This window comes from Schistocerca cancellata, chromosome 4, assembly GCF_023864275.1.
Source record: "Schistocerca cancellata isolate TAMUIC-IGC-003103 chromosome 4, iqSchCanc2.1, whole genome shotgun sequence".
NCBI lineage: Eukaryota > Metazoa > Arthropoda > Insecta > Orthoptera > Acrididae > Schistocerca > Schistocerca cancellata.
In genome coordinates this window covers 688,449,399-688,737,756 of record NC_064629.1, presented here as the reverse complement: position 1 = coordinate 688,737,756, position 288,358 = coordinate 688,449,399, and the positions used below count along the sequence as shown (strand labels likewise).

Below are 288,358 nucleotides of genomic sequence, written 5' to 3'. Positions count from 1 at the left end.
CCCGCCGGAGGTTCGAGTCCTCCCTCGGGCATGGGTGTGGGTGTTGTTCTTAGCATAAGTTAAAGTAGTGTGTAAGACTAGGAATCGATGACCTCAGCAGTTTGGTCCCTTAGGAATTCACACATTTGAACATTTTTTGAACAAAGACATGGTTACGTTCGGCTATCTGGAGACCATCTCCAGCCATTCGTCGACGTCACGTTTCCAAAGAACGATGGAATTTTTATGGATGACAGTACTTTATGTATTTGTTTGCGACTGGTTTGAAGAACATTCTGGTCAGTTAGAGCAAATGATTTGGCCACTAACAGAACATATATGGGACACAATCAATAGGTCATTTCGTGCACAAAATTCTGCACCTTCGCATTTATGGACGGCTATAGATTCAGCATGACTCAATATTTCTACATGGAACGTCCAACGACTTACTGAGTCTATGCCACGTCTAGTTGCTGCACTACGAAGGGCAAAATGGGGTCCGACGAGATATTAGGAGCTATGCCATGACTTTTGTCACGTCAGTGTATTTCATGTACATTGCACTTCTTTGCCACCGAAGAAGGTCTCTCGCGCCTGTGTATCTGTGGCTACATGTATAGTGGCATGGTCCACGAGTTTAAAAGAACGGAGCGAGTGCTGGAGCGCCAGTCTTTCGGGTCACTCAAAAGATGGCTGAACGATATACAGCTGAAATAGTAGAAGAAGAATCTGAATTTATGCATCTGTAAACCACGAAAACATGAAGATGTGTTTTGAAAAAGTTTATTTAAGCTACATTGAGTATTTGAGTTTATACAGAAATTTATAACCCATGTACTGATTTTCAAAACTCCTGGAGTCTTAAAGCCAATGAAGGCGATGTGAGACGTGGCAATGATGTGCTATGTCACTGACCACGCTCATTTCCGAGAGATAACGTTACGGAATGTAGTAAGGAGAGTAAGACTACTTTTTTGTGGTAGAACGTATCCTAAGTATGTGTTTTGTTTAATATACAGTTGGTTGCTGCAAACCGCATCTCAATCCGACACTTGGAGCATGAGTTATCTGAAATGTAATTGAGTTCGCTGGGTTGCGGAACGGCTGTATTCGACAAATGTCACGCTGGAGGCGTGGCAAGCATTATGAACACGCAAGTCATCCAGGTGTGGTTGACGCAGAGGCAACAGTGAGGCCAAACCGAAGTGTTGGGAGGTTCTCGAGACTAGGCGCAGGAATACTATCGCAGAAAACTTAAGTAAAGTTTTTGTGGAAGACACCGCTTAGCAACAGTGATATTGATTCGTCTCTGGCTCAGAAGGCTAGGAGAAAACGAAGTAGTTCGTCCACAAAGATATGTTTTCCAGAGTTAGCGCGATCACACATTTATTTCAAGAAATGTTACGAGGGCGTTTGCACACGAGGAACAAGTGTGGAACATCAAATGCTCAAACTTGTATATATTGGGAAAAGTGACACGCTGATGTCGCAGTCTGCTAAAAAGTTATATGTAGGTATCATAGTTCGTTGTTCTTGGCATATTCCAATGGGTCCTAACTGAGGAGGAATGTGTAGCTAATGGCAATTCAACCTCAGTGATGCAGTAAGCTTTTTTGTCAGTTGATCTAATGTTTGCAGAGTCTAAACAGAGTCTAAATACGAACAGCCACAAAGCATATGTCTGTTATTGGTGTTTACAGGCTATATGTTTGGCTATAACAGTAGCTACAGTCTTAGACGTGGTTAGATCAGATGAGTACAGCTTATGATACCGTATTTAGTCATGTCACACATTGATGCTGGTAAGTAGGATGAAGCTTATTATTCTTCTGTGTACTTGCTCAGTGTCCGCTAGATAATTGCAGATGGCACTCTGATCTCGATTGTGGGTGCAATTTTATCGTATTGGAGAATATTGCATGTTTCGGTGCCAAGCAGAGTCCTAATGAATAGCGAAGATGTTTCTGCAGACGCCCCGAACAGTGGTGGGATACCAACCTGACTGTGCCCGCCATAAGGCCCGGCAACCAGCAGTGATGGTCTGTGGTGCCATTTCTTTTTATAGCAAGACCCCTGTGATTGTCATCCGCGACATATTTACAGCACAGCGGTATGTCGACGATATTCTATGCCCCGTTTTGTTGTTCTTCACGGCAAGCCATCATGGGCTTACATTTCAACAAGATAACGTCCTCCCGCACATGGTGAGAGTTTCTCCTGCTTGTCTTCGTGCTTGCGAAACCCTACCTTGGCTAGCAAGCTCGCTTTATCTCTTCCCGACTGAGAAAGTTTGGGGCATTATGGGCAGCCTCCTTCAAGCATCTCTGGATTTTGACTATGTAACCCGCCAATCGGACAGAATCTGGCACGACATGCCTCAGGCGGGCATCCAACAACACTTTTAACCAATGCCACGCCGTATAACTACTTGCATAAGGGCCGGAGGTGAGCCAAGGTGTGCTTTCCGTCCCATTCTAACAATTTATTCGTGGTGAGTCGTTTTTCTTTATCTTTTTTTGTTCTAGAGGGTAATAGACGTATGTTCTGCAATATTCGATGTTATTAACATAACTCCCAAGAGTGAGTTTCTTCAGTTTCGTGACTTCAGTCGGATTAGACGGTAGACATTCTAAAGAAAATATTTTAGTATGGGATAAATAATCAGATTTGCAACTGCGTGGAAAATTAACTACTAACTAAGATATAGCTCATCACTGTGGATGAAGAATCATCTACAGACATAAAGCAATATCTGCTGTGCCACAGGGAAGTGTTTCGCGTTAGCAGACAGTATTAGTTGCAATCTCAGACTTTTCGTAGATGAAGCACACATATAACAGGAAATAATACCTAATAAAAATTATAGTAATATCCAGTTAGATCTCGACAGAATATTATCCTTGCTCAAAGACAGGCAACTAGGTCTTAATGCAGAGAAACGTACTGTTGTGAACGTCATAGAACATAAAACTTTGGTATTGTTTGACTACAGGACTATGAGTCACAACTAGAGTCGCTCGAATTCTACAAATGTTTGAGACGAACAATTTTAAGAGATATGGAGCAGAACAGCTGCCTGGATGAAGTAAATGGGAGGTTTCAGTTTATAGGTCGACACTAGGAAGCTGCCATTTGTCCACAAAAGACATTGCATACAAAACGCTTTAACGGTACATACCCTAATGCTGCCTTACTGTATGGGTCCCATATTAAGTCTGACTAACAGGGGACATCAAGTGTCCACAAAGAAGGATACTGCCGAAGGTCACAATCTTGCTTAAATATCAAGAGATGGATAATAGAAATTTTAAATTCCACATTTAAAAACGCATTCACGTCAGAGGATATGGCCATATCAATGTTCGATCGCTACACGGTCTTACAAATGGGAGATATCAATACTAGCAGGGCAGTATTGAGAAATAATTAAGGTTAATTCAAGTGAACAAGGCAATATTCCCTGAAGAAATTCCAGTGGCACTTTACATTAAATGCGCTACGTAAATAGTTCTTTACCTAGCTCATATTTATCGAGAATTTCACCCCGGCGAACAGTCTTGCTTGAATGGAAAAAAGCGCAGCTTACTCGTGTTTACATAGGACTGTCATTTTATAAAATACTTTGATTATATACTCTAAAATCAACGTTTAGACCGTATTGCTACGACCTTCCTCATGGCAAGACGTCAGAAGGCCGTTGTAATATGTTCATATCATTTATACATTGATGCGGTTCAACACCCAGAAGAATTTGAATCATCAGTAGATGGGATTTAAAATGTTACTGTAAAATCTTTTGATTGGTGGTAACGTTTCAGCCAGCGCTCAGATTGACTATGGGGTTATTAGGAGGTGCAGCACAGAGCTCATAGGGGATATTTGGTCACCAGCAGTGTTGGAAAGAGGTTGGTCTATTTGGCAGCAACCAGTCTTGTACTTGGCTTGCGCACTGAACTCGGTACTTTGTTCGCTGGTGGCTCGTGGAGATGGAGGGAAGATGCCGAAGATACACAACTGGCCGTTGCGCGACTGATACTGGCACATCATCAACGACAACGAGACTTCATTTGTTGCCTTGGTAGCCCAGCGATGATGAGACAAATCTGTGGCACTATGCACGATGTCAGCAATGAAGTTTAGGAGCAGTTGATTTATGGTTTAGTTAACGTGGGATTGTTAGTTGTGGATACATATGTTTGGGAGACTCACCAGAGCATACTAGCGTAGAATCTTGAGCTTTGGGGTATGTTTCTTACGTCACTTCGGGTCGAGTAATCACTCATGTGGTAATCGATGGAGAGGAACTTGTAACGTACTCTCGTGTATGACATGAGAAAATTCTTTTCCTTATTCGTTGGCAGTTTGATCATACCTCCCAGTATTTCACTTAAACGTTAATATCAGTATTTTTGCTGTTTATGATGTATCTGTTTTTGTAAACTTGCATTTGCTTAAACTTTATTAAAGCTGGGGAGAGCCTTTTGGAACATTAAAACTGTAATAAAAAATGGTTCAAATGGCTCTGAGCACTATAGGACTTAACTTTCTGGGGTCATCAGTCCCCTAGAACTTATAACTACTTAAACCTAACTAACCTAAGGACATCACACACATCCAAGCCCGAGGTAGCATTCGAACCTGCGACCGTAGCGGTCGCGCGGTTCCAGACTGAAGCGCCTGGAACCGCTCGCCCACTTCAGTCGGCAAAACTGTAATATCCTGTGCACTGAATTTGTAGTTAGATTTCGCACTTTTCCTTTATTGCATATGGGAACTCCTTCGCCATAACTCTGTTACTAGGGTCAAAATTTTCATTATATTAATTTCTTAGCAGTCGGGGTACTTGCTAGTGTTCCCATCGTATGACACTTTTAGGAAACTGGGTTCATGGAACTGTCTGTTTCAGGAAGGTCCAGTTACGGGATGGAATTTAATCGAGCTTCACTTTGAAGCTTAGATGACGCCTAACACTCACACATTTAGTAAAGAATTTTATTTAACTTTTTAATGGTAGAATTATAGTATTTACCTGACTAAAAATGAAAAATATAGGGTGGCATACATTTTAACTAATCATATATAGTAAAATACAGCCTTATTCGTGAAATTCTCAGACACATTTTATTCTCTTGTTCAGACACAAAGGAGCGTTACACTTATTACACATGAACACTGACTGTCCTTTATAATTTGTTCATTTGCGTCTTTGACTTGTGTCCGTAGCCTGAGACCAATAACCTCCTGCATCAGTTTGGATAGACTTACCTGGAACCAGTTTTATTGGTCACCGACGATATTTGCGCTGTTGTTCTGCGTTTGTATAATTGCTGAAAGTCTACATCTCTTTTTCCTTTGTCATAACTTTGCCCAGCCCGTAAAGTGCCTCACCTATTCTGGATTTGAATTTTAGTAGATAATTTTGTGTGAGACGGAAATTTTTAAACTGGCACAGTCCCACCGGTATAGCTCTAACAATTGACTAGGAACCCCATCAAGTGGAAAAGTACCAAGTGGCCCTATAGTAGAACGTAAGTGCATTGATAAAATTCACCCCTCCCACGAATTTATTGTTTAGTGAGACTACACTATGGCACTGGAGAGTGAGCCGTTTTTGTATCTCATCTTTGTGCAGTGGAAACTGTACGTGGTCGCAAGAATCACACCACGGTTGTCAAACCACTTTGCAGTTTCCACGTTAACCCCTTCAAATGTAGCCTTCTTTTCTTCCAGGCACTTCTTCCCAAATTCTTCGGATTAAAATCAGTTGAAAGTTTATAATCTGGAAGTCGCTTTGATCCGGTGTTCCATATGAATTCTTCAATACAACTGTCAAATACACTGACGAAACAGAGTTAGCAAAAAACAAATGATTATTGTGCCCGCTTTGAATAATTTGCGCTAGATGGAGAACAATATTCCCATTTGTACCCACTGTGGATAAACTGTATTTGCAGTGATTTTTACCATGTAAATCTCAAAATTATGCACTAGGCCTCTCGTATCACATAAAATAAGTGTTTCTTAGCCTCATTTATTTAGGTTATTGGGCAAATGTTGTTTCAGTGTTGATTGCCGTTGAAGGGTGCAACTCGATTGGGGATCCATAAAAATGGTGAGAAATCATTCACCAGTCAGCAAAATTCGTTGCTCCCTAACCATCAGAGGGCAAGAAAATGACCTTACATTTGAGTATGACTCATCTTACCAAAAGGGACTCGGTCATGTATTGTTGCTTTAAGCCCTGATAGAACCATGAAACATTCATGAGACATGTTAAATAGCAGAAACAAAGAAGTGATATAATTAAACAAGTAAATACATGGATCAGGATTATAAAATGGTTCAAATGGCTCTGAGCACTATGGGACTTAACATCTGAGGTCATTAGTTACCTAGAATTTAGAACTACTTAAACTTAACTAACCTAAGGACATCACACACATCCATGGCCGAAGAAGGATTCGAACCTGCGACCGTAGCGGTATCGCGTTTCCAGACTGAAGCGCCTACAACCGCTCGGCCACTGCGGCAGGCTCGGAATTATAAAAGAGAAAAAAAGCACTAAAAATATGATCCCATAGGATAATAATGTGGGCTACAACCAAAGAATGAATTTACTCGAATGGTGATCTAACATAGGTTGTTACTAAACACAATATATAATGGTCAGAAACAGTCTGAAAAGCTTGTTAGGATGTTGCTGGGTAGATTGTCCTGAGACATAATTGTTAAGAAAAAGATCGATAAGTTGCGCCGTTTCCGAGTTAGTTAGCACTGAAGTTAGCGAACCAGCCCGTTACGTGTGCAAATTCAAGCAGTCCACCGGAGACGATGTCGCCAAACGTCTCTTTCATTTGTTTTCCGAAAACCGAACCAGACTGCGATACAAAAATTTGACATGGGACAGAAGTAAGGCTAACCATTATTTATTTATTTTTTATTCTTCATAATTGCAGTCTGTTATCTCAGAAGCAAAACAAGCCATACAAATCACACTTCCTTGGATAGTAATAAATTACGTACTAATTATTTATTTCTGATACTTAATTTTAAAAAAGATAAAAAATAAAACTACCTCTACTGCTATAAAATTAAATTAAAACCCTTAACTAATTATCCAGCCACTAATCTACTACGAACACTACGGAATTTGTTCTGTGTTTTTCTCCATTTATTTTGATGCGTTTAACTGGTAAATGATTGTCTCCCCTACTGGATCCGCCGTCATACTAACCTGGTCAACAGCCATAGTCTGCGGGGATTACTTGGGAGACAGGCAGCAGGTCAGCTGCGTTTTCCTTGTAGCAAGTACTTCCATCCATCACTGTTACTTTTTAAAGTCCACAATTCCGTAACCACTTGCACCAACGCAGTGCAGATTCTAGGGACAGTATTTCATTCTGTGGCCGCCGACTTCAGCTATCTTCTCTCCAACTGCAGAGTATGTTGTCTAGCCTGGATGGCAGCATGGTGATTTACGGTCGAATGCCGCGCGAAGTCTTCAGACGGACGAAAGTGAGGATCGAACACGAGCCAAAAATGTTCACAACGAGGAACCTTTGTGAATGATTTTTAGTACACTTTCTAAGTACAGATTACTTGTGAACAGGGGGGCAAATGCATGTTTCTTAATAAAAGGGAGCTGTTTTTGGGTCACATGGTTTCTGCAGTAGGCATCTGCTCGCTCCAGGTCAAGGTTGAAACAATACAAAGCAGGCCTCATTGCGTAGCTTCCAACAGTCACGAAGAGTTCTAGGGGTGGTGAGATTCTGTAGGCAGCATTTGCCTCAAGCAGCAGCAACACGGGCACCACTGACAGCAGTTTTGGCAGGCCAAAACAGTATTGGTCGCTGCCCTCTAAGACAGACTACCGATACGCTACTAGCGTTCGACCAGGTGACGGCCAGCTTACGCATGGTGCTGCTATTGGCACACCCCTTACACGCAGCTCCCCTCATGGTCGTTCTCAATATCAGCCAGTTAGAAGTCAGTGTGGCAGTAACTAACATGTCAGTGGGGCAGACTCTGATTCTTTTTCGTGGAAGCTAATTACAGCCAAAACCAAGTTGAACATGTACGATAGAGAGTTCCCCACAAGTTACGAAGGTAGATGACATTTCCGCCTGCAAGTGGGAGCACGGCTGTTAGTTGTTTATACAGACCATAAGTCCATTACTTTTACTTTTTCAAGGCCAAAGGAGACTTATTCCCCAGACAGTTCCAGCATCTGGAATTTGCTAGCCAGTTAAGTACAAAGGTGAAACATGTGAAAGGAGCTGGCAGCATGGTGGCTGACTATTTTTCAATGCTCAATGCAATTTCCTATATCAGTGACTATGACAAATTCGCTTCAGCACAAGCTGCCAACACACAACTGGAGGAACTTGTGGCAAGTGAAAACACAGGTTTACAGCTCATGAATCGGCCCTTCAAACGATTAAAACCTCTGTTTTGGTACAATACCTGTAAACAACGACATAGACCACTCATCCATTTTGTTTTTCGCAAGCATGTGTTTGATTCGGTACAAAGCCTCGCTCACTCCAGAGCTAACAGCACAATTCAAACGGCCAAGCTCAGGTAAGTGTGATCAAGTATGAAAAAAGACTGTCATGCATGAGTGTCTGACATCTCAAAAGGCATGTGGTTAGCCACCACATAGCAATTAGATACTTCTCTGAGCCCACAGAACGTTTTTTCTGTGTACATAATAACTTAGTGGGTCCACTACCTCTGGTGAAGGTTTCTGATAGGTCTTCATGACGATCAATAGACTGAAGCTGCTCCAATAGTGGACATTACAACAGATACTACAGCCAAAACTTCCTTAATTTGATGTATCTCTCAGTTTGGATGCCTGGTGGATCAAGGTCAACAGTTCGAGTCAGCGCTATTCCCCGAACTCTCATTGTTATGTGGTTTCCAGCACCACCAGACTACGGCTCCCATCAGAATTTTTGGTGCAACAACAAGAATCTTTTGCAAAGGACCTGTCATTCTTCTTACAACAGTTGACACACTTGACCTCTTAGCAACAAATAATCCTGAATTAATAACGAGCATCAAAACCGTTGCAGGGATTAGTGAACACAGGCTTTCGTAGCGAGATTGAATATTGTAATCCCCAAATCCTCCAAAAATTAACGAAAAATATACCTATTCAAAAAAGCAGATAAAAATTTACTTGACGCCTTCCTGAGAGACAATCTCCACTCATTCCAAATTAATGATATAAGTGTAGAACAGATGTGGTTTTAATTCAACGAAATAGTATCGGCAGAAACTGAGAGATTTATTTCTCTGCCTCGTGATGACTGGGTGTTGTGTGATGTCCTTAGGTTAGTTAGGTTTAAGTAGTTCTAAGTTCTCTGGGACTGATGACCATAGATGTTAAGTCCCATAGTGCTCAGAGCCATTTTTGAGAGATTTATACCAAATAAATTAACAATCGACGGAGCTGATCCTCCTTGGTACACAAAACGAGTTAGAACAGTGTTGCAGAAACAACAAAACAAACATGCCAAATTTAAACAGACGCAAAATCCCCAGGATTGGCGATCTTTTACAAAAGCTCGAAATTTATCGCGGACTTCAATGCGAGACGCTTATAACAGTTTCCAAAACGAAACTTTGTCTCGAAACCTGGCAGAAAATGCAAAGAGATTCTGGTCATATGTGTAGTATATTAGCGGCAAGAAACAATCAATGCCTTCTCTGCGCGATAGCAATGGAGGTACTATCGAAGACAGTGCTGCCAAAGCAGAGTTACTAAACACAGCCTTCCGAAATGCCTTCACAAAAGTAGACGAAGTAAATATTCCACAACTCAAATCGAGAACAGCTGCCAACATGAGTAACGTAGAAGTAAATATCTTCGGAGTAATGAAGCAACTTGAATCGTTTAATAAAAGCAAGTCTGCTGGTCCAGACTGTATACCAATTAGTTTCCTTTCGGAGTATGCTGATGCGTTAGCTCCATACTTAACAATCACATACAACCGTTCGCTCGACGAAAGATCCGTACCCAAAGACTGGAAAGTTGCACAGGTCACACCAATATTCAAGAAAGGTAGTAAGAGTAATCCACTAAATTACAGGCCCATATCGTTAACGTCGATATGCAGCAGGATTTTGGAACATATATTGTATTGAAACATTATGAAATACCTCGAAGAAAACTGTCTATTGACATACAGTCAATATGGGTTTAGAAAACATCGTTCCTGTGAAACACAACTAGCTCTTTATTCACATGAAGTGTTGAGTGCTATAGTGCTATTGACAATGGATTTCAGATCGATTCCGTATTTCTGGATTTCTGGAAGGCTTTTGACACTGTACCACACAAGCAGCTTGTAGTGAAATTGCGTGCTTATGCAATATCATCTCAGTTATGTGACTGGATTTGTGATTTCCTGTCAGAGAGGTCACAGTTCGTAGTAATTGACGGAAAGTCATCGAGTAAAACAGAAGTGATTTCTGGCGTTTCCCAAGTTAGTGTTATAGGCCCTTTGCTGTTCCTTATCTATATAAACGATTTGGGAGACAATCTGAGCAGCCGTCTTAGCTTGTTTGCAGATGACGCTGTCGTTTATCGACTAATAAAGTCATCAAAAGATCAAAACTAATTGCAAAACGATTTAGCAAAGATATCTGAATGGTGCAAAAATTGGCAGTTGAACTTAAATAACGAAAAGTGTGAGATCATCCACATGAGTGCTAAAAGGAATTCGTTAAACTTCGGTTACACAATGAATCAGTCTAACCTAAAAGCTGAAAATTCAACTAAATACCCAGGTATTACAATTGCGAACAACTTAAATTGGGAGGAACACATAGAAAATGTTGTGGGGAAGGCTAACCAAAGACTGCGTTTTATTGGCAGGACACTTGGAAAATGTAACAGATCTACTAAGGAGACTGCCTACACTACGCTTGTCCGTCCTGTTTTAGAATACTACTGTGCGGTGTGGGATCCTTACCAGATAGGACTGACGGGAGTATATCGAAAATGTTCAAAGAAGGGCAACACGTTTTGTATTATCGCGAAATATGGGAGAGAGTGACTCAGAAATGATACAGGATTTGAACTGGACTTCATTATAAGAAAGGCGTTTTTCGTTGCGACGGAATCTTCTCACGAAATTCTTATCACCAACTTTCTCCTTCGAATGCGAAAATATTTTGTTGACACCAACCTACACAGGGAGAAACGATAACCACGATAAAATAAGGGAAATCAGAGCTCGTACGGAAAGATATAGGTGTTCATTCTTTCCGCGCGCTATACGAGATTGGAATAATAGAGAATTGTGAAGGTAGTTCGATGAACCCTCTGCCAGGCACTTAAATGTGATTTGCAGAGTATCCATGTAGATGTAGATGTAGATTTCCAACTTTCGTCTGATGCCCACACTCCACTATGGAGGTGGTAACATTTTTATTCATAAAAACTTACAAAAATCGTCACATGTGATGTTGAGGATGCATGCAGTCCATACACCACTGTAACCGTCCTGCAATTGATCATAACAAATCTTAACACGCAATGAGAATATGGTGAAAACTCTCTCCAACGATAAATTGATGACAGTGTCATTCTAATGGGTAAAAACAGTCTGCATTGCACCCAAATACAACCTTTCAATTCAACACTATTCCCATTCACCACTGCCTGCAACTAATGCCACTATCACTTGACAGGTGACAGCATCATCTACAATACCGACGCCTGGACAGGGCATCCTTCCTGTTCAACAACAACCAGCACAAGTTCGTACAAGAGGCAATGTGTCACAAATTCCATCAGCTGAGGAATGGCTAGGAGGAGTGGGGAAGTGGGGGGGGGGGGGGGGGGGAGGGTGGGAGGGGGGGAGGGGGGAGGGGGGAGGGGGAAAGCTGGACTGCAGGGCTGCCTGGAAAAAAGAGTGTTTCGAGTGTGATATAGTCGCAGGCAGATATAGTGGATATCTTTTATTTCTGTATCTTATTTTCAGTGCATCTTGGACACGACCACTTCACTGATTCACTTTTAGCACATGTTCTGCATTGATGTGTGTTTTTGACGTGTGTCAATAAATATTACATCTTCATTATCATCATTATATGCGTGTCATTTATTGTGGTTGAAATACTCACAGAAGTTGCATGATCTTGAAAATATTTTCTGCATCGCTCACACTTCCAGCATCTGAAGCAAGGAAAATGTTAGAACTGGAAACAATAACAAAGGAAAGGAAAATGAGCTCAAATCTTTCCTGCTTACCTGAATTTTCTAAGGTCACACCCGTGAGGGACGTGTCTCTTACACCAGTTGGAACATTCTCGAATCACTTTGGTCAGTGTCATTCAGGTAGCTGAGATCACTCTCCGTAGGTGGCAAACGAGATTTTAAATGTCTATTTGCTCTCCGCGGAACACAAAAATTCTTTGCATTCATTGCTAATAAAATAAAAGATTCAGACTTTTTGCAGGTCATCTGAATTTCCACTTTGCGGTAGAGTGAAATATTATCAGTCAAAACAGTTTTGAGTTCAGTTGTTCAATGAATTATTTGAAACTTGAGTAAATTAAAGTAGATACACGTAACTAGCGAACACATTAGCCACTGAAGTATTCTGTTGCTACAAACCAACGGAAATATTCGCTTTCCCATCACTAGAATGCAGATCCTGCATGCATCCACAAAGGCACACATATTTTACACAAACAGTATTTTCGAATTCAGTTCACTTGCACCTAGTTTATTACATCAAAATGTCATGTACGTCAGGTCACAGACACTATAGAATGAAAGAAATAATTTTCAGAACAGAACTTACCTCTGTATCTTATAGCTGTAATTCTCCAAATAATGACGTTAGCTTGCCGTGTGTTTGTGTTAATTCGTATGTCGTCTATACAGGTGTGAGCGGCAAGTCACTCTACAGCTATCCGAAACACTCAGGAGGTGGCACCACTCGTCAGAAGCCTTTGCTTCCTGTAGAACCTGCACCTATGGGCACTGGTGCTAACAGTTAACCTTCCTTATGGTATGATACGAATGCGCAACACTCGGCATTAATGTGTTAAATGTTGGTAAATCGAAGGCGCTAGGAATGAGAAAGAAACATTTAGTATCTGATTATAAGATTAGAGGAGAACATCTTTAGCACGTCACTTACGTATTCAGGAGTAATACTAAAAAGTGATATGAAACGGGATGGTCACGTAACATCGGCATTATACAAGGCAGATGGAAGTCAGATTTGTGAAGCACGCTGGTGCTACCAATTCTGGAGTACTGTTCCAGGACAGTGGCGGCTGGTGGGCTACAACAATTACAAACCAACATTTTGTCTCTTCAAAACATTTCTTTAACAGGGAAAGTATAGGTCTAGTATTTAGTGTATTAGCAACTGAGAATAGAAGCTTTCGAAATGCGGTGCTACAGAAGAATGCTGAAGATTAGATGGGTAGATCACATAACTAATGAGGAGGTATTGAATAGAATTTGGGAGAAGAGGAGCTTGTGGCACAACTTGACTAGAAGAAGGGATCGGTTGGTAGGACATGTTCTGAGACATCGAGGGATCACCAATTTAGTATTGGAGGGCAGCGTGGAGGGTAAAAATAGTAGAGGGAGACCAAGAGATGAATACACTAAGCAGATTCAGAAGGATGTAGGCTGCAGTAGGTACTGGGAGATGAAGAAGCTTGCACAGGATAGAGCAGCATGGAGAGCTGCATCAAACCAGTCTCAGGACTGAAGACCACAACATCAACAACACGCCCATAGTTTTTAATATTTTCTCTAGGCAAGACAGTAATTTATGAAATAAAATTAAAACGACGTTCTTACCTCAATAGTCTTGCAGAAGAAGTCCATTCTCATCTCCTTTCCTTCAGCAAAGTGTTCAGTTACAAAATCAGTAAAATTATGCACATAGAAAACGCTTTTTTTCTGTAGAGCACACAGCTAACGCGCTAAGTCTTTCTTCTTTCATTGCGTTTCTAATGAACATCTGCATTCTTTTAAGTGTGTAGAAACATCTCTTTCTGATGTTCTCAATGGTATTGTACAAATGACTCGGAGAAGTTTAATTGATTCATGTAAAATAGGTTCTAAATTATCCTCATAGATACAGTTCAGAAGTGTTAGGCCTAAAGCTCCATTGGCAGTTAGGACATCATTTCTACTGTGTATGAGTGATAATTCGTGTCGCAGTTCAGTTTAGTATAAATCAAATAATTTAACTGTGGTCTGAAATTCTTCATCAGGAAATAACAGCTTGTGTTTTGAAAACAAACTGGACTGGAATAATGTAGTTCTGACAAGTGTTTGCTAAACCCGAAACACTCGTCAATGTTAGCCATAACTAGGTCACACACTTCCTTTGCAACAGTTTTACAGGAGTCTAAAAAACGGAGACGTTTTGGGCCAGCGATCTCTACAGTTCCATTCCCGTTATCCCAGCGATGATCGAGATCAAGAGAATTTCTGGTCAGTTGTATCGCTGACTTGAAATTAGACACATTTTTAAAATCTTTCATACTCTCAACGCCTGTACTTTGCAGCTGATTAAACAAAATGTTGCAGTGTGGCAGGACTTTATTGAAAAGGTGAAGCCAAAAGAGAAACTCTTAGTCGTTGTTAAGAAGTTTCCGAAGACTAACTGCCTTTCCGGTTTTTGATTAATCATTGCTACCATCATCCTCAATGATCACAAAGCACTCCGCTATTTCTCTTTTATACTCAAATATGCGAGTTTTAAAATCACATCTTATGTCAGCATTTCTTGGAAGATGTTTCTTCACAACAGTATCCAGTATTGGAGTTCTTTTCACTGACTTTGAGAAGAAAGTAGTGAACCCCTGTAAACTACTACAAAATATTCGAAGATTTATGTGTTTTGTTACACAGCGCTCTACAATGAGGGTGAGTTGCTAGGCACAACAGCGTACAAAATTTGCTCTTTCATACACTTCTTTCACTGTTACCTCCACCTAATTGTGCCTACCGCTCATAACCAGAATTCCATCATAGCTCTGAGCAGTCGGTTTTTCTGGAGAGTTGTCAATCTCAAACTTTTAAGTCCTTTGAACCCTTCGCTACTTATTCCCACAGCTGCATGATCTTTAGGTGTTACGAAATTTATGAACATTTGATATACTTCCCCTTTTAATTCATACTGAATAACAAATACGAGTTGAGACAAGACAGCACAATCTGTCTTCTCACCAAATTCAACTTCGACGTAATATGTTTGCGATATTTCTTTGGAAGCCAACTGGGAGCAAACAACATGTATATAGAGTCCAACAACTCGTTCTCTATTACTAGAGGTTGAAAATACCTTTTCAGTTGTAAGCTTCTTTTATTATCACGACCGGATTAGCCGAGCGGTCTGAGGCGCTGCAGTCATGGACTGTGCGGCTGGTCCCAGCGGAGGTTCGAGTCCTCCCTCGGGCATGGGTGTGTGTATTTGTCCTTAGGATACTTTAGGTAAAGTAGTGTGTAAGCTTAGGGACTGATGACCTTAGCAGTTAAGTCCCATAAGATTTCACATACACACACATTTATTATCACGACCCTTTTTCGGGCTCTCATAAGTCCATCCCTAGGTGTCGCAACTCAATAGGTAGGTACCATTAGGTAGCAAACCGCGCCTAGTACACGTCCACCGCGGCGCTCGGGGGCTACAGCTCAGTTGCGACACCTGAGGATGGGCTTATGAGAGCCCGAAACCGGTCGTGATAATAAAAGAAATTTACAACAGAAGCTGTATGATCAACCTCTAGTATAATGCTCAGCTGTGGATGTTCGTCCAACAGGAATGATTGTCGTTCTCAATCGTTTTGAAAAGCTCCAAAAATACACGCTAATCGATTTTTTAACATGTTCCTTCAGCGTTGAATAGAGCTCTGCCATCAGATGACCAAACCCCAAAAATGCCAGGTTTCTCTGAAGCATCCGTTTCGTCATGTCGCCTTAGTGCAAGTTCACACTTCCCACAGAAGTTGATACAGTCGGGCAACATGCTAAGGATGTAACGATACTTCGAAACATCTACATTATACTTCTTAATCCTCGTCGTGTAAGATGTATCCAGCTGACATCTCTTATCGACTTTGCTAAGCATAGCAAACTCGATGTTACTATTTGTGTGTGGTTCACTCAGTTTACGTTTTATGGTCTTATCAGCTAAGTGTTTAACCCCTTAATGTACAATCAAGTGCGAGACTCGTGGCCCGGTATTCGGGCCAAATGTTATTATCACGAACCCGGCCCATGGTACGATGGTTGGGCGTACAGTCAGCTTCACGGGTTTGGCCTGCGGTACGGTCGTCTGGCCAAATGTAAACATCATGAGCCTGGATTGTGGTACGACGGTCACGACTTGTGATGTGCCTAATAGCCGTAACACAGACCAGGCTCGTGATACGTTTGTATTATCGCTTTGTATCACTCTCAGTTACATTTTATTTTTGGTCATATTTGCACATCGAAATATATATTCTTAAATATTGAGGACGTATACCCACAAAATGTTTTCAAAACATAGGTGTTGTAATAAGAACACATGCTTTATGTTGAAACTTCTGCAACCGACAATGACAGTAGCGACAGCATACGTCCTGTACGACAAAAATGCAAGCGATTAGGACTATACCACTGACGAAGATCAACTACCAGAACACTGGACTTGAAAAAAAAAAAATGCGAAATAGCCCAAAAATCTGGAACCATACAATGACCCCTGAAATGAAAGTGACAACCTTACGTCACGTAGGAGTGAATAAAAGAGAACTAGATATGTTTAATATAATACACACATCAAAAAAAGTTTTGCATCACCCCGGTTCCCAGAACTCCTGAAGATAGATGTTGGCTGTGGATATTTTGTCACAGACACAGTCCCTTTGACTGTTCGGAATTGTCACTAAACCCGCCCAAAGATGTAAGCAACCATGCATGAGCAGCGCCTATTAGATGGAGGGTCTCAGACAGTCGATCGGTTCCACTCATTCCACCAGGAAGGAGGTACACGGCGCGTGTTGTCTGTAGTTCAACCATTTCTAGACGGTCAATACCGCGGTTCGATCGCGTCCGCATTGTTACTTTGTGCCACGAAGGGCTCTCAACAAGGGAAGTGTCCAGGCGCCTCGCAACGGACCAAAGCGATGTTGTTCGGACATGGAGGACATACAGAGAGACAGGAACTGTGGATGACATGCCTCGCTCAGGCCGCCCGAGGGCTACTACTGCAGTGGATGACCGCTACCTACGAATTATGGCTCAGAGGAACCCTGACAGCAACGCCACCATGTTGAATAATGCTTTTCGTGCAGCCATAGGACGTTGTCTTACGACTCAAACTGTGCGCAAGAGGCTGGATGACGCGCAGCTTCACTCCCTACGTCTGTGGCGAGGTCCATCTTTACAACCACTACACCGTGCAGCGCGGTGCAGATGGGCCCAACAAAATGCCGAATGGACCGCTCAGGATTGGCATCACGTTCTTTTCACCGATGAGTGTCGCATATGCCTTCAACCTGACAATCGTCGGAGACGTGTTTGGAGGCAACTCCGTCAGGCTGAACACCTTAAACACACTGTCCAGCGAGTGCAGCAAAGGTAGAGACTCCCTGATGTTTTGGGGTGACATTATGTGCGGCCGACGTACGCCACTGGTGGTCATTGAAGGCGCCGTCACGGCTGTAGGATACGTGAATGCCATCCTCCGACCGATAGTGCAACCATATCGGCAGCATATTGGCGAGGCATTCGTCTTCATAGACGACAATTCGCACCCCCATTGTGCACATCTTGTGAATGACTTCCTTCAGGATAACGACATCGCTCGACTAGAGTGGCCAGCATGTTCTCCAGACATGAACCCAGCGAACATGCCTGGGATGGATTGAAAAGGGCTGTTTATGGACGACATGACCCACTCTGAGGGATCTACACTGAATGTCCATTGAGGAGTGGGACAACCTGGACCAACAATGCTTTGATAGTATGCCACGACGAGTACAGGCATGCATCAATGAAGTGGGCGTGGTACTGAGTATTAGCGGTACCGGTGTGTACAGCAATCTGGACCACCACCTCTGAATGTCTCGCAGTATGGTGTTAGAACATGCAATTGCGGTTTTCATGAGCAATAAAAAGGGCGGAGGTGATGTTTATGTTGATCTCTATTCCAATTTTCTGTACAGGTTCCGGAACTCTCGGAACCGAGGTGATGCAAAACTTTTATTGATGTGTGTATTTGATAACATGTTCTAGGAGAATATTGGAACTGAGACTAACAGGTACACAGAACAAATACGAACCAATCCAAACAGAATACGAAGTATCAACAACAATACATTTTCTGTGGATTGAAATGAAATTAAGAGTTGTTTTACACTGTTCATAATAATGGTGCAAGTGAAAAAAAAAACAAGAATTCAACAGAAATGTTAGAAGAGGACTGTTATAGAAAAGCCGAAATTAAAAAAAAAAAAGATGCCACTAAAAAAAATCTACAAATTAAAATATGTTTTCTTGCACTTTGCAAATAACGATCTGATTGCCACTACAGAAAAATTGAGCAAAATAAGACCTGTGACCAAATTTGAATCAACAATTTAAAGAAGTGTCCACAGTGAAACAGGACATTACTATCGATGAATCGCTCATGAAATTTAAGGGACGCATATCTTATAAACAATGCAATCAATCAAAAAGGGTAAGATTTGGTAATGAATTTTAAAATTTTGTGAGTCAGACTCGAGTTATTCCTATAACTTTAAAATGTAATGGGCCATAACAGGATAAACAGCGATGATAACACCTTCGAAAGTGTTGTCAATGAACTATCACAGTCAGTGTTACACAGACGACACACTTTATACCCAGATAATTGGAACTCTTCGCCAAAGTTATTCATGGTATTATCCCCCAATTATAAAACAAATGTCACTGGCACAGTTCGTGCGAATAGAAAGAATATGCCAAAAGGTTTCTGTAATGCAAAATTAAAGAGGGGGGAATACAGAATGAGGAGCTGCAGTCGAATGCTCACTGTAAAATGGAAGACAAGCGAGATGTTCATATTACGACGACAGAGCACGAAGCAGTAAAAATGATTACACAAGGATCCAGTCGTACTTTGAAACGAAGTTGTATTATTTGGTAGAACAAGGGAATTATTGGAATTGCTCAGCAAGACCACAGTTGATTTGGCGTAAGTTGATCTCTGACAGTTGCAGTGGGCTGGGTGCAGCAGTTTCGCGGGCCTACCTCAACCAGTAACGTAAGGAGATTTTATAAACGTGTCTATGGCAACGGCTCAATGTTGTCACAGCTCTGTAGAAGGTTACCGTTTTCGCCTGCAGCCTTTAGCTAGAAAGCTGACAACAGCGCTGTGAGCTGTCAGGGATCTTCTTACGCCATCTACACTACAACCAAATATTAAAGGATATCGAAAAATTTTCTGTTAGCTGTTCTATACTGGCCTTTTCAACTTGTACATTTTGTGAGAAAAATAACGGGACAAAATAAGCTACATTCATAATAGGATTGAAATCGCTGAATCATTACTGAAGAATACAGCAAAACCAGATTATAAACGACGAGAACGAGTATCGTATCGTATAAAGATTTATTAGAGAGACTGCATGCAAAATGCTGAGCCCATTTTCCCAAGGATATTGACCAAGAAACATCAAAATTAAGACCATCAAGACTATGTAAAGTTTGCACGAAAAATAAGTAAAAGTAGCGAAACAACATCGGAGAACAGAAGATCCAAAGTCTCATTACATGTACCCATGTTTTTCGAACGAAAGCACACCTTTGAAGGTTGCTGACTTCTGTTACTGCTTTTTGTGAAAGTGCTAATTTGTGAATTTCGAATGCATTCAGTAATTGGAGATCAATGGTATTGATTTATATACACAACTGGCCATTAAAACTGCTACACCAAGAAGAAATGCAGATGATAAACGGGTATTTATTGGACAAATATATTATACTAGAACTGACATGTGATTATATTTTCACGCAATTTGTGTGCATAGATCCTGAGAAATCAGTACCTAGAACAACCACTTCTGGCCGTAATAACGGCCTTGATACGCCTGGGAATTGAGTCAAACAGAGCTTGGATGGCCTGTACAGGTACAGATGCCCATGCAGGTGAGAGATCTGGAGAATGTGCTGGCCAGGGCAGCAGTCGGACATTTTCCGTATCCAGAAAGGCCCGTACAGGACCTGCAACATGCGGTCGTGCATTATCCTGCAGAAATGTAGGGTTTCGCAGGGATCGAATGAAGGGTAGAGCCACGGGTCGTAACACATCTGATATGTAACGTCCGCTGTTCAAAGTGCCGCCAATGCGAACAAGAGGTGACCGAGACGTGTAGCCAATAGCACCCCATACCATCACGCCGGGTGACACGCCAGTATGGCGATGACGAATACACGCTTCCAATGTGCGTTCACCGCGATGTCGCCAAACACGGACGCGACCATCATGATGCTGTAAACAGAACCTGGAAAGCCGAAAAAATGACGTTTTGACATTCGTGCACCCAGGTTCGTCGTTGAGTACACCATCGCAGACGCTCCTGTCTGTGATGCAGCGTCAAGGGTAACCGCAGCCATGGTCTCCGAGCTGATAGTCCATGCTGCTGCAAACGTCGTCGAACTGTTTGTGCAGATGGTTGTTGCCTTGCAAACGTCCCCATTTGTTGACTCAGGGATCGAGACGTGGCTGCACGATCCATTACAGCCATGCGGATAAGATGCCTGTCATCTCGACTGCTAGTGATACGAGGCCGTTGGGATCCGGCACGGCGTTCCGTATTAACCTCCTGAACCCACAGATTCCATAATCCGCTAACAGTCATTGGATCTCGACCAACGCGAGTAGCAATAAACTGCAATCGCGATAGACTACAATCCGACCTGTATCAAAGTCGGAAACGTGATGGTACGCATTTCTCCTCCTTACACGAGGCATCACAACAACGTTTCACCAGTCAACGCCTGCCAACTGCTGTTTGTGTATGAGAAATCGGTTAGAAACTTTCCTCATGTCAACACGATGTAGGTGGCGCCACCGGCGCCAACCTTGTGTGAATGCTCTGAAAAGCTAATCATTTGCATATCATAGCATCTTCTTCCTGTCGGTTAAATTTCGCGTATGTAGCACGTCATCTTCGTGGTGTAGCAATTTTAATGGCCAATAGTGTAATAATGTACTGATTTATAATAAATCTTTTCTGGTATTTCTAACACTATATGTCCGCTATGTAATACGGAATTGACCACTAGATGTCACGAATGGTGGACCCGCCAGTATAAAAGGACACAGGGAGTACTGCGTCATCAACAGAGAAACAGTGATAGCAGAATAGGTCTGCCAGGAGAGTTCAGTGACTTCGAACGTGAACTGGTCATTATACGAGGTGTTGCGGAATGAATATCCGGATTTTAAGGCTTTATGGCGTTTGTAATATTCAACTTACAATTATAAATAACAGCAAATGAAAGAGCAACTTCAACTGTTTTTCTTACCATTTCAAATGGCGCCGGCCGCTGGTGGCCGAGCAGTTCTAGGCGCTTCAGTCTGGAACTGCGCGACCGCTACGGTCGCAGGTTCGAATCCTACCTCGGGCATGGATGTGTGTGATGTGCTTAGGTTAGTTAGGTTTAAGTAGTTCTTCTAGGGGATTGATGACCTGAGATGTTAAGTCCCATAGTGCTCAGAGCCATTTGAACCATTGAGCCTCACAAAGTTTCCGCCGAGATATGGAACAAAAAAATTCAATTTACGGGAGTTCTGGTGCAACTGTTCCATCTGGTGGGAATTTTTTGTTCCTCAGATGCGCACATTTACGGTTTACATTTCACTTAAGTTAAATATCGATTCATCACTGCAGACGACACAATCCAGAAAATGTTCATCGTCATGCAGTTTGCAAAGTTGGCACGATAACCGTACCATAGTCTTTATGTGCATAAGCACAAGTGTACAAACAAAACTGTTTGTGTGGCTTTTTCATTTGATGTATTATTTATAATTGTAAATTGTATGTAATAAATTCTACAAAGCCATAAAGCCCCAATATTCATTTTGAAACACGTAGTATGTCACCAAAGTAACATACCCATTAGGGATATTTCAGTTGTTGTAAAGCTGCCAAGTCGTCTGTTTGTGATGCTACCGTGAAATGGAAACGTGAAGGAATCACCAAAGCTAAACAAAGAACTTTAGAACTGACATGTCCACTTTAACGTGCACTCTGTACTCTGTAAAATGGTGGAACTTACCATTTTTCATGTTAACAAATCGTTTCCGTAGATTAAACAAGTGGTAACTGAAAAGAAATACTTGAACCAATTCGGAATTGAAACCTATCCTTTTTAATTAGTAGTCTAGCATAGATCGACGGAACCAGCGAGCTATACAGAGACTGCAGAAAAACATATTCATGCAGTCATTTACTGGCTGAAAGCTTCTAATTACAGTTCATGAAACACGTGTAGGTCTCGAGAATGAAGTCATCTGGTTGTCATTTGTGAAGGAAGAAAAGGACAGAATAGCTACAAAAATTGTAATGCAAATTCCACTTGAAAATATAACCAGTTGCTGCTTTACTTAGTCTGCTAGAATGGCTGCCATCATGTAGGATCATGATTCCCTTACTGCAGAAGCACCTATCATTGCCCTCGATAGCCTAGGCAAAATGCCACTAAAACAATATTCTATCTACCTGCAGTTTTAATCATTTACCCATAAATTATGAGGAAACGTAACACAGACTCCAAAAAGGACAACATAAAAGTCACAGTAAAATTGGAGAGACATATTTTTTTCTCAGTCCAGAGCATTGTTCTCCACAATATCATCAAATATATTGTCATGTTATGATTGGATACAGTGAATGATATTATTCTGCAGGTCTTACAAAAAAGAAGCATTGTGTCTAACAGACTTAAATCACACCCTATTACGGAAATTATTGCTTTAAATGACGTTAATATGCCATGTATATGCAAAAAAAAAACCTGGAAATAAAAGACCCTAAAACCATAAAATAAAAACTGAAGCATTTAGTGAAAACAGTTACCATGAAGGGAGAATATAAACTGCTATTGAAAAAAAAGAGTCGGTACAGATGTACAAGCAAGGTTTATAAATCACACAGTAAATAACTTGGAGGGATACAAGATATCAGTGTTTACTGTAAATGCAACGCAAAGTGGCCATATATTGGAGTGCTCACTGAAAATGATGAAGCCTAGGACGTTTACTATATTATATAAATCAAAATTATTTTTATAAATCTTCATCCTCATTTGGATCTGCTTAAAAAGGATGCCTACATTGTATATAAATGGGAGGAGTTGGTAATATACATCCAAGAGGATGTGAAATAGCTTAATAGTATTACCACACTATTACTGCAGGAAATAAAAGACAAAATTAAAATTCCTGAGGGCTCTTGGCTCGAAGAAGTGTTGCACAGGCTGTACACAAGTGCTATGTATAGCATTTTGCGGGTTTCAACATCAAGGATGCGATCACTGCATATACCATGCCCTGATCTTCAGGCTCTGGCAAGTCGTGTATTGGGTTTAGACAAACTAAGTTTTGATAAATAACACACACAATTTATACATGGAAATAACACTGTGGTGACTGAAGAGGGTACATTGTGCATTGAACCAAGTCGGTACAAAGACTGAAAAATAGAAATGTTAGGGTGCCATGTAGGGTAAAGAGAAAAAGATAGCCAGCTCTGGATACTCACTGATTTGCTGCTCCATTTTAATCACTTATAAAGTACTAAGCTGTAATTGGGAGATCTAAATATTTGTGTGCGTGTTGGCTTTGAAGCTTTCTAATTGACCTATTTACAAGAATGTGGCATGACTAGGGAAGGATGGAGGGGAGGTGAATGGCCATGAGGACATTATGCTGTCACAACCACCACCACTCTTTTCGTTGCTGCCTTGTCCCTGCATGTAGGCAACCCTAAAGTCAATTGTCAATTTCTGTCCAGAATGCCCATTACTTTCCTGCTCATATCTTTTGAATTATGATCTTACTTGCTACACAAAGGTGGCTACCAAATTTCAGTCATCCATAACGCAATAAAAACAAAAACATACAAAAAATAAAATTATGGGAATAACATAATCATAAGGCACTGCCCATGACTTTTAACACTATAATAGGTTACTGCATGATCGCATGGCAATTCAAAGAGATAGGATATGTTATGTGTAAGTCAATATAAAACTTGGGATGGAAAACTAATTTATATGTGTAAATATATCCTGGAATAGGAAATGCTCAAGGTTAACTGAAACTTCAACTGTATCATACTAAATACATACCTAACAAAATATTTAAAGATGGCAAAGACAATCACCAACTCCTAATTATTCTTTCTTTCTTTAACACTGACGCAGGGTCGGCATTGTTAGGAACGGATTTGGCAAGGTTAGTATGAAGGGGTGGCTGGATGCCCTGCCTGCCGCCACCCCGTACCCCCCGGGATGGAATCAGTGTACCCCAGCAGTCTGCGTCTAGTGTAATTCATGGAAGAGTGCGAACATGTTCAGATATCGGCGAGTCATGTAACTGAGGCGGAACGTGGGCACCAGCCCGGTATTCACCTAACGGGATGTGGAAAACCGCCTAAAAACCACATTCAGGCTGGCCAGCACACTGACCCTCGCCGTTAATCCGCCGGGCGGATTCGATCCGAGGCCAGCGTGCCTACCCAAGTCCAGGAAGCAGCGCGTTAGCGCTCTCGGCTATCCTGGCGGGTCACCAACTCCTAATTATATATAAACAATATTGGAAGCTCATAAAGAAAAACATGTCTGCTAAACAGTAGGCATTGCACAGAACTGAAAATGGACATGTGTTAGTAAAAATACGCTTTACTACAACATGAAAATGGATGAAACCATTGCTGACCTCTGCAACAAAAAAGTGGAACCTTTCGAAATGACAAAGAAAAGATGTTCATACATTATGACTGCCAGTTTGGTTTGTGGGGGTTGAAGAGACCAGACTACAAAGGCCATCGGTCTGACTGCCAGTAACATGAGCATCTGTGAACAGACAATTGTTGATGACATGTAAACTGAAATCACGAACAGAAAATGCAAAATGTTGAAAACAATGTTTTCTGTGAATATTCCAGTGCTTTAGTAGACATTGTCCCATTGAAGATGATATGCCTTTGTCTTCCTCCAACCTTTATAGTTATGAGAGCAATTACACTTTATTATGCACCCCAAACCATTTTCACGATATTTCAGAAAGCTTTTTATTCAACATTGCACCAATATTTGCCAAAGGAAACGAGTTTTATATTAAATACAGCCAGATTTGTAACTGGATTGAGAACTTCTTGATGGGCAAAATGCAAGAGATTATCATGTATGGAGAGTTATAAACAGATATGGTGGTATTGTGAGGTGTATTTAAGGGCAGTGTGACACTACACAGCTGACACTATTACCCAGTAGCGGCAGCTGTGTAAGAACACAAGAACACATGGACACACTAACTCTCGACACCTTGCAGACTTATTGGTTATTTTTCTTTGAATGCTGTTAAACGTAAGATAGATGCTGCAATCTGAAAGATACAACGCTTAAATCTACCGCACTACTGCTCCTCTAGACTCTGTGAAACTTGACATCAGGGTCGCAAGCACACCATCAGTTGTAAAAATTTTAAGGAACTTTTGAGCATGCGCAATTCGCGTGACGTAATTGCCTGATGGGCCAAACACACACGGATTTGATAAACAACAAGCACAGTTCACAGGTAGTCCTTGCCACTAGAACTTTACATCGGTGCAACCAGGTGGTAGCACACTGCGGCAGACTTTCCCCCATTCGCTTGGTGTAAATCCTACTACATGATAGCACACTCACCAGATATGGTAATTCACTCACTATATACTGTGGTAAAATTAGATCGGACGTCAGTACATGCTAAAGTTGTACTGACAGTAAACCTATTTTGTGGGTTTCTGCATGAGTTATAGTATATTAAGTTATGAATTTGAGGCGCTGAGAATCGTAAGTGCCTAAAGTACATCACCGTCGATTGTGAGGCTGTAGCATTTATTCATGCTTCTGAAGTCAGTTGACCTTATGGTATGTCATGCTTATCTGTGCTGTAGGCCCACATCGCATACATGAAAATTCACGAAAAGCTGTATCACTCGTTTCTTTGATATTCACTCAAATGTGGTATTGACGGCGGTGTGCATTACGCCATTATGGATCTCAGTGTCTCATTTATATTCAAGTCAAGTGACCTTGTTAGTAGACGTTACTACTTGGCTAATTTCCACAACGAAATTCTGTCTCCAAATCTGGCAGAAAACCCAAAGAGATTCTGGTCATACATAAAGCACACCAGTGGCAAAACGCAATCAATACCTCCACTGCGCGATAACAACGGTGAAGTCACTGATGACAGTGCCACTAAAGCAGAGTTGTTAAACACGGTTTCTCGACACTTCAGCACCAAAGAAGACGAAGTAAATATTCCTGAATTCCAATCAAGAACAACTGCCAAGATGAGAAACATAGAAGTAGATATCCTCGGTGTAACAAAGCAGCTTAAATCACTTAATAAAGGCAAGGCCTCCGGTCCAGATTGTATACCAGTCAGATTCCTCTCAGAGTATACTGATAAAATAGCTCCATATTTAGCAGTTATATACAATCATTCGCTCACAGAAAGATCCGTACCTAAAGACTGGAAAATTACTCAAGTCACACCAATACCCAAAAAGAGAAGTAGGAGTAATCCGCTGAATTACGGGCCTGTATCACTAACGTCGATTTGCAGTAGGGTTTTGGAACCTATACTGTATTCGAACGTTATGAAGTACCTCGAAGAAAACGATTTATTGACACACAGTCAGCACGGTTTCAGAAAATACCGTTCTTGCGAAACATAACTAGCTCTATACACTATGAAGTAATAAGTACTATCGACAGGGGATGTCAAACTGATCCCATATTTTTAGATTTCCAGAAGGCTTTCGACACCGTTCCTCACAAGCGTCTTCTAACCAAACTGCGTGCCTACGGAATATCGCCTCAGTTGTGCGACTGGATCCGTGATTTCCTGTCAGAAAGGTCACAGTTCGTTGTAATAGATGGAAAGTCATCGAGTAAAACAGAAGTAATATCCGACGTTCCCCAAGGAAGTGTTATAGGCCCTCTATTGATCCTGAATAAATTTTGTGTCGATTTGTTTGCGCTCTCTGTAGACTAGTTCAGACGTTCTTTGCACAACAGTTTTTAGTATGGATAGGGACTGCAACTGCTGTGTTCGGATGCAGGCTGAGTTGGCATCCCTTCGCTCCCAGCTTCAGGCAGTGTTGGCTTCGGTCATACAGCTTGAGGCTGTTGCCAATGGGCATCACTGTGGGGGTCTGGATGGGGGTTTGTCGGGGACGGCCAGCTCGTCCCACGCATCCCCCGATCGGACTACGACTGTGGTTGCCCGGGATACTGCCCGCATTGAGGCTGATCCCTCACCTGTGGTAGAGTGGGAGGTCGTCTCAAGGTGTGGCAGGGGGCGAAAGACGTTCCGGAGGGCTGAACGGAAGGCCTCTCCAGTTTGTCTGACGAACCGGTTTCAGGCTCTGTCTCAGGCTGATACTGATCTTTGGCCTGACATGGCTGCTTGTCCTGTTCCAGAGGTTGCCCCTGAGTCTGCAAGATCCGGGCGGTCACAGAGGGTGGGCTTACTGGTAGTTGGGAGCTCCAACGTCAGGCGCGTAATGGGGCCCCTTAGGGATATGGCAGCAAGGGAGGGGAAGAAAACCAAAGTGCACTCCGTGTGCATACCGGGGGGAGTCATTCCAGATGTGGAAAGGGTCCTTCCGGATGCCATGAAGGGTACAGGGTGCACCCATCTGCAGGTGGACGCTCATGTCGGCACCAATGATGTGTGTCGCTATGGATCGGAGGAAATCCTCTCTGGCTTCCGGCGGCTATCTGATTTGGTGAAGACTGCCAGTCTCGCTAGCGGGATGAAAGCAGAGCTCATCATCTGCAGCATTGTCGACAGGACTGACCGCGGACCTTTGGTACAGAGCCGAGTGGAGGGTCTGAATCAGAGGCTGAGACGGTTCTGCGACCGTGTGGGCTGCAGATTCCTCGACTTGCGCCATAGGGTGGTGGGGTTTCGGGTTCCGCTGGATAGGTCAGGAGTCCACTACACGCAACAAGCAGCTACACGGGTAGCAGGGGTTGTGTGGCGTGGGCTGGGCGGTTTTTTAGGTTAGACGGCCTCGGGCAAGTACAGAAAGGGCAACAGCCTCAACGGGTGCGGGGCAAAGTCAGGACATGCGGGGACCAAGCAGCAATCGGTATTGTAATTGTAAACTGTCGAAGCTGCGTTGGTAAAGTACCGGAACTTCAAGCGCTGACAGAAAGCACCGAAGTTGAAATCTTTATAGGTACAGAAAGCTGGCTGAAGCCAGAGATAAATTCTGCCGAAATTTTTACAAAGGTACAGACGGTGTTTAGAAAGGATAGATTGCATGCAACCGGTGGTGGAGTGTTCGTCGCTGTTAGTAGTAGTTTATCCTGTAGTGAAGTAGAAGTGGATAGTTCCTGTGAATTATTATGGGTGGAGGTTACACTCAACAACCGAGCTAGGTTAATAATTGGCTCCTTTTACCGTCCCCCCGACTCAGCAGCATTAGTGGCAGAACAACTGAGAGAAAATTTGGAATACATTTCACATAAATTTTCTCAGCATGTTATAGTCTTAGGTGGAGATTTCAATTTACCAGATATAGACTGGGACACTCAGATGTTTAGGACGGATGGTAGGGACAGAGCATCGAGTGACATTATACTGAGTACACTATCCGAAAATTACCTCGAGCAATTAAACAGAGAACCGACTCGTGGAGATAACATCTTGGACCTACTGATAACAAACAGACCCGAACTTTTCGACTCTGTAAGTGCAGAACAGGGAATCAGTGATCATAAGGCCGTTGCAGCATTCCTGAATATGGAAGTTAATAGGAATATAAAAAAAGGGAGGAAGGTTTATCTGTTTAGCAAGAGTAATAGAAGGCAGTTTTCAGACTACCTAACAGATCAAATCGAAAATTTCTGTTCCGACGCTGACAATGTTGAGTGTTTGTGGAAAAAGTTCAAGGCAATCGTAAAATGCGTTTTAGACAGGTACGTGCCGAGTAAAACTGTGAGGGATGGGAAAAACCCACCGTGGTACAACAACAAAGTTAGGAAACTACTGCGAAAGCAAAGAGAGCTTCACTCCAAGTTTAAACGCAGCCAAAACCTTTCAGACAGACAGAAGCTAAACGATGTCAAAGTTAGCGTAAGGAGGGCTATGCGTGAAGCGTTCAGTGAATTCGAAAGTAAAATACTAGGTACCGACTTGACAGAAAATCCTAGGAAATTCTGGTCTTACGTTAAATCAGTAAGTGGCTCTAAACAGCATATCCGGACACTCCGGGATGATGATGGCATTGAAACAGAGGATGACACGCGTAAAGCTGAAATACTAAACATCTTTTTCCAAAGCTGTTTCACAGAGGAAGACCGCACTGCAGTTCCTTCTCTAAATCCTCGCACAAACGAAAAAATGGCTGACATCGAAATAAGTGTCCAAGGAATAGAAAAGCAACTGGAATCACTCAACAGAGGAAAGTCCACTGGACCTGACGGGATACCAATTCGATTCTACACAGAGTACGCGAAAGAACTTGCCCCCCTTCTAACAGCCGTGTACCGCAAGTCTCTAGAGGAACGGAAGGTTCCAAATGATTGGAAAAGAGCACAGGTAGTCCCATTCTTCAAGAAGGGTCGTCGAGCAGATGCGCAAAACTATAGACCTATATCTCTGACGTCGATCTGTTGTAGAATTTTCGAACATGTTTTTTGCTCGAGTATCATGTCGTTTTTGGAAACTCAGAATCTACTATGTAGGAATCAACATGGATTCCGGAAACAGCGATCGTGTGAGACCCAACTCGCTTTATTAGTTCATGAGACCCAGAAAATATTAGATACAGGCTCCCAGGTAGATGCTATTTTTCTTGACTTCCGGAAGGCGTTCGATACAGTTCCGCACTGTCGCCTGATAAACAAAGTAAGAGCCTACGGAATATCAGACCAGCTGTGTGGCTGGATTGAAGAGTTTTTAGCAAACAGAACACAGCATGTTGTTCTTAATGGAGAGACGTCTACAGACGTTAAAGTAACCTCTGGCGTGCCACAGGGGAGTGTTATGGGACCATTGCTTTTCACAATATATATAAATGACCTAGTAGATAGTGTCGGAAGTTCCATGCGGCTTTTCGCGGATGATGCTGTAGTATACAGAGAAGTTGCAGCATTAGAAAATTGTAGCGAAATGCAGGAAGATCTGCAGCGGATAGGCACTTGGTGCAGGGAGTGGCAACTGATCCTTAACATAGACAAATGTAATCTATTGCGAATATATAGAAAGAAGGATCCTTTATTGTATGATTATATGATAGCGGAACAAACACTGGTAGCAGTTACTTCTGTAAAATATCTGGGAGTATGCGTGCGGAACGATTTGAAGTGGAATGATCATATAAAATTAATTGTTGGTAAGGCGGGTACCGGGTTGAGATTAATTGGGAGAGTCCTTAGAAAATGTAGTCCATCAACAAATGAGATGGCTTACAAAACACTCGTTCGACCTATACTTTAGTATTGCTCATCAGTGTGGGATCCGTACCAGATCGGGTTGACGGAGGAGATGGAGAAGATCCAAAGAAGAGCGGCGCGTTTCGTCACTGGGTTATTTGGTAACCGTGATAGCGTTACGGAGATATTTAACAAACTCAAGTGGCAGACTCTGCAAGAGAGGCGCTCTGCATCGCGGTGTAGTTTGCTCGCCAGGTTTCGAGAGGGTGCGTTTCTGGGTGAGGTATCGAATATATTGCTTCCTCATACTTATACCTCCCGAGGAGATCACCAATGCACAATTAGAGAGATTAGAGCGCGCACGGAGGCTTTCAGACAGTCGTTCTTCCCGCGAACCATACGCGACTGGAACAGGAGAGGGAGGTAATGACAGTGGCACGTAAAGTGCCCTCCGCCACACACCGTTGGGTGGCTTGCGGAGTATAAATGTAAATGTAAATGTAAATGATCTATATTAACGACATAGGAGAGGATTATTTGCAGATGATGCTGTCATTTACCGTCTTGTAAAGTCATCAGATGATCAAAACGACTTGCAAAAGATTCGGATAAGGTATCTGTATGGTGCGAAAAGTGGCAATTGACCCTGAATAAAGAAAAATGTGAAGTTATTCACATGAGTACTAAAAGAAATCAGCTAAATTTTGATTGCGCGATAAGTTACACAAATCTGAAGGCTGTAAATTCAGCTAAATACTTAGGAATTACAGTCACAGATAACCTAAATTGGAACGATCACGTAGATAATATTGTGGGTAGAGCAAACCAAAGACTGCGATTCATTAGCAGAACACTTAGAAGGATCAACAGGTGTACTAAAGAGACTGCTTACACCACGCTTGTCCGCCCTATTCTGGAGTATTGCTGTGCGGTGTGGGATCCGCATCAGGTGGGACTGACGGATGACATCGAAAAAGTACAAAGAAGGGCAGCTCGTTTTGTATTATCTCGAAATATGGGAGCAGTGTAACAGACATGATACGTGAACTGGAGTGGCAATCATTAAAACAAAGGCGTTATCCATTGCGACGGAATCTTCTCATGAAATTTCAATCACTAGTTTTCTCCTCCTATTGCGAAAACATTCTGTTGCCATCCACCTACATAGAGAGAAACGATCATCACAATAAAATAAGAGAAATCAAGGCTCACACAGAAAAATCATTCATGTCATGGCACCAATATAGCAACATAAAAAGTCATCTAAAATGTGCATCTCAAGTCATCATTCATCAGCCTGTCTGCCTGAGTAATGTTGCCTCCTAAATTATTGGATAGCACAATGTAAGACATTCAACTCCACTTTCAAAAAAATAATATAGAAGTAAGCCAATAAAATGCTGATTTAGTCATGTTGTTGTTGTTGTTGTGGTCTTCAGTCCTGAGACTGGTTTGATGCAGCTCTCCATGCTACTCTATCCTGTGCAAGCTTCTTCATCTCCCAGTACCTACTGCAACCTACATCCTTCTGAATCTGCTTAGTGTATTGATCTCTTGGTCTCCCTCTACGATTTTTACCCTCCACGCTGCCCTCCAATGCTAAATTTGTGATCCCTCGATGCCTCAGAACATGTCCTACCAACCGATCCCTTCTTCTAGTCAAGTTGTGCCACAAACTTCTCTTCTCCCCAATCCTATTCAATACCTCCTCATTAGTTACGTGATCTACCCACCTTATCTTCAGCATTCTTCTGTAGCACCACATTTCGAAAGCTTCTATTCTCTTCTTGTCCAAACTAGTTATCGTCCATGTCTCACTTCCATACATGGCTACACTCCATACAAATACTTTCAGAAACGACTTCCTGACACCTAAATCTATATCCGATGTTAACAAATTTCTCTACTTGAGAAACGCTTTCCTTGCCATTGCCAGTCTACATTTTATATCCTCTCTACTTCGACCATCATCGGTTATTTTACTCCCTAAATAGCAAAACTCCTTTACTACTTTAAGTGTCTCATTTCTTAATCTAATTCCCTCAGCATCACCCGACTTAATTTGACTACATTCCATTATCCTCGTTTTGCTTTTGTTGATGTTCATCTTATATCCTCCTTTCAAGACACTGTCCATTCCGTTCAACTGCTCTTCCAAGTCCTTTGCTGTCTCTGACAGAATTACAATGTCATCGGCGAACCTCAAAGTTTTTATTTCTTCTCCATGAATTTTAATACCTACTCCGAATTTTTCTTTTGTTTCCTTGCCATCTGGTTTCTGTACAAATTGTAAATAGCCTTTCGCTCCCTGTACTTTACCCCTGCCACCTTCAGAATTTGAAAGAGAGTATTCCAGTCAACATTGTCAAAAGCTTTCTCTAAGTCTACAAATGCTAGAAATGTAGGTTTGCCTTTTCTTAATCTTTCTTCCAAGATAAGTCGTAAGGTCAGTATTGCCTCACGTGTTCCAACATTTCTACGGAATCCAAACTGATCTTCCCCGAGGTCGGCTTCTATTAGTTTTTCCATTCGTCTGTAAAGAATTCGCGTTAGTATTTTGCAGCTGTGACTTATTAAACTGATAGTTCGGTAACTTTCACATCTGTCAACACCTGCTTTCTTTGGGATTGGAATTATTATATTCTTCTTAAAGTCTGAGGGTATTTCGCCTGTCTCATACATCGTGCTCACCAGATGGTAGAGTTTTGTCATGACTGGCTCTCCCGAGGCCACCAGTAGTTCTAACGGAATGTTGTCTACTCCCGGGGCCTTGTTTTGATTCAGGTCTTTCAGTGCTCTGTCAAACTCTTCACGCAGTATCTTATCTCCCATTTCATCTTCATCTACATCCTCTTCCATTTCCATAATATTGTCCTCAAGTACATCGCCCTTGTATAAACCCTCTATATACTCCTTCCACCTTTCCGCTTTCCCTTCTTTGCTTAGAACTGGGTTGCCATCTGAGCTCTTGATATTCATACAAGTGGTTCTCTTCTCTCCAAAGGTCTCTTTAATTTTCCTGTAGGCAGTATCTATCTTACCCCTAGTGAGACAAGCCTCTACATCCTTACATTTGTCCTCTAGCCATCCCTGCTTAGCCATTTTGCACTTCCTGTCGATATCATTTTTGAGACGTTTGTATTCCTTTTTGCCTGCTTCATTTACTGCATTTTTATATTTTCTCCTTTCATCAATTAAATTCAATATTTCTTCTGTTACCCAAGGATTTCTATTAGCCCGCGTCTTTTTACCTACTTGATCGTCTGCTGCCTTCACCACTTCATCCCTCAGAGCTACCCATTCTTCTTCTACTGTATTTCTTTCCCCCATTCCTGTCAATTGTTCCCTAATGCTCTCCCCGAAACTCTCTACAACCTCTGGTTCTTTCAGTTTATCCAGGTCCCATCTCCTTAAATTCCCACCTTTTTGCAGTTTCTTCAGTTTCAATCTGCAGTTCATAACCAATAGATTGTGGTCAGAATCTACATCTGCCCCAGGAAATGTCTTACAATTTAAAACCTGGTTCCTAAATCTCTGTCTTACCATTATATAATCTATCTGAAACCTGTCAGTATCCCCAGGCTTCTTCCATGTATACAGCCTCCTTTCATGATTCTTGAACCAAGTGTTAGCTATGATTAAGTTATGCTCTGTGCAAAATTCTACAAGGCGGCTTCCTCTTTCATTCCTTCTCCCCAATCCATATTCACCTACTATGTTTCCTTCTCTCCCTTTTCCTACTGACGAATTCCAGTCACCCATGACTATTAAATTTTCGTCTCCCTTCACTACCTGAATAATTTCTTTTATCTCGTCATACATTTCATCTATTTCTTCATCATCTGCAGAGCTAGTTGGCATATAAACTTGTACTACTGTAGTAGGCATGGGCTTTGTGTCTATCTTGGCCACAATAATGCGTTCACTATGCTGTTTGTAGTAGCTAACCCGCACTCCTATTTTTTTATTCATTATTAAACCTACTCCTGCATTACCCCTATTTGATTTTGTATAAACATCTGAAATTATGACACATTTCGTTGCTCTGTGAACATGCACTTCAGGGTGCTGAACAGTGCGCTACAAAACTGATAAGCATATCCTTGAACGAAATTATTTTGCCACATTCAGTTTCTGCTCAGCAGTTACAATGACTGTTATTTGCCCTAAAACTGCGCATCGGTTTATTTTTTCACCCAATAATTCTTGTCTCACTGTAGAACTTGTGAATGAGATTTTGAAGAATTCAGGTATCTTCCTAATTCTGCAGCTCCTTATTTCAGTGATCGAATTTGCTGTACCTGCTTTTATAAATTGATTCAAAAATAATAATTAAGAAACGTAACTTGAAAGCAGTTTTTAACTAACAGATGTTGTTGTGTTATGAGAAATATCTTTTAGGATAAAGTGTTAATGTACTCCTGATTAATTATTTGCAAGTTTCGAAAACCAGTCTAATAACATTTCTACTCATATATTTTGTTTCAGGCTGGTGATTTAGGAAAATGAATCACATCATATGGCTAGTATTTCTACACATTTCATGAGAATTTTTAATGGAAAACTATCATATATTTATGTAAAAAAGTAAATATATATTTTTCAAAGCGGAGCTTTAACTTCTGGAGCAGGAAAATGTAGTTTTTTACATCTCCAATAAATATATTTAAATGTTTAAAAGCAGTAGGATCAAAACTTTTAACTTACACTAAGGTGCACAGAGCAGGAAATCTAATAGCATTAACCCTGAACTTGATTAACATTCTATCTTATATTTTTAACAACCATGTCAAGCCCTAAATGTTCACACATTTATCTACATATGAGATTCAACACACACATCATACACACACACACACACACACACACGTGCCTCTGCCCCTACATGATGCCATCTGAATGCACAATGCCAGAACTGCAGTTTAGCAGGTGGACTGGGGTGGGGTGGGGGCTAATAGGGTGTGTTGGGTAAAGGGGAAGAGAGATAGCAGGCAAGAAAAATTGTTGGGATGGGTAGCTAGTGACCTATCGATAGGCAGCCAGCCTACTGGCTAGGAATATGGCAGGGAGGGGTGGCAGCTGCACACGCTAGGCATGTGGTGTACAGGTGTCATAGCCAGTGGGGAGTGGCGCATTATGGAGGTGACATAGACATGTGAATTATGAGGAGATGGTAGGGGAAAAGAAGGGGAAACTGTTGGACGGAGGATGTGGGGACAGTAGGGTAACAGAACGGTGATTGAGGCCACGAGGGTTATAGGAGCAAAGGATGTGTTGCAAGGTTAACTTCCAACTGCGTCGTTCAGAGAAACTGGTAGTGGATGGAAGGATACAGATTACGGTGAAGCAGCTATTGAAATCAAACGTGTTATGTACAGCTGCATGTTGCGCTACTGCGTGGCACTCTATTCCCAGCCACAGTTTTGCATTGGCCATTTATACTGACTGACAGCTGGTTAGTTGTCATACCAACAAGAAAAGCTGAGCAGTGATGCAGCGAGTTGGTGTATGACGTGGCTGCTTTCTCCGGAGGCCCTGCTTCGGATGGGATAGGATGAGCCTGTGATGCCACTGTAGTAGGGAGTGCACCTGTGTCTTCCACAGGGATATGATCCCCATTGCAAGGTAACTGTGTGGACTTCATTGGCAAACTGAAATCATCAAACTGAGCAATTCTGATATGTTAGACAGTTTAGATGTAGTGTCGTTGTTCACAAACGTTGCTCATTGGAAAAAGTTTCGATAAAGAGATTTCAGCTTTGTTTGAACATGTTTTGACCTCGACATATTTTTCATTCAATAACGAATTTTATGAACAGACTGACGGTTTCGCCATGGGTAGTCCTTTGTCGCCTTTGGTGGTCAACTTTTTTTATGGATGACTTTAAGGATAAGGCGCTGGAATCTGCAAGCATGAAGCCCACAGTGTTTTGGAGGTATGTTGACGACACGTTTGTAGTGTGGCGCCATGGTGAAGACAAGTTAAAAGGATTTTGAGATTATCTCAACTCCATTCACAGACAAATTCAGTTCATGATGGAAATCGAAAAAGATGGATACCTTCCATTTTTTGATGTGCTGGTACGGCGTAAAGACGATGGCGCCTTGGAACACGCGGTTTATTGAAAACCGACACATACGGATATATATTTACGCGCAAATAGCTGCCACCATCCTTCACAGACGATGAGTGTACTCAGAGCTGTAGTACACAGAGCACATGAAATTGCTGACGAGAACAGTCTGGAGGACGAGCTTTTACACCTGAGAAGAGTTTCTGAAGCCAACGGGTACTCACAACGGCAGAGACATACGGCGCTACAAATTAAACCAACTGTGGGTACAAGAAAATCAGAAGAAGCCAAGGAAAGTTTTAAATCGATGGCTTTTCTGCCATACGTGGGAAACCTATCGTAAAAATTGGACGGATCCTCAGTAAGCATGAAGTGAAAGTGACTTTTCGCCCTCCACCAAAAACAGCACCACTCCTGGGTTCCGTTAAAAATGATTTAGTGCTCCGGAAGCCTGGGGTTTACAAGATCCCCTGTGAGTGTGGCCGTTCATACATCGGACAGACAACACGTACAGTCGTGGACAAAACGAGCGAGACCCCTCGCCTTTTCGTTATGCTGATCCGCACGGCTTTAAAGTCTGCTACACAGCATAACAGGCAAGGCGACGAAGTGCTACCAACATACTATGCACAGGCGTGAAATTTACAAACTCTCTGAACTTTTTTAGGCTGTTTTCAATAATTTGCAAGACTATATTAATACTGATTAGTGTGTTAAATACAACACGTAAATATAAGAGAGAACTGAAAGAAGAAACGCTAATTGGTATGAACTGTACCAAAAAAACGAATTTCAACTTATCGAGATAACATAACTGTTTTAGTAAGACAAAGAACCCCAGATCGTTACGAATTAGCAAAATATTATCCGCATTCGGCCGCGAAACGGTCTGTGTCAACGTTCAGACCAGTCATACTGGATTACCGTTGCTGACCTACCATGGAAGTGTGCAAATTTAGCAACGCGTGAAGATTCATAACGATATTCAGTTAAAAAATCATTCAGTGCCACGCTTAAGTCAATTCCATTATTGACAGAAGCGGAAAGAGTAGGCAGTAACATGTATGAAATTCTACAAGAGTGTCATATTGACATCCACAGGGCGCCAGTACAGAATAAAGGTAGCGATAAAACGTATTGGGGGCGCGAGAATTTCTTAAAATTGCTTTACTGATATTCTACCTGCCTCCATCGAGATTAGAACCGAAAACAAACCAGACCTTCCTTTCACTACGCTAGCAGACAACCCAGGCAAACAGCCCTCTATTATTACCCCAGACATGAATAAGCCGGCAATTTCGCAATGAAAATGGCAAAACGATCTGCAGATTCTGTTGCATAGAGCTTTCTGGACTAAAAAACATGAATTTCCTTCCTTTATGTCATCGCTTATGTGACAATCATTCGGGATGTTTATCGAAATAACAAAATACTGTTATTAGAGAGTAAATTTAGTAGGATAATTCTGCACCACCTCACGAAATAAACGGCTACATAGCTGCCAAACGTATTCTACACTGTTTCGAATTCTCCACTAGACTCGCCACAGCCAGAAAACGTTCATTAGCCGAAGTGTTTCTTAAGCTAGCTAGCAATGGGAATGTTCGCACTTCTAAAACGCGGTGGCATTAATACTGGGATGTGAATTACCACGTGTATAGGCAAATGGATTCTATTTGCATTCCTGTAAACGTGATTTAGATCGAAAGCGTAGCTACGATTAATATGCTGATGTATTGACTGCAACTAGAACATTTCGAATAAAGAGTAGGGGGTGTTATTTATGCGGCCCTCATCTTCAGTAGCTGTCGTAGCTGTTTTCGTTGTTATGATTTCGTCACCTAAACCGGTATAAACGGAACCCTACTAGTCTCACTTTCTTGACCGTCTATCAGTCTTCCCAACCTCGAGTACGGGTCGACGTACTAGGCGGAAATGTTTCGTACTTCCTGCGGTATTCGGTCCCTTGGTGGTGTAAAAAAGTGAGTTTCTATGTCTACGCAATCCAAAGTTACGGCCGTTTATGTAAAAAAAATTTACGCGAAAGGTCAAAAAATGACTCTAAGAACTATGCGACCAAAATGCTTAGGTTATCAGTCCCCCTAGACCTAGAACTACTTAAACCTAGCTAGCCTAAGGACATCACAGACATCTATGCAGACTGAAGCAGCCGTGCGGTTCGTGACTGAAGCGCCTGGAACCGCTCGGCCACCGCACCAGGCGAAACCCCGTTCACCTCATGTATAATGATAATATATACTGTCTAGTGAGAATAAACTGTATTCGCCAGCAACTCAGATCGTTTGATCACGGAACTTTTACGAAGCTACATTCAAACTTTGTTCGAAGTCGTCTGCAATATCAAATGGCTCTAAGCACTATGGGACTTAGCTTCTGAGGTCATCAGTCCCCAAGAACTTAGAACTACTTAAACCTAACTAACCTAAGGACATCACACACATCCATGCCCGCGGCAGGATTCGAACCTGCGACCGCAGCGGTCGCGCGGTTCCAGACTGTAGTGCCCAGAACCACTCGGCCACTCATGGCCGGCCGTCTGCAATATCCATTTATAAACACCCTAGGAACGTCGTATGTGGTATCCAGTTCTGAAGACGCTGGCAGATACTGCAGTACCATAACAAGGAGGTAAGAACTTACTGTCATTGGTCCATGCATGACACTTTATTTCAATATCAATTTAACGCGCCTAGGTGTTCGTATATGGCTGAAACCAATGAACAAAAAGTAAATAAACAGCAAACAACTTCGACGTTCAGATCAAATGAAAGTCACATGTCGCAATTACAACATAATTTCGTTGTTACATTTACATGACTACATCAACAGGATTTCTTTGCAATCCAGACTTACGTGCCTGGCAGAAGGTTCAGACTGTTTCTCTACCGTCCCACTTATTAACAGTGTGCGGGAAAAAGGACCACTTAAATCTTTTCTTGCGAGCCTTGAATTACATTATTACTATGGTTTCTTCCTGTGTAAGTTCCCGAGGAAATAATGTTTTGGCATTCAGAACAGATGTTGGTGATTATAATTTCGTGAAAACATCTCGCGGCAACGAAAAACACTTCTGTTTTCATGAATGTTACCCCAACTCGATTATCAAATCTGGGACCCTCTCTTCCCTATTTCGTGACATTACAAATCGTGCTACCGTTCCTTGGACGGTTTTGCGTGCACAGTCAATCACGTCTGTCAAGGATATTATAGCAGTGGACGGACAAACGTAGTGTAGGCAGTGTTTTCAGTTGACCTGTTGCTTATTCTTAGTGTGCGGCCAGTAAAACGCAGTCATTCGTTTGCCTTCCCCACAAAAGTATGTTTTCGATCGTTCCAGTTTAAGTTTTACTGGGTACTGAGATGAACTGACAGTGCTTCGACTTGTGTTTTGTCATGTAACCGAAAGTTAATTATTGTTATTGGACGCAGCTTTCGTGTTTAATGTATTCCTCATTCAACAGAGTACACTCCTCGTACACCACACGTAACTGTTTCAAAGTATTAAATTGTTACTGATGTTACCAAGTTGTAGTGGTCATCTTAACTTGCCGTTTTGAAATAAAGGAAAATATTATGGCGATATGTAGCAACTAAGAAGCGGAGTATCCAAATAAACAAACATTTCCGGTTTAAGTAGTCGCAGTAGGTCTACTACACAGTAACGTGAATTAGGAGCAAAGTCCATTAGTAGATCGTTATCAGGAAAACCAGCCCTCATAATGCAAAGTGCCACTACAAGAAAGAAAGTTTCCAAACATGTCAATGAGTAGTCGAGGAAAGTGGACGCATTCTGTCTACTGAATCCCCACGCCACTTACGAGGGCACACGCCAAGTGTCATACTCCGATCTTGCTGAAACTTCGCTCAGTGAAAGAGCGGACAAAATAAGCGAACACGTGTCTCGGCTTATTTGCTTACACTCTACCGCTTCTGTGAAAACGACGGTCCAAGTTTTCAATGCGCTGTTGCTATGGTGTAGATACCTCTTAGCGGGTAAGGATTCAACTGAAGCGGTGGCTCTGCGGCTACCAAAGCGGCTTCGGAACTTTGCGCTGCGAGTTCGAAACCCGGTTTTTCCTCCCCCCCCCCCCATCCCCCCCTCACTCTCTGAATTATCTACGAATGTTTATTCCAATTTATGTTGAAACACTGTTGTCGTTATTCGTCAGTTAATTCACTGTGTAAAGAAATAAGTTAAAAAGGGAACACACAGTGCGTAGTGGGGCGATCACTCTGTTGTAGAAATAATGCAGAAGCGAATATCGCTTAAATACTGTTTACTGGATAACCGGTTTCAACACACTAAAGGTGCCATCATCGGATCTGAATGTAGATTAACATTTATAAACCATTTGGATATAACGATACATGAGGCAGATCAAATGATTTTAGATCAGCTTGTCTCATTCGTTTATTATTTTTATAATTCATTAATTACACATAAAGTTAATTGGCGAATAATGACAACATTATTTCAACATAAATTAGAAATAAACATTTGTAGATAATTCTGATAGAGAGGCAAAAAAAATAATAATAAAAAAACCCAATATGGTCTCGAACACGGGAATCAAAGTTAAGAAGGAACGACGGTAGCCACTGAGCCACCGCTTCAATTGCGTTTTCGCCTGCAGAAGGTATCTACACTATAGCAACAGCGCGTTGATAACTTTGACCGCTGTTTTCTCGGAAACGGTCGAGTGTCTGCAGATAAGTCGAAACACATGTTCGCTTATTTTGTCCTCTCCTTCACTGAGCAAAGTTTCCGGACAATCATCCTATGACACCTTGTGAGTTCCCCTCGTCAGTCGAATCGCTTCTTACGCCCGGCGAGAATTAAGTATGCCTCAGAGTAAACTGCGCCACTTGGAAACACGACGAGCGGGGATAAATACGTTTTCCTTCTTATAAGGCAACCTTCTACAGCTAAAATTCACGAAGTGATTTTCAGGTTGCATCAGATATTTCAGAAATGTTTCTTGCGTTAGCCCTGCCGCATATGCAAAACGTAAACATTTCATTTCATGTAATATTTATTAGGATAAGATATGATAAGAGTGGACCAGTCCCTTCTGAGAAAAATTACAGATTGTAAGTTGCTCCACTATGTAATGATACGGGTACGGGCTTGCGATCTCTCGTTTATGCCATCGATTTCCGTGTTACACATACTTGGCCACTGCGTTTTGGCTGCCATCTTGGAGGAGGCTGTCTGTTTTCTGCTAGCACTGTTTCCGCAACCGATATTAATCGCGACGAATCATTCAGTCAACGCTAAATGGCCCATCTGGCTGAGGCAGACAAGGGCGCTATAATAGCACTCCATGCAGAGGGATCTTCAAATGGCTATATAGCAAGAACCATAGCACCATAGCAACAGCGCATTGAAAACTTGGACCGTCGTTTTCACAGAAGCGGTAGAGTGTAAGCAAATAAGCCGAGACACGTGTTCGCTTATTTTGTCCGCTCTTTCACTGAGCGAAGTTTCAGCAAGATCGGGGTATGAAACTTGGCGTGTGCCCTCGTAAGTGGCGTGGGGATTCAGTAGACAGAATGCGTCCACTTTCCTCGACTACTCATTGACATGTTTGGAAACTTTCTTTCTTGTAGTGGTACTTTGCATTATGAGGGCTGGTTTTCCTGATAACGATCTACTAATGGACTTTGCTCCTAATTCACGTTACTGTGTAGTAGACCTACTGCGACTACTTAAACCGGAAATGTTTGTTTATTTGGATACTCCGCTTCTTAGTTGCCACATATCGCCATAATATTTTCCTTTATTTCAAAACGGCAAGTTAAGATGACCACTACAACTTGGTAACATCAGTAACAATTTAATACTTTGAAACAGTTACGTGTGGTGTACGAGGAGTGTACTCTGTTGAATGAGGAATACATTAAACACGAAAGCTGCGTCCAATAACAATAATTAACTTTCGGTTACATGACAAAACACAAGTCGAAGCACTGTCAGTTCATCTCAGTACCCAGTAAAACTTAAACTGGAACGATCGAAAACATACTTTTGTGGGGAAGGCAAACGAATGACTGCGTTTTACTGGCCGCACACTAAGAATAAGCAACAGGTCAACTGAAAACACTGCCTACACTACGTTTGTCCGTCCACTGCTATAATATCCTTGACAGACGTGATTGACTGTGCACGCAAAACCGTCCAAGGAACGGTAGCACGATTTGTAATGTCACGAAATAGGGAAGAGAGGGTCCCAGATTTGATAATCGAGTTGGGGTAACATTCATGAAAACAGAAGTGTTTTTCGTTGCCGCGAGATGTTTTCACGAAATTATAATCACCAACATCTGTTCTGAATGCCAAAACATTATTTCCTCGGGAACTTACACAGGAAGAAACCATAGTAATAATGTAATTCAAGGCTCGCAAGAAAAGATTTAAGTGGTCCTTTTTCCCGCACACTGTTAATAAGTGGGACGGTAGAGAAACAGTCTGAACCTTCTGCCAGGCACGTAAGTCTGGATTGCAAAGAAATCCTGTTGATGTAGTCATGTAAATGTAACAACGAAATATGTTGTAATTGCGACATGTGACTTTCATTTGATCTGAACGTCGAAGTTGTTTGCTGTTTATTTACTTTTTGTTCATTGGTTTCAGCCATATACGAACACCTAGGCGCGTTAAATTGATATTGAAATAAAGTGTCTTGCATGGACCAATAACAGTAAGTTCTTACCTCCTTGTTATGGTACTGCAGTATCTGCCAGCGTCTTCAGAACTGGATACCGCATACGACGTTCCTAGGGTGTTTATAAATGGATATTGCAGACGGCCGGCCATGAGTGGCCGAGTGGTTCTGGGCACTACAGTCTGGAACCGCGCGACCGCTACTTAGAACTACTTAAACCTAACTAACCTAAGGACATGACACACATCCATGCCCGAGGCTGGATTCGAACCTGCGACCGTAGCGGTCAGGCGGTTCCAAACTGAAGCGCCACACCGGCCGGCCCGTCCAGGAGACATGCACAGAGCACCGCAGGTACACCCGGCTCTTAAAACCTAATAAATCTGCGGTGGCCAAGCACTGTATTGACACTGGGCACTCTATGGTGTACGATAACGTCGAAATTTTAGCCTCGACTTCGTCCTTCTGGGACTCAGTAGTGAAAGAAGCAATTGAAATTCGCTTGGCCACGAATTTAATTGATAGAAATAGCGGCTTCAGCTTGGCTTGGACAAATCTTGGAATCCGGCAGTTACTGTAATAAAATCACATAGACATCGCGACGGTGCAGCAAGGACTGATACATCGATATCACCGTGTGGATCGACTGCACAGCCATATAGCTATTCCCATGCGTATGCTATACATCTCTTCCGCCGATTGACGTCTCTGGCGCCTTGGCTATCTGTGGCTGCATGCTCAGTGGTGCGGTCCATGGCTTTAAAAGGACGGAGCAAGTGCTGGAGCGTCAGTAACCTCGGCTCACTCTGAAGATGACTGGACAGTATACAGCCGAAATATTAGAAGAAGAAGTCAAATTTATGCAGCTGCACGCCCGAAATTTTATGGATCAGTATTTGTGCGGCGAAAATAGGAAGATGTACATACTATCCATGAGTTGCCAGGGTGTATGGGAGGGAATGTTTTGTGTGGAAGGGATTCAGCTATTCAGATGCAGGTGCTGTTGGAGGTTAGTGCATTTGATATGGACAGAGGTGTGGATCGAGCCATACGAGAAGTCGAGGTCAGCATTTGGGAAGGTAGCATACTGGGTTGAGTAGAACCAGGTAAAGCAGATGGGAGAGAAGGTGCTGACGTTGTGAAGCAATGAGAATAGAGTATCTTGGCCCTAAGTCCAGATCATGAAAGATATCGTCAATAAACCTGAACCAGACAAAGGTTTTGGATTTTGGGATGCTTGGCTGATTTCCTGTTGACGTCCTATAAAAAGGTGCAAGTTGGAGGTGCTGTGCTTGTGCCCCTGGCGGTGCCAGATTTTTTTTCTATGATTTCCCCTCAAAGGAGAAGTAGTTCTGTGTCAGGATATGGTTGGTAAAGTGTATGAGGAATGAAGTAGTGGTGCAAAGGTCATTGGGAGAGATAGTGTTTGATAGCGGCAAGGCCATAGGAATGAGGGATGTTAATGTACAAGGAGGTGGCATCAACAGTGGTGACTAGGGATCCAGTAGATAAAGGGATGGGTAACATGGAGAGTGGTAAAGGAAGTGGTTAGTATCTTTGATGTGAGAGACTAGGTTTGGCAATTAGCTGAAAGTGTTGGTCGAGAAATGGGATCCAGCAGATAAAGGAGCAGGAAACATGGAGAGTGGGGAAGGAAGTGGTTAGTTTCTTTGATGTGAGAGGCTAGATTCAGATCAGTTGCTTGGAGGTGTTGATCGAAAAGAGTGGCAATTGGGTGACAAGCAGGTGCTCCTCTGTGACTGAATCGTGGGGGTGGTGAGAGGATTAGAGGTGTTCAAGTATATGGTGTGGGAAATCTGTTTGCAGGCTAGCTTTGGGTGGTCTGCCTGTCGGCAAAGGCCCTCCCTCATGAGACCTCCAGTATACTGAGTAAGGGCATTCCATGGCACCCTTCTAAGTTAAACATTTTATGGGCTATCTAGAAGAAACCTTCCTAGTCTTCCAAATCCCTTATCTGGTTCTGGTTCATTGCTGATCTCTTCATAACCTGGACTCAGGGTCAACACATTCTTTCCTTGTTCCTTCACAACCACAATACCTTTCCTCCATTGTTCTTTACCTAGCCCTCATCAACCCAATTTGCCATCTTCCTGGGTGTTATCCACCACCTCTCTTATGCTTCCATCCACACCCCTTTCCATATTAAACGTAGTAACCATCAACAGTACCTGCAATTAGCAGCTGTCATCCATTCCACACAAAAAAATCCTTCCCATACACACTTGTCACCTGTGGATTACGTGTCTGCAATGAAACAAATTCTCTTTCCCAGCATGCTCAACATCCCACAATGGCCTTCACAGACAGGCACTATCCTCTGAACCTAGTACACAAACAGATTTCCAAAGCCATTTCCTCACACATCCACAAACCTGCCACCACAAAGGACCATGCCCCTTTTCGCACAGTGTCGCCCTAGGCTCCAACAACTGAACCATATCCTTCACCAGAGTTTTGGCTATCTATCATCATGTCCTGAAACGAGGGACATCCCTACCCCTCCTAAAGTAGTGTTCCGTTGTCCACTTAACCTACACTACATCCTAGTCCATCCCTATGCCACTCCCATTCACAACCCCATGCCACAGGGATCATATCCCCATGGTAGACCCAGGTCCAAGGCCTGCCCAATACACTCATCTAGTAATTCCAGTTAGAGTACTGTCACAGGCTTATCCCATCCTTTCAGAGGCAGAGCCACCTGTGAAATAACCTATGTCACTCTGTTGCAGTCACTGCACAGCTTTTTTATCGGTAATGAAACAAACCAGCGGTCAGTCAGAATGAATTGTCATCGCAGAACTGTAGCCAAGAACAAAGATGACAGTCCGCAGTTCGTGGTCGTGCGGTAGCGTTCTCGCTTTCCGCGCCCGAGTACCCGGGTTCGATTCCCGGCGGGGTCAGGGATTTTCTGTGCCTCATGATGACTGGGTGTTGTGTGGTGTCCTTAGGTTAGTTAGGTTTAAGTAGTTCTAAGTTCTAGGGCACTGATGACCATTGATGTTAAGTCCCATAGTGCTCAGAGCCATTTTTGAACAAAGATGACAATCCGTTGGTCCGACATGCAGTTTAGCACAACAAGCTCGATATCAATGGCTACATCTCAATCTGGGTCACCTGGATCATTCCCTCCACCACTAGCGTTTCTAAACTACACAGATGGGAGATATCTTTGCAATGAATACTTCGCTGCTGAGCCCTCCTGACCTGAATCATGATTAACCCACTGCCCCCACATCCTCCACCCAACAGTTTCCCCTTCCTCTGTCCTATAACTACCTCCCAATACACGTCTCCACATCACCTTCATCATGTGCCACTCCCCACAGGATTGCCCTATGTAGGGGCGCACAGGTGTGTGTGTGTGTGTGTGTGTGTGTGTGTGTGTGTTTCGTCTTTGTTTTTGCACTCTAGCTCGAGAAGTAATTCATTTAGAAAGTTAGCAAGTTTTCTCCCTTTTTTGTGTATGTGTCAAAAACTCAATGTTTCTGTTTTTTGTTGAATGGTCCCCGTTGCTCCTAAAGTATTTACATTCTACTAGATCTTTCCTACTACAACTGTAGATGTCCTCTTTCATATGGACACCTTCCCTAAAATAAATCTGACTATGTGTTCCCTTTTTTGTGTGTGAGTGTCAAAAACTCAATGTTTTTGTTTTTTGTCGAATGGTCCCCGTTGCTCCTAAAGTATTTACATTCTACTAGATCTTTCCTACTATAACTGTAGATGTCCTCTTTCATATGGACACCTTCCCTAAAATAAATCTGACTATGTGTTCCCTTTTTTGTGTGTGAGTGTCAAAAACTCAATGTTTTTGTTTTTTGTTGAATGGTTCCCGTTGCTCCTAAAGTATTTACATTCTACTAGATCTTTCCTACTATAACTGTAGATGTCCTCTTTCATATGGACACCTTCCCTAAAATAAATCTGACTATGTGTTGTGTGCCGCTACGTGTTTGAAAAGTTATTGTGGTAATGCTGATAAAAATAATTTTTAAGGATAGCCAGAACACTCTTAATTTTTTTCAAAAGTCAGTACTCTAACAAAATTTTGGAGCTTTTGCATTACATTAAGGCGTCTGAGACTGATTGGTGGATATATAGAATATATTCTTTTTATGCCTTCATATATGTGAACAACCAATAACTACACGTGACTGAACACTCAACAAAAATATAAAGGTTACAGCACCTCAAACGTGCTCCACAAATATTGCGGAAATGTGCGGTTTTCACAGAATGAGTGGTAGTCAGGAGCACGTATTGTTAGCCAATCAACAGATTTAATAATACTTAGAAAGCGTATTTTTTGAGCAAACATACTCTTTTATAAATAGAACAATCTCTGTTAACATATAACACATAAGCACACTCTAAGCTAACATAACAACATCGTCTCTAGCGACTACGCAGGTTGAGTGGCACAAACTAATGTCAGTGTGGAAACTTTTCAGAATACGATATCTAATAAACGACTCGCACAAGAATTCTGCAACAGACACCACTGACATTCTAATATAGCCTACCTTTAGTTTGTTCGTGTCAATAGGCAACGTTCCATTTAAAAAGGCTCCATTTAAAAAAGTGTTTGTTTTTGCACAAGAAATACACTTGCTAAGTACCATTACAGTCTGTGGATTGGCTAACAATACGAGCACCTGACTACTAATCCATTCTGTGAAAACCGCACAGCAATAGCACTTTCAATTTCCGCAATATTTGCAGTGCAAATTTTAGGTGAATCACTCTCCATGTGTCAACTACGTTTTCTCACCATTATCAACAAGAATACTGTCTAAGTGACTGTATAAGGAATCTTAGTAATAATATGATTTATGTGTACATTATCTTCAAAGCTGCAGATGTCCTATCAACATTTAATAATGACCTAGTACTCTCTTTTTATTCTGCTGGTTCAGCAGGATGCTTTTATGAACAAAACTGCACACACATCACCCAAATAGAACTCAAATATCTCAATTACTTGGATTTTATATGTTAAATAAAGGAGTTACGAAAATTCTGGAAACGATTAGATTTGTCTTCATAAGATGATTATTAGATTAGTCACTCAAATTAAATTTCTAGTGATGTAAGTAAATATCAACCTAAAATGAAACTATGGCAATAAGTTTCTTGAAATAAAGGCTATATGTGTTAAGTCAGAGTAAAAGGAGATCATTATGAACCCAGTCATGTCATATATACTCCTATTCAGTATTTAGGTACATATCAACCTTCTGAAGAAACTCCATCACCAGCAGAGAAGCCTTTAGAATAATGAAGAGAATTTTCAGGGCTATTTGGAATGTCAGAAAATTTCAATAATTCACATTACAGTTCGTCCAATTTGAATGGTGAGTATACTGAACCTTTATAGCTATGGGTCTACTATTTGCAAATGACTACTTTTTAAATAGTACTACTGAACTGCCAGAAAATAAATATGTCCATAGCAACAATCAAAGATATAATATCATATAATTCAATTCTAAGCAGCATCATGTCAAATAAGACTTTCACACAGTGCAGTTATGATATTCGGTAAATTATCTAACTATATAAAGCACTGAAGAAATAATCCTCTTTAAAAATAAACTTAAAATGTTACTGTTAGAGCACTTCTTTTATTTAGTTTCTTGAACTTTTGCTTGTAGCATTTGTAATTTAAGCTCATATTCTGTAAATTGTCTACTGTAAACCTGTAATATAATATTAACAAACTGAAATTTGAATTTTCTGTAGTTCCCTCCCCATCCACCCCCACCCCCCTCATCCTCTCTCTGTCTCCGTGTTTCTTAAAACTGTCTTATCCTGTACGAAATATATTAATAAACTATGTTACAGATCAAAATCGCTGAATAAATTATGCTGCGAGGGAAGCTGTGTAATACAGTTCTGTGGCTATACAAAATTCAAACTGACTGGTTCTCTTTGTTCAAAGCATAATTTGGTTTCAAGAAGGCACTATTTGTGAATTCCATGTGACATTCATCCACAAGGAACTGAATTTAACATAGCTATTGTGTTGGAGAGGAATTGTGCCTGTTGTCACACTGAATTTAGTGGTTTGGCATGACACATGACTGGAACATCCTCAGGCCTTCTATTGGTAGCTGCTGTTGACATCATGGATTTCAATTGATATCTGCTATAGAAAGTAGTGTGTAGTCACGTATCAATCTTATCAGTTACAGAAATAATTACTTATAAATAATTGCACAACTATTCCTTCTCACAAATGGCATATCAGAAGTATTTATAATGACTCGTTAAATATAGGTTATTGATTTGTGGCTTTAGCAAAATAGAATTCAGACTTTTCATAACTATTTCTGAAAACATCTTTTGGAGTTGTCAGTCAACTGCTGTGTCCCCTACAGTTGAATCATTCAAATTAAATGTAGATTGTACCCTGAATAGTAAATGTGCCATTGTACTTTCACTGAGTATTTTTTGGAAAGTAGCTTGCAATTTCATTCATTAAAATAAATATATTACTATTAATGATTTAATGAGGTAGGTAACTGTATCCATATTTGTGAAGAATGTAAACTTTTAATTCAGGAAAATGTGAAGTGTAACTGCAAAAATTAATAATGCTAGTTTTTGAAACAAGAAAACTATTTTTGTGTAGTCAAATTTCAGACTGAAATTTTAATTTCACAAATATGCTTATGATAAACGAATTTACAAAAGAATGCATGGTCAAACTAATATGATGGGAACTCTGAAACCTATTCAATCACACTTCTGCAATATCATCATATTTAGACAACAATTAGCTGCATGTGAGAAGGGAATTTTACACAGATCTGCATTTTTTATTACACGCAGTATAATCAAAATTGAACATTTTCTAAATTTTAATTTTAAGGTAGTTGACAACTGTGAGAATTCCAGCATTATTTTTTGGTGTCTACTGAGAGAGATTAAATTAATTTTTATGCTGGATATATATAACAACTCCTTTGTGCATTGTACATTGTCACAATCAATCATTAATCTTGATGTTCCCATCATGTGGGCTCATATACTTTACATTCATTTAAGTACTGCTTGATACAACAGTGCTATGTTTTGGAGGTGAATAATACACCCAAGTCTCCCATTATAATTTACTCACACATACAAAAATAACATTAACATACAAAAAGAACTAAAGTTCAGTAGAAAATAAAATAAATTATATAAAAAATTAAATACTGTCCTGTGCAACCACACATAATTTACGAAATAACACATATCACAATGACAGTTATGTTAGTCTGTCTTGTCCTGTTTGACATGTCATATATTTGTGTATTATTTTAGTGGACATTTGTTGTGTGCAGTTTATTTTATGGCACATCTCCACTAAAGTATCACAGCTGTAAGCCACACTCACATTCTTGATTCGGAAACCCTTTAGTTGTGTCTGCAGATTAAACAGTTTTCTGAGTCCACATAAAGTCACAGTTTCATTATAAATCACAGATCCACTGGCAACAACACAAACAACTGCATATTAGAACTGCAATATTTGATTGATCCATTCCCTGAACTCTGATATACGTGTGTAAACACCTGGTTGATTGGGCTCTGCACATCCAATTCCCCAAGAAATAACACCAGCCAGCAGCCATCGCTTATCTTCTCGTTGAATCACCATTGGACCACCTGAATCACCCTGAAACACATAATTCTTTGTTTAATCTGTAAGTTTCAAAGCCGCTATCATGGCACCCTGTAAAAAACTGCTTTCGAAGTTACTCTTAGGCAGGAGCATTGCAGGTACAGAGCAGAGTGCCCCACACAAAACAAGTTTGTTATTAGATTTATAGCTATTCAATGTACAAAGCTGGAAGAACACTCAATTTTTTCACTAAGTATTACGCTATGTTTTAAGTTTTCTCTTATTCACCACAGAAAATTTCTAAGACGATATTTAGCAAGTTTACATAAATTCATATCCTGAAGACAGCCACCTTTTAGTTATGCTGGAACATTTTAATCATTTAATTTATGTGAATATATTACTGAAGCTTTGTGTTCAGAATAAAATATATATTGTGTGCTCCAGGAAACTGCACGATATTTAACCTCTGAGTGCGAAGCATTGTAGGCTAAAAACACAAAATATTTGGGTCACTAATTGCTGAAGATATTTTGTCTGGCAAAGATCTAGTAAAAGGTCTCTTACTACTCATCAAGTGTACTCGCTGGCTTTACTAGAATGACAGGAAAAGAAACTGCACAATAAACATATTTTCGGTGCAGGCTACAGGAGATAAGGCAGCTGTTGGTTTGTCTCCTCGATTATAGCAAAAAAGAAATCAAAATATAACATATATGTGTTGTGTTACGCACTTTGACGTAACCTGAGTACTGCCTAGTGGTGAAATAATAAAACGCTCGTGACATTAATATGGTGTTTAGTAACAAGCAGGTGGTTAGATACTGCTGATGTGTCGTATTTTTTGGGTCATAGTGGTGCTGTGGAAATCCACAAATCACAACTGTCTGCCACCTACATAAAAATAAACTCAATGTCAATATTGCAAGTATAAGCATTCTATATATCCAAAAGAAAGGCAAAAAAACTAAACATCCTTGAAATACTGCAAATATAAAAGCACTAAAGAAAATAAACTGGGTCCACCCTAAATGACAAAAATGACAACTTACACACACACACAAACTGCCACCACCATTCTCCTCATATTTACCAAGAATTAGTTTGTTAGTTACTTGCATGTTCCCAAGATCTAAATGAGTACTTCACTAACCTAACCCAAACCCAATAGATCCACCAAGAAATGAAAAGTTTATACCTCATGTCAACTCGAGACTATACACATCCATCTATATTGGTAAAAGCATATCCATGTGCATATATTGTTTAAATCATAACCATGGATTACTTCAATCATTACTTAGTTATAGCATATTAGAGATGTAATCTTACCACCTACATATCTATCATACCCAAACCTATGCCCTTCTTTTATTATTCTTTTTAACCAACTTTCTCTCAGCCCTGGTCTCCAGCATATAGATCTATACTCTCTCTCTTTCTCCCCTCACTATCAATGTAACTTAATAATAAGAAGTAAATTATTGTTTATTTATAAATTATGCCATTGTTCGCAACACAAAAGAAGTAAATTATTGTTTATTTATAAATTATGCTATTGGTCACAACACAATTTATGTCACCCTCATTACTTAAACGTGTACAAAGTACTAAGCTACATAAACTTGGCAGAACAAATTCTATGACCACTGGAGATATTTAAAATGACACATTTTTGATCTATGCAATGAAAGATTGATTCTAGAATCAATCTTTGCTCCCTTGAATATCTGCAAAGTGTGATGGTGTATGTGATGTATCATGACAAGAAAAGGAACATGTGACTATTGAAGGTATTTTTATTTTTACTTTCAGATTTTTATTTTCGTTCAACCTCTTACTCAAATGCCTCCACAAACTTATGAGTCATGTACTGAAATAGTGTTTTTTTCTCTACTAGACAGAGGTACAGGTTACTCAAAAGTCGTAACAGGACACATATATGCCATATTAATCTGCATAAATCCATATGATGACAGAGTTTAACTCTATGAAACGAGTTGTTGAAATAAATAAAAAGTGAATGTCAACAGTAAACTTGATGTTTCATTCGATATCAGTAACAGTCATGGTAAAGAATAAGTAAAAAGTTTCGCATTTAAAGTTAATCTGACCTACAGGACATTCACAGTTGTTTTTGAAGATAAAAAGGCCTCAGAGAAACTTGCAATGGAGACTGAGTGCACACACTTCAGTAGAATTTTCAAGGAAAATAATGTAATTCCAAATTATGTCAAGATTGGCATCAAAAAGGACACGAAAACCACAAAGAAAATATTGGAAAACATGTGGAAGCTATTGGGGAAGAACGAACTAAAACCACTTCACATGAAAACACGAATGATCAATGCACAGCTCTATAATGCGGAGCTACTGTTGGACAAGTTGTCGTTGACTAGATTATCAATATATTACTGAAACAGAAAGTGCACTGAATCCATTGTGCATAAAATGAAGAACACACCTAGGAAAAAATAGTTAATTTTATCAATCAACAGTTACCTCACAAGCTGAATGAAAACAGCTGAAAGAAAGGTTCTTCACATCTTTTCTCAATAATACAAACATAATATTCACTGCTTAGGAAAGGATTAAAACACAACATTCAAACTCCATTGGATCAAAAGAAATGAGGGAAACTCATCATCAGTATTACACCGATTTCAGTCATCACCCTCAACAAGCAAAATGAGAGAGCTGTAACTTGCCACCAAATCAGAAAAATTATAGAGATTAAGTAGATCATAAGACCGCTCTCTGTTTGTAAGAAAAGGAAGAACCACTCACAGGTAACTTAAAGACTAAAATAAATGTAAATAATATAATAATAGTAAAACCTGACAAGGGCAATACAAAGGTAATCATGAGCAGTCCAATATATATAGAGAAAACTTTAGACTTCATCCAAGGCAACAATATAATAGAAATACCTAAGGACCAAACAGCCAGAATCCAAAAGGAGACGAAATACAATTCAAATGATTTAAACTTCCTACACGCCATGCAAGAAACAAAAAAACATTGTGGCAATAAACCCTCAGAACACCCCCTGCACTTGTCACAACCAAGAATGCATAAAAATGGAATCCCTATCAGAACTGTATGAACAATCCAACCTTCAAACTCAATAAAAAGCTCATGAAAATTCTTAAAGAAGATTGCACATTTGGCAATAAAAGAACAATTAGAAACACAAAAGAGTTACGCAACATGTCAACAATATAAAACTTTCAAATGGGGAAACTTTCCCCATTTGATATACAAAACCTACATTCCTCTGTACCAGTAGATCCTACACTGTAGGTTATTAAGGCCAACTTAGAAGAACACAAAAAATCTCTTTCCATACACACACACATACACACACATCACTGGACTAACAGACCTAATAGAACTCACACTCTAACATAAGTATTTCAAATGCAACAATAAAGTATTCAAGCAAGGAAATGGTCTGGCAGTTGGACAAAACATATCTGGATTGCTAATTCTAATATTTATAAACACCTTGAAAGACAATATTACAACCACTATACCTTCAAAAACTTTATTTACGAATATGGATATGGAGGTGATACCAACACTTTAATTAATGGCACAAAAAATGATATCAATGAGTTAAACCAATAGTTTAGCAACATCTATGAAAGTATAAGCTTCACAGTTGACTAGCAAGTAGATGCTGACATATACTTTCTAGAGTTGATGATGAGAATAATGTACACTAGACACGAATTAAAAACTTATCAGAAACCTACCACAACACACAACACACTAACATTTGAGGTTACACTCATCGGGTATTAGACGTACCCGGGAGGGGGGGAGTGGAGGGGTACACTGGGGGCCGAACCGCACAATAACCCTGGGTTTGGTGTAGGGCGGTGGTGAGGTGGGTGGACTGCTGTGGCCTGTTGTGGCGTTGTGAACCACTGAAGGCTATGACGGGTGAAGCCTCTCCGTCGTTTCTAGGTCCCCGGTTTAATACACACAAGCACACACACACTAAAATCCGTAACACCTCTTTCCTCTCCACAGCCCACAAAAGTGCAGCATTCCAGGATATTGTGAACAGAGAAGTCCAACTGTCACTCCCTGAAGTTAAATGCAAGTAAGAAACGGAAATAATGAAACAAGCAGCCACTGCAAATGGGTATAGCAGTTGCACAGTTGACACACTGTCACGTAATACAAGGCTAACACAATCACAGGAAAAAATAACCACACAAAAAATAACACCTTCTGCACATCCAATTCCTGGGTATTAGTTCAATGTCTTTAAATTCAGAGGCCTAAACATTTCTTTCACCACTAACAATAAGATTGAGCAGAAATTACCTCATAACAGCAATACAAGAAACCCACTATATCATAGGGATGTGCGCAAAATTAAATGTTTTGAGTGTGACTGTTTCTTCATGTCAGACAGGCTGGTCATTTGAGATTAGATTGAAGGAACACATGACAACATACAGAAACAAAACTATCGCACATCAGCAGCAGGTAGCCACCTGCATGAAGCTAACCTCCATGTTAAAAGCACAAGGCTCAGCATTCTACATCTCCAACCTGAAGACAAAAAACTGGACACCCTTTAAACAGTCAAAATATACAAATAGCAAAGAAAATAATCTTAGACGATCATAAGGAACAAAAACGATCATGTAGGCAAGGTTCTGTGTTGTTCAGGAATCGGACCTATTTTTCAGAGTTGCCGCAAGACCTAAGATTTCTTGAGGCCCAGTAAGGAGACTGTAAATGCTCTCCACACTGTAGATGTTTATGAACTTCGGTGCGAATGCAGCAAAGTCTATGTTGGTGAAACCAGGAGACCCATTAGCGCTCGCGTTTCGGAACATGAACGTTACATACGACTGGGGCAGAATAACGACTCAGCTGTAGCAGGACAACACCAGTAATGTGGCTGTACTATCAGTTTTCAAGAACCTACTCTGCAGCTATGGACGCAGCAACAGAAAATAAAGAGACTAATGAAATAATTAAATGCCCTAACAACACGAAGAGGGAGGATGGCTACAAGTTATGGTACCTTACAGCCTCCCCTCCATAACAACCTCTTCAAACTGTCCAATGACATCTGAGCTATGTGACGTCGGTAGCCACCAGATAACCGAAAATGACAGTATACAGCAGTGAACTGTGCTGAAGAGGATCGCAGCAAGTCGGTTGAAATGTCGGCAATTTAGCTGTTCCAGTAGTTTACCATTACATGGCCCAATATCCAAAATTATTTTATGAAAAAACGATATTATTTACAACAGTCTCCTCTCAGTCAACGCTATTAAATTTGTATGTCCATGCATGCGCACGCTCGCGTGCCATCACACACACACACACACACACACACACACACTGTCGTCCTCATTACTTAAATAGGTATTTAATACTAAACTATGTATAACTGATAAGAAAGAATCTATGACGAATGGAAATATTTAAAGTTACATTTCTGTTCATCTACGTAACCAAAAATCTTTACAATGATTTCAGATTTGCTCTGAAATAGTGTTTTGTTTTTCTGTATGTTCTTTGCACGTATTAAATTCTAGACTACATCTTTGCTCCCTTCAGAATTTTCAAAGTGTGGTGGTGTACGAGGTCTGTTCAAAAAATTTCGGAACTTTGTCCACAAAACTTTCTACACTTCACTTTTACTTTTTGTGCGTGGTCTTCTTCGAAATACTTTACTCCATAATTGATACACCGCTCCCAACGCCGTTTCCACTTTCGGAAGCAGTCATGGTACGCCTCTTGCTGGATCGTGCGAAGCGCCGTCTGTGGGTGTTCTTTCATCTCATCTATCGTCGTAAATCTTCATCCTTTTAACGGGTTTTTCAACTTTGGAAAAAAAGGCCCGCAGAGGCTTGGTCTGAAGCACTTGGAGAATGAGGCAGCACAGTGATTTCGTTTTTTGCTCAATAGTCACGCACCAACAGGGATGAATGTGCAGGAGGGTTATCGTGATGTAAGGGCCATGAATTGTCTCGTTACATTTCGGGCCATTTCCTTCTCATATTTTCATGCAGGTGTCGCAACACGTCGCGATAGTACCATCGATTAACAGTTTGTCCCTGCGGCACGAATTCGTGATGAACTAATGTTTCAAAGACCAAGAAAACCATCAGCATGGCTTTGACATTTGACCCGACCTGATGAGCTTTTGTTGTTCTTGGAGAACCTTCCCCGACCCATTGTGAAGACTGAAGCTTGGTCTCATTGGTCTCAACATCATAACTGTAGAACCACGTCACATCACAAGTTATGATTCTCCTAAGGAACATCTCGTTCTTATTTGGGCCATCCTAAAGCTCTTCAAACACTGCGAGGAGAATATCTTTCTGGTCTTGACTCATGAGCCGTGGGACGAACTTGGCGGCAAAACGATGCATTCCAAGATGATGTGTGTCAGGATTTCATGACATGATCCAACCGAAATGTTACATTCTTCTGCAATCCGTGGGACACTCAGTCTTCTACTGGCGCGCACAATTTAGTTTCTGACGTGAGCGTCGTCAATAGACGTCGAGGGGTGTTCTGAACGAGGGCCATCCGTAACTTCCGTTCAGCCATTTTTAAACCGTGTGAACCATTCGTAACATCGAGTGCGGCTTAAGCGCCTGTCACCGTAGGCTTTCTGCAGCATTAGGCGAGTTTCTGTAAAGGTTTCCTTGAGTTACACGCAAAATTTCATGCAGATGCGTTGCACCTCTAACCCTACCATCTCGAAATTAGCAAACTGTGCGACACATCGTTCTACGCAATACAGCAATGAACAATTACTAACAGACATACAACAATGAAACTTCCAGCAGTTACACATTAAAATAAATACAGTGAAAAATGAAACGTCGTGTGGCTAGGGACTTCCATCGGGTAGACCGTTCGCCTGGTGCGAGTCTTTTGAGGTGACTCCACTTTGGCGACTTGCGTGTCGATGAGGATGAGATGATGGTGATTTGGACAATACAACACCCAATCTCTGAGCGAAGAAAATCTCCGACCCAGCCGGGAATCGAACCTTGGCCCCTTGGCATGACATTCAATCAGCCTGACCACTCAGCTACCGGGGCGGACATTAAATACAGTCATGTGCAGGGATGACAATTACATTTCGCTCCAACACATCATTGGCGGCAAATTACGAATGTTCCAGAACTTTTCGAATAGACCTCGTATGTGATGTTTCACGAAAGGAAAAGGAGTCTGTACTCAGCACAGATATTTTATTTTTACTTTCACATTTATATTTTAGTTTATCCTTTCCCCCAAATGCCTCTAAAAAACTACGAGCCATGTACTGAAATAGTGTTTTTTTTCTCTACTAGACGGTTGCACAGATTATCTCAAAGTCATAGTACAATAAACACCTGCCATATTAGTCCACATAAGTCCACTTGAGGACGGAGGCTTAAACCTACGAAACAAGTGGTTGAAATAAATAAAAGGTGACTGCTATCAGTAAATTTGTTGATTCATTTGATATAAACAACTTCATGGTAAAGGCTAACCAAAAATGTTGATATTTGTCTTTAGACAGTACCAGTTCAACTAAGAATTAGCACTCCATAGTAGGACCAAAACGAGCCATAATTGCATGGCGTAATGTAGAAAGTACTGTAAGACAACTGTCTGTGATATCAGTGTCAAATGTGTGGGCAACTAGAGTTCTTGATACTACTATTATTTATTTTGTGGTTGTTGTTGAAGAGATTATCCAATTTTGGTATTGTTTAGAACTGTGTGTCATTAGTTTGAGAACTTCTTTAATTGCTTGTTTTAGATGGACATGGGTGCCAAATGTCTTGTGATCTTGCTATATCTAACTCAGTCTGGCATCCTCTCCAGGAAATGTGTTACTAATTGATTATGTTACCTTTGGGATACATTGCTATTTAGCATAAGACTACTGTCCAAAACAGAATACAGACAAAGATTTCGAGAAACCTATGGAAATGGTAACACTGCTAAGAGAAAATTGCAAAGCGATGGAAAAGTAATACTTCTCTGGCTTACAAATTAGTTATTACAGCTTTTTGCATCCTTATCATATAAGATTGTTTATATTTTCTAAACAGGGTTTAGAAGCAGTACTCAGAAAATCTCTCATTAGCAATACGTACCTCGCATGAATCAGACCCTCCTTTCTGCCAACCAGCGCATATGAAAATTTCAGGTATGTGTTCTATATATCCTGCTGACCGATACATGGATTCACATAGAGTGTTGTTGATAACAGGTACCGAAACTTCCTGTAGTACACTTGGCAATGGTCCATCTGAAAATGAATGCCAAGAAATGAGCAGATCCAGTTACTGGAAGTATCGAACAAAATTGTACATGAAATTAGTACTAAATTATTGTGGCTTACATCATCTTCAAATTACTATCAGAAAATTCAGAATTTATCATAAGAACTTTAAAGAAAGCAAAAAGAGAAAGAGTAAGGCACATTAAGAACCAAAAGAAACGTCCGACCTCTCAGGGAAAAGAGAAAAATTATTTATATGGTATAAAGTGACTGCAGAAGCGTACATGGTATGATCTAAGAACACTCATAACGTTAGCAGCATCGATGTGGTATTAGGAAAGCAGTCTGGAGCTGGTAGTGAAATCTTAAATTGTGACTGGAATATGTATCACAAGCATAGGCTGGGAACCAATGGAGATGAAGTATTTTATGTTGCACAAAACTTTAGAATATCAAAAGACATTATTACAGATTAAGAATGTGAAATAATCTTGTTGAAGCTAAGTGGGGACGAAAAATGCTAATAAGATGTTTTTATAGACCATCTGCCACTTGAAATGCACTGGCAGAACGTTTCAGAGAACACTTGCACTATATGGAAAGCAAATTTTCTAATCTTGCTATGGAAAGATTTCAGCTTTCCAGGCAGAGACTTCAGATACTCACTCGATTACAATGAAAGCCAGGGACAGGTATTTGGACGAGATTTTTCTAAGCACTTTTTACAAAAATTGTTTTGTGTTTAAAGAGCTTATTTACAAGAGAAACGCTTCTATTTTTACTGTATAATGCCCATCGAGTATTTTAATTAAATTCAGAAACTCTTTAAGCACATTAGAAAACAGAATATTAAATATTGTGCATAGAGCTCTCTCCTGCCTTAGAATCTCTCATCATTGCTTTACAATATCCAAAACCAGAACCAAACATGTTTCGGTACAATTTTCGTGTGCTTAGGTGTAATTTTCTTTGAATCAGTCGTAAATTAAATATACAGAGGAATATAATACAGTGCATCACCAGAATGTATTATTTTCCTTCTTTTTGGGAGAAAAAGATACAATGGGAACGTGAGCAATTTACATTGTATAACTGCACTCATGATGCAGCTCTAACCCCACTGATCTAATTTATTGTTCCGTGCATTTTACCAAGAATTAAATATCAGCGATTCTTGACTAGCATCACTTTTGTGTAGAGACAGAGTAGAAAAAGGAGGAGTTGGACACAAAGTCAAAAATATTGAAACAAGCAAGTTTTTTGTAGATTAGAACATAGAAGCATGTGCTTGTGAGTTATTACTGCAGAATACTTCTCTTGTAATTGTAACACGAACTTCCAATCACCAACTTTCTCTTCCGAATGCGAAAATATTTTGTTGACACCAACCTACATAGGGAGGAACGATCACCACGATAAAATAAGGGAAATAAGAGCTCGTACTGAAATATATAAGTGTTCATTCTTTCCGCGTGCTACACGAGATTGGAATAATAGAGAATTGTGAAGGTGGTTCGATGAACCCTCTGCCAGGCACTTAAATGTGATTTGCAGAGTATCCATGTAGATGTAGATGTAGAACAATCTACACATTCCCTTTAAGGAACTTCTAGATTCCTTGTTGCTCTACCTCTCAGACAAGAAGAAACAGACAGTAGTAGAATTCATTATAGATTTTTTAAACGATTTTGACGGGAAAAGTGAACTAGACTCATTACTAGGCTCTTTCAATCTGATTTCCAAGATAGCAGTACCCTGACTGACAAAATTATTCGAAGAAGGGCTGAGGCTGAAACAATCAGCAGCTCTGAGGCATGTTCATACAAAGCACAGAGGATTTTTAATGACACTAGGAGACAATATTTTTAAGAATAAGTTAAGAGAGGCGAAATAGGATGAAGTGTATATGGAAAAAATGATGATGATGTTGCATACTTCTTTACAGAGCGTAGGGGAGCGACACGGGAGACCCGCGCCGCCTTACTAGGCAAGGTCCTAGTGGAGGTGGTTTGCCATTGCCTTCCTCCGACCGTAATGGGAACGAATGATGATGATGAGGACGACACAACAACACCCAGTCATCTCGAGGCAGGAAAAATCCTTGACCCCGCCGGGAATCGAACCCGGGCCCCCGTGCTCGGGAAGCGAGAACAATACCGCGAGACCACGAGCAGCGGACGTGTAATTCAGTGTATTCCATAGTAAATCTGTGTCAATATTTAAAAGCAGCTTTCTAAATAATTATATAGAAAATCCATTAAAAAAGCCATGGATAACCTTAGGATTAAAATACCTTATGAGAGGAAATGGGAAATTTATATAATGGCCAGAACAAGTAAAGACATGACATTACTCGCATTTAAAAAAAAATATTGTAATACATTAAGGGAAGTCATTAATACGTCCAGAAATATGCATATCATAACAGAAATTGACAGTGCAGATAATAAGATTAAAATTATTTGGGATATTGTGAAATGGAAGGCAGAACAACCAGTCAGTGTACAAGATACTATCACAAACTGAATTCAAATGTTAACAAGCTGTAAGTGGTTTTAACTATCCCTTTCTGGACATACAAACAAAAATAGAACTAAATGGTTGAGATGAGGAAGCAAGAGAACGTATTAAAAATGTCATGTTACTATGGTGTTGATGGCATTTCAAACAGAATTGTTAAGAGGTGGTTTAACTTAGTAAGAAATGTCCATTCTGAATAGACACAGGGAATTCTTCCAGACTATTTAAATTATGCCAATGTTGAACCTCTTTATAGGAAAGATGGCAAGAAAGAGTTAAATAACTATCTTTCAGTTTCCTTACTGATGTCTTTCTCCAAAATATTCGAAGAAGTAATGTATTCAAGAGCAGTTCCTCATTTGAATGGAACCAGTTTGCTTAACACATCACAACTTGGGCTCCAGAAACGATACTCGACTGAGAATCCTTTTTGTATATTCACTGACCAAATACTGCAAATGTTAAGTAATAAAATATCTCCAGTTGATGTTCTTTGCGATCTTTCCAAGGTGTTTGATCGTGTGGATCGTGTTAATCTCTTAGAAAAACTTATATTTTTATGGAACTGATGGCTTTACAAAAAACAGAATGCAAAAATTTTGGATGAATAATTCAAAGAAATTTGGAAGGAGAGAAAATGACAGGAAGAAAAATCATGAAGGGAGTCCCATACAGTTCGATTTTGAATCTACTCCTATTCCTTCTATATGAAAATATTTCACTTAATATCCATCAAGCAGAAGCGTTATTTTTTGCAAACAATCCCAGTTTTGTGATAGATCTCTTTAAAGAGAAATCGACAGAAAAATCTTTAATGACGTTTTTCAAAGTATTATTACTAAATGGTTCCCCAAAAAGGACTCACCCTAAATTTTAAAAAAGTACACTATGTTCAGACAGAGTAATGTCAACAATTGATGTAGTACTTCAGCAGGTGTCAGCAAATGGGGTAGAATGCTGCAAACTTTTCGGTGTACATATTGATATGAACTTGAAGTGAAGAAGCATATTAAAGAATTAATTTCAGCTACTTATTTTCTTCATGTAATTGCTAGTCTTGGAACCAAACGAATCAACCTGTAAATATTTTACATACTTTCACTCAGTAATTTCTATGTGACACTATAATGGAATGTCTTATAACTTACGGAAAAATGACTGACAGCACAAAATCGAGAGCTAAGAATGATCTGGGGTGTTTACCTGCAGTCGTCTTGCAAGCTCCTCTTCAAGGTGTTAGGAGTTTCATAACATATGTATTCGCTAATGAAATTCGTCATAAATAGTTCAGAACAATTTGAGAAGAATGGTGAAGGTAACACTTACAACACCAGAAGGAAAAAATGGTCTTTTTACCCATTTTCAAAGCTGTCAGTGCAACAGAAAGGAGTTCAGTATGCATAAGAAAAATCTTTGATGATTTGCCTAATAACATAAAACGTCTGAAATGTACGAATGCAAGTTTTAAATATAAACTAGAATCATTTCTTGCAGACAGCTGCCGGCCGGTGTGGCCGTGCGGTTCTAGGCGCTTCAGTCTGGAACCGCGTGACCGCTACGGTCGCAGGTTCGAATCCTGCCTCGGGGATGGATGTGTGTGATGTCCTTAGGTTAGTTAGGTTTAAGTAGTTTTAAGTTCTAGGGGACTGATGACCATAGATGTTAAGTCCCATAGTGCTCAGAGCCATGTGAACCATTTTTGCAGACAGCTACTTCTATTCAATAGAAGAATTTTTATTTAAGAATTGGTAGCCTGTATGAAAAATCCTAGTTTTTAAATGTAATTGCATGAGCAAGACTAAAAAATAGTAAGTTCATTAATGTTAAAACTAATCATGTGTACATATTCTGCAAATAGACTCCTTCCACATCATTTCGATAAAACTGAAAATGTTCAAATGATCTATGGAACGTGTAACTAACAAACTAACGAGCATTGTCTTGCTGATCTGCAGCACCATTTTAAGTTGACCCTGTTGATCTGTTATTGACATACGCTGTCAATGTCTCGATTCCTTCCAAGAGCAAAAATGCTAGTTTCAGTAATCATATGTGACGAAACTTCCTGGCAGATTAAAACTGTGTGCCCGACCGAGACTCGAACTCGGGACCTTTGCCTTTCGCGGGCAAGTGCTTTGCCAACTGAGCTGCCGAAGCACGACTCACGCCCGGTACTCACAGCTTTACTTCTGCCAGTACCTCGTCTCCTACCTTCCAAACTTTACAGAAGCTCTCCTGCTCAGGTTCGCAGGAGAGCTTCTGTAAAGTTTGGAAGGTAGGAGACGAGGTACTGGCAGAAGTAAAGCTGTGAGTACCGGGCGTGAGTCGTGCTTCGGCAGCTCAGTTGGCAGAGCACTTGCCCGCGAAAGGCAAAGGTCCCGAGTTCGAGTCTCGGTCGGGCACACAGTTTTAATCTGCCAGGAAGTTTCATATCAGCGCACACTCCGCTGCAGAGTGAAAATCTCATTCTGGAAACATCCCCCAGGCTGTGGCTAAGCCATGTCTCCGCAATATCCTTTCTTTCAGGAGTGCTAGTTCTGCAAGATTCGCAGGAGAGCTTCTGTAAAGTTTGGAAGGTAGGAGACGAGGTACTGGCAGAAGTAAAGCTGTGAGTACCAGGCGTGAGTCGTGCTTCGGCAGCTCAGTTGGTAGAGCACTTGCCCGCGAAAGGCAAAGGTCCCGAGTTCGAGTCTCGGTCGGGCACACAGTTTTAATCTGCCAGGAAGTTTCATATCAGCGCACACTCCGCTGCAGAGTGAAAATCTCATTCTGGAATCATATGTCACATCTTTAGTTTAGCAAAGGCTTTCACTCACAAAGAATGTTTCTTCATACTCATGGTGTAGGCCATAAATATATTGTCTACCAGGAGTATTTTGATTCTTTGTTTGTGTTCTACATAAATAATAACGTCACGTACAGAAGAGGAAGAAAAAAAATAGTGTTTGTTCTTCGTAAACTCATTTGTATTTACTCTTTTTTAAAACTTGATGTTAATATGTTATTAATAGTAATAGTTCCTTGATATTATCCGTGAATAACGGTTTTATACTACAGACAGTAATACGAAATAATTTTGCTGCAGGTACATATGCAAGGTTAAACACGATAGTATGTCTCTCCAGCTTAGAATACAGTGTGATGTGGTGTTTATATAATACGTAAGAGCTCTTTAGCCTGCATCGGATATAGATATGGTCTTACATATCTCAGAGATGGACGACAATGCAATATTAACTCGGTATCTTTTCTGATGTATGACGGAGGTACATTGTTTACCAACGTCATTTCCCGATGAGCTGGAGACTTAAAACTTTCAAAATACCTCAGAATATGATCAAAACGCAATAATAACTTGCTTTCTTGTCTGGTGTGTGGCGGAAGATAGTTTGTGCACCATCGCCATTTCCCCCTTTTCCTGTTCCAGTCGCGAACTGTTCATGGTAAGAACGATTGCTGGTAAGCTTCCCTGTGAGCTCTAATCTCTCTAACTATTAGCTTCTCAGTCTTTTCGCGAAATATTTGTAGGAGTAAGCACTATATTGGTTGAGTCAAATGAAAAATGGGTCAAATGACTCTGAGCACTATGGGACTTAACATCTGTGGTCATCAGTCCCCTAGGACTTAGAACTACTTAAAACTAACTAACCTAAGGACATCACACACATCCATGCCCGAGGCAGGATTCGAACCGTAGCGGTCACGTGGTTCCAGACTGAAGCGCCTAGAACCGCACGGCCACACCGTCCGGCCAGTCAAATGAAGGGGAACTGAAATAAACCTGGAATTTGCCACATGGCTCTGTTTTGATCTCATGAAAATGCTTGAAATCGACTGGAAAATTTCACACACACACACACACACACACACACACACAAACACACACACACAAGACCAAAATACAGTAAACAGTTATTTAAAGAAAAATGAATTTTTAATATACAACTTTTTAAATCGGACTGAAAGTTATAAAATAATTTCTCCTAGCCCCATATAGATTCCTAACTGCTTACAGATAGTCCATAAAATTTGTGATTGTGACTTTTTAATAGTTATGACAATACTTGTAAGGTTTAAATCGATAAACGTGGGGTAACTGCAATATGTAACTGATGCGAGAATATTTCATTTCCTGTGCGTGCGTCCCACGTTTCTCGTTTTTCAAATCTTACAAATACTTTCTCAGCCATTAAAAATTCACAATCACAAATTTTCAGGACTATCTATATGTGATTAAGAATCTGTATGGGGATAGCATAAATAATTTTATACTTTTTAGTTTTATTTAAAAACGTGGTATATTAAAATTCATTTTTATTTAAATAATTATTACATTTAGTTGCTAGACAAGTATCGTGCTTTTCTGCTTCACGGAAAACAATAAAATAACAAAATAAGCTGAGTGGCTTAAGTCAGTGTGTAGCAAATGGATGGCGATAAACTTAGAGGAGTTACAGAGCGTGTCTTGAGGAAGAAACTGAGTATAGGAACACATGTCATTCAGCACTGCAAGAGGATGTCGAATTTACAGCGGGTAACTCTTATCGCTAGGCCACCATTCCGACAGCAGAGACGAGTATCTACGCCGATTGACATGGGCGATGTTGTCAGAGTCGTCGACGTGTTCGACGTAAAACCCAAGTTGGCTATCGAAGAGGTGGCTTAATAGGCGCTGGCTCCGCCAAATTCCACGTACTGAAACGTCTCTGAATGAACATGGTTTCCTGCCCTCAATATTTTGCTCGTGACACCCTCTACAATCCCTATAAACCTGTACTGTTTTGTTACGACTCGTGTACTAAAATGGCATGTCTTCAGCATTTTCTAGTTGTAGTGCACCACATATAGAAGTCAAGAAAACAAGTGACAGTATTGTGTTGTTGGTCCTCAACACGCAACAAACGGAGGTAGGAGACAAGATGCCAGTGACGAACAAAACTAGTGGGTGCTCGCATGTACTTTGAAATGTAAATTTTATAGAAGAGACCAGATATTCGCTGACTTGGAACAATATCTAAATCTCAGAGGGAACAGACGATGCGAAGAGCAAAGTCCAGATGAGCACGAAGAGTCAGAACAGCTATCAATGAAAATCGCAAAATTGTGGATGTTTTATTTTTACTGATTTTTCAGCTTCCAAGGTCTTCATCAAACACCATAAAAGTGGGCAGTTTTGTGACTTAGGTATTACTTGATGACAACTATCTATTCTTGAATACAAGTCGGGTCAACACTCAACATATTGTTCTGTTGCAGGCTGTTCTTGCATAGTGCTGCCATTAATAATGGAAGCTACAAGTACATGCATGAGTTGGTCTTCAAGCCACTTAGTTTGAAGATGGAAATAGGTGTTTGTAGATTTCCTGGAAACTTTATGCTACTGCCGAAAAATATGAAGAGACTAACGGTAGGTAAGTTGATATAAATAAGTTATATGGGCAGACCATTCTGTGTGAGAGTTAAATTTTACACAAATTTTCTTCAAACGACTGGAAAGCGGAAAAAGTTTATTTCCATATATTATAGGAGTAATTTTGTGACAGCAGATAGACCTGCAGAGACAAATGTGAAATAGTTCAAAACAAATGTCATTAATTAAATTACAGATATATGTGAATGGTTTAGATAAAAATACAAAGTTTTAGTTCACATTACAACTTTATTCCTAAATATAACATACAGTTGCTCAGAATACTGTATTAATTGTGCCATGACTTCATTTTTCCTCATATCACTGAACTTCTACGTAAGCGTGTAACAGTTTGAACTAATTACTTTACTTAGAGGATATTGCGTGAAATACAAGTATTGTGACCTTTTTCCTTGCACCGTTCCATTGGAAAGACGCGCAAATAAATGTGTAAGACTTTTCTTAATTACCTTGATTAATGCAGTTTGTTTTTATTTCGTTACAGTGAGGACACGCCTATAATTATTCACATTTTAAGAACATTAGAAAAATAAATCTGAACAGATGATAAATGTTTTTCTGTGTAGTTATAAAACAAAACTTATAAAAATTTGTCATAGAGGTAAAACTGTGTGTCATAAAGAAACACTAGATCAGCTCTCAACTTTTTGACAGATGGATTTATCTCTACTGTCCATGTCATGTTGTCCTGAGGGGGCGGGTAACTTTGTGATAATTAATACATCATACTTCGGATACTTTATTGAACATAGAAACTTAATTGCCGTCAAAATTAAAGAATAAAGGTTATAAAATTCCATATACCTCGAAATTATATGTCGCAGTACTTATCTGTATAAAAGTTTGTTACTAATAGTGTTAAAATTGGCACGAAGTTGCCCACTTTTACGGTATGCCACCTCTGTGATGATGAAAGTCAGTTGGAGTTCAATAATGGCCCTACTAAGACATAAACAGAGTAAAAAAATAAATTTATGGTGCTGACGTTCTACAATTTTCAGCTTTTCATTCTTAACTAAGAAAGTGCTCTTCCAAGCAGCGAGAGAAGAATCAGTCAGCAGTTAGCACTCACAATGATGCTGAAGTTTGATTCACATATGGAAAGCTGTACTTTCAGTTTGTGTTAAGATACAAACTTACACTGATGAGCCAAAACATTATGACCACCTATTTTGCAGCGCCCTGATCCACCCATGTAACGCAACACGGCAGCGATTCTGCGTGGAATAGATTCGACAAGCCCCTGGTAGATTTCCGGAGGTATGTGGGACCAGATCATGCAATTCCCGTAAATCACGGACCGGTCGTTTGTGGATGCGGTGCTGACGCCCAATACGGTACCACGTGGATACCATTGGGTACATTTCAGGCGATTTTGGGGGCGGAGACATAAACGTCAATACACTATTATGCCTCTCAAATCACTGTAGCATGATTCTGTAGTTGTGAGACGGACAGGTGTCGTGCTGGAAGATGCCATGGTCGTTCGGGAATACATCAACTATGTAAGGATGCAGGTGGTCCTGAATGATGCTCACATAGTCTACAGCGGTCATAGTGTCCCCAGTTACTGCCTCAGGTCCCATGGGAGCCCAGGTTAACGGTCCATGAAGAATAATACTGCCCCTTAATAATGTGCATGTTTCAGGAGCCGTTCGCCTCACGGATGATGACATATCCAGGCACGACCATTGATTTGGTGTAACAAGAAACATGATACATCAACCCAAACGACACGTTCCCAGTTATCTAAGGTCCAATCTCAATGATACCGTGCCCGCTGCAATCGTAACTGACGATGATTTGGTCACCATGGGAACTGGTAGAAGTCGTTTGCTGCGAAGCCCCGTGTTCAACAATGTGCGCTGAATGGTGTTCCCGAAATACTGCTCCAGCATTGTACTCTGTCATCAGATCTACCAGAGATCGCCACCTATCCTACTTCATAGAGCGGGGAAGCCTCCGACCTTCCTCCATGATCTGTGATGAGACAAGGAAGTTTCAAAACTTCGTCGCTTCTTGTGATTTAACCGATTTCAGTCACTTTCCACAGATGCTCGCGACACTAGGGGATGAACAACAGACCAGCATCGCCCTTGCCGAAGTGGTTGTCCCCAGCTGCCGGGCCATAACGATCAATTGTTTGTCAGAGTCACTTACGTCAGTGGATTTCCCCATTTGCAACCCGTGTCGTAGCTAGAATAACCTCCATTCGTTTCTGCTCCACTTATATACCGGGTGGTTATAACTGAAGTGCAGCTACTGACGGAGATGCATTGTGGTCTTAATTATCGTATGTCAGTGAAACTTGGTATATATGCTAATACATTAATGCGGATCCACTTTACTCTGAAAAAAAAATTATTTCCAGTTTTGGTCACCAGGTGCAAATCTAGCGCTGTACATTGTTTGTATGGCGGTATGACATCCACGGTGTCATTTGACAAAGCCATAACATGAGTGAACAGTATAAGTGTCGAGAAGAGAGACCGTGCACTGCTAGTCAAACTGTTTTATGTGAACGCCAACAATTGCAGTACTGCAATGAGAGAATATCGCGGACTGGAAGGTCTGAGGAGAGGCCCGATGTCATTAAACGGTTTAAAGAATGAAATTCGAAAACACGGGTGAGTTGATGTGACACCTATCCTGGTGAAATAATTCACACTGCTGCTGTTGCTCTCATTGACCATGCAGAATGTGCCCTGGGTAGTGTTAGTGTTCGTGTAGTATCTCGAAAGTTGTCCATGACATGATCAACAGCACAGAAAGTTTTGCCCTCCATTTTACACTCGTACCCGAACAAAATCCAGACGGGGCAGCAACTAAAATCTCACGATCCGCAGCAACGTTCTGAATTTGCTCTTCGGCTTTTGGATCGGATCGAAGTTGATGGCATGTGCCTGAGAAATATTCTATAGAGTGACGAGGCACATTTTACACTACAGGGTACAATGAATACACCGAACTGCCGAATTCGGGGTACCGTTAAACAGCGTTTTTAACACGAAGAGCCATTGCATTCGCAGTGTATGACTGTGTGGTTTGGATGCACAAGCCCCTTAGTCTCGGTCCTTTCTTCTTTGAAGCGAATACGCCCAGAGGGCGTGTCACTTGTACCGTGACATCTGCACTTTATCAAGACCTCCTTGTACAGCACGTGATTCCTGGTTTGGAAGAGTGTAACTGTCTAGGAATCACTGTTTTCATGCAAGATGGGGTAGCAAATCACGTCGCTCGTCTAGTGAAATATCTGGTTAATGCAATCTTCCACCAACATGTTACCTCCAGAGGTTTGCCAGCTGCATGGCCTGCAAGATCACCTGATCTGAATCCATGTGGCTTTTGGCATTTACTGGGGACTCGTTCGGTCTCTTTCTGATGTTAAGGTCAGTATGCAGGAACACGTTGCCCACATTCCACCGGAACAGCTGCGAGCGAGTGTTGAGATGGGTTGGGTTGTTTGGGGGAGGAGACCAGACAGCGAGGTCATCGGTCTCATCGGATTAGAGAGGGATGGGGAAGGAAATCGGCCGTGTCCTTTCAAAGGGACCATCCCGGCATTTGCCTGGAGCGATTTAGGGAAATCACGGAAAACCTAAATCAGGATGGCCGGACGCGGGATTGAACCGTCGTCCTCTCGAATGCGAGTCCAGTGTGCTAGCCAATGCGCCACCTCGCTCGGTCGAGCGACTGTTGACTGTTGATCTCGTCGCTTTATGGATGCGGTATCCCGTCGACGTCTCTAGTGCTCATATTGAACAAATTGTGTAAGCGGCAGTTAATAACAAAATCAAAATTATGCCTTTCTCACTTGACTGATCTTTTCGGCCTACATCCTGTTTCTAATCCATTGCATGTCAAAACATTTCTATTCGTCTTTCTTGCGTTCACAACGCTAGATTTGCACCTGGTGACAAAAAGAGGAGCTAATTTTCTTTCCCAGCGTAATTCGGTTCTGCGTTAAAGCATTAGAATATCTACCAAATTTCGCTGCCACACGACAATTACAGCCCACACAGTACCTCTGTCATTAGCTGCACATTAATTATAACCACGTGGTACATTTCCTACCGCTTGAGATGCCCACAACATCACCAGGCAGCATTCAGAACTCGCGGCGGGCAGTGGTCATAATGTTTTAGCTCATCAGTGTGCGTTAACATCTCAATTTCAGGCTAGCAACATAAAAAATGGAACATCGTAATGTATGCAGTAAAAGAAAGAAGAGGTTCGTACCTTCGTAGAGCCTTCCCCAGCCGGTGACGTGCGCCGTGTGGCCGACGAAGCTCCTGTCGTCGGTGGGCACGCAGATGGGGATGATGTTGGGCTGGAAGGCGACGGGCTCGTAGAAGCGCAGCAGCGCTAGATCGTACTCGAAGGTGCGTGGGTCGAACTGCGGGTGCGACGCCACGATCTGCACGCGCCGCTCCTGGAAGCCGTACGGCTCGTCCTCCGTGGACACATCGTGCTCCCCCAGTCGCAACAGCAAGTCACTCGGCGGCACGCTGCAACGGCACATAACACAACACCGCCTTACAAAAGTAGCCTATCCCTTAACTTTCATTTTTGGACCAGTTCATATGGCAGTCCAGATAGTGTATGTACGCTGCTGCCCTATAAAATTGTTCACGAGCAAGAGTGGAACGTAACGAAATTTTACTTATTCCTGTCTTCATTAAAGTCGGAAGAATGCACGATTTAATTTAAATGACTCTAACTCCTGCGCATCGAGTCGAATAGAACACGGATGGCCGATACGGACACATCACTCCATGCTATTTCAACTCTACGTCAGTGTTCGTCGGTCGTCGTGGCCGGCGAGGGGTGTCGTGCCAATCTCTCGGCAACCCACGGGCAGAAGTCTTCAGTGGGTGACAGATCTAACGAACGGGCTGGCCAGGACAGCATGGATCACATGCGGTCTTGAATCACCTTGTTGAAAGATAACATTATTGCGACATCAGAGACACAAAGAAATGTAACACATCCTGTCCAAATTACTAACCACGAGGACCATAGATGATTGTGTTTCGTACATAGTGGCATCCTATAGAATAATGAAAGCTACTGGGCCTATACGATGATTGTGAACGCAATCTGACAAGGTTCGATGACGTTTGGTTTGTGGGGCGCTCAACAGCGCGGTCATCAGCGCCCATACGAAGTCCCAATTTTTACACAGTCCAATTTTTTTTACACAGTCCAGTCTGGTCACTGTCACGGATGATTGTGGTGTCACCGCCAGACACCACACTTGCTAGGTGGTAGCCTTTAAATCGGCCGCGGTCCGTTAGTATACGTCGGACCCGCGTGTCGCCACTATCAGTGATTGCAGACCGAGCGCCGCCACACGGCAGGTCTAGAGACACTTCCTAGCACTCGCCCCAGTTGTACAGCCGACTTTGCTAGAGATGGTTCACTGACAAATTACGCTCTCATTTGCCGAGACGATAGTTAGCATAGCCTTCAGCTACGTCATTTGCTACGACCTAGCAAGGCGCCATTATCATTTGCTATTTATCTTGTGATGCATGTACCGTCAGACCGATGTTCACCAGTTATGGATTAAAGTTAAGTATTCCAGAAGCTACGTACTTTTCTTCCTACTATAAACTCCTATAACTGTTCCAGACTTCACGCCAGCCTGCGTGAGCTTAGACGCGTGCCTTTCGGCTACCAATCATAGTGGCTTGGCTGTCTTGCCAAGTCACAACAATTATGATGATAAAATGATAAGGACAACACAAACATTCATTCCCCGGGCAGAGGAAATCCCAACCCTGACGGGAATCGAACCTGGGACCCTGTGATCCAGAGGCAGACCACCAGACCACGAGCTGCGGACTTGACAAGGTTCGTTCTCCTCGAAGCCTCCACACACGAATACAGTGCTGCGCTTCGTAGGATGTACCGCTGTCGGCGTCTCTTTCTCTGCTTCCGTATCAGGGGAAGCCATAGCAATAGCCGCCATGCTGACAGTCATGGCGCTCCTGATGCCGTTGCACTGTCCATGCGGATACTCGTCTTCCTACAAACAAGCCTATTTCCCCACTCAAGGTGTGTGACGTGGCTGTACAACCCCTCACGGCCGCGCTACCAACATGTGTCTCCTTTCGGGCACTAGTCGTGTGGTTCTCTTGAGATCCAGCATTAAGTTGTATAGGGTGTCAAAACCAAACTGGTCCAGAACATATTTACAGTAAGACTGACGCTGGATTGACCGTTATTAATGAGTATCATAGAAGATGGAAATGGCCAGCGCTGACGTCGATGCAGCGCTGTGCTCGATATAGCAAACTGTGGGACATGCGTAGCTGTTCTTGCTGACAGACAGCAGCAACAGCTTTCTAAAATGGTTCAAATGGCTCTGAGCACTATGGGACTTAACTTCTGAGGTCATCAGTCCCCTAGAACTTAGAACTACTTAAACCTAACTAACCTAAGGACATCACACACATCCATGCCCGAGGCAGGATTCGAACCTGCGACTGTAGCGGTCGCACGGTTCCAGACTGTAGCGCCTATAACAGCTCGGCCACCACGGCCGGCAATAGCTTTCTCAGTGTCCTGCTGTCGCTCTCCTAGTGTGTGAGAAATATCTGAATACACTTGACCTTTCAGTTTGATCACGTGTAAAAATCACAAGAAGAGAGATCAGATGATCGAAATGGCCATGGTATTACACTGCCACCGTTGGTTGTCCTTTCCTCACCGAACTTCTAGTGTACTCACGACAAGGTTGTCTAGTCGGTGTGTGCTGTTACCCCGTCTTGATGAAAATATCAGCACAGTCGTTCGACTTCTGTGAATTGATCTCCTTATAAATTAAACAGTTCCTCGACATGTATCGTGTCATGATGCAGACACCAGAAGTTGCGCACCAAACACCGATTTTGTGTTTATGTAACGCCTCTTCAAAGTACTGATGGGGATTTTCTGATGCATAATACCGCATATTTGAGAGTTCATATACCTTGACAGGCTTAACCAGGCCTCATTTAGAGAAATGAAAAACTATGACAACTAATTGGTTCATCGAAATCCTAGTTTCCAACATGTTGGTAGTTCTCCTGTTCATCTACAGCGCTCAATTTCGAATTAATCTTATAAACATTTTCTAGTTCAGTTTTATTTTGCTCGTCCAGTATACGGCCCTCGGCCCTCTTAAACCAAATCGATTCAGTATTCGCATTCCGCTAGCAGCAATATCACGGAAAAGTAAACCGTAATCTTGATAGGCTACAGTTAAACCACTTTCGAATTCTGACACGTGCTGATAGACATTTTTACTTCTTACACGAAGCATAATACTATCCCGTTACAACCAATCACCTGTGAAATCCGATTTCTCAATGACAAATCTGCTGCGTAATCTTTCTTTATGTATATAATATAGATGGGGTTCCTCCTGTGTACTCCGTGTGGTTGATCAGAATGCTAATCATTTGCATATCTAAGTAACTACCGTACTTTATGCCGATTTGTCGTCTGTAAAATGCAGCATTCATGGTATTACGATTTTAATGGCTAGCAGGGTGTCATGCAAAATCTTTACACTCTTCTAGCGACTGTAGAACTTCGAAATTTCTTTGAATGTATGTTCTGTTAGACAAATAAAAGGAAACACTGGATTTGTTTGGTTGCTTGTTGAATTATATTTAATCCAGAGTCCAATAAGAATCGAAAAGCTGCAGCGCTCAAAAGGCGTATTAAATGTCTAGATGACATTCTCGTGCATTGCGCTGAAGTTTCGAGGGATTTACACTGGAATCTCTGACAGTGGCGTAACTAGGGTAAGTGGCGCCCAAGGCAAACTTCGACTTTGTGCCCCCCCCCCCCCCCCTCTTTCCCTTTCCACCACATCGCCCCACATAGTGACTTTATCCATTTCGTCTTTTTCTTTTTATCTAGAAGTAAAATTGCAGATTCCTGATTCATGAACAAAACTCCCTCATCTCAGGAAGGCATAAAATTACAACACATTATGATTGCAATGGAGACTAGGCACGTTTTGATTAATTAAAAAAGTGGCGAAAAAGTGAACGTCATTGCTGGTAGAATAATGATACTGTTCCGTTCTATTCAGCTTTCTGACAAATATGTGTTGAACATATAGCCAAGATTATGATCCTTATTATGTTCTTAAATTTAATCGCACTGTCCTTCGCTAGATGAAGACACTTAGGTTAATATGGGGACTTACATCACAATCTTTGATATAATGATGACCTTTCTTCTTCGAAAGCTAACAGGAACTTAAAATAATGTAACTGTGACATACCCCAGAAAATGAAATTAGTTGATTCGGTGGGAATGGGTGGCACACAGATCTCGAAGTCTCTTATGGTTTTAGTTACTCCCCAGAATGCTAACTGTGGGGGTGAAGGTACCTAGCAGATCATGTAGCCAACAGTCTTCGTGAAGTTTGAGAGACGCAGAAAGTGCATAATTATCCTATTTCACAAGAGAACATGTGCGACTGTTAGTTAACTGGCCTCTGTCGTCTTTGTCAGACGAAAAAGGAAGCTACAGCAACCAGTTTTCTGCTAAATTTAGTATTTGACTGAAGGAAATCCGAAAATAAAACGAAAGCTTTCGCTATAATTCCAACGCCACAAAGGAAGCAGAATTTTCACTGACCAAATTTTCGGGGCTGAAACATCTACAACGCGACTACCAAGGAACATCTTCAAGTATTTCTCTTACCCTCGAGTTGTTAAGGAATTATACAGAAGAAGAAACTATATAGTACAATTTACACTACATTCATACTCCCGTACAACTGTGAAATTTCAATTGAATGTTGAATTAGTATAGGACTGCTGCGATGCGGAACCCTTCCTAGAAAACAGCTGCTCGAAACAGTTGTTAGACACACTGACATTATATGTTCACCAAACATAACCAGCCATTTCATTTGTATACGCATCTGGACGTTAGTGTTCTATGAATACGAAATGAATACTGAGCTCAAGTTTTTCTTGATAATACACACATACGGCAGGTTCAGGAAGGTAGTAAGAACCATACTTACTTCTCTACACAGTGCGCCGCTGTGACGGCCCAGTTTTCGTTCAGAAGAGCAGCCCCACACTTATGCAGATACGTCGACGTACGCCACTGTCGCAGAGATATCTGCGTAGAAATAACATTTTAACAATTAGTATATCATAAGAGAAATAATAACATACGAATAATTCATAGATCTGATAAATTGATTCAGAGATTAAGTTCCTTGTACAGTGTACAACAGTAAAATACAGGCTACAGTATTTTTTTTAGTGTCCTATTAAGTAATGAAGTGTAATGTTTGGGATCCATCCCATAGTTATTTTCAGCTAAATCGCAGAAAGCTGGGAGTTTGGCAAGACGGTTCCCAATGAGGGAAATTTAGGGTGGATTTGCCAGTACCGGCATTGGTCTCACAACCGATAGAAACTTTCTGAGAACCTTTTTTGTCCATGCGATTAATGATTCAAAATATGTAACACCATAAGTTCCAAGTATGATCAACTGAGGGCAAAACCTGTCGCTTCATACTGCTTAAAATAGTGTCACTGCTCTTAAGAACTATGCGGCTGGTGTGAAATTTAAGTAAAATATCATTACATTATTGTAAAATTGTACTGGCTATACTGCAGACAAATGTGAGTTAATGTGGCTATGTGGTGTCACCGCCAGACACCACACTTGCTAGGTGGTAGCTTTAAATCGGCCGCGGTCCATTAGTACAAGTCGGACCCGCGTGTCGCCACTGTCAGTACTTGCTGACCTAGCGCCACCACATGGCAGGTCTAGAAAGACGGACTAGCACTCGCCCCAGTTGTACGACGACTTTGCTAGCGACTACACGTACGAAGCCTTTCTCTCATTTGCCGAGAGACAGTTAGAATAGCCTTCAGCTCAGTCCATGACTACGACCTAGCAAGGCGCCATTAACCGTATCTGAAGATAGTCTAATTTGTATCGTCAATAGCGATGTACCACAACAATGGAATAAAGATAAGTATTAACTTAGATACGTACTTTTCTTATTAGCATTCATTACTTATCCTGTTCCAGAACTCACGCCAGTCGGCGTGTGTGTACGCGTGCCTTTCGGTAACCTCACCCTGTGTCTAGACTGTCTTGTCTAGACACAACAGGCTACACCACCCCGACAGAATATCGTCCCGTTATCGTTAAGCTTTCTGTAAATATAAGATATGGTTGGGAGTCGTAATTGAAGAAGCCCTAAATAGCACTTCACCTCTGTGGCACTAGGAGAAGAGAATTATTTAGTTTCGTTTTCGTATACTGTAGCAAAAACTGATGACTCCACCTATTCTGTATTGCGCTGTGGGTAAGTCTTCGACGTCCGCGTTCTTGGAAGAAGCATAAATCTCACCGTTTCTATGTTTTACTATCCGGGTGCCACTACAAACTGCCACTGTCGGAGTTTCTTGAATGAGCAGTCCCTGTGCGGGTACACAGAATCAAACGAATGATTTGCCTGTATCCCGTTTGACCTAGACGCGTGTATTCATCCTACAAAAAGTTGGCAATAAAGTTCTAGGGGCAACCATCTGCCATTGTAACAATACGACCTTATTTCAACACGTATTTTCATGTGATTCATAATCATGGATGGAACCTTTGGTGCATTCAGCTGTATTCCATTGTTATTCGTTAATATAATCCATTCAGCTCTTTAATTGATGGTATCCGCATGATCGACTGTGAAATTTTACAATTTCACCTTCAGACGTGCTTATGGCAGTCCTGTTCAATCGAAACTTCTAGGTACGTAAAGTTTCCTGCCTATCCAACGAAAATTATATAACTTAGTTTTCATTGAGCAGGCATGAAACTTCGGTTACTGTGTATCTGGCCTTGATATTGGTTTGCGCACATGGAACATTTTATGCCTACAGCAGTACAATTGATTTTCAGTGTGGTTAGGTTTCGGATCACTTCATGTACTTCAGTGTTTCGATTGAGTTGGACTGCATCAAGCACGTCTGAAGATGAAATTGCACAGTGGTCAAAACAAATGTTGCATATCACCGAAACTTTAAAATTAAACGTTGTGGTCCACAAATACGTAATGATATCAATGCATTGGTTTGTTTGTAAGGTAATTCTGGCAGACACAGTCCATGTTTCTACCGTGAGGGGGCAGTATATACAATCTATGGCAACCGTGTCACCTGTAAAGATTGCATCACTCATGATGTGTGTCATAACGAGAGTTGTGTTCCTTCAGGATGTTACAGACAACAATAACGTATGATCAGAGGCTCAGCATAGTCATTCTAATGGAGCAGGGAACGAGACAAGTGGACGTGTCAGTGAATGTCACTGTTAGCCGGCCGATGTGACCGAGCGGTTCTAGGCGCTACAGTCTGGAACCGTGCGACCGCTACGGTCGCAGGTTCGAATCCTGCCTCGGGCATGGATGTGTGTGATGTCCTTAGGTTAGTTAGGTTTAAGTAGTTCTGAGTTATAGGGGACTGATGACCTCAGAAGTTAAGTCCCATAGTGCTCAGAGCCATTTTTTGAATGTCACTGTTAGTGAAGGTGATGTCTATAGAATATGGAACAAGTTTCGAGTGGCAAGATCAGCTGAGGATATTCACAGCAATGGCAGAGGAACAAAAACAACAAGTGTGCAGGGGCTATATCTGCGTACACAGCAGCAAGCAAAAGCCCTCAACACAATGCTACACGTCTACGGTGACAGTTCCAAACAGTTACAGGAGTGTAGGTGGCAACACAAACGATACGGAATAGGCTCCATGAACAAGGATTACATGCCAGAAGAACTCTGAAACGTACATCTCTAAATAGGATTCGCAGAGGGGATCGTGTTGCATGAGCACTAAGCTACTCCCTGTAGACTAGACAACAATGGGACGCAACGCTCTTTTCTGACGAGACCCGTATTGGTATCCACCCTGAAAATACTCGTGTTCATGCGTGGAGACAACGAGGACAACAGTTACCCAGTAACTGTACCGCAGACCGCCACCATTATCAATCCAGTTCCGTTGTGTTTTGGGGTGGAATCATTTATGGCCGCAGGACACCAATTGTGCCAATACATGGGAGGATGACTGGTGAGAAGTATCAGGACGACCTCCTTGCAGGCATTGTGGCTCCGTTCGGTGAACATACTGGAGCGGGATTCACGCTGATGGACAACACTGCCCGGCCCCGTCGTCACAAACTTGTGGTCACATTCCTAGGGCAACGCAGAATCACACTGAAAGAATGTTCTCCATATTATCCATTTCTTATCGCCACTGAGAATGCATAGGACATGCTAAAATGAGCGCTTTGCAATAGTTCTGTCCCTTCAGAGACCTTACAGAGCCTCATAGACGACGCTGTAGGGGAATGGAACTATATCTGACAGTTTCACCTGGACAGTATGGTAATCAATATGCCTAACCCCATTAAAAAGTGTCTCCAATTACGAGGAGGGCTAATTGGTTCATAAACAATGTGTTGGGCAATATGACAGTGAGAAGAAACCTTTTGTAAGATTTGATTTTTGTTTTTATTTTGTTCTTATCAAGTGGAAATGTGTTTAAATTGCTTATTTTTGTTTTCTTGTAACTGTACCTGACAGAAAAAAACTCAGCTTTGTTTCCTATTATTTCCAGTATTGACAATAAAACAATATGCAACATTTATTTTGATCACTGTATAACTTCGAAATAGATCCTGTAATTAAGCAGTATCAAGAAAACAGCTGAATGGATTATCCAACATCAGTACCTTAATAAATATGTAATGTCTCTCACTCTCTGATAATTACACTCTTAGATAAAGACAGCCTTCTAAATTATAAATTGGTGCGGTATTGGAGTTTTCCACAGAGACATCTCGGTATCCAAGCGGAAAGTAGAAGGTTGTATTGTGTTGTGTGCTTTCGCAAGATAATTTCGCCCCAGGTGAAGTCACTCCACTAACAGTAAGACATATAAGAGAAACACAACGGTCATGCCACTTGGACAGCTCCTGACTATGAAGACGCTGAATAGTAAAAGGAGACATTTTCCATTGCAGACTGTATATTTATGTCATCTATTTGCAATGGTATTGTCCAGTTCCGACTACCACGTCATTATCAAGCATGTACAGGGTGAATCACCTAAAACTTGCACCGCAAATATTGCGGAAATAGGAAGCACTATTAATGTTTCACACAATGGATTTGTTCAAAATGTGTGTTAAATCTTATGGGACTTAACTGCTAAGGTCATCAATCCCTAAGCTTACACACTATTTAATTTAAATTATCCAAACACACACACCCATGCCCGAGGGAGGAGTCGAACCTCCGCCGGAATCAGCCGCACAGTGGATTTGTAGTCAGAGGCTCGTACTGTTAGCCAATCAGCAGATTGGAATAATACTTTTTGTGCAAACATACACTTTTTTAAATGAAACAATGGCTACTGACATTTATGAAATAAAAGTTTGGTAAATTATAATTCATTTGTGTTTGTTGCAGTATTCTAGTGCGAGTCGTTTACGAAACGCCGTATTCTGAAAAGTTCCCACACTGACACTTGTATAATATCTGTTGTAAGACGCACTAAAGAACAAGACAAGTGCATACGCTAGTTATGTGGATTTCGACCGGTAACGAGACAACTGACCATCACAGGTTGTGTTCAAAATGATCACCGGCAGCGGCAATACACGCTTCCAGTCTGCTATGGAACGACTGCTGCACACGTGCTATAATTTCAGCGGAGATGTCCGAGCAGGCTGCAGTAATACGTCGTTGCACACCAAGCCTTTCAGCTTTCCCCACAGAAAGAAGTCTACAGGCACCAGGCACCAAATGCGGGTAACAAGCTTGCCGAGGTACATATCGTCTGCGTACAATCGAAAGCTTTGAAAACAATTTGTGAAGACATTCCGTAGTACTTCGTACACTATTGGCTGGACAACCATCATGCTGGTACCACAGATTCCTTCTAGTCTGCAGAGGAACGTCTTCTAGGATACGTGGAAGATGGTCTGTTAGGAGTCTGCGGTACTTGTGCGTTTAGTGTGCCCTCTATGAAAAACGGGCCTATGAGGTGATGGTTCAGTATCCCACACCACACACTTGCACTACATGGATTCTGACGTACTACCTTACGAAGCCGACGGGGTTTGTCAACAGACCAATAGTGCATATTTCGGCGGTTACCTGGCCACGATTGGTAAATGTGGCTTTATCACTAAACAAGATACATGATACATCTATAGTATTCTGTACTAACGCCACCTTATACAGAAGTTAACACGATTCTCGTAATCGTTTGCACGCAGCTCTTGGAACCTATGTCGATAGAGAACGCATAGGACACTTGCCTCATCCATGCCACTTCCCCGAGGGACTGCGCTGGAACTAATGCGCAGATCAACTGCAACAGCAGCAAGAACATTAATTTCCCCTTTTTCTGTCGTCACTTGTTTAGGTCTGTTACGCTGTCTAGGTGTTACACAACCCCTTTCACGTAACTGATCGAAGAAGTTAATAAATAATTACCGAGATGGTTGATGTTTATTGGCACATCTTGCCGAATACGCCGTACTGCATTCTTCATGCACTTTCGATACACCATGAGCATGTCGGCTTTTTCTGCCTTGGTAAGTCCCATCATCCGCTCACGACCTCCTGTTTGGACTGTCAAGCACTAATTGACTAGCAAGTGGCAGTGCACTCAAGGAACACAGAAATACAATGTAAATAGAGATAACAACATCGTACGTAGCCACTGCTGTGTCGTCCGAACAAGACAGAGCAATGACAAAAGCACCAGAGGCGCAAAGATGCGAGCTGGTGCCAGTGTCATAGAGTTCCACCAGCGCCACGGGCGGCGATGAGGAGGAAGATATCAACTTCGCCTCGGGCAACTGCCGGCCGAGTACAATCCGCAAATGACCGCACGACAACGGATAGAAGCCTTCTCGGAAGATAAAGGAGCAGCTCTCGCCCACTTGATTATAGATCATCATTAAGGGCAGACTTAGACAGGGAACGCCGTTTAGTGAACTGTAGAATTGTTGTAATTGCATTTGCTATGTACTGTGAAGTTTATCTACGATTATTTCCACATAGCCATGGAGGGTAAATTGTGTTATATTACCAGGAGTGTTGCAGAATTAATGTCTCAACTAGTCACAAAGATAAGTAAACTCATTTACCTGACTTTGTACTAATTTGTTTTAGTGTTGTAGAACTTTCGTTGTCCTATGCCCTGGGTTATAGCTGTGTAATAGTGGCAGGGAGAAACTGTCTTACTGTGTACCGCACCAGAAGCCGTTTCACGAACTCACAAACTCTGCCTACCGTAACAACAGTGGCAACTTGGCCTCCACAGCAGTACCGACGAGGCCTTTACAAAAGTAGCGACGAGAGTTTAGAAAAGCAACTACGCAGGTTGAATGGTACAAACAAGCGTCGTCGTGGGAACTTCCCAAAATACAATATCTCGTAAACGACTCGCACGAGAATCCTGCAACATAAACCACTGACATTGTAATATACAGGGTGTTTCAAAAATGACCGGTATATTTGAAACGGCAATAAAAACTAAACGAGCAGCGATAGAAATACACCGTTTGTTGCAATATGCTTGGGACAACGGTACATTTTCAGGCGGACAAACTTTCGAAATTACAGTAGTTACAATTTTCAACAACAGATGGCGCTGCAAGTGATGTGAAAGATATAGAAGACAACGCAGTCTGTGGGTGCGCCATTCTGTACGTCGTCTTTCTGCTGTAAGCGTGTGCTGTTAACAACGTGCAAGTGTGCTGTAGACAACATGGTTTATTCCTTAGAACAGAGGATGTTTCTGGTGTTGGAATTCCACCGCCTAGAACACAGTGTTGTTGCAACAAGACGAAGTTTTCAACGGAGGTTTAATGTAACCAAAAGACCGAAAAGCGATACAATAAAGGATCTGTTGGAAAAATTTCAACGGACTGGGAACGTGACGGATGAACGTGCTGGAAAGGTAGGGCGACCGCGTACGGCAACCACAGAGGGCAACGCGCAGCTAGTGCAGCAGGTGATCCAACAGCGGCCTCGGATTTCCGTTCGCCGTGTTGCAGCTGCGGTCCAAATGACGCCAACGTCCACGTATCGTCTCATGCGCCAGAGTTTACACCTCTATCCATACAAAATTCAAACGCGGCAACCCCTCAGCGCCGCTACCATTGCTGCACGAGAGACATTCGCTAACGATATCGTGCACAGGATTGATGACGGCGATATGCATGTGGGCAGCATTTGGTTTACTGACGAAGCTTATTTTTACCTGGACGGCTTCGTCAATAAACAGAACTGGCGCATATGGGGAACCGAAAAGCCCCATGTGGCAGTCCCATCGTCCCTGCATCCTCAAAAAGTACTGGTCTGGGCCGCCATTTCTTCCAAAGGAATCATTGGCCCATTTTTCAGATCCGAAACGATTACTGCATCACGCTATCTGGACATTCTTAGTGAATTTGTGGCGGTACAAACTGCCTTAGACGACACTGCGAACACCTCGTGGTTTATGCAAGATGGTGCCCGGCCACATCGCACGGCCAACGTCTTTAATTTCCTGAATGAATATTTCGATGATCGTGTGATTGCTTTGGGCTATCCGAAACATACAGGAGGCGGCGTGGATTGGCCTCCCTATTCGCCAGACATGAACCCCTGTGACTTCTTTCTGTGGGGACACTTGAAAGACCAGGTGTACCGCCAGAATCCAGAAACAATTGAACAGCTGAAGCAGTACATCTCATCTGCATGTGAAGCCATTCCGCCAGACACGTTGTCAAAGGTTTCGGGTAATTTCATTCAGAGACTACGCCATATTATTGCTACGCATGGTGGATATGTGGAAAATATCGTACTATAGAGTTTCCCAGACCGCAGCGCCATCTGTTGTTGAAAATTGTAACTACTGTAATTTCGAAAGTTTGTCTGCCTGAAAATGTACTGTTGTCCCAAGCATATTGCAACAAACGGTGTATTTCTATCGCTGCTCGTTTAGTTTTTATTGCCGTTTCAAATATACCGGTCATTTTTGAAACACCCTGTACCCTACTCTTAGTTTCTTAATGTCAAAACGCAAGATCCATTTAAGAAGTGTATGTTTGCCAAAAATACACTTTCTAAATATTATTACAATCTGTTGATTGGCTATCAATACGTGCCCCTGACTACCAATTAATTCTGTGAAAACCACACATCAGTAGCACTTTCCACTTCCGCAATATTTGCAGTGCAAGGTTTAGGTGATTCATCCTGCATACATTAACAGTACGCAATTTCAGTTGTGCTTCGCACATTATATGATGATGTCTTCCAGTGAACAGATGGAGTCTTCGTCCTCAAGTCATACGGTATATATATCTTTTACACATTTTACTGCTCTTTCTTTTGTATTCGATACAAAGCATATTGTTATTCATATGTGGCTTCACATGCAGACTGATAATTTGATTCGCATGCGACATCCCTTGCGACATGGTGCGTATTGTTAAAATATATGTCCTTGATAATGACATGCAGACGAATTTAGGCAATAGTACAGCAAATAAATGACATAAATATACTGTTTACAATGGACAGTGCTTCATTTTATGAAATATTTCGATGATGTGGACCCCCTCATAACCAAGATTATCGAGCCGGTTTTCACTTAACCCCCACGCGGCTTGGACACCGAGAAAACTTTGTACACTCGATACTAAGTTATTCCGTTTCGTCCATCCCTTCCGTCCCAGCAGTCTCTGCCAGCTCTACTTGGAAACAACACTGACGTCATCTCTTAATATGACTGGCTTCACTTTGCCATTAAAGAGGACAATGGGTTCGGTATAGTTTGTTGATAAAATCTTTAAGCTTTTTTTCCTGTATGCATTTACTTTTCTCGGGGCAGTGAATTTTTTATGTAAGACTATCAAAAGAAGTGAAACGTAGTTGTCAGGCTAGAATTCATTTACACCAGCGCAACTGTGATTGAGATGACATTCTAGACTTCAGTGGAGTGTACGCTATAACGAATATGTTGATCGTAGAGCATACATCACTCAAGAGTAACTTAATATCGTTTAGGAACACCCCTGAGGCTGTGGTCAACGTCATTTCTCGGCTGCATCGTTTCCCCCTGAGGTTCTGATCATGCCAGAGCTTCTGAGGAGTTTGAAACGTATAGAAGGAAGCAAGGACACGTGCAAACTGAATCTGTTCGTTGTGTACGGCCAGGGGCATTGGTAACGCATTGCCTGTGAAAGGCTCCGTGTTGGAGTTTCGATGTGGCAAAAAAATCTTACGGAGTCACAAATGTTTCTAACTTACACTTTCAAGAGCAGAGGAACTAAAGGTTATCATATAGTCTCCTTCCAGGGCAGAATGCGCAAACTTTTTAACGTTGTGTCATTTCTTAGCTTATTTTCATAACTTCAAGGTATTATTTTTTTGTTTCTTCAATGTAAACCTGTACCTGCATTTTTTCAATTGTGATGTTTCATTCCAATACATTAAATGTCTCAAAATGATACAAAAAGTGAAAATTTATTGATGTGGTAAGTATTTCTAAAAGGATGATGCAGTTTTCGAAGAGACGCGCATTTTTAAATAATGAAACTAAACTAATGTTGAAGCTACCTGGCAGATTAAAACTGTGAGCCGGATCGAACTCGAACTCGGGAACTTCGAATTCCGCGGGCACACTCCGTTGTAGAGTGATAATTTCATTCTAAACTAACGTTGCCAGAACAGCTGCATTTTTCACCTACAGGAAGCATTGCATTCCTCCTAGAACTGCTGCCCCTCTTTATTCATACTGTAACAGATTTTTTTTGCCTGTAGTGGATGAAAGGCTGTTAAAAGTCACGTGGGTAGACGAAGAGCACTTCTCACATAATGGAAGTGTAAACGCACGTACCTGTGCACCGTACTGCACAACTATGCAAACTACTGAGACAATAAATAGACATAAAACAAACTGTGGGAAAGATTCATTGGAAGTGCCTTAAAGAAATGTAATTAACCGACGAAAGAAACACTGTTTAAGACCGATTATTCAGTATTTCTCATCAGTCTGGGACCCTTACCATATTGGGTTAACAGAAGAGACATCGTAGATTCAACGAAAAGTCGCACGCTTCGTCACGAAATCGTTCAGTCGGGAAGAGAGTGATAAGGAGACTTTAAATGAACTCCAGTGGCAGATGCCATCAGAGAAGCATTGTGCATCACGGAGAAATTGAAAGAGCGTACATTCCAGGAAGGCCCGGGCAACAAATTACTTCCTGCCACATACTATTCTATCACTTGAGCCTTGTCCCGCAGTTACGCAGGGTCAGTCATCGTTAATCGGATTTGGCATCTTAATGTTTAAGGGGTGGCCGGATGCCCTTCCTGCCGCCACCCCGTACCCCCCAGGACGGAATCAGTGAACCCCAACTGTCTGTGGCTAGTGTAAATCGTGAAATAGTGCGAAAGTGTTCAGATGTCTGCGAGCCGTGTAACTGAGGCGGGACATGGGGACCAGCCCGGTATTCACCTAGCGAGATGTGGAAAACCGCCTAAAAACCACATCCAAGCTGGCCGGCAGATCGGCCCTCGTCGTTAATCCGCCGGGCGGATTCGATCCGGGGTCGGCCCGCCTACCCGAGTCCAGGAAGCAGCGCGTTAGCGCTCTCGGCTACGCTGGCGGATCGCTTCCTGCCACATACCTCTAACGAAATAATCAAATGAGAAAATCAGAGAAATTAGAGCTTTTACAAAAGTTTACCAACAATCATTCTTCCCACGCGCCATTCGCAAATTGAACTGGTGGGCCGGAGGGGGCGGGGGAGAGAATGGTACCAGGAGTACCCTTCGCCCCATATCGTAATGTGGCTTCCGCTTTATAGACCAGATGTAAATTAAAGGCTATCAGTCGGTGTTACACGTAACCGTTCAGGTAACAGACTTTTCAGTACTAGAAAAAAAAATGCTTGTATTCATTGCATTTTTGGGAGTAATACTTTTGGATTCAATAAATATTTTCACTTTTCTGTCAGTTTTACACGCAGTTGTATCTCTTTAATGGGAGAAAACGGAAGAGAGTGCAGGAGTACTTGTGGTGCGGCTGGTATCACCTGCAGGAACAGTGGGCTAATTAGGAGATTCCTTACCTGCCAAGGCCACTTCCCGAAGGATGCCTTCTGGCCGCCCACGATCCTCGCGTCAGGCACCAGGCGCCGCCCGCACACTGAAACACCACCACCACAATCACGTTACATCCTGCAGCCTACAGTCTATTCATCAACAGCAATTTATTGTTGCAATCTTCTTTTGGAAAACTGTCTATTTGCCAAGGCCGCAAGGAAAGATGCAACGATTACTAGTGTAAGTAGCCTGTTTGTATGTTGGCAGCGCCATAGATTGTGTTAATATCGCTGACAGCGCTCTGCGCCCTCGGCAAGGGGTTCTGTGGTTGGACGGAATAGCAGTTAGCGAGTGGATAGAGAGGTGTATGGACTTGTTTTTCCTTAGTGGAGACTTTGTGTTGGTAGGACATGCATTGCAAAGTGAGACATATGGAAATGTATGATGACGTATCTTTGATTGGTAATGTCTGGCCAGTGGAATTATTGACAACTATATAATTTTTGGATCTGGATGTTAAATGAATAAGGTAAAATTTTCTTAACACATTGTTTGCTCTTCAACAAAATCTTTCTTTTACTAACCATATGCCTCCTAGTAGTTAGAGTCTATAGTAGTTACAATCTTTTTATTTAGATGGCTGTAGTTCCTTTCTGAAGATTTTCTGTGAGGTAGGTGACTTATAAAAAAAAATGCGCTTCGTGACTGAAATGAGTTTAGGCAATTAACAGTGTTGGAGGTAGTTTCATATGTCTTCAATTTCATGTTTTTGGGATTTTTATTACTGTTAAGATTTCTTGCAATTCAGGGCCATTCTTTTCTGTCAATTATTAGAAGTCATGTTGTTACTGTATAGCAGTCAGATTATGTTGGGCTTGTATATTGTGGGTAATAAATGGATAGGTTAAGCTTGAGTTGTCTGTCAGGGAAAATTCTGTATGTCAACGTTTAAATGATAAAAATAATTAAAGACTTAGTTTCACCAGTTTCGACCATTTAAAAGGCCATCTTCAGATCATATAATAGAAAGCAGTGTCTACAAGGGTTATTAAAGCGATACACTTTGTCACAATCATGTTTACAATTTCAAACTCAAAGACTTTAGCTACAATATATATACGATCTGCACCATTGTATTGTGTGGCGTAACAGATACATCATAATGAAGTGAGGCAACAGATGGAGCCATCTTATGTGCTGAAAATATCGGAATAAGCTAGTTAGCTGACAGCAAAGGACAGACTCCGTATGTTGCCTCGTATCATTATAATATGTCTGTTATACCGCACAATGCAATTGTGGGTAGCGTATACATATTCTAACCACAATTTTTGAGTTTGGAATTTTACACTTGACTCTGAGAGAACGTCTCGCTTTAATAGCTGATGTAGACACTGCTTTCAATTATGTGAACTGAAGACTGCCATTTAACTGGTCGAGACTAGTAATCATTCTATCCTTCTTTACAATCTTGGCAAATAAAAAGTCTTCCAAAAGAAGTGTACACTATATTTAAAGATCGTCTCGTGCAACACTGTCAATATCAGGTAATTGTAATAGTAATTTAGCTGGTCATATTTTATTGACCGTTATTTTATTTCTAGGTGAACTCTGTAATATTGTTCTATTGTCATTAATGTTTATGTTAATTACTATAGTGAGTACCATTTAGATCATTAACACAAGCTTTTCATCAACGTTACAAACAGTTTCTTCAAAGAACGACATCACTTCTTCAAGAATGTAAATCTTCAGTTGGCATCAGCTTACCTTCTCTGTAATCGGCGTTGCTAAGATTTGCAAGAATCTCATCAATCCCTGAAAACAAATTGTCGCAATTTATTACTGTGTATTTTCGGGAAGAAACATTTCAGAATCATATAAAATTGAAACTGTCAAGAAGTAAAAACTGCTTACAAAATAAAAATTATTGTAATATTTCCATCAGCTAGAATCAGTGAACCATACTATTTGATATCTGAATAAGGATCTATTTTATTTAATCATAATACATAACGTGTTATCTCGAGTAAGACAGTTGTAATATTCTTTGGGGTATGTAAATCATCCAAAATCCTATTACATCCAGAAAACTTTAGATTATCAGTACCATGTTCTTTGTTTGCTTCACTTATGTGACAAAACGTATATAACAGTAGGAAAATAAAGGCTCAGATGAAAGCTGTGAAACATGTACAAAAATATTCAAAAAACGCAGAGGCCCTGCAACAGAGCACACTTGTAACCACATTGGGCCCTGGGGTGGTGCACCTTCAGTTTACCTATCAAGTTTTTAGTAGGTTGCACATTCGGAAGCTAAAACTTAATCATGAGTGGCAAATCAGAAAATTGATATTTGTGATAGAAAGACATCTGTAAAATGCAGTCGATGTAGATGGAAGAAGTGCTGGGAAATATTTTTTAATGGACTGAAGGAGAAACATGTATGAAAAACATAGGGAAAAAGCAAGTAAATCAGACAATTGGTTAAAACTGAAAATCACGAAATAACATATGTGCTGTGTTTAAAATACCTGGAGTGGTCACAGTAGGGGCAGCTGGCATTGTGGTCGGGATGGTGGTGCTGGGTGTAGTGGTGGTGGTGGTGGTGGTGGTGGTGGTGGTTGTGCTTGTGCTGGGGGTAGAGGTAGAAGAGGTGGATGCAGAGGTGGAAGTGGGGGTTGTGGTGGTGGCGAGCGTATCTGGTGCCGCAGTGGTGCTGGCGCTGGTGGTTGTGGTGGTGGCGGTGCTGGTGGTGGTGGTGGTGGCAGTGCTGGAGGTGGTGCTCGCCTCAGGCTGCGACAGCGACACCTCCACCCAGCCCGCACTCGTCGTCGCCTCGTCAGGACCTGCCTGGCTCGCTGCTGGTACAAACACACACACTTTTTAATGGATTGTATCGTCATGGGACACTACATCATTACCCATAACACTTCCAGTTGAGTACAGAAGTCACCGCCAAATCGTGCTGCAATTAAACCACAAACACACATCCAAACCAGCCAGTGGAGCTAACTCTGTGGAGCAGATGAGATTCTGCTAGGGACCAGATGTTGCTTTACAAGGACGTAAACAAAACACCATCGTCTGGGATCACAACCGCGGGCATTATCTTAGCCATTCTCAGAGAATGGCCACCAGCAAGCATTTGAACCTTTTGATGCAAGCTAGCTAGTGGACAATGAGAAGAAACTGTTTCTTGAAAAATGCTCGATGTGGTCACATATCAAGTCCACTCACACAATGCGGTCTTTTGTCTGTCTGCAGCTGATGTTGGCAGAACGACAGTGGCAAGAAAGAGTAACGACGAAAAAACCTTAGATGAAGAAGACATCACTTATTTCATCCACGACTGGAGGGAGAAGAATATTTCACGATCAGTCACGAAGAAACGATGCCACTGCACTGTGGAGACAGTGTGGAGGGGCTTAGACGAGGTTGTGGAAGGAACCATACACGGTGAGAGAGGCTTATTACACTGATTCCGCCTTGTTCGACTATTCCGAAGTCTGCAGTTAATTCTAGAAAAAGTTCCACGGAAATTTCAAATCGCTCTACTAACATGCCTGCTCTCCTTGAGGACGAGGCATGCTGCTTGCACGAACTCCGGGACATGTGGCGCTAGCTGCGCCGCACCAATCGGTATCATGTCACCGTGGCCAAATTCGGTTGTAACCAGTCGCTTGCACATAATTTGTCTTCAATTCCATAGTGAGATGGACTTGTTCACAGCAGATTCGAAGCCCTAAGTCCTTATTTGAGATGTTGACAAACGCCATTCACGCTTGACGATTGCCCTACAGTCTCATTTATCTTATTTTCTAATCATTATAAATGTAATTTTTGAGTTTGTATACAGATGTGCACCACAATGTATAAAAATTGCAAGTTGCTGTTTATATGAACGTGATGTCTAAATTAGTTTGAACTGCCCACGAAACCCTGGGATGCTGTGAAGCAACGTGCGCGACAGAGTTCTGTTCTAGGTTCACAGTTTCTGTTAATATGTATTAATGACTTCATATATATATATATATATATATATATATATATATATATATACATTTGCAGACAATACAAGCACCTGTATGAAAGATGTGGACGGACTGTTACTTAATTGAAGAGAAAAGTGTGCACAGCTTCTGACACAGAACCTGCTTTAAAGTAAAATTTCATCTCAACTCATCAGCGAAGTCAAGATTTTAAATATGTAGGACTAATGACAGAAATAAATATTTGTTGGGAGTATCACATTCATCGTCATGTGGAGAAACATTACTCCCTTCACGACTGAATTCCTAACATCAGTGTTAATGCCGATTGGCTTGCAACTAACAGGTTCAGTGATAGTCGTATGGGGAGAGGTGGACCAACTTCCTGGTGTTCACGTTCTTCGGACTAGTGATCAAGATGCAGTGTCAAGGTGCGGAACCAACGAAGAAATCATTTTACTAAAACTGTTTATATTTTTACGTATATTAATTTCCAAATTTGTCAGCTACAGATCGGAGAATAAAATAATATAGAAACTTCGAGCCTTCAAAATGCCAAGTACCTATAGAAAGCTACGTTTATCGCACGTTACTTTACAATTGTTTGCTTGAGGCCCAACCCACATGGACAGACTTGAGGTTTCACTGCAACATTCCAGTCAAGTAAAGAGGAACATTCACAGGCTGAGTGTGACTGCTGTCACTGACAATTCTGACACGGTTTATGTGTTCACAACGAAGAGACCGAGGAAAAGACACTCCCCAACGAAAAAAGAAGAACCAGAAAGTCTGACTTCCCGAATATAGCTGGAAATGACTGTGTTTTGAGAGTCTGTTAATATTACGGTCCTTAAATCAATCACATGACAAATGTGGGTCTTACATTTTTGGATGAATTGTGTTCAAATACTGTTTTTGTCTTTGTTTCAGTTCCTTTGAAGTTATGCTCAATAGATGTACTAAGCAATCATGTAAACCAATTATTGTTATTATTATTACATTAAGACACTATATTTTTATTGTTATAATTTTTAAAACCGTAGGCTCGTGAAAAGTGGGGTTAACGGCAAGTTCTGTCCGGAGAGTGTCCATCACCATTACGTTCCCTGGTTACAGCTCAGGAGGAAAAATGGGCTGCCATTTCTCCCATAATTCAGACACGTCACAGAAAGTGGCCCCAGCAGTGTTCAACCCATCATAATGGTGAAGGGTGGACGCACCCCATATTAGGGGTTTTAGTGGGAATTTCAGACTTCGATCAGTATTGAAAGTGGTATTGGACAAGCAAGTTATGAAAATATTTTAAGTTTAGGTTTAAACCAGATAGCCAGTAACGTTATTCGAAACTTTCGTTTTAACTTAAGCAGTACCAATATGTTTTCCATAACGCGCATAACCAATGGGGGGGAAGAAGTTTTTACGCCCACCCTAAATTTTTTTAAAAATATTCGTTATTTATTGTTGACTTATATTAACAATATACTTTTTAAAGAGGCGCTGATATTTTAGTAGAGCCTAAAAGATGAAAATACCTCTTAGCACACTCTCAGCGGTATCAACGCACTTTCAATACCTTGTACTACCAAGGGTGCGATTCCTCATTCGCACTCTGAAGTTTTTTTTTAATTAAAATTTCGTTAAATGGTGTTTATATTTACTTAGAACATACTTGTTGAAGAGATATTGATGGGCAAGCAGGGTCCTGAACCTGAAAATGTTGAATATGACATTCACTGGGCAAAACTGACATATGCTACAAATAATTAAACTTTTTGGTTAAGATATAACTGGAAAAACTAAAAACATTTGTGGACTCAAGTACAAGAATTTATTAAAGACATCGTTTTTTTTCAAAATTTGGAAATATGAAGCAACTGACTAGACCAAAGTATTTCAAAAGGTGGGCATTAAGTACCCCTCTCCCCCTTTGTATTATGTGGGCAGAGGCTGATTGTTTGGGCAAGTATTGCATATAATTTAAATATAAGTAAAATCTGCTTGGTTGTTACATTCCTCATGTCATCTTGCATTTGTGTAACAAACATGCTTGTTTATACTTATAATACGCTATTTTCAAATTTGAAAAGCAAATTTTTGCACGAACATGAGTTCAAATTTTTTTAAATTAATAGTTATAACGATGTCAACTAACCGAATTGAATATATTGAAGATTTAAATTCTTTCCAATTCTCATTTAATTATAAATTGTGCTGTTAGTCATACAGTTAAATAATAAACTGTAAATACTGTGTTGCAGGATTTTATTCGACATTGTTTTCCAATATTATATTCACAGATCAGTTATCACAAAACTTCGCGCAGCACACTTTCAGCGTAGTGATATGCAGGTGCTAAGTCCGGCCGTGTAGTGAGCGGGTTCATGCCCTCGCCAGGTGAGCCGAGTCGGCTTCCGGCTGAGTGCGCTGCTCCCGGCATGCCGTTGGAGAGACGGCTTCCTGAAGGCGGGCCTCCGTCCACGTGGATGCCACCCAAGGCCGGGGTACTCGTCGACCTGCTTTCGCCGTGATTCACGCTGGAGCGCCTTTTAAGCCGTGTGCAGTGACTCACGCATTCTCAAGAACATCTCACTTCGATTGTGGGTTTTAAAAAAAAGGAATACAAGGAAAACAACTCACAGAGGAAGTCACAGCTGCGGTGAAACATGCCTGGATAGTAAACAAAACAAAAACTGTGTTCTTGAAAAAGGCGGCTCCTCTTTAGTTTCATTATTACTTGGTGCAATCGTGGGAACAGAGCTTAAAATTCCGTCTACTGTCTTTTCAGTAGTGTATATGCTTCTTCATCAGGGCCTCAGTCGATAGACCGGGAGCTCCATTGTGATGTCAAAAAGGCACTACACGTATCTAAGAATTTTGCTGATTTCTGTTATTAAATCACAATAAACTAAGTTTCATGATGTAAATAATAAAATAACGCGCAAGTTACGTTATTTTCATACATAGCACGACACGTTTCGAGAATTAACTCTCATTAACAAGCGCAAATATTTATAGTGGTATTTTATCTTATGTTTGAGTGTGATTTGTTCTGCTTCTGATGCCCAGCAGAGAAGCAGAAAAACACACACACACACGCAAACATAAGATAAAATACCGATGTAAATATTTTCATGTGTCGTGCTATGCATGAAAAAAAAAAGCCCGAGTGAGGCAGCGTTTTATTATTTAAATCATGAATGACACAGTTGCAGGCATTTAAAAAACATCGATTATGATGAATGAAGTTAAACTAATTTTCACACGTTGTTTACATTCTTGTATCCACTTACACATTCGTAAAATGATTGGCAGCTTTTTACACATCTGAAATTCATATAACAGCAAAATTCTCTGATACGTGTTACTGGCATCTTGCAGTCACAATGATGATGTTGTACTCCGGAATGTGCAGTAGCAAAGTAGAAACGCAAATGAAAAGACGATACACGGATATTATCATTAATATTTCAGCAACAAAAATGTTTATTCTCAACCAAAAGCAATTGTAGGTTACAAAAGGTATGTATCGTTTTATTGCTTTCAAGGGCCTTGAGTACTGACCCACTCGTCAACATTTGAATGAAAATTTTAATGAGTATCATTTTCGGTACATCAAATTGAACATTGTGGGCCGGCCGAAGTGGCCGTGCGGTTCTAGGCGCTGCAGTCTGGAACCGCGAGACCGCTACGGTCGCAGGTTCGAATCCTGCCTCGGGCATGGATGTGTGTGATGTCCTTAGGTTAGTTAGGTTTAACTAGTTCTAAGTCCTAGGGGACTAATGACCTCAGAAGTTGAGTCCCATAGTGCTCAGAGCCATGTGAACCATTTTTTTTTTAACATTGTGCACTTATATGAGCCTACAGAACTCATTTAGTTAGAAGCGGTGGCAACTGCAGCAGCTTTCCATTGGGAATTGATGACACATGATTACAATTGTTGTTCCAGAAGTTGTAGTATTGTTATGTATTTGCGTCATCGATATGTATTGAGTGATGGCATCATCATTTGGCAATAATATTACTGTTTACATATGTTGCAAGCGACAAGCCTCCATTCTCTGTTTACGAAATGCTGACCAGAAGCATTGGTAAGGCATTACAAATTATTTCACTCACATGGAAATAACGCCCAATACACTAAGGTGACAAAAGTCATGGTATAGCGATATGCACATGTACAGATGGCGTTAATATCGCGTACACAAGGTATAAAAGGGCAGTGCGTTGGTGGAACTGTCATTTGCACTTAGCTGATCCGTGTGAAAAGGTTTCCGGTGTGATTATAGCCGCACGGCGGAAATTAACAGACTTTGAGCGCGGAATGACAGTTGGAGCTAGACGCATGGGACACTTCATTTCGGAAATCGTTAGGTAATTCAGCATTCCGATGTCCACAGTGTCAAGAGTGTGCCGAGAATACCAAATTTCAGGCATTACCTCACACCATCGACGACGCAGTGGGTTGGGTTGTTTCGGGGAGAAGATCAGACAGCGAGGTCATCAGTCTCATCGGATTAGGGAAGGACAGGGAAGGAAGTCGGCCGTGCCCTTTCAAAGGAACCATGCCGGCATTTGCCTGGGGCGATTTAGGGAAATCACGGAAAACCTAAATCAGGATGGCCGGACGCGGGATTGAACCGTCGTCCTCCCGAATGCGAGTCCAGTGTCGACCCAGTGGCCAATGGCCTTCACTTAACAACCGAGAGCAGCGGCGTTCGCGTAGAGTTATTAGTGCTAATAGACAAGCAAACTCCATGAAATAACCGAAGAAAGTGTGCAACGTGCGACGAACGTATCGCCGTGCAGCGAAATTTGACGTCAGTGGCCTACGGAAGCAGACGGCCGACGTGAGTGCCTTTGTTAACAGCACGGCATCGCCTGCAGCGCCTCTCCTGGGTTCGTGAGCATATCGGTTTGAGCCCAGAGGACTGGAAAACCGTGGCCTGGTCAGATGAGTCCCGATTTCAGTTGGTAAGAGCTGATGGTAGGGTTCGAGTGTTGCGCAGGCCCCACGAAGCCACGGACCCAAGTTGTCAATGAGGTACTGTGCAAACTGGTGGTGTCTCGATAATGGTGTGGGCTGTGTCTACGTGGAATGGACTGGGCCTTCTGGTCCAACTGAACCGACCGGAAATGTTTATGTTCGGCTACTTAGAGACCATCTGCAGCCATTCACGGACTTCATGTCCCCAAACGACAATGGAATTTTTATGGATGACGATGTACCACGTCACCGGGCCACAATTGTTCGCGACTGGTTTGAAGAACATTCCGGACAATTCGAGCGAATGATTCGCCCTCCCAGATCGCCTGACATGAATCCCATCGAACATTTATGGGACATAATCGAGAGGTCAGTTCGTGCACATAATCCTATACAGGTAACACCTTCGCAATTATGGAGGGCTGTAGAGGCAGCGTGGCTCAGTATTTCTGCAGGGGACTTCCAGCGACTTGTTGAGTCCATGCGACGTCGAGTTACTGCACTACACTGGGAAAAAGGAGATCCGACACGATTTAGGAGTTATCTGATGACTTGAAACTTCAGTGTATATTTCACGAGTGTATGTCCCACTGTATTTTCTTAACAGGTAAAAGCACATCCTTGTAACGGCAATAAAACACTGAAATTTAATTATGTTTCAACATATGCTACGGTTTCAAAGAGTAGTTAATACTTCAAACATGTAGAGTCAACAAACAGAATTATACAATTATATAATGCGATTTTCTTAAAAATATATTTTCGCTTAAAGTATGTATGGATAGTTGATGCGACATTTTTGTGGACTCTTACGTTCGTATTGTAGAAACCATTTTGCTGACAAAATTCTACACCTAGTTGATACTGTGATTTTTTTAGTCATTAAACGTGACTTTCACCTCTGCTTATGTTGTGTGCATATGTGCGAAAAATTCCGACTTGCTACTCGAATTCCACGTTAAACTGCAGTTGCTGCTACAACTGGATGAGAAGGTTGGTTCTTAGGTCGGAGGAACATAAGACTTGCCACGTACGACAACGCCTCTCTTTTTCAAGTACCGTGGTGTTTAAAAAATGGTTTAAATGGCTCTGAGCACTATGGGACTTAACTTCTGAGGTCATCAGTCCCTAGAACTTAGAACTACACTCCTGGAAATTGAAATAAGAACACCGCGAATTCATTGTCCCAGGAAGGGGAGACTTTATTGACACATTCCTGGGGTCAGATACATCACATGATCACACTGACAGAACCACAGGCACATAGACACAGGCAACAGAGCATGCACAATGTCGGCACTAGTACAGTGTATATCCACCTTTCGCAGCAATGCAGGCTGCTATTCTCCCATGGAGACGATCGTAGAGATGCTGGATGTAGTCCTGTGGAACGGCTTGCCATGCCATTTCCACCTGGCGCCTCAGTTGGACCAGCGTTCGTGCTGGACGTGCAGACCGCGTGAGACGACGCTTCATCCAGTCCCGAACATGCTCAACGGGGGACAGATCCGGAAATCTTGCTGGCCAGGGTAGTTGACTTACACCTTCTAGAGCACGTTGGGTGGCACGGGATACATGCGGACGTGCATTGTCCTGTTGGAACAACAAGTTCCCTTGCCGGTCTAGGAATGGTAGAACGATGGGGTCGATGACGGTTTGGATGTACCGTGCACTATTCAGTGTCCCCTCGACGATCACCAGTGGTGTACGGCCAGTGTAGGAGATCGCTCCCCACACCATGATGCCGGGTGTTGGCCCTGTGTGCCTCGGTCGTATGCAGTCCTGATTGTGGCGCTCACCTGCACGGCGCCAAACACGCATATGACCATCCTTGGCACCAAGGCAGAAGCGACTCTCATCGCTGAAGACGACACGTCTCCATTCGTCCCTCCATTCACGCCTGTCGCGACACCACTGGAGGCGGGCTGCACGATGTTGGGGCGTGAGCGGAAGACGGCCTAACGGTGTGCGGGACCGTAGCCCAGCTTCATGGAGACGGTTGCGATGGTCCTCGCCGATACCCCAGGAGCAACAGTGTCCCTAATTTGCTGGGAAGTGGCGGTGCGGTCCCCTACGGCACTGCGTAGGATCCTACGGTCTTGGCGTGCATCCGTGCGTCGCTGCGGTCCGGTCCCAGGTCGACGGGCACGTGCACCTTCCGCCGACCACTGGCGACAACATCGATGTACTGTGGAGACCTCACGCCCCACGTGTTGAGCAATTCGGCGGTACGTCCACCCGGCCTCCCGCATGCCCACTATACGCCCTCGCTCAAAGTCCGTCAACTGCACATACGGTTCACGTCCACGCTGTCGCGGCATGCTACCAGTGTTAAAGACTGCGATGGAGCTCCGTATGCCACGGCAAACTGGCTGACACTGACGGCGGCGGTGCACAAATGCTGCGCAGCTAGCGCCATTCGACGGCCAACACCGCGGTTCCTGGTGTGTCCGCTGTGCCGTGCGTGTGATCTCGCAGTGTCCGGAGCAAGTATGGTGGGTCTGACACACCGGTGTCAATGTGTTCTTTTTTCCATTTCCAGGAGTGTACTTAAACCTAACTAACCTAAGGACATCACACACATCCATGCCCGAGGTTAGAATTCGAACCTGCGAACGTAGCGGTCGCGCGGCTCCAGACTGTAGCGCCTAGAACCGCTCGGCCACTCCGGCCCGCGTGGTGTTTAATCCTATCTCTATTGGTTGATTTACTTCACGCAGCTCTGGTACTTCCATAACACACTTACAGAGCATGTTTTGTTCGAAGAACACTCCATCGACATGAAAACCCGCCATACTTTAAAACTGTGCGTCAGCGTCAGATTTTGAAATCAGGCCTTTGTGCCCTTACGACGTACTCGGATTTTTTATTTAGTTAAGACAATTACTCCTTATAATGATATAACTGGTTTTGAGAATCCATTCTCCAAATGGCGGTAATCTACCCAGACAATTCGTTGCAGCGTTCTCTGCAATACTGAGTGGAAGAAAGAAATAACAGACCATGTAATGCATGGTGTATACAACTAAGTAAACTCCATGACCTGGCTTAGGGGGCCACCCACTACCATTCGACCGCTGTGCCATGTTATGCTTCATGGGAATTAACCCTTTTCTTCCTGATGAACTTAAAAGTCTCGTCCAGTTTCTAGAACCATGTCACAGCATGGAGTTGAATTCATGCATTGGCGCCCTCTCGAGACGTTTGTGTACCTCTGCTGTTGTACAGGAAACTCTTTGGCTAAATATTCCTACATCTCTGCCCACAGAGACCAGTAAACGACAGCCGTCATACCATTGTGTTGTTCATTTCGTCACAAGAGTTTACAGGCCCTACTGACGTGAGAGGACATTGTTGTGAGTATTTTGATGTTTACAATCTGGTTTCGTATTGTTTTAGATATTGTAAACTCATATTAATAACGCAATAAGTAGGTAACTCAATCAGAGACGATGATCCACCTTCTATTTTGGACATAAATAGAAAACTATGTGTAGTACGATGTACTATTTTGTTATTGATTGCTTTGCTGATATTCTCCCCAGATATTAAACCTTTCAGTACAGTTTTTCATAGTTTGGGCACGAAAGCATTACCGGTGAATACAAGGTCGGCAAAATGAAGCTGGCGTTGAAAATATTTCGTACACCTGAAGATACGCAACCCAACTTACGTCATCTGCAACTGGGACAGGTGATGTAAGTGGGGTTATCTATCTTCAGGTGCATAGAATATTTTTCGCGCAGATTTTACTTTTCTCACTGTGTACGTAAGAATGTGTGGTTAGCACTTCATTCTCCCAGTCTCCTGGACGTTATCATCAGTCTTTGCATGCAAATATATGACGACTCTTTCAAATAGCATCTCAGATGTCTTCACGAAGCAAAGTGAACTCGCTCCGACCTTGTCATCGAGAAAGATGTTTGGCAGTACTGGTAACAGAATCTGGTGCCCCAATTGACTGTAATGTGTCACATATGCTCATCTCTCAGTTGCAGAGACAGATGAATAATGTAATTTCCTTTTTTCAGTTCTGGTGTTCAAGTGCCAGACGTGGATCCAGAATCGTTTTTGAGGAGGGGGAGGGGGGGGGTGACTGAGGGAGGTGCACGTCTTGTTGCTGTCTCCGTCTTCCTCCCGCCCCCATCTACCAAATACAGGGCGTTACAAAAAGGTACGGCCAAACTTTCAGGAAACGTTCCTCACACACAAATAAAGAAAAGATCTTATGTGGACATGTGTCCGGAAACGCTTAATTTCCATGTTAGAGCTCATTTTAGTTTCGTCAGTATGTACTGTACTTCCTCGATTCACCGCCAGTTGGCCCATTTGAAGGAAGGTAATGGTGACTTCGGTGCTTGTTTTGACATGCGACTCATTGCTCTACAGTACTAGCATCAAGCACAGTACGTAGCATCAACAGGTTAGTGTTGATCACGAACGTGGTTTTGCAGTCAGTGCAATGTTTACAAATGCGGAGTTGGCAGATGCCCATTTGATGCATGGATTAGCACGAGGCAATAGCCGTGGCACGGTACGTTTGTATCGTGACAGATGACCAGAACGAAGGTGTCCAGACAGGAAGACGTTCGAAGCAATTGATCGGCGTCTTAGGGCGCACGGAACATTCCAGCCTACGACTCGCGACTGGGGAAGACCTAGAACGACGAGGACACCTGCAATGGACGAGGTAATTCTTCGTGCAGTTGACGATAACCCTAATGTCAGCGTCAGAGAAGTTGCTGCTGTACAAGGTAACGTTGACCACGTCATTGTATGGAGAGTGCTACGGGAGAACCAGTTGTTTCCGTACCATGTACAGCGTGTGCAGGCACTATCAGCAGCTGATTGGCCTCCACGTGTACACTTCTGCGAATGGTTCATCCAACAATGTGTCAATCCTCATGTCAGTGCAAATGTTCTCTTTACGGATGAGGCTTCATTCCAACGTGATCAAATTGTAAATTTTCACAATCAACATGTGTGGGCTGACGAGAATCCGCACGCAATTGTGCAATCACGTCATCAACACAGATTTTCTGTGAACGTTTGGGCAGGCATTGTTGGTGATGTCTTGATTTGGCCCCATGTTCTTCCACCTGCGCTCAATGGAGCACGTTATCATGATTTCATATGGGATACTCTACCTGTGCAACTAGAACATGTGTCTTTACAAGTACGACACAACATGTGGTTCATGCGCGATGGAGCTCCTGCACATTTCAGTCGAAGTGTTCGTACGCTTATCAACAACAGATTCGGTGACCGATGGATTGGTAGAGGCGGACCAATTCCATGGCCTCCACGCTCTCCTGACCTCAACCCTCTTGACTTTCATTTATGGGGGCATTTGAAATCTCTTGTCTACGCAACCCCGGTACGAAATGTAGAGACTCTTCGTGCTCGTATTGTGGACGGCTGTGACACAATACGCCATTCTCCAGGGCTGCATCAGCGCATCAGGTATTCCATGCGACGGAGGTTGGATGCATGTATCCTCGCTAACGGAGGACATTTTGAACATTTCCTGTAACAAAGTGTTTGAAGTCACGCTGGTACGTTCTGTTGCTGTGTGTTTCCATTCCATGATTAATGTGATTTGAAGAGAAGTAATAAAATGAGCTCCAACATGGAAAGTAAGCGTTTCCGGACACATGTCCACATAACATATTTTCTTTCGTTGTGTGTGAGGAATGTTTCCTGACAGTTTGGCCGTACCTTTTTGTAACACCGTGTATAACTTGCCACCAAGTCATTTTGTGATGTGGCGCAGATGTGTGCGATTTTAATAATAATAATGAAATACATAATTTTTTACCATAACACTAATAAATTTTTGAATACGTGAAGATAAATATTTTGATGTAACAATTATAATTTGTTTGCATGACTGAATATTACACTGCTCTAGCAAATCGTCCAATAAATCGCAATTCGGAAAGGTATAGTCATTGAAAAAAATACCGCCAAAAATTTGAGAAGCACACGTGTTACACAGTTCATTTAAGAATTTTAATAGCAACAATCTTTAACAACTTTGATAATACCACAACATACAGAATATCAAATCAAAGCGTATACTTACAATTACCAGTATTTCACGAAGCACTATAGTTGTGAACATCGGTCTGCAAGCCATAGCTATACAAGCCAATAAATAAGGGTCATGTTGTTTCATTCGGTCATTTTCGCCTACGTTACGGAAATGAATTTTCCTTCTTATTCTTTTCTTTTTTTCCTCTGAATGTCTTTTCCTTTCTGTCTTGCTTTACCTAAATTCCTGTGATTTTGCGGTTCCAGCAATGGACTCATGAACCCTGTGGTGTTCGTTGTTGATAGCGGGTAGGCCAGTCCGTGAATGGGCGCCTTTAACTGACAGGAACGTTCCCGGTCAGACTGCAAGCCCATCCACAAGAGCAAGCCGTCACGCAAGCTACTGAAAAGTATGCTGCGTTACACCTAGTTTGTAACTTCTAGAATTCCTTGACGTTTTCGGGTCTCTTGGTTTTCATACTACTTTATTCTCCAAAAGTTCGCTGTCAAATTTGGAAATTGGTTTATGTAAAAATATAAACACTTCTACAGAAAAATTGTGGTGAAGATGTTTATGACCTCGCCCCCCCCCCCTCCCAATTACGCGCCAAGGATGAGTAGACTTTAGTTTACTCTCGGGAGAAGAGGGCAGGGGCAGCCCAACGAAGGGGAATGACCGCTGTACCCGTTAGATTCTTTGTGTCTGGCAGGTAAAAAACGCGCCTGTCCTGCCGGGGTGGCAGGTGGCACTGTTCTTCCCTCTCGCTCAGACCTGCGCGTTGTTCCGCTCAAACAAACCGCCATCTTTAGGTAGGAGACTGCAACCGACCTAACGCTATTGTTGATGTGGTCTTCATTCCAAAGACTGGTTAGATACAGCTCTCCATGCTAGTCTATTCTCTGTAAGTCTCTTCGTCTGTGCATTATTACCGCAACCTACCCATACATCCATCTGAACCTGCTTGCTATACTCAAGTCTTGGGTTTCCTCCATAATTTTTACCACCCACACTTCCTTATATTACTAATCTGACATTTCCTTGGTGCTTTAGAGTGTGTCCCGGCAACTGAACCCTTCTTTTAGTCCTATTCGATCTACCCATATAACCTTCAGCATTCTTCTGTAGCATCACATTTCAAAAGCTTCTGCTCTCTTTTTTTTGTCTGAACTGTTTACTGTCCGCATTTCACTTCCACACAAGGCTACACTCCAGACAAATATCTTCAGAAAAACCTTGGTAACATTTAAATTTATATTTGATGTTAATGAACAACGATAACTAGTTTGGACAAGAAGAGAATAGAAGCTTTCGAAATGTGGTGCTACAGAAGAATGCTGAAGATAAGGTGGGTAGATCAAGTAACTAATGAGGAGGTATTGAATAGGATTGGGGAGAAGAGAAGTTTGTGGCACAACTTGACTAGAAGAAGGGATCGGTTGGTAGGACATGTGTTGAGGCATCAAGGGATCACAAATTTAGCATTGGAGGGCAGTGTGGAGGGTAAAAATCGTAGAGGGAGACCAAGAGATGAATACACTAAGCAGATTCAGAAGGATGTAGGTTGCAGTAGATACTGGGAGATGAAGAAGCTTGCACTCGATAGGGTAGCATGGAGAGCTGCATCAAACCAGTCTCAGGACTGAAGACCACAACAACAACAGTTAATGAATATTTGTTTTTAAATATACACTTTCCTTGGTGTTGTTAATCTACATTTAATATTCCCTCTGATTTGACAATCATCAGTTATCCTACAGCCCAAATTGCAAAAGTCATCTACTGCTCGTAGATTCTCATTTGCTAATCTGATTCACTCAGCATCGCATGATTTAATTCGATTACATTCCGTTACCCTTTTTTTTACTTTTGTCGATGTTCATTTTACAATCTCTTTTCAAGACAGGACCCATTTAATTCAGCTCAACTTCTGAATTATTTGGCTCCCCCCGTCGGAGGTTCTAGTCCTCCCTCGGGCATGGGTGTGTGTGTTGTCCTTAGCGTAAGTTAGTTTAAGTTAGGTTAAGTAATGTGTAAACCTAGGGACCAATGATCTCAGCAGTTTGGACCCATAGTCCTTACCACAAATTTCCAATTTTCTGAATTCTTTGCCATCTCTGACAGAAGTACAACTTCATTGGCAGACCTTACATTTATTTATTTTATCTCTGTGAATTTGAATTCCCTTTCCACCTTTCTCCTTGGTGTTCTTTACTGCTTGTTCAAAGTACAGAATTAATAACATCAGGTATAGGCTACAACCCTGTCTCATTCCCTTCTCAATTGTGGCTTCATTTCCATGTCCTGCGACTCTTGTTACTGCCGTCTGGTTTCTGTACAAGTTGTGAATAGCGTTTCGCTCCCTGTTTTTTACCCCTGTTACCTTCAGAAATACAAGAGAATATTCCAGTCAACATAGTCAAAAGTGTCCTTTAAGTCTACAAACGCTATAAACGCAGGTTTGCTTTTTCTTAACCTGTCTTCTAAAAGAATTCATTGGGTCAGTACTGATGGTCCCCTTGTGAGTAGTGGCGCCTACTGTGGTCAAATAAGTCGCGATTTTGCCTCTTTTCAAATGTGCAATGCGTCAATATGGGTTTAGTTCATATCTGATGTAGTTCTGTGTTGTTTTGCTCGTGTTTTTCGTACCATGACTTGTTCAGAAAACCGTGAACATGAACCGTTATGTCTATTTCAACGTTCTATTTGCTATTTCTTGTACATCTGCGTGATGAGTTTGTTGAGGATATTCCCGTCTTACAATGTTCGTATGGCTACTCACATACGTGCTCGGTTTGACGAACACTCAACCAGCCTAGTGGAACTTCGATTTGCCCGCTAAATCAGCCCATCTTAATCCTGTAGATGGTTTCTTGGACTATTTGGAACAGTGTGTTAAACGTGACAGTCAAAATCCTCGCTGAACGGTAGCTCTACGAGACCTAATCATCAATGAGTGGTTTCAGCTGTATGTGGCATCCATTCAGAATCTTCCTCGGTGAAATGAGACCATTATCAACGCTAGAGACGTTGTTACGCAGTATTAGCGACATGTTTCCTGGAGGCTGGCTAATATACTGACGGAAAAAAATCGCATCATTAAAAAGTAATTAATATAGAGTAATGAAATTTCGGGAATAGATTTGTCTAGGTATCATACTTCAATGATAAACATTGCAAGATGATAGGTTAATATGATCGCGAGATAAGCCATTGCAAATGTGGAATGCTGTTGTTATTGTGGCCTTCAGTCCTGAGACTGGTTTGATGCAGCTCTCCATGCTACTCTATCCTGTGCAAGCTTCTTCATCTCCCAGTACTTACTGCAGCCTACATCCTTCTGAATCTGCTTAGTGTATTCATCTCTTGGTCTCCCTCTACGATTTTTACCCTCCACGCTGCCCTCCAATGCTTAATTTGTGATCCCTTGATGTCTCAGAACATGTCCTACCAACCGGTCTCTTCTTCTTGTCAAGTTGTGCCACAAACTCCCTCTTCTCCACAATTCTATTCAATACCTCCTCATTAGTTATGTGATCTAATCTTCAGCATTCTTCTGTAGCACCACATTTCGAAAGCTTCTATTCTCTTCTTGTCCAAACTATTTATCGTCCATGTTTCACTTCCATACATGGCTACACTCCATACAAATACTTTCAGAAACGACTTCCTGACACTTAAATCTATACTCGATGTTAACCAATTTCTCTTCTTCAGAAACGCTTTCCTTGCCATTGACAGTCTACATTTTATATCCTCTCTACTTCGACCATCATCAGTTATTTTGCTCCCCAAATAGCAAAACTCCTTTACTACTTTAAGTGCCTCATTTCCTAATCTAATTCCCTCAGCATCACCCGACTTACTTCGACTACATTCCATTATCCTCATTTTGCTTTTGTTGATGTTCATCTTATATCCTCCTTTCAAGACACTGTCCATTCCGTTCAATTGCTCTTCCAAGTCCTTTGCTGTCTCTGACAGAATTACAATGTCATCGGCGAACCTCGAAGTTTTTATTTCTTCTCCGTGGAATGCTAGTACGTTAATAACCGGTGTAACCACCAGAATGTTGAAGACTAGCATGCAAACGTTCATGCATTGTGTTGTACAGACGCCGGATGTCAGTTTGTGGGATGGAGAGTACGCTTGTTGCACCTGGTCGGTCAACAGAGGGGCGGTTAATGCTTTTTGTGTATGACGGTGGAGCTGTCATCCGATGATGTTCCATATGTGCTAGATTGGAGACATATCTGGTGAGCGTGAAGGCCAAGGCAACATGTCTACACTCTGTAGAACTTGTTGGGTTACAACAGCAGTATGTTATCCTTTTGGAAAGCCCCCCTGGCATGCAGTTCATGAATGGCGGCACAACAGGTCGAATCTCTAGACTGACATACAAGTTTGCAGCCAGTCAATCAGGGTGCGTGGGATAACCACGAGAGTACTCCTGCTGTCATACGAAATCGCACCCCAGACCGTAGCTCTAACAAGTGGAGGCCAGAACGTTTGGAACGCGGATTTACTGTTAACTTCGTACACTCGTAGTACCCCACGAGGACAACAAAATGTGTAAGCAGTAGCGCGTACTTCTCAAGCGTTACTGAGAAAATCGCAAGATAATTTCAGTCGTCAAATATATACCTGTGCGTGGCTATTTTTACCATGAAGCGGCTGCAGCCCAGTGGTGCCGGCACGGTAGCTCAGCGTGTTCGGTCAGAGCGTTAGCTACCCTTTCTAATAAAAATAAATAAATAAATAAATAAAAACTGAGCGAACGGATGTCATCGGACGACCGCTCTGAACAAATTCAACGAACAATGTAGAACATCTTTTTTTTTAAAAAAAAAAAGTGGCTGGCGTTTAAGCCGCTGGATCGAGTTCCGTTCGTCAGTTTTTTTTTAATTTTCAACACAGTCATTTTCTATACTATTTATATTACAATTGATATGATGGGAAAAATACGTGTAATCGGATGAACTTTTATTAAATTTATTTGGCAGTCTACTACTTTTTATTATTACAAATAATATAATATTCATAACTATCGACTAGTAAACGACCAACCGCATGAAGTGATACTGAAAATGTATGCTTGTCCCTGTCTTCAAAACTGTTCGTATTTAATCGAAAGAGAACGAGAAATTGCTTCTCGGAAGACGCTATTAAAATACACTCGATACTGCATAACCAACTATCAGCGCCGACTTTTAAGGAAATACTGCGTTATGCATGGTTTGCTTCCAAATTATCGTCTGAAAGAGAGGTTTTTGAAAATGTTAACGAGATTTGTTTTTCCACGGAAAACGTCAAAAGACCTTGCGTATGTGGAAACATAGCATTTATTCAACGCAGCTGGTGCCGTTTAACTTTGTTTTCCATGTTTTTACGAAAAATACCATCCTGCAACTTGTACTCGTAATGTCGAAAGCGACGATTAATTGCACATCTTTCGAAAGCCGTCTGTGCCGGTCAAAACTAGGAGGTAACAAGTCGTTTCGGGCTCCTTCCAGGTATAAGGGATTTCTCAAATCACGGACAAGCATACATTTTCAGTATCACTTTATGCGTTTGGTCGTTTACTAGTCGATAGTTATGAATATTACATTATTTGTGATAATAAAAATTAGTAGACTACCAAATAACATTGTAAATTTAATAAAAATTCATCCGATTACACGTATTTTCCTCATTATATCAATTGTTATATAAATAGTACAGAAAATGACTGTGTTGAAATAAAAAAAACAGACGAACGGGACCCGATCCACTGATTACGGGCCTTGAACGCTGACGACTCGGCTGCCGCCGCTTCATGGTAAAAATAGCCACGCACAGGTATATATTTGACGACAGGAATTATCTTGCGATTTTCTCAATAACGCTTGAGAAGTACGCGCTACTGCTTACACATTTTGTTGTCCTCGTGGAGTACTACGAGTGTACGAAGTTTGCAGTAAATCCGCGTTCCAAACGTCGTGGCCTCCCCTTGTAAGTGTAGGTCCAGCGTGTCTACCACGCAGACAGGTTGGTTTCAGGCGCTCAACTGGCCTCTGTGTAACCGACACACAGCCATCACTGGCACCGAGGCAACAACCGCCTTCATAAAAAAAACACGACACACCTCCATCCTCCCCCTCAATGCGTTATCGCTGGACACCACTGAAGTCAGAAATTGCTGTGATTTGGGGTGACCGTCCGGAACCAGATCTTCTTTTGACCGTACTTCCTCGTGACCATCTCTGCCAGCAGTCATGTACAGTGGCTAGATTCCTGCCAAGTCTCCCTGCAGTATCGCAGAAGGAACATTCAGCTTCTCGTAGCCTATTGCACGACCTCGTTCAAACTCAGTGAGGTGCTGATAATGGAGTCTTCGTCGCCTTAAAGGCATTCTTGACTAACATCTACTCACGACTTCCAATCTCAAAGATAACTTATGCTATCGTTACAGCAGTATTTAAAGCAAACCTGATTTGAATCCTCATAGTGGCGCTACTAGCGCCACTCTTATGAGTAGACATCACCTTTCAGATGTAGAAACACGCCTACCAACTTTCGTTTACTTCGCTCAACTCCTACTTGGTGTTGCGATTTTCTCCTTCAGTAGATTGTATCCCGTGTGCCTGTGACGTTTCCGTTAGTAACGGAAGTTCTCCATCCACGAGTTGACTGAATGAGTAGACACTAAAATTTCGTTGCTTCTGTTTCCGGTGCGGAAAGCAATCAGACTGTACGCGGTTCATGCGCGGAACGGAAGGCGGATTACGGGCGGTGAGTCAGGAGGCTGGGAACGGTACCCCGTCTACGGCTGCGTCCCATTTCCCAGCCGGCCAGAACAGTTACAGCAGAACGCCAATCTCGGAAAGCCCCTCACGCGTTGCTCTCCACTTCCTCACACGCCTCCTGCGCTGCTGCTGCCGCATAATAACACCTTTCACGTTCATTTGTCTTCATCATCGTCAAGTCCTTGTCTTTTTTAGAAGGGTGTAAAATGTGGATGTTCTTTATTAAAATGATTGCCGTTCACATGAATAATGAATAGCAAACGTCTGTCCAACCAAACCATTTTGATCTTCTAAAACGGAAACATAATAATTCCTGGATTGTTCTATTGAGAACTAAAAAAGTGAAGGTGTTCAGCTGACGGGAAACAAATTAAAACAACTTTTTTTCATGAATGTATGAATGCGGAATGATTTTAAGTTTAAATTCAGACCTCTTCAAAGAAATAACATTGCTGCTGGTGTTAGCTATTACTCTCACTCACGTTAGTTAGCACGCCGCTTCCAGGATTGGGGGAGGTGAGCCGGCTACGGATTTAACGACGAGGGCCGATGTGTCGTCCGACTTGGGTGTGGTTTTTAGGCCGTTCCCACATCCGGCAGGTGGTGTCTGCGTCCCGCCTCAGTTGCACGATTCGCAAACATTTAGAAAACGTCCGCATACTTTCACATGGGAGGTGACGACATGAAAGGATCCGGCCACCCTCGGCCACTAACATTGCGAAATGCAATAATTAACAAGCCTCGTATAGATAAGGGATAAAGACCAGGAAAAAGAAAAGAAGGTGCAGTTGGTGTACGTCACACGGTTATAATGATAGTGCCATTTCCTTAGCTGCCACTTCCCATTGGTTGTTTGTGTTGGTACAGCTTCCGTGACCGTGAAAAGTATTCTTACACTTATATATTTTGCTTATTTGGGGGGAGCAATCTTTCTGCCAATAAGCTCACAAGCTGCGTACGTGGGTCACGGACCGAATGAATTTTTACGTGAAACACAAGTAACTGTAGATACATTGCGTCAGTAGAACCTAATCTCTAGTAGTTGCTCATTTTTGGCATGCAAAATAAATATGGTCACATTAACAGGACTCCCCCAGCTGACTTTGTCTCGCTTCAGAACGTATATCGGGTCAAAGTATAGTTACATATGGACCTTTTGGCATCATTGTTCCACAAGTATAACTTCTTGTGGTAACATAAATTTGTAACTAAGATTAGAAAACTGATTCAGTGATGTTAATTTCTCATTATAGGTACAAAATCCTAGAAATATATTAATTATATATCAATATATTAATTATTTATTAACGCATCAAAATAAGTACAGTATTAAACACTGGTACGGGTTCTACGGCCTAAGAAGTAATCGTATACTTTCGAACCAACTGAAAATTGTTCCGCCAGATCCAAGCGTAAAATCAATAGTAGTTCAACATACTGCTGTAATCAAAGACTGCAAACTTTCATAAGTTTACATGATGCAATTCAGTGAACAGCAGTGAAATGTCATGGATTTGATGAGACACACTAAGTCTCTATATAAATTCAGTCTATTAAATAATAGATTTGTCAACGATTTGCATCCCACGTAGCCTAATATACTCTGCTGAATTTCTGCAGCACCATAAAAACTTTTTGCCTCATTTGATTTGTCCACGATGCATTATGACACATTTTGTGGATTTATATGTGATCTGTCTGTTGGATATAGCAAACCGAGCGCTTGACAACGAAATCACAGATTGTGAGCCGATCTCGCCTTCCTGTTTAGTTCTTCATCGATAGATCCGTTAAAACTTACATTGCTCACTTGAAATAGCTCTGGCACTGAGCAGTACGGGACTTAACTTCTGAGGTCATCAGTCCCCTAGAACTTAGAACTACTTAAACCTAACTAACCTAAGGACATCACACACATGCATGCCAGAGGCAGGATTCGAACCTGCGACCGTAGCGGTCGCGCGGTTCCAGACTGGAGCGCCTAGAAGCGCTTGGCCACTCAGGCCGACTTGAAATAGCGTTTTATTCTTGAATTTACATAACACGGGTAACTTTATTTTTGTTTAGGCAAAATGAAACGTTACAGTTCAATTGATTTTAAAACCTTTGTAAACGCTAACGTGTAGCCCGCATCTCGTGGTCGTGCGGTAGCGTTCTCGCTTCCCACGCCCGGGTTCCCGGGTTCGATTCCCGGCGGGGTCAGGGATTTTCTCTGCCTCGTGATGGCTGGGTGTTGTGTGCTGTCCTTAGGTTAGTTAGGTTTAAGTAGTTCTAAGTTCTAGGGGACTGATGACCATAGATGTTAAGTCCCATAGTGCTCAGAACCATTTGAACCAATGAGCTAACGTGTATTTATGTTTGCACAACAACATTTAGCAACCAAACCGTAAGAGAATGGGAACACCTTGTAAGTGTGCGAATGTATTCGTTCCCTTTAGCCACTTAATTTGTCCTTATTATATAGCCTTCAACATTACATGACGTGCATAGACATCTAAACGCGCACACCTCCAAAAACATACCAACAAACTGTCGGATACCTGATACGCAGAATCAGTGATGTATTTCGTTCAAAAGACGGACAAACAAGCTATGAAGCAAGCGATTATAATGTTTTGGGTCATCAGTGTATTTTTCAACAATGCATACCTTCAGCTGCGGATGCCCATATTATAAAGTTCGCTGTTATTTATTGAGTTGTTGAAACTTCCTGGCAGATTAAAACTGTGTGCCGGACCGAGACTCGAACTCGGGACCTTTGCCTTTCGCGGGCAAGTGCTCTACCAACTGAGCTACCCAAGCACGACCCACGCCCCGTCCTCACACTTTCCCGCGAAAGGCAAAGGTCCCGAGTTCGAGTCTCGGTCCGGCACACAGTTTTAATCTGCCAGGAAGTTTCATATCAGCGCACACACCGCTGCAGAGTGGAAATTCTCATTCTATTGAATTGTTGAACTCACCAGGCGACGGTGAACCTGCTGTCTCTACGAGGGTCCAGGTAACCAGGGAAACGCTGCCAGAGGATGCGGTGGCAGGCGAGGGGGTGGTTGCATTTCTCTCAGAGCCCTGGGACGCGCTCCACACCGTCTGCTGCGTCGTCACACCGCTGGCCGCCAAGGTCGAACTTGGCACAGACTCCGTCGCATTCGTCATAGTTGGCGACGCTGAAGTGGGAGAGACCGTTGTCGTCGTTTGAGGGACTTGGCTGCTCGTCGTAGGCTGCTCGCTGGCCGCACTCGTCGTAGCATACGTGGTGGCCGGTTTGGTGACCGGTTTGGGAGACGGCTCAGTGGCCGGCTTGTTAGTGGGCTTCGTGGATGGCCTGGGGGTCGGCTTGGAAGTTGGCCTGGTTGTTGGCCTAGTACTTGGCCTAGTGGTTGGCTTGGTAGTGGGTTTACCAGTTGGTTTAGTAGTGGGCTTGGTAGTCGGCTTTGTGTAGGGCCCAGTGGACGACTGTGACGGTTTGACCGATACCGCCGGTTTCGTCGCGGTCGGAGTCGTCGGCTTGGCGGAAGTCGGCTTAAAGACGGGAGGCTTCCTGGTGGGCTTTTTGGTGGGTGGCCGCGCTGTCGTGCTGCCAGAAGGCTTCGGTTTGACCGTCGGTCTGCTACTCGTCGGCTTCGTCGGCTTCCTCGGCGTCGTCGTCGTCTGTGTCCTCTCGGTGGTCACAGATGTGGGTTTGGACGTCGTCGCCGCTGCCGTCGTCGTCGTCGTCGTTCCCCTCGTGGCGTCGGTTGTGGTGATGGCAGACGCGGCCGATGCCGCGACTCCTTCGGTGGCAAGAGTGGTGGTGGTGGTGGCGGCCGGAGGCTCGGTGGTGGTGGGCCGGTACAGTACCGACGGCGGCAGGTCGCCGTCCAGGCGGCAGCAGCTGCCGAAGTAGAAGCGGTCGATGCACGTGCCCAGGTGCGTACCGTTCGCCTTGAGGCAAGAGTACGCAAACATGCACGTGCCCGTCTCTCCCGTGCGCCTGCTCACGCAAGGCAGCTGCCGAATGTTGCGACCGGAACCTGCAATCAGACAGGCAAGACTTTCCTCAAAATGCATTTCATTACAATTAAAATGAAATTATTATAACAAAACGAAGTCGTACGACTTAAAACTCTTACGGATATTTTGAACATTCCATAAATTTTACATTTTATCTCGAAAGAGGTTCTGCAGTGGCAGGATAGGGGAGCTACTAGGTTCAAATCGTAAGTCAGCCCTTCCGGTTTTGGTAACCCTAAATCAATCGAGGCATGTTCTAAGACGATCCCTTTCGCAAGTCCACGATAGATTCTGTCCCTAGCCGTTGTTAAAACCGAGTTAACATCCCATTTCTTAACGAACTATCAGCGATTCTGTGATGTTAATGCTATGTATCACGAAACAGAACTGGCTGTAAAATGTTGCTTTCTGGTATATGTTTGTCATAGTAGTCTAATCAATGGTATACACATGACGACTAGCAATACATCCACATTTTCACTTGTGCTTCGCAGCCGAACGTGAGGTATGTGACAGACGATACCGAGTGTACCAGTTTGAGTACCATCCCTCCTTCTCCTCCTCCCTTTGTGACATGAGAATGCTGTTCAGGAATGGGTTCTCCTTGTATGGCTCTTTCTTAGTTCTAAATTCTTGATTTTACTGTAGTGTGGATGAGAAAGTAGGTGAGACCTCGTAACTTTAAGACCTGTCCTTTTCGTGATGTTCAATGTATGTTTTAGTGTCTCCCAGCAGTAATGATAATGAGCGTATGGCATTGGCGACCGGGAGACCCCTCGCGGGGCGGTTCGGCCGCCGCTCCACGAGTGCTTTAACGCCACAACACCCAGTCATCTCGAGGCAGAGAAAATCCCTGACCCCGCCGGGAATCGAACCCGGGACCCCGTGCGTGGGAAGCGAGAACGCTACCGCAAGACCACGAGCCGCGGACTCTCCCAGCAGTAATTCAGCCGTTGTTAACGTTAGGCATCCTTTTCTCGTCTCAATCTATTTCTGTTTCCTTTCATCTAATCTGTTCATCTTACCATATTATTTTTTTGTTCTTCTCTAGTCCTGTCTACTTCTCTTCCAGATTTCATTTTGTTTGTACTCCTGCCATACATTTCTGTTAGGTGTCATTGCTCACATTTGAAAAGACGTAACACGGAAATTACTTAACACAGCATTAAGTAGACTGACAATCTGAAATAAAGTATCATATATTCATTACTGTATAATTACTATTATTATTATTGTTATTATGTACTGATCACACAGTATTCATATTACAATGAATAATTCGTCTATTGGTATTAATAATACTAATATTGTGTACTGCTCATATGCTACACATATTGTAATGTTAACTTACTAAGGAGGTCCTGCTAGGTGAAATATAGACAAATAATTAAATAATTTATGGAGTATATCTGTAACACGTATGATCTAACTACCCACAGTCGTGAGAATTACGCAGCTCATATTGGGACCCTCTCTCATTTGCTTAACCTTTCTTGGTAACAATATGTATAAATATACTGAATGAAAAAAAGAAGACAGTTTACAGTTTAAGATATGTCGACAAATAAATAATTAGAGACGATGCAGGAGGGCCATAAGCTTCATATGTAGAAGGTTGGGGAAATAAATCGATCTTAGCCTTGTTGAAGGAATCAACTGCGCATTTGCTTCTGTTGAGGGACCGACAAGAGTTTTACAAAAATCCCCCATCGTAAATGGATTACGCTGTTTAATAGTTCTTCAAGATCATCTCAGTCTGGCAGCTGCTTTCCATACAACAATTTTAGTGATCGATCCCTCTAACGGTGTTGCGAACGATGATATCGAAATACGTAGTCGTTGCGATCGACTCTAATATCTCATCGCGTAATAAATCAGTGTAGGATCGTTTCCCTTGTTTACGGATGCTACAATACATTTACTATTATTCAAAATCATCTACCAGTCTTGTTGGAAATCCGCCTTCATAAGAAGGCGAAGCGGATACCCGATCTAGCACAGGTGTCGCAGAAGTATAAGAACGAAAGGATAAAATGATTTAAAAAAGGGGAGCAAAGAGTGGTATCACTAGAAGTGACTACAGTTCAGTTTTTCACTGTGAGTTGTCGCAGAAATGAGTGTAGTGAACTGATTATAAAGTTAGAAATACAATTTGACTTGGGAAAGGCCAACTTTATCCATGTGAAAGACATATTTCTCCGCCTGGAAACTATGTGCTTGCTCATAACACAGACACAAATGCACAGGATGTTGCCAGAGCAATACAAATAGCAATGACTGTTCAAATGGCTCTGAGCACTATGGGACTTAACTTCTAAGGTCATCAGTCCCCTAGAACTTAGAACTAATTAAACCTAACTAACCTAAGGACATCACAAACATCCATGCCCGAGGCAGGATTCGAACCTGCGACCGTAGCGGTCACGCGGTTCCAGACCGTAGCGCCTTTAACCGCTTGGCCACCCCGGCCGGCAGCAATGACTGTTATTAGGCACCATCGATCGAGCAGATTAACTCGGTGGATCGCAGGCCTTTAAAGACCATGAAGATCCCTACTGCGGAAGAATGAGTTCGTTGACTGGAAAGATACAGAAATCTACATCTACATCTACATCCATACTCCGCAAGCCACCTGACGGTGTGTGGCGGAGGGTACCTTGAGTACCTCTATCGGTTCTCCCTTCTATTCCAGTCTCGTATTGTTCGTGGAAAGAAGGATTGTCGGTATGCCTCTGTGTGGGCTCTAATCTCTCTGATTTTATCCTCATGGTCTCTTCGCGAGATATACGTAGGAGGGAGCAATATACTGCTTGACTCTTCGGTGAAGGTAAGTTCTCGAAACTTTGACAAAAGCCCGTACCGAGCTACTGAGCGTCTCTCCTCTAGAGTCTTCCACTGGAGTTTATCTATCATCTCCGTAACGCTTTCGCGATTACTAAATGATCCTGTAACGAAGCGCGCTGCTCTTCATTGGATCTTCTCTATATCTTCTATCAACCATATCTGGTACGGATCCCACACTGCTGAGCAGTATTCAAGCAGTGGGCGAACAAGCGTACTGTAACCTACTTCCTTTGTTTTCGGATTGCATTTCCTTAGGATTCTTCCAATGAATCTCAGTCTGGCATCTGCTTTACCGACGATCAACATTATATGATCATTCCATTTTAAATCACTCCTAATGCGTACTCCCAGATAATTTATGGTATTAACTGCTTCCAGTTGCTGACCTGCTATTTTGTAGCTAAATGATAAAGGATCTATCTTTCTGTGTGTTCGCAGCACATTACACTTGTCTACATTGAGATTCAATTGCCATTCCCTGCACCATGCGTCAATTCGCTGCAGATCCTCCTGCATTTCAGTACAATTTTCCATTGTTACAATCTCTCGATACACCACAGCATCATCTGCAAAAAGCCTCAGTGAACTTCTGATGTCATCCACCAGGTCATTTATGTATATTGTGAATAGCAACGGTCCTACGACACTCCCCTGCGGCACACCTGAAATCATTCTTACTTCGGAAGACTTCTCTCCATTGAGAATGACATGCTGCGTCCTGTTATCTAGGAACTCCTCATTCCAATCACACAATTGGTCTGATAGTCCGTATGCTCTTACTTTGTTCATTAAACGACTGTGGGGAACTGTATCGAACGCCTTGCGGAAGTCAAGAAACACGGCATCTACCTGTGAACCCGTGTCTATGGCCCTCTGAGTCTCGTGGACGAATAGCGTGAGCTGGGTTTCACATGACCGTCTTTTTCGAAACCCATGCTGATTCCTACAGAGTAGATTTCTAGTCTCCAGAAAAGTCATTATACTCGAACACAATACGTGTTCCAAAATTCTACAACTGATTGACGTTAGAGATATAGGTTTATAGTTCTGCACATCTGTTCGACGTCCCTTCTTGAAAACGGGGATGACCTGTGCCCTTTTCCAATCCTTTGGAACGCTACGCTCTTCTAGAGACCTACGGTACACCGCTGCAAGAAGGGGGACAAGTTCCTTCGCGTACTCTGTGTAAAATTGAACTGGTATCCCATCAGGTCCAGAGGCCTTTCCTCTTTTGAGCGATTTTAATTGTTTCTCTATCCCTCTGTCGTCTATTTCGATATCTACCATTTTGTCTTACTTGTAGATTAAACATTAATCTATCAATGGAGAATCTGTTCCCAGATTATATTAGAAGGCTGATAATTTCAACATAGGTGCCTATATAACTATTGTACGGAACATACGAAAGTGATCGAGTAATGTGTCGTTTTGCGAAGGAGGATGTACGGAATGAAATACAGAACCTAAAAAGAAAGACATCACATGAACCGGATAATATTCCAATATAAATACTACAAGCTTTTCACATGTAGATAAGTCCATACTTCTGTCAGCTATTAATGCAAGTTTGCCACGGGGGAGAATACAAAAAATTCTACGAAAGACAAACATGATTATTTTAGAAAAGATGAGGTAAAACATCCTTTAGCTACAAAGTGAATTTGTCTCCTAGGCATCTTAGCGAAAGTGTTGGAGAAACTGTTACGCAGCAGGCTGCAAGAGCAAAGACTACTTTATTAACGTATTAATAATGAGTTTTCTTCTAGAGAAGAGAAGCCGATTGAGAATTCTGTCAACGAGGCAATATCTTTAGCAATAATCGCTCCATGCTACACTGATGAGCCAAACCATTATGACCACTGCCCAGCACGAGGTTGAATACCTCCTGATGATACTGCGGTCACGTGACGACATAAGGGAAGAATGTAAGCGAGACAGTCGAAGGGGCAGTCACTATAGCGAAGGTACGGGCCGCAAATGCGGTAATCAACAGATATCAGCGGTTTTGACAGAGGGCACATTGTTGTGGCGCTGCGGCAGGAATCTAGAATCATAGTCCACAAGCCACCTAACGGTGTGTGGCGGAGGGTACTTTCGGTACCGCTACCTGATCCCTCCAACTCTGTTCCACTCGCGAATAGTGCGTGGGAAGAATGATTGTCGGTAAGCCTCTGTATTGGCTCTAATTTCTCGAATTTTCTCCTTGTGGTCAATACGCGAGATACATGTGAGGGGGAAGTAATATGTTGTCCGTCTTTCCCTGAAAAATGCTGTCCCGAAATTTCAGTAGTAAACTCTCCGTAGTGCACGCCCCTCTTGTAACGTCTGCCAATGGAGTTCGTTTAGCATTTCCGTAACGCTCTCTCGCCAGCTAAACGATCCCGTGACGAAACGCGCCGCTCTTCGTTGGATCTTCTCTATCTCCTCTATCAGTCCTACCTGATAGGGGTCCCAGATAGATGAATAATACTCAAGAATCGGGAGAACAAGAGCCTTGTAAGCCACTTCTTTCGTGGATGAGTTACATTTCCTTAAGATTCTTCCGATGAATCTGAGTATGGTGCCTGCTTTTCCCACTATCTGTTTTATGTGGTCATTCCACTTATGGTCGCTCTGGATAATTACTCCTCGATATTTTATGGCAGACGTTGTCTCCAGCTGTTTGTCATCAATACTGCAGCTGTAAAGTGGTGGATTTCTTCTCCTACGGATGCGCAATATGTTACATTTATTCAAGTTCAGGGTCCACTGCTAGTCTGCACCTTTCATCAGTTCTCTGCAGGTCGTTCTGAAAATTATTACTATCTTCTGGCGTTGCTGCTTTGGTATAGACAAAATGGTTCAAATGGCTCTGAGCACTATGGGCCTTAACATCTATGGTCATCAGTCCCCTAGAACTTAGAACTACTTAAACCTAACTAACCTAAGGACATCACACAACACCCAGTCATCACGAGGCAGAGAAAATCCCTGACCCCGCCGGGAAATGGTGTAGACAACAGCATCATCTGCGAATAACCTTAAAGAGCATCCGACGCTTTCTACTAGATCATTTACATATACACATAAACAGCAACGGTCCTATCATATTTCCTTGTGGTACTCCGGATATTACCTTTACATCTGTCGATTTAGTTCCGTTAAGAGCGACGTGTAGATTTCTATCTGCAAGAATTTCTTGAATTCAATCGCAAGTCTGCTCCGATACTCCGTAAACTCGTATTTTTTTTTTTCATTAAGCGGCTATGTGAGACGGTGCCAAATGCCTTACTGAAATCAAGGAACACGGCATCAACCTGAGCACCGTTGTCCACTGCGATGTGGATCTCATGGAGGAACAGAGCGAGCTGAGTTTCGCACGATCTCTGTTTCCGGAATCCATGCTGATTTTTACAGAAGAGAAGTTGATTTTCCAAAAACGTCCTGATTCTTGAGCATGGAACGTGTTCCATAATTCTACGACAGAATGACGTCAACGATACAGGTCTACGGGAATAACCTGCGCTTTTTCCAGTCTTAGGTACCTTTCGTTGCTCAAGGGATCCGATAAATTACTGGTAGAAGAGGAGCAAGTTCTTTCGCGTAATCTTTGTATAATCTTATATGTATTTCATCTGACCCTGACGCCTTTCTCATTGCTCTTCTTACGCTCATTTTTTCTTCGTTCAGCTTTCGTTTGTCAGCTAGGTTTTTACTTCTCTTGAATCTGAGTTGAAGTGCTCCTTGTTTACGTAGCGCTTTTCTAACACGGCTATTAAACCATGGTGGATATTTCCCATCCCTTAAAACCTTTCTCGGAACATACTTGTCAAGGGCGTATTCAACAATGCCTTTGAATTTTTTCCATTTATTCTACACATCTTCGTCCTCGTCACCGAATATTTGATGCTGACTGCTGATTGTAGCTGATTTTCAATTCCGCGATCGATTATCTCAACATCTGCCATTTCAACGTTCGTAAGACGATTGAAAGGAGGGACAGTGTTAAGCTCTTCCGCGGTGAAACATCTCGGAAGACCGAATTCAGTGTTTCGGCCTTCTCTCTGTTATCTTCCGTTTCCGTGTCGGTGTGGTGGCTAAGAGACGATTTTGACCCACTTACTGATTTTACGCTGATTTACAACATGTGAGGCAATACTGACCCTACGACTTATCTTAGAAGAAAGATTAAGGAAAGGCAAACCTACGTTTCTAGCATTTGTAGACTTAGAGAAAGCTTTTGACAATGTTGACTGGAATACTCTCTTTCAAATTCTGAAGGTGGCAGGGGTAAAATACAGGGAGCGAAAGGCTATTTACAATTTGTACAGGAAGCAGATGGCAATTATAAGAGTCGAGGGACATGAAAGGGAGCAGTGGTTGGGAAGGAAGTGAGACAGGGTTGTAGCCTCTCCCCGATGTTATTCAATCTGCATATTGAGCAAGCAGTGAAGGAAACAAAAGAAAAGTTCGGAGTAGGTATTAAAATCCATGGAGAAGAAATAAAAACTTCAAGGTTCGCCTATGACATTGTAATTCTGTCAGGGACAGCAAAGGACTTGGAAGAGCAATTGAACGGAATGGACAGTGTCTTCAAAGGAGGATATAAGATGAACATCAACAAAAGCAAAACGAGGATAATGGAATGTAGTTGAATTAAGTCGGGTAATGCTGAGGGAATTAGATTAGGATATGAGACACTTAAAGTAGTAAAGGAGTTTTGCTATTTGGGGAGCAAAATAACTGATGATGGTCGAAGTAGAGAGGATATAAAAAGTAGACTGGCAATGGCAAGGAAACCGTTTCTGAAGAAGAGAAATTTGTTAACATCCAGTATAGATTTAAGTATCAGGAAGTCGTTTCTGAAAGTATTTGTATGGAGTGTAGCCATGTATGGAAGTGAAACGTGGACGATAAATAGTTTAGACAAGAAGAGAATAGAAGCTTTCGAAATGTGGTGCTACAGAAGAATGCTGAAGATTAGATGGGTAGATCACATAACTAATGAGGAGGTATTGAATAGAATTGGGGAGAAGAGGAGTTTGTGGCACAACTTGACCACCAGAAGAAGGGATCGGTTGGTAGGACATGTTCTGAGGCATCAAGGGATCACCAATTTAGTACTGGAGGGCAGCGTGGAGGGTAAAAATCGTAGAGGGAGACCAAGAGATGAATACACTAAGCAAATTCAGAAGGATGTAGGCTGCAGTAGGTACTGGGAGATGAAGAAGCTTGCACAGGATAGAGTAGCATGGAGAGCTGCATCAAACCAGTCTCAGGACTGAAGACCACAACAACAACAATACTGATTTTACATACGACCAAAATCTCTTAGGGTTTTTACTCACGTCGATTGACGCCTTAATTTCAAAATCATTGAACGCTTTTCTCATTGCTCTTCTTACGCTCATTTTCGCTTCGTTCAGATTTTGTTTGTCAGCTAGGCTTTTCTTTCTCTTGAATCTGAGTTGAAGTGCTCCTTGTTTACGTAGCGCTTTTCTAACACGGCTATTAAACCATGGCGGATCTTTCCCATCCCTTAAAACCTTTCTCGGAACGTACTTGTCAAGGGTGTGTTGAACAATGCCTTTGAATTTTTCCCGTTTATTCTACACATCTTCGTCCTCATCACCGAATATTTGATGCTGACTGCTGAGTATTCTGAACTTTGTATCCTGTCACCCTTGCTGAGCAAATATATTTTCCTACGTTTCTTAACGTTCCTTGTAAGACCCGTCGTCATAGATGCTGTCACAACCTTATGATCCTCTGGGTTAAGTGATTCGATAAGTTCAGGTCTGTTAGTTACCAAGAGGTCTAAGACGTTACTATCACGAGTTGGTTCTCTAACTATCTGCCCAAGGTAAGTTTTGGACAAGACATCCAAAACAATTCCACACGAATCCCTGTCTCTGGTACCAGTTTTGATGGCATTAGACTCCTAATCTATACCTGGCAAGTTGAAGTCACCCCCTATTACAACGGCATGATCAGGAAAAAAACGGCAAAGCTGGTCACCTGTGGGCGTACTACTGTCTTGAGCACCTATGGAAAGTGGCTGAAGGATGGAGAAATGACGAGAAGGCCGTATGGTGTTGGACGACCACGTCTCATCACAAAACGAAGAGGTGGGAGGATCCTTCACTGCGTAATCCAGGGTAGGCAGATCTGACGACAGAGTACAAAGTTGGTGCAAGCACAAGTCTTTCGGAAAACACCGTTTAAAGGCCATTGTTGAACATGGAGCTCCACTTCACACGACCGCTATGTGTTCCTGTGATGACCCAACGACATCGTCAGTTATGATTGCGGTGGGCACAGCATCACCGAGTTTTCACCGTGAATCAATAGAAACGTTTCTTCTGCCGAATGAATAGGGTTTCTTGTTACATCTGGTCGATGACTGGGTCCTTGCACGCAGCCATCCAGGCAAATGGTTGCACGAAACATGCACCGCGCCGCAGATGCAGGCTAGAGATGGTTAGTTCGCGAACGAACGGGTGCAAAGGAACGGTTCACCAAGATGAACGAAAGGACCGAGGAACGAATTAGAAGGAACGATTGGTTCATAGTTCACTTCGGTCGCGGCGATCTACTTATAGTTCCCGGGAACGCGGAACGATCGCTTCATAGTTCACTAGTTCACTTTGGTTGCGGCGGTCACTTGGGCAGTTCTCGTTCCAGCCTCGGTCGCGTGCTCGTCTCAGTCTCGGTCTCCCTCGGCCGCACTCGTCGTTCTCCGCATGACCACCAGTCGCAGTTCCACTGCCGACTGCTCCTCGTTAGTTCAGTATCCAGTTGTTCGTTTCGTTCACTGCGGTCACCTATTTTACATGTGTTCCAAACTGTTCTTGCACTTGGTTCTGGCTATTCAGCGTCCACGACCGGTAATCAAAAAGTGATTTATAGCTACGTAAATTACATAAAAATTACGTTGTATGTAATAGGTGCGTCTTTTCAGGTAACAAAAGTGCATATCAGCTTACTTCATTATATCGATGAACAGTAGAAGACATAGTTATAACAAGGCAAGTTTTTTTTGTTATTCATATATTTTTTGGTTTCATCGACTTGATTTAGCAGCTAACTTTCAATAATTTGCTTAATTTTTAGTGTAAGAAAATGCATATTAAACGATTTTCGTGTATCTTTCATATACAAAACATTACATTTTGGAAGGCTCTAATTATTTTTAAGTTTGGTTGTTTCCAATTTGCATTACCTGCTAGTTTGGTATCTTTGAAAAAAAAAACAAAAAAGGTGGGTGTGGGTCATTTTGGCTCAGTAGGAAAAGCGGTGCCTCTCCATTTGAAAAGACATAGATTGCCACAAAATCGTATTTACTTATTATCTCAAAAACATTTGTTCAGAAGGAGCTTTCAAACCAAAATCTTTACTACTGCGAACTTAATTATTATTATTATTGCTGCATTAACTTTAATAATGCAACATAAAAACCTAATTTTTATTAAGTGTATGACGCAAGTATGAGAAAACCACATTTCATTTTATGCTTCCATAAAGTCTCTACTTCGCCTACGAACTCAGAGACAACGTGAAGTATATATAGGGTGTAAACAATTATTGTTTACAACGTAGCATAGCTATGTAGTGGAAGTCGAAACGAAGAATTTTATACAAAACACTTATGGTCTATTAAGTTGGGAAACAGCCACCAACAGGTTTACAAGACTACATGAGCTATAGCCCATGCACGTCGCGTGAGATTTTCATGTTCTCTTCTACATTGTCATCGATTGTTTCGCAATTGTTGCTTGCATTAGCTTGTTATTTCTTCACTGCCTAATTACTACATGTTTGTCTGTTTGTTGCATCTGCTCGTAATGGGCAACACATCGTCCGTAATTGGCGAGCAGTCTGTACTCGGGGCCGATTTTCCGTGCGCCACTCTATATTATTTCCCTGCGATCAGCCACACAAGACTACAGTTGGCTAAACGAGAGGTTCTGCAGAATCACAGAAATTACTTCTAAAAGTGTGTAAGAATTCTGTAATGAATAAAAACTCTATACTCCAGGGGGGAGGCAAGTGCCCCCTCTTGGTGCCCTCCATCGTTCAGTCACCTACACTACTAGTTTTCAGTTTTTCATAAGAACCATAGACGAAGCACAAATGAACGGTGAACGAGTAAAAATGAACTGTTCCCAAAAACGAACGATCAGCAGTAAACTAGTTCCCAAGGATGAACGAGTTTGCCCATTTCTAATGCAGGTCGGTGAGGGCAGAGTTATGCTGGCAGCCAAGACGCTGGAAGTCGGTATCCACCTTCTCTGTTCATACCTGTCTTCTCTGTTTATGAATAAAGAAGACAGGTACTGACTTCAAGTATCTTGGCTGCCAGCAGAAACAGCTTTGCAGAAGGACAGCTCTCGCAAAGCAACAGGCGGGCGATAGGCCACAGCAGCAGAGGGTACACAGAGTACTGACACACCCTAGTCGATAATAGGCAGCTAATAAATAACGCTACGCTGCAGCCGCCACTCAGTTTGCTATTCGCCGATTTCCACCAATGGCAAGCAGTAAAGTAAAGGATTTCTGCCGATGACAACATGCAATGCAGACACCAATAAAAGAACACCTAATACCCTTCCTCCTCACCCTCATATCCAATGGAAACATTCTTCCATAGTATATAAGTAAGCAAACCAGTGCTCATTCAGGAGTTAGCAATACACCCTGAGGAAGGCGTCTTTCAATAGTCGTCGAAACGCCGGAATTTTATGGTTGACAATGTGGCCAAAAACCCAGAAGAACTTTATTGGCCAGCCATTGTGGCCAAGCGGTTCTAGGCGCCTCAGTCTGGAACCACGAGACCGCTATGGTTGCAGGTTCGAATCCTGCCTCGGGCATGGATGTGTGTGATGTCCTTAGGTTAGTTAGGTTTAAGTAGTTCTAAGTTCTAGGGGACTGATGACCTCAGATGTTAAGTCCCATAGTGCTCAGAGCCATTTGAACCATTTGAACTTTATTGACTGTCCATCCAGAGTGTTCACCATGAGGTCCGGAGTCCTACTGACCTAGTACACAATACTTCCACCAGAGAGTGCTGTCATCCCATGGCAGTCTGGGGAAAAATGGCACAAAAAGGACTCAGTATGTGTCTTGCTGCTTGGGAGAGGAAGAAGTGTACTTTATTTGTTTTGGAACAATTTAGCTAGGGATGGATTTCATTTAGTTTATTTATTTATTACACTGATACAAAACTCTCGCCCTGACATGTCTGGGGTCACACTACATAGCCTACAGACCTGCGAACTACCCGTAAATCACCGAAATAATGCTGTACACTGATGTACAAAAATGTAAACAACTCATAAATTGTCAAAATAATGCATGTAAACGCTCTGCAAACACGCTCACTAATTGTAAACTGTCGAAATAATGCATTGCATAGCAGGTAGCCCAACTGAACTTTTTTCCCATCAAAATTTTTACTTCCCACCATGATGTCATTGCAACATAGCCACATCTATCGCCGCCATCTTGAATAAATTTGGCAACAATGCAATGTGGGATGATGCCCCTGTTGCCCTACTACTGACATCCACATATGACTGCTGAGACATAACGTGCTCTTCGCGGTATACAACAACTGCCAAAGCCAGCGAGATCACCAGCTCTATCGCCAACAGAACACGTATGAGACATGGGAAAATAGGAACTTACTTGTTCTCTGGAGCATGCAAGAATCACTATCGAATTACAACAAAAGGTGCAAGATGCTGGGATAAATCTATGGTCTTTTCCTTCAAAGGGGCTCCACTGTGTATTGATGCAACTGTTTGGGAACACTTTAACAGGATGTGTGATATTTGTGTTTCATTTGGTCTGAATTTGTTATCATATACTCCCATAACGATGAGCTACCTGTCACATCACTTATCAATAAAATGACCTTGTGCTTGAGGGTGTTACATATTTCTTTCCCGACAGTGTAATATCGGCCACTACAGTCATAACTATGAAACTTCAGTTCTGTTCTTCTGTTGTCCGATTCTGGAGAACACGAACGCATATTAACAGTCCGTTTTTGTATCAGACACACAACCAGTAATTCCAGATTCAAAGATGGCAGGTTCTGACAGATGTGGGTATTACCAGTCCATCAATTTTGCAATTCACTATTGTCAAATACCAATACGAAGAAAGGAAGATTTCGTTTTAATGTCCCATCGACAACGAGGTCATGATATAAGGGGCACAAGCTTGGATTGAGAAGGAAGTCAGCTGTGGAAAAATCCCGGTATTAGGATTAAGCAATTCAGGTAAACCGTGGAAAACCTAAATGTGGATGGCCAGACGGAAATTGGAACGGCTGTCCTCCGAAATACGAGTCAAGTTTGCTAATCACCGAGCCACCTTGTTAGATTTGAACACACGATGCAGGCTCAAAGGAATGTACGTTACATATGAAAAGACTTGCACAATGTAGACTAACGTGGAAAGCTACATCAAACCACCCTTTGGACTGATGAGAACAGCAACAATAACTGTCATAGAGTAAGAAAAAGTGAGCAAGTCTCCACGGAGCGCAACACGTCAAGCTCTTGGGGCGCTGGGGTTGAACTGTACGATAGACTCACAACGCTTTCAGCTTAACATTATAGTTCTGAATCCTCTGAAGGAACGACTGTGCAGGGGCCTGTTCAGTTCCTTCCAGAATCACTATTTATGTTCCTAATACAGGTAGCCAAACTCTTGCCATCAAGGTTCCGTGGGAGTAAGTGACGTATTCTCTTGGTGCAGCGAAAGACGTCACCCTAGTATATACCGTACGTTCGCACGGCACTACCCGGATCCTTTCGCGCCCTGTATTGACTTCGCACTGAGCATACCTGCAAAATGTGCACAGTACTGGATGCATTATTATAGGCATCGCCAGGAACGGCCAGTGAAACTTCGCAGGATTAATTTCTGATCTGTTGCACATGTAAAGAAATGTGTTCAGGCTTTTTGTCATAATATAACTGTTACACCGTCATTTGTCAGTTCTCTACAAATGAAGCCAGTACGTGATCATTCGATGTGCTTTGCCTTTCCCGTGATGCTCGTTCCTGCCAGCAGGTTACTGCTAACTCTCTTAAACCAGAAAGTTTAGATATTGCACCGAGCGAGGTGACGTAGTGATAAGACTGTGGACTCATTTTCGGGAGTGCACCGATTCAAATATCCGTTCGGCCATCCTGATTTCCCGTGGTTTCCCTAAATCGTTGCTCATGCACAGGTAGATGTGACCCACATGGCATTTGCAACCCGACAAATTAAATAAGATCCCGTAGAGTTGCGAATGGGTATTTTTTCTACAAAACACTATAAAAATGCAGTTAATTAACCTCAGAATATACTGTCACCTAAAGTATTTTGGAAGTGAAAGTAGAGGGACGATTGCTCCTCACTAGGAGTTAACGTTCCATAGCTAGCAAAACCAGAAGAAATGGCGAATTCCGTCATGAGGCCGACGACAGGGGATGATACTGCGACTGGCTAAGCGCAGAATCATATCAACACTAAAAAATAACTAAACCACGATAGTTGGAGACACCCAGAAAAGTGGCGCAGTTGTAACCGACGAGAGGGTGGTGGTTCAAATACCCGTTCGGCCATCCATATTTGGATTTCCCGTGTTTTCCCAAATTACGTGAGGCAAATGCTGGGACGGTTCCTTTTAGAGAGAACAGTCGATGTCCTTCTCATCCTTCCACCATTCGATATCCTGATCCGTCTCTAATGATCTCGTGGTCGACAGGATGTTAGGCCCTAACATTCCTTCGGTTTTCTCGTCATCGTATGCTCGTATGCTCACGGAGATGGTCGAATGATTTCTCTTTATCCCTGGCATGTTTTATACAGTATATCTCACTTGTCCTCCACATCATACAGGGGTGCTTGTGCCTACGATATAGGGGTAGGAGACAGATAACCTCCATAGGCCAGCTGGTCTAGTAAGTGCGAGATCTTCATGAAGATGCGTATCCAATTCCAGTGCCAGTTCGAGCGAGGTGTCACGGACCGTAATACGTCCGCTGCTTTTTACGATTTACATAAACGATCTGGTTGATGTTATTGACAGCGGCATTAGACGGTTTTCCGATTATGCTGTAGTCTCCAGGAAAGTATTATCACACGAAAGTTGTGAACAAATCAATGAGGATTTGCAGAAAATAAATGCGTGGTGTAATGACTGGCAGTTATCTCTCAATATTAGTAAGTGTAACCTACTGCGTATAACAAGACGAAAATCCCCATTAATGTACGAGCGCAAAACAAATGCCCAGTCTTTGGAAGCGGTAACATCCGTCAAGTATCTGAGTGTGACTATTCGAAATGATCTCAAATGGAATGATCAGATTACACAAGTAACGGGTAAGGCAAACTCTACGTTGCGGTTTATTGGTAGAACCCTGAAGCGATGCAGTCCTTCAACAAAGGAAATAGCTTACAATACGTTAGTTCGTCAAGTCTTAGAGTATTGTTCGTCTGTATGGGACCCTTACGAGTTGAGTCTGATTCAAGAGACTGAGAAGGTCCAAAGAAGAGCGGCAAGATTCGCGTCTGGTACATTTAGCCATCGCGAGAGCGTTACAAATCTAATAGAAAGTTTGAATTGGGACACACTTTCAGATAGACGGCGCGCTAAACGGAAGGGGCTGCTCACTAAATTCCGAAATCCGGTCTTCACCGAGGATGTAGAGCATATATTATTACCACCAACTTTCAAATCGCGCAATGATCACCATTCAAAGATAAGGGAAATTAGAGCTCGTACTGAGGCGTTCAGGCAGTCGTTTTTCCCTCGCTAGATCCGCGAGTGTAACAGAGGGGGGGATTGACTTTGGGGTGAATTGTGCCCTCCGCCACACGCCGCTTGGTGACTAGCGGAGTATATATGTAGATGTAGATATAGATTGCAGAGAGTTTTACGCTGAAATTCCGGATGCATAGATTATAAGAAGAGCCAAGACACAGTAATTCTACCTATACACAGGCTGTAAAAAACTACGTGCACAACATTTTAGATTGTTTGTAGGAGATAAAAATAAACATTTGTTTTATGTGACCAGAGTGTCACAGATGCACTGTTTCCTCGCCAGGGGGAATGAAGGTTCAAAGTGCTCTGCGAAAAATACTGTTTTAATGCTGTTGCTGAAAATGTCGTCCGTTTACATTAATGGAGAACTGGCATGACTCTCTAACATGCTTAGCCAGGTCTTCTGGCGTGTCTATCGGTGTCTCGCACACAAAACACTTCATCTACCCCCATAAAAAGGAATCCGGGTGTGCGTAGTGGCCACGGTACTGGCTCACCTCTCGCAATCCAACGAGTAGGGACGGCATTTTCTAGAAGTTTTCTGACATCAAGCTGGAACCATAATCGTTGCCTGACTGCTAGCAGGACATTCTTCAGCATTTCCAGTAGTACCTCCTAGAGAAAGATTGCCTCTACCGAGTGTGTAATAATGTTATTATTAGTCAGGGGTCATGGGCACCGCTAGCAGTAATGAAAACTTACCCTTCCTGGCAGTAAGATATAACTGTGTTGCAAATTGGATTCCAATGTCAACGTGTTGCATACGAAGTAGTCAAGACAACTGTGAACAGTGGCACGAGGGAAGGCCATCATTGAATCCTCGAAAGACGCCTAACGGGGCAAGGGCGTGCCTGTGACGTTTGTTTCACATAAGAAATATGTTCCTTTCGTCTTGACATTGAAGCTCTTGTGCTCGTGTTTGCTTAAAATAAATTTGTTTTTGATGGGGTATGCCTTAAAGAAACACCATTTTTAATTTCTATTTACCCAGACTTGTTTCACTTAAGCTACAGCATCATAATTTTTTTTATTTTGTTTCTATTAAACAACAAAGCACATGCTCTTTACTATCTACACATGTGCAAATTTGGTTTTTTGAGAAAGTATTCACAAATTTAAAAACAGAGAAACTTTTTTACATACACGTTTCTGTGATTTGCATTACAGTTGTTTTCCTTTTACAGTTCCTCATCTACTTGAAGTAGAATGTTATCTGCATCGAGAATTTACGACTGGGACTATTAGACTGTTATAGGTAACATTCTTTTCTTCTGTGTGGAAGCGTGTGTGTCTGTGAATCCAACATGTGTCACTTACTTTTTTCTGGTTTTCCCATTATTTTCACTGTGAAGAACTGAGGTGTATCTGACACGTATATATATATATATATGTGTGTGTGTGTGTGTGTGTGTGTGTGTGTGTGTGTGTGTGTGTTAATGGAATGGGATGTCTTCTGACACTAACCCATAAGGAAACACACACACACACACACACACACACACACACACATTGGCGCAGACACACAACCTCATTCCCCCTCCAATACACACACACGTGCGAGCGCGCTACTGCACACACACACACACACACACACACACACACACACAGTGTCAGATACACATCAAAGATTCAAAACTCCCGTCCAGAAGACATTCAGCTGTTCAACTGTCTTGCCATCTTGTTTTCGTAGTTTTGTAAACATTGACAGTGAAACTTTAAAAAGTGCAGTTATTCACAGTGAAGATAATGGGAAACCAGGGTAAATGCTTGAAACATATTCCATACACAGACACAAACACACACAGACACACAATCTTCCACACAAAACAAATCAGAGAAATTCAGGCGATTTCGTAGTCTTACGGACTTCATTGTTCCCACAGCTGGACTTAACCAGTGAATATCTGATACAAACTAACTCAGCATTCACTTCTCAACAAAGTATTCCGTCGCGCCTAATTCCCAATGACACCCGATCAACCGCTTAGTACTTCACCTGGAAAATCGCAAAGACTTTTTAAAGAATGCTTAACTGAATTTGGACAGTTTCAGATGAATTCGCGAACAGCTGATTTTTTTCCATACAGTTTTTTCACCAGAATCAAGACGCATAAAATTATTTGCTTTCTGTCTCTAGACGTGGATACTTTAGCTCTTGAGGCTGGGGAAAACCATTTTTAAATAACTTAAATTGATAATGAAATATTACAGGAATCCTTAGCGTCTGACAGTCAGCTAACAGACTCGTGACGTAAAAGTAAGGTCACAAGACACCTGTGTATATTTTAGCGGAAAATTCAAAATTATAACAAAGTAATGGATTTAAATAATAGAACATTTTTAAAAAATATTCTTTGGTCATCATTGTTATGCTAACGCCAGTCGGAAACAACTCTAAAAAAATTGACATTTCCCTATTACAGCATTATGAAGGCAGTCACTGTAGTGCAACACACAAATCCGGCGTGGCGGCTGATCAGTTTCTGTAGGAGAATAACAGCAATATAAGAGTAAAGCGAACCTACCACTGTAGTTAGCCGTTTTTTCTTTCTTTTTTTACATGTTCCGTGTGATGAATTGTTACCGACTACTGTAAAACACTAATCGTTATAAAAAGAAAGAAGAATTCGAAAGCGGAAGTGCCGAACAAAAACTGATTCATTTATTTAGCTAATCAATTCATGTAATCATAAACGGTGTAGTAAAATTTTATACAGTTAAATAACAGTTGTTAAGTTCTGAGTTAACGGCTCTTAATACGAAAATTTCTCAGAAACGCTATTTTGCGGTTTTGCTGCCATATAATCAGCATCCCAGGTTCATCTAGCGATATACCGTATATATTCTAAATACGACCTTGTTGGTGGTTAGGGAAGTGGAGAAACAACAGTGTTTAGGTGCAGGTGTGTACCATCAACGAGTTCGCTATTGTCTACAGAGATGGCGACACGATCGCATAGTTGCACTGACCGTCGGTGGCGGCGCCACGGCGATGTGGGCGCGCATTTCGCCGATGGCGGCGCCGGGGAAACCTCAGGGGCCCGGCGCGGTGCGGCGCAGCGGCCGAGGAATGCGTTAACGGCGCTAGTAACGGTGTCTCGCCGTCACGATCTACTTTCCGGCCGCGCCTGCTGTGGGACACAGTTTCGACCGGCCAGTGGCACTCTTGCGGAGAGCCTCAAGTTTCCGTAACGCCACACCAGTTGCACTCAGCTGGGAACTCTGTGCGGCGAAAGGGGAGCGCCGCATTTTCGTCCCGCTGTTACAGTCCTTGAGTTACAATTTTCCACCCGCCTTATCGCATTGTTGGCTATAACGACCCTACGACAGCGAGCTGTCAGAGACAGGGTAGTGGTGCGATTTTCCGCTTGAAGTGATTTTAGTTAAATAAATAACTAAAATAAGAAATTATCAGTGTGGGATTTTGATATGACTTCTCCAGAATGAGAGAAAAGAACTTTACACTGTACTGCAGCACTTTATCTTTTACCGCCCTCACATGTTAAATTATCACATCCATACCTGTACGATGGAAATCTATACATGTTACAATGGCCTCCTCGACCCTATTTTTCTGTATGTATGTGAAAGATAATCTCTGGATCTACCCTAGGGATTTTAACAGGTTTTCACTAAGAGGTGACTGATTCACGAGGAAGCTAGGTATACGTAATTTATAATTATAGTAATGATGAGTGTGCAATGTGTTTATTGTTATCTCTCCTTGTTTAATTGGCGTTTGGGGTGACATCTCGTGGCAATGATGGGATTTACGTGCTGGTCACCTACAGAGTAGCCGGTACCTGGGGGTCTCACATAGGGACTTCCGGTAAAACGACTTTGGTTCGCTGCCAGGCCACTTGGAGCACTGCAAGCTCATCACCCTATCATGTTGTTGTTGTTTTGGTCTTCCGTCCTGAGACTGATTTAATGCAGCTCTCCATGCTACTCTATCCTGTGCAAGCTTCTTCATCTCCCAGTACCTACTGCAGCCTACATCCTTCTGAATCTGTTTAGTGTATTCATCTCTTGGTCTCCCTCTACGATTTTTACCCTCCACGCTGCCTTCCAGTACTAAATCTGTGAACCCTTGATGCCTCAGAACATGTCCTACCAACCGATCCCTTCTTCTAGTCAAGTTGTGCCACAAACTCCTCTTCTCCCCACCCTATCATCTAGGTTTATTATTGGGCAATTTATAGTTTTCCATATTTGTTTTCGTTTCGTAGTAAACAGAAGCTGGTTTCATTGCGTTGTATTCCTGGTTACGACTTGCTATGTGTACTGCATTCTCGGAATTGCTTTGTGAATATGTTACTCACATTCTGCTTTATTTTTTCTTGCATTGTAATATTGGGTGGAGTAAATGATTCCATATTTGTTTTTGTTTCATATAACACAGGAGCTGTTTCATCACACAGTTTTCTGTCGACATTTGTACCTGTCCACGATTCCGTGTGTAAACTAGTCGATTTAAATGTGTTGTGAGTATATTCCTCATATTCTACTTTATTTTTTGTTTTCATCCAGTTTTCGTACTTTCTAGTGTTTAAAAGAGAATTCCATGTTAGCAGCCTTTGACGGTATTGTTATTCAACTTCATTACATCTTGTCATGGAATGAGTATGTGTTTATGCTCTGAATGGTGTTGCTTCTTGCCAATGAGTATGCTTTGTGGTATTAGTGAGAGAGTATATAGTTATCATGCCAGACTATTAAGCAGCAAAATATTCTACTTCGTGTTACATATTTGTACACGGTTTTATGTTGTAAAGTGTGAACATATTTTCACCGTGATGGATGCTACTAAACTTAGAAAAGTCTGTTCATACATAATTCATTAATAACTCCAATGATGAAAGCATGAAATTGTGTCTTATTTGGGTTTAAATTTTCATTTGAGTGGTAGGGACTGCATACTGTTCAAAAAATGTTCAAATGTGTGTGAAATCTTATGGGAATTAACTGCATCCTGGAAGAGTGCAGTTCAAATTCGCGCCCGGACACCGAGATTTAGGTTTTCTGTGGCGTCCCTAAGTCGATTTAGGCTAATTCTGGAATCATCCTTGGAAGGAGTTCGTGAGGCGAAAATTCTAAAGTTACTGTCCAATGTATGTGTGCAAAGCTTCATCGGATTTTCACTGTCGTCTCCATTTCAGACCTACTGAACCTTAACTTCTGAACACACCTCGTAGTATTCTAGGAGAAGGCGTAGGTTGCAAACAAACAATTAATTACGTAACTTTATCTTCTCTAGGTCACAATTAAAACTTTGTGACTACACCTCGTATGCCACTACGATTTGCACGCTCTAATACCTGCATCGTGTTTTGTTCTTTTATTTTACTTATTTACTCTCCGTATGTTCCGCGGCGCCATTATATGGGTCAACTCTATTCAGCCATGGAACGAGTCACCGTATACATAAATCACAGGATACTGTCTAAAAAAGTATATATATGGAGACCTCAGTAGGAAAAAAAAGGTAGCTTTATCTATGGAAAGCATCTCATTTTGGATTTATACTTGGGTGGCCAAACTCTAAATCTTTCTAGTGAATTAGTCTGTTAGTGAAAACTGTATCAAAACATCTACAGTAATTCCTGAGATTAACCTTCACATATAGACAGAAAAACACGCCGGGGAGCTTCAATTCATAACAGTTATAAATAATATGTAGTGATAGATATGTATATGTTTTTCTGACACCACGAAACCATGAACTACTACCGTTCTACATTAGGTTTTAATGTTTAACATCATCAATGGATAGACTATATTTAGAACAAAATGTATAACGGGCAACACAATTAGGAGATGGGGCAAGAGATCCTGATGCATCATGCACATACTCGTAATGCTGGGCCTGGTGGTCTGGTGGTAAAGTGCGTGCCTTGAAACCGACAGGTCGCGGATGGAATCATACCTACCGTCGTTGTTTATATGGTGTTATGTAAATTAAATTGTCTATTGTTCTTCTTTATAAAGCGGCATAGTGCATCTTCTTTCCATATTGGTGTACTTTAAACCGCCGGTTGCTCTACGTGTTGCATAAAAGGTTACATAGAGTCTTACAAGATACTGTTTTCAGAAATTTCAATATTAGACCCTCACACAACATCATGTGATAGGCTTCTGACAGCTCAAGTCCAGCAACAACGCGAGATACGCATTCTTGAACGTAAATGCGAAACCTAGACAAGGCTGCAGGCTGCGCTGTTGTATTTGGCCACGAGCGGTACCTGCCAAATGTGCTCAATACGTTGCAAGTGTCAGTCGTGGTCAGAGCAGTGTTGTGAGTGCGTTATGTCGGAGTTAAGTGAATTCGTACGTTGTCAAATCTTTGGATGTCGTATGGTGCCTCCCTAACAAACGTATGGCAGCAGACGACCGATGCGAGTGCAGCACGAAGTCGCCTACAGCGACTCTCCTGGGTTCGTGACCATGTCGGTTTGAGCCCAGAGGTCAGTAGAACGAAAAACCTATTCTAGGTTGCAAATTTTTAATTTTTATTCATTAGATGACTAGTTTCGGGCCGAGACCCATTTTCAAATAATCATAACAAAGTCGAAAATGGTATTTCCGAAGATGTCAAAAATGTGCGATGAACATTTACGAGGGCTGATCGGGAAGTAAGGTCCGATCGGTCGCGGAATGGAAACCACAGTGAAAATAAAAAAAAATTATTCGCAACAGTTAGCCACACCTTCCAGCTTCTTCTCTAAATAGTCGCCGCTCCGACTTAGACATTTGTCGTGGCGTTGTACAAACTTTCCAGTACCTTTGTCACAGAAAGCAGCCGCCTGCGCTTTCCGCCAATTCTCTACACTGGTCTGCATTTCATCGTTTGTGCCAGAATGTTGTCTTAGTAGGTAGCGGTTCGTATGAGCAGAGATGAACAACGGAGGGAGCCAATATTGCGGGTGATCAAACACTTCCCATCGGAAACTCTGCAGGAACGTCTTCATTGCCCCTGCAGAATACGGCTAGGATTTGTCTTGAAGAAAGAAACGCGTGACATGTATGTTATGTGGGCTGCATAGTTTCAGGCGAAATCTCTCACCAGATCCACATACTTGGTGGGAGACACTGTTGCTTTAGGCATTTCTACGTGATCACTTTGCGCTCTAAACTGAACAGAGTGACGTGAAGCGATCGACAGTCACGCTAAAGATACTGCCCAACACATCTGTGCAAAGTTCCATCGGATTTTCACAGTGGTTTTCATTTCGAACCAAATCGGAACTTACTTTCCGAATACCACTCGTACAGTGCACACAGAAGTTGCTGACCCAAGCTACTTTAACATGCTGGAAGTTCGAAGCTTGTGGTGTTTTAAGAGACATTGATTCGAATACTTATATCGCATACAGGGAAAGCGGAAGAACATCACCCACTAAGTCATAACGCGCACGAAAGAGTGTGTCGAGTGATCGTGAAAGACGGTCACTGAAGAGAATTGTGGCAAAAAATAAGAGACTGACAGCTTCAAACGTTACTGCAGAACTGAATGCTGCAGTCGTGAATCCTGTCAGCACCAAAACAACACGAATGGGGCTCCATAAGTAGTGAATTGCAGGGTAAGCTCGAATTCCAGAACCACTCATCAGGAATGCAAATGCCTGTAACAGGAAAACATGATGCCAAAGACTTAAAACCTGGCCTATGAAGCACTGGAAGAATGTCATTTGGTCGGATGAGCCTTATTTCCAACTTCCGACCGAGTTAATGTGCTGAGAGTGGAACATAACGGGGATTCGGTGATGATCTGGGGAACTGTAGCCTTGTATTCCACGGACCCCTTGGTTACTCTGCAAGGTCGCATTACTACTAAGGACTCTGTGACTATTTTGGCTGATCAGGTCCATACCATGGCGCAGTGTTTATTCGCCAATGGTGATGCTGTGTTCCAAGACGACAGGGCCCTTGATAATACAGCTCGCATCATCCAGGACTGGTTTTGTGAACACGTGGATGAACTGTTGCATCTGCCCTGGCCATGATAGTCACCTTATCTTAGTATTATTGAGCCTATGTGGTCTGCTTTTGGAAGAAGGGTGCCTGATCGGTATCCACCTCCACCATCGTTACCAGAACTCGCCACTATTTCGCAGGAAGAAAGGTATAAGATTCCCTTGAAGAGCATTCAGGATCTGTATTTATCCACTCCGAGACGACTGGAAGCTGTTTTGAACGGTAACGGTTTTCCAACATCGTATTAGGGATGGTAATGTCTTGTCTGTTTTTTGTGTTTACATGTATTTGTCCATCCCGTGTCAAACCGAAGCGTATTTAGTCGACCACGAAGTCTCATGGTGTCTCCCATCTACCACAGAACGCCTTATCACCCGAACTGGCTGCCGGCCGCGGTGGCCGAGCGGTTCTAGGTATTTCAGTCCGGAACCGCGCGACTGCTACGGTCGCAGGTTCGAATCCTGCCTTGGGCATGGATCTGTGTGATGTCCTTAGGTTAGTTAGGTTTAAGTAGTCCTAAGTTCTAGGGGACTGATGACCTCAGATGTTCAGTCCCAGAGTGCTCAGAGCCATTTGAGCCATTTGAATTTGAACCCGAACTCGCTGGTAGTGGGTGTGTAAGATTCTACGGGTCGCGGTTGAAGGTCAAGCCACAAAACCGACGTACTTAAATCAAGAGATAATCCAATCGTAGAACAACGCCACATTTGTGCCCGTGATTTTGAAAATGTTTTTAGCCTATTGATGGTGCCTTCATTAACAGATGAATCTCCAAGTAATTAAAAATGGATCGTATAGCGTTGTGAAATTCCGAAATTTTCTTCAGCTATATACTGGTACTGGTGCCAGTGGCGATTGTTTCTGAACGCAATTAGCAGACCACATGCTACAAATGAAGTGCCGTCGTATGAGCTACACTGACTTGAATCCTTTGGAAAACGTTTATCTTGAAAGACGTATTTTAGCGGGACTAGCGTCTTTCATTACAAACACTGAAAATAGCAAAACAGTGAAAATAGCAACACCGAGAAGGGTACATGCTGTTGAAATTAAGCTTATTCCATAGGTTAAGTACATGACGCTATACAAATTATTAAGGTTAGAAAGCCGTTCATAATGCATAACTTGGAATGCTCAGTACGTTTTGAAGCCTCCAAGTGCTGTAAATTGAGCCGCAAAACGTGTCGCAGGGAATTAAAAGGGATCTAGATATGCCCCTGTGGGAACTCACTCCTCGTGGTTCATATTCGAAGCCAGAAAGTCAGACTTTCCTGCAGCTTTCCATGAAACTTTAACTAAATAAACTTGTCACGAATTGTGTAATTCTTGTTTCAGTTTGCACTGTCTCCTTCGTCAGTTTTACTTAGTAAAATTTTCCACACTCACAAACATATGTCAAGGAAAAGTGACATGAGGGTATACGATTAATTATATTTCCTTGGGATATTTGCAGTGAACTTCAGTTTGATATTTGCCTACCCACAAGTATTTTTATGTGGTCTTTGTACCTTAAAAAGGTCTGAACGGATCTTCTTTTTTCTTTCTAGCCTTATTCCGTACGTTCACGGTGTCGGCATGTTGATCTAGGTATGGCAATGTCAGATGTAGTGGGTGGTTGGATGCCTTCCCTCCCAGCCCCCTTTCCTTTTATGACTTTGACTAGTTTCAATGATAAATCTTTCATGTTGTAGCCAAGCAGTCCCGGATCGTTTAGCCCAGTGGTCGTTAAACTTTTCTCCACAGGAACCGATCTTATTATTAACTGGCAAGCTACATAAAATAATATGTTATGAGCCTCAAATAGACTAGCTATAGCATTAAAGTCGGCACCATTTGGGACACTTCGTGTCGACTATTCTCTGTTGCTGGCACCCTCAGCGACCACAAGTTGTGACACTAATGTCTGACGAAGTGTTGTTGTGTTGTCTGCTTAAGGGGATGATTAATTTTAATTGATAACAGTAATTGTACTTACAGTTAAATGCATTATGCAATATGGATATGATCACAAATTTTTTCCAAATGTTATGAATGTCATTTTTCTTCTACTCATTCTTATACTGAGTGCGTTGTATTACGACAGCCTTAATTAATTTATGTCCCTTGCTACAAATGATTACCGCATTTGAAACTGACCGTCTCTGTAAAGAGCAATGGCGGATCCATGTTCCTTCCATGTCAAAATTTATACCATAGCAGCTGCTCGATACGAGTCGCGCACGCCCGTAGTTATCAGTACACGATGACAAACAATAAAACATCCCTTCTCTCACATCTTCCAACCCAACAGTGGCCGAACTACATACTCGTATGCCCCTGAGGTAAGCTGCCAACTTTACCTTAGCTCACGGCAGAATTCTTCAACCTCAATTAAAATTAAGTTCATCTAAAGATATTAAGGGCTCTCTAAATGTTTTTCTTTGTTACTGAGCGTGAAAAATGCATAGTTTTGAAGATCTTAACGTTAGCTGACGTTAGTTGCTAGATGCCAGCGGCCTTACCGCAGTGTTAACACCTGTTTCCGTCAAATCACCGTAGTTAAAGTGCTGTTGGGCTTGGCTAACATCTGGATGGATGACCGTTCGGGTATGTCGAGCGCTGTTGGGAAGCGGGGTGCTCTAAACCCTTTTGAGGCAAATAGAGGAGTTAACTGGCTGAGAATCGCGACATTAGCTTACGAACTGACAAATCTGGAAGTGTGGTGTGCTGATCACAAGCACCTCTACATTCCCATCCAATGGCGCATATAAGTTGAGGGTGACACGCACTTTGTCAAGGAGTGTCCGGATGGAGGTTATTTGGTCCCTTTAATCCTTAAACCAACCAACCGATGTAGTTGTTAAATACATGTTGTTATAAAAAAACGACGACAACCGTGGGCCGCAAACAACATAGTACTTGATTCGGGCCCAATATGGTCGGCGGGGGGCAGTTTGACGACCACCAGTTAAGCCTGTTCACACTCTTAATCTAAATTTGTTTACATTTACATAATCAGTCTTTCCTTCTCATCCCGTACGGTAAGTCTTCCCTGTCCCGCGGTTCTGGGTGACTTTCCTAAAATCTAATCCTCTCCAGTCCTTTTCCTTCACCCTTCTTCCTTCCTCTTCAACCCTTCTTCCTGAAGAAGGAGCCACTGGCTCCGAAAACTTGCCTATCACAACAGTCTTTTATGTGTGTGATCTGCCGCCGCTTGGTGAGTAGATTTTTTTTATCTATTCAAGTAAATAATTTGTTTACATTGAGCGTCATTTATATACTCTTGGCACCAAGCGTTGACCACTTGCCTCATTTCGCATTCTCAGATTTTCTGTCCGTATGCTCTAATTCGTATGCGCAAACGTTTCACGTCAAAAACCTGCTTGTAGAGTGCACATAGTCCGGAGCAGGACTCGCTGCGAACACCTCGTGCAGCGTCGCGGAGAAGCGCCAGCAGGCGGTGGCGGGCAGCTGAACAACTTTAGCGTCCAGCCCGTCGTCAGCTGAAAATCCTGGTAACGGCACCGCTGCTCGCGCGGTTCACCAACCTCCCACCGGTTCTTCACGTGTAGCTGCACGTCCATTTCCGAGTCTTCTGCGTGGACGAGGTATTCACGGGAAACTGATTTCGCACTGCTCCCCATTTTTCCTCGCAGTAAATAGCTCTGGCGCTGGTTGCTGTGCACAAACCGGTCGGTAGGAATGTCACAACTTTTTCTTCCTCGCATCTTCGCAGAGTCGTACACGTTTCTCACATCAGAAACTCGCTCCAGGCCTCTTCTGCCGCCAAGCGAGCGCTCCCAACCTCCTGCGGGTCTCTGGCCGAGGGCAGCGAAAATCCTGCTGTCATCACGGTGCTGCCCTCTGCTTAGCGTTCGCCATATCTCTGCCCTTCCACGAAACTGAGAGACTCCAATAAATGAATAGTGCCTAAAAGAAAACGCATCTAGAAATTGATATTCTTCTGACATAGGTAAGTGCTTGCACAAGGCCACGCTAAAACATAATATCCATATTTGGGAAGAGTGCTGATGTTCACCTTAATGAAAGTTTTACGTAGTTTCTCAAATAGTCATCATCATCATCATCATTTAAGACTGATTATGCCTTTCAGTGTTCAGTATGGAGCATAGTCCCCCTTATAAAATTCCTCCATGATCCCCTATTCAGTGCTAACATTGGTGCCTCTTCTGATGTTAAGCCTATTACTTCAAAATCATTCTTAACCGAATACAGGTACCTTCTCCTTGGTCTACCCCGACTCCTCCTACCCTCTACTGCTGAACCCATGAGTCTCTTGGGTAACCTTGCTTCTTCCATGCGTGTAACATGACCCCACCATCTAAGCCTGTTCGCCCTGGCTGCTACATCTATAGAGTTCATTCCCAGTTTTTCTTTGATTTCCTCGTTGTGGACACCCTTCTGCCATTGTTCCCATCTACTAGTACCTGCAATCATCCTAGCTACTTTCATATCCGTAACCTCAACCTTATTGATAAGGTAACCTGAATCCACCCAGCTTTCGCTCCCATACAACAAAGTTGGTCGAAAGATTGAACGGTGCACAGATAACTTAGTCTTGGTACTGACTTCCTTCTTGCAGAAGAGAGTAGATCGTAGCTGAGCGCTCACTGCATTAGCTTTGCTACACCTCGTTTCCAGTTCTTTCACTATGTTGCCATCCTGTCAGAATATGCATCCTAAGTACTTGAAACCGTCCACCTGTTCTAACTTTGTTCCTCCTATTTGGCACTCAATCCGTTTATATCTCTTTCCCGCTGACATTACTTTCGTTTTGGAGATGCTAATCTTCATACGATAGTCCTTACATTTCTGATCTAGCTCTGAAATATTACTTTGCAAACTTTCAATCGAATCTGCCATCACAACTAAGTCATCCGCATATGCGAGACTGCTTATTTTGTGTTCACATATCTTAATCTCACCCAGCCAGCCTATTGTTTTCAACATATGATCCATAAATAATATGAACAACAGTGGAGACAGGTTGCAGCCTTGTCTAACCCCTGAAACTACTCTGAAGCATGAACTCAATTTACCGTCAACTCTAACTGCTGTCTGACTCTCTATGTAAAGACCTTTAATTGCATGCAAAAGTTTGCCTCCTATTCCATAATCTCGTAGAACAGACAATAACTTCCTCCTAGGAACCCGGTCATATGCCTTTTCTAGATCTATAAAACATAGATACAATTCTCTGTTCCACTCGTAACACTTCTCCATTATTTGCCGTAAGCTAAAGATCTGGTCCTGACAACCTCTAAGAGGCCTAAACCCACACTGATTTTCATCCAATTTGTCCTCAACTAATAATCGCGCTTTCCTTTCAACAATACCTGAGAAGATTTTACCCACAATGCTGATTAAAGAGATACCTCTGTAATTGTTACAATCTTTTCTGTTTCCATGTCTCGTGACAAAATTCTTTAACGCGATTTTGCCCAGTAATTTGATGTTGAAGGGACGTTGAGCACAAAGAAAAATTTGTCTCCTTCATCACTTCATTATCTCCTTGTAACAACTGTGAACTGGCAACAGCACGACTTGTCACTTTTCAGTAAAAGGGATCCAGAAACAAAGACTAATTACAGAGATCACTGTCGGATCGTTGAAGATGGTTAATGAAGCACTGCACTGAACACGTTGTAGTTGCGCTGAGACAATGTGATTTAGAAAGGGATGGTTTGTGAGCCTGAGATGGTTACCTGACTATGGTTTTCAAGAGGAAAGAAAACGAAAAGAAGGCAAGAGAAATATGACTGCGTACGTTATCTCTTATAGTAAGGATAGATATCAATGCTGGTTCGTCGTATGAGAAGGAGAGTCTCTTCAAATTGCTTTAGGAGGGAACATGTATCCGTACGCAGGATTGGGGGAATGCGATGGTATAGCTGCTGCTGATTACCTGAATAGGAAACAGAGCGAATCGATTCGAAATTTGATTGATAAGAAAATGTATGGTGAAATTGTTCGGAGTACGTGACACTTATGGGTTTGAAGAGAATATCAGAATTTTGAGAGATTGAATGGCCAGGTTCAAGTTGCATTTGAAAGGGTAAGCTGAACCAACACTTTGTAGGTGTGGAGAATGAAAGAAAGGAATAACGAAAGACTAATTTGTTATAGTTCATATATTCATGTTTCCCTAGACTTATGCGAGCGTTCAACCTCATACACGGAAATTGTAATATGTCATATTTTCATGATATTGAGCTTTGCTTTTGCTCTGATCCAGGTATCCTTACACGGCAGTGAAAATTGAGCACCTTTTTATGTCTAGGAGCGTTTTCACGTAACTATTGCGAACCTGTCAGTTCGCTTGTGGCTTCTGCCACGGGGAAGTGATAGCTCATTTTCGACTTCAATATTCCGGTTAACCGCCAGTGACATAGATGTTGCCATAGTGCTCAGAGCCATTTGAACATATATGTTGGATAATCGAGAAGCGACCAGTACCGCACCTACAATTCATACGAACAGTGGATTGATTCCCCGTGCTTTCATTAAATTTACACTATGCAGCCGTGCTACACACGATAAACACATAAGAGAAAAGCTTACGAAATCTGTAGACAAACGTGTTCCCTAGCGGTAGACAAGGCATCTAAGACCCTACTGAAGCCAGAAGCGATGCCTGGCGGTATATTAGTAATCCCACCAATGTTACTGATGATATGACATTGTCTTCACGAGCGCAGTAGCCACGGATTAATTTTCATAGTTCTGAACATGACTATGGATTACTGTAGCGCAATATTAGTCGTTTCATGTCTGCAATTCGTCGGAATGGGAAGAATAGTTAAATCTGCTTTTGAAACCTTGTGTTCCGTTTAGTATACATTTGCGAAGGGCAGCAAAACAGATGACCGCTATATCTTACATACATCTAATTCATTTAAGTGTAAAGAATTTATAGTCGGTAGGAACCGAATTAAAGTAGCGGCTCCTTCATCATGATATGACTCTCTGCGGGTGAGTGTTCTTGCATTTTAAGTGACTATGAATCGCGTTTCCGAAGTGTTAATAGTGACACAGCGCAGAATTTGTCAGAACGACAATGTGAGACTTCCTAAAACCCGCAGCTAGGTTGTCCGGCGCAGCAAACCACAGGTCATTAATCATACTCCGGCTCACCTTCCTCTCTTTCAGTGTAGCGCACATCACATTACAGTAGACGTTCAATTTTTGGAAATCACAATTCAATAGTCGTCTTGATATTTCAGTACATGAAGCAGCAGGACAGAAGAGAACAATGTGCTTCACTCATGAATGCGAAACTAAAGTCGTGAGAGCTTATCTTTGTTTAACTTCGATGGCATCCTAACATAATCAATGTGTAGTTTAAGGAACCTGGATAGCTAGTGTGGAAAATTAAAGCGACGCTAACGGCAGCAGCCCAAAACAAATTCATAAGATAACAGTTTCTTTCGGGTCGCTTTAATGGTGCTTATGCAAGATGTGCAGTGTAATTCAGTATTTGCGGTGGTTTCGAAAAAAATCAAGCAGTGTTGAAGGTATTAGACTGGGAAATGGGACAGTAAAAGTAGTAGATGAGTTTTGCTATTATTAAAGCAAAAAAGCTGATGATGGCCGCAGTAGAGAGGAATAAAATGTAAATGTCGTATGACTAGGGCTTCCCGTCGGGTAGACCGTTCGCCGGGTGCAAGTCTTTCGATTTGACGCCACTTCGGAGATTTACGCGTCGATGGGGATGAAATGATGATGATTAAGGCAACACAACACTCAGTCCCTGAGCGGAGACAATCTCCGATCCAGCCGGGAATCGAACCCGGGCCCTTAGGATTGACATTCTGTCACTCTGACCACTTTTTTGTGCTCTACCGTCTTTTTTTTCCCCTCTTTGGATGATCTCATTTTGTTCGCAATCTTCGTTGTATTTGTTCGGGGCGGACATCCCATGACGTTTGTTCAAGTGCATCGTTGGTCCTTTAACTCAGTTTTTTTATTACAGAGGGCAGGTGGCCCTCTGACCGAACACGCTAAGCTACCGAGCCGGCAAAACTCTACCCACTGTACCAACTGTACAGCAGACCACTCAGCTACCGGGGGCGGACGTAGAGAGGATGTAAAATGCAGATTGGCTATAGCAAACAAATATTTCTGAAAAAAAAGGGATTTGTTAGTATCGAATACACACGGTCCAGTCTAATTTATGTGACCAACGCCTATGTTCGACGTCTTCGTGTAATAACCCTTCACAGACGGCAGGTGGCACCACTAGCAGTGGAGGGTACATAAAGCGTGTCGGGGGGAGTAGGGCAGGGGGCGCGGAAAACAGTGCAGACGTTGTCGTAATGCGGAAACAGAGCGATTTATCTGACATCCACAAGGGCATGATCATTCAGGACAAAGATGGAAGCATTTCCGAAACGGCTAAGTTTGTAAACTCTTCGCATGCCACTGATCTTAAAGTATACCGTCCACAGTAAAATAGTGCTATCCAAAACCGGTGCCGGGGCAATTGCGGTGCACCACGAGCCATAGATGACAGCGGTAACGACGGCTGCAGAGATGTGGAAAGACGTGCAACTATTGAGCATCTGACTGCCCAGACGAACCAAGGTACTACCAAAAGTGTCTCCTCAACGACTGTTCAGCGGACGTGGCCGCGTATGGCCCACCGCAGTAGGCGCCTGGATCATGCACCCATGCCGACTGCTGTTCATCGGTGACGATGGCTGGAATTATCACGCCAATACCATGTCTGGACGATCACTGAGTGCCGACAAGTGGCTTTTCCAGATGAATCACGTTTGATGCTCCATCGGACTGAAAGCAAACACACTGCAACAATCGTCGGAAATGTCCAGGCCGGAGGAGGGAGCGTTATGGTTTAGGGAATGTTTTAAAATGGTTCAAATGGCTCTGAGCGCTATGGGACTTAACATCTGAAATCATCAGTCCCCTAGACTTAGAACTAATTAAACCTAACTAGCCTAAGGACATCACACACACATCCACGCTCGAGGCAGGTCCAAATGGCTCTGAGCACTATGGGACTTAACATCTGAGGTCATCAGTCCCCTAGAACTTAGAACTACTTAAACCTAACTAACCTATGGACATCACACACATCCATGCCAGAGGCAGGATTCGAACCTGCGACCGTAGCGGTCTCGCGGTTCCAGACTGAAGCGCCTAGAACCGCTCGGCCACTACGGCCGGCCCCGAGGCAGGATTGGAACCTGACACCGTAGCAGCAGCGCGGTTCCGGACTGAAGCGCCTAGAGGCGCTCGGCGGGAATGTTTTCGTGGCGTTCCCTGGGTGATCTCGTCATTCTGGAAGGCAAAATGGATCATGTCAAGCATGCGTCTGTCCTCTGTGACTATGTCCACCCCTACATGCAATTTGCTTTCCCTCGGTAACTGCCAGGAGCACAGTGCAACGTGTCACACAGCTCGCAGTTTACGTGCGTGGTTCAGTGAGAGCCAGGGCGAGTATACCGTACTCCCTGGCCACCAGACTTCCCAAATCTAAATACAGTCGAAAATCTGTGGTCCCACCCCGATCGGGCTGTTCGCACCATGGCTTCTTAACCGAGAAACATAGCGCAGCTGACCACGGCATTGGTGCGGGCGTGTTCCGCATCCTTGTCGGTACCTTCCGTCACCTCACTGACTTTCTTTCTGCACATCTCTCAGCAGACAGCGCTGCAAAATGTGGTTATTCAGGCTGTTGACAAGTGGTCACATTAATGTGACAGAACAGTGTTACTGAGCAAGCAGTAAAGAAAACAAAAGAAAAATTTCGAGTAGGACTCAAAATCCATGGAGAAGAAAAAAAAACTTTGGGGTTTGCCGATGACATTGTAATTCTGTCAGAGACAGCAAAGGACTTGGAAGAGAAGCTGAACGGAAAGGACAGCGTCTTGAAAGGAGGATATAAGATGAACATCAACAATAGCAATACGAGGATAACGGAATGTAGTCGAATTAAATTACGTGATGCTGATGGAATTAGGAAATGAGAAACTTGAAGTAGTAGATGAGTTTCGTTATTTGGGGAGCAAAATAACTGATGATGGTCGAAGTAGAGAGGATATAAAATGTAGACTGGCTATGCAAAGGGAAGCTTTTCTGAAGAAGAGAAGTTTGTTAACATCGAGTATAGATTTAAGTGTCAGGAAGCCTCTTCTGAAAGTACTTGCATGGAGTGTAGCTGTGTGTGCAAGTGAAACATGGACGGTAAATAGTTTGGGCAAGAAGAGAATAGAAGTTTTCGAAATGTGGTGCTACCGAACAATGCTGAAGATTAGATGGGTAGATCACATAACTAATGAGGAGGTACTGAACAGAACTGGGGAGAAGAGGAATTTGTGGCGCAACTTGACTAGAAGAAGGGATCGGTTGGTAGGACACATTCTGAGGGATCAAGAGATCATCAATTTAGTAGTGGAGGGAAGCGCAGAAGGTAAAAATCGTAGAGGGAGAACAAGGCGTGTGAATACACTAAACAGATTCAGAAAGGTGTAGGTTGCAGTAGTTACTCGGAGATAAAGAAACTTGCACAGCATAGAGTAGCAAGAAGAGCTGTTTCAAACCAGTCTTTGGACTGAAGACCACAACAACAACATTGATAAAGCAGTAAAGGAAAACAAAGAAAAAATTGAAGTAGGAATTAACGTCCAGGAGGATGAGGTTTGCTGATAACATTGTAAATCTGTCAGAGACAGCAAAGGACTTGGAAATGCAGCTGAACGGAATGGACAGTGTCTTGAATGGAGGATATAAGATGAACATAAACAAAAGCGACAAGGATAATGGAATGTATATGAATTAAATCAGGTGATGCTGAGGGAATTAGATTAGGAAACGAAACTCTTAAAGTAGTAGATGTGTTTCGCTGTTTAGGCGGCAAAATAACTGATAATGGCCGAAGTAGAGAGGATATAAAATGTAGACTGTCAACGGTAAGAAAAGAGTTTCTGAAAACGGGTAATTTATTAGCATCGAATATAGATTTTAGTGTTAGGAAGTCTTTCCTGAAGGTATTTGCCTATAGTGTAGCGATATACGGAAGTAAAACGTAGACGATGAGCATTCCAGACAAGAAAAGAATATAAACTTTCGAAATGTAATGCTACAGTGAAAGAAAGGAAGAAAGATTAGTTTTTAACTTCTCGTCAACAACGAGATCATTTGAGACGGAGCACAAGCTGGGATTGAGGAAGCCATGGGAAAGAAGTTCGTGCTCTTTCAAAGGAACCATCCCAGTATTTGCATTAAGCGACTTAGAGAAATCGCGGAAGTCCTAAACCTGGATGGCTGGACGCCGATTTGTACCGTCGTCCTCCCGAATGTGAGTCCAGATCTCTACCTTAGTGCTACAGAAGAATAATTAAGATTAGCTGGTTATATGGCGTACGTGATGAGGAGATACTGAATAGAACTGAAGAGAAAAGAAATTATGGCTCAATTTGACTAAAAGAAGGGATCGGTTTATAGCATACATTCCGAGGCATCAAGAAATTGTCAGATTTCTATTGGAGGTAAGTGTTAGCGTAAAAATTTTAAAGGGAGACCAGGAGATGATTACAGTAAGGAGGTTGTAATGGCTCCAGGTTGCAGTAATTATGCAGAGATGAACAGGCTTGCACAGAACAGAGTAGCATGGAGAGCTGCGTCAAACCAGTCTTCATACTGAAGACCGCAGCAACAACGTTTGAGATACTTATCCCCTCGTTCTATCTGTCTCAGATACAGATATTCTCAGAAACAGGCGTGTGTAAACTCAATGTTTGTAACTAACTCTTCATGCGTTCATAGCGAGGTCCACGAGAAAGACAGGCCGCGGGGCCTATGGCACAGCACGTGATGCTGTGTACTTAAATTTACGAAGTACATGAAAGGCAGAAATTTCTTTATTCTTTTTCAAAACTAAAAACGTAGAAATAACCTAATAGATTACGACTATGAGTCGGACAGGAATTATCATCGATATCTTACCTTTCATGGGAAATGCTCTTGCCAATTGAGCTATCCAGGCCTGCAAGTCATGTCCGCGAAAGACAAGGTCCCGCTCCAGCATACAGTTTTAATCTGTCAGGAGGTATCTGATTTGGAAATTTCAACAAGCGCTCACTCCACTGCGGAGTGAAATATTCACTGCTGATCTTATGCAATTTTGAACATAAAAATTGTAATTCCATGAGGGGGTCATGAATCGACGACACTTAAAGTTTGAATCAAAAATACACTGACAGCACTTGTTATGTTGCACAGCATGGAAAACTGGGCATCTTTAGGTGACAACCCTCCAGAAATGCATAGTTTGGCTGCAAAATAGAAACTGCCCAATTATAACGGCACTTACAGTATTTGATGCAAGCGTATGAAAAACATTATTACTCCTGCCCATTGCAAAAGTGAATTCCGCCTGGTGGGGTTTAAGCATTTGACGCAATGAGGAAAGGATGTGCGCCGAACAGAGACAAATGGGGAATCAAAAATGGTTCAACTGGCTCTGAGCACTATGAGACTTAACATCTGAGATCATCAGTCCCCTAGAACTTAGAACTATTAAACCTAACTTACCTAAGGACATCACACACATCCAAGCCCGAGGCAGGTTTCGAACCTGCGACCATAGTGGTCGCGCGGTTCTAGACTGAAGCGCCTAGAACCGCTCGGCCTCAGCGGTCGGCAAATGAGGAACCATTCTAGCGAGTATCCAGATGCAGGTCGCAAATAGAGAAATGCACTCACATAAACGTCTCTGACAAAGGGCAGATTGTTATGGCCCAGCGACTGGGAAGGATCATGTCGGAAACGGCGAAGATAGTCAGCTGTTCCCGTGCTACTGTTGAGAACATCTATGAAAAAAAAATTGGTTGAAGAACGGTGAAACCACGAGTAGGTGACAAAGGATTGGACGATCCACACGGCGATCTGAAGCAGATCTGAGGACAGAGGACAATGTTGCAGCAGGCACAAGTGTTTCAAAGCACACCGTTCAACCACATTATTGAACATGAGGTTCCTCAGACTACCACTACTTGCTCCCGTACTGACTCAACGACATCGTCAATTACGACTGTTGAGTGCACGGGACCATCGAGACTGGACCGTGTATAAATGGAAACGTATCGTGAGGTAGAATGAATCACGTTTGTTGTTACATCAGGTCGATGGTCGTGTCCGGGAAGGTCTCATCCAGGCAAACGACTGCTCGAAATATGCTCCACACCACGCACTCATGACGATGTGGGCAGTATTACGCTATGGGGGACATTCATCAATGCTTCCATGGCACCTATGGTTAAAATCGAAAACACAATGACAACTGTGAGATACGCGAACGTTATTGCGGGCCACCTGAACTCTTCAGCTTGATATCTACTCCGTCGGTGGTGGCACCTTCAATTGGGACGACTTTCCGTGTCACAAGGCCAAAATCGTGCTACAGTGGTTTGAGGAGCATGACAGTGAACTCCTGTTGCCGTCTTGGCCTCTAAATTTGCCACATATCTACCCGCTGGATGCATCTGGGTCGGTATCAGGTGCCAGCTCCCCGCACCACGCATATAAAGCAATAGTCCGTAACTTACAGGAATTATGTGATCTGTGCATGGATATCTGGTACCATATACCTCCGGAAACCTACCAAGGACTTGTCGAATTCATGACGCGCAGAATTATCACAGCTTTAATGCGTTTCAAACGTAGACCAACACGCTACTAAGTAGATGCACATAATGTTTTGGCTATTTGTCGCGTATTAGATGTACACCGCGCGTCTAGAGAGATTAATTAGAAAGAGTGTGGCCACCACTCCTGCAGTAGCCATATCGTTACCAGAGTGCGAGCGGGTTTTTACAGTTAGGTAGCACTGCAAATGGCAATGCTGTCACCTATCGACTATAGCAGAACAGCTTCTCGGGAAGCGAAACCAACGCAGGATTTCTAGTCCATTGCTTGATGACAGTTCAAATCGAATACCATTCCTATATGACTACATACTAAATGGGGGAATAAATAATTCAGTCTGCTGTATGTTTGAACGAACTAGAGGATCAGCGAAAGAGCAGACATACATTACGATGTTCTACAAATAACAGCCAACGACCAGCGAAAACGACTCACTGATTAATTTCAGAGACGCTAAAGCAATGTAATTTCTTCCCACAGGATACTCAATGTTGAAGTTGTTAGCCAGTACTGTAGGTTATGAAAATATTTTTCCCTCCTCGAATAATGTGTATTGATGAATGTTTGTGCCTCTGATCACTTTTAATTGTGCTAGGAGAATTCAGAAAACGTTTTCCTCTACTGGTATTTGGAATCTATTAAGATAAAAATAATTTTTTGGTACACCCTGTGTATAACGTGCATGAAGATTTTTATGCGTACGCAATTAAAAATGTTGCTAAAGGTAACTGTGGTGGCCATAGATCAGTTCCCCACCCAACAATCCATCCTTTTGGAAATGTAACTCCACGTGGAGCTGCACATTTGAATCCCTATAGCTAAAACTCCGTCGTTTTGCAGCCACACTATCTGACAAACCCTCAAACCCTTAGTAGCACCTCATCCAGTAGGGTAGGAAGCACAGCTCTGAGAGAAATCCGGTAGTTAATCTAATTGGTATTAGGTTTTTAACCAAACAATTTAACATTTTGACTTTGCTATTTTAGTTCACTTAGTGTGGGTGCTAACATTAATTTTAATGGAGTTCGGTATTACTTTAGACAAAAGGCAGTTTTTGTTGAATCTGATTACTTCAATGGTCTTCATCATCTTGATTTTACATGTTCTGAATGCACTGACAGTTCGTAATACCTGGTTAGGTAAAATTAAATGAATTTTATCCATAGTGGATGCTGTTGAACTCCAGAGTTCAACAGCATCCACTATGGATAAAATTCATCTAATTGGTATTAGATGCGGCATAGAGATGTGATCACAAATGATCCCAGACTATGCACTCGCAGTGAACCTGTGTTGGCTACTTCTAACCATTGGCGTACGCGGATAGTCGTCTGTCCAAATACGAGTTTTGTGCAAGTTCGGAAACTTGTCCCATCACCATATCCGAATTGTTGTCTAACTTTCGCACTCCAAAGCGCACAAACTATGAAATTTCTGAACATGGGTTCCGTCTTGAAAATGATAGCTTTACCGTCCTGCTCTTACTCTAAGGGTTCGCAGGTGAGCCCAGGCGTCCACTTTAAACTAACGGCTAATGGGTTGCATAACTAATTAGCATGTCAAACACAATACGAAGAAACTTCGACGCCATCGTTCTGAAACGGTGACACCCTTCAGCACCAGAACTATGCATTCCCAGAAAGAGGTCCTCTCCGAAAAATGACGAATTTTACACCCGCACATTTTGTAATACGGAATTCATCTCAAAATTGACCAAATTTGTACCCTAGTACAACATGGCGACTGTTTAGCAATAAAAATATGATTTTATTGTCGTTCTGTTAGCAATATACATACTGCATACTGTAACCTCAACAAACTACTGAATGACAATAGATGACACTAATATTGTCTTATCATAGAACAAAATTCTTACTTCACTGAGAAATGAACTATTTGTAAGTTTCCATGAAACGCCTTTACGATCCGAGACTACCTGTTGAACTGCTATTGGCCACTGGTCCCATATTTATTTGGTCTGAACATTAAAATCTTGCATTAATTTTCACTTCTTTTTTCACGATAAACAGTGGAATAGCCTGATATTTTTGTCCAATGTCCTTCGTAACTACGTGACTCATATTACTTACATTCAACGAATCACCTTCAATCAAAATTTAGGCTGCAAAAAACTTTGTGAATTCATAATGCGCAGACTACAGCCACGGATCCCATTTACGTCAGCGTCTATCGATTTTGAGTTCAGTCAAATGAAATGACAGAAGAAATCCAATAGTGTGACGAGACATACCAGGTAACAAACTACAAATAAAACATCCCAGAATCGTTACTGAGAGCGTTAAAAACAATGTTCAGTAGCACCGCACGCGTTACATTAGCCGCAGCAATCACCAGACAGGTCCCGAACTCTTATGAGAGTTCAGTTCACCGCAGGCTTTCCGCATTAAAGTTTTCATTGTTTTCCCAAAATTAAGGCGAATGTCAGGATAGTTCCTTTGGAAACGACACGCCGGACTTCTTTCCCCATCCCCGATCTATCTGAGTACGGGCTCCGTCTCTAAAGACTCCGCGGACGAGATGCTCAACCCTAATCGTCTTTCAAAAGAAAGTCAAAAACATAGTCCTTAGGTCTCAGACACTGAAGGACAATGTCAACATTGGCCACTGTCTATGTAGGCGCTCGACGTGAATCCGCTTTACGCTGATGTCTAATGGGTTGCATAACTAATTAGGCGGTTATTGGTGTCCGAGAACTGGCTTGATGTGGCTCAGCACGCTAGTCTATCCTGTGCAATTCTCTTCATCTCTGGATTACGAGTGCAATCTACTTCCACTTACACTTGCTGATTCGAGTCAAGCCTTAACCTCCAGCCAGCTTTAAGGATACAGTTCCCTAACACATAATTATTACTGTTAAGTTTCCATGTATCTGTTGTCTGTCAGAGTAAAGAGCAGTATATAGCAGCTCGGGCCTGCTGGGCAAGCGATAAAGTCCATGACTAGAAAAAGAGAGGTCTCGGGTTCGAATCCCGCTTGAACCACGCAAATTTTTAGTCTGTTTTCAATCTAACATTCACGTCTCGACGATGTGTAGAGCCACCAGGAATGACGCGTGTTTCGGATTCCACGTTAAAATGTAGGTTTCCTTTCCACCGTTGGATAACTGGGGTTAGGGACTCGCAGTCGCGGAAGTGACGTCCAGTAGAAAGACTTGCACATGACTGTTGAGCCACACGTAGCTGTACAGGATATAAAATCCTCTCCTCAATGGGTCAAAAAATAATATAAAGTTTATCGCTGACATCAAAAATACCTCACAGAACGCACAGCCAACACAGAGGCCAAACGAGCTTCTTCTGTGTGAGTCACGACCTGATTAGGACGGAAATATAGCCTCTCTCTATTTTAAGAAACTCAGAATGTAATTATGGAACACAGATATAATCAAGGTGTAATTTTATATAAGTGATAAAGGATGTTGCGTTCTTCAATAATAAATTGTGTTTAAGATGAAACTATATTTCGTCATCATGACGTACTCTGAAAGTAGATCATCAAACGGAAATATACAGTCACCACAGGACCTGTGAGAGTAAGAGGAGGAAGTACGTTTATACAGACTTCCCTTTATTACCAAATTAACTCTGCCCTAATACCACAGAAAGCGTCCTATCGTCCTATTCCTTGTCAGTGTTCAGATAATACACCCGGAAGTGACACACAATTTGGTTTACACTTGCTGTTTTGTTTGAATAACGTCGTTATGCTGTCGGCAGGCCATGGCTGTGTTTGCTATCCCTTTCTTTTAATAAAGGTGTGCCAGAAAATTCTTTCCTCCCCCAGTTCCGTTTAGTACTCTTCATTAGTTTTCCGATCCAGGTATTTAAACCTAAGCATTTTTCTGTAGTACCAACGTTTCCAAAAATTCTAACCTACTGTTGCCTGTACCACTTATCGTCTATGTACCACTTGCGTATAGTGCTACACTGGGGAAAATTTTCAGAAAAGACATTTTAATATTTTATTTTATATTGGGTGTTAGCAGACTTCTCTTTATCAGAAACGCTTTTCTTGCTATTGCCAGACTGCACTTTACTTCCTCTATACTGTGCGGCTGGTCCCGGCGGAGGTTCGAGTCCTCTCTCGGGCATGGGTGTATGTGTACGCTTAGGGACTGATGACCTTAGCAGTTAAGTCCCATAAGATTTCACGCACATTTGAATTTTTTGAACTTCCTCTATAATTTTGTTGTCATCAGTTATTTTGTTGCCCAAATAGCAAAACCCGTCTACAACCCTTTTAGAGTACAACTTTCTAATATGCTTCCCTTAGCATCATCTTATTTAATTCGACTTCACTGCATTTCCCTTAATTACTTTTATTGATGTTCATTGTACAATTTCTTTTTCAAGCTCCTATCCATTCCATTCAACTGATTTTTCAAATACTAAATTTTTATATCCTCTACCTGACGTTTAATTCCATTTCCAAATTTGTTCTTAGTTTCATTTGATGCTTGGTAATCAGAAAGAACTTTCACACTACAGTTCTCTGTTTAGACGCCCCATAGCATTAAACACATTCATTTTCGGACATGCCATATGATTCGAAAACAATTTGTACCGGATGGTTATAATTAAAAGGCAGCTACTCACAGAGGTCCAGTGTGGGTTGAAATTGTCGTATGACAGCGAGACTTGGTAGATATTCTAATGCGTTCATGCAAAACCGATTTACGTTGGAAAAAATTTGTTTCAGTAAGCACTTAGTGACCGAAGTGCAAATGTGGCGCTGTGAATGCGGGAAAGACAAACAGAAATGTTTCCGTATGTAATGGATTAGGAACGGTACATGGGCAGAAAAGGTCAAATACGAGAGAAAAGCATAGTGTTGATTCAGTTATTAACCGCCACTTACATATTTTGTTCAATATGAGCATCAGAGACAGCGACGAGATACTGTGCAGCGCCAGATTTGCACCTGGTAGCCAAAATAGGAACTAATTTGTTCCGGCGTATATCCGTTCCACATTAACGCATTAGCATATCTACAGAGTTTCACCGCGATACGATAGTTATAGCCCACGCTAAACTGCCGTGAGTAGCTGCAATTTAATTACAACCACCTGGTACAATATACAATGTATTGTTGGTGTTCTTTTGATATTCTCTGTTTCTCTCCTTCCTAACTTTTATCCTGCTGTACGAGTACTGTGATTTGTCATATTTATTTCATTTTAGCTTTGTGGCCGTGTGCCCTTCCTGCTACAATAGTCGTCAGTTACCCTAAGGGAGAGTAGGGAGTCTGTTTAGAGAATATAGGCTCTCTAAGGGAGTGAAGTGTGCTCTATCTGCCAGTGAATCGAATAAACTTGATTCTGTCTGTTACCGTATTTTAACTGTTCTGTACAGCATTTTCTGACGCAGAAATTGGGGATGAGCCCAGTATTTACTCAAACGAGAGTGGAAACCCGCCTAAAAGCCACACTCAGACTGGCAGGTGTACCTGACCAGCGGTCGATACGGATGTGACTCACCTTCCCGTCTCGAAAATTAGCGCACTGTGTGTTAAGCTATACGAGCAGGTTGAATTTTTGGTATACCTTGTATTTCGTATTAATTTCACATACACTTTTTTACTTTCTTCATTGCTTTCTCCAGGAGTGTGTAACGTGGATCTGGAGCAACATTTCTGCCAGATGCCAACTTTTTTTCAGTTAGCTGTAAGAATTTAGAATGCGGCCATTAGACAGCTAGCGCGGATACCAGCCGAATATTCCTGATGCGGGCAGCGCTCGCCTGTGTCATTCAGAATGACTGTAATCTGTGAAGCACACTGCGTCAGTTTGTGGCTGACGCTGCGTTGCTTGCGATGCGGGCGGCGCGATGCGCTCGCACTTCCTGCCGGGCCGGCTTTCTCCGTCACAGGCGTCAGCCTATCCAGCGACTCGCCGACATAAACTGCTCAAAAAGATTTGCACCACTTTCATATCAGCGTACATGTGCGGACTTGGATTCAGAGTGAACGGGAAAATGTTGGAGTATCCTTTCCTCATACCAATACCTGTAGGGATGTGAAATGGAATGATCAAATAGGTTCAGTCGCAGGAGAACAAAGTGGAAGACTTCCGTTCATTGGCAGAATATTGCGAAAATTCAATCAGTCTACAAAGGAGATTACTAGAAAGCACTCTTGCGACCAACCCTAGTATATGTTGCAAATTTAACTAATAGGGGATCAACTGAAGACATACAGTCTATATACGCGTCCATTGAACGGCTACAGAGAGGAGAAGCACGAATGGTGACATGTTTATTTGGCAGACGGGAGAGCGTCAAATGAAAATGATTCAAGTGGCTCTGAGCACTATGGGACCTAACATCTGAGGTCATCAGTCCCCTAGAACTTAGAACTACTTAAACCTAACTAGCTAAGGGCATCACACACATCCATGCCCGAGGCAGGATTTGAACCTGCGACCGTAGCGGTCGCGCGGTTCCAGACTGAAGCGCCTAGAACCGCTCGGCCACAACGGCGGCAGGGGGCGTCACAGAGTTGCCGAAGAACCTGAGCTGACAGAGCGTTCGAAAATAAGACTCCTACCATCCTCCAAAAGCCTACTTACAAAACTTCATGGAACAGTATTGATGAGAGAACTGCGAGATTAGCCTAATTACACAGTCTACAGAGGCATTTAATCAGTCACCCCATACAGTATCGAATCAAAAGTATCCAGACATGGAACTGACGATTAAGATGTCACGAGTGGAGGACCAACCGACCTAAGGCTCCCGAGTTCGACTGTCGGTGAGGTGATTGTGAAGTGGATATGCGATGAAAGAACCATAGCTTAAAAAAAAAGAAAGGAAAAAAAAGGATTCAGTCAGCAAAAATATTCTCTCGTGAGATTCAAAGTGCTACCAGTAGTCGAGTTAGCACAATGAATGTGCGAAAGGAGTTCAAAAGAATAGGGTACAAAGGTCCCACACATTTCTGTAGTCAGTTCTAAGCGACGGTTGAACTGGTGTGAAGTTCGACGCCACTGGATAGTGGATGACTGAAACGTTTAATCTGGAGTGATATTATCACGCTATACCCTATGGCAATCCGATGGAAGGGTTTGGGTAGGCGAATGCCTGGGGAATAGTGAAGTATAGAGAAGGTGGTGTTACAGTACTGGGGGGGGATTGTTCTTCGTGATTAGCGTGTTTCTCCCTTTATTGTGCTTAATAAAAAGCTAAATGCGAACGATACGAACAAGTTATAGTGCACAGTGTACTATGTACCACAGAAGAACAGCACCACAATTCACCCTATCATAAAGCAGAATCTGTGAGGCAATGGTTTATGGACAATGGACAATACATTCCTGAAATGAAATGGCCGGCACAGAGGGCTGATCTGAATCCAATGGAACGCGTTTGGAATATGTTACAACATCGACTTCGCTGTAGAGCCCTGTGTCCAACATCTCTACATCGAATGGTTTCGGCTCATGAGGAAGAATAGGCTGACATTCCTCTACAGAGATTTTGCTACTTCATTGAAACCGTCCCTACCAGAGTTCAAGACATGATAATGGTGAAGGGTGGACACACCCCGTATTAATGTCCACTAATACGTGTCTGGATACTTTTGATCAATATATAAATTGAACAGCAATAAATTTTTCATACGAGGCACAATCGGAACTACCGTCTGCCATGCAATTCACTGTGTTTTGCAGAGTATAGATGTAGATGAAGATACTACACACCACTCAAATTATCCTTCGTAGCTTCGAGAGGTGTCCGACCACCGTGCGTGAAACTGGTCCTCCTCCCAGCTGGACCAGTGAGACAGCACGCCTGAGATGTGCATTGGCCCTTGGCCACCTCTACACTATTTTACGACAATCGTCAGGCTTTAGACAGATCCTGCACTCGTCGCTGAAGACAACCCGGAGGCCATTGATACAGGTTGCATTCCAGATGTTCCCTTTCCCACGTTATTTGTGCACCATGGTGCAGGCTTTTCGTACAGTTGTTGTTAATAGACGCCTAACGGCCAAACTGATCTTGCGGAGACGGATACATACAGTCTGTGTCGACATAGTGCTCCTATTTTCCTCGAAGACTGCAGTGCGCGGTTCCGTTAAATTGTCCTCAGGGTGCCTACGAGGCATAATTTGCCGTTATGTGGCAATGCGCGTACGGTCTTAGCGTGGAATGATATTTCGTGGCATGCTTACAGCTGAACATTGTTCACATGACGCAAACATTACACAAATGGCTGTGCACAGCGATTTACTGAGGTCGAAACAGTATTGTGAAATATGTCTCTAACCGAAATAATCACAAAATATAAAAGTCGCGAGAGTATTGCATTAATTTTTGAGATTAGCTGACATAGCAACAACTCCTTTCACGAGAATATACACTACTGGCCTTTAAAATTGCTACACCAAGAATAATTGCAGATGATACACGGGTATTAATTGGACAAACATATTATACTAGAACTGACATGTGATTACATTTTCACGCAGTTTGGGTGCATAGATCCTGAGAAATCAGTACCCACAACAACCACCTCTGGCCATAATAACGGCCTTGATACGCCTGGGCATTCAGTCAAACAGAGCTTGGCATGGCGTGTACAGGTACAGCTGCCCATGCAACTTCAACACGATACCACAGTTCATCAGGAGTAGTGACTGGCGTATTGTGACGAGCCGGTTGCTCGGCCACCATTAACCAGACGTTTTCAATTGCTGAGAGATCTGGAGAATTTTCTGGCCTGGCCAGCAGTCGAACATTTTCTGTATCCAGAAAGACCCGTACAGGACCTGTAACATGCTGTCGTGAATTATCCTGCTGAAATGTGAGGGTTTCGCAGGGATCGAATGCAGGGTAGAGCCACGGGTCGTAACACATCTGAAATGTAACGTCTACTGTTCAAAGTGCCGTCAATGCGAACAAGAGGTGACCGAGACGTGTTACCAATGGCACCCCATACCATCACGCCGGGTGATACGCCAGTATAGCGATGACGAATACACGCTTCCAATGTGCGTTCACCGCGATGTCGCCAAACACGGATGCGACCATCATGATGCTGTAAACAGAACCTGGATTCATCCGAAAAAATTACGTTTTGCCACTCGTGCACCCAGGTTCGTCGTTGAGTACACCATCGCAGGCGCTCCTCTCTGTGATGCAGCGTCAAAGGTAACCGCAGCCATGGTCTCCGTGCTGATAGTCCATGCTCCTGCAAACGTCGTCGAACTGCTCGTGCAGATGGTTGTTGTCTTGCAAACGTCCCCATCTGTTGACTCAGGGATCGAGACGTGGCTGCAATATTCGTTACAGCCATGCGGATAAGATGCCTGTCATATCGACTGCTAGTGATACGAGGTCTTTGGGATCCAGCACGGCGTTCCGTATTACCCTCCTGAACCCACCGATTCCATATTCTGCTAACAGTCATTGGATCTCGACCAACGCAAGCAGCAATGTCGCGATACGATAAACCGCAATCGCGATAGGCTACAATCCGACCTTTATCAAAGCTGGAAAAGTGATGGTACGCATTTCTCCTCCTTACTCGAGGTATCACAACATTTCACCAGGCAACACCGGTCAACTGCTGTTTGTGTATGAGAAATCGGTGGAAACTTTCCTCATGTCAACACGTTGTAGGTATCGCCGCCGGCGCCAATCTTGTGTGAATGCTCAGAAATGCTAATCATTTGCATATCACAGCATCTTCTTCCTGTTGGTTAAATTTCGTGTCTGTAGCACGTCATCTTCGTGGTGTAGCAATGTTAATGGCCAGTAGTGTAATATAGAATTTAATTAACAAGTCAGGTTGCACTAATTAATTTCTAAACTCCTCTAGAGGACGAGGGGGATCAAATCCTCGTCCAGCTATCCTTGGTTTACCATTTCACTATATCAACTTAGACGAATGTTGGGCTGGTTTCTCAACTAACCCATGGTGACGTTATTCCGGTATACTTCTCCAAATGCTTACCCTGTCACCAGTGATCTCGATATCGATAGGATGTTATACTCTAAGCTATTTTCTTGCCAACTATCAATGTCCTCTGTAAAGAATAATGCAACATAAAGAAATGCTTTTTCAGAAATTTCATCTGTTCAAGTCCCAGGCACATGAAAATAGCCATACACTCGATCGTTATGAAATCTGTACAGGCGTGAAATTAGACCTGGTTCGCTTTCCTTCTGTGAAGGCTTCCCCTTATTTTTATATGAAAAATAAATTACAGCTTTTTAAAATTCAGTTAAAACAGATAAATATTATCAAAGTCAGTCCTATACTCGGGGAATCAGCGTTGGGTACAGATCCGAGAATCCTGCTTTACCGTCCTGTCCAACAACAGTAACACCTGAGACACCGTGGAGTAGTTTGGAATTTAAGGAATGCCGTTGGCGCAGAAGTGACGTTGAGTATAACTTCCGACTACCTCGAATCGAGTGCAGCCGCGCGAGTGTTCTTTAGTGACCTCGGCAACGGAAGCAGTTTTTTAAATATTGGTTTTTATTTAACTTCATTATGTGTCGGCAACATCAACCCGCTCGAATAGGCGCGCGGATTAGTACACCGTTTCCGGGATACGGAAGGCAACGGTCGCCAATCGTATCCATCCACTGGACTACCCATGATGGCAGTGTGTGCCGGCCAGCCTGGATGTGGTTTTTAGGCGGTTACCCACATCCTACTACGTGAATACCGGGATGGTACCCACGTCCTGCCTCTATTACACAATTCGTAAACACTTGGAAAACGTTCACACGTTTCACATGGGGCAACGCTAGACGTAGACAGACGGAGTACACTATTTGCGTGCCGGGGTGGGGAGTGGCATCCGACCACCCACTACCACTAGCATTTCCAAATGCAGATTAAGAGCCTACCCTGTGAATTTTGAATGGTACAGAATAAGGCCAGGAAAAAAGAAGAAGGAAGATGCGTAAGGCAACATTACAGCGACACAGCCAATAAAAGCACTTACAATCTATCAATGTACATCTTTCAATATACATATTAGTTGCAGCACATGGCGGGAGGGGGGGGGGGGAGGGTTCAGTTCACTTTATAATTTAGACTGACTTGCTCGGATAGCACGCTGCGCTCTAGCTCGCGAGAAGAGGTGTGAGCCAGTGCTTATTAAAACCAAGCGCCGGATTAACAGTTCTTGGTCTACTACACCGGCCAACTTGACTGTGGTTTTTGGGTGATTTTACTGGCTCGTTTAGCAAGTTCTCGGCTCGATCCCCGTCACAGTAAAAGAAAACAACATTTAAATAGAAAAAAATACGAGTTCAAGCAAAAACAAAGTTTACATGATGCACAAATAATTCGTGAACGCTGTTTTCTTCCTTTGGAATAGCTGACTATCGTGGTGATAGGAATGGCTTCAAGCTAAAGAAATAAAATCTAAAAATAGAATAACATACAAATCATGAATCCGCTATTGCTCATCATTAGCAGTCAGATATATCTCTAGGCGGATAGCGTGCAGATACCTAGGGGTAGGTCTATATCTAGACAAAGAATTGATCTCCCAACGGCACTTCATCATTCCAACCTCAAAAGCATTTTACAAGAAGGTCAAGCCAGAGAAGGTCCTGATGAAAACAAATAATTGAATTTGTGATAAAGCCCAGGTAAGGCACTGGCGGGCGTGTACCTGGCAGATTGAGTAAAACATCTGGTCAGGGTCGGCTCGTCTACGAAATCTGCGCAACATTCTGAGAAAGGCTAAAACTACAGAATGCATCGCCCAATCGAAGCACGGTTCCCCTGAAATGGTGGGCACAGCACTCGACCTCAGCACCAATTCGGAATCCAGTAATGACAGGGAAGAGTATGTTAGTGCGGAATTGTTGCTTTCCCAGAGTACCTATTGTTCCTCTGTCAATTGTAAAACCTACAAATACCAGAGAGGGACAAGAAAACCGTTTATACGCAGTAGTGTAAAAAAGTTGTGGGAAATTGTGAATAGCAAGGCTGATACTGTTTCCCACATCTTGTACAGCCAACACTTCTGAAGGCATCCTAGAAATCGCAAAATAGGCTCTGAGCAGTCAACATATATAGTGTGTTAGTGAAAGTGAAAGCGTGAGTGGTGCGAGTGATGGCGGAATTAGTGAAACGCGACTCGCCGGCAGACTCAACTCATCGCAGTAGCGTGTCACCTTCGCCTGCGTCACCCACATCGATGTGAGCTTCCCCTGCGTCATAGTAGTGTCATAGTCTGCTGAGGAGACAACAGAAGCACTCATTGCAGCAGATGGCACCGGGAAGTTCAGCTGAATCCTAGGCAGTAGACTACAAAGTTGTAACGGCTTAGTTTCCTTCGGAAATACAGTTTATAGTGCGCGATGAATAGAATCGTGGTTTGTTATAGCAGTCACCAGTTTGGTGAAATATGTCGATGGCAGTAGTCGCAGTGTGTGCTAACAATATAGTCTGCTAGTAACAACTGTAGTGCTAACAGACCTGAAGTCTCATCCAGGACATTCCACTGAGGAAAATTATCAAGAGCCGGGGTATTTTGACCGTGCGAAGGTAGCATAATCATTAGTCTCTTAACTAGCGGGAATCTGTGCGTTTGCTTCTTATTCTTTTCTCGTCTACTGATAAGGTAGCTAATTTTTGTTATCCAGTTTGGTTTTCACTTTAAGGTTCCTGATTTTGTTTTTGATGTGTCTTAGGATTTAAAGTTTTAAAGTACTATTAAGATGTAAAGTGATTGTAACTTTTTTGGTGCTGACCTTCTGAACACATTGTGTGTATTACAACGCGTTTCAGGCAACAAGATAACGAATTTATAAATACAACAATAAATAAATAAATAAATAATAAATGATCATTAGGTGATTCTACGACACAGAAAAAGATTTTTATCCTCAAGATTTAAAAAATTAAAAAAAATGCATTAAAGTCAACTAGTATCAATACAGAAATTCTTACGTGTATTAAGTCAGATCTGAACGAATTATCGTAATTACACCCCGCTCATCCGCTTCCATAGCTAAGATCACTAACAAGAGGTAGTGCCGTAGAGCTCGCCTGGAGGTAGCTTCTGCTGCATGAAATATATAAATCTAAATTTCCGTACTTAAAGAGAGGGGCGGGGGAGGGGGAGCTGGGTTTCTATTCATGATCACCATGTGATATAACACGTGTTCTGAATTGTATGTTAATTCCGAGGCACAAAGATCTCGTTTCTTGTGCCCTGCAGTTTGTTTCCAGATGTAACGGACAACAGAATGAGCTTTTCCCTTACCTCACTGTGCCTGTAAGATTGTGGAAACCACTTAGGCATTGCCGAATTTCCAACCAACAGCGTGCACGCAGAGAAAGTCTCCACATTACTACCAACGAAACGAGTATTTGTAATGCACACAAACTCACGCGCTCCTCCTAGGACGTGCCGCCAGACGTTAGAAGGTGTAAAACGAGCACATAATTTTCTGAAGCCAGAAGGGAGAACTCAACAGAACCCTGCAAGCACCAAGCCACTGCTAGGTACATCTCGACATTCTGTTTGATCTCCACATCATGCAAAACTATAAGTTACCTGGTGCAAATTATGTATGATCAAAACAACATTGTAAAATAGGGACCAATCGAATGAAATTGTTAAGACATTGAGGACGGAGTTTGCTCTGTCTGACCATCCCGATTTAGGTTTTCCTAAATAATTTCAGGCAAGTGACGGGATGAATCCCTTAGCAATGGCACGGCCGACCGCAAGTTCTATCCTCGTAAAAACATATCCATAAAATCTGTGTATATGTATATTAGAGCAATTCATTTTCGTTGTATTACTGCGACAAAGCCTATATCATTGTGAGATGATCCCTGAATGAGTGAATAAATAAATTGATAGTTAATGTGAAATGACAAAAATCTATTAAATATGAAAGAAAAGAATAGTACCTAATTATACAGTTCGTTTCCTGACGGTATCGAGGTAATTACAATCATAGAGACAGATCTGATCTGAAAAGGTTGAAGCGAGGTCTCGGCCTTAGCCTTGTTGAAGGAATCGTTCTGTTATTGGTTCAAATGGCTCTGAGCACTATGAGACTTAACATCTGAGGTCATCAGTCCCCTAGAACTTAGAACTACTTAAAGCTAACTAACCTAAGGACATCACACACATCCATGACCGAGGCAGGATTCGAACCTGCGACGTAGCGGTCGCGCGGTTCCAGTCTGAAGCGCCTACAACCACTCGGCCACACCGGCCGACCGTTCTGTTATTCACCAAAAGTATTTTGGCAAATGAATGGAATTTTAAATTGGGATATCCGTGAGGGTATTTGACTATTGGACAACTGACCTACCTCTTTCGGGAGGTAAAACAGAGCGAAGGTGGCTGTAACAAAGAGGAGGACAAACATGGAAGTATGTTTATTTATTTGCAGAGAAAGGATTACGCTACACTGCTTACAGGCTGGGCGGTAATATTGGGAGCTTGAATTAACTCTCTCTGTTGACGAGAAGAGGGCAGTAGTTTTGCAGCATAACGGACAGCGAAACACGACCTATTTAACAGTAGAAACATTAAGCTTTCAGATCTGTGTGTGACGTTTGAGTGGAGTGAAAAGACCATGCTTATTTAATTCCTTGAACAAGTCGGGTTTTGTACTTACAGAATAGCATTTGCGGCAAGCTTTACTCCTCTGCTTTCATCTAACGAAATCTGCTGCAGAAAGTCATCGTTTGCTAGTGGAGGCGTATGGAGTACATGCTCTGTCGCAAACAACGTGCAGAGATTGGTTTTGACGATTCAGAGGCGATTTTTAGGCGCATGACAAAAAGTATCCTGGTCGGTGTGGTGCACCACGAGCTGCTGCAACAGAGTCATATGGTGAGTGCTGAACAATACAAAGCAGAATTACTCAATATGAATTAAGCACTTAAAGGCAAACGCCCGGAATATACCCAGAGACTTGACAAAGTCATTCTGTTTCGTGTCACCGCCAAACCATGTGTTGCAAACCGAGTGAAGCAAACCTAGAAGGGACTTACGCAAGCACAATTTTCACCAGACATCGCTCCTTCCGATTACCGTTTCTTTCGGTCCATGCAGCTTGGCCTTTCTGAACAAGACTTCACATCTTTTAACGCACTCGAAAATTGGCACCATGAGTGGATCACGTCAAAAGATACAGACTTTTTTGTCGCGGAATCCATTTGTTACTCGAAAAGTGGGAAAAGGTTGTAGCTGCCGAAGGACGCTACTTTCAGTAAATTATATTATACCATTCCAATGGAATAAACCTGTCCGTTCTGTGCAACAAAATCGAGAATTAGTTAAAGTAACCAATATACGTCACTCTAGCATCCAGATAGCAGAAAACTGAGCTACGAAATAGCCAGATGAGAGCAAGAGGTATTGCGGTGAGCATTTTGAGGAGGTGGGAGGAAGCAGCAGAGGCTATCTGGCCAGCACGGTGTCAGCTCGGCGTCTGTGGGTCAACGCTAACTGTTCTTCCCACAGCGCGCGCAAGGCCGCTGCTAACGGGACCGACCGGCCATCTCCCTGCCAGCCAAATTACCTGTACGGCTGTACCTGCCACACGCAAACAACCGGCGACTGAAGCATTTCCGCTCTTACACGACGTCACTTTTTTTGAGTGATTGTGCACCCAGCCGAAGAAGTCTGCAGCCTCCAGCTAGCACATCACATTTTGTCCTTTGTTAACCAGCTCTTGCGCTTTAACGGTGCCAGTTCCTTTGGTCCTTCTTGTACACCGAGTACCGATGTTGCGCGTAAATGAAATGTGTTTTTGGGCAGTATTCCGCAATCTCCTAGGCAGGTGCAGAAATTCCTCAAATTTGGTCCATTAGATTCTATTTAACATTTGTGTTTCCTATTCCTAGTAATATAGCAATCGAAACGGTCCGTTGGACCTTCTGTTCTGCACAATAGCACTATTTACAAGACTTTGCGTAAAATATTCCAAGCTGCGGTTTAGCAATATTTCTCTGAAGTGTTTCAAAAGGGTCTAAGCACAATGGGACTTAACATCTGAGGTCATCAGTCCCCTAGACTTAGAACTACTTAATCCTAACACACATCCATGCCCGAGGCAGGAATCGAACCTGCGACCGTAGCAGCAGCACGGTTCCAGACTGAAGCGCCTAGAACCGCTCGGCCACAGCGGCCGGCTCTTAAGAGGTTCATTTTTTATTAAAAATTGTCTGTGTAAGGCTCTGCTACCGTCTGGAGTAGTTTTCTACGAAATTGTTCTTAGTATTTGAGATATCTCTCTCTCTCTCTCATTCACTAGCTCTCTCTCTCTCTCTCTCTCTCTCTCTCTCTCTCTCTCTCTCAAGCACACACACACACACACACACACACACACACACACACACACACACACTTGTCATCATTTCGAATATTTTGCGATCAATTTCCGTTGGCGTACGTGAGCAGTTCAAAAATGCTGAGACAGAGTCCACCTTCTTTCCCCTTCTTGTAGTATAGTTGTGTGCGTAAGAAGGAACGAAGGAGGGCTAGCCGGCCGTTGTGGCCGAGCGGGTCTAGGCGCTTCAGTCTGGAACCGCGTGACCGCTACGGTCACAGGTTCGAATCCTGCCTCGGGCATTGAAGTGTGTGACGCCCATAGGTTAGTTAGGTTTAATTAGTTCTAAGTTCTAGGCGACTGATGACCTCAGAAGTTAAGTCGCATAGTGCTCAGATCCATTTGAAGGAGGGCTAGACTTTAACGAAGCGTGCCGAAAGATATAGGTCAGGGTTTTGCCAAAGGAGCCATTCCAGCATCTGCCTGAATACAGTAAACTTAATACAGGATGGATGGATAGGTATTTCAGTTCCTCTTCTCCATGAAAAGAAGGAAGGAAAATTAGGACTTAACTTCTCGTCTCCGATGAAATCATCAGAGATGGTGCACGAGCTCGGTTTAACAAGGATGGAGAAAGAAATTGGTTGTGTTCTTTTATATGGAAGCATCCGCTCATGCACCTCTTCATCTACATCTACATCTATACTCTGCAAACCACGGTGAGGTGCATGGCAGAAGGTACGTCCCACTGTACCAGTTATTAGGGTTTCTTCCTGTACCATTCACATATGGAGCGCGGGAAGAACGATTGTCTGCATGCTTCTGTGCATGCAGCAATTATTCTAATCTTATCTTTATTATCCCTATGTGAACGATACGTATGGGGATGTAACACATTCCTAGCGTCGTCATTTCAAGCCGGTTCATGAAACTTTGTTAATAGACTTCCTCCAGACAATTTTAAAAAAAAAGTTCAAATGTGTGTGAAATCTTATGGGACTGACCTCGAGACAATTTAAGTCTATCATTTCCTGAAGGAAATCTCTGTGACACTCTCCCACCTATTATCATTCGTGCTAGTCTTCTCTGTTTATGTTCAATATCCCCTCTTACTTCTCTCTGGTACGTGTCTCATACACCTGACCAATATTCTAGAACCGGTCGCACGAGTGACTTGTAAGCAATCTTCTTTGTATACTGTTTGCACTTCCCCAGTATCCTACCAATAAACCGAAGTCTACCACCTGTGATCATTCCATTTCATATCCCCACAAAGTGTTAAACGCAGTTATTTGTATGAGTTGGTCGATCCCGGTAGTAACTCATTGACATTATAATTATAGGATACTACGTTTTATCGTTTTGAGAAGTACACAATTTTACATTTCTGAACATTTAGAGCAAGTTGCCAATCTTTACGCGACTTTGAAATATTATCAAGATCTGACTGAATATTTATGCAGCTTCTTTCAGACAGTGCTTTATCATACATAACTGTATCATCTGCAAAAAGTCTGAGTTTACTGTTAATATTGTCTCTAAGGTCATTAATATACAACATGAACAGCAAGGGACCCAACACTTCCCTGGGGCACACCTGAAGTTACCTTATATCTCACGATGACTCTGCATCCAACATAACATGTTGCGTCCTCCCTACCAAAAAGTCCTCAATCCAGTCATAAATTTCGCTTCATAACTTCATATGATCGCACTTTTGAGAATAAGCCTAGGTGTGGTACTGAGTCAAATGCTTTTCACAAATCAAGAAATACTGCATCTACCTGACTGCCTTGATCCAAAGCTTTTAGTATGTCATGTGAGAAGAGTGCTAGTTGGGTTTCACGTGATCAATGTTTTCGGAATCCATGCTGGTTGACACTGAGGAGGTCATTCTGTTGAAGATACCTCATTATGTTCGAGCTCAGAATATGTTCTTATTTTTATTTATTCGTATGGCTAGTTCCCCCCGTCTGGCAGACCGTTTGCCGGGTGCCGGTCTTTCAATTTGACGACACTTCTAAGACCTGCAGTCAATGGGGATGATAGGATGATGATGATGACAGCACAACACCCAGTCCCTGGGCGGAGAAAATTCCCCGACCCAGCCGGGAATCGAACGCGGGCCCAGAGGATTGAAAATCCGTCACGCTGACCATTCAGCTACCGGAGGGCGGACAGAATATGTTCTACGATTCTGCAACAAATTGAAGTCAAGGATATTGGACTGTAGATATTTACATGGATCACTTCTACTACCCTTTTTGTAGACGTGTGTGACTTGTGCTTTTTTCCAAGAGCTAGGTACGGTTTTTTGTTCGAGGGATCCACGAACTGGGAAAACCGCGGAAAACCAAGTGTGGATGGTCGAACAAGAATTTGAACCACGCTCTTCCCAAATGTGTCCGCCACCGCAGCTGATTGGTCAGCGTGGCTGACTGCCACGTTGGAGACTTGTGTTCGATTCTTGGCAGTGCCGGGGATTTTTCCTTGGTGGGAGGACTGGTACAGGGTGCACTCAGCCTCGTGAGGCCTACAGAGGAGCTACTCCACCGATTAATAACAGTTTCAAGGGAAAGAAACACAACAACGACAGGAAGAGCGGTGTGCTGACAACATGCCCCTCCATACCATATCCAGTGACGCCGTTGGCAGATGATGACACGGCTGTTGGTCGGGTCCAATTGGCCTTTCTAGGGTACTAACGCGGAACTTCACCTTCTTCACTTATATCAAATGTGAGTGCAATGTTTGGACCAAAGCGCCAACTCGCTCCCTGTCGCTAGCCCGGGTATACGAAGAATGAGAGTGCTTTGTGTCCAGAATGAGATTTTCACTCTGCAGCGGAGTATGCGCTGATATGATCGCAGAAGAGCTTCTGTAAAGTTTGGAAGGTAGGAGGCGAGGTACTGGCAGAAGTAAAGCTGTGAGTACCGGGCGTGAGTTGTGCTTCGGTAGCTCAGTTGGTAGAGCACTTGCCCGCGAAAGGCAAAGGTCCCGAGTTCGAGTCTTGGTCGGGCACACAGTTTCAGTTCTTTGTGTATCTGAATCGTATGGATTACTGTTAAGGGTATTTATATACTATGTACTTGTGGATGATACCTCCTGAACATCACCAAAGGGCACCTTCACACTCCAGGCATCACACTAATACCCTGTAGCACCGCCTCTAGCCTCAACTCGGAGAGGAAGATCAGCTGAGGCCACTCATTACACGTAGATCCCGTACAATGTACGTCCAGTTTCTATCCGCAATGGCCTTTTCCGAAATACCCGACAGCAAAATGTCCATTGCATGCAGATCCCTTCGCAGTGTTCAATAGGAATCTGTCAGAGATGGACCTTCATTCAGACAGCAACAATTTCTGTCGTGTTTGAAACCGATTGTCATCGACAAGTCGTGACGCTTATCTCCGCCCCCTGTTGGATAGGATTTTCACGACCACTCTCTTACACCCTCTATCGTGGATGCGAGTGGTACAGAATTCTTCAGGAACACGTTGGACAGTCCGTGTTCATACGCCAACCAATCGGGCAGTTTCATTCACGGTATGGCACATCCAAACACTTACTGCTGTTCCATCACGCCTCTACGTCGACCTGTCTTACTGCACTGATTCCATACAACCTATTGACACGTGCACGCCGTTTCACTGTCATGACTTAAGTCAGCGATGGAGGGTTACATGAACGCGCGATACCACATCTACACCATTTACAGCGCTCCAGAGCAGCCAGTGCGCTCATTTAAGAGGGTGACGAGTAATTTGTACCTTCCATCGAAACATGCTTGCAATTCCATGACTTAACTGCATTACATAAAGCACGGATGACTCTACCTACACTGTCCAGTTACATTAATGTGAGCACCTTTTGCAGCGCGGGGCGTGCAGGAAGAACGACAATGAGGTTCTGGAAGGTACCCACAGGGATATGGAGACATGCCGACTCCAGTGCCGTGGACAGCTGCGCTACGCTTCTCGGTTGAAGATCCGTGGCGCGAACAGCCTGATCTACATCTACATCTACATTTATACTCCGCAAACCCCCCAACGGTGTGTGACGGAGGCCACTTTACGTGCCACTGTCATTACCTCCCTTTCCTGTTCCAGTCGCGTATGGTTCGCGGGAAGAACGACTGCCGGAAAGCCCCCGTGCGCACTCGAATCTCTCTAATTTTACATTCGTGATCTCCTCGGGAGGTATAAGTAGGGGGAAGCAATATATTCGATACCTTATCCAGAAACGCACCCTCTCGAAACCTAGAATTCAAGCTACACCGCGATGCAGAGCGCCTCTCTTGCAGAGTCTGCCACTTAAGTTTGCTAAACATCTCCGTAACGCTATCACGCTTACCAGATAACCCTGTGACGAAACGCGCCGCTCTTCTTTGGATCTTCTCTATCTCCTCTGTCAACCCGACCTGGTACAGATCCCACACTGATGAGCAATACTCAAGCATAGGTCGAACGAGTGTTTTGTAAGCCACCTCCTTTGTTGATGGACTACATTTTCTAAGGACTCTCCCAATGAATCTCAACCTGGCACCCGCCTTACCAACAATTAATTTTATATGATCATTCCACTTCAAATCTTTCCGCACGCATACTCCCAGATATTTTATAGAAGTAACTGCAACCAGTGTTTGTTCCGCTATCATATAATCATACAATAAAGGATCCTTCTATCTATGTATTCGCAATACGTTACATTTGTCTATGTTAAGGGTCAGTTGCCACTCCCTGCAGCAAGAGGCTATCCGCTACAGATCTTCATGCATTTCGCTGCAATTTTCTAATGCTGCAACTTCTCTGTATACTACAGCATCATCCGCGAAAAGCCGTACGGAACTTTCGACACTATCTACTAGGTCATTTATATATATTTTGAAAAGCAATGGTCCCATAACACTCCCCTGTGGCACGCCAGAGGTTGCTTTAACGTCTGTAGACGTCTCTCCATTAAGAACAACATGCTGTGTCCTGTTTGCTAAAAACTCTTCAATCCAGCCACACAGCTGGTCTGATATTCCGTAGGCTCTTGCTTTGTTTATCAGGCGACATTGCAGAACTGTATCGAACGCCTTCCGGAATCCAAGGAAAATGGCATCTACCTGGGAGCCTGTATGTAATATTTTCTGGGTCTCATGAACAAATAAAGCGAGTTGGGTCTCACACGATCGCTGTTTCCGGAATCCATGTTGATTCCTGCAGAGTAGATTCTTGGTTTCCAGAAATGACATAATACGCGAGCAAAAAACATCGAAGTGGTACTGGTTATTCTCTGTTGGGTTTAAATCCGAGTAGTTTGGTGGCCAGGGGAGTACGGTAAACTCATCCTCGTGCTCCTCGAACCACGCACGTACACTGCGAGCTGTGTGACACATTGCATTGTCCTGCTCGTACCGAGGAAATACAAAATGCTTGTAGGGGTCTACATGGCACCCAAGGAAAGATGCATACTTGTCTTGATACAATGTGCCTTCCAGAATGACAAAATCACCCAGGGAATGGCAAGAAAACATGCCCCGGATGTTATGTTGCGGTACCGGCGTGCAAATTTCAGCCTACGTCGCCGATGAACAAGTCAGCATGGGTGCATCACGAACCAGGCGCCTGCTGCTGAGGATCTTACGCAGCAACGTCCGCTTGACGGTCGTTGAGATTCTTTTGATAGCCCCTTGTTATGTTATGTAAACCGGGGACCTAGAAACGACGGAGAGGCTCCGTCCCCGCCGCAGCCGCAGTGGTCCACAACCCCACGACGACTGCCGCAGTCCACTTCACCCCTCCGCCGCCCCACACCGAACTCAGGGTTATTGCGCGGTTCGGCCCCCGGTGGACCCCCCCCCCCCCCCACCTCCCCCCAGGGAACGCCTCACACCAGACGAGTGTAACCCCTATGTTTGCGTGGTAGAGTAATGGTGTTGTACGCGTACGTGGAGAACTTGTTTGCGCAACAATCGCCGACATAGTGTAGCTGAGGCGGAATAAGGGGAACCATCCCGCATTCGCCGAGGCAGATGGAAAACCGCCTAAAAACCATCCACAGACTGGCCGGCTCACCGGACCTCGACACTAGTCCGGCGGGCGGATTCGTGCCGGGGACCAGGCGCTCTTTCCCGTTCCGGAAAGCCGTGCGTTAGACCGCTCAGCTAACCGGGCGGGCCTTGATAGCCCCTTGGTTCACGTTTTTGCCCAGTTTCTCACAGTTTCTAGCCTATTCGCCCGTGTGCATCTGTGCAATTGTCGTTCACCCCTGTCCATGTACCGTGGTGCACAACAGTTGCCTTGGCACCGGTTTTGGATAGCGCCGTATTGCAGTGCACGATATACTTTAACCACGGTGGAACGTGTACAGTTTATAAACTTAGCCGTTTCGGAACTGCTCCTATACTCGGCCCGAAAGCCAATGATCATGCTCTTTTGACGTGCTTTATATATCCTTCATTGCCTTCTGTGAGTGGTTATTGCATGTCGACGTCGAACGTAGGCGGCGGTCATATTAATGTGACTGGACCGCGTATTATCCATCATTTATTGCGTTGGAGCATTACCAACGGACTTCACACCGACGGGCTACTTCACCGGGATTGACAAAGAACATTACAAGTTGCTGCTGATGTTAACGGGCCTGGAGAGATGCAGGTGAGCGGAAGCATTGTTGCCGTAATGTCGCCTAGTTCCACTGTATGTAGTGCCTCAAACGAAGAATGCTGAACTAACTCAGGCATTTCTGTAGAATCTCTGCTGGCCGGACTCTGATTTCTTCAGGTAACACATTAACTTATAAATCAGAGTTTGCAATCTCAAACTCAGCGCCAACAAATGCTGTTGATTTTAAATCTCCCGTTAGCATTGCATGCCCTGTGTATACATTGAAACACATTCAATATCTACTCAGTCTTTGAATTTCATGTGTAGCGCACATCAGAAAAAATGTAAATGTCGTGTGACTAGGGCCCCCCGTCGAGTAGACCGTTCGCCGGGTGCAAGTCTTTCAACTGGACGCCACTTCGGCGACTTGAGCGTCGATGGGGATGAAATGATAATGATTAGGACAACACGACACGCAGTCCCTGAGTGGAGAAAATCTCCGACCCAGCCGGGAATCGAACCCGGGCCCTTAGGATTGACATTCTGACGCGCTGACCACTTTCTTTTTATTACTCTCATTTTGTTCGTTTTTGTTCGTTGTATCTGTTCGGGGCGGACGTCGCAAGACACCCGTTTCAGTGCGTCGTTAATCCATTAACTCAGTTTTTTATTACAGAGGGCAGCTAAACCCTCTGACCGAACACGCTGAGTTACTGTGCCGGCCATCAGTCAGCTACCGGGGGCGGGCAGTGCAAATAAGACAAAAATATTGAAATTAATAGTGATACAGAGATATAATTACTGCAAAAACATACCTCAAAAATGAAAAGCATTTCAAACACTGTTATGTTGGCTGTACGGCCGAGACAATCAGAGCCAAACAACACCACTTAAAAATCTCTCTGCTACTCGTACTGGACTCGATGGTGTAGCAGTTAAGGCCCTAAAACTGGATTTCGGAGAGGGATAATTAGAACCCTTGTCTTACCATCGAGATATAGTTTCCATAACTGTAAATGCTGTAACGGTTATTTCAGCAAGGTCACGGGATTCCTTTCGCACTCTCGTCCATATGCTCTAGTGCACCAAGTCTTCTGTTGGGTTGGGTCGTCTGGGGGAAGAGACCAAACTGCGAGGTCATCGGCCTCATCGGATTGGGGAAGGAAATCGGCCGTGCCCTTTCAAAGGAATAATCCAGGCATTTGCCTGGAGCGATTTAGGGAAATCATGAAAAAACCAAAATCAGGATGGCCGGACGCGGGATTGAACCGTCGTCCTACCGAATGAGAGTCCAGTGTGCTGACCATGTCTACTGTCCTTGATAAGAAAGGAATACTAAATTGTAACCTTCCGACCTCCGTTTTCATACTCAATATGTGACTTCAACTGTGATATGCATTTTTTAATATGAAAGTGCTTTCGTTAATAAAAAAAAATTGAAATGGACGTATGGCATTGTTGGCTGAGAAACCCCGTCTGGGGTTGTTCGGCAGCCTAATGCAAGTATTTCTATTTGATTCCACTTCGACGACTTGCGCATCGATGAAGATGATATGAAATAATAATATAACGTAAGCACGCAGTCTGCGACCGGAGAAAATCTCCGACACGGCCGAGAATCGCACCCAGGACTCCGTGATCTGGAGAGAGCGACGCTGACTGCTAGACCATGAGCTGTGGACTGTTCATTAAATTAAGGCTGTAATGAGAACTTTGATGACACAGAATAGTATGTAATAGAATTACTAGCCCCATGGGAAGGAAATGTTGTCTGACATGATTACGTGGATGACAATCCACCGAAGATAATAGTTAGTTTGCGGATTCTGCGGCGCCAGACTACAGGCGTGAGATGAAATGCATTTCATTCGTGGACCTCTACACCTGTGAAACCATGGAATGTGGGCTTTGTGACCAGAGTGCTGTAGGGGTGGAGACCGAGGCAGACGTGTATAACACCGGAAGATTCCATCACCACCAAGGCAAATTCTTGGGGTTGTTTCCAATAGACACCTACTTCAGCCAGCTTTTTGGATCGAGATGTTAGACTTCCTGCAACTGGTATGTGTGCGATTATTAACACTGGTTTGTCAATACAATATCTCTGATCCCACGTTAACTGATAAGCCCTTTGATTCAGTGACTTCACGTAGCAGCAGTAACAGCAGCACGAGCAGATACACCGTAACAGCTCATCGGTTGCAAATAAGTAACTCCTGACGGATGTCCAGTCTTTAAAGGCAATATTAATATTTACAATGAAAACCCGAACTGTGAATGTTCTGTGACATTATTTATTTTGTGAATCGGCCCACGGCTTACAAGGTCGAAACCATACAGAAACTGACTATCGTCATCTAAGAATGTAGCAAGCTGGTCAAAAATTTAAAAACATATTAAGTCTGACATGTACGTAAGGTTAATACTTTTAATAAGCTATATTTTGCGAAAGCTGTTCCCCAGCTTACTAACGGTGCCTTAGATATCCTAACATACGGATGGCGAACCATCAAACCATTTCCCGAGTATGTAGATGCCACCTTGTTCAACCATCCTGATCATAACTAATCTTACCAGGTGGTATGTTATTTTCTGCCAAAAACTACTTTTACCAAATTGTCTTTGTACTGTAGATGGTCTTTAGGTGGCTTATTTTAACAACTTTATTAAGAAAATCCGTATATTCTTTGGGGATGCAAGAATGAGGGAGTAAAAACGGTGCTTGAGGAGAAAAGGTTGACTTCTGTGCGGGTGTTAGTGTGGTCAGTTTTGGTTCAATAAATCCATACAAACAGAAACTGTGTCCAGTTTTCCGTAGGTAATAGCATTCATTTTTTACTCTGCCTCGTCCTGCCGGTAAGAGATTCAGTCAGACGAGTGAAATGTGGTACGACGTAATGAATAACCGCCAACACTTTGCTCTGATTTAGCTCATTTCATTCCTTCAAAACATATCTGCTCTCCGACGTGGATCCATCAACCACTGTTGTACACAGTTTTGAAATGTGTGAAGTCATTTACGATAATCAAATAGTTAGGTTTGCTACATTGCTGCATCTACAAGGATGACACATGTTGATGAAAAATAAGGATTTTTCTTCCTTTCTTATTAGAATACTTAGACTGCTGGTCAGTCTATCTGGCTATTAGATGGCAGCCGGCCGGAGTGGCCGAGCGGTTAAAGGCGCTACAGTCTGGAACCGACGGCCGCTACGGTCGCAGGTTCGAATCCTGCCTCGGGCATGGATGTGTGTGATGTCCTTAGGTTAGTTAGGTTTAAGTAGTTCTAAATTCTAGGGGACTTATGACCACAGCAGTTGAGTCCCATAGTGCTCAGAGCCATTTGAACCATTTTATTAGATGGCACGACGACTTGAGCCATTAAGTCACCTTCATTAGCTACTGAGATCCTCTGACACCTCTCCAATGGATTTTTCTGTATGAGTGATGGGGAAGAGGATTAGTATCTGGGGGTGGGGGGTGGGAAAGAAGAATGATAAAACATACTAACAAAGTAAAAATTAATAAAAATAATGTGAACATCGGCCCCATAAATGGCTGTCTCAGTCTAGTCATACCTACTACAGCCGGAAAAGCTTAAAAGTGCTACAAGATGCATGACGACCCTTTTGTTTTTTAAAAAATCAAACACTCCGTTAAATATTCTGTTGATTTCAGATCGACCGTAAAATAAAGTATTTTTCTTTCAATGTTTTTGCGATGCTTTTTATGAGTGACATTCAAACAAATTTTAGTCGATTCCCACTGAAATCTGAAAATTAGTTGTATGAACGTCTTTCACTTCAAATTGTCCATAAGCTTTATCACCTTCAGGACGAGGTTGAAGCAACGTAATAGGTTGACGAACGAAAACAGAAAACCGCATTACCTTTGCTTTGGCATTTGTATTGCTCTTTGAGTGTTACCTCCTCAATGCGTATGTAGCTTAAAGAACAGTATATAGCAAAAATAAAAGTAGCAATACCTTTTCTCTATAGTAAATAAGAGATGGAGAGAAAGCTGTCAACAGCAGGAAGCTCTGTGGCGGTGTTCCAGGGTCATTGTTAGGCAACGGAAGTCGGTGTTTCCTGTCAAGCTATGCTAATGCAGACTTCTGATACTGCATCTCTCGCGAGCTTCCTTTGGCTAACAACAGGCTCCAAGTGACGATGTACAACGAACGAAATCCTTCAAGAGGCGTCATAACAAGATGTTATCGTTTCATTCGCCTTCATCACTATGCATAAAACACACTCGTAAAACTTAGAACCTTCTGAGACAGCACTATTCGCTTATTCTCATTTCTTTTATAAGATAACTCCATTTTTGTATTACGTTGATAATCAGGTCATCGACTCCCGTTCACTGGATGTATTCTAACAAGATGCCATCTATCTTCGCTATACACAGCAACCCAATAACCATTCTTCAGAATTGTTAAACAATGCGGTAGGCTGAATGAGACAATTGACAAGTCTCTTTGATAAATACAAGTGTCACAAATATACCTACGTAATTACACGAAGAAGGAAATGCTGGTTCAAAAATGGCTCATAGCACTATGGGACTTAACTGCTGTGGTCATCAGTCCCCCAGAACTTAGAACTACTTAAACCTAACTAACCTAATGACATCACACACATCCATGCCCGAGGCAGGATTCGAACCTGCGACCGTAGCAGTTGCGCGGTTCCAGACTGTAGCGCCTAGAACCGCTCGGCCAGAAATGTATGGTGGAGAAACGCCGTGCCCTTTCAAAAGTTGATCGAAAATGTTCCCAGTCTGTTATTCGCGACAGATGGAGCAGTCCTGCTACCTCCACCAAGCACCACGGGAGAGTCGATAAGAAACACATGAACGCCTCTATCGGAACTACTTAAAGTCATTTAAAAAGCTAAAGCAGTCATCAGTCCAACAGTTAGTTTGTACTACACGGTATTTTATTGGCATGGTCGTGTTGGAGATAGTATGCTCTTACCTTCCTCTGACCTTTAAATTAACATACTCAGCTAGTTACAGAGGGCCAAACCATTCGACCTGTACTCCGAACCACGGGGCAGTTCGGCATTGTTCACGTCTGTAAATCATTGCCCGAGCTGTCAAGAGTGATGAATGACAGAAAAAGACCTAATAGTGACTACAGGTTGAACTCCAAACTATGATTTTGTTGCCTCAGACTTTAAATATTTAGCCATCTCCTCGCACCACTGTAACTACCTTTGAAAAAAAAAAAAAAATGCCCTGCTGGACAGTCGAGTATTGCACCTTTCATGTAAGGATCGTAAGGCAAAGATGAGAGTGTGTAGGGTGTGCGCTCCATATTTGCGAGGTACAATGTTTTCGGAACAGCACAGGTAGAGATCAACTTTGAAATAATCAAATAACTTCCGGGTATTCAGCCAGGAAACACTTTCAGCGACCGCCAATATTTCGGCTGGAGAACACCCCGCCATTTTCAAGTCAACTGAAACAGACAGGCGACGTAGATGCAAATTTAAAACCTCGGTTCTCGGACTGATGCAAGAAAGATAATACACACACTGAACACTAGTGCCACCAAAGATGACCGAAGTCAGAGCTATCGATAGTGAGACTACGAATTCGCAGGTGAGATAACACAACTCTGCCCCTCTGTTTTTTGACAAGAGAGAGAGCTGGATTCCAAACATAGTTTAAACACAAACCTCCCTCCCTGTTAACGAGGTTGCTTGCTAATGTAATCTCGACTGCCTCCTTAATAACACTGTCCCAATAGCTGGACGTGCATGCCAATATCTCGGTCTTATTATATAGCATGGGGTGACCAGTATCCAAGCAATGTTCGGCAATAGCAGATCTACTTGGCTGCTGTAATCGTGTGTGCCGTTTACGCTCAGTACGTCGGTCCTCCACGGTCCTGATAGTTTGACCAGTATATACCATGCCACAGCTACAAGGAATGCGATATACACCCGCCTTACGCAGATCAAAATCATCCTTAACAGAACTCAAAAGCACTCTAATTTTAGATGGACAGAGTCAATGCCACCTCACCTGCGAATTCGTAGTCTCACTATCGATAGGTCTGACTTCGGTCATCTTTGGTGGCACTAGTGTTCAGTGTGTGTGTGTTATCTTTCCTGCATCAGTCCGAGAACCGAGGTTTCAAATTTGCATGTACGTCGCCTGTCCGCTGCAGTTACCTTGAAAATGGCGGGGTGTTCTCCCGCCGAAATATCGGCGGTAGCTGAAAGTGTTACCTGGCTGAATTTCCGGAAGTTATTTGAAAGTTGTATACGCCAGGAGAAACTCAGGTCTCACAGATAGAGATCAAGTTTCAGCCGTAACGGAGGTGATTTATTACTAAAGTAAGATGGTATAATAGTGGTAGTGAGATTCAGAATTGCAACTTGATATCCGCTATTTCAAAATAAGGAACACAGACGGTAGCAGGGAGTCGGATGGATGAACTTGAATATTTCTGTTTGGTGCAAAACGATCTCAAATATGGATATTACATGTTACCTAAATTGAGGTTAGACTGAGATGTTAAGTTACGTTTATTACTTGTGATATCTATTTTTGAGATCGTTTAGGACGGACAGTTCATATGAGAATGTACAGAATGGTGGAACTCCATTTCCTCCTTTTCATGAATTAAATGTTTCATGTTAAAATAACTACATCATTATTCCCAATATTGTCACTAGTAGTTCTTTTTGTCTGATCATATTTGGAACTGTATAGAATAAGACTGGATTCAATAAATTATTCTCCCCTGTGTGCTGAAAAACAGTCGGGTTTCACTGTTGGCTTGGAGATCAAGTTGAGCGTGTAATGCTATCGAATTGCAATTCTTACCTCTGATGATTGTCGCATCTTAAGTGTAACTAGTGAAGTTGGCTGTGATGACTGCATTTGGTCTGTTATTTATTTCTGTTATTGCCGATGTTCTAATTAACATTCTCCGTTGTCTTCTAGAAGCTAAAGACTACAATGCCATCACTATCGAGATGGAGCACTACCTTAACTGGGAAGGGAAGAATTCCATCATCTCATTATATGGCAACAACAAAGAGATGCCATAACTTCCACAAAATTGAATGCAACACTACACTATGTGATCAAAAGTATTCGGACACCCCAAGAAACATACGTTTTTCATATTAGGTGCATGGTGCTGCCACCTACTGCCAGGTACTCCATGTCAGCGACCTCAGTAGTCATTAGACATCCTGAGAGGGCAGAATGGGGCGGTCCGAGGAACTCACGGACTTAGAACGAGGTCAGGTGATTGGGTGTCACTTGTGTCATACGTCTGTACGCGAGATTTACACACTCCTAAACATCCCTAGGTGACAGAGAAGTGGAAGCGTGAAGGGACACGCGCAGCACAAAAGCGTACAGGCCGACCTCGTCTGTTGACTGACAGAGACAGCCGACAATTTAAGAGGGTCTTAATGTGTAATAGACAGACATCTATCCAGACCATCACAACACAGGAATTTCAAACTGCATCAGGATCCACTGTAAGTACTATGACAGTTAGGCGGGAGGTGAGAAAACTTGGATTTCATGCTTGAGAGGCTGCTCATAAGCCACACATCAGACCGGTAAATGACAAACGACGCCTCGCTTGGTGTAAGGAGCGTTAACAATAAACGATTGAACAGTGGAAAAACGTTGTGTAGAGTGACGAATCACGGTACACAATGTGACGATCCGATGGCTGGGTGTGGATATGGCGAATGCTCGGTGAACGTCATCTGCCAGCGTGTGTAGTGCCAACAGTAAAATTCGGAGGCGGTGGTGTTATGGTGCGGTCGTGTTTTTCATGGAGGGGGCTTGAACCCCTTGTTGTTTAGCGTGTAACTATCACAGCACAAGCCTACATTGATATTTTAAGCACGTTCTTGCCTCCTACTGTTGAAGAGCAATTCGAGGATGGCGATTGCATCTTTCAGCACGATCGAGCACCTGTTCATAATGTACGGCCTGTTGTGGAGTGGTTCCACGACAATAACATCACTGTAATGGACTGGCCAGCACGCAGTCCTGACCTGAATCCTACAGAACATCTTAGGGAACTTTTGGACCCCCGATTTCGTGCCAGGCCTCACCGACCGACATCGATACCTCTCCTCAGTGCAGCACTCCGTGAAGAATGGGCTGCCACTACCCAAGAAACCTTCCAGCACCTGATTGAACTTAAACCTGCGAGAGTGGAAGCTATCACCAAGCATAAGGGTGGGCCAACACCATATTGAATTCCAGCATTACCGATGGAGGGTGCCACGAACTTGAAAGTCATTTTCAGCCAGGTGTCTTTGCTAAAGAGCTAAATTTCGCTCCCACTTCAGAAATGCTCCAATAGCAGATTACATCAGCTCCGGGGAGAGTACTGTAGCTTCTCTCCGACTGTAAGCAGCAGAAGAGTTTCGCCGCGAAACATCGTCATAATATACTTCCAAAAGAGTTAATGGTTAGATAAACCATATTATTTACTTTATGCTGGCCCAATATCCGGAAAAAATCGATAGATTCCTAAAAAAAATAAATGACATCCAGTGTATTCGCTCCTTTCAACTAAGACAAAAAGTATTGTTTGTAGCCGGCCAGGGTGGCCGAGCGGTTCTAGGCGGTACAGTCTGGAACCGCGTGACCGCTCCGGTCTCAGGTTCGAATCCTGCCTCGGGCATGGATGTGTGTGATGTCCTTCGGTTAGTTAGGTTTAATTAGTTCTAAGTTCTAGGGGACTGATGACCTTAGAAGTTAAGCCGCTTGTGCACAGAGCCATTTTATTGTTTGTAATGTTAAAGACGATCTTGGTCCCATGAAGCCGGGTATGTATCGCACTCCACGCGAAGGATTGGAAAAGGGCATAGGTCATCCCCGTATTCAAAAAGGGACGTCGAACAGATGTGCAGAACTACAGACCTATATCTCTAACTTCGATCAGTTGTAGAATTTTGGAACACGTATTATGTTCGAGTATAATGACTTTTCTGGAGACTAGAAACCTACTCTGTAGGAATCAGCATGGGTTTCGAAAAAGACGATCGTGTGAAACCCAGCTCGCGCTATTCGTCCACGAGACTCAGAGGGCCATAGACACGGGTTCCCATGTAGATGCTGTGTTTCTTGACTTCCGCAAGGCTTTCGATACAGTTCCCCACAGTCGTTTAATGAACAAAGTAAGAGCATATGGATTATCAGACCAATTGTGTGATTGGATTGAAGAGTTACTAGATAATAGAACGCAGCATGTCATTCTCAATGGAGAGAAGTCTTCCGAAGTAAGAGTGATTTCAGGTGTGCCGCAGGGGAGTGTCGTAGGATCGTTACTATTCACAATATACATAAATGACCTTGTGGATAACATCGGAAGATCACTGAGGCTTTTTGCAGATGATGCTGTAGTGTATCGAGAGGTTGAAACAATTGAAAATTGTACTGAAATGCAGGAGGATCTGCACTGAATTGACGCATGGTGCAGGGAATGGCAATTGAATCTCAAGGTAGACAAGTGTAATGTGGTGCGAATACATAGAAAGAAAGATCCTTTATCATTTAGCTACAATATAGCAGGTCAGCAACTGGAAGCAGTTAATTCCATAAATTATCTGGGAGTAGGCATTAGGAGTACATCTCGCGAAGAGACCATGAGGATAAAATCAGAGAGATAGAGCCCACACAGAGGCATACCGACAATCTTTCTTTCCACTAACAATACGAGACTGTAACAGAAGGGAGAACCGATAGAGGTACTCAAAGTACCCTCCTCCACACACCGTCAGGTGGCTTGCAGTATAATTAAGAGGTCTATCGAAATAAAGATATCTGAAAACCTAGTAAACAGGGACTGCGGTTTCCATTTAAATAACTCTTAGGGTCCGCACTCAATTCATTAAAATCTCGTCGGCCATCACATCCATCATAGCTGGAAAACGCTGATGTACTTTGCGTTTCGCGGTATGAAAAACAGAAGAGCATAAAATGGCGCAGTGGGCGTCGGGAATCGAACTCAGCTATAAATAGCGGCCTGAGGCCAACAATAGTTTCCAGTCTGATTGGACACCAAGCAGCGACTACACAAAACAGCAAAACTCGCAGCACGGCTGGGTCGGACGTCGAAATTTTGTGCAGAAAATAAAAACTACAACTCGGCAGAACACCAGGAAGCTCATTATTAATCAATCACGCATGAAATATCGTGCAAGTCTAGACATTGGAGCCTGCAAGTGGATGCAGCAAGATGGTCATCTAGCCCATTTTGAGCGTCATGTTGCGCAAATATTGAATAACAGATTTGTTGGAAGCTGCGTAAGAGGTCGTGGTTCTAGGCGCTTCAGTCTGGAACCGCGCAACCGCTACGGTCGCAGGTTCGAATCCTGCCTCGGGCATGGATGTGTGTGATGTCCTTAGGTTAGTTAGATTTAAGTACGTTTTAGGGGACTGATGACCTAAGATGTTAAGTCCCATGGCGCTCAGAGCCATTTGAACCATTTAAGAGGCCTTGATACTTAGGAATGGCTCGCAGGATGCCCGATTTAACACTAGTATAATTCTTTTAATGGGGATATCGAAATAATCGTATTTATGTCACCGAATCCAAAACCCCAGATGAATTCAAACGCTGCGAAGCGTGTCGCTCGGTGCACCAGCAACTTCCCGTCACGTCCACAGGTCGTTCAAAAGGCGCACTGAGTTCTGCATACAGGCAATGGGAAGTCATTTGAACATCTCACTTAACTGAAAATTCCGCGACCAGAATATCTGTCTAAACACAGCCAGTTACATACATTATCCTGCATCCACTCCTAATACTTCGAACGGTTCTAGCACCCTGACAAAAATTGATAGAAATTTGATTTAAACTGATTTGTACGGAGCTGATTTACATAAATCAACCACAAGAAGGAATAGATTATGTTCCGTTTAACAAATTATAATGCATTGCTGTACCTATATTGAAAACAAGTTAATAAACTATGTTCTTAATTCCGTAGAAAGAGTAAGAATATTTAAATAAATATGTCTCTCACCGGCCGCTGTGACCGAGCGGTTCTAGGCGCTTCATTCCGAAACCGCGCTGCTGCTACGGTCGCAGGTTCGAATCCAGTCTCAGGCATGGATGTGTGTGATGTCCTTAGGTTAGTTAGGTTTAAGTAGTTCTAAGTCTAGTGGCCTGACGACCTCAGATGTAAAGTCCCATAGTGCTTAGAGCCATTTGAACCATTTGAAATATGCCTCTCACTTGTTATTATGTAATATTTCTTACATTTACCTATCTAAATAAATACTCCTTTCACTTACTGTTATGTAGGCTATAGAGAGAAACGACTTACCTGAAATAATTCGATGCATGCAGAAAGGTCACCTGCAGAATGTACAAACCATTTGAATATATCTGTTCCATTTCTCTGTGTGGCCAATGGTTTTTTCTATAATTATCAGTGCGTAAGAGGAATCAAGATATCAGTTGGTTCGCTTTCGGAACTTTAACAGTAAACCACACCGTAATACAGGACGCCTGACTTGCAGCTTTTGCCACTACAGTTAGCTGAGCATCTCCATGGCGCTTTCGCGCGTACTAAATAACGGAATGCGCTGCTTTTATTTGGACCTTTTCTATTTCCTCTTTCAGTCATATCTGGTACGGATCCCGAACTGAGGAGCAGTATTCAAGTACTGGTCGAATGAGGTTTGTGTAAGCTATCTCCTTCCTGGGTGGACTACATTTCCTGTGAATTCTTCCAATGAATCTTAGTATGGCATGTGTCTTACGTGCGGTTAGTTTTATGTGGTCGGCACACTTTAAATCGTTCCGTATGCATACTCGTAGATGTAACTCCCAGTGATCTTTTTGCAATCGTGTAAACATATAATAATGGATCTTTCTGTATATTTATGGGTAACACTTTACATTTGTTTATGCTGAAGGTCAATTGCCTCTCCCCCTATCAAGCTTCCTGCAAAACGGTTCAAATGGCTGTGAGCACTATGGGACTTAATATCTGAGGTCATCAGTCCCCTAGAACTTAGAACTACTTAAACCTAACTAACCTAAGGACATCACACACATCCATGCCCAAGGCAGGATTCGAACCTGCGACCGAAGCGGTCGCGCGGTTCCAGACTGAAGCGCCTAGAAGCGGTCGGCCACAACGGCCGGCGGTCTTCCTGCATTTCGCTCCAATTTTCTAGCGTTGTGATTTCTTTGTAAAGAACAGCATCATCCGCGAAAAGCCTCATGAAATTTCCAACGTTATCCACTAGGCCATTTACATGTTGTGTAATGTAATGATCCAGTAACACAGCCTTGGCGTGCGCCCGAAGTTACTTCTACGTCTGAGGATTTCTCTCCTTTGAGAATGACATGGCTGTGTTCTGTGTACTAGAAATTCTTCCATACAGTCACACAGCTTGTCTGATATTCCGCAAGTTTGTACCGGGTGATCAAAAAGTCAGTATAAATTTGAAAACTGAATAAATCACGGAATAATGTAGACAGAGAGGTACAAATTGGCACACATGCTTGGAATGACATGGGGTTCTATTAGAACCAAAAAATACAAAAGTTCACAAAATGTCTGACAGATGGCGCTTCATCTGATCAGAATAGCAATAATTAGCATAACAAAGTAAGACAAAGCAAAGATGATGTTCTTTACAGGAAATGGTCACTATGTCCACCATCATTCCTCAACAATAGCTGTAGTCGAGGAATAATGTTGTGAACAGCACTGTAAAACATGTCCGGAGTTATGGTGAGGCATTGGCATCGGACGTTGTCTTTCAGCATCCCTAGAGATGTCGGTCGATCACGATACACTTACGCCTTCAGGTAACCCCAAAGCCAATAATCGCACGGACTGAGGTCTGGGGACCTGGGAGGCCAAGCATGACGAAAGTGGCGGCTGAGCACAGTATCATCACCAAACGACGTGCGCAAGAGATTTTTCACGCGTCTAGCATTTTTTTTTTTTTTTTTTGTTCTAATAAAACCCCCATGTCATTCCAAGCATGTGTGTCAATTTTTACCTCTCTATCTACATTATTCCGTGGTTTATTAAGGGTTCAAATTTATACTGACTTTTTGATCACCCGGTATTTTGTTCGTTAGGCGGCAATACAGAATTGTTTCGAAAGCCTTCCGAAAGTCAAGGAACACGGAATTTTGCCACCTACGTGCTTCATTTAGACGTAGCAACTCCGTGAATACTTTATAATGCGATCAACATTTATATGAATTAATTACTTTTATATTTGGCAAACTTTTAGTTTGAGAGCTACATTAAAACAGCGATAGCTGCATAATTATTGGTTTGTGTGAAAAATGATACGTAGCTTTCCAATTTTCCTCAGCATTTGTTTCGTCTCGATAGGAAGGCACACTCAGACTTGTAGAAGAGCGGCCGGTGTGGCCGAGCGGTTCTAGGCGCTTCAGTATGGAACCGCGCGACCGCTACGGTCACAGGTTCGAATTCTGCCTCGAGAATGGATGTGTGTGATGTCCTTAGGTTAGTTAGGTTTAAGTAGTTCTAAGTTCTAGGGGACTGACGACCTCAGATGTTAAGTCCCATAGTGCTCAGAGCCATTTGAACCATTTTGAACTTGTAGAAGCACTACACTTAACATTGGATTTTTAATTGAATATCTACTCTCCTGGACGTATTGAGAATAGCCTCTAAAGCTTTTCAATCACGTATTAGTTTTTGTGACTGTCGCAGGATTAAAAAAGTCGGATGGGAAGGTGAGCAAAACCTGTATCATCCCTACGCTGGGTGGCCGGCAATAAAATTGTTGCAAGTTTCAGCCACGCGATCACTGTTCGAGGTAGCGTACTACCTGATGTGAAAGTGGGGATTGCCTGCTGAAGAGTTCAGGACCACGAATCCCGTAACAGAAGTGCGGAGGCAGAGTCGGCAAGCAGACGGCCGCGAAGCCGCCCGCTGAAATGAAGAGTGGGCGCAGAGACGCGGCTCGGGGTCAGTGGGAAAGCGCCGCGCGGCTGCCCTCGTGGGCGGCAGCTGTCCGCATTCCGATTGCTGCGACTTTCGTTCCGAGAAAATAACTACGCGCCTACCCGTCGTCACTACTGGGGTCGCAAAAGCCACATCCGCAAGCTGAGATCGGGGTCACATCACTCCTGTGTGCGTTTCCTGGCCTACACACACGTCACTCTAACTTACACTTGCAAATTGCCACTGCAAAATCACAATATCGCTTCGGCAGTTACATGGCACGACTGGCAAGCGTCTCATCAGCCAGTCAAATACTGTGGAATTGATTTAAGATTTGTTTCTCTTTCTTCCTTCTCTTTATATCTTTCTCTCTATCGTACAGGAGGTGGATAAAAATACGGATACACCAAAAACACAACGCGTTACCTTGCCTAATATGGTATAGGGAAACACTGAAATTCAAAGCAGCTTTCAGTCTCGTCGAAGTGGATGAATATTGAGTTCTTAAGGTTTTCAAGGTAATACACTACTGGCCATTAAAATTGCTACACGAAGAAGAAATGCAGATCATAAACGGGTATTCTTTGGACTAATATATTATACTAGAACTGACATGTGATTACATTCCCACGCAATTTGGGTGCATACATCCTAAGAAATCAGTACCCAGAACAACCCCCTCTGGCCGTAATAACAGCCTTGATACGCCTGGGCATTGAGTCAAACAGAGCTTGGATGGCGTGTACAGGTACAGCTGCCCATGCAGCCTCAACACGATACCACAGTTCAGAAAGAGTAGCGACTGGCGTATTGTGACTAGCCAGTTGCTCGGCCACCATTGACCAGACGTTTTCAGTTGGTGAGAGATCTGGAGAATGTGCTGGCCAGGGCAGCAGTCGAACATTTTCTGTATCCAGAAAGGCCCGTACAGGACCTGCAGCATGCGGTCGTGCGTTATCCTGCTGAAATGTTGGTTTTCGCAGGGATCGAATGGAGGCTAGAGCCACGGGTCGTAACACATCTGAAATGTAATGCCCACTGTTCAAAGTGCCGTCAATCCGAACAAGAGGTGACCGAGACGTGCAACCAATTGCACCCCATACCATGTCGCCGAACACGGATACGACCATCATGATACTGTAAACAGAACCTGGATTCATCCGAAAAAATGACGTTTTGTCATTCGTGCACCCAGGTTCGTCGTTGAGTACACCATCGCAGGCGCTCCTGTCTGTGATGCAGCCATGGTCTCCCAGCTGATAGTCCATGCTGCTGCAAACGTCGTCGAAGTGTTCGTGCAATTGGTTGTTGTCTTGCAAACGTCCCCATCTGTTGACTCAGGGATCGGGATGGGGCTGCACGATCCGTTACAGCCATGTGGATAAGATGCCTCTCATCTCGACTGCTAGTGATACGAGGCCGTTGAGATCGAGCACGACGTTTCGTATTACCCTCCTGAACCCACCGATTGCATATTCTGCTAACAGTCATTGGATCTCGACCAACGCGAGCTGCAATGTCGCGATACGATCAACCGCAATCACGACAGGCTACAATCCGACCTTTATCAAAGTCGGAAACGTGGTGGTACGCATTTCTCCTCCTTACACGAGGCATGACAACAACGTTTCACCAGGCAACGCCGGTCAACTGCTGTTTGTGTATGAAAAATAGGTTGGAAACTTTCCTCATGTCAGCACGTTGTAGCTGTTGCCACCGGCGCCAACCTTCTGTGAATGCTCGGCTAAGTTTCTAGTCTGTAGCACGGCCAGTAGTGTATTATACCATTCTTCGTCTGAAATAGTAGCAAGTTCAGATAACGATGGTGGAGGTCGATGGTGACCACGCACACTTCTCTCCAAAGTAGGCCACAAAGGCTCTATAATATTGAGATATAGTGACTTTGTCGGCCAGGACAGACGTGAAAATTCATTCTAGTGCTGACAAAATCAGTCCTGGACGAGGCGAGCTGCGTGAAGAGAGACCTAGTCGTCTTGGAACACGGCATCACCATTGGGGAACAAACACTGTACCATGCCGTAGATCTGATCAGCCAAACTGGTCGCATAATCCTTGGAAAAAACGTGATATTGCAGAGTAATACCACGATAAGGCCTCTCAAACCTTCAGTGAACCACCGCCATGTATCAGTCTTGAGACATAAACTGGGCCAGAAGTTGGAAACAGTGAGCATCACGACTCATCCGACTAACTGACCTTCTTCCATTGCTCCGTAGTCCAGCTTTTATGGCTTCGGAACTACGTTTTTCTGTTACTAGCATGTCTGACGAGTGGTTTTGAAATTTCAGCTCGGCCTGTTAATTCCCTGCTTACGGAGCTCCCTTCGTGTTGTTTTGATGCTGATATGAATCGCGAGTGTTACATTCGATTTTGCAGCGACTTTTGTCGTCCTCTAATTTTTTGTCACAATCCTCTTCAATGACCGTCTGTCACAGTCACTCATCATACAATTTTGTCCGCGTTGTGACTTAGCGGGCGATGTTTTTCTGATTTACCTGTATGTGGTCTAAATCTTCCAGACGGTGCCTCTTGAAGCAGCAAACACTTCTGCTCCCATGGTCACTGAAGCACCCACCATACGATCACCTACAATGTGCCCATATTCTAATTTATTTAGCTCTGAAATAATGCACTCTCAGCTATACAGAACACTGTTCTAACCGCCACTAACACTTGCAACGTACTGAGGACATTGCACGGCTGCTGTTTGTGGCCAAGACCAACAGCACAACTTGCAGGCTTGGCTAGCATATCCATTTATATTCAAGCATGCATTTCTCGCGATGTTCCCGTATTTCTGCCCAACCCTTATACATATACTGTTCGTTTTTTTATATTTTCGTAAATTAATACGATGGTCTGGGGAAGCATCTTTCGCAAGTTCTGTACCCAGAGTTCGATCCAGCCACTGCCTAAATTTTGAATAAAAATCATCAGCAATGTTGGCCGAAAACTCCCAGGGCAAGGAGTCGTTCTCGTTGTTTCAAAGGCCCCAGTATCCATGATCTACACGCTTACCGCAGATGTCGACTTCCAGTTTCGTCGACCATAGAAGTTCAGAACCTGAGTGAACTAATCCAGGTCCCGCCTCCACACGTCGACGACTTCTGGGTCCATCCGCTGAGGCAATCTGTGGGCACATGAGCCGCTAACAACTTTTATGACTCGGACACTCATGTGTACAAAACCTGTGGGCACTTAAGAGCGCTTGTCACTAACAAAAATCTCGAGCACTGTGCTGCGATACCTCAAAGATGCAATAGATTAGATGCTGTTAATGCTGGGATTCTCTCAAAACGACGGCTGCGAAGAGACAGTAGTCTCTTTCATGTTTTTACTCTGTTGTTTCAACGTGGAAGACGACAGATCAGATATTTCTAGAGCGAATGCTACTGGTAGCAATGGCTAGAAAAATATTCGTGCTTTATCCCGAGCCATTTGTTTTGTTAAATAGTTTAATTGAAACTTGATAGAGGTCTTGTACCGTTAAGGAATTATGTTTCCTGGAAATTGTTGCACTCTTTATTCAGGTAAGCTCGTTTTCTTTATCAACGGATTACTTCTTTTAATTTCTATCCTTAAAACAGAACATGTTATGATTTCTTATCATGTACGTATGCTCTCGTCAGTGAAACCTTATTTATATTTACCAAGTTATGGGTCAGGCTGGTTAAGGAAATGGACTTTCATTCGGAACGAGTGCTGTTCACATCGTTTGTGTACTCTGTTTACGGTTTTCATGGTTTCCCCAGTCTCTACGGGAAAGCTGGGTTGGTTCATTCGATAACATTACATCTGATCACCTCTGCCTGACGTTCAATATATAACTGAGTAGTGAGTGGTCAACTTTTATTGTTTTTCAGAAATTTGTAGCTGAGTTCTTGTCTTCCAGAACGAGATTGGATTGACAACTACGTAAGACGATGTCTCGGACAGTCAGTCGTAGAAAGAGGCAGGCAGTAAAATATTAATGTCATACTGCATTACTGATGAAGATGTACCCTAGAAGCTTAACCGCGTAAACTGGAAATTTATCCGTAGGCTTTGGAAATTTTTCCTCGTGTTGTGCCTGTGGTGTTACTGCTGGCGATTGTGGAGAGTCAATAAAGAACGAAGTGCCATATTGTATGATTGAATGACAAACAGAACGTAGAGGGTGAAACCCGCTAACGGCTCACAACCTGCAGTTCTCGCATACTGGGAAGGAAAGAGAATTAGGATTTACTATTCCTCCACCTATGACGTCATTAGTAACAAAGCACAAACTCGGATTTGCACGACGACAGAGCGGGATCTTACAAAGCAGTCATACCGGCCATACTCGCAAAGATAAACTACGGGAAACCTAACGCTAGATGACCAGACGATACCCAGATGGGCACTTGTACCGTTTTTTACTTCTCTAGAACAACACAAAGGCTCTCTCGATACCGAAGGCGTAGTATATGGAGCAGTTCAAAACAAAAACTCTTCAATAGCGAACTAATTATGATTACTTTTTGATAACTCAATCTACACCATATACAAACGTGTAGTACAAAATAACAGTGTTTTGCAATTGTTAAATACGCTAGACTCCATCAACATTATTAAATCGTATACGTCACTTTGTGCAAAATGAAAAACCGTCTGTGAAAACAGTACCAAGTTAGTTGCAAATAAGCAAAACCTCAAAAAAATTTTATGCTCTTAACACTGGATAATCAATGAAATTTCGGCCCTGTTATCGGTTGTAACAACTTTCTTTCCGTAAAAAAGTAGAGGGCGAGCCATGAAATAATTTTCCGGGTGTGTAGATGACTCCTTGTTCATTCATCCGTGTTATGGCTCATCTTATCAATCGGTATACTATTCTCTATCAAAAGCTACGTTCCCAAATTGATATTACGCTGTAGATATTCTGTAGACGTCTCACTAAAACACTTTGCCTCTGTAAGTTCTTAAAAGAATTTGGGAATGCAAGACTGGAATTTTTCATTCCTTAAAATAAAAACGTATCTGCTATCCCGAGAAACCTTCATCAGCAGTATACGCCGGGAAAGCCTAAAGTCACGTATCTGCTACATAGTTTGCGTTTTTAACTTCCTTTTCACTCAACTACATACAGACATCACTGACTGCATCGAGGCAGAAGAAGCTTTTCAATCATTAAGACGTTTTATCTCACGACGATACACGATCTATTCAGAAAATTTCTATTTAAGTATGAAAGTAAGTTTTGTAGTCAACAACCAGTTCTGCAAACGAAGCGAAGTTACAAATCAACATTATTGTTTCTGTCATTGTGCTGCATTCTTTTTGAATGCATTACTTTATTAAAACAGTTGAAGAGCTACAGTACATTTTCTCAGGTTTCGGTTTCACAAAGGTGAGCAAGAAATCTCGCATTATGATGAATGTAATAGCCAGTCTTTTGCTCACACAAGAGGGAGCCGGACAAAATTTTCCCATACCTAAAGTACCTAGCAGCAGTCTCAAGTGCTGTGTCATGTGCATATATTGCAGACTACAATCGTAATCTTAAAAGAATTCTGAAAACATAACCAGCGAAGCTGATAGAAAGAGAAATGTTAAGAATCAAACTATCGGAAAAGCGTTCAAGTTTCGGGAATATTTTACTTCCTTCTGCATTGTTTTCCATCTTCACACTGTCTTTCATTTCTTGCTAATATGTGAAGCTGCGTTCGGCGACTGATCATTTAAATGACCGTTGGGACCTGCCAGATGGCAATGAAATCATTAATCCGGAGTATGGATTCGATACAGGTTTTCTCACTTCCCGGCCTCGCTAGTTAGTACTTAACGCGTTACGCTGTAAGACTACGTTCGCAAAGATTACGTGTCTCCTCCTAATAATGAACAAAATCCGTATTGCGCAGCAGGAAGCTGATTTCAGTTATCAGACAAAAGAATCAAGGTATCGCTAAGAATATGGGAACGTGGAACAGGAACAAATCAAGTGTCTAAACAGGAGAATTTTCGTGAATTTTTATGTCTGATTGCTGCGTAGATATTGCATAAACAGACGACATGAGATCGTGAGGAGCAGGATTCGGCGAACGCGGGCAGAGGTGAGGAACCTGTTAACAACAAGAACGTGCCACGGCGCAAACCCGGATACGCGCTCGTCGCCCAACGTGGCGCGAGCCTCTCCACCATCAACTCTGCTCATCCACACACAGCCGTTTCGACAGAGATTTTACCGACTTGTTCCTCTCTTCCTAGCTAACAGAAATCCGAGGAAATTAAGAACTTAGAACACTGATACTATTTTCACGGAGTAGCTGATCTGCCTCGGAAACGGGAGTCATTAGATATTCACCACGACGGTACGGTCAGTGTAAAATAGGGAAAGGAAGAAATCAGATATGAAAAGTTAGTGTTTAGCGTCCTTTCGATAAACGGGTTATTAGAAGCTGAAAAGCGGCTCAATTGGGCAAGGCTGATAGAGGGAACTTGCAGCGGCATTAAGAAAGGAACAGCTCCAGCAATCAGTCGCCTTAAGTGATTTATGAAAGCCACGAAAAATTGTCGTAAAAAGGATGCGCAAATATCTGAACTTTGTTCCTCCCAAACGTGAGTGCAGTTTCTGAAGCGCTGTGTGAGAAATGTGAAGCGTGGTGAGTTTGATTCTGAATCACTATACGAATAACGCAAACATTATTTTCTGCGTTTCCTCTTCCTTTTATTCTACCTGTCCTCTTTGACGGGAAATTTTTTCACGAACAATGCCTCGGGACCCTCAGAAACTTAGAGTTTTCTAACGTTACACTGATGAATGGCTGCTCCCAGTTGTTATCCGCATCCGCCGCCAAATAAAAATGAAGTCTGAGCGCTAACTGAAGTGCTTACATTGTGATAAAATATATGTCATTGCACAGACAAGTTAAGGTCCGAGCAATGTTGTGTAACTCCACTGTCAACAGGCTATTTTGACGATTTTCGTTGACATTTCTCATTTTTCAGCCAACGGGCAAACGAAGCGTATCCGTCGGACTGAAATTCTTTGACTACTGAGCGATACAGATTCAAAAATGGAATGACAATGTTTAATATACAGTTATCACGTATATATGAGAAGCACGCGCACCCGGAAAAATATCAGGCCCCATGTGGGTAATATTTAGAATCAATATAACTGTCACCTTCCTACCACTGAGTTTTGCGTTCGTGTACGTTCATTGAATGCAAACAGATGAGAAAACAGAGTATCACACGAGAAACCAGAAATATCATTAGGTTACAGCGTCAATGATTATGAGAAGATCCGATCATATACCTTTGATTTCGGGTCTGTTACGTTCTGAGTGGGAGAGTCTTTCAGATGAAAGGATATCGTCTGATGAGAACTCGAAATACGATGCCCATGCGGCGCCACACCACTGAGTTCTTCTAGCCTCTTACCAATGGCGCCGTTGGAGTATAGTATGACGCAATAGTGTGACACGGCGTTGGGATTGCAACCGACTGCCATACCAGCTCGTTTCTCGACAATCCGGTAAGAAATACAGATATACTTGCGTACCAGCGGCACTTCTAATTGGCGTAGGATTTGTATTCTACGCTGACTGTTTGGACTTACGGCTTCAGGTGGAATCCGGCTACCACTTACAGAGCGAAGGATGGAAGAAAAATTAGGGTGTAACATCCACTATTCGTGCAGTACTTCTTGGACTGCTGTGTGGTTGTACTGTGCATTGCTTACGGTGGACTTACTTGTATTGATTACCTACTACATCTGCCTCTCCTCGATGAGGCTCGAATTATCTATGCAGTAATGTAGTATTGAGTTTGATGTGGCAGAAATACACCCATACGATCTCAATGAGGGAGGTGAAAAGCTAAATGACAACAGTTTGTTCCTTCATAACGGCATTGCACATAAAAGCTGCTAGTTACGTTTGAAAAAGTTACTGGTCGTTGAACTCATGTTGGAAAATTTGACTTTCAAGCGTACAAAAATGCCACTTCAGCATCCTCAGAGTGAGAGAACAGCATAGGAGAAGGAATCCTGTCGGAGCTAAAGTCACGTAACCTCTGAATATTGCAGTAGCACAGAATTCACCGTTCTTTCTAGCAATCCACGCGTTTGCAAAGACGGCTGCAGAAAAGATCATGCAGCTACATATCTAGTGAATTAGATGGATGAACAGGTATATATGTCGAACAACAAATAGTAGCATAAATTCATGGAGCCTATAAGACGGAACGAGCTGAACAGTAAGGTAAATTGTCTTGCTGATGAATAGCACTAGGTTTTCCTTGGAATTCAGCTGCGAATGAGGACTCAAAACCTCATTAGTGGCCGGCCGGTGACTAGGCGCTTCTGTCTGGAACCGCGCGACCGCCACGGTCGCAGGTTCGAATCCTGTCTCGGGCATGGATGTGTGTGATGTCCTTAGGTTAGTTAGGTTTAAGTAGTTCTAACTTCTATGGGACTGATGACCTAAGATGTTAAGTCCCATAGTGCTCAGAGCCATTTGAAACATTTTTGAACTTCTGTATACCAATGTATCAATGACAAAACGTGGAATGCAACGTAACCAGAATTTGACAATATCTTGAAAAACTTAGGTGATTGGTAGATACACTCCTGACAGTTGACAGGCGACTGCCATCTCAGGCCTACGTTTTTCAAGTTATTGTCAAAATCTGGTTACGTTGCAGTCCATGTTTTGTCATTTTTACATTTGGTATAAGAAAGTGTTTTCTGTGGGGAAATAGGCATTTCTAAACCCTCAGATGTTATAATTACCCTTGCAGTTGATGATGGCTGAAATAACAGAAACTGGTCAAGAATAAATATAATATATACAGCTGATAGCAAATAAAAATACTTTGCTATAAATATCTCACAGTTGTAGCTAGTTACCTACGCAAATTTTGAATTGATACAAGAAAAATAAACTAAAACTTTGTGATGCGTTCTGGCGTCCTGGTATGACTTTTTCTGGCCCTGTGTCAGATGATAGTGAGGTATGACAGGCAGACGTTGCAAAAAATTGCAGTCTCCATCCACACTCATCCAAATCACCATGAACGGAATTTGTTGAGGCATTTGAACACAAATGCAGTTGCCACTGATTAGAAGATTTCTCTGGGTGTAGAGGCACAGTCTGATGTTAGTTGACGAATATGAAGATGTGTTTTATGTACAGTGTATACTCTGGAAACAGTACTACTTCCGCCGGCGGATATGATTTTGCAAGTGGTTCCTGATGCCCAGCACAACCAAAGCTTGGGTCAATCTGGCCTGACAGCATTATGTATTCCAACTACATGACTCCATTCGAGAGAGTATGATACGATATAATCTTCAGTAATTTATTGCGCTTTGTTCTTTACAAAGAATTTTGCCTTTCCTGCTTGGGTTATTGTTGATTTCTCTTAGTCAAGGATGATGACCAGCAACTATTGTTTTAGGGAGAAATCCAATTAAACATTTGTGGTTGAGTAAGTACTGAGAATGTTACGCACCAGTTGTCGAAAATGTGAGATTTATTTTCCCACAATATGTTTCGGAAGTACATTATCTCGTGATTAAGTCCAATAAAACAAGAAAACACAAATTATGGTATCGTAATATTACACAAACTGACTACCATGTAAATCTATCTGTATAACCCTGTAGTATTAGCTGTATGTTATTTTAAAAGATGTATCCATGTGTGTCATCAGGATATTGCACTGAAGAGTAGAATTTCTAACTTGGCGTTCGTATTACTTGCGCGTGTTCAAGATAGTCCTAATTATTTCCTCATTCGTTCGACGTACATCGTTCATCCTGTTGACATTCAAGTTTTCTGGGTATGATACCGCGCAACATTGTAAAAAAATATTGCCGGTGAAATCGATCTTCAGACGCAGAAAGAAGGCTAACACTGTCTTTTACAATATGAGGCAGTCCCATAGCCTAAAAACGTTTATGCCAGCTGACTCTGAGCTTTGAAGTCCACGCAATTACATCTTTAATCTCGTGGTTTGTCAGGGGTGAACCATGTGATATAGCGCTGTAGTAAAGGCGGTGGACTCGCATTAGAGTAGAGCGGGATTCAAAGGTCCATTGGCCAGACAGATTAAGGTTTTTGTGGCTTCCCTAACATTCTGACGTAACGTGTGTAAAGTAACGTATAATTTTTTTCTCCGTTCTTGTCCAGTTCAGGTTCATTCACAGTCTCTAATGGCATCAACGTTAAGCTCAAACTTATCTTCCTTTGTAATTGTGAGTAAAGGAGTTTCAGATAGGAACTGGGATGATGTGGTTACTGCAGCGATGCTAGAGTGAAGACGGTACTCCAGACAGATCCTTAGCGAAGATGTTCCGGTAGCAACTTTAAGCCATTTCCTCCTCATTACAGATTACAGTCCGCAGCGTGTCGCAAATAAAGATAACAAGTATCTCTCTAATGATGTTGAAAGTGGCACTGACGATATTACAAACGTTGTAAATTGATTTTCACGTAATGGGCGCTTCCAAACCCAAACACAAAGTGGTAGTGTAGAGATGGTGTGGAACTCATACATAAAACTGAATAACGTATTCTACAGTAAATAACGTTCCTTAAAGGAAGGTATACAACTTAGTACATTAACAAAATCGTTTCTGCTCAGGAAACCACCACGCTTCAATTCAGAACATGTTCCTGGAATTCTCTTTCTCGGTTTATGACGACTACGCGAAAGCGTAGATTTTATGGCTAAAGAACATATTTGTATGTAGTTGTTTACAATTTAGCCGTAGAATACAATGCGTATGGAAAGCGTCGAGTTACAATAATTAGTTCACCTTTGACAGGTAGCTCCAGCGCACAGTTTTCCCTATATAGATTTTGTTTTATGAATGTAAGAGTTTTTTTTTTTTGTTCAGGAACAACAAAATAAAAATATGTCTCTACGTTTTCTTCGGTATGTGAAAGTCGGTTCATCGACATTCTCACGAATATCACTACTTCGTGGGATTCGATCTACAATATGAGAAGCATTTATCATTACATCTATCAAAATGATGGAGGGACCAGACAACTTTGAAACAAAAGTCTCATTAGTTCCGTTAAGATGTACATGAGCAGCTAATTACCGAGCCTGTTGATTATCATGTGTTAAAAGTGAGACATTTTCATTCATACCTGCGGCGAGAATTCCCGGAATATTTCTTAGAATTTTGTAAGCTTCTAGTCGAGACCCTCTTCATCATTTGGAATCAAAGAATTTCAGCCGGTTCTGCGGTGAGAGCTTTCTTAAGTTAGAAAGAGAAAATGAATTTTCTTCTTCACATCCACCAGTACCTCTGAGAAATCCGTTTAGAAAGTAGCATGTAAAACAATGTATACTCTAAACAGTTACAGAAGTATATTCTGCAACAAGATAACCGAACATCATGTAAGAAATAAGCGGGTGTAAATTATGTTTATTTTCATTTTTGGAAGTCTTTTTCGTATTCCTAGCGTCCGAGTTGCGGACGAATATAAATCCCCTCCTTTTTGTCTTGTGTTCGGACACCGTAAGTACTAAGGAAGCTCATAAGCAAAAGTTGTACTCTTTTGCAGCTGCGGATTATACGAGGGAAGTAATAACTTAGATTCTTTGTCAGATCTATCTTTTGAACAATTTTTCTGGTCAGGTATCTTACGCAAGGCATATATAGTAGCAGCATAACATGTGCACTGATGTTCCTCACAGCAAAAGCGCATCACAACAGCGTAGTGGAGTGATAGTTAGGCAGCAAAACTGGCCCCCGCAACTGCCGCCCATTACCACGGATGAGCTTCTTCTGCAGAATCGTAGAATATATTCCCAGTGCAAATGTAATGACCCATTACGAAAATACCAACTTGCACGCTTCACCCATGATATCACAAAGGGAATACTTCATGGTAATTTAGAATACGATGTGTTTCTTGAATTCCGGCAAGCTTTCGATTCAGTTTCGCACTGATACTTACTAAGGAAGCGACGTTCATATGGGGATTCAGCTGCAGTTGTTAATCGGTTGAAGACGTCTTTTATAGAGAGACGGTGCGATGTTGAAAGCGGAACACTCATTTCAGTAGTTGCGTTCAGATTCCTGTTTGGGTAATCCTGAATTAAGTTTGCCGTGGTTTCCCACACGTGGAGAATTCCGTGATACTTCCTACCATAGGTCAACGCACAATTCTTCTCCAGTCCCACATCCAGTTCAGGGTAGCACTCCCCCTTTCTTTAACACGATTTCGGCGGTGCACCATGTTCTAACCTTCTTTCCTTTCTTCCAGAAGATACTTGCACAGACAGAACGCAGCACGTTGCTCCGTACAGAGTACAATTAACAGACATTGAAAATATAGAGTTTTCATGTGTGATACGATCTTTACGTTTGTTAAAACTTTGCAAATTATTTTATTTGTAGCTTCAAACTTCTCAGAGGTTATGCAGTTGCCACCAAAGACACGTTATTGAAAGATCATCCCGTAAGCACCCATTCAGATCTCCAAAAGATTTTAGTTTTCTGCAGAGACCGGCAACTGGCTCTGCATGAAAACTAAAATTATCGTAACAATATTAATCAGTTAAAACTGTAGTCAGTCTTTTCCTAAAAGTAACTGAGAGCAACAACGCATACAGGAATGCAAAGAAACAGTCAGATATCTTCACTCGCCGGTAAAACCTAGCAGGCTTTATTTAGTTTGTAGAATGTTTAGAATCTGCGATTTTTCTGCGAAACAGATAGATTATAAAAGCTTCTATAGCCTGTTGCGGGATATTGCTTTAATATTTGCAAGCCATATAACGATAAACTAGAGGGATATTTCCAAGGAATAAAGGGAAGTATACGAGGATCGTCACTCGTAATTGTCCAAGTCATTGTGTGATAGAAATTTGGAACAATCTGCAATGTCAGAAGCTTAAAAAAAGACAAAATATTTCATGAGATATACGTAAAGAACACAAGAACAGGTCGAAGCGACTTTGCACTTTAACTTCCATTTCTTCGAACGATTACAGGTAAACACTGTTGTCAAGATATTCTAGAAGATGTACAATGTAAAAGATATCTGAAGCTGGAAAGAGATTTTTCGTTCGCTTGTGTTAAATACCATCGTTTTGAGAACACACTATCATCACTTTCACAGAGAAACTACGTTTGTCAGCTAAAGGTGATCGAATATTTGTATCTTAAGCTACAGGTTTGAATTTAAACGCCATGTAAGACTAGCGAAAATGAAGTGAAACTGCACATAATGTGAGATTTGATGAAGATCGCAATTACGGCCACGTTACGTAAAACTGATAACAGGCTTCGCAGTACTAGTGTAATAACACCATTGATACGGTCAGGTACGATGCAGCAACCGACAGAGACCGGATGCACCCCTTAGTGCATTCGGAATGGAATTGTATGATTGTCGTAGACTACCCTGAGGCCTGTTCTCTGTTTCTGTATATTCGTTTTCATCAGCATAGCTACAGAAACGTACAGCGCAACAGTCTATCACCTTCATGCTTCTTCTATAAAGCTATATGATACGTTCAGTATCTATCTGAGACGGACCACACGTTACGCAGTAACATGGCTTATCTGGAAAGTTAGTGGTTGGGGTATACAGCTTCTACGTCTAAACCATTTATTATTGTTCGATCAGCACCTTTCCAGCGTTAAAAAAAACTGTTTTTTCTTTATTATTTTTATTTTATATGCAGATCAGTTTTAAGACATTTCTTAGAAAATGTTAAGTCCTTCATCACATAGCCCAGTCCACCATGATTCGTTTTGTGTTCTCTTTTATACTTATCGGTTTTCTTTGTTATAATATCTTAAACTGGACTAAGAGAGTGTGCAGCTGCTGTATCACAATTCCCACGTTGATCTAAGTGCAACATGTAAGTGGTACAGATTAACTTAACGCGAGCGTAGGCATTTGCCTGCAGGGGAACAGCGTCAGTTAGAAATTGAAATTTTACAGTAGCCACAACTGGCATGTAATTTTTTTTTACATGCTTTACTTCAGAACTGTAGAAATACAAAGTGTTACACTATCATACAATAAGATAAATACACAGATTCAACTTTCATCATGATAATAAGTTGAATTTGTGAATGCATGCATATGGATGCATGTTAATGGTTCGCTGGTACATGTCATCGTAAGACTGGGAAATGGCTCTTATCGGTGGTGTAACACGTTCACAGTTCTGAAGATGCTCACTTTGGTCGAGTGAAACACGCGAAAATAAAGAAAAAGCTGCAAGTGACTTGTGGCTGCTCGACAATTTTAATTGCAGACTAACTTTGGGGTTCGGAAGCAGAGTAGCATACGCGTTAGAAGTAGGACGAGAGAGCGCACAGCAAGAAGCTCAGGGCATGAGTCAGATAGCTGTATCCAAGCACAGATATTAATGCAGATGTAGGCCTGTTGTCTGACGTTGACACTATGCGAGAAATGACTTACAGTACTATGATTTTAAGAATGCATCGTGTCATCAGTCTGAAGCAAGTTTGGTGGTTTTTTATTTTTGTTTGTCAATAATACCCCTCTGATAACCACGTCTCTATAGATATCTTAACCTTTGACTATACTTAACATATATATATATATATATATATATATATATATATATATATATATATATATATATATAGCCGTGTGGCGCGGACCTTCCGTCGGGTAGACAGTTCGCATGGTGCAAGTCTTTCGAGGTGACGCCACTTCGGCGACTTGCGTGTCGATGGGGATGAAATGATGATCATAAGGACAACACAACACCCAGTCCCTGAGCGGAGAAAATCTCCAACCCAGTCGGGAATCGAACCCGAGCCGTTTGGTATGGCATTCCGTCTCGCTGATCGCTCAGCTACCAAGGGTGGACATACTTAATAGAGAAGCCACAAAATATTCATGCAATCTTGTGGCAATATACCAAGAGTAATAGTTGCGTGTTCTGAACTTTGCGTAATAGTGAACACAGAGATAAATAATTAGTGGTAGTACGCTCGAGGTCTGACACGTCGGGAAACATCAAGACAGTTAAATAAGGATTTAATAGACGTGACTGGCGACACCCGATTTGTGCATTATCGAAAATGATCGAAGAGGCCACCGGTTTACTGCTGGTTCACAGTGTCCAGCAGGCACAAACCGGGAGCACATTTATGGACTGTTCGATCAGCTAATATCCCTAGAGAAACTGAAGTATCACATAACGGAAAACTTTTATCCGGAACGCTGCAAGTCACGTCTGATATGTCATCCCTGCGTTTTGCGCTATAGGGCCGCATATAATACGATAGGAGCTGTGATCATGTAAACCGTCTAGAAGAGACTCGCTGAGAATCTTGGGAGACCTGCGTTGCTTCGGCTGCCAGGACGAATCTCACACGTAACAGTATGGAACGTGTCGAACTATAAGGCTATAATGGCTGTTACAAGATAAAAGCATACCACAGGATTGACAGCCACGAGTTAAATTCTGTAAACTATATAACGATTAATTTCAATGTGTGTCCAACTTATCCTCTTCGTGCTTCTGACACTATGGAAATATGCAACTGTGTGAGACGAGAAAAATTGAATGGGGAATGTTAGACCACTAATATAGGGGACCATAGGAAGTACTGTATCATTTTCGACAAAAACTAATTGCTCAGAATTACTTCAGTTTTTTTTTTAATATAGATTTGCTCAAAGAAGTTTCTCTTGCTGCCCAAATGAACATATGGATGCATGTTAATGGTTCGCTGGTACATGTCATCATAAGACCGGGACTGATGTAAGTGGTATGTAGTGTGTTCATTTCCTGGCATGAGAGGTCATCTGATTTAAATACTCTACATTTTTCATATTCCTTACAACATGTGCGTAAAATCCCAAATGGGCGTCACTGATCGCATTGTATATGCTGTGCTAATAATTCTGACCAAAGAGGATGTCTTGCAAAGCATTTACTATGTGTGTATGCAGTGATATCATGGCGCCCCTACTCGTAACTTCAATTAAATCTTGCAAAACTTAGTAGTATATCTATGGGCATTCTGGCCCACTTCACTCACAAGCCAAAAAGCTTTAATTTGTCTACATCACATGAGCCAGGTTATTCACCTACACATGATATCACAAAATCCAAGGTGCCAGCAGCCATGTCCCCACATTATCCACCATGTGACAAGCCACATCCTTTCTCGCCTCTCTCCATCCATCTGCAGTCAAACATAGCCTAGTATTAAAATGAAACAGCCAATCACAATCCAAGATGGCAGAACTAACCCAGTGCTAGTTGGAAATTTAAAACAACCTAGTATTAAAATGGAAAAGCCAATCAAAATCCAAGCTGACAAAACTAACCCTGTTGTGCTAGCAGGAAGTTAAAAAAATTAAAATTTTGAAACAAGGCAACTTGTGTTTTGCAGCCCCTCCAATCAGAAGTTAGCATCTTAGCCACCATTAAAATAAAACATCCAGTTACAATGTAGCCCATCTTGGCAGTGCTCAATCTTCCTGCACTTGCAGCATTTCTACATCTAAAATACATCATTAAAAGAACACACTTAAAAAATATGTAACCTCGATCTGAATTGCACAAAATGCCACTACGGTGAAAAAATATTTTCAACTACGTTTTCATTCCTGTTTATGTACTGTCTAACCAGTTATATCCATAAATTTCATTGAAAAATGTGTATCATTCACTGGAATATGAGAACGAGTATAAAGCATACTCTGCATAAATAGATAAAAACTGTCGTTTGCTTACACAATTTAATTAATGAATCAGTAATATACAGTTGTTGAAGATGAGTTTTACTTTAAATACTATTCCGCAAAACACACACACACATACGTTTATCATACACACACACACACACACACACACACACACACACACACACACACACCTGTCAAAATTGGTGTCTCAAATATGATTGTGCAACAATGCTGTTTTCGTGCATTAACACATCTAACTAAATACATAACTTGCTATACAGACAGGTAAACTTCCTATGAAATATGCAAACAAGTAGAAAACACACTCTCTATAAATAGTTAAAAAGACAGCATTTGCTTATGCAATGTAATTAACAAATTAATAATACACAGTTGCTGAAGATGAATATTATTTCAGATATTATTCCGCAAAACTTCAAAATAGAAAATAAATTCAACTACTGAATTATGCCACTGTCGCTTGCTGTGACCAACAGACAGTTGCACCTGTAAGTGTCCAAAGTTAGATGAAGATACGACAATTGCTTAGGACATAACAGAGCCTTAGATGAATTATTTCCCACTTCTTTGATGCTTGTCAAGTGTCACAGTGTTCTTTCGAGGTCTCAAATGTTTGCAAAACATGTGAGCAATGTAAAAAAGTACAATGTTTACTTCATGTACTAAACTGTCATTTCCTTGGATCACATGACGTAAACAAATAAAAAATTTTGATATGTAAGCAAGGTGGGCCAGAATTCGCATAGACAGACTACTAAATGTAATACTATATAAATGGTATTTTAGTATCTTTAAGTATAAGCAACTACTGTCTTTTTTACAAAGTGGTCAACTTCTTGCTATAGAGCCTGATCTTAACAGTAAAGCCAGTCTGAAAATTTTGCTGCACAGTGAAAGATCCGTTCTTGAATAAGTTATAACAGTTCCCACAAAATCACGAGGAAAAATCCCTGAACTCGCCTGGGACTGAATCCAGGACATCCATGGCTGGACTCTAGCGCTCTACATGTGAGACCACCACAGCCACCGAGAGAAAACAGCTACAAGTGGAAGAACATATAGAAGGATACGGTGCTTGGCAATAACATATTAACTCCTCGGATCGTACAGCTGTCCAATTGAAGAAAAGAGTTAGAAGAGTGTGTGCTTACCTGCGTTGCTGATGTGCGGCTTCCAAACGGACGAGGGGGAGGGCGCAGGCGCGGCCGAGTGCAGCAGCACCGCCAGAGCCAGGAGAGCCGCCATGTGGCCGGCTGCCGGCCTGCAACAAAGCAAACTCTCTGCTATATAACCTTCATGTTGCACAGGCGCAGATCCGAGGGGAGGTGGGAGAGTCATGGGGGCCACGATTCCCCTCCTCCCCCAAAATGCTTTAGCGAAAAGTGTTCGTGTTTTTACATGTACACTATCTGGTCAAGGCTATCCGGACCCCTATTAGTGGAAACTAGTAAGAGGTGTGTCCACCATTTGCCTTTTTGACGACATGAACTCTGCTAGGGGCACTGTGAACAGTAGTCTAAATGTCTGTTGAGGAACGGAAGCCCATTCTTCCACAAGAAGCGAAACCACAGAAGGTAATAATGTTCGACATTGGACTCTGGAGCAAATTCGACGTTCTGACGCATTCACTTAAGATCGGGCCTCTGGGTAGGCCAATCCATTTCAGGATTGTTAGTGTCACAGATGCTACTTTATGACAGGGCGCATTGTCACGCTGTAGGATGCTGTAAAATGTGTTCATATCCTTCTGGAGATAGCATTCTGGACCACAACCTAACCACGAGAAACACACCCATATTGTAACACTAACTCGTCCTTAATTCACTGTTGGCACTACACGTGATGGCAGGTAACGTTCTCCAGACATTCGCCAAACAAAAAAACTTCCGTCGGATTGCCGTAACATATAGGATGATTCACCACTCCAAATCATTCGTTTCTAGCCGTCCCATATCCAGTGGCATCGTTCATTTCATCTCTTCAAGAGCCGCTAAGCACTGACTACTACATAAAAGTGTGACTTACGAGGAGTGGCTCGACCGTGTCACCCCATTCTTTTTAATTCCCTACGCACAGTCATTGTGCTAGCTGGACTGCTCGTAGCGCTTTGGAGCTCACGAGTGATTCTTTCTGCTGATTTTATGCGATTTTGTACAACGACCCTCCGCAATGGTCGACGGCCCCAGTCCATCAGTAAATGGGGTCTCCCTGGTCCTGGTTAAGCAGAGGTTGTTTCCCACAGTCATATCACCAACAGTCGAGCTAACCAGCTTGAGAAGGGTTGGGATGTTAATGATGGATGACTAGCACACATTCGAATTAACTGAGCGCTCCTGACCCACCCATCCTGCTATTAGTGTTTCTCTACTGACAACACAATATTCCGTACCGCCTTTTATATTGGCAAGTACGGTTCACATGACATGTAGTGGTCAATTTCCCCTTACAAATGGGTGTCCGGATACTTTTAACCAAATAGTAAATAAATTTCGAAATACATCAGCTAACTTTTGGGAGAAAAAAGTCGCATAAAAGCTATGACTCTCAGAAATGGTAGGAAATTCTAGGAAACTACAAGTTACTTTTCAATTTTTTTGTCCACGTGGATGTGCTAGCATCCTTATCGCCTATGGAGAACCTTCCAGCCAGGCACAGGCAATCGTACCTGCTGTCGACAACAAATACGACGCAGCTCCAGAGTCCACAGGCAGGACGGATAAACCACAGGTAGATGAGTAACCCGAGACAGAAAGGGAAAATACCATCGCCTCAGTAGCAAAAAAATACTGAAGGACTCACTTGTGGAACATAGGCAGAAAGGTCTGAAAGAAAAAGTATTCTTTTGATTTACCCTCTCGAGTAGTCATATTCTGCAAACCTGTGTTCATTAATTACAATGCTATGTCAAATATCGATCATGCTGAATGCACACTTTGATTTTACATTATGTAAATTTTGATACTGCTAAAATTGTGAGCGTCTACAGCCGTTATCTACACTTATTGTAAATTAAACTACTACACCGCGTTTCGCTGTCTGTATGTGAAGGCAGGAACTACTGTAAGGATTTTAAAACTGTTTTCGCTAATAGGCGGACTTGTTCACGAGGAAGGTTTGTGTACGTAATTTACTACCGCTACGCCAGACAAGTCGTCCGGTCGTAGGTTCTGAGTGCTACCTGTGCAGAGCCGGAGTTCGTCGCTAGTAGTTATTAAATCAAACTGTGTGACACATGTACTTCTCAAATTTTCGGACGAATGTTTTTATAGATGCTATAGTTTTCTGTAATGGAATTTCTTCGAAGTTATGCCATAGCGAAGAAATAAATTGTTATTATTATACTGAAATAGTTTATGGTTATTATTATCACTGTGATAATATTAAGCATCTATGGCACGTTAAAGATGGTGGTGACAGAAAGTTAGGGGAAAGACTGTAACTTCCATGAGATCCCCCGCCAGTATCAAAACTTGGATCGGAACCTACAGTGTCGCATGACACGCAAGCCTCTCTTTCCTTAAAGCATCTGTCCTTCCACAAATACCAAAATCCCGAGTTCGAGTCTCGGTCCGGCTCAGTTTCAATCTTCCAGGAAGTTTCATGTCAGCGCTCATTCCGCTGCAGAGTGAAACCTCATTTTAGAATGATTAGTTCATAAGGTCACAACTGTCCATTCAAATAAGGCTAGGTTGTAACTCATTCTCCAAAGTCCTCTCGATCGACCACATACTAAGCGGACACGTTACATGACATCTTTCCCGTCAGGTGCAGAAGAGAGTGGAAGCTGTCGTGTGGAGTAGTAATAAACTGTGCTTGTACTCCTCATATGCAATGTCTACCTAAAACTCTTGAGCAACAGAAAAACAGTTCTATCTGAGTCACTTCTCCAAGATGATCAAAGTGGATTTAGAAAAGGACATTCGCGACGTGACAATATCATTACAATAAAACTACTCACATAAAAACGTAGAGTTTTGAATCTTGAAAAAGTCTTCTATTGCGTTTTCCGATATAAGTTGTGGGCAATAGTGATGACAGTGGGTACCCACCAAAGCTTATTTCGTGGAACAAAATGGTATTAAATACAGGAGAGAAAAGGCAAAAGAGATAAAAAAACAATCAAGGGGTAATACAAATGTCCATTTAAACCACTCTTTTTAACATTGATATTGATAATGTCCTAAAAAATTGGAAATCAGATAATTATCCAGGACCAAATTAGATGAACGCATTAATCGCAGATGATAGAGTAGCAATACAAGAAACTGAAGACGACCTCCAGTTAGCAGTACATCGGCTGAAACAAATACGTTCAAAATGTAGTCTTAAAATTTCATTACATTTATACCTGTACATAAAACGAGGACGACGATGTTCTGTACGCTAGAGTATGACGCGGCCGTCATGAAATAATATTATCCAGTAGTTCGAAGATGCACGGTGTCAAGTCGTCCCACTCTTTACCCACTCTTGAAAACTTATAAGCAGTGCTAAGGCGTGTTTAGTGAACACGAAAAACTGAGTTTTGATTGGCGATTACTTTCAGGAAGATGTTTTGTTGCGTCAGAACTCGCGGCGGCTTCAAAGGAGTGGGAAATACGCACGAAGGTGGTGCAGCGTAGCATAGTCGCATCGGTGTCAGGCACATTTCAATAAGTGACGTGTAAGTGATAGACTTCATTCTAAACGCACCTAAATACCGGTAAACGTACATACCCTAGGTAGACTATACACATACTTTCGACTGGGACAATATTGCCTCAGCATTAAATAAAATTAGACCCAATTCTTCAACTATGAGCATGATTTATAAGTACTCTTTTGTCTGTACGATTAACACTGGGTGTGAAAATTCCATCTAAAGCATTTAAAGTCATGACTTCCACGGGTCCATTCTCATCTCGCTTGGATTTGGACAGAGAAGAGAAAAGAGAGAGAGTATTCTGCATCCCATCTGGAAGTCAAATGCACATAAAAATGGCAATTCAGTTGTTTATGAAGCCACGACGTACCTAACGTTTCCCATGGAGATGTGAAATAAACTGGTGACGGACTGGTAGATAGCCATTCGGAATAAGCAGCAAAACAATGGAGCAAATGAATATTCATAGCACGAGAAGACGCTACGCCCTGCGTGATCTGTATGACAGTGCAAGTATGTAGCGGTTTCCTTTTCTGTTTAAGGCTGGAACTGGGTATGGATGAGAACAGGAAAAAACTACTGCTAATAAAGTTTCGGTAATACGGATGCATATAAATACGCTTTAATTAAATATATAACCCATAACCTGTTCGCTTCACGCCTCTCATTATGATCAACCTCCATAATCGAAAATCGCCGCCATTCATGAAGGTCTATCCGCGGAAGCGGTGTAGAATAGAAACTTTCACCTCCTTTGCGTATTTAGTTTTACTGCAAACGATATTAAATTGTAGTACACGATGCAGCTTAATTTCACACAGTGTTTATTGAGAAAATAAGGAATACAGTAGCATAATCCACGTTATTGTTTAACAAAATCTGTTACAGGCGTGATTGAAATGTACAACAGGTTTTCTTGCTAAAGGAAAATTGAAACTGATACATATAGAAACTTAAGAAAGCGGAAGTATCAATGAAGTACCCGCCCTGATGTAGAACAATGCCAGCGAGTCCTGTACTTGCGTTCCTTAATACGGCTTGCACTTGTACCCGCGCAGTTATAACCTTTCGCGTCTGTCATCCTATGTCTGTAAGTACATAATTGGCTAGAGAGATAGAGAGTAAGTTCTGGTACGTTTCTTCAGCCTCTGTCACACGACTATTGAAATCGATGTGATAAAAATCCTGCGTCTTTTTTTGCATGGAACGATCAGTCACTGGCACTTCTGCATTGTTAGGACGTATCCTTGGTAGCGTCATATTGTTTCCTAATGTCTCGTGCTGCCCTCGAGGACGTCTCCCACAGCTGCAGACGTAACATTGTTTTAACGTAACAACAGCTCATCTCCATACTTCAAAACTAGGATGTCTTGGACAGCAGTATATTGTCAAGAAATAAATGCCGATTAAAAGTATATATATTGTTTAACACGAACAACAAAATTATTCTCAAAATGTTTACACAACCTGTGTGTCTTTCGATGACATTTCCTTTATATATTTGACAAAATTAGCTGAAAATTGTTTATTCCTTGTTGGTTGCGTAAGTTCACAAGCTTGTTTAGGCATATGTGCCGTTGTCAACTGTTCCTGCTGCAGTTATATTTATACATAATTTTATTCTACGTCTATGTAATAGTACTGTGAGATTTTATATTATACTTACTTGTAGATGGAGTCACGTCCATAAATCACCTTGGAGCTTAAGTTCTTTTGTGTATTATGTTGTTAACATAGGTCACGTGTTTCTTTCTTTCTATAGAAGAATAAGAGTGAAACTTCGTGTCATTTTTGACAGTTGTCAAAAGTACAAAGCAGGTGTTATATTATGACATTACGCAAGCTTCAGACCCAGCAGAGGAACGGTGAGGCTGAATTGGAAGCCTCATATTTCCGTAGGAACTTCTCATATTACACTAATTTTTGAACAATACCTGCTGCTTACATCATATGTCCCTCCATTTCGATGTTTGCGCGAAAAAAGCTTCGATGATATGCAAGTACTCTCATGTTTCCAGACCGAGTGTGGTTAACTACAACATGCAATTCCCCCATTACACTTACTTTGCAGCAGATGTTCTCCTATTACACTATTGAGTACTGTGGTTCATACTCGTGTATCCTAGAGACAAAATACACTCCTGGAAATGGAAAAAAGAACACATTGACACCGGTGTGTCAGACCCACCATACTTGCTCCGGACACTGTGAGAGGGCTGTACAAGCAATGATCACACGCACGGCACAGCGGACACACCAGGAACCGCGGTGTTGGCCGTCGAATGGCGCTAGCTGCGCAGCATTTGTGCACCGCCGCCGTCAGTGTCAGCCAGTTTGCCGTGACATACGGAGCTCCATCGCAGTCTTTAACACTGGTAGCATGCCGCGACAGCGTGGACGTGAACCGTATGTGCAGTTGACGGACTTTGAGCGAGGGCGTATAGTGGGCGTGCGGGAGGCCAGGTGGACGTACCGCCGAATTGCTCAACACGTGGGGCGTGAGGTCTCCACAGTACATCGATGTTGTCGCCAGTGGTCGGCGGAAGGTGCACGTGCCCGTCGACCTGGGACCGGACCGCAGCGACGCACGGATGCACGCCAAGACCGTAGGATCCTACGCAGTGCCGTAGGGGACCGCACCGCCACTTCCCAGCAAATTAGGGACACTGTTGCTCCTGGGGTATCGGCGAGGACCATTCGCAACCGTCTCCATGAAGCTGGGCTACGGTCCCGCACACCGTTAGGCCGTCTTCCGCTCACGCCCCAACATCGTGCAGCCCGCCTCCAGTGGTGTCGCGACAGGCGTGAATGGAGGGACGAATGGAGACGTGTCGTCTTCAGCGATGAGAGTCGCTTCTGCCTCGGTGCCAATGATGGTCGTATGCGTGTTTGGCGCCGTGCAGGTGAGCGCCACAATCAGGACTGCATACGACCGAGGCACACAGGGCCAACACCCGGCATCATGGTGTGGGGAGCGATCTCCTACACTGGCCGAACCCATCGTTCTACCATTCCTAGACCGGCAAGGGAACTTGCTGTTCCAACAGGACAATGCACGTCCGCATGTATCCCGTGCCACCCAACGTGCTCTAGAAGGTGTAAGTCAACTACCGTGGCCAGCAAGATCTCCGGATCTGTCCCCCATTGAGCATGTTTGGGACTGGGTGAAGCGTCGTCTCACGCGGTCTGCACGTCCAGCACGAACGCTGGTCCAACTGAGGCGCCAGGTGGAAATGGCATGTCAAGCCGTTCCACAGGACTACATCCAGCATCTCTACGGTCGTCTCCATGGTTGAATAGCAGCCTGCATTGCTGCGAAAGGTGGATATACACTGTACTAGTGCCGACATTGTGCATGCTCTGTTGCCTGTGTCTATGTGCCTGTGGTTCTGTCAGTGTGATCATGTGATGTATCTGACCCCAGGAATGTGTCAATAAAGTTTCCCCTTCCTGGGACAATGAATTCACGGTGTTCTTATTTCAATTTCCAGGAGTGTATAACGTGGATGTTCGTACAGGATATTATTTATGAAATGGAATGGGGATGTCTGGGCTGGCCGCGTTAAGCTGCGCCTCACCGGTTGCAAGCGGGGATTAAAATTCGGTAAGTTAGAAGCACCATCTGGAACTCCAGCAGTACGTGTTCTTTTCAAAGTGACTATCCCGACGCTGGCCTCAAATAGTTAATGGAAAGCACGAAATACGTAAATACGGATGGCCAGACGTGGACTTTAATCATCGTCCTCTCGCATGCGAACCCAGTGTCTTACCACTGCGCCGTATCGCTCGGTCGCAATGTGCAGGCTGTTGACATTAGGAGTAACACAGCAGAGAAATTAGAGATTCAGGTGCTTGCCTGACTCACTGACATCAGACACTACATCCCATAGCTAAAACGAATAGCACAGAATAAACCCAGTATGATACGACGCACTGTATCTCTTTTTCTTTTTTTTCAAATCTTCAGGTTACCGTATTTCAAAATGGGCACTACAGCAAGATTCTTAGTATTCATGTGCAATTCTTTACTGTCGTATTCTATTCCAAAACTGTAGAAATAAGCTATTTCTAGGAGGGAACTACTGCTGTCCTACACAAATCGAAACATTACACACATGGCATGCGATACCCACATGTGTGAAGATGTGACGTGTGGATGTTGCGATGAGTGCTTGTTAATGGCTGTGGTTTTTATTGTTTTGGATGTGCATGGAGTAAATGCAAGTAAGCGGTTGAAATACGCTACTGGCATTTTAGACTACTCATTTCGGAAACCACAATGGATTTCCGTGTCAATCTGACCTTGCGATTTTTTTTTTAAATTTACCTCATAACACTGTCTCCCAATCTAGTGCTCATAAACTTTACAGTAGCTACTCTTCAGCTACGCGTGATTTAATTCTGGCGCTGAAAATTTATTTCACTATCAGGATATGAACCAGTCCTTTCCACAGCCTACTAGGAAAATTCAGAGCTCGTACTCTGGTTCCACCTCCGAGTCACGTGATGCAGACAATTATAAAAAGTTCTCACATTTGAACATGAGATTTAATCTGTACCCATACAGACGGGGTACACAGATACCGTCCCGGCGGGAATGGTGGCGTCAGGCAGGACATCCATTCACCAACTGTCAATAATATTGCCATAACCCATATGGAAATGACAACCCCATAGACATACGGGAAAGGGTGAGGAAGAAGGAGAAGAGGATATGAAGCAGTCCCCTTCGGTTCCTTTGCCTACGCATTATAACTTCGGAACTGAATAACAGTTAATGTGAACGGGATGTGAATTTCTAAAAATAAGAAAAAGATGCATAGTCGTATAGCATTATTGGCAGGGACACCCCGTGCGCTAGGCTCAGCCACCTAATCAGAAGGGTCTTCTTCCCACGCGCACAACGGCAGCTCTCGTCGTGGTATATGAGGGCAGTGCTTTAAGTGTATTTGCAAAATGTTGGTGCCTGGTGTATTGTGAGGTGTCACGTTTGTGTTGCATGATGATGACAGCAGGGGACGAGGCTGAAACCTGCTGCCGGCAAGCCTGTTAGTAGGGAGTTAAAAAGAATGGAGTACAATAATCGAATAGCTCTTCATAGGCAACACTTTCCTTTAGTCAGTGCTAAGCGAAGCTTGAGGTGGTCCAAAGAGCGATGCGTCCAGCTCTCACTGGATGACTCGAAACGAGTGATCTGGGCCGGCCGCGGTGGCCGAGCAGTTCTAGGCGCTTCAGTCCGGATCCGCAAGACTGCTACGGTCGCAGGTTCCAATCTTGCCTCGGGCCTGGATGTTTGTGATGTCCTTAGGTTAGTTAGGTTTCTGAGTTCTAGGGGACTGATGACCTCAGATGTTAAGTCACATAATGCGCAGAGCCATTTTTTTTTTTCGAGTGATCTGGAGTGATGAGTCACATGATATTCCGTGGCAATCCAATGGAAGAACCTAGGTTTGGAGAATACCTAGAGGACGTTACCTGCCGTCATGTATAATGACAACAGTGAAGTAAAGAGACATGGTATTAGGTATTGTGGTGTTTTTCGTGGTTAGGGTGTGCTCCCCTCATTGCAACTAAGAAAACGCTAACTGCGGAAAGATTTTTACACATTTTACAGCATCTATCGATCAGTAACAAGGGAGTCGCCGACCTTAAAGTCCCCATTCGACGGACGAATCATCTATCAAGATTGTCATATGCCCTCGCTCCGTGAGATACTGCGGAGGGATTTAGAATTTAATTCGGGACATTAATGGAACGTCTGGTGAGCAGGGACTTTACACCAACACTTCTCCTCCCCTTGCCGGCCAAATACTGGCGATGAACATTTTTTCCACCATCAGGATTGGAACTGCCTATCTCAGAGTCGATCGCCACTGTACAGGCGTGTGTTTGCGACCACTGTAGAGGAGCCGGGTATAATATGAAAATCAGCTCTCCCACGAACTACGCTATTCGGTCAAAAGTATTCGGAAACCCCAACATAATGCGAGAATGACCCCTAGATGACTCGCGGGAGCCGCACCCGCCAGTATAAGACTGCACGGGGAGTACAGTATTATAGTTAAAGAAGCAGTAACAGCAGAATGGGCAGATCAGGAGAGCTCAGTGACCTCGCTCGTGAACTAGTTATGACCTAAGCAGAAACTCCATCAGGGTCATCTCAACCCTTATAAAACCGCTAGTGTCGTCATTTATAATGCCAACAGTGAAGTACAGAGAGATGGTACTAGGGTACTATGGTGTTTTTCGTTTTTAGGGCGTGGTCCCATCATTGCGATCAAGAAAACGCTAAATACGGAAGAATATCAACACATTTTACAGCATTGTGTGCCGCTTACAGTAGAGGAACAGTTCTTGTTTGTATCAGCATGACAATGCGTCCTACCATCAAGCATTATCTGTGAGACAACACCATTTCAGAAACAGACTGGCCTGCCCACAGTCCCGACCTGAATACGGTACAACACCTTTGGTATGAGTTAGAACGTCGACTTCGCTCCAGATCCCAGCATCCAAAGTCGCTAAATTCTCTGGTTTCAGCCCTTGAGGGAGAATAGTCTGCCATCCCTCCATAGACATTCAGACGCCTTGTTAAAAGTGTCCCCAGAAAAGTTCAAGTCGTCATAAAGGAGAAGGATGGACGCACCTCATACGAGGTGCATTCAAGTTCTAAGGCCTCCGATTTTTTGTCTAATTAACTACTCACCCGAAATCGATGAAACTGGCGTTACTTCTCGACGTAATCGCCCTGCAGACGTACCCATTTTTCACAACACTGACGCCATGATTCCATGGCAGCGGCGAAGGCTTCTTTAGGAGTCTGTTTTGACCAATGGAAAATCGCTGAGGCAATAGCAGCATGGCTGGTGAATGTGCGGCCACGGAGAGTGTCTTTCATTGTTGGAAAAAGCCAAAAGTCACTAGGAGCCAGGTCAGGTAAGTAGCGAGCATGAGGAATCACTTCAAAGTTGCTATCACGAAGAAACTATTGCGTAACGTTAGCTCGATGTGCGGGTGCGATTTCTTGGTGAAACGGCACACGCGCAGCCCTTCCCGGACGTTTTTGTTGCAGTGCAGGAAGGAATTTGTTCTTCAAACCATTTTCGTAGGATGCACCTGTTACCGTAGTGCCCTTTGGAACGAAATGGGTAAGGATTACTTTTTCAGCACTGGCGATTACCCGAAATGTTTTGGTGGCGGTGAATCTGTGTGCTTCCATTGAGCTGACTGGCGCTTTGTTTCTGGATTGAAAAATGGCATCCACGTCTCATCCATTGTCACAACCGGCGAAAAGAAAGTCCCATTCATGCTGACGTTGCGCGTCAACATTGCTTGGCAACATGCCACACGGGCAGCTGTGTGGTCGTCCGTCAGCATTCGTGGCACCCACCTGGATGACACTTTTCGCATTTTCAGGTCGTCATGCAGGATTGTGTGCACAGAACCCACAGAAATGCCAACTCTGGAGGCTATCTGTTCAACAGTCATTCGGCGATCCCCCAAAACAATTCTCTCCACTTTCTCGATCATGTCGTCAGACCGGCTTGTGCGAGCCCGAGGTTGTTTCGGTTTGTTGTCACACGATGTTCTGCCTTCATTAAACTGTCGCACCCACGAACGCAATTTCGACACATCCATACCTCCATCACCACATGTCTCCTTCAACTGTCGATGAATTTCAATTGGTTTCACGCCACGCAAATTCAGAAAACGAATGATTGCACGCTGTTCAAGTAAGGAAAACGTCGCCATTTTAAGTATTTAAAACAGTTCTCATTCTCGCCGCTGGCGGTAAAATTCCATCTGCCGTACGGTGCTGCCATCTCTGAGACGTATTGACAATGACCGCGGCCTCATTTTAACACAATGCGCATGTTTCTATCTCTTCCCAGTCCGGAGAAAAAAAATCGGAGGCCTCAGAACTTGAATGCACCTCGTATTAAAGTCCATTAATAGGAGCCCAGTTACTTTTGATCAGGTAATGTATACAGATTGATTCAAAAAAGGATTAGTAATTACATAGGAAACGGGGATCGCAAAGGTCATCTGAGGTTACTAAATGGCGTTGCAATTATTTATTCACCTGCTACAAATGGACCCCTACTATAGAATATCCTCAAAGTTTTTCCCACATGCGTCGAGACACGCCTGACATCGACGCTGCATTGACCGACGCACCCTCTCAAAGATACCTGGTGTATCTCGAAGACATCCCGCTGCCGCGAAAATCCTGCCCACTAGGTCCTCCGTCAATGAAACAGGTGTTTCATACACAAGGCCCTTCAAATAGCCCCACAGGAAAAAATCGATTGGGGACAGATCGGGTGGTCGTGGTGGCCATGCGACTGGCCCACCACGACCAATCCAGCGACGGGGAAAGGTTGCCTGCAGATGTGCCTTCATTTCTCTGCTGAAATGCACGGGAGCTACGTCGTGCTGAAATCGAATGCGGCGACGAATAGGCATGAGAACATCATTCAGCATGTCGGGTAGAACATCTCGCAGAAATATGAGATACGTGCGACTTTCAAGTCGGTCCGGGAAAATGTACTGCCCAATTAAACAGTCTCCGACGATGCCAGCCCACACGTGACCGTAGCGTCCTCTCGTAGCGTTTGCAACCCCCGGTTCCCATGTGACTACTGATCCTTGTTGTATGCCCAGTGTGCCCCGTCAGTGTATAAAGGTTTTTTTAATCATCCTGTATACCTGGACACGGTACAGGACAGAATTCACCCGTTCTTTTCACTAGTCAGTGGTCGCATTACTTTTACGTGAAACAGGCAACCCAGAGCAGTTTCAGTGTTGCAGATATCTTGTGCATCAAAAAATATGAAGTGACTGTCTACATTGTTTACCATGCTGTGAGTAGAAGAGACCTCGTAGTATCTTACGAGGGCACGTACCGTGTTTTTCGCATACCTCCGCAACAAGTGCTCATTTCAGAAAGATTCCCAGCTTCGCAAATTGGCCTTCGTCCGAATCGCTGCACGGCCCGGCAGTAGTATAAAGCACGATTGTGGTAATTTCCCACGGCTGGCGGCTGTAGAGATGGTATCCGAAGGCCGAGCATGCGGCACATAGCAGCCAGGCTGTCTTGTGGTCAGAGCGGCCGAAGGTCAGCGGTTGGAGCCGCGGCCTGCTGTCTGCTGTCTGCTGCACGTGCCTCTCCTCCTTACGTCACCTCACTTCAGCTTTACGTACATCAGCGCTCGTTTTTCAAGTTTTTCATACAAAATTTGAAAAATTAACACCTTTAAAGAAATGGCGCACCAACTCCATGTCTGAATGGGGCATTGGTAGACTTCTGTAAAAGCAACAGTATGAAGCTTCATGCTGTGGAAAAGTAATCAAGTATTCAGCATGACAACTCTGAGGCCACAGCGACTGTTAACGTTGATAGCATAACAGGCACAAGTCAGCGTGGTTATTAGCGTTCTCGTTACATTTTCTTACATACAGAATGGTTTTTAAATAAAAGAAGTCATTGAATACGCTGTGCGTGACGGAAAACTGGTCGTTTTTTGTAGAGTGAACCCATGGAAGCAAACGCATTGTTCTGGCGCTGTAGGGTGTCGAAATATGAGAACGGTGGCCCCTTCAGACTGTGTTTGACATCCTAATTAGCTACGCAACCGAGTTGACACTGATGGTTGTGTATGGTGTGACCATTTTAGGGTAGAAATACTTTTTAATGAAATTTCGGGATTTCAGAATTCTTAGAAGACGCCCTTGCAAAAGCTTTGGAACTACAGTAATCCTTCAGAGACACAGTCACACCTAACTGCTGAAAGGGGACAATTGCGAGAAATTTACAGAAAATAATAGTTGTAATATAGCATCCGACAGTTCGAAGGATCGTTTTGTTCCTAAGACTGCTGGAACATAAGGAAATCAAGCTTTCTCTAGTCTTTTAGAGACTTAACATGACCTAAGTTAGTAAAATCGACTGCCACACATTAATATTTGCCCCCAGCAATCTGAATCTTGCTTTCTTGTGTCAAGGATCAGCCATAAAGTGTATGAGTAAACTTTTCGTGTACTAAATGACATTTCAGATGTTTAAGAGGTTGATTTTATTTGAGGATCGTTGGTAAGCCAGTTATTAAATCTCAGAATATCTTAAACAAGGTATCTATGCGTAGCAGAGCGGATGTTAACCACTGTGTAAATTAAACATAAGTAAACTATTCAGCAGAAAGACCAAATTAATTATTATTAACCCCCAAGGTTTAGATCAAACGCAACTTACAGGTTGCTTTAAGGATCTGGAGGTAGAGAAGGATTGTGTATATCTAGGATCTCCGATCGATGACACAGGAAAGTTTGATAAAGAAATAAAACGACGTATCTTTCTTAGCTGAGCCGCAGCGGTTAAACTCACTAGATCTGGCAGAGTCGGGAAATATCCAAAACAACGAAGATGCCCTTGGTGGAATCATTGGTGTTCCGTGTGTTCTTGTATCGCCACGAGGTCTGGACCGTGAAAGTTAGTGACAAGAGCCGAATTGATGCCTCTGAGATGTAGTGTTGGTGGAAGATGTTACGCGTACCTTGAGAAGAAAGAAGAACCAATGCTTCCAATATAGAAGAACTTAGTATCACCAGAAGTTTATCTTCCCATACCAGTCAAAGATACTTCCAGTTACTTGGGTACATTTTGAGAAGAGAAAGGGCTAATTTAGAAAAGACCATCATGCTAAGCAAAATCGAATGCAGAAGACCACGAGGAGAAGCAGTAAGTAGATGGCTGGATCAAGCAAATAAGATTACTGGTCTACCTCTTCACATTATAAAATCTAAGAAAAAAAACTTAGCCACAATTAGTCATACAGGTGCTGATGGAAAAAGCAAAATTGTAAACTTTGGCAGGCGATGGATGAATGTGTAACGCTGCAGTGCAGCTTCACCGCACAGCTGGCAAGGACACTAAACAGGGGACATTTCGATACCACGGTCTAAAATCTTTGCGAATTTCATTACTTGTACTGAGTTGGACAGTAACTATGCCACACAGACAAGCACGTGAGCAATATACGCAGATCTCAGCATTTGAGACAAGACGTGTAGTTGGCTCAAAGAAGCCAGTTGGGGCAATCAGCGAATCGCTTGACATCTGAATAGGAACGTTGTCATCATTCGACGATGTTCGCAGGAATGGGTGAACCAAGAGCGAACACTGCGTCAAGAAGGAAACGGTCGATCTAGAGAGACGACAATACGAGAGGACCGAGCAATCGTCACAGAGGCACTCAGAGCCCCGTATTCATCATTATAATCCATCCGACGTACAACTGATGCTTCATTGACCACAAGGAGCATCAGAACGCGGCTCAAAGGAAGGGTCGCTTCGAACTGAGACCCATGACCTGCGAAGACGTGTCTGAAGACGCCCCAGACAGCAGTGGGATACCAACCTGACTGTGTCACAGACAATCAGGAGTGATGCTCCGGGATGCCACGTCATTTCATATCAGGACCCCTTTGGGTGCCCTCCGTGGGACCGTTACAGCACAGCGGTACGTCGGCGATATTCTTTGCCCCGTTTTGTTGCCCTTCAGGGCAATCCACGGTGCTCTTACATTTCAGCAAAATAATGGCCGCCCTCACAAGGCGCGAGTTTCTACTGCTTGTCTTCGTGCTTTTCAACCTCGGCCTGCAAGGTCACCGGATCTCTCCCCAGTTGAGAAAGTTTGGAGCATTATGGGCAGCGCCCTCCAACTAGTTCGGGATTTGGACGATATAACGCCTCAATTGGACAGAATTTGTCACGATATCCCTCAGGAAGACATCCAACAACTCTGTCAAACAATGCCAAGCCGAATAACTACTTGCATAAGGGCCAGAGGTGGACCAACTCGTTATTGACTTCCTCAGTTTGTGAAGCTCTTTCTCAAGAATAAATCATCCAATTATTCTGAAATTATAATCGTTTGTTTGCCTGTATAAGTGCATCAGATCTACCGATTTCCGTCCCATTCAGGTAATTCCTTTGTGGTGAGTGTCTGTCTCTCTCTCTCTCTCTGTCTGTCTGTCTTAGAGTGTATTAAGAAGAACTGAAGATCGATGTGGATACAGACGACTGGTCAAAGATTCAAATACTTAATGAATGAATGAAGAAAAGAGGTCACGACACTCAGTAGAGAGTAAACCGGTTAATGATGATGATTAAACTATTCATCACTCAAGTATTACAATGTCAGATGATTGCGAGAAATGACTGAAGTATTAACTGCTGTTCTGATGATTGGAAATCGATTTTCATAGCACCTCATGAAATCAAATATCACGAAATTGACATCTTGGGTTGTAGGATGTCATTAGATCGCCGGGAAAGCCTGAAGAATTATATCACGAAACTGTATAAATGGTTTTAAAACTAGACTATAATCAGCTCAAAGACCGAGGAACAATGGCACTGTGAATATGTTCCATAGATCTGTGTTGTATAAATGGCATGCACTTTTGTATGAACTACTACAATCGAAAATTTCATTATCCTTCTCTTGTCAGGAACGTACCGCCATAAAACTGCATCACTCTTTAGGTTTTATCAAAAGCTAACTAGTGAACTAAATATCAATTATTTATGGTTGAAACGCACAGTTGAGAAACAAATGAGGTACATCATTTTTCTATCCAATTCGAAGACCGTCACATGTGACATTGTGCAGTGGCGTTACTGGAGCAGCTGGACAGAGCACCGTCCTTAATCATGGGTAAGAGTTTGCCACCGGACACCGGCCCACCGTTACCGCAATGCGGTCAGCGTGACACACTTCCGCGGAGTACAGAGAGCGCCGAGCAAATGTTTGGGACCACGGGAATACACACACACTGACATGTTCGATCATCCTGTTGATGGTGTTTTAACCTGGTCTGGTGAAACACAAAGGGAAATAAGATTCTTGAATTTCTTAGACGACGATGTCATTAGAGGCAGTCTGATTTAATGCTGTATTTAGCGACTCCTGTGCTATGTCCCCACCTCTTGGTCAAATACGGCTCTCCCTAAACAAACTGCCCTCGCTATAAATTACCATTACAGATAAAAATAATAATGATAATAAGAGGAAGAATTATCTATGGCCATTGTGTGTATGTGTGTGTTTATAATTTAGATTTTATCACCATGATGTCATTTAAGTCATCAGATATGGAAGAAGAATTTTACTTGACAAGAACTGCGGAACTATCCCTGGAGTAATTTAAGTTATCCGCCAGAAACCACCGCCAGAGTGCCTGACTGGGATATGAACCTGGTGCATGTACAAAATTAGTATAGTATTCTGCCTCTGAGCCACAGTCTGTGGTTCCAATATCGTCCGCCTGTAAGTTATCAAACATTTTAATAATGTTGATACGTTTCCTGCCTTCGTGGAATAAATCTCATGTTAAAATATAGGGTTACTTTTAAGAGAGATCTATTGTATAAGCAAACCTCCCTTACAAATGACAAGATGTATCTATCATAAATCTGTGGATGAAATGCATAGACCATCACAGAATACACAAATTGTACTCAGGTAAGATACAACGTATATAAACATAATATTAACAATAGTGATAAACTAGTGGCCTCAAAACCAAATTCACGGAATTTCTAGCATCGCATTTCCAGAGAAAACAAATAAAAGCCGGTTGAGGATGTCATAACTATGCTAAAAATTGTTTGGGTAAACACAAACATATATAACTTCGATTTTCTGAAGGTAAACACTATTAATCAAATGAATGCTGTTGTTAGTGTATCCTATATGTAATATCATTCCATAACCAATTGCTGCATACGTGAACGCCTATCATACCAATTTCAGACACACGAGGAGGGGAGACTGCGACTTGGCCTAATAGTGTCGTGAGTCGGGCGACCGCTATGAGGCACTCATTGACTCATTTGGACTGTCGCTTTCATCGGCAGTGGGTAATGACCCATATCCCATATGCGACTCTTCCGCAGGATGGTCCGGGCCCCTTCCGCACGCTTGCGCTTTCACCAGCTTTCGCTGACAACGACGTGGTTCGCGTCATTGCGCAGTTATTCGTCCCACTTTCCTCGCCAAATTTCCAGTGAGTGTCACACGATGCGGTCAATAACACTCACAACTTCCTTGTGCCGCCGCATCGAAAGTGTTGGAAAACAATTACTCACTCTACAACAGAGACAGGTGGGAGTGTATATGCTACAAAACCAGTACTGGTTTGATCTGGGGACGTTTTTTATTATTTACCGAACAACAAATTCTGGACTGTCTCCTACAGTTCAAACCCTACAGCACGCTTAAAGGATGCGGAAATAGCTATGCCGTCTCTGAGATCCCGACAGCCTTCAACCACATATAATTATGTTAATAACCGTTATGTTGATGGTAATAATTATCATTATCAATCATCACACTACTATTAGTTGCAGGTGGCACCTACTTTCCAGATTGTGTTACGTACCGTGACCTTGAAATGACCTACATTTGTTCTACTGTGCTACTATACCAGGTTCAAGACGTTTCTAGAACTACCTCTTTGGCGTCCTCAATCTATATCCACTTTCTGCCGTGCATTTGAAAGTTCATGAGTTGTTCTTTCGGCCCGAGTTTTGTTCAGAATGACTAGCATCTATCGTATCTTCTCAAGGCATAAGTCAAGGATCTTTCGGCAAAAGTCTTCAGCTTCTTCATTTGAAGTTTGCTTATCCTTTTACCCAACAGTAAGTTATTGATCATAATAGCGTATCTAAATCTGAAGAAAATCACATTTTAAGACTGTATAAATAACTAAATTTAATTTTTATTCATTTGTTACTATTTCGTGGACTGTTTTGGTCTTGTTTAGCACTTATAGTGACATACGCTTCCTCTCTAGTCAATACTAAAACGGAAACATTTATTTGAGTACTCACTCCTTTTCAAAAACAATGTCTGATATTAAAGTAAAAAGACAGTTCCGTTGTGCAGTTCTATAACTTAATCTACAAGGATGTGAAATACAAACATCAACAAAAGTTTTGAATCACCCTTTCATTTCGAAATACATGGCACAGGAAATTAAATTTGGCTCTAAGACAGGCGTACACATTCATTTGCAATGTGCCCACATCACCAAACCAAAATTCAAGCCCTGGTCCAAAGCGTCCCACTCTTCAACGGTGATTCTACGTAAGTCACGCCGAGTATATGGTCTTCGTCGGCGTCCAAAAACAGCTCATTTCAATCGATCCCATACATGTTCAACTGGATTCATATCCGGGGAACTTCATTCTGGTGATCCTAGTGGAAGGAACATATTCACGAGAACAGCACAACGAGCAGGCGAGTTATCACCCATTAAGATGAAATTTTCACCAAAATTTTGGCGGGGTCTCACTATTGGTTGCGGAATCTCTTTTTTGTAACGTAGAGTCGTGAGGTTGTCCTCAACAACCACGAGAGGTGTACGGTGGTCCCACGTAATGCCACCCCCAGAACATAACTCCACCACCACCTTGTTTCAGATTTGGGACACAGTGTTGAAGGCGTTCGAAATTACCGGGTTGTCTACTGTGAAGTTGTCTGCGATCATCAGGGTACAAACAGATCCGAGTTTCCTCCTTAAACAGCACCTGACGCCAAACTTGGACACAATCTGCATGATTTTCAGCCGACCTGTAACGGACACCATGGCGTTGTGTTGTACGACGTGGTGATAACCATGGTCTTCGGGAATTAAAATTCGCATCATGCAATCGTCTCCTAACAGTTTGATGCGGCACACGACGTCGTATAGCATCTTAGAACATAGAATTCAGTTCTGGAGCACTCAGCCCACAGCTGCTTTGACTCAAAGAGCATACGTATCGATCGTCCTGTGCATCTGTCGAACGTGGACGGCTTAAGCGGTGCTAGTCCTCAACCTGCCAATTCGAACCGATTCCATGTGCACATCACATAAATTTGATTCTGGGACACGCTTTGAGCAACTTTTCTGGTTAACAAGCCTTCTGCATGTAACACGATGATGCAGACACGATCATTAGTCATCAGTGTCCTTCGTGACATGATGGATGTTCACTCTACTGTTCCACAGACGTTTCTGATGCATCCCTGCTGGTGCTTTACTTCCAGCCGAAATGCTACAGTCAATTTGAGTGTTGGAGGTAGTGCTGATGGTAACTGTGTATGTTATAACTTATAAGCAATGTCAGAGGTGACTTTTCGGTCGGAACAGAAGTAGTTACAATAGCAGCACACCTGCACGACATATCGAGGTGATGCAAAACTTTTGTTGATGTATTTTTAATGACTTTTTCCGTGACACACAAACAGAATCGCGACCGTACGGCGTAGATCAAAGTTTGCAAATGGCAACGAAAACCTCGTAACTCCGTTTTGTTAAATTTTACAGGAGAAGCAAAAATGTTTCTTAAAAAACAAAGAAGTGATAAAGATAAATTTGTGACATGTCTAACAATATAGTTGAAGGCTAGTAATTGACAGATTAGAGAAATGCATGCCCCTTCATATCTCTCTTTGAGCCGGCCGCGGTGGTCTAGCGGTTCTGGCGCTGCAGTCCGGAACCGCGGGACTGCTACGGTCGCAGGTTCGAATCCTGCCTCGGGCATGGGTGTGTGTGATGTCCTTAGGTTAGTTAGGTTTAAGTAGTTCTAAGTTCTAGGGGACATATGACCTAAGATGTTGAGTCCCATAGTGCTCAGAGCCAATTGAAATTGAATCTCTCTTTGATAATGGATTACGTGTTACTGGAATGAGAAGGCTTTCACTGAGAGATGGAGTTACAAGGATATATGTTATCTCGATATGTGTCACATAATTCTCATGTCAAATTGGAAAACAGTTTATCCTACCACAATTTCTGTCGTACAACATTGCTAGACCTGTCGCTGATTATTACGATTTTCGCCGTCTGCTGTGGGAATGTTCATCACATTGCACAACAGTCCGTATAAATCATTGCTCTAGTGGAGAACCTTGAAGGTACCACAGTGACTAAGTTGGCAAATGTTATAAAAGTATGACCTTTCGGCAGAAAGTTTAGCTGACAGTATTTCAGTTTCCTTATTATTTTTGGGAATGTTTTATGATTATATAAGCAGCACAGCAAATCAAGCTATTGTTTTTAGGCAGGAAAGAATTCATCGTAAGATCGGATTTCGCACTGCAGTTATGTGTTCCGCACGCGCTAGTGAATTCAGTTCCTATTTTCTTCTTGTAGGGTCATTATTCATGGCTTAAATTGGCTGACACTCAACTTTTATTCTTGTTGTTTCCTTTGTTTACTTTAAAATTTTGTCGGAAGGGTGCTTCTCAAGCAGAGGCAAGAGACTCAGTTTTATTAAATATTACTGGAGATGTATGTGAATCGAAGAAACAAGGAATACATGATTGTGGTGAAATGACGTTCGTGCAAATTTAAACTTTTCGATATATATGCTGTAAAACACTTCTATAACCTCTATTATCTAAGGATTGTAATGATATCGTGAAAGAGATGAGTACACATATAGATTCATAGATATTCTTGCCACCGTAGCGGACAAGGATATTATAGATATAGAAGAACATCCCTAAAGCACTGCTCAGCGACGTTAAGAGCATGGGTAAAGATAGTATCAGCGTGACTACATTTGTATAAGGCACCATCTCGGCGTCCAATAGCAGTGCTATATGAAAACAACTAAAATATTAAATTCGATGGACAGGACTGAGAGTCAAACTAGGAACTTCCGTTACCGACTTTACTATGCAGTGTCCCACGCCACTGGCATGTCGAGCATATCAGAATGATGAATCGCTTGAAATATCTACCAAAATTAAAATAGTTGTTCAGTAAGGATGGAGTTATTATGACAGAAGATTACAATTAAGGTTAGCACACTGGACTCGCATTCGTGTGGACGACGCCTCAAAACTGCGTCCTGCTATCCTGATTCGAGTTTTTCGTGATTTCCCTAAATCGCTTCAGGCAAATACCGAGATGGTTCAATCGAAAGAGCACGGCTGACTTCTTTCCCCATCCTTCCCTAACCCGATGGGGCCGAAGACCTCGCTGTTTGTCTCCTCCCCAAAATCAACCAAGTAATCAATCAACCATTATAATTAAATGTACGTCCACATGGGCCTAAACGTTGTTAGATTGCCTTTAGATCACAGTACATAAAAAGTGCTTTATACTTACAGTTCCACCACGCATAGGCGCGTGTGAAAATTCGCCATTTGCTGCTTTCCATGCTGCACTCAAATATTATGATTGTCATTTTTTTTAAATGATGACTAATTTTGAAGAACACTAATCGCCAGTTCATCACAGCTAATGGTGAACTACCTAGTGAAAATGTGTTACAAAGAGAATAACTAATAATATAACTGAACGACAAGGCATCAGAAAAATAAAAATATTATTGTTAGGCATTTGTGACAAAAATGATACCATCACAGGCAATCAAGTGCAATACCATGTTATTTCATTTCCTGCACTTTTATGTGAACTAGGCAGATGCCATATAAAGAGAATGTAAGAAATGGTAGTCTCGTATTTGTTGTCGTATCATGAACAAGTGCAAATTTTTGAAAAATAGAAAAGCCTATATACGATTGCAACACAGACATTCAAGAATTTATTTCGACCTGCCTCGCCCAAAACTATTGCGAGAGGCGGACGAGAGAGAGTTATACTACCCATCGGGTTCGTAGCAAACATTGCTCTCTCTCTTTCCTCGTGGTTATGCCAAACTTACAGCCCAGATATCCTTCCTGTCGGCACAGTCATCAGTTAACCTAAGGGAGAGAAATCATGTGCGCCATCTGTCCGTGAATCATGTAAACTTTGTTCTGTGTGTTATTGTATTTTCCCTGTTGATGTATCATATTTTATCTGGCTAAGATTGGGAGCAAACCCAGCATTTGCCTAAACGAGACTGTAAAATCTCCTAAAACGAACACGAAGGCCGGCCATTACACCAAACCACCCATTGTTAACCCGCACCGTGGCCTTAATCCGAGTTCAGCTCAACCTCCATGTCTCAAAAACTAGCACACTGGGCGTTTAGCTTTACTACCAAGTGCACTAGAAACATTACTGAAAAGTAAGAATACTAAAAGTTTCAAAATAATTCTGAATCTCTTCTTCCTCTTTTCCTTTTGCCGTTTCTCTATAGAGTCGGCGTTGTGGTAAGGGTTGAGGCAATGTGAGTGGTAGCTGATGGCCGGATGGCCTTCCTGACCCCACCACTACCCCGAAGACGAAATGTGTGTACCCTATCTGTCTACAATTAATCTCTGTTCAAGTGTCAGAACGTTTTTGTATTTTTTTTTCGTAGCGTGTATCTGGGGTGAGACGTTGGTACCAGCCCAGTATTTACTTAGTTGCATGTGGGAAACCACCTAAAGATCAGATCCAGTCTGGCCGGATGATTAGTGCACGTCCTTAACCCACGAGGTGGATTCAATCTGGGTCAGACTCGCTTCTCTGTATTCCAGAAGCGGTGTTTTAACGCGCTCTGCTTTTATTTTAATTTTTTACTTGTTTAACAGGAACCCTCCAGGCCCCCAAAGGGGGGATTGGGGGCGACCTGGGCAGGTGTCCCAACCCGAAGCCTGGCCACCATGCCCCGTTCTCACCCTCCATCAGCCAAGGAAAGCGTAGGTAATGCAGGGTAGAAGTACAACGAACATCAATGGTTTATTTATTTATTTATTTTCCTTTTTTTTTTAAATTAACATCAATGTCACCGATAATAGCAGGAAACCGGCGTCGCAAAGATGAGGGCGCAGCGACACGTCAGACCCATTGAGAATATCGTCGTACAGTCAATAATTAAATCACTGAAGACTAAGGACTCTCATGGTTACGATGGAGTGTCTAGCAGAATATTAAAGTACTGTACTGCAGGAATGGTCAGTTTCCTGAGCGATTAAAGTACTCAGTAGTAAAGCCGCTTTATAAAAAGGGAGAAAGGAATAATGTAGATAATTTTAGACCTATTTCTATGCCATCAGTGTTTGCAAAAGTTATCGAAAAGGCTGTGTATGTAAGGTTAATTGATCATTTTATATCACACGATTTGCTATCAAATGTACAGTTCGGCTTTAGAAGTCGTTTGACAACTGAAAATGCTATATTCTCTTTTCTCTGTGAGGTTCTGGATGGGCTAAACATGAAGTTTCGAACGCTTGGCGTATTTTTTGATTTAACAAAGGCATTTGACTGTGTTGATCTCACAATATTGCTCCAGAAGTTGGACCATTACGGAATAAGGGGAGTAGCTCACAATTGGTTCACGTCTTGCTTTAGCAACAGGCAGCAAAAGGTCATTATTCACAATGTTGATAACGGCTGTGATGTGGGATCTGAGTGGGGTACTGTCAAGTGAAGGGGGGGGGGGGTGCCCTAGGAATCAGTGTTGGGGCCGCTCCTGTTCCTTATTTATATAAATGATATGCCCTCTAGTATTATGGGTAACTCTAAAATATTTTTGTTTGCTGATGACACTAGCTTGGTAGTAAAGGATGTTGTGTGCAACATTGACTTGTTTTCAAGTAGTGCAGTACATGACCTCAGTTCATGGCTTGTAGAAAATAAGCTAACGTTAAATCACAGTAAAACTCAGTTTTTACAGTTTCTAACACACAATTGAACAAAACCTGACGTTTTAATCTCACAGAATGGGCATATGATTAGTGAAACTGAACAGTTCAAATTTATAGGTGTTCAGATAGATAGTAAGCTGTCGTGGAAAGCCCACGTTCAGGATCTTGTTCAAAGACTTAATACTGCCATTTTCACTATTCGAACGGTATCAAAAGTGAGTGATACTTCGACACGTAAATTAGTCTACTTTGCTTATTTTCATTCACTTATGCCGTATGGTATTATGTTTTGGGGTAACACTTCCCATTCCAAAAGGATATTTTTGGTTCAGAAACGGGCGGTTCGGGCAATAAGTGGTATGAGTTCACGAACCTCTTGTCGACCTCTGTTCACGAGTCTGGGTATTTTGACATTGGCCTCTCAATATGTATATTCCTTATTGTCGTTTCTTGTTACCAGTATTAGTTTATTTCCAAGAATAAACAGCTTTCACTCGGTTAATACTCGGCAGAAAGCAAACCTCCATTTGGATCGGACTTCCTTAACTCTTGTGTAAAAAGGTGTGCAGTATACTGCTGCATCCGTTTTCAATAAGCTGTCACTCGAATTCAAAAATCATAGCAGTAATCCAGGCGCTTTCAAATCGAAACTGAAGAGTTTCCTCATGGGTCACTCCTTCTATTCTGTCGAGGAGTTCCTTGAAAAATTAAGCTAATTCTTATTGTATTGCTGATAGCGTTTACTTAAACTTATGGACTGACTTTTTTTTTAGGTTCATGAACATTTATTTTTATCTGTTATTACTTTTATGTTGTAAGTTCATGTACTGACACGTTCTATGACCTTGGAGATTTGCTCCTCAATTTGGTCCTACGGAACTTGACGTGTAAATAAATAAATACAGATTTTCCGGGAAGAGCAGTCCGATGACCAGAGAATATTTCCGTTCTAAGTGTGAAAGAGGCGAGGATCAACTCCTCATGACAGAAGCACCCAGCTCTGGAGTGGGTTAAGGTTGACACTGCAAAGGAAATGGGAGAAAATGATCCGTTTTTGGATTGCAGACAAGTGCACAATGGCGTTTATCAAGGAACTGCCAAAAATCAAGGATACTTTTCTCGCCATCAGCAAACAAGTAGTGAGCTGCGTGTCTGAAAATCCACTTCACTGATTTCATCGTCGCTTGTGGGAAGTATATCGCATCTGGAAAGACGAGCAGTTGAGAAGGTATCTGAATGGTTCAAATAGCTCTGAGCACTTTGGGACTTAACATCTATGGTCATCAGTCCCCTAGAACTTAGACCTACTTAAATCTAACGAACCTAAGGATATCACACAACACCCAGTCATCACGAGGCAGAGAAAATCTCTGACCCCGCCGGGAATCGAACCCGGGCGCGGGAAGCGAGAACGCTACCGCACGACCACGAGCTGCGGACGAAGGTATCTGATGAGAAGTCATATGGGTAAATAGGAACAATATCTGTCACACCAAAAACCAGACACCTCTTGCCGATCTTCAATCCAGGCGATTCTCGTCTGTGTCCAAAACATCATAGGCGACACACAAAGGGGTGTCTGCGAGGTGAATCCTGTGAAGGAGTGACCATCATACTTGCTTCCCATTGACAGTAAAGTACCATGCAGACTGAACGTCAGTGCCAAGATAAGCAGCGCACACCGACCGCCAAACGGCACACCAGTCACCGTGGGGACGCTTCCCTTCAACCAAATTCGGTGACCTGTGCTGTTGAAGAAAGTCACAGATCGCCTTCGTGGATGTCAAGTGCACTGGCATTATCGCAATACGGAAGTGGCTCAGGTCCAGGAAAAAGTGGCGGAAGCAAAAGAAGGGCGGTGTGATGTCCGAAAGCTGGATAGATGCTGAGAGAGTGTGTGGTGCAAGGGCCTCCAGTAGTAGTCAGGTAAGGCACGTAGGACAACGGTGCCACAACGTCACGTGAGAGCCAATGGAAGGGGCTACCGCTCTGTCAGGCACATAACATAGACCTAATCCGCCCCTGAACCGCGGAAGGGTGAGGGTCTCGTACCTTATCTTCAACAGCAGGCCATGGCAAACAAATGAACCCATTGCTGCTAGCACGTGGTGGGCCATGTATGGCGGAATAGGAAGCGTCTGCGCCACATGGGGGATACGTGACGCCAAATATACATTTACATATTGTGTCCATTGTAAGGGTTCGAGTGCTCGTAAATGGTGATCTAAGAGCCTAGCCCATAGTTGGGAAAGTAGATGCCGGCAGTTGAGGGCAATAGCGCGCCGCAGATCACTTGCGAAACAGTCCTAAGCGTCATGTAGTACCAGCTACAAGCAAAGGAGCAGCACTGTCCGTAGGCCATGGCGCTCAAAAATGGCTCTGAGCACTATGGGACTTAACATCTGTGGTCATCAGTCCCCTAGAACTTAGAACTACTTAAACCTAACTAACCTAAGGACATCACACACATCCATGCCCGAGGCAGGATTCGAACCTGCGACCGTAGCAGTCGCGCAGCTCCGGACTGAGCGCCTAGAACCGCTAGACCACCGCGGCCGGCGCCATGGCGCTCGATTTGCGAAAGTTACGGCAGCTGGCAGAAGCTTCGCAGTAGCTGGTAACCCCTGGCAGTGACTCCCTGACCTCAGAACCGCCACGAAGTACAACGACGAGATAGTCTGGATAAGCAGCGCAGCTGAATACATGGTCACCGAGAGACATCCCAGAGAGGCGTTGACGGAGGCTTCAGAGCAATGGTTCCATGGCAAAAGCATACAAGAGTGCAGAGGCTGGGCAACCTTGACGCACTGATCGGCGGTTCGAGATGGAAGGAGTGAGACGATCTTTGTACAGTACACAAGACGTAGATCCACTAAGGAGACGCTTTACGACGTCGACGGTAGTATCAGGGTATCCCATATTGCAAAGCACCCCTTCCAGGTAGTCGTGATCCGATCGAACGCCAGGCTGAAGTCAAGAGTTGCCAAAAGTCTAGGCATAGGACGAGCGTGAGCGAGAGCGATTATGTCCTGATAGCGACAGAGGGCAGTGCGGACGTTATTGGCACCTCCCAAAGAAGTTTGATCGGGGGAAACCACGTACCGAGCTGTAAGTTTAAGCCATGCAGCCAACAGCCGGGTAAAAATCTTCGTGTCGCTTTTGAGTAACGTGCCATTGTGCAGTAATCGCATAACCGTGAGGAACCCCAAGACTTGTGGATGGGAATGAGGAAACCATCGAGGAAACCGTCTAAGATCGACACGAGAGGTGACATAAGGTCCCGAAAAATTTCCGTCCACATTGGCGCCAGAAGGGGACGAAACGTCCGATAAAATTCCAGTGGGAGGTCGTTAGGGCCAGAACCCGCCTGGATAGCTTCAAGGGCTTCTCCTCTGTGACGTCAGCAAGCAGATGCATCGTTGCATCCACAGGAACCGAGCCATGGTGCCGTCTAGACTAGCAGTGTGTGTGTGTGTGTGTGTGTGTGTGTGTGTGTGTGTGTGTGTGTGTGTCTGTGTCACTCTAGCTCTTCAAAGGATAACTCCGAAAGCTCGCCAGTTTTCTTTCTTTTGTGTGTGCCTATCGACAACTCACCACTTCTGTTTTTCGGTGAATAGTCTCTTTTAATCCCAAAGTAGAATAATATTAAACTTCCTGGCAGATTAAAACTGTGTGCCCGACCGAGACTCGAACTCGGGTTCGCAGGAGAGCTTCTGTAAAGTTTGGAAGGTAGGAGACGAGATACTGGCAGAGGTAAAGCTGTGAGGACCGGGCGTGAGTCGTGCTTCGGTAGCTCAGATGGCGCCGGCACGGTAGCTCAGCGTGTTCGGTCAGAGGGCTGCATGCTCTCTGTAATAAAAAAAGAAAAACTGAGTCAAGGAATCAACGATCCACTTGAACGGATGTCTTGTGACGTCCGCCCAGACAAAACGCTACGAGCAATATCGAACAAATTGAATAAATAGTAATAATAAAAAAGAAGAAGAAGATGGTAGAGCACTTGCCCGCGAAAGGCAAAGGTCCCGAGTTCGAGTCTCGGTCGGGCACACAGTTTTAATCTGCCAGGAAGTTTCATATTAGCGCACACTCCGCTGCAGAGTGAAAATCTCATTCTAGAATAATATTGCACTGCAAATGTAGAGTAACTATATCTGTAATATTTTTATGCATTCTTATTTGTAAATTGCAATGGTCAATACCAGTTCCTAAAATGATATAATTACAAATAAATGTACTACGCTAAACTGTTAAGAAAATGTTGTACAGAGATAATGGCTATTAGTTGTGGCAAATCTAGATCCCGTATTTAACAGACATTACTAATTACTTGTGGAAATTATAAATTAAATCAATAACGTAACTAAATACTCTCATACGAAATATGGGCCCGAGATTCCTGTCGAGACGGTATGGTTCGAAAAATTACGCAATGTACACGTGTAAATCTTTCGCCCAACACTCCTGCTGCATTCCGTGGGGATGAATTTATTTAGAAACGCCGTGCATCGCTGACGGACCATTGTATATCATAAAAATATTTAGCAATTGGCAATTGTCGTTACTTGCGTTAAAATATGCACGACTGAGAGAGCATTGGTGCTCAATTACGGTAGCGATGACGCACTAAATACGTATTATCTTCCAGAAATACCAGCGTGGCATACGTTCTTATGTCTACTGTCGATTTCAGATTTCTCGACTGCTCCAGTTTTCACGAAGTGCTGCGTACTGTTTTCTACACACCTTCTGAAAATCTAAATCAGGAACCTGTCATTAGAAATGAGGATCTGACGGACCACTGCGGCAACATTTATTCATTCTGAAGCAGTTATATTCCTAATTGATACCCGGAGTAATCGAAGAATTAATAGAAACTCAGTTGTATTAGGAACAACAATTTAACAGAAGTGCCCATCCCGATAGCAGTTTGATGTGATTTTGGGCAATCAAGATGGAAGGAAGACATATAAACCTTTTTCCATGTAAATACCCGTATTGTGCCTTAACTAACGCACTACCTCGCAGTTACGGCGTCATGACGCTATTTCATGAAGAGCGCATTTCTAATCGACGTTGAATATACCCAAAACATACTAGGGTAAATGGAATGTACATAAAGTACCATTTTTCCTATGGCGCTAAAATGAAACGTTCCCTAAGAAAGAGTTGCCATTGTGTTTATGGGATGAATCACGTATTGGAATATCACTGACATAACTTTACCTGTGAGTAAAAAAATTAAAGAAAATGAAGCAGAAAAAATGGCTGCCTTACAAGAATACTACGTGAAATAATAGCTAAGTGAGGTGAAACATCAGTGGCACAATAATTTAATAAAACACGATCATAACATCGTGTAACCAAATGGTATGCAAAGTGTATTATGACATCTATTATATTCATTCCTGGAACTACAAAATTTGCTGTGTCTCACAATTTGTGGAGCTTATTCATTTAATTGCCAACTTTGAGTCCTAAATTATGATTTAAGCTACAGACCTACACAAGATTTCACGGAGAGCTAATTTCCTCCACAACTTCTGAAATAGGTTCCTTCCATTGCCTTACAACACTGTCTTTAGCGAACATTGTAGTGTAGATCTTAATTAAGAATAAAAACTATTAGTCTAAGCCGTATTTTTTTTTCTACTGGCGGTGACCGGCTACGGTTATAATACACTTCATCAAACAATTTATTTACACAGACTACATGAAGAGCAGGTGCTCGAAGCTGCTGCGCTCTAACATTAGGTATCGGTTACCAATTTCTTCTGAATGCTTACAATATACGCGATAATTTTATGGATGATATGTTACTTAGACTAAATTTTAGCAAATCGTTAGTCAGAAAAGGTAGACTGGCGGGGTATTAGAAGTACAGCACAACGCGTAAAAAGTGTGACTGGTGTGCTGCAGCCTCGACCCGTCTAACACTTTATCAAAGATCGCATTGTAACCTATTATTATAGCGTGGGATCCGCGTCCTTATTCGCTGACACTATCTCACGTCATCGCTATGATTCTCTGACCTTAGGTAGTCAGTTCGAATTCATAGCCAGACTGAGGTTACGCAGTGTCTGTTACACAGAGCCCATAATTGCAAGGAGCCAGTTTTAAATGCTGGCTCGTCCACGTCATTGCAGATTTACCAATGTTTCTTTAAATCCCTTCAAGCGCATGCTGCGACAGTTCATTTGAAAATGACATGGACGATTTTTTAGGTGTTCCCTTCACATTTCGAGGTAGTGCTCCATCTCCAATGATCTCGTCGTCCAATAGACTTTCCTCTCTCCTCCCTTTCTTCTTCGAATCTCGGTGGTGGAAGCAATTTGTACTGCCTCTGTTTGACTGACAAAGGGAAGAAAGGTGGGTGCGTACGGTTCCTGATCAACAGACAACATGCTGACGTTCTCGGTTCAGTTCCAAACCGATCCGAACTATTACATGACATAAACGCGTACGCCACTGCTTAGATGATGATCAACCCGTCGGATGGCACATTAACATGGCCCCCGTCAATGCTGTCCTATTGCAGAGGAGATGACTACTTGCCGACACGGGGTTGCATTCTCTCCCACTACATTCATTACGTATAATATGAACACAGTACTAGGCTGCTCTGCATAAATATTCACCATATTCCCGCATATGGCATTAATCGAAACGTAACACATCCTACCGGATTGAAGGAAAGAAACGGTAAACCACATCTGCTAAGATGTTGCCCAGGACAGGAATGCGGATTCTCACTTTGTCTCCAGTGCTGATTCACGAGATAAGACTGACTTGATTAAAGGGCAACGAGCGGAGGAATAGCTTGCGGCACAGGAATACAAATCAGATACGCGCAACTGATCAACAACTGTAGGTACACTGGTCTTCCTATTTGGTACGAATTTACTGCGTATTCCAAACCTGTTAAGCCAATATCGGGCAATTTCTCCGATCGCGTCTCAGAAACACAAAACCCAAACAGTTCACATAGGAAACTATATACAAAATATACAAGGGCATGCTGAAAAATAATGCATCAGAACATTGTATGTGAAAGCTCTTAATGCTTTTTAAATAAAATAAACTTTATTAACTTTCCACATCTTTATTCTTCATGTTTAGATATTTATTTCTTAACGTAGTCACCCTGGTGACGAACACATTTCTCCCAACGAGAGATCATTTTGTTGATACCTGCACTGTAGAATGTTTGACTTTGTTGACGGAGCCACAACCTCACCTTTGCTTGCACCATTTCTTCGCTATTAAACGAAGTTCTCAAAACTGATCTTTAAGTTTTGGAAGATAAAAATCGGATGGCGCCAAGTATGGAGCATGATCGATGACATTGAACCCAAAACGTCGGATTGTTGCAGATGCAGCGTTCGTGTGTGGTCTGGCATTGTCATGCGAAATGAGAGGGTTCCGGTTCCTCAAATTTGGACGAGCTCTTGGAATTCGAAACTCGATTACAGCACGCTGTTTCTCTTGCACCGAAAAATATACGTTACACATCGTCATGTTACACGCTACAATTCGGAGCCCTGTAGCGGCAGATTTGCAACGTGCGTCAGCGAAGGAGAAAAGTCGATCGAGTAATATGCATGACATGTAGTGCGTCAACAAATATTGAAAACAAAATGAAAAATCCGGAGGCATTACTATTAACGATGCCCTCGTACGTATTTACTGAAGAGAAGAGAACACGAATTTTTCCATGTCTTAGGCTAAGACTTGGCGTCCGCGACAAAATAGTATGTAAAAACACCCAACACTTGCGGAAGTGCTAAAAGCGGTATAGCTCCACGAGAAGAATTCCTGCACGCCAGAAATGAGTAAATATTTCTAAGTTGATGCAATATTTATTTTATTATTAATTTATTGCATTTATGTTAGTGGATAAACTTTACACCACCTATAATTACCAACCTTTCATAAATGTTTCAAAATCGTTCAAATGGCTCTGAGCACTATGGGACTTAACTTCTGAGGCCATCAGTCCCCTAGAACTCAGAACTACTTAAAGCTAACTAACCTAAGGGCATCACACACACCCATGCCCGAGGCAGAATTCGAACCTGCGACCGTAGCGGTCGCGGTTCCAGACTGTAGCGCCTAGAACCGCTCGTCCACCCCGGCCGGCCATAAATGTTTCTTAAATGTTCTTGTTGCGCAGATAATGTTCAGTCACAAAACGTCATTGCCAACTTTTACTACTACTCGATTACATCACCTTCACTTTAATGCAATAATTTGTTATCAGGCAACTTCAAAACAAAAGTAAAGTATTATACGAGTATTTTAGTGAATACTAGTACGTGAGCAATTACATAACTTCTCTTTTTTTAATTTTGTTTGTACTTTACGTAAGACACAGACTTTATAGGATTTAAAAGTTTTCAGAGTAATTTCTTGTTCGCCCAATGATTCCTCTGCTGATAAATTTCTGAGCCACAGTATCTCATACTTCCTGAATCTGTAATGTGCTGACGTCAGAAACTTAAAGGTGTGACGATCCCAACTGTCCCCATTGTCAGAAAGCTGTTTCTTGGTCCGTGGGAGAGACGCATTCTTTCCTGAGAACAGTTAAGTGTTTCCGGAAGGCCAACGCGGAACAGCAGACCACTTTTAAAAGGACACGACCGCGAAGCCTGGCGACAAGGAAATCCGCCGTGGCGAGCACCGCAGTCCACACAGCTGTTCGGCGTGCCTCTTTCCCTCCGGCAACCATGTCGACGCTTCAGACGCTACGGATACAATTTCGCAAAGAGCTCTAGTTATTATTTATCCGAGTCACAAACAAATACACTACTCACCATTAAAATTGCTACACCAAGAAGAAATGCAGATGATAAACGGGTATTCATTGGACAAATATATTATACTAGAACTGACATGTGATTACATTTTCACGCAATTTGGGTGCATAGATCCTGAGAAATCAGTACCCAGAACAACCACCTGTGACGGTAATAACGGCCTTGATACGCCTGGGCATTGTCAAACAGAGCTTGGATGGCGTGTACAGGTACAGCGGCCCATGCAGCTTCAACACGATACCATAGTTCATCAAGAGTAGTGACTGGCGTATTGTGACGAGCCACTTCCTCGGCCACCATTGACCAGACGTTTTCAATTGCTGAGAGATCTGGAGAATGTGCTGGCCAGGGCAGCAGTTGAACATTTTCCGTATCCAGAAAGGCCCATACAGGACCTGCAACATGCGGTCGTGCATTATCCTGCTGAAATGTAGGGTTTCGCAGGGATCGAATGAAGGGTAGAGCCACGGGTCGTAACACATCTGAAATGCAACGTCCACTGTTCAAAGTGCCGTCAATGCGAAAAGAGGTGACCGAGACGTGTAACCAATGGCACCCCATACCATCACGCCGGGTGATACGCCAGTATGGCTATGACGAATACACGCTTCCAATGTGCGTTCACCGCGATGTCGCCAAACACGGATGCGACCATCATGGTGCTCTAAACAGGACCTGGATTCATCCGAAAAAATGACGTTTTGCCATTCGTGCACCCAGGTTGGTCGTCGAGTACACCATCGCAGGCGCTCCTGTCTGTGATGCAGCGTCAAGGGTAACCGCAGCCATGGTCTCCGAGCTGCTGCAAACGTCGTCGAACTGTTCGTGCAGATGGTTGTTGTCTTGCAAACGTCCCCATCTGTTGACTCAGGGATCGAGACGTGGCTGCACAGTCCGTTACAGCCGTGCAGATAAGATGCCTGTCATCTCGACTGCTAGTGATACGAGGCCGTTGGGATCCAGCACGGCGTTCCGTATTACCCTCCTGATTCCACCGATTCCATATTCTGCTAACAGTCATTGGTTCTTGACCAACGCGAGTAGCAATGTCGCGATACGATAAACCGCTATCACGATAGGCTACAATCCGACCTTTACCAAAGGCGGAAACGTGATGTTACGCATATCTCCTCCTTACTCGAGGCATCACAACAACGTTTCACCAGGCAACGCCGGGCAACTGCTGTTTGTGTATGAGAAATCGGTTGGAAACTTTCCTCATGTCAGCACGTTGTAGGTGTCGCCACCGGCGCTAACCTTGTGTGAATGCTCTGAAAAGCTAATTATTTGCATATCACAGCATCTTCTTCCTGTCGGTTAAATTTCGCGTCTGTAGCACGTCATCTTCGTAGTGTAGCAATTTTAATGGCCAGTAGTGTACATGGTTATTACTATTGAAAGTGAGTGAAAGAAAGAATAATCAAATTATACACTGTCGAGTCACATCAATTTGGCCACCATCAAAAGCCTGAATAACCATCCTTTCATTTGAGAGACGTGCAGGAAGAGAGTTAGTGAAGTTCTGGAAGCTACCGACAGGGATGTGGAGCCATGGTGACTTCAGTGACGTGCCCGGCTGCGCTAGGTTTCGTGGTTAAGGATCAATGGTGCGAATAGCCCTATCAGGTGGTCCCACAGCTTCTCGATTGAATTTAAATGTGGAGAGTTTGGTGGGAGTGAGGTAAACGCATCCTGGTGCTCTTCGAACCACGCACTTACAGTGCATGCTGTGTGCCACGTTGCAATGTCCTGCTGGTAGATGCCATCGTGCGGGGGAAAAACAAGCTGTATGTAGGAGTCGACGTGATCCCCAAGGATAGATGCATACTTGTGTTGAGCCATCGTACCTTCCAGAATGGCGAGATCACCCAGGGAATTATACGAAAACATTCCCCAGACCATAACAGTTCCTCCTCTGGCCTGGACTCTTTCGACAGTTGTTGCAGAGTGTTTGCTTTCAGACGTTCCACGCCGTGTACGCCAATGGCCATCTGCTCGATGGAGCATAAAACGTGATTCATCTGAAAAGGCCGCCTGTCGCCACTCAGTGGACGTCATGTTGCGGTACTGGCGTGCACATTCCAGCCTACGTTGCCGACGAACACCAGTCAGTATGGGTGCATGAACCAGACGCCTGCCGAGACGTCCCATTCGCTGAACAGTCGTTGAGGAGACGCTGTTGCTAGCCCCTTGGTTCATTTAGGCGGTGAGTTACTCAACAGCTGCATGTCTATTCGCCACTACCCATCTCCGCAGCGTCATCTATGACTTGTGGTGCCCCACAGTTGCTTCGACGCCGGTTTTGGGTAGCGCCATTTTGCCATCCACGGTCTACTTTAACCACTGCGGCACACGAGCAGTTCACAAAATTAGCCGTTTCGGAAATGCTTCCACCCTTGGCCCGAAAACCAATGATCACGACTTTTCGACGTCAGATAAATGGCTCCTTTCGCGCATTACGACAACGACTGCACTGTTTTTCCGCTACACGCTTTATATAAACAAAATCTTGCTCCTCAGTTGTGCTCGGAGTCGCAAGTAGGCGACCTTCTTCTGTGCTAGCTGCAAGACATACACTCGTGCTCATAAATTAAGGATAAAGCTGATACATGGTGGAACAACGCTCTGGTGGGCGGTTTGCGGGTTTAAATCACCTCGGGGTATGACCATGCGGTGCATTTGACCTGCGGTCGTCGCACGGTGGCACTGGCAGCAGTCCACATACGCAGAGATGTGTTGGTGCATGTCAGAGTACGTTGCAGCGCCTAAGTGAGCAGACGTTTTCAGACCTGCTAATGGCGACTGTGTGTTGAAAATGGCTCAAAGAACACATAGTGATGACGTTATGTGGGGTAGAATACTAGGGCGACTGGAGACTGGTCAAACACAGCAGGTCGTAGCACGGACTCTCCGTGTTCCACAAAGTGTGATCTCACGATTATGGCAACGATTCTATCAGACAGGAAACGTGTCCAGGCGCTACAGAACGGGACGTCCACAGTATACAACACCACAAGAAGACCGATATCTCACCATCAGTGCCGCAGACGGCCACGGGGTACTGCAGGTAGCCTTGCTCGGGACCTTACCGCAGCCACTGGAACAGTTGTCTCCAGACACACAGTCTACAGACGACTGAACAGACATGGTTTATTCGCCCGGAGACCTGCAAGGTGCATTCCACTGACCTCTTGTCACAGGAGAGCCCGTAAAGCCTGGTGTCAAGAACACAGTACATGGTCACTGGAACAGTGGTCCCAGGTTATGCTCACGGACGACTCCAGGTATGGGCTGAACAATGATTCTTGCCCGGCTTTCATCTGGCGAGAGCCAGGAACCAGATATTTACATCTACATCTACATCCATACTCCTCAAGCCACCTGACGGTGTGTGGCGGAGGGTACTTTGAGTACTTCTATCGGTTCTCCCTTCTATTCCAGTCTCGTATTGTTCGTGGAAAGAAGATTTGTCGGTATGCCTCTGTGTGGGCTCTAATCTCTCTGATTTTATCCTCATGGTCTCTTCGCGAGATATACGTAGGAGGGAGCAATATACTGCTTGACTCCTCGGTGAAGGTATGTTCTCGAAACTTCAACAAAAGCCCGTACCGAGCTACTGAGCGTCTCTCCTGCAGAGTCTTCCACTGGAGTTTATCTATCATCTCCGTAACGCTTTCGCGATTACTAAATGATCCTGTAACGAAGCGCGCTGCTCTCCGTTGGATCTTCTATATCTCTTCTATCAACCCTATCTGGTACGGATCCCACACTGCTGAGCAGTATTCAAGCAGTGGGCGAACTAGCGTACTGTAACCTACTTCCTTTGTTTTTGGATTGTATTTCCTTACGACTCTTCCAATGAATCTCAGTCTGTCATCTGCTTTACCGACGATCAACTTTATATGATCATTCCACTTTAAATCACTCCTAATGCGTACTCCCAGATAATTTATGGAATTAACTGCTTCCAGTTGCTGACCTGCTATATTGTATCTAAATGATAAGGGATCCTTCTTTCTATGTATTCGCAGCACATTACACTTGTCTACATTGAGATTCAATTGCCATTCCCTGCACCATGCGTCAATTCGCTGCAGATCCTCCTGCATTTCAGCATAGTTTTCCATTGTTACAACCTCTCGATATACCACAGCATCATCCGCAAAAAGCCTCAGTGAACTTCCGATGTCATCCACAAGGTCATTTATGTATAATGTGAATAGCAACGGTCCTACGACACTCCCCTGCGGCACACCTGAAATCACTCTTACATCGGAAGACTTCTCTCCATTGAGAATGACATGCTGTGTTATGTTATCTAGGAACTCTTCAATCCAACTTAGCCATCCCCTTACCAACCCCTTAATGTCCTTGAAAGGAGGGACATGGATGGAGGTCGTGGTTTGATGGTGTGGGGTATGATTATGATTGGTGCACGTACACCCCTGCATGTCTTTGACAGAGGAACTGTAACAGGTCAGGTGTATCGTGACGTCATTTTGCACCAGTCTGCCTTTTCAGGGGTGCAGTGGGTCCCACCTTCCTCCTGATGGGTCATAACGCACGGCCCTACCGAGCTGCCATCGTGGAGGAGTGCCTTGAAACAGAAGATATCAGGCGAATGGCGTGGCCTGCCTGTTCTCCAGACCTAAACCTCATCGAGCACGTCTGGGATGCTCTCGGTCGACGTATCGCTGCACATCTTCAAACCCCTACGACACTTCAGGAGCTCCGACAGGCACTGGTGCAAGAATGGGAGGGTATACCCCAGCAGGTGCACTACCACCTGATCCAGAGTATGCCAACCCGTTGTGCGGCCTGTGTACGTGTGCATGGTGATCATATCCGGTATTGATGTCAGGGTACATGCGCAGGTAACAGTGGCGTTTTGTAGCACATGTGTTTCAGGACGGTTTTCTCAACTTTTCACCAATACTGTGGACTTGCAGATCTGTGTCGTGTGTGTTCCCTATGTGCCTATGCTATTAGCGCCAGTTTTGTGTAGTGCCACGTTGTGTGACGCCACATTCTGCAATTATCTTTAATTTATGAGCATGAGTGTAGTTGACAATCCAGCAAGCGCTCCATGGTCTGTGGTTCTCTGCAGTCACAGTTCGTGATATCCATAAGGAACTGCCATTTGCGGCGGTTGCTCCTTTACATTACAACTCCAAAACGATGGCGGTTGAGTGAGCTCTACACGGTGCAGTCTTGTTCATGCCCAGGCGGAAGGGTTTCCGAAGGGAGACGCCAAGTAGAATCATTCTCAATTTGAGAAATTCAAAATGGTTTCCTTGCCGTCACTCCTGTTGTTTATAAGGCTGAAGTGGTCTCGAGAAAACTTCTTCTGGTCTTCAACCTTGGAGGTGATGGAACGTGACTATGTAATGAATGGGTTTCCTGATGGGCCTGATTTGTTCTCTACGCGTTGGCAGCTGTTGGTGGCGCTATGCCTACGAGCTGGTAGAGTTTTGTAAATGGCGTAAATTTGAAACAACTGGTAATAAGCCTAAACGCTTCATTTAGCGCCTTGTCAACTATATATTGGTAGATTTCTACCAGACTGAGCACGCATATTGTACAGCACTAAAGCACATTGCTACATGTTACATGCTACATCCAGAAGAAATTCAATGATCAGCTCTAGTTAATAATATGTAGGATTTCCGTTTCTATGTCATATCGACGGACAATTCATGACTTGTGGGACATCTTCACCGATAAGTGCGCTCGAGTGTTTAGCGATCAGCCATCCCTCATTTCTTCAGTGGGACACGATTCAAAAGTCAATTTTCTCACTCTGAGTAGCTTTTCCATAGGTATCTACAGTAACTACCATCATATTCAGGTTGAAACTCTGCATAAGTCACGGTCTCCACCTTTCCTTCCTTCCTTCCCTCTTGCAAATCACTGTGAGTCGGAATAATGCGCATTTCTCTCATAACGTCGATGTTAACGGGATTCTAAGAAACCGCAATGCTCTTCGTGCGTGAAGAGGGTGCGCTTGTCTTTCACCCTCAACACCTGCCGATCGGTCGAGTCATCACAGGTTGGGTTTTTTTTTTTTTTCGTTTAAATGTGTGGGTTTTACACGATCCGCCGGTAGTCACTGACGGAGCACCTAGTCGACCAGCCACAGGGGTAGCTAGAAAATGGTGTCAAAAAAATTGAAGTCCAGACAAGCCATACAGCTTACCATTTAATCTAGCATCTACATCTATACGCCGCAAGTCACGTTATGGTGGATGGCAGACGGCAGATTTCTCTTCCTCGAGGTGCTGTTTTGTACGGAATCGTTTCATTGAAATAAATTATCTGATCAAACGTATCTGAATACCCTTATTTAATGAGGAAATGACCACTAGATGTCAATAGAGGCGGACCCTTTAGCATAAAAGAAGGGGGTGGGGGGAGTCAGGCCCGTACAGGACCTGCAACATGCGGTCGTGCATTATTCTGCTGAAATGTAGGGTTTCGCAGGGGTCGAATGAAGGGTAGAGCCATGGGTCGTAACACATCTGAAATGTAACGTCCACTGTTCAAAATACCGTCGATGCGAACAAGAGGTGATCGAGACGTGTAACCAATGGCACCCCATACCATCACGCCGGGTGATGCACCAGTATGGCGATGACGAATACACGCTTCCAATGTGCGTTCACCGCGATGTCGCCAAACACGGATGCGACCACCATGATGCTGTAAACAGAACCTGGCAGAACCTGGATTCATCCGAAAAAAAGACGTTTTGTCATTCGTGCACCCAGGTTCGTCGTTGAGTACACCATCGCAGGCACTCCTGTCTGTGATGCAGCGTCAAGGATAACCGTAGCCATGGTGACCGAGCTGATAGTCCATGCTGCTGCAAACGTCGTCTAACTGTTCGTGCAGATGGTTGTTGTCTTGCAAACGTCCCCATCTGTTGACTCAGGGATCGAGACGTGGCTGCAATATTCGTTACAGCCATGCGGATAAGATGCCTGTCATCTCGACTGCTAGTGATACGAGGCCGTTGGGATTCAGTACAGCGTTCCGTATTACCCTCCTGAACCCACCAATTCCATATTCTGCTAACAGTCATTGTATCTCGACCAACGCGAGCAGCAATGTCGCGATACGATAAACCGCAATCGCGATAGGCTACAATCCGACCTTTATCAAAGTCGGAAACGTGACGGTACGCATATCTCCTCCTTACACGAGGCATCACAACAGCCTTTCACCAGGCAACGCCGGTCAACTGTTGTTTGCGTATGAAAAATCGGTTGGAAACTTTCCTCATGTCAGCACGTTGTAGGTGTCGCCACCGGCGCTATACTTGTGTGAATGCTCTGAAAAGCTAATCATTTGCATACCACAGCATCTTCTTCCTGTCGGTTAAATTTCGCGTCTGCAGCACGTCATCTTCGTGGTGTAGCAATTTTAATGGCCAGTAGTGTATAATGCATGCATACACGTACGATGGAACACGGCATCTTTCTTGTTGGTTGCTTTGGGGGAAGAGACCAAACTACGAGGTCATCGGTCTCATCGGATTAGGGAAGGACGGGAAAGGAATTCGGCCGTGCCCTTTGAAAGGAACCATCCCGGCATTTGCCTGGAGCGATTTAGGGAAATCACGGAAAACCTAAATCAGGATGGCCGGACGCGGGATTGAACCGTCGTCCTCCCGAATGCGAGTCCAGTGTGCTAACCACTGCGCCACCTCGCTCGGTGGCATCTTTCTTCTTAACAACATCTTTCTTCACTGACATATCGTATTCATCCACCGATACCAGGTAGTGAGTTTCAATTAAAAGTCCTCCCATGAACGGGAATTACATAATGCGTGTACGAGTACAGGTGCCGACGCAGGAACTACGACATAAGGAGGCTTGGATCTGGCAGTGAGTCGTGCACGAATAGCCAAAGCGGTTAAGGCTACTGCTTGTGTAAAGGGGCAAATTCGGGTTAGAATCCCGGTCCGTCACCAATTTTTAATGTCATCATTCCCTTAAATAGCTGATAGTTGTTCGAATTCACAACTGCAAATAGATTTCATGTGTTTTATAATTTTTGCCACCTAAGTGTATGAAAACAGCTGATAAATTCGTTCTGAGACTATAATTGAACAGACAGTCAAAAAATTGCTAATGGAAATCAAATCTGTTGCGCCAGGACACAATAATATTAGAATTCACATAAATATACGTAGGTTGCCAGAAAGTCAGTTCCAATCGGTCGCGAAATGGACGCTACAGTGAAAACCCGATGAAGCTTTGCACAGATGTGTTGGGTAGTGTCTCTGGTATAACCGTCGATCGCATCAAGACGCTCTTTTCAGTTGTGAGCGCACTGTGAGCGAGTAAAGGTGCCTAGAACAACGACGTCTCGCACGAAGTAGGAGGGCCCGCTGAGAGACTTCGCCTTAATGAATGCAACCCACCTAACACAACTGCCACGTACTTCCTTCTTCATGGAAATTCTCAGCTGCGCTCTGCAGGGGCAGTGAAGACGCTCTTGCAGTCTTTTCGATGGGAAGTGTTCGATCACCCACAACAAAGCCTTAATTGGATCGTCCTGAGTATCATCTCTGTTCACATGAAACGCTGAATACGAAGACAACACTTGGGCGCAGGCTACGCGCTGTAGACCAGCGTAGAGAATTATCGGAAAACACAGGCGGCTGCCTTCTATGACGATGGTGTTGGAAATTTGGTATAACGCTCCTACAAATGTCTAAGTTGGAGAGGCGACTATGTAGAGAAGTATCTGGAAAGAGTAACTAACTCTTGCAAATAAAATGTTTCTGATTTTCATTGCGGTTTCCATTTAGCGACCGATCGGAACTTACTTTCTCGACAACCCTCGTAGATAGAACAGATGCTGTAACATACAATGCAATAATTCCTACACCCCACAGAGACGCAAACAGTTAAACAGAATTTAGAATGTAGTGCTTTTTCCCTGTATCTGCCTTTCTATCCCCCTCTTTCTAATTATGCTAGGTTAATGATCTCCATTTCGATGAGAGAACCATCATCATCATCATCATCATCATTTAAGACTGATTATGCCTTTCAGCGTTCAGTCAGGAGCATAGCCCCCCTTATACAGTTCCTCCATGCTCCCCTATTCAGTGCTAACATTGGTGCCTCTTCTGATGTTAAACCTATTACTTCAAAATCATTCTTAACCGAATTCAGGTACCTTCTCCTTGGTCTGCCCCGACTCCTCCTACCCTCTACAGCTGAATCCATGAGTCTCTTGGGTAACCTTGCTTCTCCCATGCGTGTAACATGACCCCACCATCTAAGCCTGTTCGCCCTGACTGCTACATCTATAGAGTTCATTCGCAGTTTTTCTTTGATTTCCTCATTGTGGACACCCTCCTGCCATTGTTCCCATCTACTAGTACCTGCAATCATCCTAGCTACTTTCATTTCCGTAACCTCAACCTTGTTGATAAGGTAACCTGAATCCACCCAGCTTTCGCTCCCATACAACAAAGTTGGTCGAAAGATTGAACGGTGCACAGATAACTTAGTCTTGGTACTGACTTCCTTCTTGCAGAAGAGAGTAGATCGTAGCTGAGCGCTCACTGCATTAGCTTTGCTACACCTCGCTTCCAGTTCTTTCACTATGTTGCCGTCCTGTGAGAATATGCATCCTAAGTACTTGAAACCGTCCACCTGTTCTAACTTTGTTCCTCCTATTTGGCACTCAATCCGTTTATATTTCTTTCCCACTGACTTTACTTTCGTTTTGGAGATGCTAATCTTCATACCATAGTCCTTACATTTCTGATCTAGCTCTGAAATATTACTTTGCAAACTTTCAATCGAATCTGCCATCACAACTAAGTCATCCGCATATGCAAGACTGCTTATTTTGTGTTCACATATCTTAATCTCACCCAGCCAGTCTATTGTTTTCAACATATGATCCATAAATAATATGAACAACAGTGGAGACAGGTTGCAGCCTTGTCTTACCCCTGAAACTACTCTGAACCATGAACTCAATTTACCGTAAACTCTAACTGCTGCCTGACTATCCATGTAAAGACCTTTAATTGCTTGCAAAAGTTTGCCTCCTATTCCATAATCTTGTAGAACAGACAATAACTTCCTCCTAGGAATCCGGTCATATGCCTTTTCTAGATCTATAAAGCATAGATACAATTCCCTGTTCCACTCATAACACTTCTCCATTATTTGCCGTAAGCTAAAGATCTGGTCCTGACAACCTCTAAGAGGCCTAAACCCACACTGATTTTCATCCAATTGGTCCTCAACTAATACTCGCACTTTCCTTTCAACAGTACCTGAGAAGATTTTACCCACAACGCTGATTAAAGAGATACCTCTGTAGCTGTTACAATCTTTTCTGTTTCCATGTTTAAAGATTGGTGTGATTACTGCTTTTGTCCAGTCTGATGGAACCTGTCCCGACTCCCAGGCCATTTCAATTATCCTGTGTAGCCATTTAAGACCTGACATTCCACTGTATTTGGTGAGTTCCGACTTAATTTCATCCACCCCAGCCGCTTTATTACACTGCAATCTATTGACCATATTTTCCACTTCCTCAAATGTGATCCTATTTCCATCATCATTCCTATCCCATTCTACCTCGAAATCTGAAACATTACTGATCGCATTTTCACCTACATTGAGCAACTCTTCAAAATATTCCCTCCATCTGCCCAAGGCATCCACAGGATTCACCAGCAGTTGTCCTGACCTGTCCAAAATACTTGTCATTTCCTTCTTACCTCCCTTTCGAAGACTGCTAATTACACTCCAGAATGGTTTTCCAGCAGCTTGACCTATAGTCTCCAACCTGTTTCCAAAGTCTCCCCACGATTTCTTCTTCGATGCTGCAATTATCTCTTTGGCTTTGTTTCTTTCTTCAACATAACTTTTTCTGTCTACCTGGGTTCTAGTATGTAGCCATTTTTGATACGCCTTCTTTTTCCTTTTACAGGCTGCCCTGACTGTATCATTCCACCAAGCTGTTTGCTTCATCCTACTTTTACACACTACTGTTCCAAGACATTCTTTAGCCACTTCTAGTACTGTGTCCCTGTACCTTTTCCATTCCTTTTCCAATGACTGTAATTGACTACATTCAACTAAGTGGTACCTTTCTGAGATCGCTGTTATGTACTTGTGCCTGATTTCCTTATCCTGAAGTTTCTCCACTCTTATCCTCCTACATATGGACCTGACCTCCTGCACTTTCAGCCTCACAATCCCAATTTCACCGCAGATTAAATAATGATCAGTGTCATCAAAGAATCCCCTGAATACACGTGTGTCCCTCACAGCCTTCCTGAATTCCTGATCTGTTATTATATAGTCAATGACAGATCTGGTTCCCCTGCCTTCCCAAGTATACCGGTGAATGTTCTTATGTTTAAAAAAGGAGTTTGTGATTACTAAGCCCATACTGGCACAGAAATCCAAGAGTTGTTTCCCGTTCCTGTTGGCCTCCATATCCTCTCCAAATTTACCCATAACCTTTTCATACCCTTCTGTTCGATTTCCAATCCTGGCGTTAAAATCACCCATGAGCAGAACACTGTCCTTGTCCTTTACTCTAACAACTACATCACTGAGTGCCTCATAAAAACTATCCATCTTATCTTGATCTGTCCCTTCACAATGCGAATATACTGACACAATCCTAATTTTCTTGCTAGACACTGTCAAATCTATCCATATCAGTCGTTCGTTTACATACCTTATTGCAACTACGCTGGGTTCCATTTCTTTCCTGATGTAAAGCCCTACACCCCATTGTGCTATTCCTGCTTTGACTCCTGACAGGTAGACCTTGTATTCTCCCACTTCCTCTTCTTTCTCACCCCTTACCCGAATGTCACTAACAGCTAAAACGTCCAGCCCTATCTTACTTGCAGCCTCTGCCAGCTCTACCTTCTTCCCAGAGTAGCCCCCATTGATATTAATAGTTCCCCATCTCATTACCATTTGTTTGCCAAGTCGTATCTTAGGAGTCCCTGGTTTGTCAGTTAGAGGTGGGACTCCGTCACCTCCAAAGGTCCGAGGCATTTTGCTCTGATTGTTGTCAGCATCATATTTAAAGTACCAGGGAAGCAGGTTGCTAGCCTTACTTGCCCCGAGTCCCATTGGGTTTTACCCCTAACTGCTGAGGGACTAACCGGTGGATTTGGTAGTCTTTGCCGTATGAGCACAAAGGTGACCACGACTCAGAATATGTCCGAGATGCCCAGCCTTATTCCAAAGTAACTGGTATCCCGACTGTCGGGACCACTTACTTGGCCACTCATACGTTGCCCGTGGTTCATGAACTAGGAAATGACTACAGGAACCCACACCATGAACCAGAGAGAACGATCGAAAGAAAGTTTTTCTAGGTACCAGTGTAGTCCAGTCTGAGAGATCAGCAAAGCGATAACTCGCGATGTTGTTTCAACTGCATAAGTGTGATATTTCTACTGCTTAAGGCATCTTGCCGTAATTCAGGGTATCTTCTGTGGCGCGCATCGGTGGCACAGCTTCGGAGTTGTACAATTTTGTGTCATCTTCATGCACAGCCACTGCCAAAAGTCACTCCAAGGACATCACATAGAAAAATCACATGCAGATTATTTTCTCCCACATTCTCATGGCGAATTCTAGGCAGTACTTCGCGCATGTTTTCGCGCCGCAGTGGGCATCACTCTCTCGACCGAGCGAGGTGGCGCAGTGCACTCAGTTCACATCCCCGTCCGGCCACCTACAGTCAAGTTTCCCATGGCTTACCTAAATCGCTCCAGGTGAATGCCGGGATAGTTCCCCTAAAAAGGGCACGTGTTATTTATTTACAAAAAAATGGTTCAAATGGCTCTGAGCACTATTGGACTCAACTGCTGTGGTCATCAGTCCCATAGAACTTAGAACTAATTAAACCTAACTAACCTAAGGACATCACACACATCCATTCCCGAGGCAGGATTCGAACCTGCGACCGTAGCAGCAGCGCGGTTCCGGACTGAAGCACCTACAACCGCTCGGCCACAGCGGGCGGCAGAAGGCAGTCAAAATGATGGAGCACAGCAATCTTCCTTAAAGCAAATCTAGATTTCGGCTAGTGCCTAGTCATTATCAATGCACTATTTGATGGTTTTAATACATGTCCTAGTACGTTAGTGCCCTGTTGTTCGGGCTTCTGTCACAGTTCATTCAGGACTATTGTATAGGACTGTACTAGGACATGTATTGAAACCATGAAATAGTGCACTGATAAAGGCTACGCAGTAGCCGAAATCTCGATTTGTTTTAATAAAGCCTGGAAGGAAAGGACGACTGATTGCTATGCTCCATCATTTTGGAAGTCATATCACAGTTGTTGAGTACGTTCCACATTCAAAGAATGGTTCAAATGGTTCTGAGCACTATGGGACTTAACATCTATGGTCATCAGTCCCCTAGAACTTAGAACTACTTAAACCTAACTAATCTATGGACATCACACAACACCCACCCATCACGAGGCAGAGAAAAATCCCTGACCCCACCGGGAATCGAACCCTGGAACCCGGGCGTAGGAAGCGAGAACGCTACCGCGCGACCACGAGCTGCGAGCGTTCCACATTCCTAATGGAAGGTATCGCGATACAGAAGGTAGTGATTTTGGATCCTGGTGTGTAGAGCCGACTCATCACAAAGGTGTTCCATTCGGTTCAGGCCGGGATCTGGGCAGGCAAGTCAATCTGAGGAGTGTTACTGTCGACAAAATATTAACTCACAGATGCTGCTATATGACAGGATGCGTTATCATGCTGATACAATCATCGTCTCCTAACTGTTTCACTACTGTATGTAGTACACATCGTTGTAAAATGTGTTCATATCCTTCAGCATTTAACAGTTACTTAAGTGCAGTAAGGTTACAACACCATAGCCACGAAAAACACCTCCATTCTATAACACCACTCCTCCATATTTCACTGTTGACAGTACACGTGATGGTCGGTAACGTACTCCAGGCATTCACGGAAGCCAATCACTGCTTTACAGTCATCCATTTTCCAGTGGGATCGCTCTTAACGCCATGTCAAGCGTCGCTAACAGTGATTGGCTTATAACGAGCTTCTCGATCATTGTATACCTTTCTTTTTAAATGCTTACGCGTGGCCATTGTGCTAGCTGGATTGCTGGTACCGCTTTGGAAGTCACGAGTGATTCTTTCCGGTGATTTTATGTAATTTTGTACGATCACCCTCCACAATGCTCTACCGTTGGTGTCCGTCAGTTGAGATGTGCCTTGTCTTGCTTTAGCTGACGTTATTTCTTTGCGTATCCACCTCACAACCTCATCATCCACAGTCGACTTGGGCAGCTATACAAAGTTGAAATACCCCTGAAGGATCTGTTAATCAGGTGACGTACAACGACTAATCCACGTCTGAAGTCACTGACAGATCCGTTCTGCTGTTAGTGTTCCTCTACTCAAAGCACAATACTCCCCCCTTCCTTTATACTGGCGAATCCGCCTCTCGTGAAACTTATTGGTTAATTTCGCATTACATAGGAGTGTTCGGATACTTCTGCTCAGATAGTGTATGTGTAAGGGATACGTAAGTGTTGAGATAGGAGTGGGGGGGGGGGGGGCGGATGGAACTGAGAGGAATTTGATAAGCCGATTGAGGAATCGTGTAAAGCAGGTAGCAAGACAGAATACGTAGCCTGCTAGGAGGAAACACAAAACAATGTGAGGATAAAGTTTCGTTAGAAGAGATTATTGGTTACACACAGAAACCGAGCAAGATAGCTCAGTGGTAAGACACTGGAATCGCATTTGCGAGATCTTCGGGTCAAATTCACGTCCAACCACCCTGATTTGGATTGCTGTGGTTTCCCTAAATAGCTTATACTTCGTCTCTAATGATCCTGTCTTCATAGTGACATTAAACCTTAACCTTCCTTCCTTTTTTTTATTGAGGATGTTGGAAAGGTACAATTCCCATGTTCGGTTCGATAGAAGTTATTTTATTTTTATCTACTGTAAAATTTTTGCTGGCTAGTTACATAGTGTGTTTCGCCGTAAGAGGGAGATGACACGTTGAATTTGTCTTCAAAGTCAGCTGGTAGTCAGTGATGTTTTAATGTTTTAGTGAGTAAGATGGGGCGTTGTGAATGGTACAGTACAACTAATGGGAACGAAAGCGACAGTTCAAAAATGGCTCTGAGCACTATGGGACTTAACATCTATGGTCATCAGTCCCCTAGAACTTAGAACTACTTAAACCTAACTAACCTAAGGACAGCACACAACACCCAGTCATCACGAGGCAGAGAAAATCCCTGACCCCGCCAGGAATCGAACCCGGGGACCCGGGCCCGGGAAGCGAGAACGCTACCGCACGACCACGAGCTGCGGACAAAGCGACAGTTACAACGCCCTATAGTTTTTCCTGGAATTTATAAAACTTCATTGTGAGCCATTGGTTGCATTACTGGGGTCGACTGGGTGGGTTGAACCTGGAGGGATGGATCGGTTTTCCATATAATTCATAAAGGAAGGCCGAGAATATTGTTCACACTTACAGACAGGATTATTACGTCATAGAAAGTAAATGAACTTTAGTTCCATGTGCAGGGTACATGCGTTAGCATTTTTAATGCCTCATTTAATTATAATATCTGTCAAAAAACGTTGTTATCCTCATGATGTAAAGGAACAAGAAATGGAGATCCTCTCCCAAAGTCACTCGCATTTTCTCTTCCAGGATAACTTAATTTTTCCGAATGTAGGTGAGGCGAAGCCGCAGCCCTCCACTAACGTTCGCATTCCTCCCAGAGTGCGATTCTACGTCAGCCAGAAAAAGCCATCAGCTTTAAGATAAGACAACCGTCCCACACCCCGCAAATACTGCAGTCCAGGCATTGCTTATCCCCTTCAGTTGATTCCATAGTTTCACAGCGTAGCTATGTATTGACTGTTAACGGTATGACTACATACGCTGAGATGTGCTGTTCAGTAAATTATGGACGGAGAAATTTTTTTTAATGAGTTGAACGGATCAAAACCGAGACTGTAGCTTCTCATTTTATGCACTCGGCATAACTTCTCATAGTGACTACGATCACAACTTGTTCCCAGTGTGGAGGATAGTATGTAACTGGAAAATTATACAGTTTTACATTAGTATGTAATCAGTTCTTTTTAAATACTTGCAATATTTGTTACCATGCGAACTGATAAACACCAAAACTATTCGATTGATGTATGCTTTTGAAGATTGCCCCCATCGACTACGTGTAGATGAAGTGACTGACTGACGGAAAAGAGAACAGTAAAGGATTTATTCCGCCGCAGCAAAGGTTAGCCGTCTCTTGCGTCTTCCATGCGCATACTTTCCATAATATTGTCTTCAAGTTTCTGTCCTTATTAAACCTTTTATATAATCCTTCCACCTTCCAGCTTTCCCTTCTTTGCTTAGTACTGGCTTGCTGTTTAAGTTCTTGATGTTCATACAGGCGCTTCACTTTTCTAGAAAAGAATCTTTAATTTTACTATAGGCGATATTTACCTTTCCCGTAATCATACGTGCTTCATAACCTCTGGACTTCTCCTCTAAGAATTCCTACTTAGCCATTTTTAATGTACCGCCAGTCATTTATTTTATACGTCAGTATTCTCTTTTCCCTCCTTCATTTCCTGCATTTTTTTAAATATTTTCTCGTCTCATTAATTTAATGTAGTATCTCGTATGATATCCAAGGATTTCCCTTGTACCTTGTCTTTTCCTTCTTTATTATTCCGCTGCTGCCTTCGCCACTTCGTCTCACAAAGCTACGCATTCACCACCTATTGTATTTCTTTCCATTTTTCAGTCAATCGTTACATACTGCTGCATTTAAAACTCTCAGCAACCTCTGCTTGTTTCATTTTGTCCACGTCTCATCTTCTTACTTTCACACCTTTCTGCAGTTTCCTATATTTTATTCTGCAGGTCATAGCCAAAACACAAAGAATGGAGTTCACATCTGCTGCTAGAAATGTACTGCAATTTAAATTCCGGTTTCAAAATCTCTGTCTACCGTTACATAATCCATTTCAAACCTTACGGTGTCTCGAAGTCTCTTCCCAGAATACAACCTGCCTTCATGATTTGTAGACCAAGTATTTGCAATTATTAAATTGTACTCTGAGCAAAATTCTACCAGGCGATCTCCTCTTTCATCCATTTTCCTCACTTCATATACTCCTACTACAGGATGACAATAACTGAACTGTATGAAAAAAACGTAAATTAGTTAAAAACTATAGTGTGCACAAACTTCATTCAACACGTAAACGTCACTACAGGTATTCGGATTTAGGTTATGACATGTTCGATATGCCTGCTACCATTGGCGATGATGTGGCGCAGATGAATAGCGAAATTTTGCATGACCCGTTGAAGCGTCGGAACATCGATGCTGACGATGACCTCCTGAATGGCTGTTTTCAGCTCAGCAATGGTTTTGGGGTTATTGCTGTACACCTTGTCGTTAACATAGCTCTACTAAAAGGAATCGCATGTGTTCAGATCCGGATAATATGGCAGGCAATCGAGGCCCATGCCAGTTACCTCTGAGTACCCCAGGGCCAGAATGCGATCCCCAAAGTGCTCCTCCAGGACATCAAACACTCCCATGCTTCGATGGGGTTGAGCTTCGTATTGCATGAACCACATCTTGTCGAAGTCAGGATAATTTTGGATAATGGGGATGAAATCATCTTTCAAAACCTTCACGTGCCTTACGGTAGTCACCGTGCCATCACCGAATATCGCACCGATTATTCCGTGACTGGACACTGGACACCACATAGTCGCCCGTTGAGGGTGCAGAGGCTTCTCGATCGCGAAATGCGGATTCTCAATCCTCCAAATGCGCCAGTTTTGCTTATTGACGAACGCATCCAAATGATGGGCTTCGTCGCTAAACCAAACCATGCATGCGCATACTAATTCCCATCACGCCCCGTCCAACTGTGCAGTTTAAACGTCCTAACGCAAATTGTTCAGAAATTTTATTTCATGTAGTTCAATAATTGCCACCCTGCATTTTTCGTTATCTTCCTTTTCCCGCTTTCGAACCATGGACACCCCTCACAACTAGACTTTCGTATCCTTTAACGTACTGAATACTTCATTTCATCTAATATGTTTTTTTTTTCTGGTGCTGCACCAGCTGCGGAGATAGCAGGCGTATTTATTTATGCTACTGCAGTTGCTCTTAGCTTTGTGTCTGCTTTGACTATGATAATACGTTCATTATACTGGTCATAGTAATTCAGCGGAAATCCTGTTTTCTAATTTTGTGTTAGACGTACTCCTGCATTACTCGTTTTGATTTTGTGTTGATAACCTTGAAGTCTTGACTAGAAATCCTTTTCTCTCTACCACTGCGTTTCATTAATTTCCATTGTATCTAACTTCAACCCATTCGTTTTTCTTTTCAAACTGTCCGACTTGCAGTTCTGGTTAAGGGATCTAATATTCCACACTCCAACTCGTAAAATACCAGATTTGTTTTTTTCCTGATAATAACATCCTCCTGAGTACCCACAGCCTAGAGATCCAAATGGGGGGGGGGGGCTATTTTCCCTCCGCAATACTTTGCCCAATAAAAGAGCTGCATGTCCTCGGAAAATATAACGACTGTAGTTCCACTTTGCTTTCAGCGGTGTCGCAGAACCAACGTAATAACGTTTGGCAGGAATGTGACGTTGATATCATATGATTTGTCCACCACATGGATTCTGCAACCGTAGTATTACCTGGGGTCAAATGACACCATCAGTCGTAATTTTATTTTTATTTTTGATTGCCATGACCGGTTTCGGCCATCAAGAACATTCTCCAATGATTCTACGTCCATTGAAGATAGATTGTAGACTGTACGCACAGACTGTACACTGATTGTGTACTCTCACGACAATAGACTTATATATCCACTGGAAAATATCCTTGGTGGTCAAAACCGGTCGTGGTAATCAAAAATAAAAATAAAAGTGCTTCTGGTGCTGTCATTTGATACCAAGTTGCAGCTAAGTGTCACACCACTCAACCTTCTTCCAAAAACAGCTTGTACGTTACATCAGCTGCGAATACGATTCCGTCCCTCCATTACGTCTACATACACCCTATAGCAATATGAGGTTTGTTCCTCTCGTGATGATATTCTTAAGAGTTGTGGATCAAGAGATCAGAGCGCAGAACTGTAGTTTTACAGGCGGTCATGTTTCGGTAATACAACACCGTCTGCCCTAAGTTCCACCATGTTCATTAACTTCTTGTATCCCATTTTCATTAGAGCTATATCTCTCCAAAGATTTGCTGATATACTGTGTCTGCCATAGGTTTCATTAGAATGAACAGTCCTCTGGGTGCTTTATTATGATATTACCGAACAAGGTTCTATTCACGACAAGACCAGGAAGCGACGACGAGAGATTTTTTCCCTAGAGCAGAACAATAGGAACCGCTGTACAGCTTGCTCGCCGTTAACTCCAATAGTCTTCTCACCAATGACTTCAAGGCAATCAAAGCGTAACACTACTTCCTCCCTTTCTTCTGTTAGTCGATGTGAAAGAAACAGCCGACGGAGGTAGATCCAGAGTTAGTTAGTTGTCTCGCATAAGCAAGACATCGCACCCGATCTTCTTTCCAGATACGCTACACCAGATTTCCCCTTTTTCCTTTCGTTTACTCCAAACCAACGGCATTGTGATGTCTTCGCAAAAGCCACGGATGAGAACACGAAAATGTTCTGGAATTGGACCGATCGTGATGCTACAGTAATTAAACTGCTGAACCTTTGTTCTGGTGGTGCGCGGTTTAATTTCCCGTCCACCAATCCCGATTTAGATACTTCGAGGTTTTTATCAATGATATCAGGTGCGCATCGGAATGCTTTCTTCAGCTGGCCAAGGCCACTGCCTTCGCCAAGTAAGTTTGTGCTACGGCAAGAATTTCCACCACGTCAGAGGACGCAGATTTTTGCCCTTCTTCCGAGAATACACGAACGGTCATCACATTGCATTCGAATATATTTTGACATACACGCTCATTTTTGACCTGTAGTTTTCTAGGGTTACCTTTAAATACTAAATGAACGTATCAATGATACTCTTCCACCAGCAACGTGGGTAGTCAAGTCATTGTAATCAGAGTAATCTGTGTGACTCAAACGTCAGCGCTGCTTGCTGTAGACTAGAATGCCCTGGGTTCGATGCCGGATGCGGATCAGCGCTTTCATCTCTACCTTCACACCAGACTCGCGTTCGAAATAAGTGGAATAAAAATCCCCACACGCCCATCCTGTTAAAAGGTCTTCATTATTTCCTTAAAACACTATGGGTGAACTCAGGGATAGTGACTTGAAATTGAAATATTAAAATGCACAACGGAAGTACACGACGAATGTGTCGCACAGAAATCTACACCACGTAAGTCGTCGCCACATTTCACGAAATAACCTTAAGACGATTTCACGTATATTTATGCAAAACAATTTATCTCGTAAGTTTACCGAATTTTGAAAGGAAAACTTTTTTTTTTATTTTAGTGCACAAAACCAATAACGACTTCCAAACGAGGCCCCAAACAGGAATGAAAAAAGTTTCCACATTTTGACGTCTGCACTGTGTGAGTTCGTTAAATTCATGGAAAACTAGTTGAATAAACACTATCCTACGTTTTATAGCAGCAAACGCGCTCTGGAAAACAAAAAAAGTCTGTAAGAACCATCCGACAATTGGTTTGTAAGGAATCCGAAAGCATTTTCATTTATAAAAACTTTTTAAAACCATGATTGTGGCTTGTTGCTATTTCAAATTATAAGCTGTATAGTTAAACCCCACTGTTCCTTGTTTTCCAAATCGCTGTGTACTGGAATTCGGCTTCCCTTCTCGTGGATACCGAGAGACCACAGACTTGTTGAATATGCTTACGCATCATTACTACCTAAACTCTTTCTCTTTTTTCTCAGAATTAAAAATAAAGGTGGCCCAATTCCAACTCTATTGAACGCCATTAAATCGACGAATCACCTACACATTTTTAAATCACTGCCCATTTTTTGAACAGCGAGAAATCGCATTACTGAATATAGCGATACAATATCATTTCTTGTGTGCTTTTCAGATCAACTGAGCTTCGAAAATACACTATGTGATCAAAAGTATCCGGACACCTGGCTGAAAATGACTTACAAGTTCGTGGCGCCCTCCACCGGTAATGCTGGAATTCAATATGGTGTTGGCCCACCCTTAGCCCTGACGACAGTTTCTACTCCCGTTCAAACAGGTGCTGGAAGGTTTCTTGGGGAATGGCAGCCCATTCTTCGCGGAGTGCTGCACTGAGGAGAGGTATCGATGTTGATCGGTGAGGCCTGCCACGAAGTCGTCGTTCCAAAACATCCAAATGGTGTTCTATAGGACTCTGTGCAGGCCAGTCCATTACAGGGATGTTATTGTCGTGTAACCACTCCGCCACAGGCCTTGCATTATGAACAGGTGCTCGATCGTGTTGAAAGATGCAATCGCCAACACCCGAATTGCTCTTCAACAGTGGGAAGCGACAAAATGCTTAAAACAGCAATGTAGGCCTGTGCTGTGGTAGTGCCACGCAAAACGACAAGGAGTGCAACCCCGTCCATGAAAAATACGACCACACCATAACACCACCGACTCCGAATTTTACTGTTGGCACTACACTCGCTGGCAGATGACGTTCACCGGGCATTCACCATACCCACACCCTGCCATCGGATCGCCACATTGTGTACCGTGATTCGTCACTCCACACAAAGTTTTTCCACTGTTCAATCATCCAATGTTTACGCTCCTTACACCAAGCGAGGCACCGTGTGGCATTTACTGGCGTGATGTGTGGCTTATGAGCAGCCGCTCGACCATGAAATCCAAGTTTTCTCACCTCCCGCCTAACTGTCATAGTACTTGCAGTGGATCCTGATGCACTCTGGAATTCCTGTGTGATGGTCTGGATAGATGTCTGCCTATTACACATTACGACCCTCTTCCACTGTCGGCGGTGTCTGTCAGTCAACAGACGAGGTCGCCCTGTACTCTTTTGTGCTGTACGTGCCCCTTCACGTTTCCACTTCACTATCACATCAGAAACAGCTGACCTAGGAATGTTTAGGAGTGTGGAAATCTCGAGTACAGACGTATGACACAAGTGACACCCATCACCTGACCATGTTAGAAGTCCGTGAGTTCCGCGGAGCGCCCCGGTCTGCTCTCTCACGATGTCTAATGACTACAGAGGTCGCTGATATGGAGTACCTGGCAGTAGGTGGAAGCACAATGCACCTAATATAAAAAAACCTAAGTTTTTGGGGGTGCCTGGATACCTTTGATCACATAGTGTATATCAACAAACAACAGTTAAATCCAAAATTGCATTTTGTGCGACGGTGTTGATCTCAAAAATATATCAGAAGATAAAAATAATGCCACAAAAACTTTGGTGCACTACCAGCTTTTCATATTATTTCAGGAAAAAAACATTGTTTTGTCGACGGACAAATGGAATATACACTCCTGGAAATTGAAATAAGAACACCGTGAATTCATTGTCCCAGGAAGGGGAAACTTTATTGACACATTCCTGGGGTCAGATACATCACATGATCACACTGACAGAACCACAGGCACATAGACACAGGCAACAGAGCATGCACAATGTCGGCACTAGTACAGTGTATATCCACCTTTCGCAGCAATGCAGGCTGCTATTCTCCCATGGAGACGATCGTAGAGATGCTGGATGTAGTCCTGTGGAACGGCTTGCCATGCCATTTCCACCTGGCGCCTCAGTTGGACCAGCGTTCGTGCTGGACGTGCAGACCGCGTGAGACGACGCTTCATCCAGTCCCAAACATGCTCAATGGGGGACAGATCCGGAGATCTTGCTGGCCAGGGTAGTTGACTTACACCTTCTAGAGCACGTTGGGTGGCACGGGATACATGCGGACGTGCATTGTCCTGTTGGAACAGCAAGTTCCCTTGCCGGTCTAGGAATGGTAGAACGATGGGTTCGATGACGGTTTGGATGTACCGTGCACTATTCAGTGTCCCCTCGACGATCACCAGTGGTGTACGGCCAGTGTAGGAGATCGCTCCCCACACCATGATGCCGGGTGTTGGCCCTGTGTGCCTCGGTCGCATGCAGTCCTGATTGTGGCGCTCACCTGCACGGCGCCAAACACGCATACGACCATCATTGGCACCAAGGCAGAAGCGACTCTCATCGCTGAAGACGACACGTCTCCATTCGTCCCTCCATTCACGCCTGTCGCGACACCACTGGAGGCGGGCTGCACGATGTTGGGGCGTGAGCGGAAGACGGCCTAACGGTGTGCGGGACCGTAGCCCAGCTTCATGGAGACGGTTGCGAATGGTCCTCGCCGATACCCCAGGAGCAACAGTGTCCCTAATTTGCTGGGAAGTGGCGGTGCGGTCCCCTACGGCACTGCGTAGGATCCTACGGTCTTGGCGTGCATCCGTGCGTCGCTGCGGTCCGGTCCCAGGTCGACGGGCACGTGCACCTTCCGCCGACCACTGGCGACAACATCGATGTACTGTGGAGACCTCACGCCCCACGTGTTGAGCAATTCGGCGGTACGTCCACCCGGCCTCCCGCATGCCCACTATACGCCCTCGCTCAAAGTCCGTCAGCTGCACATACGGTTCACGTCCACGCTGTCGCGGCATGCTACCAGTGTTAAAGACTGCGATGGAGCTCCGTATGCCACGGCAAATTGGCTGACACCGACGGCGGCAGTGCACAAATGCTGCGCAGCTAGCGCCATTCGACGGCCAACACCGCGGTTCCTGGTGTGTCCGCTGTGCCGTGCGTGTGATCATTGCTTGTACAGCTCTCTCGCAGTGTCCGGAGCAAGTATGGTGGGTCTGACACACCGGTGTCAATGTGTTATTTTTTCCATTTCCAGGAGTGTATTTCCCTTAAGAATACGAGTATGAATAGTGGAATAGTTTGCAATAGTCACATTTTGGCCGATTTACATGGAACTGAACGATATGCCTGTTCATCTCTTCTGATACCGAAGAAGTTGGAGCACACTGGACTCGAGTTCGGGAGTTCAAATCCGCTTCCGAACGTTCTGATGTCGGTTTTCAGCGATTTTTATAACTCGTCCCACGCAAATGCCGAGATGGTTCCTTTCAAAGGGCACGTCCAATTTTCCTTCGCCGTCCTTGAAACAGGTCGACGGGACATAAAACCTAAATCTCCCTTCCTTTATGATGACAAACAACGTGTGAATTGCAGTTACGTCAAAATAGCGTCGTTGAAAGCAATTTTGAGATGTTTTGGTGTAGTGACTATCATAATACATGAGTGCAGCATATTTAAGTAAAACATATTCCAAATGCCGTAACAACGTGACGTCTAGACTGTTCATTGATGACTTTGATTACCTCTCAGAAGAAAAGCGTCTAATTTGCGTTGACCTAAAGCTTCCTTGGGATTTTTTTTCCACAGGCAGCTAACTGCGTCCAAATAACCAATTTAAGGAAGCAGAGAGATAATTTAAAATCGATTTCGAAACGCAGTGTTTGTTACTATACACACTCATAGGTTTGAAAAGCTGTTCTTATTCGGCACTTGCGCTAGATAAAATAAATAAAACATCACTAACCCTCACATCAGAACAAATGACATTTCTGGTATGTGGACCTTTACATGGCAACTGCTCTTCTTAAATGCCACAGCAGCTATAACACAGAAACTGCAAGTAAGTCAGCACATCTCTGTTGTCATTACATGTACATGACTTATGACGAAACTACATCTACAATGCCAAGATAATAACAGGACTATAATTATGAAGATTATTAAATTCTTGTCCTCGCGAGGTTGTGTCTGCTTACTTCTCCGTGTATTTCAAAAAAGTTCTTGAACAACAACAAAAAGTCACTTTTTTTGTAGTATCATTCAAAGTTGATTTAAGTTTTGAGTCACAAATAGAAAAGAGGGATAACAGGTGCAATAATTTTCATTGATTTCTCAGTTATTTTTAGTTTCAATGTACCCTCCGCCACGCGTAGATCTTCGCTTCCGTGCAACGGTTCAAAGTAGGAACCATGTGGAATATTCTTCAAAGGCCGTCCTCATAAGATTGATTGGACCTCCAAAGTACAACAACCCAGAAAAAAATCTTGTTCTTTTTCTATTGTCTGACCAGATGCAGAGAACATCCCAGCAAATTTTGCGGTGGCAGAATGCTGGCAGTTACACAGGAAACGCGTTGCGACTGAGACGGCACGGCGTGCTGGCCGACGCATTACGGGATTGCCGTCACGTCCGTGGCACAGGCCCAACGTTGCGTGGCGCACCCTGATTTGCGACACCTGCTCCAATCGCTTCAGCGCGGTGCGTAACTTCTTCAACACTTCTCTGCAGACGGACGCTCCCGCTGATGTAGCGCAGTTTAGAAGCCAGAACCAGTTACGTGAACCTGTTTGTTAGTATGTCGTTTATTCATAACTAGCTCAGTACCCGGCGTTGCCCGGATGTGTATTTATTGCAATCATCTATTAGTCCATCTCCTCCTTCACCCTCTGTCAGTCAATCTGCTCCGCCCCGCTCTCTCTGTCCATCTCCTCCTCTATCCTTTCTTTATACATCACCTCTTCACCCCTCTCTCTGTCCATCTCCTCCCCTTGCCTTTATCTGTTCATTTCCTCCTCCGTCTCACTCTCTGTCCATCTTCTCATCCCCCTCTCTCTGTCCATCTCCTCCTCCCCCTCTCTAACTCCACCTCTGCCCCCTCTCTGTCCACCCACTCTTCTTGCCTTTCTGTCCATTTCCCCTCCCCCTCTCTCTATCCATCTCTTCGTTCCATCCTCTCTCTCCACGTTACCACTCTCACTCTAGCTGGAGGTTGCTGGTTCTTACGCCCCACAGTATTTATTTCCAGATAGTAAGTAATATATGTACCATGTTTCGTTGAAATCTATCCAGGTGTGCTGAAGGAACTTTTTATCCACGACTTTGTCTGTGCAGGCACATGCCACATGTATTTCACATATATCTGACATATTTCATACATATTTGTTCCCATATTTCACCTTTATCTCTAGTAAATTTTTTCGCGGCAGCTTCGTTTCCACGCAGCTCAATGTTTCTGACGTTGTATCTCCTGAACCATATGTTAATACTGTCTGCTAAATGTGTTGCAAATAGAATTAGTACTAAAGAAATAATAAATTAAAAGGTCATGCCTGATCTGACGGCTTCACTGCAAGAACAGCTTAAATAAAACTTTTTCGCCGGCCGGGGTGGCCGAGCGGTTCTAGGCGCAACGGTCTGGAACCGCGCGACCACTACGGTCGCAGTTTCGAATCCTGCCTCGGGCATGGAAGTGTGTGATGTCCTTAGGTCAGTTAGGTTTAAGTAGTTCTAAGTTCTAGGGGACTGATGACCTCAGAAGTTAAGTCCCATAGTGCCCAGAGCCATTTGAACCATTTTGAATAAAACGTTTTCCTTTCATCATCTTGTGTGGCATATCAGCGAGAAAAAGTGTCGTAAAGGTTTGAAATTTTGTGTAAAGTTCGTTGCAGGTCAACCCTCATTCTCACATACTGGATGAATATAGTTTTGCTATTTTCGCGTGGTGAGCTGCGCTTCTTTTTCACCGCCACCTCCATCCCTTCGATAGGTATGTGATTCTTACGCCCACGATGATTGTTTCCAGACACTAAATGATGTATTTACCAAGTTTGGTTGAAATCGTTCTATTGGTTTAGGACGTGATGTGGAACATAAATACACACACTTTTATTATATATGTGGAACTATTCCGAGGGGAGAGATTGGAGCCCTACAACGTCCTCCTTATCCACGCAACACCATACATTAAAGTAAATAAGTGTGTTGCGTGGTATGCAGTGTTCACGATGTGGAGCTGACTTATTATTTACAAACATGTGAAAGATATTTTTTCCACTCGCTCATTTCTTCATGCTGACTTATGGAAGATGAGGCGGTTTCTCCATGACTGGAATTTAAGGCCTACTCTTAAACACTTTATCAATCACTGTCCCCTTTTCTTATATAAATGAAATGAAGCGTCTTAATAAATTATTGAGTTGATCTATTCAATAAACTACTTAACTTTAAACCAACACATATTAGAAATAAAAATCAATATTAAACAAGCAAGTTAATATTTATGTTGACCATCAACAATGACATTAACTATTTCACCGAACGCTGGGACAATTCTGTCTCTTAACGTTGTAGTGCAACCGATAATTTTTGGTATGGTGTGAGTAGTCAATGGGGGAAATTAAGTTCATGTTGTTTCCATTGGTCCTTCTGGAACAGTAGCATGTATTTTTGTGTTCATGATGGCTAATTATTGAATCCTAATCAAAATAAATAATATAGATATTCTTTCATTTCCTCCCAATATGTCTCAAACAAAATTCGTAGACTTGTCTGTTTGGATGAATCCTTAAGTGTCCCATGAACCGTTGGTGTGAGGATGCTAGTAAATATATCTTTATTATGACAGTTCTGAAAAGGGTATTAGCCTTTTCTTTCAAATTTAGTCACATTCTTTCATTCACTGAAAAACCATGAAACATATGCTTTCGTGTTTAATAATTATTTCCTTAATTTTTGCCCTTCATTAACTATAGCCTATTATGTTAAATTTGACATAGACTGTATCATCCTCTTACTTACTTGGTTGTAAAACCATGTAACATTTTATTTTATCATTATGAAAACTTTAAACTAATATGTCTAACATATGTTAATTTGCCTCCATCGATATTTCATTGGCCAACAACAATAGCTGCAGCACCATATGTTGCCATGTTTTCTGTTGTGAAGCCACGTGTAACGTAGAATTAGTGGACTCCATCTAATACATACCAGTAACAGTTTATTGGATACTGCAAGTTGCACTCAACAATGAGAACTGAAATGATTCGGAAATATTAGGATAACGTCTCCAAATCGTTGACGATGTCAGCATTAAGTTCACTGCTGCATCACTGGCAAATTGGAAATATTCGGCAGGAGTTGACAAACCGTTTAGATCCATTCACAATTGAAAAGGCAGAGATGGTGACACACAGACCAAGACGTTCCTACATGTTGGTTTCTGGGTTTTCGAAAAGAAATGGAAACATCAGTAAGAAGAAAATCTGCTAGTTTTTAGGCAAAGCATTATTTATCTGCCAGTGAACTCAAAAAATGTCAACTAAATACCTGTAAATAATGTTACAGAACGATATGGATGGAGACGCATTTATAACGTCAGTTGTAGGGAGGACAAAGGGGCGATTTAGATATGATGGAAGAATCCTGGGAATTTAGGAGTTACTTTTTTTCTAAGGAATGTCAGTCATACTGAAATTGCATTAATGATGAAAGACTAGATTTAAATTAAATACATTAAAAGATGATTTAAATTCAAATAATGAAAAAATGGCTCTGAGCACAATGGGACTTAACTTCTGAGGTCATCAGTCCCCAGAACTTAGAACTACTTAGACCTAACTAGCGGTCGTGCGGTTCCAGACTGTAGCGCCTAGAACCGCTCAGCCACTCCAGCCGGCCAAATAAGGAAACTTAGTTATAAAAATTCATATTTTTGTTATAGTAATCCATCTGAATACTTGTTTCAGGTAGAGTTTTGTGCTAGTATTTCTCATGCAAGTAATATACTGCCCCATACATCTATCTGAACCTCTTTCGGTGTAAACATGTAAATTCTCATATGGATGATGGAAAAGAATATTTATGATATAATTAATAAAATACATAAAAATCTGTCAGAACTAGTAATGGCAAATAAATAATGTGTTAACGTCAACTTCTCAAGAGTTTTAGTTAGAAATACATTGAATTTTGATTTTTACAAGACTTTGTAAAAAACACAGTGTTATGTGTACAGTTTTTCTAAATTAGTAGGAAGAACGTTTGATGATGTCAACAGTAAATATACATACACAAAAAGGTGATGATAATCTGTCATGAACAAAACAATACTCATTGTTAATGTCATAAAATTTATGAAACTTTATGTAGTGTTGAAATATTTATATAATTTTGTTAACGGTTTAATCAATCTCACATTTTTAGAATCAAATATTTCTTTGAAATATTGGAGAATAAATAGTCACACATAAAATATTATTTAAGAAATTGCTTTAAAACAGTTTGTTTATAAAATTCTAATTAAAAAATATCATATATGATTTTCTTAAGAAAACCTATAAATTCTCACACATTTACATCACATCCTCTAACATGTTTCTCTCATTTTCTGTTTAAAATCCAGGATGCAATATTGTATCCCCATGACTTTCTTCAATAAAAATGACATTCCTCTCCTTAGGTAAACCATGGTCACTTCTAGAAGCCTTTTTTTTAAATAGTTAAATACCGTAATTCTGAATGCAAATTAAGCCATATCTTGTGCTCTGGTTGCATCTCCAGGACAATAATACCTGGCAATCTAAATTAAGTCTTGCTGTCAGCTGCATTACATAACAGTGGTAACAATGATAAGATTCAAGTGCACAGAACATCAAACTAGAATTGTGATTCAAGTGATCTGTACATTCTCACAGCAGAACTTTGAGCGTAGTTTTTAATTTGAAGAAAACATCAGATCTGCAAGAAACTTTGGGCATACAACAGTGAAGTCTTGTAGAGCCATTACTCTACACTATGCATTATATTTATAAATGATCAAGTCTATGCTAGAAGCTTTTTGAGGCTGTTCAGAGTTGATACAATTGTATATACGATTAGGAAAGTGCAGAAAATCTGGCTGAAAATTAACATATGGTACAAGGACTGGATGTTGATTTTCAAAATAAACAAATGTAAAGTGTAACATGTAAGTAAATGGAAAGTTCCATTATACTTAGATTTTTTAAAACCAATGTTTGATGACCGTTTAGTAGAGTGCTATGACCAAAATCGTAATTGCATGTCTCGTCTTCTTAAATAATGCCACCTGAAATACATAGTGGGAAACTCCATAAATGTAACTGATTACATTCTCTGTGTATCTATACTGAATGAATATATAACTCAAGAAAATCTTCAGTCAGAATTGATGTCAAATAAAGTACCATTAAATAAACGACTCTTTATTTATTAGTTACCAAACATTTTGTTACATAGAACTAGTATAGCTTGAAAAGCAAAAGCTGTAATGTCATAACAAAACCTTATAATGCAGTCTGGTGGCTTTCTGGGCAAGTATCACATTTTGGACCTCAAGATTTAGGGTTCTATCTACACTTGAACCTATGAACCTTTTTACATTTTATGTTAATGGACAAATAATCAAATATTTTTGTTGTTGCATATTTATCTCCTTTCTGAACCACTGACAGCGTTAACAATGGGTAATAGAGGTTATCTTTCGCTCTAGTTTTGTACATATGAAGATCACTGTTCTTCTCAGATACTGATAGATTATTTATGACGAATTTCATTAATGAATATATGTATAAAATTCGTTATAAATAATCTATCACAATTTGAGAAGAACAGAGATGTCCATACCTAAAACACTAGACAGAAAAATGTCCTTTATTGTCCTTTAATAAAATGTCAGAGGCTCACAGAGGAGTTTAGTATGCAGCAACAAAAATCTTTGATGATTTGCCCAGTCACATAAAATGTCTGACAAGCAGCAAAGCAAATTTTATATCTAACATAAAATAATTTCTCCTGGACTACACCTTCTATTCCATTTGCTAATTTCTACTTAAAAACTGGCAGCCAGTACAATAAATAAATAAACATAAAAAATTGTTTTTAAGTGCATTTGCACGAATAAGACTAAAATAATAATTCGTTCATTAACTTTTACACTTTATGCATATCCTGCAAACTGAATCATTCTATATCATTCGATTATAGGATTGTTCAAATGATCTGTGGAACATGTGACTATTGTATTGTATTGTATTGTATGTTAACTGGGGGCCTAGGATCGACGGAGAGGCTCTGTCCCCACCGCAGCCGCAGTTGACCACAACCCCACGATGACTACCGCACTCCACTTCATCCCTCCGCTGCCCCACGCCGAACCACTCTTTCAGAGTTATTGTGTGGTTCGGCTCCCGTTGGACCCCTACAGGAGATGTCTCACACCAGACGAGTGTAACCCCTATGTTTGCATGGTAGAGTAATGGTGGTGTACGTGTACGTGGAGAATTTGCTTGCGCAGCAATCGCCGACATAGTGTAGCTGAGGCAGAATAAGGGGAACCAGCCCGCATTCGCCGAGGCAGATGGAAAACCGCTTAAAAACCATCCACAGACTGGCCGGCTCACCGGACCTCGACCGGGCGGATTCGCGCCGGCGACCAGGCGCTCCTTCTCAGTCTGGAAAGTTGTGCGTTACACTGCACGGCTAACCGGGCGGGCCAACATGTGACTAACTTACCCTTGTAGTTTACGAGACTTAAATAATAGTTGGGTTGTGGTTATGTTGGTTGGGTGATACAGTTTTCAAATAGGAGAGGGCAATAGGACCATGACCTGCAAGACACTGAGATGTTCATATCAGTCTGCGTATTTATGACAGCTTTAGTTTTAATCCGTTATGCGTAATTTATGTTGCAAACTTCATGGCTGCAAAAGTAAAGTAAGCTCGTATGACATTTTTGTCTGGGAGAGATCGAATAGTAGGTTCAGTCGCCCACTTTGTACTGTTTGCCATATCGCATACATTGCGCAAGTGTAAATGTTGTGTCTGAGGAGAATCTACTCATATTTTTCGTAGATGACATAACTGATTGCACTTAGATTTTGGTGACATGTTGGTGTGATTGATAACGATGAGAGAATGAAGAGAGGTGGAAACCCAGTGTCAGAACAAATGCCACTCATCTCAAGTATCATCATACAGCCACTATGCTTATCGTCACATCACACAGATGATTCGCTGTCAGCAGTGTCGCGCAATCTCACTCCAACGGAAAAAATGGAAAGATTTGAGAATTAGTCTGGTGATCAACAACAGGATGTCACTTGGCAGCTCTCCTCCACCTTCTGGCAAAATATTAGTGTCTAAAACTTGATTCTAACCAGACACCTTCATTTAGCGCTATATCACGCATTTCTACAGACGCTCAAGGTAAGTCAATGTTTACTGTTCCTCGCATTCTCGAAAACTGTAAAATTGCGCCAGTCATTAAACTGAGGGGACATGCTATTCTCTCTTCGCGGAGATGTGAAACTGGGAATCGTGTCGGAATGATGCGGAAGTAGAGAGGGTGGGAGGGAGGGATAGAAGGCTGCTTGGAGATATGGTCCGACCTCTGTCGACACCAACAGTAAGCTGTTGGCCGTCCACACAATGTTACGAAAACTGCGTGCGCTTGGGAATGTGCGCACGAGGTCAGTCTGCTTTGATGTCTATTCTTCTCAACGTATCATCTCGCATACATGATAGCCCAATTTTCCGCCATCGTAGCAGGTGATCCAAAAAAAAAAAACGACGCGTGTCGTTCAACAAAATTGCCTGGCGTTGTCCTGAAGGCAGACTCGAGACTGCTAATGTGCGTCATGTGAGTTACTAGAAAGTGACTACAAGTGGGTCGGTGGTGATGAATATATTTGGTTACAAAGCAAAGTTAACTACATTTAGTACTGCATTTTCTTTTGTCCGCAGATAACAACCGGAAGAGGTTGAAATCTAGCATACTAGAGCTATTATGAAATACAAATGGACGATCTAATGACAAGAAATATTAACAATATACTAAATGATTACTGTGTCTACCATCGCGACTATGCCTAAAACTGCTACATGTAGAGAGCTTATGTGTCACTGTACAGTGAACGAAATTCGATCCTCTACCAGAAACATAGACCCAGCTTTAATGAGCATGTGTGTGTGTGTGTGTGTGTGTGTGTGTGTGTGTGTGTGTGTGTGTGTGTTAATACAGACTATCGATTACTCCCACCTTCCAAGCTAACCAAAGACACTCTCAAGAAGTTACTGAGATCAGTTAGTACTAATCAAGAACACCCAGTACATCTAAAAATCACGTCGAAAGCTAGTATGGGTAACTAACTGAAGAATAACGTTTAATGTTTCGTTGATATTTAATTTGATAGAGTGGACTAGCTTAGATGCGAAAGAATGAGGCGAGGAACTGACGCTACACTTTTGGAGGAACTCATTCCAACATGCACCTACGAATCAATACAACCCTCGATGAACGTCACTCTGCCAGTTATCTGCAAAGTTTTTAACAAAATTTCTCCATAGTGGGTTTTTCGAAATCGGTCTATAAAAACGTGTATGATCTTTAATGAGTAGTTGCTCATCTGTAGAACCGCTTGTAAGAATAACATTAACCAACATTATGACGAAAAAATTTCTTCTGGAAGAGTTACTGAACTTCAGTATGTACAAGAAGTAAGTATTGTAGATCGCGATGAATTTCTCGCTGCTAATAGTGAGACAGCCGAAAAGGTTTGTCTCATTTTGTTTCTAGTTTTCCACAATGAGCTCTGAAGAAGACAGTCTCGTTCGAGAACAAGATTCCACGCATTTGATCCATTCCGTTTGGATGAGTTAACGCTGTGCCGTTTCAGTTACACATGGTTTATAAGTCGGATGCGACTGTGATTCTCAAAACACTCAAAGCAAAGCTCATGTAAATACTCAATCATTATCTTACCGTTTATTTATAACGTTTCGTGTTGTATCAGTACGAAACTGCCGTTGTGATTTCATTTTATTATATTCACTGTGCTATACTTCGAAAACATCCGTTCATCTTCAGGCACGGGCCTTTTGTTAACGTACATATTATGTACTTCTGTGATTCCGTGTACGAAATTTCTTGTACCTTGAAGCATTAGTATTACTTTCATCCTGAATACAGGCAAGTAAATGATACAAGTCGAACAAATCACATCATGTATATTGTTTGTTCCACCGCAATTGATGATGTCTATCACAATAGACCACATGTCAGGTATGAAAAAAAAAATGAATCGTCATCTGACCATGAAAACGTAAGTCTCCGATAGATGTCCTCATAATAAACAATAAAAGTGACTGGTAGCGTTATTATTTTGTACACCACAGAAAATTCACATACGACGAGGAAGTTGAATCATTTATTGTCAGGCAAATGCATAATGAGGCTTCTAAGTGTTTTACTGCTTGCTGTAACTTTGGAGTTCAGCTTCAGTGTATGAATAGGAGACTACTATGTAAAGCAGCTGGTTACACCGTATTTGTACTTACAGTAAGGGGGATCGTAGTCTTTTCTTACGAGAAATTGTTGTTAACATAGTTCCAATTTCTGTAATCTAATGAATTCAAATCGCAGACCTTACTAAATCAAAAAAGTACAAAAGTTTCTATTAAAATAGGTTTACCAAGTAAATGAACGATTCTTTGCATGAGCAGCTCCAAATTCTTGTACTGCTCACAGTCTCTTTCATTTTTCTCTTAGAAACTCTCCCTTCCCAGTTTCCACTAAAGGCTATGATACACCATAGATTATCCTAATAAGAGAATCAATGCACAATTCCACTCTTTAATTTATGAAATCATATATACGACAATTTGAACCACACGGCTATTCCTTGAAATTGTAGATAAATGCTGTATGCGTTTCAGCTGTCCTAACTTCCCAACGTATACTGGTCCGCAGGAAAAAAGAACCCTTAGGTTTTTTCCGTCTCATCATTATAGTAGCATTCCAATTGGAGAACATTGGTGCCAATATAAAGCTGTCATCTTGTAGATCATTTCTGGTTTTACTTTCGTCTGATGTTCTGCACAAAACTGAGGGAGCTGAACGATGTAGGTAGCTTGACCTACAAAGGCTGTACGGAAAGTTTCACTGTCACCAATATGCCGCAAATTCCCATGATAAACGAAAGACGGTCAGTAAACTTGATACCTAACAAGTTCATGAAAAAGCCATTTGACAGAATGAACTATGAACAGACTCGTGCCTCGATTTTGATACCAATCAGAGACTCTCTTGTCAGAGACAAGTGTGGTGTTTTTAAAACTGTGTCGGCCCCATCTTTACGAGAGTGAACCACTTTAGGTTACCTTGGTAGGACTTGACAATAAAATGCAGTGCTTTTCATTACAATTCTGAAGGTCATACCTTCCTGTAACCAGGAACATTGTATGTCGGCACTGCAAGATTGTGTATAAATGACTGCAGTCAAAGCAATCCTGAAAATTTGACTGTTTTATGTTCCTATTCCGCGACTGCGTGGCATTTGTACCATTTGTACAAGTGCAGTAAGTCATTTTACAAAAAGAGGCAGTGCTCTACCTCAAGCGACAGTATGCAGCTAATGTCGAACAGCCCTTTGATGTGGTCTGAAACAGATTACGTTACGTATACTAAAGAGTTAGGTAAACAGTGTGAAGACAAATCACAAGAAAGGAAAGTTGGTTGTACAAAAAATCGTGACCGAAGTGACGTAGATTCTAAGGCACTAATCTCAGGAGACACGAACTTCGTGCGCCTAACTTAGGTTTTCCTTTAAGTGGTTCGTACCAATGCCGAGACGGGATAACTAGGTCACGACCGCTCCCTACTAGCTGAAATTCTCCTACTCAGTTCATACTGTGTGTCTAGGAATCTGTGTCTGGGCAACGTTAAAATCCAACATTTCTCCCTTGAAACAAAAATTTAATTTTCCAAAATACGTTTAGTTACTTTACTACTAATAATTTCTATAGTCATAAGGGCTGTTAATGACACTGACCTCAACATTTATTGACAAATACATTATCGCTCTGTCGATTCCGAACAGAGCGAGATGCAGATCAAAGTAACTATTTTCGGATATCTGATTCTTTTACTATGTGTTAGACATCACTGCCGATAGATCAGGCAATAATGATAATCCAGTGAGATTCTGGGAAGTACCGGGCGCGACTCTCGGAAAAGAAGAAAACTGTTAGAGGCCCTCGCGGAAGCCACGAACTACCTCTCTTAAGAGAAAATTAGCGCAACGATTTGCCACTGATTCGATCACGCGATGCGAGATCAAAGGAAAAAGAAAATCACAAAGTGTCATCCGTATCGCACTTCGCTAGCCTTGACGACGTAACAAGGCCAAACAAAATGTCTGTCATTAAACAGCTGTCGTTGTGACATCAGGAGACATCCACCTTTAGGTGTCTCGTAGCCAGCAACAACAACGTTACAGAGAGACTGTCTCATGTATGCGAATTACTCACAAGGGAACCTCTCCATCGCACCCCCCTCAGATTTAGTTATAAGTTGGCATAGTGGATAGGTCTTGAAAAAACGGAACACAGAGCAATCGAGAAAACAGGAAGAAGTTGTGTGGAACTATGAAAAAAATAGCAAAATATACAAACTGAGTAGTCCATGCGCAACATAGGCAACATCAAGGACAGCGTGAGCTAAGGAGCGTCGTGGTCCCGTGGTTAGCGTGAGCGGCTGCGAAATGTTTTCATTTTCTATCTTCGCGGAGTTATGATCTGTCCGTTCGTTAATTGACGTCTCTATTCACTGTAATAAGTTTAGTGTCTGTGTTTTGCGACCGCACCGCAAAACCGTGCGATTAGTAGACGAAAGGACGTGCCTCTCCAATGGGAACTGGAAACATTTGATCGCAAGGTCATAGGTCAACCGATTCATCCACAGGAAAACACGTCTGATATATTCTATACGATACTGGTGACGGCATGTGCGTCACATGACAGGAAAATGTTGTTGACCCACCTAACTTGTACACTTGGCGAATGGGTAAAAAGATTCTTCCACCTTGCCCGATTTAGGTTTTCTTGTGGATGTGATAATCACTCCCAAAAAAGTGATGAAAACATAACGGACGGACAGATAATAATTGTCTGAAAATAAAAAATTAAATTTTTCACTCAAGGGAAGACCTGAACCAAGGACCCTTTCGTTCCGCAGCCGCTCTCGCTAACCACGGGACCACGGCGCTCCTTAGCTCAGAGTCTCTTTGATGTTGCCTATCTTGCGCATGGACTACTCAGTTTGTATATTTTGCTTATTTTTTTCATAGTTCCACACAACTTCTTCCTGTTTTCTCGATTGATCTGTGTTCCGGTTTTCAAGGCCTATCCACTGTGCCAACTTATAACTAAATCTGAGGGAGGTGCGATGGGGAGGTTCCCTTGTTAGTACCTAGAAAGCCTCACGCAGCCGAAAGATACGTGGCTAAGAGCAAGCTTATGAGATCCAGGAGAAGTTTAGTCTGATTTGGACAGACCACTAGGTATGTGAATATTTAGATAGTGCTGTGGAAGTGGAGGACAACCAGTATGACAAGTAAACACGGATTTATTTCTGGAGATGTCTATGTCGAACGAATACGTGAAATGTAAAATTGTAATTTGATGTTATCGAGTTGGCACAACAAATACCACGTCATATAATAAGAAAAAAAGTAGTGCCCTGAATGCAAACATCTCTAACTTACAGGGGCATCAAGTAGTAATGTTAGGCTCTGGTGACTGCGAATTTGTGGAACGAATCTGAACAAAAACATAATTTGACTCGTGAAGATCTTCCACATACGAACGTTCTCATCGTTTTAACAAAGTGATGTTATTTAGTAGAGTATAAGAAAGGAGACTTACATTTACAAACGCGAGTGAGAAGAAAGCGTGTTGCGAAGCGGCGATCTCATTAACGTCGCCCGTGGTTGCAGTTCCATGCGATTGTTGCGGGCGGGCAGGTCCCGTGGCGTCCCGTTAGCGCACTGACCTGAGCTGGGAGGACACTCACATACCGAACGAGTCCGCCGTGCAGCGCCGCCCGCAGCTGACTGAGTGCGCGCCGCGACCAACGACCGCTCGCCGCTCTCCGCTCGCGGGCCGCGGACACCCCCCCCCCCCCCCACACCCCCGATCCGCTCCGGGCGCCCTCCTTACGGCCAGAAGCTCGCGGCCTTAATTTTTGTATTTCTTCTCCGGCAAAGCGATGGCTTTCTGCTCTAGCGGGAAGCAGCGTCCGCAGCCGCCGTTACACTTGACGTCGCCCGGGGCACGTACGCCCCCGCGCCGACACCTGCTTCCTCGTCGCGCCGCTGCCTTGGCACTGACGAGCGACAAAGGACCTTTCACTCCGCGCAGAGTCTAGGCCAGGGCCACTAAGCACCTTACACGCGCTCTGCTCTTGCTGTCGAGCAGCTTACCGTACTGCGAAGAACTGCGTCGGCAGCCACTGATGGATATGGGCTCGAGACGACCACACCTCATTCGACAGCATGACATCTACATCTACATATATGCTCCGCAAGGCACCTCGCGGATTGTGGTGGAGGGTACTTCGTATAACACTGTCAATTCCCCTTTCCTCTTCCAGTCGCGAGTTCAAAAATGGCTCTGAGCACTATGGAACTTAACATCTGAGGTCATTAGTCCCCTATAACTTAGAAGTACTTAAACCTAACTAACCTAAGGACATCACACACATCCATGTCCGAGGCAGGATTCGAACCTGCGACCGTAGCGCAGCCGCGAGTGGTTCACGGGAAGAACGATTGCCGGTAAGCCCCCGTGTAGTCCGCCCGGGTAGCCGTGCGGCCAAAAGCACTGCTTTCCGAGCGGGAAGGCGTTCCGGTCCCCGGCACGAATCCGCCCGGCGGATTAGTATCGAAGTCCGATGTGTTGGACAGTCTGTGGATGGTTTTTAAGTCGGTTTTCCATCTGCCTCGGCGAATGCGGGCAGGCTCCACTTATTCCGCCTCAGTTACACTATGTCGGCGACTGCTGCGCAAACACTGTCTCCAGGTACGCGTACAGCATAATTGCTCTACCACGCAAACATTGGCATTACACTCGTCTGGTGTGAGACGTTCCGGGGGGGGGGGGGGGGGGGGGGGGGTCCAATGGGGGTCGAACTCACAATAACCCTGGGTTCGGTGTGGGGCGGCGGTGGGGTGAGTGGACTGCTGTAGCCTGTTGTCGGGTGTATACCACTGAGGGCTACGGCTCTGTCGTTCCTAGGTCCCAGTTCCATACAATACAATGCCCCCGTGTGGGCTCGAATCTCTCTAATTTCATCTTCATGGGCTTTTCGAGAAATATACATGGGAGGAAGATGGTTCAAATGGCTCTGAGCACTATGGGACTTAACATCTGTGGTCATCAGTCCCCTAGAACTTAGAATTACTTAAACCTAACTAACCTAAAGACATCACACACATCCATGCCCGAGGCAGGATTCCAACCTGCGACCGTAGCGGTCACGCGGTTTCAGACTGAAGCGCCTAGAACCGCACGGCCACACCCGCTGGCATAGGAGGAAGAAAAACATTTGTCAACTCTTCTAGGAATGTACGCTCTCGGAAATTTAACAGTAAAATACACCTGATGCAGAACGCCTTCCTTGAAGCGTCTGCCACTGGAGGTAATTGGTCGTCTCCCTAACGTTTTCGAGCTTCCTAAATGTATCTGTAACGAAACGAACTGCTTTTCTTTGGATCTTCTCTGTTTCCTTCGTAAACCATATCTGGTACGGATTCCACACTGACGAACAGTATTCAAGTACTGGTAGAACGAGGGTTTTGCAAGCTATCTCCTCTGTTAGTGGACTATGTTCCGCGAGGATTTTTTTCAATGAATCTCAGTCTGGCATCTGCCTTTCCGGCGATGATTTTCATGTGGTCGTTCCATTTTAAGGCGCTCTGCACACATATTCCCAGATATTTTATATAATTAACTGTTTCCGGTGGTTGTTATGCAATCGCGTACTGATACAGTAATTGATCTTTCTATGTACGCACAATACGTGAGATTTGTTTATGTTCAGAAACGACAAATTCCAATCTCTGCAGCACTCAGACAACGAAAGAATTTGTTGGTGACAAATGAAAATTTTTTCCAATGCCGGGATTCTAACCCATGTTCAAAATGGTTCAAATGGCTCTAAGCACTATGGGACTTAACATCTGTGATCATCAGTCCCCTAGACTTAGAATTACACTACTGGCCATTAAAATTGCTACACCACGAAGATGACGTGCTACAGACGCGAAATTTAACCGACAGGAAGAAGATGCGGTTGTATGCAAATGATTAGCCTTTCAGAGCATTCACGCAAGGTTGGCGCCGGTGGCGACACCTACAACGTGCTGACATGAGGAAAGTTTCCAACCGATTACTCATACACAAACAGCAGTTGACTGGCGTTGCCTGGTGAAACGTTGTTGTGAAGCCTCGTGTAAGGAGGAGAAATGCGTACCATCACGTTTCCCACTTTGATAAAGGTCGGATTGTAGCCTATCGCGATTGCGGTTTATCGTATCGCGACATTGCTGCTCGCGTTGGTCGAGATCCAATGACTGTTAGCAGAATATGGAATCGGTGGGTTCAGGAGGGTAATACGGAACGCCGTGCTGTATCCCAACGGCCTCGTATCACTAGCAGTCGAGATGACAGGCATCTTATCCGCACGGCTGTAACGGATCGTGCAGCCACGTCTCGATCCCTGAGTCGACAGATGGGGACGTTTGCAAGACAACAACCATCTGCACGAACAGTTCGACGACGTTTGCAGCAGCACGGACTATCAGCTCGGAGACCATGGCTGCGGTTACCCTTGACGCTGCATCACAGGCAGGAGTGCTTGCGATGGAGTACTCAACGACGAACCTGGGTGCAGGAATGGCAAAACGTCATTTTTCGGATGAATCCAGATTCTGTTTACAGCATCATAATGGTCGCATCCGTGTTTGGCGACATCGCCGTGAACGCACATTGGAAGCGTGTGTTCGTCATCGCCATACTGGCGTATCACCCGGAGTGATGGTATGGGGTGCCATTGGTTACTCGTCTCGGTCCACTCTTGTTCGCATTGGCAGCACTTTGAACAGTGGACGCTACATTTCAGATGTGTTACGACCCGTGGCCCTACCCTTCATTCGATCCCTGCGAAACCCTACATTTCAGCAGGATAATGCACGACCGCATATGCGGATAAGATCCCTGTCATCTCGACTGCTAGTGATACGAGGCCGTTGGGATCCAGCACGGCGTTCCGTATTACCCTCCTGAACCCACCGATTCCATATTCTGCTTACAGTCATTGTATATCGACCAACGCGAGCAGCAATGTCGCGATACGATAAACCGCAATCGCGATAGGCTACAATCCGACCTTTATCAAAGTCGGAAACGTGATGGTACGCATTTCTCCCCCTTACACGAGGCATCACAACAACGTTTCACCAGGCAAAGCTGTCAGCTGCTGTTTGTGTATGAGAAATCGGTTGGAAACTTTCCTCATGTCAGCACGTTGTAGGTGTCGCCACCCGCGCCAACCTTGTGTGAATGCTCTGAAAAGCTAATCATTTGCATATGACAGCATCTTCTTTCTGTCGGTTAAATTCCGTGTCTGTAACACATCATCTTCGTGGTGTAGCAATTTTAATGGCCAGTAATGTAGAATTTCAGTAACCTCAAGCTTCACTCTGAAGACTTTCTTTCCTATTCGTATGATCAATATACTTTCAACTCCGGCCACAGAGGCAATATATTCCCTTCTCTAGCGCTATCTCTATTTTTATACTAATGTCACGACAATAACGGTACAGCTTTGTGATAGTATATATTCCCTTCTCTAGCGCTATATCTCTCTTATACTAATCTCACGACAATAACCGTACAACTTTGTGAACGTAGTCGTTTCATTTTGATGCGGGATTGTTAGAATCTTACCAAGACCCTTTGCTCAGATTTGTCAAGGTTTTACTTTAGAATAGGTTATGCTTCTCAAGTGATTTATGAATCACTTTAATGTAATAAACTGAAGTAATTGTGATTCTTGTTTCAGTCAGAAGTCATTGAATTCCTAATTCATTAGTTAGGAGGGTGTCTAATTAATTTATGTTAAATAACAGTGCCATTTAGCATACACTTAGACTACCTAATCCACGTCGACTTACAGAATGGACAACCTTTAAATTTGTATTATTCATAGTGTAAGAGAAATTTTATGGATTCCTTTTAATACTCACGTGGCGGATCACACACTTTTTACTGTTCAGAGCCAACTGCCACTTATAGCACCATGCAGATAACTTGTATAAATTATTTTGCAATTCGTATTGATCTCCTGATGATTTACTAGACGGTAAATGAAAGCATCATCTACAAACAGTCTAAAAGGGCTATTCACATTGTGTCCCAGATCGTCTGCATAGATAAGAAACAGCAGAGGGCCTATAACACTTTTTGGGGAACGCCTGATATCACTTCTGTTTTACTGATCTGATTTCCCATCAATTACTTCGACAAGATGGTCAGTTCAACAAGGTGTCGTCCATTGGTTTCGTATTTGGGAGGAATGAGGTTCAAATTCTCGTCCAGCCATGGAGATTAATGTTTTCCGTAGTTTACTTGAATCAGTTAATCTGAACGTTGGGATGTTTCCTTTGAGACGGCCATAGTCTGTTTCCTGCCTCATGCCTGTCCAACCTGAGAATGCACTCCATCTCTAACGACCTCATCGCTGCTAAACTCCAGTCTTCCTTCCGTCAGCGTATAGTGTGTTTCCTGACGCGTGTAGTGTGCCTGTTCGCGGGCACGAGCAGTTGAGACCATTATGTCTTCAGCCGATAGCTATGCGCTGCAATCCCCGCACACCAACCACTGTAATGAGGTCAATGAGTTACGCCCCACCGAACGCTTACTGATCACTATTAACTTGTCAAACGGACCAGTGACCGTTTCTGCTGTCACAATTGCACTGACATCGAGCGCTTCCGCCGACGACCGACATCGTCCAAAGAAGGCCAATCTTTTCAGATCAGTACACCAGTACGTACATGGTTTCTGTGAAACCGATCTCAACGCCCAAACGTACAGACTTCGGACGGCTTTGGGTGGAATTCAGATCAGTTTGTTACCTTCCGTCAAATCGGCCGACGTTTGTGAGAAACTTAAAAATTTAGTACGAGAAAGGAGGAGTCTGTGGCATCCTGAGGATGAGAAACATATAACAGGGACATGTCTCGGAATGTATCATCTGAAACTGCTACTATACTCGAAACCACAGGTTTAGAACAACTTAAAAATTCAATAATAATGTATTGAACGTTATCTTGTATCATATTATATATGTTCTGTGGCTGCCTGTAACAATTTCAGCCTCATGTCTATACTTTGTGCAGCATGTCATCTGCAACACAGGCTAGTATAAAAAATTTTGGGTCTAGATTATAGTCTCAAGAAGTTGTGTGTTCAAGTGATAAAGGTGGCGTATGTTAATTTTGATGCTTAAAGTTACTGTAGGGAACTTTTTTGGGTTGTGGCTTGTGAGCTTTAGTTGTATATTGCTTATTAATAAAGGAAATGAATTTCCTGTATGATCCCGCGATCATTGTGAATATTTCATGAATAAAACCGTCTAAATTGGATGTTAAAATTTATTTATTTATTACGATGTTTCGGCTAGTGCCATTATCTGATATCTGCAGTTAATATGAAACGAACAGAAAGAGCTAGCAAAAGATAATAAATTAAAATGTTAAAAAACATGTTTGGAGGTACACTCACCAAAAGTTTTATAAAATAACTTTGAATGTTCGTCTTTTAAAGGCGATCTGTCTTTTCACAAGTATGAAGAGACAAGAAAAACATCAAATAATGAAGTAAAATTTGAAGCCAACGTCCCTAACATAGCGACACCTGTCGACTAAAACTTGCATCGTTGACTTTTTTTTTAACCAAGTTATTAGGGTGAATGTACCTTTAAAAATGTTTTTGTCCTTTTAATTTATGATATTTTATTAGCTTATTGCATTAAAAAAACGCCTGTCTCTCTTTATGTTCCTCTCATCTTAATTGTAGATATCTGATAACTGCAATAGCCGAAATGTCGTAATAAATAAAGAAAATTTAATAAGCAATCTAGACGGCTGTATTCACGAAATATCTACTGGTTATAGCTATCTTTAAGTCAGTAGGTTGGTGATTCTGTTATATGAGGTGGTTTGCAAATGTGTGCTGTATGTTTTTCTACTTTTCAGTGCTTTAGGTGATCAGGATACCTTATTTTAAAATTTATGTTTGTCTTTCATGTATATGCTGAAGACAGTTATTGAAAGTTAGTTGACATATGTGTGTTTCGCTTAATTTATTTGAAATTGTGCAGAGTGTTTGTAATATTGCTTTTCAATGTCATCATGAACCATCTCGAGTATGTAATAGAAAGTTTTTCTCTTCATCTCATAGACTTGAAAAAATTTCTGGTTATTCCAGTAACTAAGGAAAGAGTGTACAGTACTAGCCACGTTCCTTTCGAGACAGTTGTATGTTAGAGATGACTGCTAACCACCCTCATACGCCGGCCAGAATGGCCGTGCGGTTCTGGGCGCTACAGTCTGGAGCCGAGCAACCGCTACGGTCGCAGGTTCGAATCCTGCCTCGGGCATTGATGTGTGTGATGTCCTTAGGTTAGTTAGGTTTAATTAGTTCTAAGTTCTAGGCGACTGATGACCTCAGAAGTTAAGTCGCATAGTGCTCAGAGCCATTTTTGAGTCACCCTGATACGTCAAAAATTGATGGATGAAATTGGACGCACTGTGACCAAGCTGTCGGCCGATGTTATCGGGCGACATCTGGCGACATCTGGCGACAGAACCTGCTTATCTTTTTTGGTGCCACTGTGTACGCAGCATGAGCCGCCCAGATAGAAGCTCAGCAAGACTACCAGGTAGGCATGGGAAATGAGATCGCTTGTCTTGAGAAACTCGAGAAATTCTCGATGCATTTCTCGTAAGGCTGACTCGGGAATGTAAGCACGCTTCTGACGTCACGTTTCTCGGAGTCTGAGGACAACCGGCTCGGTCGTCTTGCAGAGTGGGCAATAGGCTGAGTCATACACGGCGGTGAGGCCTTTCTACAGTGAATAGCAGAATCTTTTAATAAGTGTAGTATTTCAGGACACGAAAGAATATAGTTCAAAATCAAACAATTTAGTAATGCTTGGCATTGTCAGAGAAGGGGGAAAGTAATCTTATGTAATTTGTTAAATGTAAAGAAATTTTTTAATCGCTTAGATTGCGTGTATATATAAAAGGTAAAATATTATGACTGAACTAGTTTCAGTTCCCAATGCAAACATCCTCAAATCTGCAAACAAACACAAAAACACAAAATCACCTTAGAAAAATCATTTATTTCATTTATTTATTTTTTAAAGTGTAAACTTCAAGCTTAAAATGTCTGAAGGTAAACACAAGTACGAAGCGAATAGCCTATAATTCATAGTATAAAAGACAACATCTAACGTACGGAATGAACATCAAATGAAATGTTATATGAACGTGAATCACAGGTAACTTTACAGTGTTAAAGGACAGAATTTTGTTTTAAACGTACCATGCTCTCTTTAGACGCACGATGAACAAAAACTGGATGCACCTGCAACAACCATATCATGCAATAACTTGCACTGGTATAAGAGTAGTAGTAGCAGTAGTAGTAGCTTTATTCATCTGTAGAGCTCTTTTACAAGGATATAGGACATGTCAAAGTATTTACAAGTTTAAACCAATTTAAAATAAGCTAATTCGTATAAACATATATTTACAGACTTCTAGTTAGAGACAATCATTAGATTTACTCCTGGTATACAATACTTTTTTTTTACAAATAACTTATTTCATATCTCACTATCAGTCACTGAACACACTATATGCACATTGTTTCATAACACTTCACTCACTACAGACACACACACACACACTGGTGATCTCTGGGCCATTTTCTGTATCGCAAATTCCCATTTGCTATCCTGAAAAACTGAGTCAGCATCCCTCCATAACGAGTGAGATGTTGAACTCAGAAAGAGGAAGAGGTGTTAGTATTGTTCTATGCATAGCTTGGGGGTAAGTATTTCTAGAAAGGAAAAAAGAAAGAAAAAACATAAAGTGAAGGTATTATGTGGACTGTTAGATATTTTATAATCATTATTATTTATTTGTATAACATTTTTATCAAACCACTACTTTGTTTTAGCTAAGTAATCCTTCAATGTATAAAATGTATTGCGTAGCAGGTACTTTTTAGCTGCCCTTTTAAATAAGTGCATTTTTGCAATTTCTTTAATCTCTTTTGGTAATTTATTATACAGTTTTATTCCTTGGTAGTAAATGCTGTTTTGAGTTTTATGTTTATTTTTTCTTGGTAAATGTAAGTTCAGTCTGTCTCTTGTTGCATGGTCATGGGCAGAGCTGTTAGTCCAGTAATTACCAATGTCATTTTTTATGTGTACAACTAACTGGTCAATGTATTCACATGAAGCAGTTAAAATCCCCAGTGTTTTGAACAGATCTTTACAATGAGCTCGATTAGTATTTTTTGTTATTATTCTTATGGCACTTTTCTGGAGTTTGAAAATCGTGTTCACATTTTGTGCGTATGTTCCCCAAAAAAGAATGCCATAGCTAAGAACTGAGAGTGCATATGAATAACATGTAACTAAAAGACACTGCATGTTAAACACTGATGATAGGATTCTAAGGGCATAACATGATGATTACATTCTGTTTGCAAGTACCTTTGTGTGTTCACACCACTTCAACTGAGAATCAATATTCATTTCTAGATATTTTGCATTTGTTACACAGTCTATAGAGGCGCCATCTACACTTAAATTAACATTGTCATTTTTTTCTCTTAGAACTGAAATTCATGGCATTAATTTTCTTATGTTCAATTTCACTTTATTGCTTATTGACTAATCATAAATTTCCTTGAGAGTTTCATTTGCTTTCTCAGCAAGGAGTAATATTGCTGTCATCAGCGAAGAGAATTTTTTCACCAGGGGTAACACTACTAGGAAAGTCATTGATGTATATCAGGAATAGCATTGGTCCTAATACGCTACCTTGCGGAACCCCTTTATTAATGTATTTTGGTTCTGATAAGTGTTTTACTAAATGTTTAGATCTATGTGAAGTATGTGTTATCTCTACTCTTTGTACCCTATCTGCTAGGTATGATCGAAACCAGTCATTAGCTACCCATCTTATTCCAAATGCTTCTAATTTATATAGTAGAATCTTGTGCTCGATTGTATCAAACGCCTTAGAAAGATCCAAAAATATGCCTGTGACACACTGATCTTTATCAAGAGCATCAATTACAACTTTTGTGAATTCTACTATGGTTGACTCCATATTTTTACCACTTCGGAAACCAAACTTTGATTCGCTTAAAAGTTTGTATTTATGCAGGTAATTCATTAATCTGTCTTTCATAATTGCTTCTATTATTTTTGAGAATGCTGACAGCAGGAAAATGGGCTGGCAATTTTCTATGTCTTCTGCATCACCTTTCTTAAGCAAACTGTTTTAACTGCTCTGGAAATGTTCCTGATGTGAAGGATTCAGTTATTACATTTGTTAAGGGGCCTAGCATAATCCTTATGCATTGCTTCAGTACACACATTAGTACTTCATCTAAGCCTACTGACTTCTTATTTTTTAGTTTTTGAACAGTTTAATTGACTTCATTCTCTGTGATTGGAAGTAACATTATTGTATTTAGTGCAACATTATTTATAGGTGTTATATTTGTTTTGGGGAATTTTTTGCTATAACTTGTCTACAGTACTTGAAAAATGCTAGTTTACATAGTTTGCTAAGTTTTGTGGGTCATTTATTACTTTATCCCCCTCCCTTATCAATATGTTATTCTGCGTTTGTTTGCCTCTCTCAGTTTCCTTTTTTATAACATCCCCGACTGCTTTGCTTTTATTCGCTACATTATATATTATTTTGTCATTAAATGACATTTTTGCAGCAGTCAGCACCTTCCTATAGATCTTTTTGTATCTGTGATAGAAATTTAAGAATTCTGGGTCATTGCTAATCTTATTCATGGAACTGAGGTGTTTAAGTGTTTGTGGGGACTTCTTAATACCTGCTATTATCCATCTGTTTTTGTGAGATGTTGATACAGACATGCATACTTTTGGAAATGCCTTTTCAAAGTTCAATTTAAACAATCTGGAGATTTTCATATTCACATTTGTTTCCTTATACACTTCATCCCAGCTTTGTTTTTCTAGTTCTTTTGAAAATTCTTTTATTTTGATTTCTGATAGATACCTTTTATAGGCTTGTAGTTTAGGGAATGATTCGATGCCTGATTTTACTATTGTTATTTGATATTTGAGAGAGATGGTCTGATAGCCCGTTATCTTTTACAACTACATCACGTTTTTCCCTGTCCATATTTGTGGCCACATAGTCAATTACTGATGCAGTCATTGTGGTAACCCTTGTTGCGCTATGGACCAATAGGGATGTGCCAAAACTTTGAAGAATGTTTATGAAGGTGCTGCTGGATTCATTTATGATACTAGTGTTAGGGTTAATGTCCCCACACATAATTACATTGACCTTTGTACTTGAGACTTTATATAGAACTTCTGTTAATTTATTGAAAAAAAGTGTCCACACTACCGCTGGAAGATCTATACACAAAATGATTAATTTCTTGGTGATACCATGCCCTGTTAATTCAATAGCTGATATTTCAAAGCATTTGTCTTCACTTACTGTACTGAGGTCATGTCTTGATTTGAACTGTGTTCCTTTTCTGATATAAATGCATGAGCCTCCATCCCTTGAAGTAGTTCTGCAGTAAGAGTTTGCCCTTTCATATAATGATAATACTACATGTTGGATTTCTGGGTCTCTACACCAGTGCTCAGCAATACAAACTACTGCGCAGTTCAAAGATTGGAGCTCAACTTCTAACAGTTGTATTTTTTTCCGATTGCATGTTTTAATGGAGGATTGTTAAGTTTTTGAAATGTCCATGTTACTCTTTCCATTGGTTGGTTTTTTTTGCTATATCTGGTATGTGGCGGGTTAAATGAAGAATTTAGTGGTGACAGCAACAACAAACATGAAACTGATTCTATACCTGTAAGAATACGCAAAAACATTAGAAAGTAATCTTCAAGTTTAAAATGCCTGAAGGAAAGATAAACAAAGCTAATAACCTATCACTCATACTGGAAAAGTCTGCAAATGACGTTGGAGTGAACAGCATAGTTAAATGCTACCCGAAAGAGCTACATGCAGCTTTAAAGTGTTTCACCGTGGGAAATTTCTTTAAAACGTACCACGGTCGTATGAGACGCAAGCTGAACAAAAGTTAGATGTATCAGTAAGAAAAATATTGTGCAATAACCAGTATTTGTATAATAGGCAAGTTCACCGAAAAAATTTTTCGTTGTAACAGCATAATAAAAATGAGACTGTATTTACAGCTGTAGGAACCCACGAATCATACAAACGTATACCAAACAGTAAAACATGAAATCTAAAGTTAAAAGCTATGAAAAAGCTATAGCGAAGAACATACCATGGATAATAAAATCATAGTCAAAGGTAAATTATAAAAATGCCATCGTTACACTGTTTGTGTATCCAGTTGGGCTAACTTGACAAACACCCATTCAAAGTCATAAGAAAAATGACATCTGTATGCACTCGGTCAGGCCGAAGCGAAAGTTGACAGGAGAACGTACAGGTGGGGCGCAAGTACATACAGGTACATAGATCTACAAATAAAAAGCAATAAAAGAGAACATAGTTACATTTGTTGTAGATAGGGCACAACAACATTTAAATTAACTTGGCAAACAAAACTAACTATAGAAACAGACGACAGAAACTCGAGTCAATATTAAAAACAAGCAAATTACAAGCAGAAAGGAAACAGCAAATTACAATCAGAAAGTGAAAAAGCAGTATGGCCTGTTGGCACAACTTAAAAAGATATTACAATGATTACATTGCTATTATAACACATTACAAAATCGAATTATCAACCATTGCGAGAAAACAGCTGATGCAAATGTTGCGCCACAACGAATCGGGTAAATGCGATCCCGGCTTGCAGTCACACGCGCAGTCGCAGCTAGATGGCGATAGACACCAGCGGAAGCTGACAACCTCGTGCCGGAAATGTTACGATCTAACATCAATATAACTTGCCAAAAACTCTACAGGCACTCATCAAAAATACAAGAAAATTGTTCTGGTTAAATTCTTTCTGCTCATTTAATACTCGTCAGGAGTCCTTTTCATACAACTGTGTATCTCTAATTCCTCAAATAAATCGTGCTTTCCAGACAACGAATTCGCTTAGGACACGCTTGCAACACCGAACAGACCCAAAACCTAATACGTTTAGTAAG

The 288,358-nt window shown here is 42.6% G+C and overlaps 1 protein-coding gene across 2 annotated transcripts; it reads right to left on the bottom strand.

Annotated features, from left to right (window-relative positions):
• Nucleotides 1–50,136: 50,136 nt before the first annotated feature.
• On the bottom strand, nucleotides 50,137–275,940 carry LOC126183516 (serine proteinase stubble-like). Of its 2 annotated transcripts, none has more exons than XM_049925571.1 (10): nucleotides 275,770–275,940; nucleotides 205,221–205,330; nucleotides 112,194–113,243; nucleotides 89,976–90,305; nucleotides 89,212–89,259; nucleotides 87,468–87,544; nucleotides 76,330–76,430; nucleotides 71,532–71,800; nucleotides 59,214–59,368; nucleotides 50,137–51,126 (listed from the first exon to the last, which is right to left on the bottom strand). In XM_049925571.1, coding segments are annotated over exons 1-10 (2,304 nt in total). In that variant the 5' UTR covers nucleotides 275,772–275,940; the 3' UTR covers nucleotides 50,137–50,964. The 2 variants fall into 2 exon arrangements, with proteins under 2 accessions (XP_049781528.1, XP_049781529.1); XM_049925572.1 differs by having other exon boundaries at nucleotides 89,976–90,302.
• Between the last annotated feature and the right edge of the window lie 12,418 nt (nucleotides 275,941–288,358).

Excerpts from the sequence above, each read along its gene's own strand:
- LOC126183516 (XM_049925571.1), bottom strand. Across the intron at positions 90,306-112,193 it reads AGCAGGTTCACCGTCGCCTG|CAGCGAGCCAGGCAGGTCCT; the intron begins GTGAGTTCAACA and ends TGTTTGTACCAG. Across the intron at positions 51,127-59,213 it reads GAGGGTCTGATTCATGCGAG|GGTGATTCAGGTGGTCCAAT; the intron begins GTACGTATTGCT and ends TATGTGTTTCAG.